Source organism: Pinus tabuliformis, chromosome 9, assembly GCF_031772625.1.
Source record: "Pinus tabuliformis cultivar Carrire ecotype Pingquan chromosome 9, CPIR1, whole genome shotgun sequence".
Taxonomy (NCBI): Eukaryota; Viridiplantae; Streptophyta; class Pinopsida; order Pinales; family Pinaceae; genus Pinus; species Pinus tabuliformis.
In genome coordinates, this window is record NC_142307.1 from 1985398084 (window position 1) to 1985686441 (window position 288358).

At 38.3% G+C, this 288358-nt stretch overlaps 1 protein-coding gene and 2 pseudogenes across 1 annotated transcript; 1 reads left to right on the forward strand and 2 right to left on the reverse strand.

Annotated features, from left to right (window-relative positions):
• Positions 1 to 20811: 20811 nt before the first annotated feature.
• LOC149156971 (clathrin heavy chain 1-like) lies at positions 20812 to 240620 on the forward strand. Its single transcript, XM_089444927.1, has 7 exons — positions 20812 to 21245; positions 83305 to 83415; positions 83574 to 83680; positions 93559 to 93682; positions 239500 to 239636; positions 239719 to 239997; positions 240089 to 240620. Exons 1-7 carry the CDS (start codon positions 20826 to 20828, stop codon positions 240618 to 240620), a joined length of 1710 nt encoding a protein of 569 aa, XP_089301053.1. The 5' UTR covers positions 20812 to 20825.
• Positions 71542 to 72689, reverse strand: LOC149156972 (P-loop NTPase domain-containing protein LPA1 homolog 2 pseudogene; annotated as a pseudogene).
• Positions 72873 to 73973, reverse strand: LOC149156973 (ubiquitin C-terminal hydrolase 12 pseudogene; annotated as a pseudogene).
• Positions 240621 to 288358: the final 47738 nt, after the last annotated feature.

The following is a 288358-nucleotide window of genomic DNA, read 5'->3' on the forward strand; positions in this document are numbered from 1 at the left end:
GCATTGGATAAATTAGTCCCTGATGAGGAGGATGCTGCCATGGTATGAAAATAATTGAGCAACTATATGCTCAGCACTGGTCTATTTGGAAGCATGCATGGAATTAGAGATCGAGAGACTTTTTCTTCTCTTGAGTGGTGGAACATGCATGGAGGTGCTACTCCACTTCTACATACTTTGGTATTGTGGGTGCTATCATAGGTGGTAAACACTTCTTCTACAGAGAGGTGTTGGAGCTCTTATTCTTTCATCCACAGTGTTAAAAATAACATGTTGAGTTTAGACCGAGCAGAGAGCTTGGTTTATGTTCATTACAACTTGTGATTGTTGTCCCATTACTGTGATGATGAAAAGACTAATAAATGCCTTAAGGTTTGGGACATGAATCCAGAGGAGCCCAATTTGGAGGATGTAGTGGTGTAATTAGAGTAATTAGAGGATGCTCTTATCCAGGACGATGATGGTCGAGTTGAGATGCCACCCCCAACTGGTCCCCTGGTTCGCAGATTTCATGGTTCAACACCAACAACAAGGGCTTCCCCTTCATCAGTTTCAGTGCCACAACTTCCACAACCACCATCTTCTTGATTGCCACCATGTGAAGGCCCACTACCACATACTCTTCGTGGTGGAAGGAGGAGAGATTAGTAGATATATTCACAATTTACTACTTTTTTCATAGATTAGACTTGTAGGCTTGTTGTGAATTTGAACTTTTTTGTCTTGATGGTGGCCAAGTGGCATATTTTGTAAACATTATTATTTGAATTTTGGACATTGCTAATCTTGACAGTTGTTCACTTGCTAGATAATATGCTTTATGTTTTATGTACTATAATATGCTTAACTGTTTTATGTTTTATAATATGCTTAAAAATTTGATGTATGTTTGTAATTGCTAGAATATAGATGGTTGATGTCCGAATAATTAATCATTGATGTACAATGGAATCATGGATGCATATCTATCTTGATTTATGTAAAAATATGCATGTTTCCATGTCTTCTACAACTAATTTGGTATTTGGGATGTTTGTTTTGAATATAAATGCAATATATATATATATATATATATATATATATATATATATATATTAGATGCTTCCGAGACGCTTTGCTTCCTAGATTTTTGGAAAATGACGTTTCTGCGTCCCCACTTATAAAAAATATCCCCTTTTCGTCCTCGCTTCGTGCAATGTTGGTATTGTTTAGTATGCCACAAACGCACGTGATATGCCAGAGATTCATTGAGTGAAGCCCCCGTGGAGTGTTTTTCCAATGCCATAGATCTACCTCTCTACACTTATTTTAAAAAGCATAAAATGCTTTCCAACGCCCCAAAGTTATTTTCTTTCTACAATTTTCCTAGTTGAGATTTCGATCGAAGTCGATTTCAAGGTATTTGTAATCCGCAACTTCTTCCAGAGTGTCGCCTTCAAAGTATAACTTATGTTGGCTATGTTTTCTTTTGTTAGAGAAAACCCCTACTTTCGTTTTGCTAACATTGACTTGCATCCCCACCCTTCTACAAAAATGCTCAAGGGAAAGTAAGTGTTCTTACAAACCAAGAGCAGATTTAGCAATCATAATAAGGTCATCCGCATACAAAAGAAGCCTTATAACAAACTCGCCCAAATGGATATCGTCACCTCCTTGCAAATTTAGCCACTCTTCAAGCTTGTCAATATATAAACCAAAAGGGTAGGAGATAATGGGAAACCTTGCTTGACCTTGATATCACTTCTAAAATTTCAGAAATGCCTGCCGAAGTTCTAATTTTGACATTCACTTTTTCATACAGACTATGCACAACTGCTCTCAACTGCCTAGGAACCTCAAGTTTCCCCATTATGTACTAAAGCTGATCCTTAGGAACCATGTCAAAGGCTTTTCTGAAATCAACAAAGCAACAAAAGGCTTCTTCATTTTTCTCCCAAGCTTTTTCAATGATGTGCCTTAAAGTCATACCATGATCAATTGTGGAATGTTTAGGTCTAAAACCTGCTTTCCCTTTAGCATGTTTATCTCTTTCTTCTGCCGACTTGTTGATTTTATTTTCTTGCATGCTTCCAAATAACTTTGCAAACAAGGGGTTTATCATTATGGTCCTATAATTGGATGGATTATTGACCTCACTTCTCTTGAAAAGAGGTATTGCGAGACTAGTTGTCCAATCTGTGGGGAACCCCTGTTGTATGATGTTGTTGAGATTTTTTGTAATGTGAGGTGCAATAATTTTTAATCCCCACTTTAGATATTCTGCTTGGAGTTCATCTAAGTCTTTTTCTTTTCTAACACCCAACTTCTTGATACCCATCTCTACCTCTTGCACTGTGAAGAGTTCAATATCAGTGTTGACCAAGGGAAGAGGGTCAACCTTGGGATCCTACTCATAAAGTTGTCTTGCATAGTCAAACCAATTAGAAGTCGTAATACTCTTTTATGTTTGCATTTTTCTCGGTTGGAGCTCCTTCCAAAATAATTTGGGGTTATTTTTCCCAAGGAAGATTAGTCCTTCCCTCCTTGAAACCATGAAATCGACCTTTTTCTTTCTTAATACATGTTTATAAGCTTTGAGTTTTATGTTATCCTTGTTTGACTCTTTCAACATTCTCCCTCCCTTTTTGTATTCCTTGTCAAACCAGACATTAACCAGAAAAATTTTTGTTTTAGTCTTCTTAATTTTTTCTCTTTTGCAATTTCCAATTGCAATTTGAATTAAATATGTTAATTTGTGACTATGAAGACCATGGATCAGAATTTTCTCCTTCTTGAAGAGCCTCTCTAGTGTTATTTTGAAGGTATTACAATTTTCTGGAGTCAAAAGAATTCTACCCTTTGGGATATTTTGTTGAACACACTGAGTTTTTTACCCTAACTGCTTCTTTCTAGTCCAAGAGAAACTTAAATAAATTGGCTTGTGATCTGATTTTAAATCCCAAAGTTGTTCTCCAATCAAAACTTCCTCCATTTTCTCACACAAACCATGTGAGAAAATTACATAATCTACTACACTTGCTCCATTGTAAGTAGTGCAAGTGAAATTACCAGACTTTGCCCATCTAGTCAAACCATTACAAATGACTAAATCAAAAGCCCCACATAGAGTAAGCAATTGTTCACCAAAGAGATTGCAACCCTTTTCCTTTGAAATTCTTTCCCACTGATGATTACTCTCTTCTGTAAGCCAGATAGGGTCGCAATCTTCTTTACAACAAAGAATGCTAACTTTCTCACTTGCAGTCCTAACATTGAAATCACTCACTATAAGAACTTCACCCAGTTGAGAATATGTTGTGATATCCACGTTTAAGGCTAAAAATTGATCTTTGTGGTCAAGCTCTCTGCTTTTTCAAGTTTATGAAACTTGCGGCGCAAGAAAGCATGCTGCAATTCTGATGTGATTTCCATTTTATGATATTTTAAACCAAACGAATTGTTTATTTTAGTCTTCTTTTTTCTAACTGAATGAAATGACCTTCCTTTTCCCTCACTAGTACCATAAGACCCACATGTTTTTTTCCATTCCCTGTTGTCTTATTCCACAGTGCCATCTTCCAGTACCCTTCAAACAAAGGTGTCTTGCACCCTTCATGCTCATGTATTTCTATGAGGCAAATTGTGTCTCTATCTTCCGCAATAGGCCCTAACCCAAGTTCTTCTCTCCATGGGTAACCTATGTAGTTTCAACAAACTAATCTTAAGGAAACCTGGGTATGACTTGATTGCTAATTGTTTTGACATACAAGACTCACAGATTGCCAACAGTTGCACATGGAAGACATGAATTTGGTTAACAACACAAGAGTAGCTCACAGGTGCGGATCACTAGGAGCTCCTACAAGCAAATGCACCCGCTTAGGCTTCACATTAAACTCCAATAATAAATAGATACATTTTGTTAAGGATAGTAAAACAAATTCCTAAATGATAGGAACTAAATATCCAAGAAAAGCACAATCATAACTACATAACAATAATCACCTAATCTCCATTAATTCTAACACTCCCCCTTAATGGAGAAAGGGGTTATTAAACACACCTAATGTATCCCTAAACAAATCAAACTTCAGTCTTCCTAGAGGCTTAGTGAATATATCAGCCATATTATCACAAGAATTACAATACTCTACACAAATCTCTTTGGATTGCACCTTCTCCCTAACAAAATGATATTGAGTGTCTATGTGCTTGGTGTTTTTATGAAACATGGGATTGTAAGCCAATTTTATGGAACTCTGATTATCGCAATTGATAATCGTAGCTTATGTCTGTTCTTCTCCTGCATCTTGGAGAATTCTACACAACCAAACTGCCTCACATGCTGCTGCACACATAGCTTGATATTCTGCTTTTGCTAAGGATAAGGCAACAGTATGTTGCTTCTTGCTGCACCAAGATATGACCCCGGAACCAATGCTAAAGGTGTAACCTGTAATTTATCTTCTATCATCTAAATTTCCCACCCAATCAGAGTCTGTATAACTTGTCAAACTAACATCAAATGAGTCAGAATACAAAATACCAAAGTCTGATGTTCCTTGCAGATACCTTAATACTCCTTTCGCTGCAACCCAATGGTTGTCATGAGGTTGAGTCATGAAATGACTCAAAACACTCACTGCATAAGCTAGATCTGGTCTCATTGTAGTCAAATAGATAAGACTACCAACCAATTGTTTGTAAAATGTTGCATCTGCATATTTCGAACCATCATCCACCTGAAGTTTGCTATTTTGCTGTAAAGGCACAAATGCAACCTTGCACTCATCCATTTTGAATTTAGTCAACAAACTCTTAGCATACTTACCCTGGGACAAGAAAGTTTGGTTTGAATCTCTCCAAACTTCTAGACCCAAACAGTAATGCATTTTTCCAAGGTCCTTCATCTTAAATTTATGGGATAACTACTGCTTGATTTCTTCAATGAGATTGTCTGCACTCCTTGTCATGATCAGATCATCTACATATAAAGAAATCAACACTATTTGTCCCTCATCATTAAACACAATATACAAATTGGGATCATTTTTGCTCCGTTTATAACCATGCATGAGGAAAAATGAGTCAATTTTTTTGTACCAAGATCTAGGAGCCTGCTTTAAACCATATAAAGCTTTCTTTAATATACATACGAAGTGCTCTTCTCCCTTCTTAACAAACCCCTCAAGCTGCACTAAATATACTTCTTCTTTTAAGTCACCATTTAAGAAAGCTGATTTAACATCTAATTGATGTATTTTCCAATGATGCTTAGTGGCTAAAGCAATAATAATTTTGATAGTATTTAATTTTGCAACAGGGGCAAATGTTTCCTCAAAATCAATACCTTCTTTCTGGGAATACCCCTTTGCCACCAACCTTGCTTTATGCTTATCAGTACACCCATCTACTTTAAATTTTAACTTAAATAACCATCTGCAACCTATGGGTTGTTTATCATTAGGAAGCTTTACTAGATCCCAAGTATTATTCTTAATGATTGATTCATATTCCTCCTTCATTGCTTCCTTCCATTTCGAACTCTTACTAGCTTCATAAAAATTAGAAGGTTTTGCAATGTTTAACATACCAATCATGAGTGCACAATCCCTATATCAAGCTGGTAACTATTTTGGCCTGCTCGATCTCCTAAGCGATGGGGGTTCAATTATTCTGCTGCTTTCTTCTCTTTGTGGACTAAACTCGATTCCTTTCACATTATCGTGCTACTACTACTGTTCCTGTTGCTGACTGATTCATGTTTCACTAACCTCTTCTGGAAGTAGGGGTACATGCCATTCTTCATCATTTTGAACAGGATTTCCACCATTAACCTGTTCATGGAATATTACATCTCTACTGACAAACACCTTGTGAGTAGAAGGGTCAAACAATTTATAAGCTTTATACTCACTGCAGTATCCAATGAAGGTACATTTAATGGCCTTAGAATCTAACTTCTTCTTGTTCTCTTTGGGAACATGTGCAAAAGCTTTAATACCAAATACTCTAAGGTGACTTACTGTAGGCCTGAAGCCAAACAATGCTTCAAAATGAGTTTTATACTCAAGACTTTTAGTAGGACTCCTATTCTTTAAATATACTGCAGTATTAACAACTTCTGCCCAAAAACCATTGGTTAGATTCTTACCTTTCAACATACTGTGAGCACACTCCACCAGTGTTCTGTTTTTCCTCTCAGCTACTCCATTCTGCTGAGGAGTGTAAGGTGTTGTAAATTTTTGTTGTATCCCATGCTCGTTGCAGTATTTGATGAAAATCCCTTTCTTGAATTCTCCGCCTTGATCTGATCAAAGAATCCTGATGAACTTTCCTGTCTGCTTCTCAATCATGTTTCTGAATTGCTTGAAATATTCAAAAGCATGACTTTTCTGTTTAAGAAAATATACCCATGTGAATCTTGTACAGTCATCAACAAAGATTAAAAAATAGTAGGCCCCACCTAATGATCTTATATGCAGCGGGCCACATAAGTCAGTGTGTACAAGTTCGAATATATCCCTTTGTTTTCTATCTTTAATGACAGGAAATTCATCTCTATGCTACTTACCGAATGCACATGCTTCACAATTAATATGCAACTTCTTTAAAACAAGAAGACCATCTACCATACCTTTGTTTTGCAACAGAATGAGGTCACTAAAATTGATATGCCCAAGTCGCTGATGCCACAAATTTTCAGCAAACTTATCCGATGACATCAAGGCTTGTTGTGGCGTATCTTCACATCCAGTTTGTAGAGTCCTCCTATGCGAATACCTGTAGCAATAAGCTTCATCTAGTACAACAATTCTTTAATAATATAATGAGATTTAAAGAATTCTACCTTGAGATCCTGATCTGTAATCTTTGACACAGAAATCAGGTTCTTCTTAATACCAGGAATATACCACACATCAGATATATTCCTGATCTTTCCATCAGGTAAAGTAACAAGGACATCTCCATGTCCCTTGATCTCGTACTCTCTATTATCTCTAAGGTATACTTTTACTCCAGTGTTGGATTCTCTAAAATTTCTAAACCATTTCTTTTTACCTGTCAAATGTGAGGAGGCTCCAGAATCTACAAACCAAATATATAATTCATCCTCCTCAGTAGCTAAAGCAATCTCAACCTCAACCATAAACAATCTGACATCCTGATTCTGATCTACATCTACATCAGCCAAATGACCTGCATGTCTTCTCTACTTGTACCTCTCCTCATCTGCCTTTTTCTTCTGGAAAAATTTAGCAATATGGCCTATCTTACCACAATAAAAGCATTTAGGATCAGAGTCATGTTTATGCAAGGTCATACCTTGTGGTGTCCTTTTCCTTTATGCGCTGCCTCTCCTATGATCAACCACTACTTTCCCTTTTGGCTTGAACTTTGTCATCAATGCAAGTTCTAAATTTTGAGGTTTAAGAGACCCTCCTTTCCTCTTCCTGTAGAAAAATCCCAGTGAGCTCTTCAAAGCCTGGAGGATTTTCTCTTGCATTCAATCTGGTTATAAACATTTGATAATCATCCGTCATGCCATTCATGGTAATTGTCACCAGATCATCATTTGCCATGATTTGACCGATATCATATAGTTTATCTTTAACTTCCTTTATCTGGGATATGAATGAAGAAACAGACTCATTCTCCTCCATCTTGATTGAGAGAATCTTCTTCCTGAGGTACAAGGTTCGACTAGTGTTCTTGATCTCATACATATCTTTGAGAACTGTCTAGATGTCATTCGTTGTCTTGCAATCTCGAATGTGAGGGATGATGCAATCTTTGACTGCTAACTTGAGTAGCACCTTTTCCTTCATCTCCCTTTTCTCCCACTTTTGTATTGTTGTATTCGATCCACCAGTTGTAGTAGTCAGCTTGACTTCATCACTAGTGGCAATGCTATAAGCATTCTGTCCCTCAAGCAGAGTCTGGAGCTTAAATTTCCAATTTGTGTAATTGGACCCATCAAGCTTATTACTCTCATTGAGATAAGCTTCGGCAATTTGATTATTCATCTTGAACGAATAAAATCTCCAACAATTTGAGCAAACCTCAAATGTCTAAAAAAAATACCTTGTTCACTGCAAATTTCCTTCACAAAAAAAAAATTGCCCTCCTCCAATTTCACTTAAAAGAATTCCAGATCCTCTTTTTCTTTTTAAAAAAAGATCACTCCAAAAATACACACCCTTTTTTTAATAAATAAGGATTCCTTAAAAAAATAATGAAATTCCTTTTTTTTTTTTTAAATTAAAGAATTAAAATCTTTAATTAAAAATCTTCCCAAATTCAGAAATCCATGTGAAGCTTTAATGTAAAAAGGGTGGGTAAAAAAAAATCCATGTGAAGCTCTAAAGTAAAGAGTGGCTTTAAGAAAAATGCATAAATACTTTAAAGTAAAAAAAAAACTTCACGTGTGGCAATATGCTGTGAAAAAAAAACAACCACCGTTAATCTCCTTCAAACACAGCCACAAATTCAATCTCCTCTCCTCAAATTTAACGCAGCAAACAAACACAGTCTTTAACCACCACAACCACTGCTTTTCCTCACTTAGAACACAATCGTCGTGACTATTCACCTCCTTTTCATGACTAGTCGCAGTTGTACACTAGAAACCTGTGACGATGTCGGAGGAAATAATTCACGTTGTCTCCAAGAAAGTTGTCGCGACTACTCTTCAGCGCCTTGTGATGACATCGCAATTACTCTTCAGCTTCCTGTGATGATTTCGCGTTCCTCAACTCAGTGTACAGGGCTCTCCTTCCTGCAGCTCTGATACCATGTCAACAGTTGCACATGGAAGACATGAATTTGGTTAACAACACAGGAGGAGCTCATAAGTGTGGATCACTAGGAGCTCCTACAAGCAAATGCACCCACTTAGGTTTCACATTAAACTCCAATAAGAAATAGATACATTTTGTTAGGGATAGTAAAAAAAATCCCTAAATGATAGGAACTGAATATCCAAGAAAAGCACAATCATAACTATGTAACAATAATCACCTAATCTCCATTAATTCTAACACAGATGAGTCTGTTTTCCTACTTGCCCATACTGACCTTGTTGCATGGTTTCCTGCTAAATAATTCATTACCATTTTGCTGCACTATTTTCGAATGAGATCCAAAACGTATTATCATAGCTTTACCTTTATAAATCCATGCTCTCTTTCCCTCATTCTTTGCTGCCCTAACTTTTGACATATCCTCCCTTCTTTCTTCTTGTTGTATTATGGTTAAATCTTCTTCTAGAAAAAACCAAGAACCCCTCAAGGACTCCTTGCTTAAAATGATATATTTGTCATGCAAGCTAGGCATGATGACTCTTATGGGCTTGGATGATCTCACTGTTAATCTTACCCACCCTCCATGCTTGGCATATTTTCCCTTGCCAATGCAACTTGTTTTGTGAGAATTCTCTTGCAAGGTCAAGAGTACATTCATTTTTCCCGTAGTCTTTCACCCCTTTAATAATTATATTTGTTGCTCTATCTTGCCTTTCCTTGCCTTCCCTATCTTGCATGTTGCCAACTTGAATGTTTGTTTCTCCTTCCTAGCAGAATTGCTAATAGCTTGAGCCCAAGTTTTTGAAACTTTTGTGGAACCTCCTTTCTTTTCTTTTCTTTCTTTTTCTTCTTGGTGGTTTATTTGAGCAACCTCTTTCCCTTTATTCTGAGATTGTTTCGAATTCACCACCTTTGTACTTTCCACTATAGCTTTCTTCATGTTATGCACATCCATCTTCATGCGTTGTCATCCCGTCTTCCCTATCAAGAGGACTTCCTATAGCAATGCCACTTGCTCCTTCAAAACTTTATTTCTTTCTGCTAAAGCTTGATTTTTAGTTTTTATTACATGAATTTTATGGTCTCTAACCTGCGCTTTAGCTTCTAAAACCTCCAACCTCTTCTTTTCACTTACAATTCTTTCACAGAAAGATCAGATGACCAAGTGAAGTGTGGATGTGGGACTATAGAAGGCAAAATCATTGATGATTTTTCCTCTCGATCTGTTGTTGCCCATGCTTGCAAATGAGACTTGTTTGAATATTGCTTATTATGAAAGGCCGAAGTACTTTCCCTTTGAAACTGTGTTTTCTTTGTCTGCTCTAATTTTAAGTGAGCTAATCTTCGCTTTAAATATCCTGATACTATTGGGCATTCACCCAAACCCACTTCCATATTTGTTTTCACAACTCTTGAAATTTCTTGTCCAGATATGATGTTTGAATGCATTTATGTTACACGGTCTTTTCACCAACTATAAAGTCCGACCAAAACAATGTTCCCTGTGACCTAGAAAAGACACTCCCAATCTTGTTTTTGTTCCCGGCCAGACAGCAGCGGTTCGCTGTAAGATGGTTTCTAGATGGTTGCTATGTGTTTTGACTGGAAAACCCATTTCCACTCAAGAACTATGGTAGAATTGAACACATGTCACCTCTTCGAAGTCAAGGAAAGAACGCGCGGCCGACCAGGAGTTGACCGCGAGTGGGTTAATCACTCGACAGACGACATTCCGCATGCTATGATGAGAAATTGAGATGCATCATAATGAGTGTTGAAGATGTGGCAGCTTATTATGGTAGGCTGCAACCCTGGAATTTGACGTCCTGTAGGACGTATTCTGCATTCGAAGACGTATTTGACGGTTGTTGTAAGTTTTTTCACGTCATATTTGACTTGTGTTATACCTCTTCATCCCGTCATTTTGACGTTTGATTTCAAATGTAAACCGTAAAAATTTATGATACCTCCATCCTACCTAAAGTTGCAAGCAATGTGAAATTATGAATGATGGGACACTCGACCATAGAGTTCGACTTCGAACTTCAAGCACGGTATTTTTTTGAATTCGTCAAAACATGTAGTTGGTTAGAGAATAGTGTGACACCATGAAGAAGTGTTAAGGCAGCCCTTGTAATTTAAAAATAATGAGCCTGAGCTATTCAAACCAATTATTCGTACGAGTGATTACCCGGTCGTCAACTTACAACCTTCCTAGGCATTTCAATTAATCGGTTGATAGTCACTGGTCATATGACGGTTGCATTAATTATCCATTCATTATGAGTCATTAACATTTGATATTTTTCTTGACTTTATTGAGAGAGCGGGATACCTACAGGCTAGACCGCTTTTTCCAAACAAATCCACCCATATGTTGAAATATAATTTCAACTGCCGTGCAGGGACAACGATGGCAGCGCAGTTAATTCCAAAAAACCACCATGGTTTTCCGCGCACCACCTTTCACGCAACGTGGTATTTCATGGGGAGGCTCCGATCACACCGACCAACCGACGCGTGTCCACAGTACGGTTTCAAAACCACCAATCCCCCGGCAGGTAAAGTTCGTGCAAATGGGGCCTCCGGGGAATTGATGACAGCCATCTGATGAGATCAATGGCTGTGTACAGGCCTGCACCATGGAGTCTTTGATGAACCTTACATGAAGTGAAAGCTTTGATATTGACCGCAAGTTTTTATCCGTAAAAGTAATAAATATAATTTAATGTGATAGGTGAATGTTGGTAAAACGTTTTAATTTTATTTATTTTTTTTACCACAGAAGTATGGGCAAAAGTCAAACAATATATGTAATGTTTTTTTTGTTCATTGTATTGGCAATGAAACGCACAGCAATGCGAAGAAGAAAGAAAAGGGAGAATTTTTCAGCAGGTTAAATGTAAATTTTTTTATTGCATATGATGTGTAATGTAATGCAAAGAAAAAAAGGGAGAACGCAGGAGTGTGTGAGGTAGCTTGAGAAGTGCAGCAGCGCGAGATAATTTTTTTTTTTTGTTGGAAGATTGAAATGTATTGCAATGAAGTGAAGTGTGCAACACTGTGAATGTTCTCTTTTGGTTGAAATGTAATGTAAGGAATTACATTTACAGCAGTAAATGTAAGAAATGTTTTATTTACAGCAGTGTGTTAATTTTTAAGAAACAGAGTATTACTCTCTGTTGCAGAGACAGAGTAATTTTTTTTTTGGAAGTTCTTGGTGAATCCCTCTGTTAAGAGAATGAAATTTGTATCAGGCAGTTAATTAATGAATATAAAGTTTTTTATGTGTGTAAAAGCTTTGAGCTTCTCCAACAATCTATTTTAAGCTTCCCTGTGTTAAAGATCCTGTGGCAAAAAACAGAGTATTACTCTCTGTTCAGTGATTTTGTTTTGGAATTTACCAGAAAATTCCCAACATTGGTATCAGAGCTTGTCCAGGCTCTTTGAAGGTGTCAAAGAAGCTGAAGGAAGGATTTTTTGCTGCAGCAGCTTCTCCAGCAGAGTGAAGACTCAGTCAAGAAAGGATCCAGGTATTTCTCAAAGTTTTTTGTGTAGCTGTTGAAGACAGTCAGTGTTTTTTAAATACACAGTCAAATATTTGAAGCATAGCTGAGAGTGCAAGGAATGGCTGGCTCCAGCACTAGCATGGGTATTTTTAATACTCAGCTCCCACAGTTTAATGGGAAAAACTATGACTATTGGGCAATAACCATGAGAGCCCTGTTTGCCTCACAAGATTTATGGGAACTTGTTGAATATGGGTTTGAAGAACCAGGAGATGAAGATGAGTTTAATAGATTAACTCAGGCAGAGAAAGATCTGTTGAAGAGCAATAAGAAGAAGGATTCAAAAGCCCTCGTATTTTTGTATCAAGCAGTGCATGAGAGTGTGTTTCCAAGGATAGCAGCAGCCAAGACATCCAAAGAAGCATGGCAAACCCTCAAGACAGCCTATCAAGGCATGGAGAAAGTGAAGACAGCAAAACTACAGTTGCTGAGGAGAGATTTTGAGAACCTGTGCATGAAGGAGTCAGATAATATTGACTCATTCTTCACACATGTGATTGGTCTGGTCACACAGATAAGGTCTCATGGAGAGATTCTTGAAGAAAGGAGGATTGTGGAGAAACTGTTGAGGGTCCTACCCTCAAAGTTCGATGTGATTGTCACCACCATAGAAGAGACAAAGGATCTCACAAACTTTTCAGTTGATGAACTACATGCATCACTGATAACACATGAGCAGAGATTGAGTAGAAATGAAAACTCATCTCTAGAGCAAGCCTTCAAGACCCAGATGTCCTTTGGAAGAGGAAGAGGTCAAGGCAGAGGAAATAAGAGAGGAAGAGGCAGAAGCCAAAACAGAGGTGGAAGAAACAGTCTAGCAAATGCTCAAGGAAGAGGCAGCAATCCAAATCAGAACCAAGGCCAAGGCAGCAGCCAACAAAGTGGACAACATCATGCTCAAGGACAAAGGTATGAAAAATCCAATGTCCAATGTTATTACTGTAAAAAATATGGGCATTATGCCAATGAATGTAGGAAGAAGCAGCATGATATGAATAATAGATCTAGTGCAAATATCACTAGAGAAAATATCAGCCAAGATAATGTGCTTTTAGCTTGTAACATGGCTAAAACAAATAGTGATGATATATGGTTTCTAGACTCCGGTTGCAGTAACCATATGACAGGAAACATAGCCCTGTTTTCTGCTTTAGATCAAAATGTGAAATCACAAGTCACACTTGGGACTGATAGTAAAATTTCTGTTATGGGAAAAGGAGAAGTAAAAATATTTACAAAGAAAGGTGAAAAGAAAACCATAGCAGATGTCTATTATGTTCCTGGAATGAAGTGTAACCTCTTAAGTATTGGACAACTTGTTCAAAAGGGTTACAATGTTTTCTTTGTGAATGATGTATGCACCATCATGGATAGAGCACCCAGCAAACGATGCATTGTTGAAGTGAAGATGACGAGGAATAGGATGTTCCCTCTCAGAATAAAGGCAGATTTGAAAAACAAAGAAGTAATTGCAGCAGTTACCCAAGAGGCTTTCCAAAGCGTACCAAAGGATGAAAATTGGTTGTGGCACTTGAGATTTGGACATCTCAACTTTGGAGGTCTTAACTTGTTGAGTAGAAAAGGAATGGTAAGAGGATTACCATTGATAGAGAAACCGGACAGCCTTTGTGAAGGTTGCATCTTGGGGAAACAACATAGAGAAAGTTTTCCATCAAGGAAAAGCATAAGGGCAAAATCACCCTTAGAGATTGTCCACTCAAATGTATGTGGACCGATGCAAACTCCATCACTTGCAGGCAGCCTCTATATACTAACATTCATTGATGATTTTACTAGAAAGACATGGGTTTATTTCCTGAAGAACAAAAGTGAAGTGTTTGAAAAATTTCGGAATTTCAAAGCACTTGTGGAAAACCAAAGCGGGCTGCATATCAAAGTTCTAAGAACTGATAGAAGAGGTGAGTATATCTCCAAGGAATTTCTATGGTTTTGTAGACAAAATGGAATTCATAAGTAGTTTACAGCTAGGTACACCCCGCAGCAAAATGGAGTTTCCGAGAGGAAGAATAAGACCATCATGGATATGGCGAGGAGCATGTTGAAGGCAAAGCATTTGCCAAATGATTATTGGGCTGAAGCTGTACACTGTGCAGTATATATTTTGAATAGGTGTCCAACAAAAGCAGTCATGAACAGAGTGCCGGAAGAAGCATGGATTGGGAGAAAGCAAGGAGTCACCCACATGAAAGTTTTTGGATGTGTGGCTTATGCACACATTCCAAATCAGCTAAGGAAGAAGTTGGACAACAAAGGGGAGAAATAGATTTTCATTGGATACAGTGAGGAATCCAAAGCTTACAGGTTGTATATCCCATCTACCAAGAAGTTTTTTGTGAGCAGAGATGTTCAGTTCATTGAGGAGGAAGCTTGGGATGGAAGCATAGAGAAAACAATGAATGTTAAAAATTGTTTGTCTCATGATGAAAATGATGAGGAGATGGCTGAAATACATCCCCAAATAGCAGCGCCAACACAAGGACAGCAAGGGACACCCTTGAGGAGAAATGAAAGTGCTTCTACAAGCACACCACAAGGAGGAAATTCAAGTGCTTCTTCAAGTACTTGCACACCAAATGAAAGAGGTAAGAAGTTCAGAACTTTAAGTGACATTTATGATGAAGGTATGAACTCTTTATTTGCTTTATATTGTCATGTTGATGACCCTATTCATTTCGAAGAAGCAATTAAGGATAGGAAATGGATAGAAGCTATGGATGAGGAAATCAATGCCATAGAGAGAAACAAGACATGGGATTTGGTTGAACTACCAAAAGGAAAAGAAGTCATTAGAGTTAAATGGGTCTACAAGACCAAGAGAAATGCTGAACGCAAAATAGAAAGACACAAGGCATGACTGGTCATCAAGGGATACAAGCAGCAGTATGGGAGAGACTATGAGGAGACTTTCGCATCGGTTGCAAGAATGGAAACCGTGAGAGCAGTGTTGTCCATAGCAGCACAAAACAAGTGGAAATTTTACCAAATGGACATGAAGTCAGCATTCCTAAATGGAGTGTTAATGGAAGAGGTTTACATTGAACAACCTCCAGGCTATGAAAAGAAAGGCCAAGAGCACAAAGTGTGCAGATTGAAGAAAGCTCTTTATGGGCTGAAGCAAGCACCAAGAGCATGGTACAGTAGGATAGATTCCTATCTACTGGAAAATGGATTTGAAAAATGTGAGGGAGAACCCACCCTCTACATCAAAGAAAAGGATGGTAAAATTCTAATTGTTGTGTTATATGTTGATGATGTTATTTTCACAGGTAATGATGATCATCTCATTGAAAACTTCAAAATAGTCATGAAAGAATAATTTGAAATGACTGACATGGGTTTGCTGAGATATTTCTTAGGAATAGAAGTAGATCAAAATGAAAATGGGATTTTTATCTCACAAGCAAAATATGCTAATGAAGTGTTGGAAAGATTCCATATGCAGGAGAGAAAGGCATCAATCACTCCCACAATGATGGGATTAAAACTCAGCAAAGAGGACAGCAGCAAGGATTTTGATCCTAGTTTGTACAAGAGCATAGTCGGCAGCCTCATGTATTTAATTGCAACTAGACCAGATATAATGTTTGCTGTTAGCTTAATTTCCAGATTCATGGAGAGGCCAAAAGAAGCACATTGGCAGGCAGCAAAAAGAATTCTGAGGTATGTTAAAGGTACTAAAAGGTTTGGCATTTTATATACTGTCTCAGAATGTTCAAATTTAATTGGATACACTGATAGTGATTGGGCTGGAAGTGTAGATGATCGGAAAAGCACATCCAGTTATCTCTTTCACATGGGTTCAGGAGCCATTTCATGGGCTTCTAAGAAACAACCTATTGTAGCATTGTCTACAGCAGAAGCAGAATATGTGGCAGCTACAGCAGCAACATGTCAAGCAGTTTGAATGAGAAGGATGTTAAGGAGCTTAGGCCAAGAGCAGGCAAAAGGAACGGTAATTTTTTGTAACAATAGCTCAGCTATTGCATTATCCAAGAATTCGGTGTTTCATAAGAGAACGAAACACATTGACACAAGGTTTCATTACATCAAGGAACTGGTAAGCAATGGAGAAATTGTTTTAAAACATTGTAGGACTCAAGAGCAGGTTGCAGACATTCTGACCAAGCCATTGGACCAGAAAAGTTTTGAGTTTTTGAGGAAATGTCTGGGTATGACTGATAACCCAGCAGTTGAAATTAAAGGGGAGTGTTGAAATATAATTTCAACTGCCGTGCAGGGACAGCGACGGCAGCGCAGTTAATTCCAGAAAACCACCATGGTTTTCCCTGCACCACCTTTCACGCAGCGTGGTATTTCGTGGGGAGGCTTCGATCACACCGACCAGCCGACGCGTGTCCACAGTACGGTTTCAAAACCACCAATCCCCCGGTAGGTAAAGTTCGTGCAAATGGGGCCTCTGGGGAATTGATGACAGCCATCCGATGAGATCAGTGGCTGCGTACAAGCCTGCACCATGGAGTCTTTTATGAACCTTACGTGAAGTGAAAGCTTTGATATTGACCACTAGTTTTTATCCGTAAAAGTAATAAATATAATTTAATGTGATAGGTGAATGTTGGTAAAATGTTTTAATTTTATTTTTATTTTTTACCATGGAAGTATGGGCAAAAGTCAAACAATATATGTAATGTTTTTTTTGTTCATTGTATTGGCAATGAAATGCACAGTAGTGTGAAGAAGAAAGAAAAGGGAGAATTTTTCAGCAGGTTAAATGTAAGTTTTTTTTATTGCATATGATGTGTAATGTAATGCAAAGAAAAAAAAGGGAGAACACAGGAGTGTGTGAGGTAGCTTGAGAAGCGCAGCAACGCGAGATAAAAAAAAAATTTGTTGGAAGATTGAAATGTATTGCAATGAAGTGAAGTGCGCAGCACTATGAATGTTCTCTTTTGGTTGAAATGTAATGTAAGGAATTACATTTACAACAGTAAATGTAAGAAATGTTTTATTTATAGCAGTGTGTTAATTTTTAAGAAACAGAGTATTACTCTTTGTTGCAGAGACAGAGTAAATTTTTTTTTGGAAGTTCTTGGTGAATCCCTTTGTTAAGAGGATGAAGTTTGTATCAGGCAGTTTATTAATGAATATAAAGTTTTTTATGTGTGTAAAAGCTCTAAGCTTCTCCAGCAATCTATTTTAAGCTTCCCTGTGTTAAAGATCTTGTGGCAAAAAACAGAGTATTACTCTCTGTTCAGTGATTTTGTTTTGGAATTTACCAGAGAATTTCCAACACCATACTATCACGAGTTGTATTCAAATTTGGCCATACTAACAAAGACTTACTATTCCCACCTGTTGAAACTAGCATAATAGTGATCATGGTGGTAGCTCCATCATCTGCATTCACTGGGAGGTCTTGTTTCTTATCCCTACTTATTTAGCTCTTTGCTGCGTGAATAGCATTCAGAATTTTGTAAATGTTTTGCAGACAATCCATTCAAACAGCAGCTCGCTGTGACTAAGTTTCCCCTGGTAAGCATTTACTCCATAATAACATCAAGGTTGAACAGAGGCCTTCCTCAGGGGAACCAAGAATAAGCTTCTTTATTGGATCAAAGGTCACTTGTTTTCATTTCTCTCTAACACCTCATGGATTATTCTCTTTTAGTTTTTTAAAAAAATCCAAAAAAATCGTTGAGCTATGTGCCCCTGAATTTTGTTTTGTTCTTCTATCCTATGCCATTCTTGGAGGCCTCGTCCATTCCTAATAAGATTTGAACCGTCGACAACCTAGTGAAGTATAAAATTTGACCACTACCCATCATAATTTGAATTGTTGTTCCATGATCTTTTGGTTTGTCTCTCAGAATTTGAAATTTTGCTTTCATTCCCTATTAGCTGGTTTTCCAATCTATGTTTATAAACTTATGAACATGCGGATTTTGTTTAAAGGAAATTGGAGAAATAGTAAAATGTAGCAGTTTCTAGTTACTTGGTGATTTTTAAGAAATGGTTTTAGTTTTATTTGTGAAATTAGTTTTTATTTTCAATTATTTAATTTTTTTTGAATTAAATTATTATTTATCCACGGAAACACAATGTCTTGTTCCAAGCTATGACAATTAACGGGTATTCATCCCATCAAAATCATCCAGAATTGCACTCATGTCCTCGTCCATTAGCAAATTCACTGCAAGTGCCCCAACTTCTTGTTGAACCACAACTGAACATACAATCTTTTAAGATATAACTACATTGAATTAAATCGATTAATGTAGAGTAGCCTAGGTGATAACTGCCCAAGGATTTGACATTTCGTTTTCCATATAAAGTAGCCACTTGAACGTGTTGGGCCTTGATAACCCGACTTCACCAATCTCTTTCATTTGGTTGGCCTTGTTAGATCCCGAGTGTCGAATCACTGTATAAATCACTCATTATGTTGTATGTTGAGGTATAATTAGTTTTTTGAGCAGCTTTTCAGGTATTCAAGTTATGGATTGTCATGTTTTATTAAGGGTTTAATTTACCATTAGAATTTTATTTTGCAACTTATGTTTGAGGAAAACAAATTGGAATTAGTTTGTAGTAATTGTCAAGAATGTCAATGGTCTCTCGACACAATTTCTACTGATTCACTTTATCTGTTATTATGGAAATTTATTTTTTAATGGCCCATGGGAACTCATTTTAGTTAGGTTTGCATATATATTGAAGATTCTCTACTTAGTCTTTGTTCTTCTTTATGCTTCCACTGTTCATAATAAACAACATTTTTTTCCAAATAATACAATGAGGAATTTTAAATGTTATGATATATTTACAGATAATGCAGGAATGCATATCCAATGCTGCTACATATCCTAACATATCCTAATGAGTATAAAGAGGGCATGGTGATAGTGATATATTTTCTGGTATCAAGTGGAAGCTATATGCTAAAGTTCTATATAGTTTTTTTTTTAAATCTCCTTGTGGAAAAAATTGCAATTTCTATTAAAAAAAAGAATAGAAATCACATGCCTAATGTGCTTTAAGCAGTACAAAGGTAGAGGAAAGTAAAAAGACTAATATTTTGCCCTGAATACATGTGGATCACAAAAATAAAAAAATCCCAACCCTAGAGTCCACTCGAGAAGCTTTCCTCCCAAAATGAGCCCCCATAATATAAATCTCATGGCAGTTTTGAGTTATAAGGAATATATATTATAATTAGAAAATAAAAAATTAGTGAAAATGACTCATCAAAACTAGACATAAAATCAAAAGATAGAATACATTGATTGTATCAAAGTTCCAAATATAGAGTCTTCCAAAATAGTTCATCCAGCAGAACCAAGATATTGTTTCACGATTACATGAGCCCTACAGTCCACTCTAGAAACTTTCCTCCCAAAATAACCCCCCATAATATAAATCTCATGGCAGTTCTGAGTTATAAGGAATATATATTATAATTAGACAATAAAAAATTAGTGAAAATGACTCATCAAAACTAGACATCAAATCAAAAGATAGAATACCTTGATTGCATCAAGGTTCGAGATATAGAGTCTTCCAAAACAATTCGTCTAGGGGAAGCAAGATATTGTTTCATGATTAAATGAGCCAATGATATTGTCTCAAACATCTGATGCCTCTTTTCACTGATTTACCAAATCTTCCAACGGAACCTAGTGAATTTGTATCTTCCCTTTCATTGATTGAATAACGAAGGAAGAATCCTATATATGTCGAAACTCACTCATTTTCCCACGACTCTCTCCAAAAGAAGATTGAATAATCAATGAAGAATCCGATATATGTCGAAACTCACTCATTTTCCCAGGGCCATCTCTGAAAGAAAACAAAGGCCATCATTTCAGTGTAATAGTTTTTCTCCCAATATTTGTACTTTATATTATAGTAGTTGAAAGATAATTTTCAAATAAGGGAATTTGACACTTACAAATTTGTGTAGAACTAAAATGAAGAGCATGAAAAATGAAAAACGTCATCAAATTTTCAATTGACTAGCAGAGAGAATTTGAAATTCCAGGCCTGGTAGGCTGTCGTGTAACGTTTCTAAAATTGGAAATTTCGTAAGATTTTCCAATGAAAAGCGCGTGTGGCCTAGCAGAGCAGACCGTACCTACGACGCTTACAAGTTATATAACAAGGTCGTTACAGCCACAAGGACTGCCCAGCACGAAGCTTCCAAGAACCATCGTCACCAACTCGCCGTTTACAATATCTACCTTCAATTCTAAGGAATCAATCAAGGTAGACAATTGCATTAAGAATTGAAGAATCAATCAAGGTAGACAATTGCATTACGTTAGTTAACATCGGCCCCCAAGGAGCAAACATGTTATAACCTTCTGTTTTCTTTTATTTAATTAAAAGGAATTTGTAGTACAGCACCATAGGTGCGATTTTCTTTCTGCAAGCGCAAAACTTTTTTACAGTTTTAAAATAGGAGGAAACCGAAAGAAATTGAAAGGATCTCATTATGGAGGTTCCACTATTGAATTCGGAGATTGTGGGCGATCTAGCAAACACCGCGCAGCTGACAGGACTAGATGCCGTCAAAATTATCGCTCTGATCATCAGGGTTGCCAGCAATCCACAAATACTTAGACGGAGGTGTCGTCAATTTGCACTGCACGTGAAAGTCATCGGGGATCTGCTGGAAGAACTGAATATTAAAGAAATGATGGAATATCAAGAAACCAGGAATCCGCTGAATCGGCTGGAAGAAGTGCTGAAAAAGTCTTATGTTCTTGTCGAGCAATGCCAGGAAAGATGCTATCTTAAGTTGCTCCTAAAGGGATGGTTTATCTCTCATGAATTGAAACAAGCACAAGCAGAAATTGATGGATATCTGAAGATTATCCCTCTCATGGTCCTCAAGGAAATCCAGCGACTTAGGGTTAAGTATTCAGACCCTCCTTTCCTTATTTTTTATATTCCTTTCTGCCCCTGCTAAGAATGAAATTTTTATTTTTATTTTTCTAAGATCAATACGATCTCCCAGTTTTGGATACTCTACAGTTTTCATTTTTGCATACTTTATAACACCATAATTACCAATTAAATTACTTTTATGAGCTTTTTAAATATAAAAATAATATTTTTATTTATTAAATTAAAAAAGAGAGAAAATTTGTTTATTTAAAAAAAATGAAATTTTTTTATTTTTTATTTTTTATTTGAGTGAGTCTAATGATTAAGCATAGGTTTCTTGGTAAGAGGTCACAGGTTCAAAACTAATAGGGGTAGAATATGTATGTTTGGGTCCCTTGACCCATAAAGAAAAAAATCTCATACACCAATTTGAAACTGACTTTAAAATTAGATAATAATAATAATACTATATATATATATATATATTCGATTATTTTATTTATAAATTTATTTAAATTTAAAGTAAAAATGTTTATTAAATATAAAATTAAATTCTAATTATCAAGTAGTACCCACTCTATACGCTTTTGAAACATCTTTTGTCTTATATTAAGCTAGCTCCAAAAGTGCCCTTATGACAAAATCATGGCTAGCAAAATTAAAGGAATAATTCTGAGCTATATATCCAATGACATATTGAAGGGAGTTGTCTATAATGCGACTTTTTGGAGATTCCGGTGACGGAATCCGGCGGAAGAAATTGAAGTTAAATCTTGATTTGTTGCAGTTAAAATTGTTTTTTAACTGCATATTTGGATTCAGCACCTTGGAAAACCCCTGGGACGCTTTCATTGTGCAGAAACTAGCTATCAAACTTGCGATTCCAATAAATTCCTGCCGGATTTCGACCGGAAAAACCCGTCGGAGAAGTGGTTGGAAATTTTTGCTATGGAAAACTTTTCTTCCTGTGTGAATCACAGCTGAATAAGAGTGCTCTTATGCTGATTGAACACTTGAATGTTCGCCAAGATTTGAGCATGCGGTTGGTTGAAAATTTTCGTACGTTTTTATCTTCACAAGGCAGCTACAAGCGCGCAAAAGAATATTTATTACACCCGGTAGAATATCGTTGGAAATTGCCACGAAAAAACTATAATACATCCACCCTTGATGGTTGGAAAAAAATCTGTTAAAATTTCTTAGTATTGCCAAAAAGTTGTATGATTAGTGTACATATATATATAGTTGAAAATGGTCATGAAAATTTTCTACAACCGCACTTGCTAAAGATGGCTTCCCAAAGGCAATAATTCTACAACTTTGATTTTAGAATCATCATTCATAAACAAGATACCATCAAAATGAAAACCAGTCATATACCATTTTTTCCTTTTAATATGTAGAAGATTATCAATATTTTTAATCTCATATTCATCGCGTTCTTCGTCAAACAAGATCAAATCCAGGGGTTTCTCCAAAAATTATTCACTTTTCAAATTATCAAAAAATGCATTATAGCACCCTGAAAAACAAGTATAGTCACCAAAGCTTTGTTTACATAGGAAGGAAATATAGAAGCTTGTATGCTCTCCTCATTTAAGTCTTCATCAGCGGAGCGGATTCGTGAGTGGTCTTGCTTTTTTTCAAATATTTGATAACTTCATTTTCATGTTTCTCTGTGTTTTCAATGGGAACTTGGAGTGTAAGACTTTCAAATTCCTCATGGAAATATTCATATATTGAATGATGAAGTTCTTCGTCTACAAGTTGATGATTTTTAATATGATTTTTTTAACATACTTATCATATTCTCGATCTATGATTGGTTCCATATGATTTTTTTATCATGCTTATCATATTCTTGATCTTTAATGGGCTCAAAAAGAACATCTTCTAGAGTTGCTATGAGATACCTAAAAGTTTCTTCATACTTTTGAAATCTTGAACCTCAACATTTGCGGAAATTTTCAACCGCAAGAATAAATAAACAATCTATTCATTTTACTTCTAGTAAGTAAATAATCTCATTAGTCATTTTCATGTTTTACATGCTCTGTGCTTTCAATGGGAACTGGGAGTGTAAGACTTTAAAATTCCTCGTGAAAAAATTTATGTATTGAATGATGAAGTTCTTTATCTACAAGTCGATGATCTTTAATGTGATCTTTTTTAACATGCTTATCATGTTCTTGATCTTTGATTGGCTCGAAAAGAACATTGTCTAGGGTTACTATGAGATACCTAAAAGTTTCTTCATATTTCTGAAATCTTGGGCCTCGACATTTGTAGAAATTTTCAATGAAAATGCAAAAGAAGATATACTTTTTGGACCGCAAGAATAGATAAACAATCCATTCATTTTACATCTAGTGAGTAAGTAAATAATCTCATTAGTGAGTCTTTCATGCATCACATTTAGTTCAAAGGTGTATTTTATGAACCTTAGAACATGAGGAATCGCTGAAAAAATATCACCATCAAATTCTTGATAATCTTTTAACCAATTTAGAGATGGTGATTTGGTTATCCATGGACACTCTTGACATTAATAGCTTTATATCTTCTGAAATTTCCATGGTGCCATATTTTTTTAGTTAACATGCAACTAAATAGGAAATGATATCTCATGCTAAACATGTGTGTGTGGAGTTAGTCAAGGTGAATTTCAAATATCTAAATAATGATGATTATGTCACCTCAATGGAGTTGATAGATGATTAAACATAGATAAGGATTCAGTTTCTACTAATAAAAAAGGGTTGGAACATAAACTTCAAATAACCATGGAGAATGTCTCAATTCTCCTCACCCACTGTGCTAAAATGTTATCACAAAATATAGCACTTTAGTGTAAACCCTTTCACAAGGCATTAAGAATAGTGAAACATGTAAATGTTACCACTATCCTCGACGCAACAACTTCCCTCTCTTTAGTGGAGGACAGATCCTACATAAGGGAGGCTTCCCTAGTAGCTTTTAGGGTTCCTAAGGAAAGAAGGGATTAAGTCTAAGGACACCTATATCGAACTGCTCAAAATGTCACCAATAAGATATAATATTCAAGGTAAGGGAAAGGTGATTAACTAATGCAATAAAAAAAAAATAGATTTTTAATATATGAGGAACTAGGTCAATTTAGAAGGCTTAGAAAGTTAATATTTTTCAAAGGAGGATCCCAAAATAGTACAAAAGAAAAAAATGCTATTGGTTGTTGTAAAACATGCATAAAATATGACATGTTACACCAATAGATCAAGTAATGACAAAAATAATAATATCATCCTTGAAACAAGTGATTAACAAATGAAACTATGGCTGAAATAATAAATTAAACTAGAGTTCAGTTAAACGGTTGACTCTAAAAATTGAAATGCATATAATAGCCCTAGGAAACATGACCTCTAACCCTAGAAGAGATGTGTAAAACAAATAAACAATATAAAGTATAAAGATAAGATCAATTATAAGTCAATCACATGCATAATTACCTTAGACATCTAGCCTAACTATGGTTGAAAATGTATGTGAACTGTTATAAATTCTAGTTTAAACCTAGAAGAACAAAATAGAAGTTAAAATTTGGATTTAATGATTGACTATTGATAGAAGAAGTGTATACTTATTTTTTGGGGTATATGGAGTCAACTAAGGACTCCCTTGAGAGGAAGCAAGTGAAAATAAGATGATATCTAAGGTTGTCTACTACTAACCCTAGAAGATCCACCTAGTATCTTACAAAATACAAGAAATTTAATGGAATAATTTCCCCTAGAAATCTTTCCAGGAATTTTAAGAAGAAATTTATCCAAGAAGAAACCAATAGAATGCACACTCTCCACTAGAAATGTACAATTACATTTAATAATCATTCATAAGCAAATCCAACAATATTTAGAGGTTCACTTTCCCTAGACATGAAAATCCATAAGCCCTAGACATGAAAATTCATAAAAGTTACAAGATTATCCATAATACTATCTCCATAAGAAGTCACCCTAGTCATCCTTCCTTAGATTTTTAGCATAAGGAGAAGAACAATAGACAAGTAGCGATATATCTCCCCAAATAGAAATGATTTACAAGTGAAGAGTGCTTTTCTGATTTATATGAGAGATCTAGCACATCCTCATCCACTAAAAGTCCTATAAGCATAAAATAGTGCCCTTATCTTCTACAAACACTAGAGACAAGGCAAGAACACATGAAATATCTATGATAAAAGAGTGGAGAGGTCTCAACACCCTCAATGATGCCTTATAAATGAAGAATCATGCTCAAAATATCAAGTCATCTCTCATAAATGTTTTCCATAAGCCCACATGTGTGGCATGAATGCTCTCAAAAGTTGATGGATCTCTTGAAATTGTGTGTAGGGTTTGATAAAGGTGAAACATTGCTTTATAGGTTTACAATATTTCATCACCAAGAGTCATTATAACATGCGCACAAAAGTGTGATGTCATCATTGAAGGTGCCTAATCATCATGGAAGATTTCCATATCCATCATCAAGGTGAACCATCCATCATCAAAAGGTGAATCATCTCATCAAAATATTGCCACATCACCTCCAATATGGGCTAGAACAACTTAACAAGTTCCCATGTCATCACAAGGTCCAATGCCCTCAAGTATGTAGGGGACATCCATAATCAAGTGTGGAAGAAAACATCATCAACATCCTCCAAAGGACCACATCTATGCAATTGATGAGCCTCATCATTGGGTAATGATATGGGCCTTAATTCACCTCCTAGCTTAGTCAAACCAACTCTTCTCACAACTTATTACATGTTTTGATTATATTTTGTTTAATGAGATGAGTTAAAGTGAGATATTATGCCTAGTGGACTAATATGCATTGAATGCAAGTTTGGAAGAGAAAATCAAGGAATTTTGGCAAGACTAAGGTTTGAAACTCGAATGGGACAAAGGAGAGAGATTGTAGGAGGTAAATCCTCCTCATTTACTCCTCCCACATTCGAATATTCCTCCATTAATCCCACCAGCTCGGAGTGCAAGCATCCAAGTCATGAAGGTTAGAAGGGAGCCGAGCAAGTGATAGATAAAGAGTTAGTTCATCTCAAGTTTGGGAGCCAAGCCTCCTTAAATTTAAGGAAGTCGTTGGGGACTTCAGTTATATAAGTAGAGAGGTCTAGAGCCTCACTAGGATTTGAATTTTTATCTCAAAAACACTAGTTATTTTCGAGCTCCAGACTTGTGGAAGACATTGATGTAATTTTCTGTTTTGGTAATAAGAATGAGCTTTTTCTTGATCCAGTACTGAGTTAAATCAGAGGGCTAAAGCTCTTGGGTTAGGGCCCAACCCTAGCAGCAAAGGCTCCTCTTCTTGTATCTGTATGTTTAACTTAGTTTCATAGATTCATGGTTAAATTGTCTTTAGAAGTATTTCATTGCAAGTAGTGTAGATTTGATTAGTTGTTTATCAGTTTGCTTTCATTTATGCTTTAGTTCAGTAGCAGGTTAGAAGGGATAAAAGAAACACCACAAAGCTGTTAGCAGGTGTCCTAGCCTCACTTCTTCCTTCTGGGATCATGATTTGAGGAAAAGACCCTTATGCAGCCCCAAAAAGACAGATTTCCAATTCTTTCATGAGATCTAGAATTTACTGTACTTGAACCAACATTTGATCAGTTTTGCAAGTGTATGATTTCATTGTCATCTCTTCTATCTTCATTCTTGCAGCAAATATCATCAATGGTTCCATTTTATTCAGCAATTTCCTCATGCATAACGTACACAATTAGTTCATTAAATTCTGATTTTCTAGCTCATGAGAATTATTCTTGTTTACATGACTTTTTGGAAATTACACATGTTTGATGCAAAGTAGGTGCTTAAGAAGTAGAAAGAAATCTCATAGCAGGAAACAACCTTCCAATTTCACCCACCCATAAGCAGTCCTTGTTTTCATCAAGACCTCCACCAATTTCATCATTTTACATAGAAATTCCCCCAAGCATGTTCAGCAAATCCAACCATCTCCTAACCTTGGTTTTGAGTTCTGAGTGATCCCATGCATTTTGTCACTCCATTCCACCCATCAACCACCTTCCCTAAGCCTTCCATCACCTCCAACACCCATCGTTTTTCTCTCGGCTGTATCCTGTATAAATACATGGAATCCTGTAGGTTTCTAGTACATCTTGTAGGTTTTCCTGTAGTGGCCTATTTGAGGCCGAATTGAGGGAAAACCTCTAGGAAGCCTCCCAAGGTCACCTAAGGGTCTCCCAAACCTTCCAACCATCTCCTAAACCTTCCAGCCATCCATTAGCACCCATAAACCACCTGCCACATCACCAAAAGAGATTAGCTTGCACACTTGATTTTTCATGAAAAGCATAAAAAGACCAAACAGATTTATTACAGTCCTTTACATGCATAATAGTGATGTTTGATATTTTTACTTCCATGCTTAGGACATTAGCATTTTGTTCATGTTAATTTAGCATTATTGCAAAGCATAGCTCTTAGCAGTGAATTAGGAAATGGTGTGCCTTAGCATTGAATTTTAGTCTTTTTCATTATTACAGTAGGTCAGCTCTCTCTTAGAGTAGATTTCCATTTCTTTCGTCAAGGAACCGAACTTCTTCTAAATCCATAGAAGTCTGGCTTGAAAACCGTAGTGTTCTCTCGCCAGCTGAATAGTGACAAAAGGTAGAACCATCACTTTTACTTATGTATACAACACTGTCACCTCCAAGTTTGTACATACCCGGGTTGATAAAGTAAAGCCGGTAGCCTAGGAGTTGCAGCATTCTTGCTGCAATACTGGTGCTCATCACTTTTTGGCATCGTTGTCGGGGAGGTGTCTGAGTAATATGTGATTACTTCTTTCTTTCTTCTATTTCTTGTTTCTAATATTCTGCCATTAGTTTCATTTCTGCAAAAGTAATTTAGTTTGCTTCCTTTTCATTCTGTATTCTTTGCTTTCCATTCCATTTTGCAAGTTAGATTTCAATCAAGTAGTTAATCTTTTCATTTAGTCAGTAGTTTTCATTTAAGTTGCAATTTCAATTCTGTAATCACTTTAAAAGTTTGAAAAATCCACAAAACCAAACCAAAAACATTTCATTTCATGCCTCGTAGGAATAGGGATAACTTAGGGAATGTTTTGCCAAATACCCCCACTGCATCAAACAACCAACCTTCCCTCTTCTTCGGTGGTTGTGAACTGTAGGAACCCTTAGTATTAATCCCTTAGGTTTATTATTCTCTTTGGTTTATAATATCAATTTCTTGCGTTTATTATTCTCTTAGGTTTATAATATCAATCATGGTCAACTATCGTCAATCATAGCGAACCATGGTTGAATGTCGCAATGTGACAAGGATTTTCTTAATATGAAAATAAACCATGGTCAACCATGTTTATTTTAGTGTTTCAATATTTATCTTAGGGTTTATATACCTTGGGTTTATAATATTAGTCCCTTGGGTTTTGATGAAAGTTAAGTTGTCTCTTTAAAAAATACGTGCATGGACCTGTGGGTTATGGGCCCACATATACATCGAAAGCAAATAATCTACGGAATCACAAAGAAACCCGACCAATCACCGTCGGTCCTTTTATGGCCGTTTCAGACCAGGACCCAAATAAATGTTAACCCTCTTTAATAACATATCAGGTACACCCGGCGTGTTAACCTGTACCCACATTCGAGCGCAATTACCATCCAATCGCTCAACCAATGAATGGTCTCGACGGTCGGAACTCAGCAAGGTTTTAAGCCCGTTGTATAAAACCTTATCACGTCCATTTTTCGAATTAAGTCCCGTGCATTTCCCGACGCAATATGCGTCTGATTGCCATTAAACGGACGATCCAATCCTTCACAACCTTAAACTATTTTAAATGATTTTCTCAGGTCCGTTAGCCGAGGTAACTTGCTTGCAAGTTTCCGTGCGATCACCGTGAATCTTTTCCCATCGGACGGCTATGATGTTTCCTTCGAATTCTTCTTCCGCCATTATTATCCGTTGATCTGACCGATCCGACGGTTTTCACTGTTCTACTCAATCAACTCCAGTTTTGATTGAACACCTCTCCTCCATTGATCAGTTCTCTAATCCAATGGGTATCGTGTAGTCGCTTATCGGTGGAATTCAAATTTAACACACAAATTATTCTACCATACTTATCTAAGGCACTCACATTTCTCCATACAATAGCTCACTCTGTGATATCATATTATCATTGGATACCCATCGATCCTTATATTGATCGATGGTCGATCAATAAACCTGTAACATTGCATACATCTAAATTATAGGTAACCAATACATAGACACACAAAATCCAAACTACACGCAGATGTATAATAACACGTATATTTCAAATATATACATAACTCGATTAGAGGCTAAGGCCTTACGGCCTTAGTTACAAATTTCCCTGCAACTACATTGTATCCTTATCTCCCCCTTTCACACAACGTAGACTCTTTTATATAGAAAATTACAAAATCGTGGATCATCTAAGATCCATGATTTTCTCCTACAAATCGCCTAAATCTCTCTATTCACATGCATGGCAGATAATTACATTTAATTAAGCCTTCTAGAGACTTATCAATTCCATAAATTTAGCTCTGTTTAAATAGAATTTGCCCTAGTTTACAAAGATTGTCCACGTTTCCCTTTTCACAACTCAAAATTTCAATTTTGATTAAGGGTGGTCAGATGCTCCTGCATCAGACTCCCGAGGTACAAAAATTTATGACCTCCTGGTCATATGCTTCTCCATCCCTTAGCAATTCTATCCACATCCTCTATGGAATTTCCTTTATGATCTTTCTGTGAGCTGCAACAAAACCTCTGCAGTAACAAGTCCTCCTTCCTACACGATACCTCACCAAGCTTCTCTTTTCTAAGCTCAGTCTTTCGACATCTCTCTAGTTCTCTTCTCTTGAACCAATTGAGCACTCCTTGCTCTAGGTTGCTACAATCTTCTCACTTTCTTCTGTCACTATCTGTATGACAATATAAGACCATAAACTCACCAATCTTCAACATAACTATACCTCCTTTTGAACCCAGATTCTTCTTCTGCTCTGATACCAAATGATGACAGATAAGTTGTCTCTTTAAAAAATACGTGCGTGGACCTGTGGGTTATCGACCCACGTATACATTGGAAGCAAATAATCAGCGGAATCACAAAGAAACCCGACCAATCACCGTCAGTCCTTTTATGGCCGTTTAAGGTTGGAACCCAAATAAATGTTAACCGTCTTTGGTAACATATCAGGTCCGCCCGGTGTGTTAACCTGTACGCACATTCGAGCGCGATTACTGTCCAATCTCTCAACTAATGAACGGTCTCGATGGTCGGAACTCAACGAGGTTTTAAGCCCATTGTGTAAAACCTTATCTCGTCTGTTTTTCAAATTAATTGTTGTGCATTTCCCAATGCAATTGGCATCTGATTGCCATTAAATGGACGGTATGATCCTTCGCAACCTTAAATGATTTTCTCGGGCTCGTTAGCCGAGGTAACTTTCTTGCAAGTTTTCGTGCAATCACGATGGATCTTTTCCCATCGGATGGCTATGATGTTTCCTCTGGATTCCTCTTCCACCATTATTATCCATTAATCTGACCAATCCGACGGTTTCCGTTGTGCTGCTCAATTGACTCCAGTTTCGATTGAACACCTCTCCTCTGTTCGTCAGTTCGCTAATCCAACAGTTATCGTGTATGTAGGTTTTAACCCAGTACAAAAATTACCTGCATACAAATTCTAAAACACAGAAAATAAACAATGCGAGAGCATAACACGTAAAACACATATACATAGAGATTTTCCCCTGGATCCCAAAACCAGGACTACTAGCTTGATTTTTCATTATATTCCTTTCAATGTTACAATACATATTTATACATGCCAAAGCATCCAATACCATGGACCAAAAACCATCGTGTCCAAAACCATGGACCAAAAACCATCGCGTCCAAGACCATGGACCGAAAACCATTGTGTCCAAAACCATGGACCGAAAACCATCGCGTCCAAGACCATGGACCGAAAACCATTGTGTCCAAAACCATGTGCGAAAATCATGCACAAAACCATAGGTAAGTTCGCCCAACTTAACATAGGTTCCAAAAAAAAAATTTTCGGGGCACTGCCCCAGACCCCATAGAGTGGGGTTACCTGCACCCCTCAAACCCCCTGTGACTCCCCCTGCTATGCAATCGGTGCAACGAAGGGGGGCCTCCGCCCCCTCTAACCCTCTCGTTAACTACGTGGGCTAGTCGTGGAAAGAATATAACACAACCCAACATTTTCCCACTTGTTTTTTTCTTTCCATAGGGGACCACAAGAGAGCTTAGTCATTTATTCATCCCTGCAACGCCCATTGTTTCTCTACACTAAGAGAACTTCTCAAAGCTCACAGATTTTGTCAATGCATCTACAGTATTCTTCAAAATGTCCACCTTTACCGGCAACACCTTTTTGTCTTCTATCATATCCCTCACAAAGTGATACTGAACATCAATGTGCTTTGTCTTTGAATGCTATGCAGGGTTCTTTGCTAAGAAAATTGCACTTTGGTTGTCACAATATATCCTTATAACTCCCTGTACTAACCCCATACTTGAACACAATCTCTGCAACCAAACTTCTTCCTTGCTTTGCATGAGTGGCTGCCATGTATTCTGCCTTTGTAGTTGATAGTGCCACTACAAATTGTTTCTTACTCATCCAATTGACTGCACCTCCAAATAGGTTAAACACATACCCACTTGTAGATCTTCTTTGATCCACATCTCCAACCCAGTCTGCATCAGCAAAGCCATGAATATCCAACACTCTGTCCAATCCTGGTCTTCCTTGGTAGCACAAACCATAATCAATAGTTCCATGCAAATACCTAAAAACCCGCTTCACTACTGTCCAATGCTCCTTCCCTGGTTTTGACATAAACCTGTCAATACTCGCACTGAATGTGAAATGTCTGGTCTAGTACAGACCATCACATACATCAAGTTACCAACTGCATTTGCATATGGAACACGAGACATGTCCTCTTCCTCTACTTATGTCTTGGGACATTGTTCAACAGATAACTTTACACCTACAGGAATATGAACCTTCACCGGTTTATTATCTTACATATTAAACCTTTGCAATATTGTCTCAACATACTTCCTCTAGTTTAACCAGAGCTTCCTCTTTATTCGATCTCTCTTAATTTCCATGCCCAAAATATAGTTTGCAGCACCAAGATCTTTCATGTCGAATTTGGAGGACAAATGGGTCTTCAAATCCTAGATAATTTCTTTGTTATTTCCAACCAGCAACATATCATCCACATACAAGACCAGAAAAATAACACAGTCACCAACTAATTTAAAATACACATAGTGATCTGCTTTGCTTCTGGTGAAGCCAAGTCCCTGTATAAATGTATCAAATTTCTGATACCACATCCTTAGTGATTGTTTTAACCCATACAGAGACTTCTTTAACTTGCATACCAGTTCTTTCTTACCCTTCACTGCAAAACCTTCAGGTTGCTTCATGTAGATCTCCTCTTCGAGATCCCCATGAAGAAATGTTGTCTTCACATCCATCTGTTCTACCTCAAAATCAAAAGTAGCAGCAACAGATAAAAGTAATCTAATAGAAGTTACCTTGGCAACAGGAGAAAAATATCACCAAAATCAATTCCTGGCACTTGGGAATAACCCTTTGCTACCAACTGAGCTTTGTATTTCTCCACCTTTCCTTCTGCATTTGTCTTCTTCTTGAACACCCATTTGTTGCCAATGGGTTTCCTTCTAGCCGATAACTCCACCAGATCCCAAGCCTCATTTTTGTGAAAAGATGTCATTTCATCAACCATGGCCTCTTTCCAGAGTTTTCCATCCTCTGAATCTACTGCTTCCTTCACAGTTCTAAGATCATCATCAGTAATAGACAAAGAAAAATTTGAACAGAAAGCAGATGGAATATACCTTTCTGGCTGCCTTCTTTCTCGAACTGATCTTCTCACATCTAGAGTTTGTGGCTTTTCATCTTCTGATTCCTCCTCTGCTGTAGAGTCTGATTCTTCCTCCTTTAGCTCAAACTCTATCTTTCCAGGCTCTTTTGGTTGGACTTCATGTTTAATAACATTTTTCACCTTTTTGAACACCACATCTCGGCTGTACACAACCTTCCTTGTTATTGGGTTCCAAAGCTTATAACCCTTTAACCCATCCTTATACCCAATAAAGATGCACTTTTCATTCCAACTTGGTTCATTTCTCCTTTGGAACATGTACATATGCATCACATCCAAATACCCTCAGATGTGAAAGAGAGGGTTTCTTACCAGTCCATACCTCTTGTGGAGTCTTATCCTCCAACACTGATGAAGGTGATCTATTGACCACATAACATGCTGTCTCCACCGCCTCTACCCAGAATTCTTGTCTTAACCCGGCGCCACTGAGCATGCTTCTTGCCCTTTCCATCAACGTCTTGTTCATTCTTTCTACAAATCCATTTTGCTGAGGTGTATATGGAGTAGTCTTCTGCCGTGCTATACCACACTTCTTACAGAATTCTTCAAATTTCCTACTGCAAAACTCTCCACCATTATTTGTCCTCAACACCTTTATCTTCTTCTCTATTTGGCTTTCCACCAGAGCCTTAAATTCTTTAAACCTGTCAAAGACTTCAGATTTCTTCTTAAGGAAATATATTCATGTATTCCTTGAGAAGTCATCTATTAATGATACATAGTACACAAACTTACCCAGTGATGGAACTTTCACAGGTCCAAACACATCACTATGCACAAGTTCTAATATCTGTTTTGTCCTCTTACCACCAAAGGGAAAACTCACTCGATTCTGCTTCCCATATGCACAATTTTCACAGAAATCAAAATCCAGAGAGCTATTACTCATACCTTCTACCATACCTTTACCATGAAGTATTTGAAGGCCCTTCTCTCCAATATGTCCAAGCCTTTAATGCCACAGCATGGTCTTCTCTTCAGAGACCACTAGATTTTCTGCTTCACTTTCAGGAACCACAAAACTGTGGCACCCATCAACAACATTGCTACCTTGCAACTTGTACAGAGTTCCAATTCAAGCTCCCCACATCAATACCAATGCCCCCTAAACCATCTTGCAGGTATCCTTCTCGAACATTGTTTTTACACCTGCATCATCCAGCTTGCTTACAGAAATCAAATTTTTGGCCAATGCAGGAATATGTAGAACATCAAGAATTGTTCTAACCCTTCCACCTTGCAACTTCAACTTTACTTTTCCACGACCAGTGATTCTAGACTTCCTATCATCCCCTAAGAAGACATCACCACCATCGTATTTCTCATACTCGCAAAACCACTCTCTATGGGGAGTGAAGTGAAAGGATGCACCTGAGTCAATCAACCATGCCTCATAATCTACATGTGTACTTGAAGAAGCCAAGTAGACATCCCCACCTTCATCTGAGGTGGTTTTCGCCTCTGCAAAAGGAGCATCATCAGATCCCTTTCCTTTATTAGGAGATTTATATTTACAGTCCCTTTTGTAATGCCCTTCCTTTCCATATTTCTATCACACCACCTTTACAGGTTTTCCTGGAGATTTAGATCTCCCACTCGATGACTTATTTTGGTTTCTATTCTGGGAACGTCCTTGTACAGACAAGGCATCACCATTCTGGCTCTCCATATTTTTCCGTCTCATCTCCTCCATCAGCAAGGATGAGACTATTTCATCAAACTACAAGGTAGTTGTATTGCTACCTATTGCAATAACTAGACTATCCCACGAATCTGGTAAAAAACACAACAAACTGATGCACTTATCTTCATCTGAAATTTTGATATCATTAGATAATAACTGACTTACCACAATATTAAATGCGTTCAGATGTTCTATCACCGAGTCTTCATATTTTATCCTCAGGTTATACAGCTTTTTCTGTAGGAAAAATTTATTCACCGGAGACTTAGATTGGTACAAAGTCCCTAACTTGTCCCACAAAGCCTTTGTCGTAGCTTCCCCTGATACATTCAGCAATACTAAATCTGAACACACAGTCGTATTGTGCTCTTAGCCTTCTGATCCAACTTCTTCCATTCTTTATCGGACACTCCCATTGGTTTAGTACTCGGATTTACAGCGATCCACTGATCTTTATCCACCAACAGATCGTCCATCTTGAGTTTCCATAACTCAAAACTCTAACCATTAAATTTCTCGATCTCTATCTTTCCACTACTCGCCATCTTCTTTCACCACCAGAATCGATCTCGCAGATCTCCCACTGAATAGGGTATACCACAGGCCCGAGCGAAACCCCTCAGTAACAAAGGCATCCCCTTGAGGCCAAAACAACTTTGATACAAAATGTAGGTTTTAACCCTGTACAGAAATTATTTGCATATGAATTCTAAAACACAGAAAATCAACAATGCGAGAGCATAACACATAAAACACATATACACAGATATTTTCCCCTGTATCCCCAAACCAGGACTACTAGCTTGATTTTTCATTATGTTCCTTTCAATGTTACAATACATATTTATACATGCTGAAGCATCCAATACCATGGTCTAAAAGCCATCGCGTCCAAAACCATGGACCGAAAACCATTGCATCCAAAACCATGTGCGAAAATCATGCACAAAACATAGGCAGGTCCGCCCAACCTAACATAGGGTCCAAAAATAAAATTTTCCAGGGCGCTGCCTCGAACCCCATAGAGTGGGGTTACCTGCACCCCTCAAACCCCCTGTGACTCTCCCTGCTACGCAATCGGTGCCTTCTAATCCTTTGGTTGACTACATGGGCTAGTCGTGGAAAGAATATAACACAACCCAACAGTGTAGTCGCTTATTGGTGGAATTCGCATTTAACACACAAATTACTCTGCCATACTTTATCTAAGGCACTCACATTTCTCCATACAACAACTCACTCTATGATATCGTATTATCATTGGATCGCCATTGATCCTTATACTGATCAATGGTCGATCAATAAACTTGTAACATTGCATACATATAAATTATAGGTAACCAATACACAGATACACAAAATCCAGAGTACACGTATATGTATAATAACACGTATATTTCAAATATATATAGAACTCGATTACAGGCTAAGGCCTCACGACCTTAGTCACAAATTGCTTTGCGACTACATTTTATCCTTATCTCCCCCTTTCACACAACACAGACTCTTTTATATAGGAAATTACAAAAGCATGGATCATCTAAGATCCACAATTTTCTCCTACAAATCGCCTAAATCTCTCTATTCACATACATGGCAAATAATTGCATTTAATTAAGCCTTCTAGAGACTTATAAATTCCATCAATTTAGCTCTATTTAAACAGAATTTGCTTGGGTTTACAAAAATTGTCCACGTTTCCTTTTTCACAGCTCAAAATTTTAATTTTGATTAAGGGTGGTCAGATGCTCATGCATCAGACTCCCAAGGTACAAAAATTTATGACCACGTGGTCATATGCTTCTCCATCCCTTAGCAATTCTACCCACATCCTTTGTGGAATTGCCTTTATGATCTTTTTAGAGAAGAGGAATGACCTGTTATAGAGTTTTGTGAACCCAACATTTCGGACTACCGAGTGAGTCCATCATCAGGGGATGCGTCAATGGATATTCTCCAGATCTTAATGATGTATCCAGGAGCTAGATTTAGGTTATATATATAAGTTATTAAAGAAAAGATGTAAGAAAATAGGTCGGCCCTTATTTTACTAGTTTTTTCATTTAATTAATTAATTAATTAATTTAATTAAAGATTTTATTTATTTATTTTTATTTTTAATAAAATAGTTAATTAATAGGTTTAAAGGATAAATAAATTTATTTATTTATTAATAAGTTAAAGGGATAACTTAATTAATTTTATTATTTATAGAATTACTTATTATGTTTATTAATTTTATTTTTATATAAAATTAATTATTTTAAATAGTTGGTTTAATTGATTTATTAATTAATTAATTAATTAATTAAAAGAATTGATTAATTAATTGATTTTATTATTTATTATTTATTAATATGTTTATTAATTTATTATATTATTAATTTGTTAATTTGATTAATTAACTAGTTTTATTGTTTTGTTGATTTAATTGTTATGTTTATTTCTTTAATGTAAAAAAATAATTTAATAATTTGATTAATTACTTTTATTAATATTCTTAACTAGTTATCTAATCTGTTTGATTAATTAAAAGAATAGATTAATTTTATTATTTATTATTTGTTAATATGTCTATTAATTTAATTTTATGTATTTATTTCATGTTTATTTATTAATTCTATTTATTTGATTAATCTATTTAATTTTTAACTAATTAATAAATCCTTTATAATATTTCTGTGAGCTGCAACAAAACCTCTGCAGTAACAAGTCCTCCTTACTACACGATACCTCACCAAGCTTCTCTCCTCTGAGCTCAATCTTTCGGCATCTCTCTGGTTCTTTCCTATGGAACCTATTGAGTACTCCTTGCTCTAGGTTGCTACAATATTCTCACTTTCTTCTGCCGCTATCTGTATGACAATATAAGACCATAAACTCACCAATCTTCAACATAATTGTACCTCCTTCTGAATGCAGAATCTTCTTCTGCTCTAATACCAAAATGATGACAGCTAAGCTGTCTCTTTAAAAAATACATGCGTGGACCTGTGGCTTATGGGCTCACATATACATCGGAAGCAAATAATCAGTGGAATCACAGAGAAACATGACCAATCACCATCAGTCCTTTTACGGCCGTTTAAGACCGGAACCCAAATAAATGTTAAACCTCTTTGATAACATATCGGGTCCGCCCGACGTGTTCAACCGTATGCACATTCGAGCGTGATTACCATCCGATCGCTCAACCAATGAACGGTCTCGATGGTCGGAACTCAACGAGGTTTTAAGACCGTTGTATAAAACCTTATCACATCTGTTTTTTGAATTAAGTCCCATGCATTTCCCGATGGGATATGCGTCCAATTGCCATTAAACAGACAGTCTGATCCTTCACAACCTTAAACTCTTTTAAATGATTTTCTCGGGTCCATTAGCAAAGGTAACTTTCTTGCAAGTTTCTGTGCGATCACCGTGGATCTTTTCCCATCGGATGGCTATGATGTTTCCTCTGGATTCCTCTTCCACCATTATTATCTGTCGATCTAACCGATCCGACAGTTTCCGCTGTGTTGCTCAATCGACTCCAGTTTCGATTGAACACCTCTCCTTTGTTGATCAGTTCTCTAATCCAATGGTTATCGTGTAGTCGCTTATTGGTGGAATTCACATTTAACACACAAATTACTCTGCCATACTTTATCTAAGGCACTCACATTTCTCCATACAACAACTCACTCTATGATATCATATTATCATTGGATCGCCATCGATCCTTATAGTGATTGATGGTCGATCAATAAACCTGTAACATTGCATACATCTAAATTATAGGTAACCAATACACAGACACACAAAATCCAGAATGCAGATGTATAATAACACGTATATTTCAAATATATACAGAACTTGATTACAGGCTAAGGCCTCATGGCCTTAGTCACAAATTTCCCTGCGACTACATTGTATCCTTATCTCCCCCTTTCACACAACATAGACTCTTTTATAGAGGAAATTACAAAAGCGTGGATCATCTAAGATCCATGATTTTCTCCTACAAATCGCCTAAATCTCTCTATTCGCATACATGGTAGATAATTACATTTAATTAAACCTTCTAGAGACTTATCAATTCCATAAATTTAGCACTGTTTAAACAGAATTTGCCTCGATTTACAAAGATTATCCACGTTTCCATTTTCACAGCTCAAAATTTCAATTTTGATTAAGGGTGGTCAGATGCTCCTGCATCAGGTTTAATATTATTCCCTTTGTTTCATAATCCCTTGGGTTTTTAGTATTAATCCCTTGGGCTTATTATTCCCTCTGGTTTATAATATAAATATTTTAGATTTAGTATTACCTTGGGTTTATAATATCAATCATGGTCAATCATTCTCAACCATGGTCAAATGTCGCATTGTGACAAAAATGGTCTCCATGTGAAAATCATGGACAATGATGGATAATTATGGTCAACCATGGTCAACCATGTTTTATAGGATCAAACATGGTCAATCATGGTCGAATGCAACATTTTGACAAAGATTGTCTCGATATGAAATACATCCATGGTCAACAATAGTCCAACGTTGCATTGTGACAAAGATTGTCTTGATATGAAAAACATACATGGTCAACCATAGGTGAACGTTGCATTGTGATAAGGATTGTCTTAATATGAAAATCAACCATGGTCAACCATATTTATTTTAGTGTTTATAATATTTATCTTAGGGTAATACCTTAGGTTTATAAGATTAGTCCCCTAGGTTTAATATTATTCCCTTGGGTTCATAATCCCTTGCGGTTTTAGTATTAATCCATTGGGTTTATTATTCCATTTGGTTTGTAATATAAATCCCTTAGGTTTAGTATTCCCTTTGGTTTATAATATCAATCATGATCAATCATGGTCAACCATAGTCAAATGTCGCATTGTTACAAAAATTGTCTCCATGTGAAAATCGTGGACAATCATGGAAAACTATTGTCAACCATGATGAGCCATAGTTGATCATGGTCAATCATGGTCGAACGTAACATTGTGACAAATATTTTCTCGATATGAAAAATATCCATGGTCAACCATGGTCCAACGTCGCATTGTGATAAGGATTGTCTCAATATGAAAATCAACCATGGTCAACCATATTTATTTTAGTGTTTATAATATTTATCTTAAAGTAATACCTTAGGTTTATAATATTAATCCCTTGGGTTTAATATTATTCCCTTTGGTTCGTAATCCCTTGGGGTTTTAGTATTAATCCCTTAGGGTTTTAGTATTAATCCCTTGGGTTTATTATTCCCTTAGGTTTACTATTCGCTTGGGTTTATAATATCAATCATGGTCAATCATACTCAACCATGGTTAACCATGGTCAAATGTCGCATTGTGATACAAATTCTCCAAGTGAAAATCATGGACAATTATGGTCAACCATGGTTGATCATGTTTTATAGAATCAAACATGGTCAATCATGGTTGAATGCATCATTTTGACAAAGATTGTCTCGATATGAAAAACATCCATGGTCAACCATGGTCCACTGTTGCATTGTCACAAAGATTGTCTCAATATGAAAAACATACATGGTCAACCATGGTCAAGCATAGCCAACCATGGTCAAATGTCGCATTCTGACAAAGATTGTCTCAATATGAAAATCAATCAAGGTTAAGCATGGTTCAATGCCGCATTGTGACAGAGTGTCTTATTTGTAGTATTTATCTTAATGTTTATATACCTTGGGTTTATAACATTAATCCATTAGGTTTAATATTACTCCATTGTGTAAAATGCCTTGGGTTTTTATTATTATTCCCTTGGGTTTATTAAATTGTGTTTAATTAATTTTTATAATATTTGCTTATGTGTGTTATTATTTATTTCTAAAATTATTTTAAATTCATCAATTTACATTAATATAATATTATATAATATTCTTAATATGTAAAAATAATAATAATAATTATATAAATTTATAATGTTTTTTATGTGTGCTATTATTTATTTCTAAAATTATTTTAATTTGTTATTCATTAATTTATCTTTATTTATTATTATATAATATTATTAATATGTTATATTAATAATATTATATAATATCTGTATAATAATATTGTATTATATTATTAGTAATATTGATATTAGTTGATATACGTCTATCAACTTTTATCTGCCACATTTATATTAATATAAATGTGGTTGTGCTAGTCTATGTATATATAAGAGGATACATGGACACGTGATAAATTAGATAATACATTATCATTTGTTAAGAAAAGACAACATAAAATATAATATTTTTGATAAACTAAATAAAATAGACAATAATTGAGAACCACAACACCAAAAATTTACTTGGAAAACTCAATAGTGTACTTGGAAAAACCACTGGAAAAGATCAACAACTCTTTTATTACTAGCAATAATAATTACAAGTGCCTTCTCTTGTGAGCTCAACTCTCAATTACTCAATGCTAACCATTGAATGAACTCAATATTATTTATGGAATAATTCTTCGTTATAATCGAGGAGAATCCTGTTTTAAGTTTCCATTACATTCTAGAAGTCTTTGTTACATTCGAGAAAAATATTTGAGAGAAAAATAAAATTAAAAATATTTACACTCTCACTCAATCATATTTGAACTTACACTTAAATATTTCTACTCACACTTAAATATTTGCATTCATTATTAACCATATTTGGACTCACACTTAACAATCTCCCACTTGAGACCAAATATTAAAACCACTAAGCTTTTCCCAAAAATCTCTCACCAACTTTGTATCACACTAGTGAATGTTCTACAAAACTCTTGCTTATCTCTTGGGAATATTTTTGTTAAGATGTCGATTGTATTTTCTTTTGTGTGTATTTTCTCCTACTGTAGTAGTCTATCATCTAGTACTTGGAGAATCCAATGATATCTAACATCAATATGCTTTGTTTTAGAATGATATGTTGGGTTTTTTACTAAGTGAATAGTGCTTTGACTATCACAATAGAACACATATTTGTCTTGCTTTATTTCCAACTGTTATAGGAAGCATTGCATCCATAACATCTCTTTACAAAAAAAATTACAACTATATATTCTACCTCTGTTGTATAGAGAACTACTACCTTTAGAAATTTTGACACCCAAGACATTGTTGCACCTGCAAAAGTATATAAATAGCCCGTGGTGGAATTTATACTGTCTAGATCTCTCGCCATATTTTTTTTTTATAACCTTTAAATTTGACATTATCATTACCAAAACATAAACAATAATTACCAATACCCTTGAGATGCCTTAAAATCCACTTTACCACTTGCCAATGTTGTTTTCATGGATTTGCAAGAACCTACTTACAACTCCCACTGAATCTGCAATATCTAGTCGGGTACATACCATGGCATATAGTAATATTCCAATTGTTGAAGCATAAGGAGTGCTTCTCATTTCCTCTTTCTCCTTATCATCACAGGGACATAATTCAACACTGATTTTGGTGTTAGGTGGAAAGGGTGTACCGATTGGCTTGGCATCCTTCATATTGAACCTGTCTAACACCTTTTCAATATATTTTTCTTGTGATAGCCAAAATTTTTTGTTCTTTTTGTCACATATGATTCTCATGCCCAATATTTATTATACTGGACCCAAATCTATCATTGCAAATCTGATACCCAAATAATTCATCAACCTATTGGTCATATTCTTATCATGTCCAACAATTAAGATGCCATCCACATATGACAACAATACAATGTATCTTTCTTCATATCTCTTGATGTAAACACAATGATCAACCTCTAATCTTTTAAAACCATGTTCCAACATAAATGAATCAAATTTCTTATACCATTGGCGTGGTGTCTATTTTAGCCCATAGAGGCTCTTTTTCAATTTGCAAACTAAATTCTCTTTACCTTTTTCTTTAAATCCTTCTGGTTGCTGCATATAAATATCCTTCAAATATCCATGAAGGAAGGTTGTCTTGACATCTATTTATTCACATTCCAAATCTAAAGCAACAACAAGACCAAGAATAACTCTTATGGATGACATCTTAACAACAAGAGAACTTTTTTTTAGTAAAATCAATACCTTCTTTTTGTGCAAACCCTTTTACTGCTAGCCTTGCCTTGTACCTTTCTTTCTTCCCTTCACCCTCATGTTTAATCCTGTATACCCATTTGTTTTGTAAGATGTTTCTTCCTTCTGGAGGCTTTATTAATTCCCAAGTTTTGTTTTTCAATAGAGAGTCCATTTCTTCCTCCATTTCTTTCTTATACTCTTTGTTAATTTCCACTTTACAAGCTTCTTGTGAAATTTTAGGTTCACATTCATTAGTTAGCAAACTATGATCTAAGGGTGGATACCTTTGTGAAGGTTTATGAGTCCTCATAGACCTGCAAACCAATTGTGGTGGTGTGTTTTCTAGTTGGACTTCTTGCAAAAGCCACCACGTATTTCTTCTTATTGTTGTGCATCATTTTCCACTTGTTGTCTATCACATTCTTGAATTTCTTGCCCATCTTCTTGCAATGGTGGGATATTTTTAAGCCTATTAATTTTTATTTTTTTAACCTCTATATCACTTGTATACCTTTTAAACATTTCTAATTCATTAAATATAACGTCCCTACCTCTAATAACTCTATTTTTAACTAGATCCCCAAGATGGTACCCAAACTCACTATTTGCATATCCCCAAAAAATGCACCTCATGGATTTATCATCTAACTTAATTCTATTATCTTTGGGAATGTGCATAAATGATTCATGGTGGGATATTTGTAAACCTATTAATTGTTTGTTCTTTTTTTTTTTACCTCTATATCACTCGTAAACCTTTTAAACATTTCTAACTCATTAAATATAACATCCTTACTTCTAATAACTTTATTTTTAACTAGATCTCCAAGATGGTACCCAAACTCACTATTTGCATATCCCAAAAATATGCACCTCATGGATTTATCATCTAACTTAATTATATTATCTTTGGGAATATGCATAAATGATCATGGTGGGATATTTGTAAGGCTATTAATTGTTTTTTTTTAACCTCTATATCACTTGTAGACCTTTTAAACATTTCTAAATCATTAAATATAACATCCCTACTTCTAATAACTTTATTTTTAACTAGATCCCCAAGATGGTACCCAAACTCACTATTTGCATATCCCCAAAAAATGCACCTCATGGATTTATCATCTAACTTAATTCTATTAACTTTGGGAATATGCATAAATGATTCACATCCAAAAATTTTCAAGTGAGAATCGTTTATCTTCCTACTAGTCCAAACTCCTTCAGGTATGTCACCATCCAAGGTTGTAGTAGGTGATCGATTTATGAGGTAACGAGTTGGCCTTACTACTTCTGCCAAAAAATGTGTTTCCAATCCTGAGTTGGATAACATACTCATCACCTTCTCCATGATAGTATAGTTTATTCTTTCTGCAATACCATTCTGTTGAGGAGTACCAGGGATAGTCTTTTCATGCTTTATGCCAAATCTATTGCAATAATCCTTGAATTCTTTTGAGAAATGTTCACCACCATTATTTGTCCTTAAACACTTCAATAGTTTGGTAGTTTCTCTTTCAACAACAACATGAAAATTTTTAAATATCTCAAACACCTCATTTTTGCTTTTCATGGGATATACCCAAACCTTCCTAGATGCATCATCTATGAATGTGAAAAAATATGAGGCTCCTACTAAATATTGGCCCACACACATCAGAATATACCAATTCTAGTATACTTGTTTTCATTTCATGGAAACATCTCATAAATAAAACTCTTTGTTGTCTGCCATATGTAATGCTCGCAATGATTAAGTTCATGTGATTTCAAACCTAGAAGAACATTTTTTTCAACAAGGATTTTAAGGCATGTTTAACACATGTGACACAACCGCTTATGTCATAGATCCACTGAGTTTCCTTCTTTTGCAACATCAACGACATTCAATAATTATTTGTTTACCCTTAACGTATACAAGGTTCCCGTCTTGATTCCTTTAGCCATGACCAATGCTCCTTTAATAACTTCCCATGTTCCTTTGCCAAACACTGTATGGTATACTTCATCATCTAACTTACTAGTGGAAATTAAATTCATTCCAAGCTCTTACACATACCTAATTTGTTTCAAAAATAAAATGGAACCATATTTTGTCTTTAACATAACATCTCATACTCCTTTAATATGACAAAGACTTTTATTTCCCAATCGAACCTTACCCAAATTACCAGATTTATAAGAAACAAAAATTTCTCTACTTGGTGTAACATGATAGGAAGCTCCAGAATCTAAAATCAAATTATTATCATGATTAGAAGCATAAAGACATGCATCTTCACAAGAAAAAATAATTAATACCCCGCCTTGTGATGCAACAATAATGGTTTCTTCATTGTTGTTGGTGGTTGACTTTTTCTCCTTTTGCCACTTTTGCTCTTTTTTCGATGTCAACAATTCTTTTTAATGTGACCATATTTTTCGCAATTATTCTTTCGTTCCTAGACTTTGATCTACCTCTAGATCTTGAATTCCCTCGTCCATCACATTCAATTTTCCTTCCACGATCAGATAAGGCTAGAGCTTCTCCTCGTTATGTTTTGAAATTGATTTGTGTTGCAACTGTTCCTTCATTAAACTGATGCTAACATTATCAAACTCCAGGGTCCTTGCAAGTGTTGAAGTGTTAATTGCTACTATCAAATGCTCTCAACTATCTGGCATGGAGCACATGAGATTATGGTTCTAATCTCATCATGTAGAGTGATTTTGACATATGCAAGCTCATTACTCTAAATTCATTTAAGTGCTCCACAACTAAAGCACCCTCTTTCATCTTGAGATTATATAATTTTTTCATTAGAAACACTTTGTTTGTTGTTGTGTTCTTATCGTACATGTCATGCAACTTTTTTCATAGACCTTCTGTTATCTTCTCCTTAGCCACATTGAGTACACATTATTTACTAGGTACAACTGAATTGTAGCAATGGCTTTCTGTCCAACTTCTTCCAATCTTCATCTACCATTGTTGAAGGTTTCTTTGCTAGTCCCTCAATTGGCAAGCATTGATCATTCAAGATCAATGTATCCTCCATTTGAGATTTCCACAGGGCAAAATTAGTCCCATTAAGCTTCTCCATATCACTCATTAGAGTCTTCATATTGTTCAACATACCTAGCAACAAAAACCAATTCTAATACCAATTTAAGAAAAACAATAAAAAATATAATATTTTTTGTAAACAAAATAAAATAAACAATGATTGAGAACTACAACACAAAAAATTTATGTGGAAAACCCAATGGTACACAACACAAATTTTTTTATGAAAAAAACCCAATAGTGTACTGGGTATGGGAACAAGAAAAAGATCAACAACTCTTTTATTTCTAGCAATACCATCTTTTATGATCTCAACTCTCAATTATTCAATGCTAAATATTAAATAAACTCAATCTTATTTATTCTTAGAAAATATTTCTTTGCCATAAAAAAAAAGTACATTCTAGAAATCCTCCTTACATTTAAAAAAAAAAAAAAAAACAAACAAACATATTTAAACTCACACTTAAATATTTACTTTTAACTATATTTAAACTCACACTTAACAATCTATCACTCACAATATTTACATTCATTCTTAATTATATTTATTTACACTCATACTTGACCTTCAAGGCGATCCTTCACCTTCTGTTGCATACTCCGATAGGTACGGTGTACTTGTAGCAAAGCTGTCATGTATGCCCATAAGATTGTAAGTATTCCATTATTCCAATCATCTTTGTCCATATGTTTGTTGCTACGATTTTGTTGAAAGTTCTCACTACAGTATTTGCTTGTGTATGATAATATATCTTCATATGAGGTTGGACATCGTGCTCTTCAAGAACGATATTTTTGAAACCGTTTATGGGCATCCGAGTTTTCTGATTACATTTTCATGTTTCTTTTTCAACTGTATGTGCAGTGCAGTTGGGGGAACGGGTTTTCTTCAACCCAATTTTGTAACATATTTTGTAATTTTCTATACAGTGAAATTGAAAGAACGCATTATTTTTTCTTACTCTCATTCATATATATATTGCTTCAGCAACAGATTGAAAAAAAAATATCCTGCCGTGCTAATATTTGATTATTTTTAGTCGATTTAAAACGTGACCGCTAAGCCTTCAAAACTATTCATAAAATAATACGCAAATAGATTTAAAATGTGACCACTAAGCCTTTAGAACTATTCATAAAATAATACGCAAATAAATTTTCCCTTTCTTGGAGCTAATGCTCAATTTTCCACTCAAAATCCTTGAGCACCATCATTCTGTTTTATTTGCTGAGATGAATTCCTATGCATTTCCCATGTTAACGATTGATTGTCTTGCTGATGGCCAATTAATCGGTCGCTAAATTCCCTCGAATATAAAGTGATAAGTGATGTTTATTGAGTCTGGAGAAATAGTACTTGTCCAGTTGTTTGTCATGATTGAATTGAAGATGTTTGGCATGCTATAAACGTTAAAACACTGCATTCCGTCACCTATCTCATTGTAAAAAATTTCAACTTTCCACATGCAAGATATATCAATCACCTTTATGTTTCGCGTACTTAGTAGTTGAGCTCTTTTGGTTAAGTGAATTTTTTATTTTTTAAAATAAAGATAGTGAATTACTTTGGCATGCACAGCATAGTTGTTAAAAAGTGAATATATTAACTAAATGGCTTTCCAAGTGAGATATATGGACCCAGGTGAGATATATGGAGAGTGTACAAACACTCATATAAGCCCTATACTACATTGAGTCAAATGAACTTCAAATATATAGGCTTTCACACTAGTGGGATGGTTTCAACCACTCCCTAGATATTAGGATCTAAGGTCCAAGATTAGAGTCTCAATCATATCATCATCATAACAATAATCTAAGTTTAGTTTTCTCTTTTACTTCCAACACTCCCCCTTAATGGAGAAAGGGTACTAAACAATAAACATACGCCTGTTGGTCTAGTATCAGTTAAGCTTACAATTAAAACATGACAAACTTGGTAACAGAGATTTTCATTTTGGTCTTTTTGCTTGAGAGTCCATGCTTGTTCATCTTGAGTCGAGGCTTCATCTTCACTTTCCTCGTCATGAGGTAGTGATGTATCTTCATCTCATTTCTTCCCCATTGATGGAAAGCTTGAATTCTTATTCTCGCCCTTCTCAAGATTATGACAGGCTGGATAGGAGAATTTATCCTCTCACTATTTCCGATGTCAACGATCTAAAAGCCAGTGATGATGTCTTCATCATTCATTGTTGTAACGTCTGCACACTCAGAAATATTAATGAGATCATCACAATTTAACTTCTCTCCAGCTTTGTCTTCTTTTGCCACGTCTTTGCAATCAGCGTCATGTGGCTCATCCAATTGATCTTCAACACTTTGTTCCTCTTTACACCCTTTCTGAATATCGGCTCATGTGTCTTCAATCTTAGGATCTTGCACAACAGACTTTGCCTCTTGATTCTCGTGATCATCAATAGAACCACATTGTTTTTATGAAATTTCTTCGGACTCGAACATACTACCCATGCTAATGCTTCCAAATGGCCACATGAGAAAATCATCATCATCAGAATAAAAAATATCTAAAAATATAGACATGCTGTTAAAGTCCAGCTTATCTTGCTTTATCTTGCTTCAAGATTTCTTTTCGACTCCACACGGCTCTCTAATGAGCTCCAACAACCCCGTTACCACACAAGCGGGAAACTTCTCCCTTTGGCAGCTCTTCAACTGTAGAACCTTGTAGAATGTGGTTTCTATGCCACGCAGGTCTTAATGCCCTCGGCTCTAGCGATGAGCAACAAAATGACCTCTCACAAGCTGGAAACGTTCTCAATATCTAATTCTGATATATGTAATTAGCAATTTCTGATAACATATATTTCTAAAGATAGGTTCAAATCAGCAAAAGACTTTCGCATTTTCATTGTGGCATATAATAACTTACAAGAAAATTTACCCAATTGGTTTTGGGATCTCCACAACCTGCAACTTGAGTTTCTCAAACAATTGAAACTCCACGAGCCTCCATGCACATCTCCTTCCTTCTCGGCACATGCATCCAACTTTCTGCAACTGTAACAAGAAAAGTACAGTGACTCACAACAAAACGACACTGAGGAACCAACAACACCACAATTGTTCTACTTGGAGTAAAGTAGACAAATGAAATGATCAAATCTCCAGTCCTTGTACATAGAACCAAACCCTCATCCAAAATACTAGTTATAACTTTGAGGTTCCTGACGATGAGCACTGTTCTTCAGGAGCAGTGTCCTTTCTGCGGCTAATTTTGCATTTGATTCTTTAGGTTCATTCCCTTCCGATCGTGGTTAGCTGCCTTTGAGGGCTGTGTCTCCCTCCAGTTTCCCAAAACCCTCCTTTTCTAGTCCGGATCCGCTCCCGGTGATGGAGATTCCGTGGCTCTCTTCAGTTTCAGGAAGGGCCTCAAAGGAGGGTTTCTTCTAGTTGGAGTTCAAGTTCAGCGAATTTGTCGATGTTCACGCCACACCCTCATGCCACAAGTCTCGGCCTCCAGCACACAACCTCCAGGGAGATGTGCGGCCTCCAGTACACAACCTCCAGGGAGATGTGCGGCCTCCAACACAGGGCCAGTCCACGCAGGCAGCGATCCACCTCGGGTCTTTGGCCTTTAGCATGCACTGGTCTCCACGCGATGTTTTCCAAGACCGCAGCAACCTCTACCACACGGCCTCCTCCACAAATTTTTCACACCTTCCACGGCCTCTGATCTACAACAATGACCGCAGATCAGATGTTTCTTTGATCAAGCAGCCAAAAGAGAAGGAAACGTGCTCCTTTGACCATGCCACAATTGCCACAGCTCGCACGCTTTCAAAAAAAATAAGTAGCTTAAAACAGTCGGTGCGAGTTAGCACCATGGATTCGCGAATGTCGTCGTGACTGTACACCAGATATCTGCGATGGTCGATGAAATTGAAGTTACAGTGGATCAACGCATTTGTGCACCTAAAAACTTGTGAAGATTTCAGCTCAGTCGCGCCCTCCACTCAATGTACAGGATCAACACCCCTGCAGCGCCGATGTCATGTTAAAAAGTGAATATATTAACTAAATGGCTCTCTAGGTGAGCTACTTGGAGAGTGTACAAACACTCATACAAGCCCTATATTACATTGAGTCAAATGAGCCTCAAATATATAGGCTTTCACACTAGTGGGATGGTTTCAACCACTCTCTAGATATTAGAATATGAGGTCTAAGATTAGAGTCTCAATCCTATCATCATCATAACAACAATCTAAGTTTATCTTTCTCCATTACTTTCAACAAAAGTAAATTTAGAATATGAGTTATTTGAGTGGAGTAAATTTATTTGAATTTAGTGTGTGTTTGTACATTAAAGTTTTTTAGTTAAAAAAATATAAATATTTTTTAAATTTACTGTAATCATCAAATTTTGTATGTGAATTTATTGTGTTGATTTGTATCATCTTTTTTGTTTTTCTATCAAATTAGTATTAGATTGTGAAAAAAATACATGATCCATAGAGCCTGGCAGAAAATGGTCAAATTAAAAAAGCGGAGATTTAAAAAAAAACAATTGCTGCACATGTTTAAAGTGCTAAAGGTGAGACTCTGGGTGGGAACCCACATGTTGCAAGTGTGAAAAGTGCGACAAATCGGCACCAATTTCTTGCAGCCTATCTCGAAGTGCAGCGTATCTTGCAGCCTATCTCGAAGTGAGAAAACACTATTCAAAAGTGCTTTGTTATCATTTAACGGGGTGTGTATCTTATTCTTTTTATTGAAGGTGACGCTAAAGTATTTTGTAAAGTTTTTCCAAAAGGGCTTTGTAAAAATTTATAAAATGAGTATTTTAGAAAGGTTTTTTTAATAAAATCTAATAAATATGTTTATAAAGGTGTTTTCAATTTTTTTTTAAAGAGAGTTATATAATACTTCAATAAGGTTTTTTTTTAAAGATGGTTCTAAAGTTTTTAATCGCAATTTCTATTATTTACGTGGAAAAATTATGATAGGTGGGTTCTTAACATGGTGAAAGCGTTAAAAGTTCATGATGTTTGGATTTCTAGAACTTAGGAATGAAGTAGAAGAAAGAGTTCTCACTTATGCAGAGAAAGAACAATGGAGGAAAGACAAAAGAAGAAAGCACACACATTGCAATGTATTCAATGAGTGGACCAAGCAGTGTACCACAAGATTATGACCACATATTCAACAAAGACAACACGAGAGACTTTGGAGACGAGTTATAAAGGTATGGCCAAAGTCAATATTGTTAATTTACAGAATACTAGGAGAGATTTTGAAAGTTTGTAGATGAAGGAAACAAAGGATATTGGTTCATTCATGAATAAGATTTTGACCGTTGTAAACCAATTAAAGATTTATGGTGATGACATTAAAGATCAAGCAGTGGTTGAGAAGGTCCTTAAATATTTGTCTATTAAGTTTAGTGTTGTAGTAGTAGCTATTGAAGAAGCCAAGGATTTAATAATGTTGACAATCGATGAATTGATGAGATTACTTCTATCCCATGAGGCAAGGGTAGACAAAAATAAGGATTCCTCCTCAGAAACCGCTTTTAAAAGTCAGTTTCTATCTCAAGAGACAAAGGTCGAGGCAGAGAACGAGGTGGAAGAACATGTAGTCAGAAAGATGATAGAGAAGACCAGGAATAAGAAAATGGAAGCAACAACAAAAGCTTCAACAATAATCAAAGAGTTGAGAAATCAAAGGTGAGATGTTATTATTGCAATAAATTTGGTCACTATGCACGTGACTGCAGGAAGAGGATGGTTGATCAAGGAAAGCAGAGAGCTAATATAACTACAAAGAATACTAGCTCCATGTTCCTAACTTTTCATACCATGCATGAACGTTTTGATAATGTTTGGCTATTAGAAAATGGTTGCAGTAACCACATGACAAGCAACAAAAATCTAGTTGCAAATCTACATCAATCTGTGAAAATAGAGGTAAAGTTGGGCATTGACAACATTGTGGATGTAGATGGAAAAGGAGTAGTTAACTTTCTTACCAAACAGGGGGAGCCAAAGACAACCTTAGAAGTGTATTATATTCCTAGTTTAAAACATAATCTGATAAGTTTTTGTCAATTGATGCAGAAAGGATACAAAGTTATTTTTAAGAGACAAGATTGTGTTATATATGACAAGCCCCCAAGCAAACATCTGATAGAAAGGGTGTAGATGATGAGAAGCAAACTCTTTCCTCTAATCATGAATTACAGATATCATGCCAGTTCATTTACGGTTGCATGTTTTGATGATTATTAGTTATGACACTTTTGGTTTGGACATTTGAAATTTTCTGATTTAAAATTGTTGTAGCAGAAACAGATTGTTAGAGGATTACCTCCCATCAAAGAACTTTCTAGTACTTGTGAGTGTTGCACCTTGGGAAAACAACATCATGAGAGTTTTCCAAAAGAAGTTGCATACAAAGAAAAGCAACTACTAGAGTTGGTTCATACAAACCTATGTGGACCATAAGGATAGAGTTGATTGGTGGAATTTGTTACTTCCTCAAATTTATTAATGATTTGAACATAAAGACGTGGGTTTATTTTTTGAAGAAAAAATATGGAACTTTTGCAAAGTTCAAATAAAAGCCTTAGCAGAGAAACAGAGTGAACATCAGATCAAGGTATTGATATTAGATCATGGTGCAGAATATGGTTCGAAGGCATTCCATGCTTACTGCAAAAAACATGGAACCATAAGACAATTTACAACCAGATACATACTACAACATAATGGTGTAGCAGAGAGAAAGAACAAAACAATTATGAACATGGCAAGAAGCATGTTGAAAGGAAGAAACTTGTTTAATGTGTATTGGGCAGAAGCAATTGCATGTGTTGTTTATGTGATAAACAAATCTTCTACAAAGAGCGTGATGAATAGAGTGCATGAAGAAGTATGGCAGGGTATGCCTTGTAGTGTATCTCATCATAGAATATTTGAATGTGTAGCGTATGCATATGTACCTAAAGAGCTAAAAGGCAAGTTAGATTATAAAAATGAAAAATGCATATTTACTGGTTATAGTGCGCACTCAAAAGCATATAAATTGTATAACCCTATTACAAAGAAGACTATGTCATAGAATCGTAATATAGACCAAACAGTTGATGTAAGAGTACCACTCATAGAAGAAGAGGATGTAGTAGAAAATGAACAACGGGAATAACAAGAGAAGGCACCAAATAGAGTCACACTAGCAAGGACTCCAAGATTTTCTGAACAACATGGATCTTCAAGTAGATCAGCAGATCAGAATACTCCCAACTATCAATCAGGTGATGAATCAAGCAATGATAAGAGAAAAATGAGAAGTTTGCAAGATATTTATGATGGTTTGGATGTTAGTTCAAATTTTGCATTGTTGTTGTTTCAACCTTCATCATTTGAAGAAGTTATCAAAGATGAGAATTAGGTGCAAGCTATGGATGAAGAAATAGAATCTATAGAAAAGAATGATACTTGGGATTTGTTTCAATTACCTAAAGATAAGAATCTGATTGGTGTCAAATGGGTGTACAAGACAAATTTAATGAGAAAGCATAAATTGACATATTTAAAGCAAAACTTGTAGCAAAAGGGTTTTCACAACAACTAGGGATAGACTTTGGAGAAACATTTGCTCCAGTAGCCAGATTGAATACTGTAAGAGCAGTCTTAGCAACAACAACTCAAAACAAGTGGAAAGTGTACCAGATGGATGTGAAATCAACTTTCTTGAATGGAATTTCGGAAGAAATCTATGTGCAACAACCTCTAAGTTATGAGGTTGAAGGACATAAAGATAAAGTTTACAGATTGAAGAAAGCAATTTATGGACTCAAACAATCACCAAGAGGCTAGTATAGCAGAATTGACAGTTACATGATCAAGAATGGATTTTGCAAAAGCAGCATTGAACCAACCTTGTACACAAAGGTAAATGAGCATGGACACATTTTGATTGTTTTCTTGTATGTGGATGACATGATTTATATTGCTGATCTTGAGTTTGACGAATTTAAAGAAACAATGAAGAAATAATTTGAAATGACAAATCTTGGACTTATGAAATATTTTCTTGGCATAAAAGTTGAGAATTAAGAGAAAGAGATTTTTATTTATCAAGATAAACATGCTAAAAAATTGTTGAAAAGATTCAGGATGGAGAATTGCAAACCTGCTCCTACATTAGTTGCAACATGTACAAAGTTAAGGAAGGATGATGAAGAATCATATGTCAATCCAACTCTATTCGAAAGATTGGTTGGGAACCTTATGTATCTCACAGCCACAAGGCCATATATTATGCAAGGAGTTAGTTTGATTTCTATAGTTATGGAGCCTCCAAAAAACTGACATTCGAGAGCACGCAAAAGATTCTAGATACATAGCAAGAGCTAAAGATTATGGCATATTTTATGAGAGCACAAAGAAGAAATATTTGGTTGGATATACTGACAATGATTTTGCAGGAAGTTTGGATGACAGGAATAACACTTCTGGTTATGTGTTTCATATTGGTTCAACTATGATATCATGGGCATCTAAGAAACAACCCATTGTGACATTTTCATCAATATAAGCAGAATATGTAGCAACAACAGCAGTAGCATGTCAAACAGTATGGTTACAAAGGGTTTTGGATAGACTTCAACAAAAACAAGGATCAACAACAACCTATTGTGACAACACCTCAACCATTGCACTATCTAAACATAATGTGTTTCATGAATAGAGCAAGAATATTGATACAAGATATCATTTTATTAGAGAACTTGTGAGAAATGGAGAAGTTTATTTAAAACCTTGTAAATGAAGTGATCAAATGACTAATATATTCATTAAGCCATTAACAAAAAATGTATTTGAATTTCATAGAGGAAACTTAGGTGTTGTAAGCCTAGCTGAGACTTAAACCAGCATACATGTTTGAATTGTCATGAGTCATGTCTTAGTTAAGCGGTCATAATTAAGGAGGAGTATTAAAAATCGCTAATTACTCTCGTATGTTGAGTATTATAAATTTATAGTGTGAGTTAACTGAGGGAAGAGTGAGTTAGTTCGAGTTTAGTCTTGTATTCGATAAAGTCAAAATTAATGTGTTTACATGTTCAAGCTATTTTGAGTGATTTGCTAGTTGAAAAAGTATAAATACCTTAAAGTTTTGTGTGACCAATAGAAAAGAAACAACTCCTGTATTTTGTGTGTGTGAAATTATTGTGTTGATTTGTGTCTTTCTTCTTTTGCCTTTCCAACATTTTTTTAAAATCTCCTAATTTATTTAACGAGATGAGAATATAGTTTCATAGTTTGTATTTTTTTTTAAGTTTCTTCCTTTGACGCATTTTTTTTCATTAACTCAAGTTTTGTTAAAATCTTGTTACTTGGCATCCCACTGTTACTAGAAACGGGACGATGGACAACGTCCCTAGCAAAAATGGCTATAGAAACGAGGCTAGACGAGAAACATCGTCGTCCCGTACGCCCATTCTGGTTTTCATTAGCCACAAACTCGTTTCGGATTCATTTCTTAAAACCAAGCATGCAAGTTGTTTCTCCTTCGTTGTCAATTTCCTTTCCTTTCTAGACTCATGTTAACTCCCGTTCTAAAAACGTCGGTTGCTTTTTCGAGTTGTTAATTTGGTTTTTCTAGTCGTGCACATGCAAACTAGTGGTTATGAGTTTCATTGCCCATAAAACAATGTTTTTCAGGGATTTTTCATCATTCAACGCTGAGCAAATGCAGCCTAGCGCAGATCAGAGTTGAGTCAGGCAACGTCACTTCCCCAACCAATTAGCTTCAGCGCCATCGTCTGTGAACAAAGATCTCATATACAACTTGTCTTCACTCTGTTTTTAGTTTTGGTTCTAAAATGTTAGTATCGAAAGGAATTTGCTGCTTTATATCAATGAATATATGAGAGCTAGATAACCTTTTTGAAGAGAGCACACTCTTCCTCTTGAAGAGATGCCATTTCGTAGTTTATTTCCTTTCATCTTTTCCAGATTTAATTTCTTTATTGCCTTTAAAGCATAGTTATTCATATGCTTCATCATGGAATGCATACTCATATACTTCGTCATGGAAATTTTACCATTGCCTTTGAATTGCACCTTTTTTCACATCGAAAACAGCCATGCTCAGTGTTTCAATAGCTCATCGATGTTTTATAGAGAATTAATAGTTGCTGCCTCAAATCATCAGTTTTATAGAAATATTTGTGTTATCTACTAAAACCTTCAGCGTAGAATAAAGAGGAGGTAGAGATCTAGTCCTTTTATCAAATTCTTGTTCCCCTCAAAAGGGGAGCGGGTGGAGAGCCATAGTAAATTTGAGAAAATAGTTATCTTTGCCATCCACAGAATCTAGTTTACCTATCCATCTTCAAATCCAAAGGCTTGTAGCATCACTGGGAGGAAATCACAATTGATGTGATCATAAGCCTGTGACATGTTGAGCTTTTTCTTCTTAACCTCAAGGAGTGATTGGATTCATGCACAATTATTATTTCATCCAAGATCTATCTATCCTCCTTGCTCCTTATATTTTAACTGATCCATGATGGAATTAAGTATATTATCTTTTAGTTATGAGATGAATTTTTATGTGTTGTTGTATGACGTTGTTGGTCTAAATTTGTCTAGGGAGTTTTGCATCCTGTTTTGGGAGCTTCTGAAATTTCCCCGGATTTTTGGAATCTTCTACTCTCCCCATACCTACCTCATTACCAGCATGATCTTAGAACTTAATAGAATTTCATTGAATTGGTGGAATCCATCCGATCCCAGACACTTTCCACTATCTAGGTCTTCCACTGTTCACATTTTTCTTTTGCCACAATTTTAAAAAACTATTTTTCCATGGTTAATGTAATATTATTTTTTATAAACAACTTCTCCAATATAAAAACAACTATTTACCATTTTTTTCACTATTTATTCTGAATAATTCTTTATTTACCTATAGATTTAAAATAATACACTCTCCTATGATCAACATACATATCTTATTGAGTGCCTCCAAGATATCGTGGCAAAGAATACAATGGATGATTGGTTAAGGTAAAAAGAAATTTAAGAAGAGAAAGATTGTGCCTACCTCTCAAAGCTCAATTGACTACCCATGATTTTAATCCATGGTTAAACTTCGACCATTGACTTTGAATTGCACTTTTTTTTGGCATAAAAAACAACCATGCTCAGTTTGTCAATAGCTCATCGATGTTTCACAGTTGCTGCCTCAAATCTTCACTTTTATATAAATTTAATATTCTCTTTTCCCTGCCTTTTCTACTAAAATAGATTTGATGATTGACTTAGTGTTCACCCTATCAAATTCTCTTTCCAGATCTTATATCTAACCTATATACAGTATCAGATTAAACTCTCTTTTGAACTAAACTATAACTTCTTTTTCTATTTATGAATAATTTTTTTACCATTTTTAAGATGGAAATATTAGATATTTATAATTAACTAATGCTTTGTTTTATTTTATTCACTTTTAATTTCTTTTTCTACCGTTAATTTACATTCCTCGTTTCTTATAAGCGAAACCTCCCAACTTTGTTTATGTACCGTTCTCGTTTCTGTTTCAATCCCGTTTCTCGTTTTTGGTAACATAGCTGGGATGTTTCAAAACTTTGTTCTTTATTATATTGTACCATCTCTGGATCTTTTATAAGAGCTTTGAGCGCTTCATTATCTTGATTTCTATCGATTGGCTGTCTATTTAAGAAAAAAGTTTTAGAGTCTGGTCCTGGGAGATTTAACATCTTTCTTTAGTCAAGAGTGTTCCATCATGTCAAGGCTTTCCCTCTTAGCTTGTGGTTTACTGTTTCTTTCCACGGAAGGATGTACGTAGTATGGTAAGACCTATAATAAGATAAGAGTTGTTCAAAACTCTATTTCTTCTGCAAGGATAGCATCCATCTCCCTAATTTTTTTAGAGGTTTAAGCCAAAACAGAAGGATAAGTTTCAATGGATGTAACTTTTTTTTATTGCTTTCCTATATGAAGCCAGATATTTGATGTCTTATATTTCTTCATTTTCTCTTTACAACACGGAAAGATATGTACTCAACCAATTAGGGTTTTTTAAACCCTAATTTGAAATCTGCACATATATGCAAACGCCATCCAAAGTGGTCCTAATTTGTAACTTCGGATTCTATTCCTCATCCTCTTCCAAACAATTTTTTGATCCGCTGATTTGTATGTTCCAATCAGAAACTATGCATTTGACTTAATATTTTCCAACCTTCCTTGAGACTGGTTTAGAGTGGGATTGCGTATATGTTAAATAGCTGGATAGTTAATTAGAGTTTAGAAAGTTATTATTTTTTATTAATTCATGTAAGATCTAGATATTTTTACAAAGTTATTATTTTTGATAAATTCATGCGAGATAGAGATAGTAATTTTATAAAATTTGTAGTTTATGTAAAATCTATTTAATGATACCAAAATGTGTTTACTCATTCTCTTTACCTCTATGTGAATATTTTCATGGTATTAAGAAGTTTTTTTGTTAGAAAAATCTATAAAATTTCCACGGAATCTTGGCCGAGGGGCAGAGGGTTATGATGCTTGCAAAGCTAATTTCGTGTAGCTAGCTTCGCACACGACCTAGATGATTTTGCCGGCCTGGATTTCGCAGAGCTATTACATAGACTTAATAAAACCACAATATTCACTTACCCTAAAAAAACAAAGGTAAAATCTTGGAGTATCACAAATAAAACTTAGGATTGATTTTTAAATCTTGCAAATACATTCACATGAGACTGCAGCTCATTCACCAAGTAAAAACAAAGGTTTATAGTGATTTACATTCACGCGGAATAACAAACAATAAAACACAATAACTGTTGTTTTCACGCCCCCATCAAAATTTTGCTCCACCATTTTCTCCTCAGAGACTTACATTGTATTTCTCTCCAACTCTCTTACTCTCTAACCTATCAAAATGAATTTTTACATTCGTATTTAACTTCAACATACCATTTTTCATTTAATTCATGACAGAGCAAAATAATTAATATTATGATGTTGTTGTTGAGTGTGATCAGAATCATGCAGGTGTTTGTGGAGTGTGGGCAATAGTCGCTGAATGAATGCTTGCCCATATCTATTTAGCAAAATACATTAAATGCTTTAAATCCTTGTTGCGTTTCCAAATGTTTCGCGCATGGCTTCAGTCCTTCCATCGTCAAATAGAGACTAACGATAGGAGGGCAAGGAACACGTGAGTCACAACGATTGCATATTCACACGGGATTGTATAGACATTCAACACCAATAACTCAGCTTTTCACCAGTGACCTTGAAAGGGGCTCTATACTTTCACATGGCCATGAGGAGTAGGTTGACCTATTTCTAAGGGCCCTTTCATATGTTGTAATTTCATCCTTCCTTCTGGGCCCATCTCTCGCTCTCTCTCTCTAGGACCATATATCATTCATTCTGGGCCCTACTGTTTCTCTTTCCTCTCTGGAAAATGGAGATTCTTTAGGGAAGGAATCAATTATAGATTTTGTGGAGAGGGATGCAACCTTGCCTTTCCCTGGTAGGGTAAATGCTCCACAAAGTTGACCCCGATCTCACTAAGGAAGGTTGGCACTTTAAGGCTTCCTTGCAACTTGCAAAAATGCTTTTGATAAGTATGGTTGCTGTCAGAGTGTTTACTGTGGTGGTTGGGATTATTATTTCCAACACTTCCCCTTAGTCACAATTGTCGCCATTGATAATTCCCAAATAGTTTCTAAGATAAACAAATCTTTCACATGCCAATGGCTTTATGAAGATATCAACAAATTGTTCCTATGACCTGCAGTGCTGCAACACAATTTCATCATTGTTAATCAACTCTCTAATAAAATGATATTTAGCATCAATATGCTTAAAATGATATTTAGCATAAATATGCTTGGTCCTCTTGTGGAAGACATAATTATTTGATAATGCAATTGCTGAGGTATTGTCGCAGAAAATAGTTGTCGCCGCCTCTTAGTCTTGAGGAAGATCCCTCAACATCCTTCTCATCCAAACTGCTTGACACGTTGCTACTGTTGCTGCAACATATTCAGCGTCTGTTGTTGACAATGACACTATTGGTTGCTTCTTGGAGACCCATGAAATGACTCCGGAACCCAAATGAAAAACATATCCTGCCCAATCACTGTCAGTGTAACCAAATAGCCTGAAATCACTTGTTGTTGTGTACAAAATGCCATACTGTTTTGTCCCATTGATATACCTTAAAATCCTTTTCACTGCTTTCCAATGTGTCTCCTTGGGTGTCTCCATGAATCTTGACACAAAACTTACTGCATACATTATATCCGGCCTAGTGGAGGTCAAATATATCAAGATGCCTATCATGCTTTTGTATGATGTCGGATTGACATTGCTGCTGCAATCTTCTTTGCTCAACTTCAACCCTTTGACAGTTGGAGTTGGTGCGGACTTGTTGTTCTGCATTTTAAACCTCTCCAAAATGTCTACCACATAATTCGCTTGGGAGATAAAAATGTCTTTTTCTGTTAGCTTCACTTCTATGCCCAAAAAATATCTTAACAATCCCAAGTAAGTCATTTCAAATTCACTCTTCATGACTTGTTTGAAATCAGTGATGAGGTGTTGGACACCTAATCCTAAAGGGTTAGCGTGGAAGTTGAATGGACAAAGCAGTCCAAGAGACCTTGGGATCTGAAACCCAAGAGTCACAACATTGTATTATAAATGTACATCTATTGTTAATAAAAAATGCAATCACTGATTTATCTTTCCATCTGTTTCGCTGTCCATGTGAGTTTCGCTGTCCATATGAGTTTAACATGGTATCGGAGCGACTTGTTTTTCTGTGGCCTGTTATGTGCATGTCAGTCCTAGCCCTCTGCCATATTCTTTTCCAGCGCTCCTAATATGCTGCCTCTGCCATATATAACGTCTCTGTCCTGCGTTTCTCTGCCTCTACCTGGGATATGCTAGTAATTGAATATCGCTGCTCTGTCCTGCGCTGCTCTGGGCTTGACACTGACATCTCTGTCACTATGTACGTTTTTGCTGGGAGGCTGTTGCTCATATTTCATTCTGGAATTAACGCTCTTGCTCAGATTTCAGTTTGGAATTTGTTTTCCAGCCACGCTCTTGCTCAGAATTCTGTCTAGAATTTAAATTCTTTGCCAATGCAGTCCGCGTTATTTATTTGTTAGGTTTCTTTATGTGAGGCAACATATTTCTTTGAAGACTAAACTCTGTTCTGCGCACAACTTCTTGAAAACCAAGCTTTGTTCTGGCAGTGAATAGTGCATTCTACGGATCGGTATTTGTTATAGCATTTCAAAACCACAGCGAAGGCTTGATAGATTCTGTATTGGGTGACAATGAATTTCTACAATTGGTTGGATTATTGTTCTAATTTGTGATCAAAGTATCACCGTCTTCGTCCCACATCGAAGCTTTGACACAGTGAAGTAATTATCCTGACTACGACTGTCTTCGTATTGGATTGGGTTTCCTGCAATCTTCCGGGCCGAATCCTTGACATCCGACTGAACAACACGACTATCATCGTTACGAAAAACGAGGAAGAGAGGATCTAAGAGTAAGATGCGACATTTTCTATTTATAGAAATTTGGGGCCTCTTCTCGTCTATGTGAGTCAAGCCGCACTCTGCGAAATCATAGTTGTCCAGAGCTTTTATCACCAACTTCGCCGCATCAGGGACTCCACTAAACGCCACCGCCAATTCCTTTTGAAGGGTTTCAAACTCGTTAATGTTGTCGATTATGTAATTTTTGAGGCTATCACCGTCAGCTTTGATCTCAAGGCGGGCTTTGACAGATGAGAGAATTTTAGTAAATAAAGAACTGAGGACACTCGAACCGGCGACCTTTGATGTTTTCTCCCCTTCATTTTTGTCCAAGGTTCCGGGTTCTTCTCGTTTTTCCTCCTTTACCTTTAGGGTTTTGTACCTCGATTGCAGGTCTCTATGGAGGTTATGGTAATACTCCGTCAGGTTCTTCTGAAGATTGAGAGCTGTTTCACTGATGTTGTCTTTGTAGAGTTGTGACAGAGACTCGTCGAAGGATTTCATCCTCGATTGAATGCGTTGTAGAATATCGAACACGGGATTCAATACAAGAGTTACAGGAGTATATTTGTCTCAGGTGAAACAATGTGAACCGAGATCGATTAGCATCAGGGTTCGGATGAAGGAACCAATTACAACAGGCGAGTAGGATTCTATAGCCTCGAGCAGGGAAATTCGCTCTAGATCAAGGTTGAAAACGGCGATTCGAGTGAAGAATTTCAAGAGGCGGGAGGGTTCAGTCTGTGGTGATTGCATGCGTGGATTATAAGAGCTTTAGGAGGCCTCAAGTCTGTTGCAAAGGTGAATGCTCTCACTGTTATTTCCAGATTTAACGTGTCATTGCCTTTTGTCGTTCTTCCAATAAAAAAATTCCATGCTATCTCGTGAGTACAAGGGAGAAGCAGCCCCTGGGTATGGTTGAAGTTTTCATTGACTAAGTTCCAACTAGAGTTGGGTGCATTTAGAGCCAAATCATTGTATTTCTTGTAGCGACCAGACAATGTAGAGACAAAGCATTAAGGCCTCTGCGAGATCCATTTATTTTTGCAGACAAGGTCCTAAGGTGTCTACAGGATCCATTTCTTTGATACCCACATGCAGATAGGATTCTCAAGTTTGTTTCGAATCTGTTTTCTGGATGCCCGTCTGCTCATTTGGCTATAAGGTTATATAAGGCTGCTTACGGGCCCTGTTCTCCGAAGCCTCCTCTACCTATTTCACAGATGTGACAGGTAAAGATACACAGAAGACAATTGGATGCCCTCTCCGCTCAGCGCTTGAACGTTTTGAAGCATATTGAACGCTGAATATATATATATATATATATATCGACCAACATATTGAATGCTGCATATATATATATCGACTAGCATATGTAACGTTTTGAAGGATTGAACGCTGCATATATATATATATCGACCGGCATTATATTTGGTAGTTCTGTGCTTGAATTGATCGATATTGGTTGAAATTTTTGAGGAAGCAGATTTGGTGTTGTCCATGGAACAATTTGAAACAACCTCTGAGTGAAGTGATTCGTGGAGAAGTGATCAGCACTGTGAAGTGAATTTGAAGCATTTTTGAAGACATTTTTTGAAGTCATTTTTTTGCAGTTTCTTGTAGAGATTTTGGAGCAGTTTCTTGTAGAGATTTTGCATGATTTCCATAGCAGCTAGATGCTCTGAAGTTTGAAGTTGAGGACAGCGCTCATCTTCACATTTATATATTTTTGCATTGGTGATGTTATGCTCCAGTTCATTCTTAAAACAAACTGTGGACTGTTGATTTACCATGTGCCCAATTGTACCAATGTTTATTGTAGCTTGACGAGAAATGTTTATTGTAGCTTAACTTGGTAACATCCAGCTTACTCACGCCTTGCTCCATCAACCTTTTTCGTGACATTGTTGCCACTTGATAAGCCCTTACAATATCTTGTAGTAAGAATACAATATTATTTTTCTGTTGCTGTTGCCTCAGTTGTGTTTTTAAGTGACATTGAAGAAAAATGGCCAGACTTGAAGATGCAGTAAAGTTATTGAATATCCTAATTCATTCCACTGTTGATGAGATGGTCAAAGTTAACAAAGAAACTCTCTTTGACATCCAAACCTCTCTGCAAACTGCACATGAGAATATTGAGTTTTTGCAGCTTGAAACAAAGCTACAGCAGGAAGAATTACACAAGTGGAGTCATCATTCTGAATCTGTTTCTGTTCAGAACATTGAGACTTCAACCCATCAACAGCAAGTCAGTAATGTTACTGTTCATTCAAATAAAGCAGCAGTTGTACATGCAGATGCAGAAACCAAGACTGCACTTCCCAAGCCCATCACCAGACCTTGGGAACAGCTTGTCCACAACAAGCACAGAACTGGTCTTGGATATGACAAGGACTTGTCCTTTCATATTCCAGACTATGCCAAGCCCATTCAGTTTCAGATTGCTGGTTTCATTAATGACAGTTCACCTGCTCCTCATGACAGTTCAGCTTCAGCTGTTCCAGATTCTGCCCCTCTTCCACAGCAACAACAACAACAAAAACAACAGATCGTGAAATGCCAACACTGTGATCGAGTTGGCCATATGAAAGATCACTGTTTTGATCTTCATCCATGTGAGCACTGTCATAAAACCAGCCATTCTTCAAACAGATGCTTCAAAAACAAACGTCCTGCAAGAACAAAGATTCATCTTGGATGGATCGCTTCTTGGCAATGGGCATCAACAGCCAAGAAGATATTCCAAACGCATGTTAGAACTTGTTCTAGAGTATTGAACAGTCTTGCAGTTGAGTTTTCTCCATCTTCTCACCTTGTACCTGACAGGGGGGAAAATGATGGTCATCTACAAGCTTCAAAGCCACATCAAGCGAGCCTGAGCCACAACCTGCCACACCAGTTTCAGAGTTGCAGCCAGAGACAAAGATGCCCGTGAACACAGATTGAGAACACTTCCTCTAGCAGAAGACTCCAGCTTCTTGCCAGCTTTGGAAGAGTTCAGGAATTGCATTAAGCATTCCAGAGTTGTTGGTTATCCTTAAACCATCACAGGTTGAGACTTCCCTTTTCAGGTTGAAGTTTTACCTTTTATGCGGGGTGAGACCTCCCTTTCATGGTTGAAGGTTTCCCTCTTTAAAACAATAGGATCACTTCCTCTAGCAGAAAACTTCAGTTTCTTGCTAGTATTGGAAGAGTTCCGGGAACTGCACTAAGCGTTCCAGTGTTGGTGGTCATCCTTAAACCACCGCCCTTTTTACCAACATTTCATAGAGCAAATTCAGCCTAGTGCTGCCATGCATTTTTTTGCACATTTTGTATTACAGCTCTCTTCTTGGACTCATACATAACCCTTCGGATTAAGGGGGGGAATGTTGGACACCTAATCCTAAAGGGTTAGCGTGGAAGTTGAATGGACAAAGCAGTCCAAGAGACCTTGGGATCTAAAACCCAAGAGTCACAACATTGTATTATAAATGTACATCTATTGTTAATAAAAAATGCAATCACTGATTTATCTTTCCATCTGTTTCGCTGTCCATGTGAGTTTCGCTGTCCATATGAGTTTAACATGAGGAGATCATCACTGCCTGTAAAAATCAAATCATCTACATATAAGACGACAATGTGAATCTTACCTTCGCTCTCTTTGATGTAGAGAGTAGGCTCACCATCACACTTGTTGAAACCATTGTCCAACAAGTAAGCATCTATCCTATTGTACCATGCGCACGATGCTTGCTTCAACCCATAAAGAGATTTCTTCAACCGATACACTTTGTCTTCTTGGCCTTCAACCTCATAACCAAGCGGTTGCGCAACATACACTTCCTCTTTCAACACTCCATTCAAGAACATTGATTTTACATCCATTTGATACACTCTCCATTTGTGCTATGCGGCAATCACCACAACTGCGCGCACTGTCTCCATCCGTGCGACTGGCGCAAATGTCTCCGTGTAGTCTCTTCCATGTTGTTGCTTGTATCCTTTGACAAATAGCCTTGCTTTGTGCCTTTTAATCTTTCCCTCAATGTTGCTTTTGGTCTTATAGACCCACTTCACTCCAATGACATGTTTTCCTTTTAGAAGGTTCACTAACGCCCATGTGTCATTCCTTTCTATTGCTTCTATTTCTTCCTCCATTGCCTTTTCTTCTTTGACTGTGTTTTCAAAATGGATTGGGTCATCTCTGACTTTGTGCTTGATTTTGGCTTGGGCCTTGACTTGGATTTTGAATGCTGCCTCTTCCATTTGAGCTTAAAGGGCTGCTTCTTCCACCTCTATGTGGGCTTCTTCCTCTTCCTCTAGCATATGATCTTCATCTGCCTCGACCTTGACCAAATGATACTTTTGTCTTGAAGGCATGCTCCAATGAGGAGCTTACTACTCTATTCAATCTATGCTCATGAGAAATCAGTGATGCATTAAGCTCATCCACTGAGAATTGTGAGAGATCCTTTGTCTCTTCTATGGCCACAACAATGGCATCAAACTTTGTTGACAAACTTCTCAAAACTTTCTCAACTATTCTCCTTTCCTCAAGTGTCTCACCATGAGACCTAATTTGAGTAACCAACCCACTTACATGTGTAAAAAATGAGTCTATATTCTCTGACTCTTTCATACAAAGTGTTTCAAAATCTCTCCTCAACATTTGCAGCTTTTCTGTCTTAACTTTTGCCATGCCTTGGTAGGTTGTCTGGAGGGTGTCCCATGCTTGCTTAGACTTCGTTGCTGCTGCAACCCTTGGGAAAATACTTTCATGAACTGCTTGGAAAATATAAAATAGGGTTTTTGAATCCTTCTTCCTGTTGTCCCTTAACAAATCTCTTTCTGGTTGAGATAAGGCAATGTATGCCGCTACATCTACTGGTTCTTGAAAACCATTCTCCACCAAATCCCAAATGTCTTGAGAAGAAAACATAGCATTCATTGTAATAGCCCAATAATCATAATTTTTTCCATTAAACTAAGGTATTTGAGGATTAGTCAAGCTTGTGCTTGATGTTGTCATTTCTGAGCGTAAAAAAAAACTTTCTACCTGCTAGTAAATGTGTTAAAAACAATCTTCCCTCAAAACAACTCTTATTGGTAGTAAAAACACTTGTTTCTACACTAACAATTTTTAACCCAATCTGATACCATGTTAGAAAAATTTACAAAATTTATACGGAGAGAATTTTCACAGAGTGGCAGAGGGTTATGATTATGGCGAGCTGATTTCGGGCAGCTAGCTTCATGCAGCGGGGAGCTAATTTCATGGACCTGGATTTCACGAAGCTATTATAGAGACATAATAAAACCACAGTATTCACTTACGGAAAACAACAAAGGTAAAAGCCTAGAGCATCACAAATAAAACTTAGGATTGATTTCTAAATCTTGCAAATACATTTACATGAGATTGCAGCTCATTCACCAAGTAAAAACAAAGATTTATACTAATTTACAGTCACGCAGAATAACAAACAGTAAAACACATTTACATGAGATTGCGGCTCATTCACCAAGTAAAAACAAAGATTTTTACTAATTTACAGTCATGCGGAATAACAAACAGTAAAACACAGTAACTGTTGTTTTCACGCGCCCATCAAAATTTTGCTCCACCATTTTTTGCTCAAAGACTTGCGTTTTTTTTTTTCTCTCCAACTCTCTTTCTCTCTAACCTATCAAAATGAATTTTTACATTCATATTTAACTTCAACATAGGATTTTTCATTTAATTCATGATAGAGCAACATAATTAATATAATGTTGTTGTTGAGTGTGATCAGAATCGTGCAGGTGTTTGTGGAGTGTGGGAAATATTCAGTGAATGAATGCTTGCCCATATCTATTTATCAAAATACATTAGATGCTTTAAATTTCTTGTTGCATTTCAGAATGGTTCGTGTGTGGCTTCAATCCTTCCATCTTCAAACAAAGAGGCAACCTGCAAAAATACTTCTAACAAATATAACTGTTGTAACAATGTGTATTGCGATGGTTGGGATTATTATTTCCAACATTTTTCATATAATGGAGTAGTTAGATCAAAGGAGTGGGGAGTGTTTTTTCTTCTTTGTTCACAAGCCGTAGCTGCCATTGATCTGTCACGCTGAACTAGCAAATCACCGACTTTGCAATCGCTGCTGAGCCTGAGTTGCTGTTGGCGTGTTAGTGAGTTGCTGCTGATCTAACCACCGAAACTGTCATGGTTGCTACTATAATTTCAGGGGGAGAGGAGTATTTTGTTAAGAAATTTACTGCATAACATAAATAATTAATGAGAGGAACAAAATAACCAGCAACAACCATAAACACATAAACACAAATGTTTATTCGGGAAAACCCCAAATCCGAGGAAAAACCCAACCTAATAAGATCTTATTAGCATTGGCCAAAACCTTGGCCAATCTGACCAAGTGAGCCTTCACCGCTCACCTCCAGGTCTTGCATTACAATGAAGTCCTTCCAGCCTTTTATAAGCTCCATTACATATAATACCACGGGCATAATACTATGGGTGCACAATACCATGTGCCCCAAAACCATCACTGTTTAACCTGGCCAACTTTGACTCTATCCTGAGTCAAGTTTACCTAACAATTCCCCCCTTAAACTTGACTTGGGGTTCCTTGACTAACTCCAGCCAAACCTGCTAAGTGAGACAATCCCACTCACCCTAGCTCTTACCCCCCACAGAGTTTTTACCCGGGGTATTGTTAACCCGACATCCCCCCTATCACCTAAGTCTAACCCAGACTTTACCGGTGATCATCGAGGGGTACACATACCTTACCAGGTCTTACAGTAGTATGCCCATTTACATGCAATAATTTTGACTTCATTAATTTCTTTTTTTTTGTTTATTGCTGCTGCGATTCTGATCCATCCTCTCTCAATTTGATTTGCTCAAAAACTTCTATCAAACCGCTTCAGCTGCGAGCCCGACGAGAATCTTCTAGATTCCAGCACCGGACAATTTTCTTCTGCTGACCTGCATGCAGCCCACGCCTACTACATCTTTCAACACGACATAGAACACACAGGAAATATCCCTTATCGATTCCCTTTTAATATTACCAAAGGTATCTCTCAACCTTCTTTAAATAGTTGCATGAATCCCGAACAATTCACCAACATGTTCCAAACCGGTAAATATCTCAAATGCACTGTGATCCTTGGCAGTTACGGCACTATCTTCCGCACATTCTCCTCGAGGTTCTTCCACGTACGATTGTTCCACCATTATTTTCCAGACCCAGATCTGTTGCATTGATCTCATCAGGGACTATAAACCCCTCGCATCAAAGAATCTCTTTGAAGCTAATAACTTGGCTCTGATACCAATTGTTAAGAAATTTACTGCATAACATAAATAATTACTGAGAGGAATAAATATAAAAAATAACCAGCAACAACCATAAACACAAAAACACAAATGTTTATCCAGGAAAACCCCGAATCCGGCGAAAAACCCAACCTAATAAGATCTTATTAGCATTGGCCAAAACCCTGGCCAATCCGACCAAGTGAGCCTTCACCGCTCACCTCCAGGTCTTGCATTACAATGAAGTCCTTCCAGCCTTTTATAAGCTCCATTACATATAATACCACGAGCATAATACTATGGGTGCACAATACCATGTGCCCCAAAAAAATCATTGTTTAACCTAGTCAACTTTGACTCTATCCTAAGTCAAGTTTACCTAACATATTTATTTTTAACAACATTATAGCAGTCAAGTGAATCTGAAAAATTGACCACATCTATTAATATTAGATGGGATATGTGGATATAATATATATTGGTAATATGAAAGCCGTGGAGGTTTTAAAATATTTTTTTATTAAAAAGTGTTCTATGCATAATGATCCATCATATGTGATATAGATTGTAAGTGGTTCTTTATTATTATAAAAGGTTCTATTTAGCAAGTGATTTTTTTTTATGGAAGGAAAGGTTTTTAGGTTTTTTGTTTTTTTAAAAGGATAGTAATATATGATTTATTATTTAAAAAAAAATTAGTGTAATGGTACGGTTTTTGGAGAGATAAGATATTTTTTCGGGGGCATAATTTGGTACATAGATTTGTTTTGGTCGGTAATAACTCGAATTTATTGCAGTTTCAAGAATGTTTAGAAGCAATTGAGAATGGTTGAGCCAGATTAAGCAACTTTGTAATGCATTTCTTGTTGGAGGTACTACACATCTAGGACCTTCATTACTAGCACATGCAGACACTTACTTAGAGCATGGGACTACATGCAAGATCCTTTCTGCATGATTTACTCTCTAATTTGCTTCTCATTTCACTCCGCAATTGGCTAGTTCTTCTGCATGATTTACTCCCTGATTGCTACTCTTTTCACTCTACAACTGGCTAGTTCTCTTTGGAACTTGCTGTAGGTGTTGAGCTCTCTCATTGATCACCACTATGGCGCATTACCTTGGGATCTTCACCCAGTAATTCTATATCATGAGCATTGTAACCTATTTTCTGAATCAATCATTATTTTTTGTTCTTTCAATTTTTTTAGTGTTTTTGTTGTGAAAAGCTGTGTGTTCAACCTTTACTAGCTAGATTCATTTGTGCAGGTTTTCTAACACATTTACATGGTATCAGAGCTTGGACCCAGGTTCGATTCCCCCAAGTTGCGTTTGAGGGGGGGTGTTGGAAGAATCACCGCACCTCTATGGAATTCGTAATTTCCACCATGGGGATCCTAGTTACTAGTTTGAAACGTTTATCAACACCTGTGGGTTTTGGTGTAATGGAAGATCTATTCATGGTATCAGAGCCCATAGGTTGCTAGATAAAAGGCACACCAATACTTTATTTTGCAGGTATTACAGCTTGGAGATTGAAGATCGATAGAAAAATGGAGTTTCCCAAAGCATCAATCCTAACACCGTACAACTATCACGAATGGAAGGACCAAATGGCTCGATACCTTCGTCGGAAAGGGTTTTACAGGATTACTATGGCTGTATAAGTGGAACCCACTTCAGCCATAGAGAATGTTAGCGCTCGAATCTGCCTCAGGCTGAAGAAGGCAAAACTCGAGGCAACATCAAACCAAGCTCAGCCTCGTAGCTAGCCCTACGAGGACAGGAGAGGGCTCTCTCCAGTCAATCTCGATAAAATGAGCAATAGGGTGCGAGATGACTTAAAATGGGAACTGATTTTAGGCTAGTAAATAGATAAGAGAGGGTATTTTGATAAATGACTGGGTTTTCTGGGCAGCGTGGGATCAAGAACAGCATGAGCAGAGAGATTAAATCCGAGACACAGATTATCTCAGGAGGCAAGACAGGCAATAAATTTAGCATTCAATTTTGAAATTATATGGAATGAAAAGACTGCTAAGAGGTTGACAAGGGCAATAGATGAATCCTTATCAAACAGAAGAAAACACAGAACATGAATACCTTCCCAAGGCAGAGCAGTAAACTAGATTCTGCCCTTCTCACTTAAAAGTATTCATTTAGAAATGATTATGAAATGAAATGTGAAACATAACAAGCTACATATGAAACAAAAGAAAAGACAAATGCTAAATTCACACCACAAGAATCTCAGGAGTCAGAGTTGTATCTTTTCATTAAATCCCTGTCAAAAACTGTACAGTGAAGTTTTCCTTCACACCTCTCCCATTGTTTTTTTCTGAACTCCTTTACAAAGTGGTTTAGAATACAATAAATAAACTCTACCATGAGGAAATGGATCGACCAAAACTAAGGGACCGTTTAATTATTAACAAACAGAAGCTGGAAAGCCAATCATCCATTTCTTAGAAGGAGCCACGTTACAAACTCTGCTCAAATCTGTTGATGACCAATGGAGAGGTGGAGACTGTAGCTGTATATCCCTTTTGAATCGTAACTGAAGTCAGAAATAGACCATCGTTTCCTATTTTTCGGCTATGGTAGATATTATTCATTTAATTTGGCTTTTGACTTTTCACCTTCTCTTTTGCCGTTTGAAACCAATTTTTATAATTAGCGACAGATCCATCAGTATTAACAAGTGCCATGAAACGCCCAAAAGGACCTTGTCTCTGAATAAGTTTAAACATACCCTTTGAGCTAATTGAATTTGCAGCACAGACATTGTGATACTCTTCATCTACTACCTTTACTGTATTTGTCACCGGATCATAGAGGTGTTCACCTATATCTCTTCTGCGTAAACAGCTAAATATTGTAGCATGTATAGAGGCAACACTTTTATCCACATTAGTATTATTGACCTTTGGAACTCTATGTTTGCCAGCTCGTTTACACAGGTAATCCTGAATCGCCCGGATATTACAAATGTACTTAACATACTTGTTCTTTGCAGGATCTAAGGTCATATACTTCGCAACGAATTGCAAAGCGCTCTAAATGCTTCGCTTCATTTGCAATGTATAATTGATGGATGTCTTTTCATGAGCCCCATCACAAAGTTCAGACTCAAATGCACACCTTCAACCACAACAGATTCCTTCCTTTCTTCCCACGCACTGATCAATCTGTCAAGACTTTCAATCACCATCTCACTTTGTGCCTTGTACCCCTCAACAGCCACAGTTTTGCGTTCAACTGTATCTGGAACAATATTAGCATAAAAGCCTTCCTTATCACGATTGTCCATTTTGAATTGATCACCTCCCAGAGTCTCATCTGGCAAACGATATTCAGTTTGACCAGTTGTCTTTAAAGATATCTCAGTTGTCTGCTGATGGACTATCTATTTGGAGGCCGCTCTGCGAATTGTTTAGTTTTCTTTTACATTTGTCATCTGAATAAAAACTAATTTTTCAATAAAAATGGTTTTCCATTAAAATTTTGCCTTTAATGAACACACCCAGCTGCAATTCTCCTTTAATACCACGTGCAACCCAATCACAACAAATTCATTACTCTGTTTAGCAGGATCAAAACGTATGATTATGCACCCTTCATCCCTCTGAACAACGCATTGGTTTAAAAGGGCAGCCTTTGCGTGCCCAGTATGGAGATAGCCATGTAGTTTCTGAGGAACACGTGTACATACGTTTAAATCCAGCTCCAGCCGAAAAGATATAGGTGTTTTCCAACCATGCATCGGTCTGGGCTGTCTTAAATGAATCACGGAATATATCTATGGCAATTTCATGGAGATCCTTTCATGATCAATACTTTCACCACGATTATGACTTCATTCCATATGTTGAGAGAAAGTATGTTGGCGCTGAGATCATGGCTTTTGTAATGACGTTGTGGCTGTCTATTTTCGGGACCATTATTGTTATTGTGACTGCGTTCCAATTGTGTCTAGCATGAAATCATATTCAACGTTTCAACTGAAGTTGTAGTACGGGAGGAAAACCAAGGAAAAGAACACCTTTTATTGCCTTCTGAAGTCCATACTGCTCTGCATGATATTTGTTATCACCATTAAGTTGTTCAACTTCAACATACTTATTAAATGAAGCATAGACATCTCGGCAGCCTCTAACATCAAATTGTAGATCATAGAATGATTCCTTCCTTGTAGATTTATAATCCACATTTATACACTCGATGTAGTTCATATGATGTCTTTCAAATAGATGCTTTATTGTATCCTCAACAGCTGTGCCCTTCTAACTTTTTGCAGAGTACTCGGTTTAGCTCCTGCTCATCATGTTGCATGAAAGAATCATATGTGCCCAATCTGAATGATTTGGTCAAGTCTTTTGTTGAAACGCTGGTGTCACTGTGCTGGACTTTATAAAACAAGTTCTGTAGAGCCAATGAAATACTTTTTGAGGGTATATCATTTTCAGTTGTGGGCATATGATAGACAGCATTTCTGAAGTAAGGAATATGATACAATGTCTGAAGCAAAGAATTCATGTAGCGTGTCGCCCCTTGATTCTTCAGCCCAACAAAACCCGTCTTCTTTTAAGAATCATACGCCCAATAATCAGGTACCCTTCGTGCGCTGGCTCCTGCTTCCGCAATCAAAGTATCGTCTATCAACTATCAGGTAAAGGCATGAATGATGGGTATCCCCACTCGCTCTCCCGGGCATTGAACGGGTGTTGTGTTTCTTTCTGGGCGGTGAACTTGTGATGAATCTGATTTAACAATAGCCAGACTGAAAAAAGGCATATCTGCTCCAACCATAAGGTAATGTAGCGGAACCTGCCACATCTAAGTAAATGGATAAGTGGTCCAGGTTGTTTCCTTTGAGGAACATCATGACACGCCATTTATAACCGCCTGCTATGAAAACATCCGAGTAACACTTCTTTACATTCGATCTGGAAACATGCTCAATCGGCCAAGTGAATTTGGATACTGGGCGCTCCTTCGTGGGCTGATTGTCTACTGTACTAACTAACGCGTTTTGTGCTGGTTCCATTGTATCAACGACCCCGAATCCATTTTGATGCAAATCCTTTCAGAAAATACACAACTGCTTCAGAAATCTGGTGAATGATTTCCTCTGGCTCCTGTCCAGCACGATGGATGTAACGAAGCACCCTTTTCACGAGATCAGAATGCACACCTCCCGTCACAGATACAGGTCGAAGTCTTTCACCATTTAAACTCCAATGTCTTCGCTTCTAAACACGTCATACATGAAATAAAATTACTGAACAGGCCCGGTCGACTTACTTGGAGAAGAATTGAGCTGAAACAAATTGAGTTTTTGATGAATTGATGATGAATTTCAGCCTTGGGGTTCTGTGCGCCACGCGCACAACCCAGTGCACCGTGCGGGCTGTGTGCGCTGCGCCAGAGGAAAAATACATGGTGAATCCGCGCCCAATGCGCCGTGCTGGCCAATTTCATCCTTGATTCTTTTGTTTTCTTCGTTTAGATGGGCCATTTTAATCTGCAGGTCCTTTGCCCTATTTTCAGCAGATTCATACAACTTCAGGCTTTGTTGATACTGAAAAATCATGGTGTCATTTTCTGCTTGTGATTTTAAAAGAGCCTGCCGCAAGTTCTGGATTTCTTCATTGGCTTTTAGCATCTATCCAAACTTTGTTTTGAGGAACGAATTCAAGTCTGTCGTCTATATTCTAACTGAAGACAATGGTCCAAGATCTGTGGCATATGTCTAAGAGATCTGTGACATTTCTGGCTTATTGGAAATCTGAAGTCCATATCTATATCAAGCCTCATCCTGTGTGACATCCAAATTTGTGAAACCTGATCTCCTTGTAGCAGTGATCAATCTATAAAAAATCTGAATTCTGTGCTAGCAGACCGAACTTGAGGTGATACAAAGGTCTGTGGTGATCCGAACCCGTAGTGACAGACTCAAACCTGTGGTAACTGGTATGATAAAGATCCAATCCTAATACACAATTATTATATAGAAGGCTGACTTGTACACTTGGTAGAGCTGTCCTTGTAAGGATAGTTTCTTGAAGCATTGCAAGGATCGTAATTTTGAAGTATTTCTGCTGGAGGAAGTTGAAGGATCAGATCTCTAAGTGTAGCAACCATACCATCTAGACTCCCTACTCATACATAAAGGAAGGATGAACTACACCATGAAGCCGACCTATCTAATACTGAAGTCTGAAAGTACTCCTCTATAAACGATGTAAAGCAAGACAAATGACATTGCTAGCAGCTCAACGAAATTTCTGTGGTTCGTGCAATGGTTGAAGGATTGAGACACCTTTCGTTGGAGAAAATTGGTACATGACAACTGAAGATAAGTTAACCTGCAACTACTGGACCCCTGTCATAACCTGTACCCTGATATTGTGATTCTCATGATGAAACTTGAAAAGTTCTTCTTGTAAATTAGCAAGGGCTTGCCCATTATTTCTGTGTTCAGGAGTAGAGCATTCATACTGAAGTTCTGTCTGGATGTTTTGTCTCTCTGATTCCAATTTTGCTTCCAAGCTCAGAATTTTTAAGACAAGTTTATCATTCTCTTGAGTTTCAGATTTTGGCTTCTGACTCAAAGCCTTTCCTTCCTCGATATGTTCATTTTTCTGCTTCTTCAGTATGCACAATTGACCCTCAAGTTCACTGATTCGTGCAACATGTGATGATGAATCCTCATTGAGCTTGTGGTTCTCTTCTTGAACATGTTGCAGTTCTTCTTGAATTTTTAATAACTGTTCCTCAACAACCCTGAATTGCTCAGAACCTCTCTCATAGTCTCCTTTCAACATTTCCTTCTCTGACCTTCTTTCGCTGAAATGATGGTTCTTCTGTTGATCATTTTGCAGGGATAGGAGCTGCTGAAACCTGGCAAGATGACCAGGGCTGCCTGAAGAACTGTAAAACTTGAGAACCCTTATCGATCATGTACTAAACAATCTTAATGATTTCTTCTTCAAAACAGAGTTTTGAAGAAGAAATATCTTTGAGCATTAATGATGATGAAACTCTTGAAATAAGAAACTCATTGAACCTCCCTCTGGCCTATGAGCGTTATTTCACACTTCTGGAGACAAAACCCTGGACTCAAGAGTTAAAATGACTCTTTTGACCAAAATGGCATTTGATGACTGCAAATGACGAGAAATGAACCTTGGTGAATTTGACTCTGATAGAGGACTGACAAGACTGAGTCTAACAGAGAAATCCAAGTACCTCAACTGCATGGATGAGGCCCACGGATCCATATGCATGTGCATCTCCCCAGAGTTGCAATTTCATCTATTTGCCTACAATACTCCCAATGAGATTTGGAAAAAGGTTGAAGAACTCTATGGGAAACAAGATGAGATGAAATGACATCTGCTCGAAGTGGAGCTGCTCTCATTGGATCCACGGAACTATGACAGAATTCAAGACTTCTTCACCAAATATAATGATCTATTGCTGCAACTCAAGGGTTGTGGAATTGACAAATCTGAGGAGGAGAGTTGCCAAGTTCTCTCTATTATGTCAAAGCTCAGACCAGAATACTCCGTCTTTGTCTCTACATTTCATTTAGTAAGGCTCGCAACAGGTGAATTCTACACTATGCCTTCTCTCAAAGAGTTCATGGAGTCCCTCACTTTTGAGCAAGATAAACCCATTGGCATGGGGAAAATCAAACCTCCAAAAGTGCATGCACTGGCTATGCATGATGGCAGCCACAATAAAAATCACAGATCTGATTCAAATCAGAAAAATTAGCAGCAAAAAGATAAGGGAAAAGCGCATTCCCATCCAGAGAAGGAAGGGTACACCAAGCCCTTGAATGACTCCTCTGGCTCTAGAAATGAGAAAGGGAAGAAAGGGGAAAAAGGCACCTACTGTCACCGAGGATTCCATTCGGAATCCTCCTGCATGAAGAAACAAATTGACCAAATGGAAAAAATCCTTCAGAAGCACAACCTTGGGGATCACATCCCTCAGGACGCCAAGAAGAAAACTGAGGATCCGCCACACAGGGAAGGTAACAATTTTCATGCTTTAGTTGCAATTAACTCTTCCCCTAATGCAGGGATTATAGATTCTGGTGCATCACATCATATGGATGTTGCAAAGGAAGTCTATTCCTCTTTGGATGCATGCAAAGGACCTCCTATCCTCATGGGAGATGACTCACCTATTGAGGTCACTGGAAAAGGTAGAGTGGAACTTTTACACAGAAGCTTTGAAGATGTGCTTCATGTTCCAAAACTTTTGGTAAACCCACTTTCAGTTCATTACATCACTCATTCCAGCACCGGAAAGAGAGTGAAATTCACTCCAGATGTAGTGAACATATATGACCTACATAGCAGCTCCAAAATTGCAACCAGTGAGGTAAACAATGGAGCTAGACTATATACATTTTCTGAATTTATTAAATCTGAATCCTCCTTATTGCTTGTACATGCTGATGATAGTAGTAGGCTTTGGCATGAGAGGTTTGGTCACTTAAATTACAGATATATGCAGCAGCTAAGTAAGCATGAGATGGTAGAAGGCTTGCCAAATATCAGTTTCTCCAAAGGAGTTTGTGAAGGGTGTGTCCTTGGCAAACATCTTAGAGAAAAGTTTGACACCAGCAAGACTCACAGAGCATCCTCTACTCTAGATCTGATCCATAGTGATCTCATGGGGCCTTTTCTTCATCCTTCCATCAACAAAGCAAGGTATGTGCTTACATTTATTGATGATTTCTCACGGTATACTTGGGTGTATCTTCTCAGGGCCAAATTTGAAGTTTTTGCGCACTTTGAAGATTTCAAAGCACTAGTTGAGACACAGTCAAAGAGAAAGATCAAAGCCCTCCGTACAGACAATGGGGGGGAATATGTTAACACAACACTTTAGAACCTTTACCTTGAGTTTGGCATACAGTTGCAGTACACAGTTCTATACACTCCACAACAGAATGGAGTTGCTGAGAGAAAGAACCGATCTCTCAAAGAAATGGCTTCCTGCATGCTGCATGCTAAGTCACTGCCTCATAAGCTATGGGTTGAAGCACTTAATTGTGCTAACTACATACAGAATAGATCTCCTCATAGGTCTATCAAAGATTAGATCCCCTTTGAGGCTTGGAGCGACACTAAACCAGAGGTCACCCACTTCCATGTTTTCGGCTCCCGAGCATGGGCCAAGATCCCCTCTGAAAAGAGGAAAGCTCTTGATCCACAGAGCATTGAGTGCATCTTTGTTGGATACCCTGATGGTGTGAAGAGATACTGACTCCTGATTTCCTCTACAGACAAGCTCATCATTGAGTGAAGTGTTAAATTTGAGGAAAGTCTCTCGCATGCACCTCAATTGCTGCATGCAGACACCTTTTGTCTACCTCATGTTTGAGATGATGATTGAGTATACTCAGATGCAGATACAGAGCATTCAGATGCCGAGGTAGAGCATGCAGATGCAGAGACAGAGTCTTCAGATACAAATCCATTGCATGCATATGAAGATCCACATCCAAGCCCAGATCGGGCTTCTAGTAGTGAATCAACTTCCCCTGTCATAAATCAGAGAACAAGGAGCTTAAGTGAGATATATGCACAAGACCACCCAACTGCTAGAAATGGTCTTGTGGGGGATAATTCTGATCCACGGAGGATAATCTCAGAGTTTATTGAGCCTCCTCTTTCCCTCACTGCCACTGAACCAACACCATCCTGCCATTGTCATTTAGTTCAATCTTCTAATCCGCAATCTTATGCTGAGGCTACTGGGCATCCCTCTTGGGAGTCCATCATGGAGGAGGAGTATAACCCCCTCCTCGAGAACCAGACCTGGGATCTGGTCCCCCTTCCTTCAGGAAGGAAACTTGTCCAATGCAAATGGGTCTATAGGACCAAGAGTGCTGCAGATGGGCAAATCACCAGACATAAAGCCAGGCTAGTAGCCAAAGGCTTCCAGCAAGTGAATGGCATTGATTATGACGAGACCTTTGCTCTAGTAGCAAAGATGGATTCCATACGCCTTGCACTTGCCATTGCGGCTGCCCAAGGGTGGGAAGTACATCAGATGGATGTGAAGAATGACTTTCTTCACAGAGACCTATCTGAGGAGATCTACATGGAGTAGCCACATGGTTTCATTCAGGATTCATCTTTGGTCTGCAGACTGAAGAAGTCTCTCTACGACCTTAAGAAGGCCCCAAGAGCTTGGTATGCAAAGATGGATTCTTTCCTCTTATCACAAAACTTCAAAAGATGTAAGTCTGATCCGAATGTTTACATGCTCAGGACACATGATTCTCTTCTTATCTTAGTTTTGTATGTGGATGATCTCCTGATCACTGGCAGCTTGGCTTCAGCGATTGCTGCAATCAAGAGGGCCTTGCATGATAGGTTCTTGATGACGGACATGGGTCCATTACACTTCTTTCTTGGTCTTGAGATCAGCTAGGATGCCACAGGCATCAAACTCTCTCAGGTTAAGTATGCACGGGATCTCCTCGAGAGATTTCACATGACCAACTGCAAGCCAGCACCAACTCCTTTTCTATCTGGGGTCTGCCTTGAGGATGGAGGTGACACTTCATTAGTTGATAGTACTCTCTATCGACAACTAGTCGGGAGCTTACTGTACCTCACCCACTCCAAATCAGATCTCTCATATGTAGTAGCGACAATTTCTAGATACATGCAGGAGCTCCATGAGCTACACTGGAATGCTGCCAAGTGCATCCTCTGATATGTGCAGGGCACCATCACCTTTGGGATTCACTATGCAGCAGGCATTGCATTGAATCTCCTTGACTTCACAAATTCTGATTGGGCGAGTGACAGCATTGATCGCAAGTCCACCTCTGGATATTCACTCAATCTAGGGTCTAGCCCTATCTGTTGGTCAAGCAAGAAGCAGGTTGCTATTGCTCTCTCTTCAGCTGAGGCCGAGTACAGAGGAGTAGTCAACATCATCATTCAAGCCCTGTGGCTACAACACTTCCTCACTGAGTTGGGCATCCAGTTCCACCAGCCCACTATCATCTAGTGTGACAACTAGAGCACTCTCAAATTTTGCAGGGATCCAGTACAGAAGCAGTGGACGAAGCACATAGAGATCCATATGCACTACATCAGAGACTTAGTACATGATCGAGTCACTGATTTGTAGTTTTGTCCTTTAGCAGAACAGACTGCAGACATCTTCACCAAGACATTCACTAAGCAGAAGTTTCACTCTCTGTGCGATCGTCTTGGAGTGAAGGACACAGTTTCTTAGCAACTGTCTTTTCTTCCTCTTTTCTTTTGATTACATTGTATTTTGTGGGGGGGTTTTTCCCACGAGGTTTTCCCTCTTTCCTCAATTTTAGTACAAGTTGCACTCTAATTTGGGTGACCTTTGGCCTTAGTTTCCAGGGCCCATTTTCTATTTTTCCCCATAGTGGTGTTCAGGGGGGGTGTTGGAGGTACTACACACCTAGGACCTTCATTACTGGCACATGCAAACACTTAGTTAGAGCATGGGACTACATGCAAGATCCTTTCTGCATGATTTACTCCTTGATTTGCTCCTCCTTTCACTCCGCAACTGGCTAGTTATTTTGCATGATTGACTCCCTGATTTGCCCCTCCTTTCACTCTGCAACTAGCTAGTTCTCTCCGGAACTTACTGTAGGTGATGAGTCCTCTCATTGATCACCACTATGGTGCATTACCTTGGGATTTTCACTCAGTAATGCTATATCATGAACATTGTAACCTATTTTCTGAATCAATCATTCTTTTTTGTTTTTTCAATTCTTTTAGTGTTTTTGCTCTGCAAAGCTGTGTGTTCAACCTTTACTAGTTAGATTCATCTGTGCAAGTTTTCTAACACAATTACATTTCTAATAACTAGTAAAATAAAATTGAATAAATGAAGAAAAAGAAAATAGGGCAAGTTTTCAATACTAAGTTCAGTAGACGATTCAATTTTTCCCAAGATAGTCTGAGCATCCAATCTGAAGCTTGAAACCTATAGGAGAGATTTTAAAACATTGAAGATGAAAGAGCATGAATATATTGTTCTTGATCTCATAGAAGTTGACAAAAAGTTCAATTAGAAGTAGATGTTCGAGGACATATTGAAGAAGAAGAGCAAAATAAAGTTAAGCTACAAAACAAGAAAAGATATGCAAAATATAGAGATTGGAGCAAAAGTAAGAAAAAGGTTGTTCATATAGAGCCAAGAACAACTTACGTCAGTGAAAAAAGTTTTTGAAGTGATCTTAAGCATTGTAAGTCTAGTTGAGACTTTTAGACCAACAGGCAGTAGTGGTTGTAATTAAGGAGAAGTTGTTAGTACTAGTGAATGTAACAATTGAGATTAAGAGGGAGTGTTAAAGAATAATATCTTTTGTTAAGTTGATTTTTAGTTAGAGTCATTTTTAGAAACATATTTTTAGCAACTATTAGTTAGGATAATTTTGGTAAATTCTTGCAAGTTCTAAATATCTTTAGAAGTTGTTAATTATAAGTGATTCTAGAAAATTCCTAGCCTATGTAAAATCTATTTAATGATGAGAGAGGCTTACAATCCCCCAAAATATGTTTACTCATTCCCTCCGCCTCTCTTAGTGTTCACAATAGCTAAGTTGTACTATTACAATTTTCTATAACATTTAAACCTATGACACCCTCAAATTTTTATAAAATTTGAACGAATGACATGCTGAAATAATGAGTCGAGTTGCACTTAATATAGATTTCATCATTTTCTCCTAATGAGAGCTTTTGTGCAATCTATATTTTAACCTTTCTCCAAAGGTTGAACTTGGATGAAATATTTCCCCAAAAATTGAACTTGGATGAAATGTATAACCTAAGATTTTGCAAAAAGCTTAAAATTTAGCCTATTGCATCATAAAATGTTTTCTTTCCAGTGAATCATGTCACACTGAACTTAATTCAAATTATAAATTTTTAAGCACAAATTATGACAACTTATTACTTTTTACCATTCTTCAGTACTAAATTAGAGGCCCAATTTGCTTGGGAATTTTTAGAATTCTGTATGAAATCATGTGAAATTTTAGATAATGAAAATCTAGATATTTTCTTTTAAATAAATTCAATAATCATTGAATATGGATATGTAAAAAAAGTTATAGCCATAGGATAGATGTGAAAGTACTTATCAGAATTCATCCCAAAATTACACAATAAATATGATAAATATAGAGGAGTACCATACTAATATATAAAAATGATGACCATATGTTGCACAACAATTATTAGGAAAAATAAGACTATCTCCTCTCATATATAAGAATAATGATGATAAATTGCACAACTATGAGGAAAATTAGGACTATCTCCTCTGATATATAAGAATCATGATGATAAGTTGCACTATCTCCTCATACCTTCGAAAGATAGTAAATAAAATAATCACGGGCAACAACTATTAGGGAAAATGAGGTTATCTCCCATAATTTTAAATTTTCGAAAGGTAGCCAAGCAAATATTCGTATATATGTATATGGATAAGTATACATAATTATAATAATTAAATATGGAGGATTAGTTCAAATAATCTGATTTGTCATGTCAGAGCTATATTAACCGTTTGAAATCACTGAAGTCCCTTGTAATTATACATACATGTTGACCTTACAACATTGGAAAAAGCTCTCGTGTTATCGGGCTAACTTGCGTGCATATATTTCGACATTAAATACTCAATATATGGCTGGTTAGCTCTTTCCTACAACATTCACGGAGTGTGAAATTGCCCATGAAAAATGAGTATAATAATGTTATATACACACTAAATGGGAAATTCTAAGTCAATCCTCCTGTAGTTGCCCAATCATTATTTCTGCAAGTGGTCCCATTTTGCTATGGGGATAGCACCACACAAAAAATATTAGTTTACTTAGATCTTTGATCTGAAGTTGATGTGGTTACCTATTCTGATAAAAGCTCGTCCGATGAAAAGTGCACGTTCGGCTGAAAAGATCACAGCTGAAAACTACTCAACCAGCTCAAAAAATTAGTAGAATTAGACTGTGTTGTGAAGTTCATGTCGCTACCTTTACCTATAAAAGCTTGTCCATAGAAAAGTGCAGGTTCATCTTAGAAGATGATTGCATTTCTGAAAATTACTAATCCTATTGAAAAGAACTAGCTAAAGCATTTTTTTGTATGATTGTGCCCTACCATAGCTATGGTGGAAAGATTCCGATTTTGTCTCTGGACAGTGGTTGCCTTTTTGTCTGTATAGGAACAAGCGGTACATCTGGGGAGCAAAACAAGACTTATGTCATTTTTATAATTTCCTTCACATTGTCTTACACCCTGCTATAGATTTTGAAAGTACAAGTGTTTTGTTCGTAGGAACACTGTGTAAATGCTCGAGAAGATGATGAAAGCAAGAGAAAGCTTGCTGCTCATACGGCTGCTATCAACATCTTTATGTTTAAACAACTCTTGGATGAAGCATCCGAGGTGAGTACCCTGAATTTTGTAATTTAGAATTGCTGAAGATTGTAGGCTGCCTAATTATGTAGTTATATATGCAATTGAATCCTATTTGTGAGTATATCTTATAGCTTTAGGAGATTGTTCACCTAGATATTGATGTACCATCTGGTATTCTATTTCAGGATATAACCGATAAAACGACCTACGAATACTTTGCCAAAAAATGGGGCGATGATGAAAGATTTGAAGCTTTGGATCGTAGCAAGCGGGAGTCACTGTTGAATGAAAGGTACATGACTGGTATTTTTCGGAGTAGGAGCCATTTTGGGATTATGATAGAGCATTTAGATTTCAGAATGCACGAATATCCAATTGAAGCCAGGTCCCTGTTCTCTTTACCTTTTGGTCATAGGCTATCTTTACTCCTTGCTCAGCACTCTGTCCTAAGGGGCTTCACCTATGGGAGTGTCAAGAAGATTGAACGTTGTTTCAGTTTTATTCGGCCTATATTTTGAAGTTTTTAGAAAATAAGAAGAAGAAAGAAATTATTTTAACTTCTACAAGGCTAAAGATAGTCTATGGGACAGATTGCTTTTTCATTTGCATGATGTATTCGGTCATTTTTTGTGAAGCTTCAAAATAAATGCTCTCAGCTTCTCGACAAACCCCTTGCTAAATAGATTATCCCAAGAGCTAGCTGCCAACATATCTGCATAATTTTCCCTGTTGTCCTTGAAAGCGTCACATTCTAAAATGAAATGTTTTTCTGTTTCCACTTTTCCGGAAGAACAAAAAATGCATATTCTTTCTTCCCACACTTCCTTTGGCCTTTTCCAGCGCCATGTTTCACAACGGAGTTGATGAGAATTAGGCGTTAACTTAGCAATAAGAATTTTGGCTCTCCAAGAGATATTGGCCTCTATGTATGCTTTTGGTTGATGACTATGAGTGAGATTAAACACTTCAATATAGTAATTTCTCTTTCTTCCTAACTCCTTATCCCAAGTACGCTTGTGGAACTTTTCCATAACAAAAGCTTTTATCTCTTTAATGTTTATGGGACACTCGTTCAAGCAAATACCCCATTTACTAAACTAATTGTTATTTTGTTGCATCCAAGTTTTTTTGCTCTTGCACAATCTATCATTAAAGACAACCTTAGGCCATCTACCCTCTTCCATTGCTTTAGAGCCAACTTTGTTTGTGTGAAAATTCTCATATTTTTAGATTTCTATAAAACCCATATAATAAATTTTGGAGCAGCTAGCCATATGATTTTGAGAGAAGGATATTTCTATGGGCCAAATCCCCATTCTGAAAAAAAAGAACTGCATTGTCGTCTTGAGGTGTTGGTGACCCTTAGCATATCCCATAGACTTCAAACGTGATTTGCAATCACAATACAACATTAAGTGTGAACCATCCACATGTGTTTAATTGCACCCTCAACATCTAGTGGGCCCTTGCTGGCCCTTGAATCTCAAAGCTTCCCCTAGAAGAATCTTTCTCCTCAATGCTAGACAAAAGTTTGCTTCATATTTGATCCACTGCTTAGGATGCCAAATTGTTTTCTATGCTTGACATTCTTGGATCTGTTAGTGGATTCCAACTCAAGTAATCTTCTTTCTGTAAGTATTTCTCATTTCTTTTGCTTACATACTTAATGCGATTTGGTTTTTCTCTAATAATAATCCTTCTCTTGCCCCATTCTTAAGAGATAACAATACCTAAATGTTAGGATATTCCGACACATAGGATATAGTTAAGTTCAACTTGGTCTAGTGTAGAGCTAGGTATAGAGTTAGGTAAAGTGTGTTTCTTTACCGTTGTACATTTTGTAACTTACAATCCAACGGTCACGATATGTAGTGATCCGACGGTTCATTCTCTCCTCGGTATTACCGACACTTAATCCGTGCATGAGAGAAGCTTATGTAAATTTTCATTCTTTGATTAATAAATTGCCTGTAGTACCCATGTTGGGACAGGCCGTGGACTGTTTCCCTCTTTGAGGGTTTTAACCACGTCAAAAATACTGGTGTATTGATCTGTGATCTGGTTGTGAGCGGTGTCCTTTTGGTATTCTTTCTGAGGAACTTACCCTGTAAATTCCTACATGGTATCGGAGCTATTTGAGGGCCGCGTCCGTTGGTGATCCAAATCTGAAGCCAGTAGAACTGCATGCGGCTGTCGTTTCCTAGATCTGTTGTTTCTGACTGCTTTCGGGCCGAGAGGACTGCTCTATTGCGTTCGGAGCATCTGTTCCAGTGAGGAACCCCTTTCGTTTCACACGAAAAGGTTTCCGGTAGCCCTAGCTGCATCATTTTTCAGATCGGGAGGTATACAGTGTTTTTTGCAGTTTACTGTTATTTTCTCTCTGCTTATTTCGGTTTCGGTTTATTTAGTCTTTTTTTTTAACCGGATCTATACCTTTCATTTCTGCGTATGCTCTTTTCCCTGCGACTCTATGCGATCTGGGAAAATCAGAAACAGAAAGGAAGGATTTTTCTCATGCGTATGCTCTTTTCCCTGCACCTTAGTGTGATCTCGGAAAATCAGAAACATTGAGAAAAATATTTAGTTTTTCGGCTAAAGCTAACTTTGAGATTTTTTTTTAAATTTCTAGTTTTTTGGCTAAAGCTAACTTCGAGCCGCAAGGTTCGTTTTTCTTTGCATATTCGTGTTGGGTTTTGTGTTTTGTGTTTTGTAGGGAAAAAATAGCTTTCTCAAGGCAAGCATGCAAAACAAGGCCCCCCCCCCCCCTCTCTCTCTCTCTCTCTCTCTCTCTCAAATTTTTTGTATAGATCAATTGGTTCAAAGCTATTTTAAGAGAGTAGAGGTCTTGGGTTCAAGTCTCCATTTTGTGGGGGCGGATTTTTTCATTCCCGCACATTCGCGCACTTTGCCGGCAACGTCAACAATTGTTTTTTCAAAAAGCCATAACTTCTTCATCTGGAAGCCTTTTTCAGAGCCGTTTTTTTTAAACCCGCCTATTTTTTCGAGATCTATCCATTGGAACACTTACTTTCAGCATCTTCAGCTTCAGGTTTTTTTAAAATGGAAAGTCCATGCCAAGTCATTCTTGACAGCACTAACTACTTCCAATGGGTAGCCTACATGGAAGATTTACTTAGAAGTAAAGGTCTCTTCAGAATAGCCATAGACCAAGAGAAGAAACCAAAAGATGAAGACAAGGCTGCAAAATGGGAAAATAGACAAGATTAAGCACGTGGTTTGATATGGATGTCTATTTCTCCTGATCTTAGATTCCACATTGCAGAACTTGAGACTCCTCATGAAGCATTAGAAAAACTCGCTAAAGTTTTTGGGATTAAAAATGAAATTAGAGCCCATCAACTTGAAAATGAGTTGCTTACTTTGGATCCTAATAATTTTTCTTGCATTGAAGATTTCTTGTCCAAATTCAAGACCCTTAGATATCTCTTGGAAGGTGTTAAAGTTAAGAAAGAAGATGGTAACCTTATTTATTCCATCCTTACTAAGTTGGGACCAGCCTACTCTGTATTTGTCTCCACTTTCCATTCTACAAGGGAAGCTTTCATTTGTCAAGGAAAAGACTGCAAGGCCCCTTCCTTTGACTCCTTTTGTGATTCCTTAATAAGAGAACAAGAAAAACTCTTACACCTTGGTCTTCTTAATCTTGGAAACTCTTCCACGAAAGCGTTAGCCGCCCAGCAGCAACCAAATTCAAAGAATCCTAAGAAGTCATATCCTCAAAAGAATGGTCCTAAACCAACTCAGCCTCAACATGAAAGATCATTTCAGCAAAATGATAAGACCAATAAAAACAAATGGAAGAAGACTGATAGACATTGTAACTTTTGTAATCGAGATGGCCACTTAGAATCTAAATGCTTTAAGAAGATGGAAGCCTTGGAAGCCGCAATGAAGAAACATAACATCCATGTGGAGCCTACTTCAACTTCAACTTCCGGAATGGCACTTTCTGCATGTCGTTGTTAATCATCTCAGTCTGGTTATGCATTAAATGTATCTTCTTCTTCTTCTCATTCTCATGAGTGGCTCATTGATTCTGGAGCCTCTTATCACATGGCCAAAAACCAAGCCATGTTTTCTTCTTTAAATGATTGTAACACCAAAAATATATATGTTGGTGATGATAGATCTCTTAATGTTGTAGGGACTGGAACTGTTCATCTAGACAATGGTCAGTTTAATGATGCATTATGTGTTCCAACCTTATCCTGCAACCTTCTATCTGTCTATCAGATAACTCATTCAGGTGAAGGTAAAATTGTTGAATTTTCACCTCATGATGTTGTAATCAAGGATCTAAAAGATCCTAAACAGATTCTAGCTACTGGTCTTGCTGATGATTCCACAAGGTTGTATAAGTTTCACAACTTTGGGTCATCAAATCTTCCCTCGGTATTTGTTGCTCATAATGATGAAGTGAGCAAACTTTGGCATGAGCGATTTGGTCACTTAAACTATCGCTCCCTTCAGCATCTATGTAAAGAAAATATGGTGACAGGTCTTCCTATGGTATCTTGCAGAGATCGTGTTTGTTCCGGATGTGTACTCGGAAAACATCATCAGGACAGTTTTGACAAACGTGCCTCTTGGCACGCCTCAGCCCCTTTACAGCTTGTGCACAGTGATTTATGTGGTCCTCTTCCTGTTGCTTCATTCTCTGGCTGCAAGTACTTCTTAACTTTCATTGATGATTTCTCCAGACGCACTTGGGTATACTTCTTAAAACTCAAGAGCGAAGTATTTAACACATTTTTGGCCTTCAAAGCCTTTGTTGAAAAACAATATGGACATCAAATTCTTAAGCTAAGAACTGATAATGGTGGAGAATATGTTAAAAACACATTCATCAACTTTTGCACCGAAAATGGAATTCAATTGCAACATACTGTTCCATACACTCCACAACAAAATGGTGTAGCTGAAAGGAAAAATTGCACCTTAAAGGAAATGGCTAATTGTATGCTGCAATCTAAAGGACTCAGTCTTAGTTTTTGGGCCGAAGCAATTAATTGTGCAAATTATATAATCAATCACACTCCTACTAAGGTTCTAGAGAATATCACTCCAGAAGAAGCTTGGAGTTCCATTAAACCAGATGTAATTCACTTTCGTGTGTTTGGAAGTGAAGCATGGGCCCATATTCCAGATGAAAAGCACAAAGCTTTAGAACCTAAGAGTGAGAAATGTACTTTTGTTGGATATTCTGAAGATGTAAAAGGTTATAGACTTATTCCATTTAAGTCCAAAAATGTTATCATACTTAACTATTTCCTATGTGTCAGAATACCCTGTAAATTCGTGACCATGTTCTTGAAGTGCAATATTGTCCAACAGATGATCAGGTTGCAGACATCTTCACAAAGGATCTCACAGAGGCGAAGTTCACTAAACTTCGATATATTCTTGGAGTTCAGGAAGTTGTCACTAAGGGGGGATAGGCTCTAGTGCCTCCTTCCTTCTCCTATTGTGTCATATTTGTAAATCCTTCAAATCCTATCCCAAGTTGTTCTTAAGGGGGGATGTTAGGATATTCCGACACATAGGATATAGTTAAGTTCAACTTGGTCTAGTGTAGAGTTAGGTAAAGTGTGTTTCTTTACCGTTGTACATTTTGTAACTTACAATCCGACGGTCACGATATGTAGTGATCCGACGGTTCATTCTCTCCTCGGTATTACCGACACTTAATCCGTGCATGAGAGAAGCTTATGTAAATTTTCATTCTTTGATTAATAAATTGCCTGTAGTACCCACGTTGGGACAAGCCGTGGACTGTTTCCCTCTTTGAGGGTTTTAACCACGTCAAAAATACTGGTGTATTGATCTGTTATCTGGTTGTGAGCAGTGTCCTTTTGGTATTCTTTCTGAGGAACTTACCCTGTAAATTCCTACACTAAATTAGGGAACAAATTGATTGGTTAAGATCGTGGGACATTCCATGTTTTGAAGGTTAAATCTTTGCCTTGCTCCCAATAATCAACAATCAAGATTCGTCTCATATCCAACATTATTTCCTTGACATTTTAGAGCTCTTTCTAATCAGATAGAGAGGGAAAACCACTCCATGGAGTCTCCAAAAAGCTAACTACTCCTTAGGTAAGTACACTTTGTTACGTTCTCAACTTTCATTTAATGATAAAATCCCTAATCCACAATGTACAACTCAAAGGGGAACTACCAAGATGGGTTGCTTAATTCCGACTAAGCAACTTATCCTCTCACTTTAGGTTGGCTCTTCTCCAACTCAGGGGGGGTATCCCTAGGTATTAGGATTACTAAAGATATAATCAATGAATCTCAAAGGTGATGTGAGGGAATAGCTCCAACAAAACAATGATTTTGTTTTTTTTTTTGTAGTGTAATGAGTATAAAAGGGTGATGGAGGATAAGGGACTACTTGCTATCCAATTTTGGGCCAATGGAGGCAAGAGCTGTGTTAGCTCTTAGACACTGCCTAGAAGAAAAACCCAAACTTCTAAAGATGTGAATGCCTAAGGAAAATACTAAATGGGCCACAACCTATCACCTAAATGGCTCACTTCTCGCTGCAGGCTTGGTATAACCAAGCCAAGGGGGGAATTTATTGGGCTAGTCCGACCATCGAAGTAAGGATCTAAGAAACTAGGACTAGGAAAACTCTTCTCATTCTAGGCTTGGTATAACCAAGCCAAGGGGGGAATCTAATGGGCTATTCCTACCATTGAAGTAAGGATATAAGAAAATAGGACTAGGAAAACTAACTCACTAGTGAATTTCTTATGGATATTAAATCTATTTGTTGCTTGCAATGCTTGTCCAGGTAAGTTAAAGTTGGACAAATGGGGTAGTGTTTGAAGTAAGGACAAGGAAAATTCACTTGAAGGGGGGTGAAAATTTTATTTATTGGTTAGATGTACTCAATTTGGTGAAGTGTTCAATTATTTGAGAAGAAAAATAAATGTTGAACCTTGTGATTAAACTTATATAGTAACTTCATGTATGGTACTTAGACATGGGTATCCAAAGTGGGTTGACTTAGACATGGTTGGGAGGTTGTGGCACTGGCAGAGGAATGTGCAAAATATCTTTCAATATTCATCCTCTTTTTACCTTTAGCTTCATAGCCTTGATTGTGAGTACCAAGAGCAGAAGGAACATAACAAAAAGGGTCATGGAGATTGGTGGAAGGGATAGAGGAGGAATCTTGAAGGTGAAAATCATAACTTTTACAAATTCCTTCTACCTTGCAATTTTTTCTTGTATAGTCTTTTCCCTGGCCTTCTTCTCCTCAAACTTCTCAAACTTTTCAACATATTCTACCCTAATAGGCCCTATCACTCCATCTAGTGCTTCACATGGAGATACTTGGCCTCTTACACCAGCCAAGTGTTGTTTTAACCAGTAAATACCACCCCTAATCCCCCCCCACCCCCCAGTGTCATTAGTTTCTTGTAATATTTGTACAACATTTTTCCAATAACATCACAGTGAGTCCATGCAACATCTTTGGTTCTTGGCGCATGGTGAATGATGAAATTTCAAATTTGAAGAGAAAGAAATCTACAAATAGAAAAATAAAATGCAAGTAAAATGAAAAATCTATAATGATTTGGAAAAAGCGGCCAAATTTAGCATACAAAAAGGGTTTTTTTACTTGTAACTTGAAACTAGTAGCAATTTTTTTGCCATCTAGAGCCCCTTTGTTGATGTATTTTTTGTTCATATATGTATTGCACTAAGTGAAATTTTGATTATATGGTCTCTTACTTTCTATATAAATGAGAATTTTTTCATATTTGTGTCTAATGGTTTCGATTCATATGGATACACATAAATATATATGTTTTTCTTTAAAATTTGAATATTATATGTATTTTTTGGTTGACGTGATTTATTTTCCCCAATTCTAGAGGGGGTCAACCAGAATGATGATTGGTTTGGTTTTGATTAGAGTTTTGGTGTTTGGAATTGATTTGCAAGTAGTCCCACCCGTGATACCATTGTTATTGATGAAGAATGACTTACCGATTGCCGCAATATCTTACCTCAAGGTGTTGAGTTGTGAACTACATTGCACTTTGGACAGTGAAGTGGGCTTGCTCTTGAAAAGTGAATGTTTCTCCCACCTATGTCTAAAAATCTCCAAAACTTTCATATCCAACTAGGAGTGCCCATTAGCACAGCGTCTCCAACCTTTGAACCAATTATGTAGTGAATGCTACTCTTCTCCCGATTGAAGCTACCTCCTCAAAATATTGGTCCAACCTCTATCCAAGCAATCAACCTACAACAAAAGGATGAAGTAAACTAGCGTCTAGTGCACCATTTCCACATGACAAGGTATCCCCTCAAGAGATTGTGCCTCGAAATGCTATGTGATATTACTTATTATGGATTTTTTTTATATTAAGCCTTGTTACAACATAGATCAAGAAAAAGAAATATAGGAAAAGCCAACCCACACAATGTTTTTTAAATAAATGTTTACAAAATGAGTTTTTTTATGGCGTAAATAATTTCACAAATCAACAACTTGAAATATGGGAGTAACTATCTTTTTATAATTTCTTTTCTAATAGCTAGGTCAAGATCTCTCTCAAAAACAATTTTTTTTTACTTGTCATCCACATGTGAGAGAATTAGTAAATTACAAAAACAATTATTAATTAGAATGATTTTCCCATTAAGGGGTTTGACTTGGCTAATTTGTGTCTTAGAAATCCAACATTCTGCCTCCATTGTCTACGGAAGAGAAAAATATGAGGAATAATAGTCAAAATATGTTCAATGTTCCACCTTGAAGAATCTGACAGCTAGTTGAAGTGACTCACTCCACTAACCATGCAGTAAGACATAGGTTCACCTTGACATGGGTTGCACTAGTGTCTATATCGGTGATCACCCCTACATTAGCAAGGCTCCTTTAGAACCATGACTCTCCCGAAGATCCATCCAGAATATCCCAATCCTATATAGGAAAAAGAGATCAAGGACTTGGTCCAAAAGGACACACCATGGTCAACCATCACAAGGCATAGGACATCAAAATACAAAGACTCAAATAGTTTTTACGAGGATTTTGACATCTGACCTTGGGCTTACAATGGCGATAAATACAAGTGTAAAAATATGTACTCCCACTGACATGAAGGGTGATAGGTTCCAATCTGAAGGGATAAGTGCCTTCTTCCACTTGCCCAATGCTCCTCCTCTTAGGTAGATGCCTCTCCTAATTGAGCAATTGACTCTCCCATTGTTTGCAATTGGCATGATAACTAACAATTATCATGCCAATTGCAAACAATGGGAGAGTCAGTTGCTCAATTAGGAGAGGCATCTACCTAAGAGGAGGAGCAATGGGCACTTCCTAGATAAGGGCACTACAATAACACTTCAATCAAATTCAAACATCTACCCAAACTAAGTCATCCATATGTCCATAAATCATTGTCAAAGGGGCTAGAAAACTAGCTCCCAATGGGTTAGTGATCATGCGAATTAAGGGCACTGCAATAACACTTCAACCAAAGTCAAACATCTACCAAACTAAACCATCCATATGTCCATAAATCATTGCCAACCAGGCTAGAAGACCTAATGCTCTCTTGATGAAGTGAAAACACTTTTGGAGTAACTCCAAAGCTAACAAAAATCATTCTTTGTAAGCATGTTATTTGGTTTTTGCATGTTTTATGATTTTTGTAATTATCATATATAAAGACCTACACACTTCAACAAATTTTGGAGGTGTTTTTGACATAGATACAAGTGTTCATTCAACTCCTGATGTCCTTAAACAATTCATTGAATTTGCAGTAGTCTACAGTGTTTATTAAAGTGGAAATGACTTCTTACCAGAGATGGCTTCACTTTATGAAGATAAAATCCATCCACTGTCAAAATTTTCAGAACAAGTTGTATGCAACAACGTTATTCTTGTATTAAAAGTGTGGTAGTTGTGACCTAGGTATCTTTAGAATGCATTATCACATTCTTATGTTCTACTAATTGTTAATCTTGACAGAAGAAAGTTCAAATCATAAATAATAAATATCAAATATTAATTTTAGAAAATTTATCTGGGCAGAAGAAAGTTCATAAATAATAAATATCAAAGTTCAAGTCATAAATAATAGATATCAAATATTAATTTTAGAAAACCTTCTGCAGAGTGCTTTCATTGAGAAAAGATTTGCAGGAGAAAGGGAAGACCAGACGGGCAACTCCTATTGCCAATTTTAAAGCTATGCTACCGGATAGCGGTGATATTAACTCGAGTAGTGAATGGTCAAAGGTAAGTTGTAACTCTCTGAATATGATCAACAATTTTTTTCCTGTTTTTCTTATTTACCCGTTTTTCTTATTTATTCTATTTATGTGGTGTTATCAAAATTTCTGGTTGTAAATTTAGGTGAAGGAAAGCTTATGCTATAATTCATCATACAGAGCAGTAAAAAGAAAAGATAGAGAAGCTTTGTTCAATGAACATAAGGCAGAATTGATAGCAGAAGAGCGTCAATTGGATGTGAAAACAAAGATAAAAAGAGAGGCAAATATAAAATCCATTTATATCAAATTAATCCTTTATTACATCGTTGTTTTGTTTTGTTGGGTAAAAAACGATAGATTGTTCTTGTGAGACTTCGCTGGGAAATAAGAAAATCCATACAGTATGAGATTGATGTTTGCAAGCCTAATTACCTTGAACATTATGATGATGCTTGATGTTTACTATGTAAGGAACTGAGTTGTTCATTACAGAATATATGTTTGTTTATAATCAGAGATGCACGATCCCAATCTTTAGCATAACCTTCAAACAGTAAAGGTGACCACAAAGATTGAATAATAAGTTGACTGATATATGATTGATGCTTTTCACGGAAGATTGAGGTATACATTGTTATTTCATTTCATCGTGTAACAGTTACCTTTTTTGAATATAACACACAATACCGCAGAAAAGAAATCTTCATTTAACAGCAAAGCAGATCTCCTAAACCAAACTTCTCCGACTATAGATCGCGAAGCTAAGACATTAATGTCCCAAGAACCAGAAGAGATGAAGGAGATGCAGGACAAAGGAAGTTGGAAGACCGTAGAGAAAAGAAAGAAAGCTACAACACCAATCTCGCCAAGAAAGACGAGGAGCCAGACAAGTAAAAATTAAGAAAATTGTAGGTCCGATAGACCAATTTGGTCTCAGTGGACGTTAACCATCATCATCATCATCACAATAACAATGCATACCTCAATCATCAATCACATATATGTATGTATGTGTATGTTATTAAAATATATATATATATATATATATATATATATATATATATATATATATATATTTCACGATGAAATGAAATAACAATGTATATCTCAGTCTTTCTTGAAAAACATCGATCATATATATATGATCTTTTTTATATTTTAATAGCTATATTGTTATATATTTATTTGTAATCATCCTCTCTTAAAGTTATATAAGTATGTTACATGCAATCACATCTTTAGATGATTCGACCTTGAAGCATGGTGTGAGAGTGAATACACCTAAAGTTATGATTTTGGAATTGACAATTAATCGAGAAATAAGAGGCATTCATATGCCTTAGGAATTGTTACCCACCAAAATGGGTAACCCTAAAGGAGAAAAATTCACCCCTACATTTGGTAGCTAGCTAGCAACCCTTGACATTCACTTTCTGATGATGGTATGCCATATGCCTCCACCATCTGCATCAGCTGTGCACCTCTCACTATCGGGCATTCCTCGTAAATGAAGGTGGGCTGCTACTCCATAGGTATTTTGATCGTTTTGCAATCAGGTGCTTATACTTGATGTTTTGGGCATTTACTACGAATAAAGGGGTGATCTAGATAATTAACTGATCTTGATTGTGATCTTGTTCTTTCACCTTACTAGGAGGGTTAATATTTAGCCCTAGTCTAGTGGGACCTCCCTTGAGGCCTTAGGGTTATAGGAGGTGCTATACATGGGGAACTTAGATTGAACTAGCATGTTCATTCTCCCTTTCACCATACTTCACACTTTCCATGTCACGTTGTAAGCCCTTGATACCAACTCCATTCTTTGGGTCTAACTTGTCATTGGTTCATTGGGATTCGACACCCTCTTATCCACATACCTGAGCTAGGCTGGAAAACAATGCCCTGGAGGTTGATGCAGTTAAAAGAATGGAAAAGTATAATATGGCTATAATGAAAGAAAAATAAAATCAAAATGCAAAAGATGGTCGGGAGATAAGGTAGAATGTGAGCAAAAGCCTAGCATGACCTCTACCCTACTCATTGTGGAGCACCTGGAAGGTATGCTTTTGACTAGCAATTTAGTGGTTTTTCAATAATAGTTGTAACATTTTCTGCATTATGAGTTCAAAGAAGATAAAGGGTTTTGATAAAATGTGCAACAATCGATAAAAGAAGCTTAAGTGCTCATGATTGACATTTTCCATGCAGGAAGACGCGAAAACAAAGGATCGGCGATTGAAAGCAAGAAGCAAAGGGAAAATAACTACTGTCCCGCCAGCAGGGAACTGGATGCAGACAAGATCAAGTAAAATTATAGCCGAATAGCCCAAAGAAAGAAGGCGGGATACTGAGACGGAGAACGCAAGAAGGGAAAGAGAAGAATTGAACGATTAGCGAATCCCTCTGGATCTTTGATCCTAAGGGATCGCTGCTTTAAGTTATCTTTTGATTATTTAGATACCTCCGTCATTTCTGTTATATAAAGGCACCACGCCATTGAACGGAGGAGGATTGTCTTTGTAATTTTCAATTCCAAAACCAACCGTAATTATTGAGTCTCTCTGAGACCTGACTTTGTTATACTTTTGTTGATGCAATTAATATAAAAGACTTGGTGTTCATTTCATCTCTGCATCTGGAGTAACCTCAGGCGGTGTTCCATTGGTAGCCAAGGGCCCAGCTCCGACGGACACTTGCTTTTGTACTATTATACTGTGTGGTTTGTTTATTTCCATTATTTCAGTAATCTGATACATCTTCTATATGATATGCTATGTTTCGTTATAACTGACATCTGAATGAGTTCTTTTATCTCATGTCTCTGCATTGTATAAGTGGATCTATTCGAATTACATCTTTCAGCTATTTCTGTAGCGGAATGTTGGTATGAATGTATCGCTATCAGATCCAGGTGAAATAGTATTTGTAAGACTTGAAAGCAATATTACTTCGTTCAGGAACATAGTCGTATCATCCATTATTCTCAGATTGTTGTAGTAGTAGAGAACGTGTACATACGGTTGCGGATTGTTGTTCCATTTATCATTGTTGTTCCATTTATTACTGTTGTTCCATTTATTCTTGCTGTTCCATTTTCTTTACTGCTGTTCCATTTCCAGATTGCTGTTCCATTTTACTTTTCGCTGCTTGATTTACCTGCCTTTGTTTTTTTAGTGTGAGAGCAGGCCCAAGGCTGTCGTGAGCCTCAGCAAGACGCTGCTTAGCCCCAGACTTATAAGTCCATGCTCTGATTTCCTTTCTTTATCAGTTTCTAAAGGGATAGGTTATTGTTTCCATACCCTTGACTGATTAACTGCCTTGCGTGATTTTATCTTTTGGGTTAGTTTCGTTAGAGCTTAGCATTTGTTTCCTTTCAGACCATTAGGACACTATACTACCGAGCATTACTCGGACAAACAGCCTCGGATTGAGTTACTCCTTGCAATAACAAAACGTTCCCGGATTGACTTATTAATGTAGGATAATTAGCGGTGTGAGAGACCCTAGTTACAGCTCTACATTTTGGCGTCGTTGCCGAGGAGGAGTAATAGCCATTTTCCCTTTACAGAGTAGTGCGCAAATCTGCTAGGGGGGAGTTGGATTTTAAAAACGGAAGGTAAGAACCTGCGTACGGAGCACGTAAAAGCCCTGCTCCACCGTCCGCTCTCTTAGTAGAATTGCTGGTTGATAGGATTTAGTAGTTTTCATAGTGCATGACTAAGCAGAAAAAGTTAGAAAAGAATACCAAAACCCCAGCCAAACTTGAGAAAGCCAAAGGACCGGTGACCCTTGGCCGAATGACCTTCATAGACGAAATCTACAAGAAAATTGAATCTCAGCCGTCAGTAGGCCTCAAAAAGACTCATTCTAAGCAGCCTACCAATTCCCTTCAGGCTACAACATCACCATCTGGAGCCTACGCCGAGATGCAGAGTCAGACTGTTGAACATGACTTCCAAGAAATTGAAAATCGTGTGTCTGAACGGCTGCAAGAAGGGAACTTAAGCAACCTTTGTGAAGGAGAAGGGGAAACTGGGGAAGTAGAGGAACCGAAATCTCCTTCCAGGATAATCCAGCTATTAAATAGCCCAGATAAGGGAAGCGCAGCCAGAATTAATACTGAAAACACCCCATTCCTTCAGATAGAAATCCCGGATAAGGGAAGTGTCATTAAGACAGCCCCTGCCAAGGCCGCCCCTTCTCAACCTAGGAACACCCTCCTAGAAATCCCGGAAGGTTACTGGCACATATTCGATCCCATGGCGCAGAATCAGCCAAATACCCAAACTTCCACATTGTAATATCCAATAGTAGATTCTGCTGCGAATGCCCCCATGAAGGCAATTCCTCTTCAACACATCCCAACGTTTCACGGACTGACATCAGAGGACCCTGATGCGTTCTTATTTGAATTCGATGTGTTATGTAGAGGGTATGATTACACCACTGATCCTCAGAAATTAAAGTTGTTTCCCTCTACCTTGAAGGGAGCAGCTCTGAGATGGTTTATGGGTCTAGGCGGTGGAGTCATAAACAATTGGGAGCAAATGAAAGAGTCCTTTCTCAAGAAATATCAAGATTACTGTAGGTCAAGGGAACTGAAAGATGAAATTTTCCAAATGACAGCCAGACCAAATGAAACTCTAGAGGAATATGTCGAACGCTTCCAGTATAACTTACAGAGATCCCCTTATGCATCATTACCTCTGCCTGACAATGTGTTGAAAACTGCATTAATTAGAGGTATGAAAGAACAATGGATTGAAACGTTGAATATCATGGGAAAAGGAGATATTTACCAAGAGAATTTTACTGATATCATTAATTTATGTATTAGGAGTTCAAGGGGTAGCACAAGGATAAAACCAACAGAATATGATAGGTTTGTTAGAGATAACAAAATATCAACAGAAGGGGTAACACGGGTAGAACTTGGGAATTTACTAGAAAATTTTAAAACTGATATCCTAGGGACATTAACTACTCAGCTTGATATTGTGCAGGCTATACAAAAGCAAATGGAGGCAAAGCAACATCTGGCAATTTTTTGCCCCCGATACAGAAAAAAACACAGCCACAAAGAATGTCCGCTAGATATAGTTCAAGCCTGTGCTATCTGTACGAAAGACCACCTTACTGAAAGTTGCCCCTCACTTCCTGGATTGAAGGCTGTATACAAAGAAGCAGAAGAAGAATCAGAACCAACATACTTTGTTAACCAACGTCGCCAATGGAAACCGAGGCAATCCAGTATGTTTTCAGATCTAGCCTCTTCTTTTCAACCTCCATAATACAATGCTCAGTAATATGGTATGTGGAAAAATCAACCTACACCCCCAGTCCCGAATTGGTCATCACAGCCATTTCCTTCTCCAAATCCATGGATGAATCAGACAAACCAATTCGGATGGCCAAATTTTCCCTACACCCCACCATATTGGCAGAACAATTCATACCCTCCGCAATGGATTCCCCCCACATCACAAGGTTCACCCTGGCAGACCAATTGGCCAAGATCGACATATCAGTCAACAGGAACTATTCCACTCCCTCAACCAACTCTGCCAGCCTTACAACAAAACCCCCAGTCTAATTTAAGGCCACAACTCCTAGCCCAGCGCAACCCTAATCCTAATAATAGACCAGTCCAATCCATCCAAATCATAGACACATCAGAAACTGGACTTGACTTAAGGGAGTGTAATGACCTTCAGTTACGATATGGACGTATCATAGAAACAGAGGGAGACAAAATAGGTCACATTGAAGATCAGTTACCAATAGAACAACCGCTACAACAAAAGGATGTAAATAAGGAACAGATCCCTCAACAAATAAATACATCCTCTCCTCCTTTCCCGAAACGATTAGTCATACCACGACCAATGCAACATCCAGACTTTGACATTCTGGGAGAGTTACAAAATCTGTATATAAAAATTCCATTCCTCCAAGCCATTCAAGATATTCCCATATACGCAAAGACTATAAAAGAATTGTGCATAAAAAAATCAAGGAGGAATATAACTACTAACCCTAGAGTCCAAGTAGTTGGAACTTTATCCGACCTGTTATCAGGAAAACAGACACATATCAAATATGAAGATCCCGGGAACCCAATTGTAACTGTCCAAATCTATGGTCAAACCCTGCCTAATGCTTTAGTCGACTTGGGAGCTGCAATCAATATTTTGACAACTTCCACCTGCCAAAAGCTTGGCATCACATCGGTAGAACCTACTTCTACCTTGTTAGAATTGGCAGATCGATCTGTAGTTCGACCCGAAGGTACTCTATATGATGTCATGGTTTCCGTAGATTCCTGGGAATATCCAACCGATTTCCTGGTAATTAATCCAAAAACCCAACTAGATGGACATCCGCTAATATTAGGAAGACCTTGGCTTGCTACTGCCGATGCCTATATTGGTTGCCGACAGGGAAACATGACTATAACTAAAGGACCAGATGTTAAAAATCTCGTTCTATATCCTCTAGCACAGCCAAGCCTGCCAATGATCAAAACCAATCAGTATCCTGTGTCATACCTTACTAACAATATCAGAGCCCCATTAACTGTACAGAAGGCTTTAGATTTTAAAGATCAGATAGAAGATGATGCTATCAATAACTTCATCAGTCAAACCGAATCTAGCTCTCACATACAGTGTTTTATGATAGAGGCAGCATTTGATAGTGAGCTAGAAGAAGACCCCTTAAAAGATCCACATGACCAAACAATACCAGTAACTGTTGTTGCCAATAGTAAAGTAGTGGAAATCGAACCTGGTAAGACTCTAAATATTAACGTCAACCTGACACCAGATCAAGAAATGAAGCTTGTTAGTCTGTTACAAAAATATAAGGGAGCATTTGCGTGGGATTACCCTGACATGAAGGGGATTGATCCTCAATTATGCACCCACCACATCTATATAGAGAAGGATGCAAGACCTGTTCGCCAGCCACAAAGAAGACTCAACCCCCATCTAAAAGAAATAGTAAAAGCAGAACTTCAGAAACTTTTAGATGTTAATTTTATTTACCCCATCTCCGATAGTAAGTGGGTCTCTCCCTTAGTGGTGGTACCCAAGAAAAACGGGAAATGGAGGATTTGCGTGGATTACAGGGAGTTAAATAAGGCCACACAGAAAGATCACTTTCCCCTCCCATTTATAGATCAAGTACTGGACACTTTAGCAGGGAAGAAATTTTTCTCTTTCCTGGATGGCTTCAGCGGATATAACCAAATCCAAATCGCCCCTGAAGATCAGGATAAAACTACCTTTACTTGCCCTTGGGGAACGTTTGCCTATCGAGTACTACCCTTCGGCCTATGCGATGCCCCTGCGACATTTCAAAGAGATGTTCTCAGCATCTTTGCAGACCTAATAAACGACGGACTTGAGGTGTATATGGATGACTTTACACCATATGGAGATGATTTTGACCCAGCTCTGGATACCCTGGAAAAAGTCCTACAACGTTGTATCGCTACCAAACTTTGCCTGAGCCACGAAAAGTGCTACATGATGATGACAGAAGGGCTCATTCTAGGGCACTACATCTCAGCAGCTGGCATCCAGGTAGACCCGGCTAAAATTCAGATTCTTTTGCTCATCCCTACTCCCACTACTCAAACAGAGGTACGCAGTTTCCTTGGATTTTCTGGGTATTACAGACGATTTATAGAACATTACTCACGAATTGCTGCACCTCTATATGCTTTAACTAGCAATGTTGATTTCTTGTGGACAGAAAAATGCGACCAGGCTTTTAGGGAATTGAAGAACCTGTTATCAACAACTCCAGTCCTTCGAGGACCCAACTGGAATTTGCCATTTCAAATATCAACTGATGCCTCGGACACAGCAATCGGTGCAGTCCTGGGACAAGAAGAGGATAAGAAGCCATATGCTATTTACTATATCAGCAAAAATTTATCCTCTGCCGAACTTAATTATACTGTTACTGAAAAGGAATTCCTGGCTGTAATACATGCTGTTAACAAATTTAGACATTATATTACAGGCTATCATGTTGTGTTATATACAGATCATTCTGCTATCAAATATTTGGCAAATAAACTTGTTACGAATGCTAGAATAACCAGGTGGTTGATCTTATTGCAGGAGTTCGACATCACAATTAAGGATCGACCTAGCAAGGAGAACTCTGTAGCTGATTTCCTCTCAAGGGTGCCGAAAGAAGTCAAAACAACAGCAGTAGACAATCAATTCCCTGACGAGCACCTTTTTGCTGTTGTTGTTCGAACACCCTGGTATGCCGATGTCGCCAATTACCTCGCAGTCGGTAAGTTACCAAAACACTTAACCCCTCAGGAATGCAAGCAGATTGTTCAGAAAAGCACTCGCTTTTCATGGATTGGAGGCCATTTGTTCCATACAGGGGCAGACATGCAAATCAGAAGGTGTATTCGAGAAGACGAAATCTTCGACATTCTGAAAGCTTGCCATGACGGGCCATGCGGGGGACATTCCGCTGAAAAAAGAACAACACATAAAGTATTGTAGACCAGATACTATTGGCCTACAATCTTCAAGGATGCGAAAAAGTTTGCACAAGCCTATGACAGCTGCCAGCGAGCAGGAAAACCTGGCCAAGCCGATGAAATGCCTCTGAGACCACAATTGGTCATTGATCCATTCGAACGATGGGCTCTGGACTTCGTTGGGCCCATCAATCCATCATCAAATCAGAGGACATACATTCTGGTGGCGACAGACTATGTTACTAAATGGGTTGAGGCCGAATCGTTACCTAGGGCTACAGAAGACTCTGTGATACAATTCTTGTTCCATTTGTTTGTACGCTATGGACTTCCGAGAGAATTAATCACCGATGGTGGACCACAATTTGTTGGAAATAAATTAGCTGCAACACTTAACAATTACCATGTCCAACATAAGATTACTACCCCATACCATCCGCAGGCAAATGGGCAAGTAGAAAGTAGTAATAAGGTAATAGAATCAATTTTAACAAAAACCATTGCATCGCATTGACGAGATTGGGCCGCTCGACTACCTGAGGCGTTGTGGGCCTACAGAACCACATGGAGAAGCACTACAGGCTATTCACCCTATCAATTAGTGTTTGGAAAGCAGCCAATTTTCCCCATAGAATTCGAAATCCGAACGCTACGAACTGCACAGGAAGTCGGCCTAGATCTGAGTGAGGCACAAATCAATCGATTACAGCAGATTAATGAATTAGACGAGATCAGGCTCTCTGCATTACAGAATACAGCATTGATTCAACAGCAGCGGGCTAAATGGCACGATGCACTGATCAAGAATAAAGTCTTTCATGAAGGAGACTGGGCTCTGTTATACGACTCTCGGTTTCAGGATTTCCCGGGGAAACTCCAGACTCGATGGCTAGGACCATACGAAATCCAAAAGGTGCACGATAATGGGACCCTTACCCTGGTCACAATTGACGGTTCTGGATATGCATTCAAGGTAAATGGCCACCGAGTTCGCCTTTATCGAAAGCCACTCACTTGGGAATCCTTCTGTCAACAGCTGCGACAAGATACTGATATAAAAATTTTAGGAGAGGAAGAGCAATCTTCCTCACCTATAGCTTAAGAAATTCATTTTATAACTTGTACATAGCATCTTGTATATATGTTTCCTTAATTTTTTTGTTTCCAAGTGTTCTTGTTGTTCTTTTGCGAAAAGGAACAGCACCGGTGTGTTTTTGTTGTTCCTTTGTGATAAGGAACAGCACTTGCGTGTTTTGCTGTTCCTTTACGAAAAGGAACAACATTGGTGTGTTTTGCTGTTCCTTTGCGAAAAGGAACAGCACTTGTGTGTTTTTGTTGTTCCTTTGCGAAAAGGAACAACACTTGCATGTTTTGTTGTTCCTTTGCGAAAAGGAACAACATTGGTGTGTTTTGTTGTTCCTTTGTGAAAAGGAACAACACTTGTGTGTCTTGCTGTTCCTTTGCGAAAAGGAACAGCACTTGCGTGTTTTGTTGTTCCTTTGCGAAAAGGAACAGCACTTGTGTGTTTTTCTGTTCCTTTGCGAAAAGGAACAGCACTTGTGTGTCTTGCTATTCCTTTACGAAAAGGAACAGCACTTGCGTGTTTTGCTGTTCCTTTGCGAAAAGGAACAACACTTGTGTGTTTTGATGTTCCTTTGCGAAAAGGAACAGCACTTGCGTGTTTTGTTGTTCCTTTGCGAAAAGGAACAGCACTTGCGTGTCTTGTTGTTCCTTTGCGAAAAGGAATAGCACTTGTGTGTCTTGCTGTTCCTTTGCGAAAAGGAACAACACTTGTGTGTCCTGTTGTTCCTTTGCGAAAAGGAACAACACCTGTGTGTTTTGTTGTTCCTTTGCGAAAAGGAACAGCACTTGGATGTTTTGCTGTTCCTTTGCGAAAAGGAACAACACTTCAGCGTGACTGTTGTTCCTTGTCAAAAGGAACAGCATTTGAGTGACTTTGCTGTTCCTTTCTCAAAAGGAACAGCATTTCCGATTTTCAGTGGCTCCTCTCAAAGAAATGGTATCCTATGAATGCCATTGTCATGTTTTCGTCCTTATGGAGGATGCTTTGTGACCATGGTTTCCTCAATCTTTTAGATACAACAATGAACTTATGCCGTGAACATAAACCATGAGATACCGAAATCAGCACATCATAAATCGCTATCACTATGAGGCCAGTATGTATAAAAGAACAGGAGGAGGGACGTGAACTTTTAATCTTCACTGTCATTGTCATTTACCGGTACCATTGTTATTGGTGATCTTTATTTCCCTAAAAAAATTTTGATCACTACTTGGGAGTAAGAACGAATGATTTATATCTATCTGTTGGGATCGTAAGACTTCTTCCACCATTCCCCGCTCTTAAGGAGTGCGGAACCACCCTGATGTGAAAATAAACAAGAGAGATGCTCTGCAAAAGAAAACAAAAACAAAATATGAAAGTTGTCAAATGCAGGATAGGAGGTCTCATTCAGAGCCGACCTACCATGATCATAAGGGTGGAAGCGAAGTGGCATTCCCATAATGGCCACCACACCAGGGATATGGTCCAAAAATAAATTAACAAGCAAATCTTGGAACAGGAGGTCTCATCGTGAGCCGACCTGACCACGTTTCGCGCCTACCTTGTGAATGGCATTATGACTATCTGGTCACCAAGCCAGCATAATGGCCTGCATTTTGACAAAGCACTCTTCAAAATATACACAAAGGATCATGGTTCCGGAGGGTGAGATAAACAACTCTGCCAAGGTTATCAACACCTGTTGGCAGCAGAGCTCTGTTAATGGCATCGAAGTCGTAATATTTACACCAACAGGTATGATATTAAAATCTTTCTGTCTCTTATATCCTTCGCATGTATCATATGTCACACCCCGATATATTTATCGCATGAACATTACCACCAATCATGGCAACGGAACTGACAATGACTACTGGAGACTTCGTACAGTTGACAGACGTCCAATCCCCCAGTTCCTCATTATATCACGCAAGCTTACATAAAACGTGATCCACCTTTTTGCCTCGGTTTCGGCATTTCATTGTTCTTTTACAACATGGCATACTTTCATATGATGTACTTGATGATTGCACTCCCGACTGGCTGCTGCTCCTCTCTTTGACGGCTGTGGGCAGCCTATCAGATAGGGGGGGGGGGGGGGGGGGGGGCGAAATAGCCTCATTACTCCAAGGGTTACGTGGATGCATACCATTCGGGAAAAATAATGTACAAGGAAATGGCATGATTTAACGGTATGATGCTTCCGTCTCACGGAGACTGCCGTCCACGATCTCTTCTTTTTGTTGCATGCCCTGTGTAGTCCTTTCCTAAATTGGCATCGATCATCCTTTTTGCGTCGTAAATACCGCAAACAGTTGTTGTTCCATTTCTGAGTTGAATCATGGGCGGAAGGACGGTCCAGAGCGAACCTCACAAGCTGACAGTCTCTGATGCTGCTCGCAAAATCCTAGAAAATGTAGGACGGTTGAATTACTTCAACCGCCTGCAAGAATCAAACGAAGCAGTAGCATTGGAATTCCTGCAGAATTTGCAGGAAAACTACTCCGTAGTAGGAGGAAAGCGGATAGAGGTTACAGAGGATATCATCGTGGAAGTCTCAAGATTACCAGCTGTTGGACCCAAATGGGGGCCGAAGAAGGAGAGATTACAAAAAGCTATGGAAACTTTCCAGGACGAAGGCCAAAGCTTGACAGTCAAAGGGAAAGGAGTTCTGCCGGCAACACTAGGGGAACCCTGGACCGAGCTAGCAAAGACAATACAAAGCTATATCACCTGCGAAGGGAGAAAAGACGTGGTAAGACCTCGTCACCTAAAACTCTTAGCTGTTTTAAAAGGAAAATGTTCTGTAAATTTTCCTGCGCTTTTAAATTCGTTACTGCACAGAGCGGCCCAAAGCCTGAAAAAGGCCCAGCACATAGACACAGTCGTTAGCCACCATGGGCTGATTCGGTTGATAGTGAGCCATGGTCTCACTCAACAGCAAAGCACTTGGGAGGAATTGGTCGCAATAGTCGAAGGGGGATCGGCTGTACCACCCCCAAAACCTGAACAATCCTCTGGCACGCCGGAACGATTAGAGAAACGCAAGAAGTCAGCAGCAGAGAGACATGCCGCTTCAAAACGGAAGCAACCTCCCGATACGCCAGAGCAACCAGAGAAACCCGCAGAACCTACTGATACTCCCGACCAACTTGAGAGGCCAAGGAAGTCAGCTCGGCTGGCCCGGATACGAGGAAGGTTGGAAAGAATTCAGGGAACAACGGCCCAGCCAATTGAAATTGCGGATGAACCTCCAGAATCAGAGGGAAGACCCTCCGAAGGAAATGTTGAGCAATCGGAGGCTGAGACTGACCAGCCGGAAGGAGAAATTGAAAAAAGACATGAACCCTCGGAGGAAGAAGAGGCCACTAAACAGGGCAATCGGGAAGAAGAAATTGCACAGCCAGGGGGTAGCCCGTTGCAAGACCCTCCAAGTGAGGAGAAATTTGCAGCAGTTCTCGCCAATATGGGGGAATATGGCCAGGACTCCAGTAGAGGAGGTGTCCCCGACGGTCCCACAGAAAGAGAATTACCCGAGGAAATGCATGCAGAAGAGGCAGGGGGAGAAAACCTGCCTGGCCATGATAATGAAATGGAAGATAACAGTTTGGGACAATCTGTCCCCAGGATGCCGGAAGATATCACAGAAGACGCAAGCTTGAGAACCAAACCCTCTGCCGAAACAAGGGAAATTGCGAAATTAAGAAAGAAGCAGCAGAGGTTGTTGGGCACTATAGCAAGACTCCGGCAGCAGATTCGAATGCTAAAAGCCAGTCTGAGGATACAAAAGACTGCAGGGAAAAGGAAGAGAACCACGGTAGCAAGAACCCCAAGGACGAGAACTCGCTTTGATGGACGAAACCCCATCAGGAGACCTACTGCCGAGGAACAGTCTGCTATTCCAAATAATAATGAGGAACAGGGTGTTGTTCCAATTGACATGGAGGGACAAACTGCTGTTCCAAATAGCGCGGAGGGACAGACTGTTGTTCCATCTGGCCTTGAAAAACGAATGGATATCCCAATGGAACAGCAAGCGGCTCCGATGGCAGGAAGTCCATAGCAACCCTTTGTTCGCATTAAGAAGGAAACAGAAAACAAAGAAGTCCAAACAGAAGCACCACCCTCGGGCGTAATTCGGGTCTGAAATTCAAAGCAACGTAATAGGAAGTTCCAGGTTAAACTCCCAGCCTCTACGGCTGTGTGGAAGAAGGACCCAAAAACCAGAACCTTGCATAAAATGGTGAAGGAAGCCCAACAGGAAGCCGAGCAATTGCGAGAACAGACAGTCCCCAAGGAAAGATACGAAGAGCTCCAACAGCAACTTCGAGACATCAGTCAGTCTGAGAGCCAGGCCTTTGAAGGATGGCAGAAGGAGCAGGAAAAGGTTGCTAAGGTAACTCGTCGATTAGATAGTGTTGTTAAGCAGATGGACACCGTGTGTTCCTTATATAATGATGTTTTGACTTGTAGGGCCCCTACTAAAAATTATGCTTTATTTTTGCTTAAACGATATCTGAGATTAAAAATAAAAGCCGTTAGGGAAGGAGCACCTATCCACATCAACACTGTTAATGATTTTATAGACTGTTGCAAGCACTATGGAGTTAGAGTTCAGAGGTTATTATGCGAGTTTTACCTGCACAATCTTGTGCTAGACCAGGAAACTGATTTAAATCCTGGCCCTTTTGTTGGCGATGTACAATTCCAAGCCTTCATCTCATTTGGGGTTAATCAGGTGAAATGGCTCAGAGCTTATAGCACCTTTCAGAGACAAGAAAATAGCCTAGACTTGTGGATACGAGCTGAACCTAGAGACCCAGTGACGCTATGGAGAAAGCATAGGAGTCTCATAAGGACCCCAGGAGTCATTGAGATAATAAGGCCCATGCACGAAGACTTGATCCGAAACGGTCTGGAATATTTCCTGACTATTAAAGATCTTGCCCTCGATGCTGCAAAATTTCGATACCAGACTTCTAGTCCAAGCATCCAGCTCAGGGAACCATTCAAATATGAGAATTTTCAGCTGGCTGCCAGCCGGTTGAACCTTTATGGGGAATGGATTCTGCAAGCAGGGCCATCCTGGTTAGGGTATGGATTTCGCAGTCCAATTATTTGGCACCCTGCACCCGGATATCAGGCCTTATATGAGATGCCTGCAGATCAAATAGACCAGTTCTTTGACCATCTAGTTGCTCATCACGGTTGTCGGCCTCCTCACAAGATCCCTTCTCCGGCCTATTCTCTCACCGCCTTGCACCTCAACTACAATGTTTTCATGAGGCCATGAAACAGGGTAAGCAGGGGGGTGTGTGGAGCACTTGGAAGGTATGCTTTTGACTAGCAATTTAGTGGTTTTTCAATAATAGTTGTAACCTTTTCTGCATTATGAGTTCAAATAAGATAAAGGGTTTTGATAAAATGTGCAACAATCGATAAAAGAAGCTTAAGTGCTAATGATTGACATTTTCCATGCAGGAAGACGTGAAAACAAAGGATCGGCGATTGAAAGCAAGAAGCAAAGGGAAAATAACTACTGTCCCACCAGCAGGGAACCAAATGCGGACAAGATCAAGTAAAATTAGAGCTGAATAGCCCAAAGAAAGAAGGCGGGATACTGAGACGGAGAACGCAAGAAGGGAAAGAGAAGAATCGAACGATTAGCGAATCCCTCAGGATCTTTGATCCTGAGGGATCGCTGCTTTAAGTTATCTTTTGATTATCTAGATACCTCCGTCATTTCTGTTATATAAAGGCACCACGCCATTGAACGGAGGAGGACTGTCTTTGTAATTTTCAATTCCAGAACCAACTGTAATTATTGAGTCTCTCTGAGACCTGACTTTGTTATACTTTTGTTGATGCAATTAATATAAAAGACTTGGTGTTCATTTCGTCTCTGCATCTAGAGTAACCTCAGGCGGTGTTCCATTGGTAGCCAAGGGCCCAGCTCCGACGTACACTTTCTTTTGTACTATTATACTGTGTGGTTTGTTTATTTCCATTATTTCAGTAATCTAATACATCTTCTATATGATATGCTATGTTTCGTTATAACTGACATGTGAATGAGTTCTTTTATCTCATGTCTCTGCATTCTATAAGTGGATCTATTCGAATTGCATCTTTCAGCTATTTCTGTAGCGGAATGTTGGTATGAATGTATTGCTATCAGATCCAGGTGAAATAGTATTTGTAAGACTTGAAAGCAATATTACTTTGTTCAGGAACATAGTTGTATCATCCATTATTCTCAGATTGCTGTAGTAGTAGAGAACGTGTACCTACGGTTGCGGATTGCTGTTCCATTTATCATTGATGTTCCATTTATTACTGCTGTTCCATTTATTCTTGTTGTTCCATTTTCTTTACTGTTGTTCCATTTCCAGATTGCTGTTCCATTTTACTTTTCGCTGCTTGATTTACCTGCCTTTGTTGTTTTAGTGTGAGAGCAGGCCCAAGGCTGTCGTGAGTCTCAGCGAGACGCTGCTTAGCCCCAGACCTATAAGTCCATGCTCTGATTTCCTTTCTTTATCAGTTTCTGAAGGGATAGGTTATTGTTTCCATACCTTTGACTGATTAACTTCCTTGCGTGATTTTATCTTTTGGGTTAGTTTCGTTACAGCTTAGCATCTGTTTCCTTTCAGACCATTAGGACACTATACTACCGAGCATTACTCAGACAAACAACCTCGGATTGAGTTACTCCTTGCAATAACAAAACGTTCCCAGATTGACTTATTAATGTAGGATAATTAGCGGTGTGAGAGACCCTAGTTACAGCTCTACACTCATTAGCCATCACCTGATTCTTGAGCACTTGATGCACTATCTCATCAAAAGGAACCCTTGAATGTCCTAACTTTGATGAACAATAAACCGCCTTATCTTAAGGGGTAAGTTAAATGCTATATGATAAAGAGTAAGCTTTGATCCTTGAGTAATGCACTGTAATACAAATCATTATTAAAAAGTAGTAAAAGGTGCACTAGAGGGGTGGAAAAGTAGGCAGAGCAGGGTAACTTATGCATCCATGATTGATCCCTCCATTACATCTATACACTTTGGATGTGGACTCTCATTAGCTAGTAACCTGACCATGGCACTTGGCCTTGAAGTTTTGCCCCTCAATGGCCATTCACTTACACCAACACCCATTGATTGAAAGGTTAACCTTGGAAATGCCACCTCCCCTTGGGAGCTGGAAGCACTTAATAGGGTTGACTACTAGCCACCCTACCAAAGTAGGAAACACCTTTACGGGACTTGATCTAGTTAGATATTGGAAGGTGATCCTAGTTTGAATTATTAGTATGCCCTTAACATACGAGTTTGGTCCACTTAGATTCTTTCATGATGTTAGTCTCTAATGAATGGTTTCTTTCACTTGAGTTTAAGTTGGTCTTTCTAGGTCGCCAATAGCACGACAAGCCTTGATAGCACCCACTCCACGTGTTTCCAGGCCCTATAGAGAGATTGATGACTTAGCAGAAGCACCGTTGCCCACTTGCAGTAGAGCGTTGGGAAGTATGATGACCTGAACAGTGGATATACATCCTAGAGTATTCCTAGGAATCAAGATGTAAATTTTCTTTTGCCTAACATAGAGGACCCTTGATGATTCCACCACTAGACCCAGAATACCCCCAAGCTAGCCTTGACACTACTTAATTGGTCAGCCATGATTCAGAGGCTAAATGAGGATGGTATTTTATAATATGATTGAGGAGGGCTTGTTGTTCTTAATGGAGTCCCAACACTAGAAAGAGAAGGAACTACATTGACCACTGGAGACCCATGGAGATGACATGGGGGGAACCTAGATTGATTTTGGACCTACTCTGAGATTTGATTTGACGATTGCTCCTCAAATGAAGGACGATCATGATGCTTGGATTCACTTCATCCTTCTTTTCAACATGACTTATCATTTGGAGCTTATAAAGGGCCGTCAGGTCATCATATTAGAGGCTTACGACTCACATGTGTGGGTCTATTTTGGCATTATTTCATGTTTGAGCTAGTGGGTTGGCTTGTAACCCAAGGTTTACTTTATGTTTACTGATTATCAAACTTGTTTTGGGGCTTTTGGAGGTTAAATGGAGTGATATACCTCATATTTATAGAGAAACACTCCATTTCCTTTTAGCATCATCACTTGAGGATTAATTCAACCTCTTCTAGAGGTTAGACCTAGCTCTTGTACCTCGCTACTCTTGTGGAGATGTGACATTTGTGTATTTTTGTTACTAGAAACTAGTCCTTGTTGTAGAGACGTCATTTTGGGATAATAAGGATTGTTCATTGATATGTTGTGAGTACTTTCTTATTGAATATATTTTATAGTTATTGTATGCAATATATCTTGCTAGGGTTTCTATACTCCATGTCTAAATGCTTATCATTGTATGAAATTATTGGTGAAAATGTTGTATGCTTTAATTAAGAAGTTTGAACTTCTATAGAGAAACTCCTAGAGAGATTTTTTCTAGTTTTTATCCTCGTATTGAATGATAGCTAGTTTTTTAAAGTGAAAACTTAGGGTTTCTCCCCTTACTCCCTTTTAGGGTTTGATACTTCCGTGGTAAAATCTCCCTTAAACTCCACCACCCAAGTAGTTAGAAGGCACTGACATCCACAAATGTGGTCAAAACTACAAAACTTTATAATTTTTCTATTTCCCCACATAATTTGAGCCTTTAAGGCAAGTTGCTAAGGCTAGGGCTTGAGGTTGAATTCAACTGGGGTGGGAGCATTAGGCTATTTTGAGGTTGTTATTGCATGTTGGACCTTATTTCACCCAAATCTTGCATTTTTCGTGGTTGAAATAGCCTACTTAGGGCTAATGTCACAAAGTCTAGGCAATTCTAGGTTAAATAATGCTAATCTTGCATTAAGGCTTCATCTTAGGGCCAATTGAAGGCTTGTTGCTCCCCTTTGTTGATAATATATTTCTAGAAAACCTTTTCTCTGTCCTACATGCCTAATTGTGCTATTGTTGCATCATATCATTCAAACCCTAGGCTATAAACTGTTATGTCCCTATAATACTAATCATTCCCCCATTACTATTGTCATTGTATCCCTTATTGTTATTATTGTTCCCCTATTGTCCCCATATTGTTATTAGTGTGCCCTATAGAAACCCACTATTGTTATTATTGTGCCCTTATGTTATTACTGTTATGTTGGCTTGATTATATTATGACCCCTTAGACTCCTACATATAGAAGGGAGGTTTAGACATTTGTATCATCCAAGAATTGTTGATTTGTGTAATGTAAAGGAGGTTGCCCCCTCTAAGAGGCTGAATTCTAAGGCGTTGATCTATCTTTTATATCTTTTTGTGAGTTGGTTTCCTAACATTTGGTATCAGAGCTTTGGATTCTAGTGTTTCGTTGCTCCAAACAAGTCATCATGGAATTTTCTCTATAATTTCTTTCTGTGACGTCTCAAAGCTAAAAAAAAAACCATTTTATCCGAAGTCGTTCTGAACTTCGGGTCTGAATTTCAGATCTTGTTGCGCTATATTTGCAAAGATATGATCTGAGGAAGTTAGGGTTTTTTCAGACTCCCAAATTACATTCCAAACAGGTGACCTGGGGAAAATCGTCATAACTTTTGTTCTGAGCATCAGATTGAACTTTCATAAGAAGTTTCAGAAAGACGACGGCCTGCAGTTTTTTGTATATCAGTTTCAGGTATTGAGGTTGAAACAGTGACACGTCGCACTTCGCACAAGTTCACTCTAATGAACTAGGCTATAATCAGGTCAACGTGGGTGATTTGGCATAAGTATTCCTTGGAGAATCCAATCTTGATCAGACTTGTGGGGTTAGAAAGAGGACGCAAAGGGCTACTGCAGGAAGCGATTTTAGATATTTGAGATCCACAGTTCCAGAGATACAACAGATTCAATATCGAACTCTTACAAAGTGAAAAAACGGTGTGTATTTTTTTTTTAAATTTTGCATAAGATTGGTTTGAAAAATTAGTTTGAAAGAATTCAAAGGGAATAGTGAAGAATTATTAGCATTAATTGATGCCCCGAAAAAAGAAAATGGAAACACCTAGTAAGAAACCTAAAAGATCTAGCATGACTCGTGAAGAAGAGGAAGAAATGCAACATGATATATCAAAATCACAAGACCAATTAAAACAAATTTCACTCTCACAAAAGGTAACTGAAGCTAAGATGGATGGCATGGAAGCTAAGATGAATGGCATGGATGATAAGATGGAAGAATTGAATATTAATTTGAATAAGTTGCTACAAGAAATGGTTACTAATGGTGAAAGGGTAGTAAAGGAAACTCATGATGAGAACAAAACAAATGTTAATCATGATTTCATAGACTCTAATGTTGGATTGAAGACCCACCATGTTCCAAAAATCGATATGAGTAATTTTGATGGCAAGGATCCCGAAACATGGATACTATAGATGGAGCAATTTTTTGATCTCCATAATGTGCAAAACACACAAAAGGTACGTATTTCAACTTTATATTTGGAACCAAATCAGTTTGTATGGTATCGATGGCTTTGCCCTCGTAAACAAATTGTCACTTGGTCAATTTTTACGGAAGAAATGATAGCACATTATGGGGATACAAAAAGCAACACCTTTTTTAGCCAATTGATAAATCTCAAACAAAAGGGTTCAATGATGGAGCACATTGAGGACTTCCAAAAATTGAACATAAGGGTAAAATATATCCTAGAGGAGCATAGGATTGAAGTGTTCATAGAGACTTTAAAGGATAATATCCAACATGAGGTTCACCTTTGGGAACCCGATTCATTGGAAAAGGCATTCAGGGTAGCAATAAAAATGGAAAGAAAAATTATATCAATTAGGAAGCCTAACACTCACAACTATAAAGATCGAAGTGTTGTTGCCCCTAGCCTTCAACAACCTACAAGGTTGACACCACAACAATTGGAAGAAAAAAGAGCAAAAGGGCTTTTTTATAGTTGTGATAACAAATACACTAAAGGTCATAAGTGTGCTGAGAAGAAATTATTCTACATAGATTGTGAACAGGAGGAAGAAAAGGAACAAGAAATGTCAAAAGAAGAGGATATACTCCAAGAACAAACCCTAGATAAAGAAGAAATGAATCCGACCATATCTTGTAATGCATTGGCTGGAGTTACCACTCCTCAAACTATCAAGATAGAAGGACATATCAAGAAGAAAAAGGTAATAGTGTTGATTGATTCAGGAAGTACCCATAATTTTATTCATTGTAAGATAGCTAAGGAATTGAATTTCTTCCTATATCCAGCACCATAGTGTCAAGTGATGGTTGCAAGTGGAGGAACCATAAATTGCTCTAAAAAGTGCCATAATATCAAGCTATTAATGGGAGAATATGTATTGAATAGCCCAATGCTTTCCATTCCAATGGGTGGAGCTGATGTTGTACTAGGAGTCCAATGGCTACAATCTTTAGGTACAATAGCTTTTAATTTTCAAGAACTTTTCATGAAATTTTGTGCGGAAGGAAGCGAATTTGAATTAAGGGGTACTGCAGGGAAACCGAGAAAGATAATTAGCTCTAACGGTATGACAAAGATTCTAAAGAAGGAACAACAAGGCGTAATTGCACAATTATGTTCGCTAGAGGTTCACACCGAAATCATCTATTTCTCGAGATCTCCAAAAAGCCTTGGACAATCATTCCAAGGTATTTGAGACTCCCAAAGGCCTCCCACCTATTTGTGATCATGATCATGCTATTAATTTGAGTCCAGGAAGTGTTCCTCCAAACATCAGGCCGTACAGATATCCCTATGCCCAAAATAGTGAAATTGAATGTATGGTTGCAGAAATGCTAGAGGATGGTATAATTCAACCTAGTCAAAGTTCTTTCTCTGCTCCAGTAGTATTGGTGCACAAGAAGGATGGATCATGGTGCATGTGTCCGGATTATAGGGAGCTCAACAAGCTCATTATTAAAGATAAATTTCCCATTCCTGTCATTGAATTGCATGGATCAATTTACGTCACTAAGTTGGATCTTTGTTTAGGATATCATCAAATCAGAATGAAGGTTGAAGACATTCTGAAAATAGCAATTAGAACTCATGAGGGTCATTAAGAATTTTTGGTCATGTCTTTTGGCCTTACCAATGTACCTTCTACATTTCAAGGTTTGATGAATTCCATTTTCAAACCCTTCCATAGAAAATTTGTGTTCGTATTTTTTGATGATATACTAATCTACAACAAGTCTTGGAAGGATCATGTTGAACATGTTGACAGGGTGCTCAAACTATTGGAGGAGAAACAATTATATGAAAAAAGCTCCAAATGTTTCTTTGGACTACAAGAGGTGGAATATCTGGGTCATATTGTATCTCATGAAGGTGTTAAGGTAGACCTTAGCAAAATTATAGCCATTAAGGAATGGAGAATCCCCACATCCATAAAGCATCTGTGAGGATTTCTCGGGCTGACAGGGTATTATCGCAAGTTTGTTAAGAATTATGGGAGAATAGCAGCACCTTTAACAACATTATTGAAGAAAGATGCATTTTCATGGACTCCAGAAGCAACAAAGGCCTTCGAACATCTTAAAGAGGCAATGTGCCAAGCACCGGTCTTAGCTACGCCAAACTTCACAAAAACCTTTATTATGGAATGCGATGCTTCAGGAAATGGAATTGGTGTTGTTTTAATGCAAGATGAAAGACCCATTGCTTTCAAAAGTCGTCCAATCAAAGGAAAGTATTTACACAAAGCTATTTATGAGAAGGAAATATTGGCAATACTACATGAACTTAAGAAATGGTGACCCTACCTAATGGGAACACACTGCAAGGTAAACACAGATCATGATAGTCTTAAATACTTTTTTAGAACAAAGATTATCCTCTAAAGAGCAACAAAAATGGGTCACAAAGATGTTGGGTTATGACTTTGAAATCATCTACAAAAAAGGGAAGCAAAATGTTGTGGCAGATGCACTCTCAAGAAAGGATGAGGATGTGGAAGCATTGTTGTGCGCCATTTCTATTATCCAACCAGATTGGATAAATGAAACAAGGGATGAATGGAAGAATGACGAAGAAGTGTGGGCACTCATTCAAAAGTTACAACAAGATCACAGTACATCTAATACATTTAGATGGAAAAATGATTCATTATGGTACAAGATCACTTATACCTATGTAAGAATTCCCAACTCAAACAAAAGATTCTTATGGAATTGCACACTTCTCCTTCGAGAGGCATTCAGGATTTTTAAAAACTTACCACAAGGTTAAGAAGGAATTTTTTTGGGATGGCCTTAAATCGGATATTCAAAAGTTTATGGCAGAATGTTTGGTTTGCCAACAAAATAAAGTTGAAACAATTAAGACCCCAGGTCTATTACAACCTTTATCCATTCCAAGCCAACGTTGGGAGGAGGTTTCAATGGATTTTATCACAGGTTTACCCAGGTCCGAAGGAAAGAGTGTCATCATGGTGGTGGTTGATAGACTTACCAAGTATGCACACTTTTGTGCATTATCGCATCCATTTAAAGCCAGTACAATTTCTACTGCATTTATGGAAACAATTCAAAAGCTACATGGAAACCCAAAGATTATTGTAAGCAACAGAGATCCCATTTTTACTAGAAATTTTTGGACATAATTATTTTCTTATCTCGGTACTCAGTTAGCTCATATATCATCTTATCATCCTCAATCTAATGGGAAAACTGAGATATAAAACAAATGTTTGGAAGGATATCTTCGTGCTTTGTATCTGATAAATAGACACAATGGGTCAAATGATTGCCTCTGGCTGAATGGTGATATAATACTTCCTTCCATACTGCAGCAAAAATGACCCCATTTATGACACTTTATGGATATCATCCACCATCTATCACATCATATTTAAGAGAAAATTCTAAGGCTCAAGCAGTGGAACATCACTTTGAGCATCAACAACAAGTTCTCCAACTCTTAAAGGATAACCTAATGTTGGCACAGAATAGAATGAAATAAGAGGCAGATCAACATCGCAGTGAAAGAAGTTTTGATGTAGGTGACTGGGTATTCCTACAGATACAACCATATAAACAAATGTCCCTCAAGCAAGCTAAGAAGGATAATAAATTATCACCAAAGTATTATGGTTCGTACAAGGTGTTGCAAAAGATTGGTACTATGGCATACAAATTGGAGCTTCCTGCAGCTTCCCAAGTGCACCTAGTTTTCCATGTTTCATGTTTAAAGAAGGTTATAGGTGACAAGCTCCCAGTTCAAACCATATTTCCAAAACTTGACGAGGAAGGAAAAATCATGCTGGAATCGGAAGCAGTCACAGAAACAAGAACTCGACAGCTATGCAATCGATCAATTTTAGAGTATCTTATCAAGTGGAAGAACTTATCCGCTGAAGATTCCACATGAGAGGATGAGAATTTTATACAAAAGCATCAAGAACTACTCAACGCATTTAGGACATTCAAGCCCTCAGTTGTAAGAAAATTCCTTATGCTTCTCATTCACTACTTGAAAAGAATGATGTATGGTTTTCTAAATTCAGTAGTACAAATGTCATTACTACAAAAAAATAAACGCATGAGTTTGATTGGGTTGTGGGAGCTAGGTTGATCATGGAGGAAGATATAGTTATGATGATATCTGCCCAAACTTTGGAAGGAAATGCAATGGATTGGTACCTTGGTCTACCCTAGGGCAGTCTTACTGACTGGGATACCTTTCACCAAGCCTTCGACAAGATATGGACCACAATTAAGGAGGGCATCATGCTTCTTGATAAATTCCAACAAGCTACGAAAACCAAAAATGAAATTTTTAGAGTTCACCCAATGTTTTGAAAACCTTCTCAAGGAAGTCCCTAAGCTATTATAGACAAATATATGAGACAATCCTTGATAGTTACTAAAGATTTTTTCCTGGATATTTATCATATGCTCTAAAGCACAATAAGCCCCAATATCTAGATGAAGCTAAAGCCTTGGCCATCAAAATAGAGAAAAATTTGAACTCATCCAAAATTGACTTGTTCATTTATCCAAGGGCTATAGTGGAAAGTAAGGTTAAGCCTAGTGCCCAAGTAGATCTCTCTTTGCAAGCATTTGCCCAAAAATTTGATAAGGTCACTATTGAGCTGATCCAAGGATAGATGGCAGTGTTGATCAAATTGTCACTTTTGGAAAGGGAAAGGGGATCCCATAAAATTTCCCTCCAAAGCCACAATATAAAAAAGAAAGGCCTCTTAATAAAAAAAAATCAAGGGACAAGACTTCCCAACAAATGTTCCAAACACCCTTGCATCGACCAACATGGTGGGCCAAGAGGGGGATCCTTGGTGTCAACCGTGTAATTAGTTTCACACTCTTGAAGAGTGTCCATACAATCAAGTGGGAGAGGAGGCAATCCCGGATCACCTCAATATTGTTAATAATGGTGCCCCATTCAATATCTTGCTTGGTGATTCCAACTGAGAACAACAACTTGAGAAAGATTACGATAAAGATACAAGTGATCAAGTTGTATTTCTCATGGTTGTTGATGACAATGGAATATTAATACAATACTTGAGGATAAATGTCAACCAAATCCAAGTGAGCAAGAGTTCTAATGTTACCCTCTAAATGAAGGATAGGCCACCTATACAACTTGAGAATATCTCTAAGCAAAATCAACAAAACACTAATGTATCTTTGGATGTTGACTTAGGAAATATTTTGGCTAAAATAAGTGTATAGGTGCCTCTTTCAGAGCTATCTAAACTTGAACACCAAAGGGTACAATTTAGGAGGGCTCTCAACCTTGAAAAGGATCCCAACCTGCCAGTTATCCTACAAAACATGTATAATGATAAAAGAAATGGAGGGCATGATCCATTCTTGTTGCCTCTAGTGATAAACAACGTCATTTTCCACAATTGTATGCTCGACTCTAGTGCTTCTGCTAATGGAATACCTCTAAGAGTCATTAATCAATTTGAAATGGAGATTACTAGACCGTATAAGAATGTATGTGGTTTTGATTCTAAATCTATACATGTTTATGTCCTCATGAAGGATGTGAAGGTGTCTTTGGTTGCTTATAAATATTTTTTTGTTTATGGATATTGTAGTCGTAGATGTGCCAGATGCCTGGGGAATGTGATTGTTTAGGAAGTGGTGTGCCTCAATCGGAGGGAAATTACAAATGGATCTCTTATCTTCCACTATCCCTATTATTAATAGATCCCCATTTATCCATTACAGGGAACCACACATTACTGAACATGTGGAGGATATGGAGCCTTTCCTATTCCCTAAGCCTTCTAGAAACCAAAGGTTGCCAAATCTCCTAAGGGTTTACATAAAAAACATTTCAAATCAAAGGACCATGAAAATTTCAAAGAGGTTGATTCTTCACAAAATGTCTGTCATGTCAAAAGTGCTTATAAGAAACAAACATTTCAAAATAAGAAGAAATAGTGGGTTCGGAGACCTGGTAAAGAATACCAAGTAGATGATTTTGTTCTTGTCAATAGGAACCCTATCCCAGTTAGGATCCATGGCAATGTGGGGGTTTGTACTTTCATATTGCTAAAATTGATGGTGAACTCTTGCCTTCGCCGGTAGGAGGAAACCACCTCACTTGGATTTGTTACCAAAAAATCTAGCAAGCCTTGGAGAGGGAAACTCTATAAGACAGAGCTAGAGTATGTGCTAACAATGGGATAATTGCCCAATATCACCACAACGAAGGTCCCCTGCCCTTTACAAACTTTCATCGATGGGAGGAGTCTCGATAGGAGGGAGATCATTTAAAATAGATGTGTTAGGTGTATTGTACAAAGTGATCAATCTATAGCTCATTCAAGAGAGAGACTCAATAATGGTCTAAGGCTTCAAAGAAGAAAAATTATCTCAAAGAAAAGCCTTAGGAGAGGAGGCTCAAAACTTAGGGTTTTGATCTTTTTTTTTTATGGTGATGGGTATTCACAAGGTCAAGGCCTGAGGGAAAGGGTTTCTTACAATGATATTCAACTAAGCCACGATTCATGAAACCCTCAAGATAGTCCTCAAGTTGAGGGAAGAAGAGACTAGGGTTTCCCTCTTGAAGCAACACCTAGGGAAAGATTTATGGATGAAATTTGATGGATGCCCACCAAACTTGGAGGATAGGTTGCCTAGACCCTAAGCTTGATGTTAATCTCTCAAATCACCAAAAAGAATCCTCCCTAAAATTTACTGCAAGCCCTAAATTTTCACTCTAACCTTAAAAGGACTGATTTTAGGGTAGATAATTATAGAAAAAATTTAGGATTGACCACCAGTGACTTGGACTAGTTCCTTGTCCTTTAGGCATATGGAGTCAATGATGAAATAGATAAGCTAGATCCTTTCTAAGGAGACTAAAAATTGATGCCCTAGATATCAAGTTTTAGCATTTACCCACTTCAAATGAAAATGGAGTTTGATGGAGGGATTAAAGATTTCCTCACCCTAGGAACATTCATTACATGTTGTACAATGAATACCATATGCAATACTCAACTAATTAGCCTTTCAACAATTATTTTTCAACAATTATAATTTATGGCACAAAATAACATAATCTAGCAGCAACAATTCCATACATTAGACAATTTTAAGATAGAAAATATTCAACAATCAACACTCACAAGACAACATGTTGTATATCCATCCATTATCCAAAGAAGCAGATCCAAAGACAATAAAAAGTAGCTTCAAAATATCGAAATGTATCCAATAGATCTCTAATAGCCAAGAAGGAACAAGTGCAAAAATCCTCTAAGAGGTCGAATTCCAAGTGTGATAATGATGAGAGACTCAAATGAAGTCTCTTATATCTATACATGTCCAATCAAGTCTAATATTAGCCTAAAACCCTTTTTAGTTTCCAAATGATGGGCAAAAACTAAGGGTGATTACAAGCCAACCACATAGCCAATGTAAAATCATAAAGATAAACCCACAAGAGGGCCAAAATGTTGATGTCATCAGTGCGTGGGTCTCTTGGATGCATGTGTTGAACTCTATTTGTGCCAAAGTGAGTCAAGAGGGCTCCAAAAATCATCTACTAGGGGTTGGCCCCTAGATTTCCATGCAAACCACTGTGTGGACCCCAATTTTGTGTTTGGGGCACAAAATGGGTCTCATGGGTCTTCTGGTGATAGAATAGCAATATCTGCTTCAATGTTGAGTCTTAGAGGATGCTGCTAACCATCAATAGCGAGACAAACCTCATATAGGCCTCAAATCAGCTACCAAAACTTGTATATACTACTAAGCTGACGGGGGGCACATTGGTCCAAGTGCATCATCTCGTGAATAATGTGGGGAAAATTGCAGACTTTTGGGGGTGCTGAAGGTGCCCATGGAGTGGAATGATGCTTTGCAAGTGATAAGAGTCCCATGGCTCTCAATGCTTCAACTGTAGGGTGTCATATGCTCCTGTGGTGAACTTACGATTGTTACCGCTCAAACTAGCAGGGGTCCTAGGAGGGGATCTTATAGGGAAACTATGGATGCTTGACCTCTAAGTGATCTTTGTGGAATTGGAGTCTACAAGTTGCGGGACCATAAAGGGGCAAGTGGACTCAAAATTAGGTCAAGGATATGGAGTTGATCAACTAAGGATGTACTTGACCTAATTCAGGAAGGGAAGGCGATCAAAGAAAGAATCTTCCTTTGATGATTTAATGCTATGATCCCAATGAGGTCACTAGCCAATGGGAAACCAAGGAAAAGAATCGATCTTCAAGCTAGGGCTTGAAATATCTCAAGATCCTACCGTCAGAGTTTTGTGAAATTTTGAGGGCTTCTACAGGACACACCATCACAGTTGTGAGCAAGAGATCTAATTCTTTTGATGTCTAAATCATGAGAAAAGTGATGCCCTAGGTGAATTATGGAGGCTAGGCCTAGAAAAAGAGGGGAATGTGAGAAAAATAAGCTTTGAAAGTGATCACCTAAGGAGGATTAGTGCCTTTTCCTTTGGGAGAGATGGAGTCAAGGAGAATTTATGGTTTGGAAAGAGTTTACACTATCAAGGAGGCCTTCAAACAATTTTGCATTAGGGCATGAGAGCAATTGCTTCAAGGTCTTTATACCTCGATTTGAAATAATTGATGACTTGTAAAGATGTATATAACATATAATATCTCTAGGAACATTCACCCATTCATACATGTCCCATGACATGATGCAACGCTATAAAATATCACAATTTCCACTAATTCGTATAGAAAAGCAGTAAATTTCATACTTGTATAGCGAAAATCCCAACATTCACGTGAAAAAAGTAAATAACATAAAATAGAACTTTCTTGTACAAAACAGTACATCTAACCATCATATTATGCCAAAAATGAAGCTCCAAGATAAGAGAGAGAGATCCAAACATCAAAATTCATCAATATCATCCAAACTCGTCCTTGAGAAGGGATATCGAAAATCTTACAAGAGATAATAAACCAATCCCAGTGATGATGAGAGAATGAATCACTTCTCATCTATTTATACAATCTCTAATGAGTTCAATTTAGCTAATTTGGCCTAATTAAGCCCCTAAAATAAAATAATGTGCATATTAACAATACTTTTGGTGACAAACCCACCAAATAGCTCAATAACATAATAAGAGGCCTCTCAAGAGGGTCGAATGATCAATAAAGTGAGTCGTTGGGCCTTTGAGGAGGCCTAATGAAGTCTTAAATGTGTCATGATGTGAGAATGGACTTCAAACATAGTGGACAAGGGGGTGGCCCCTTGTTTTCCAAGAAAGAACTAGTGGTGTTCCCAAGTGGGTGTGGGGGCACAAGGATATCCGCATGGGTCTCCAAGTGGATTGAAATGTTTGTAGACCATTTTAAGGGCTAGGATGATGACATAATCCCTCCCTCTATAGCGGGAGACATCCTCTAGACCCCAGAACATTTTCCAAGTGTATGGTACATGTGTGGAGTTGGTTGGGCATGGTGAACCAAGCACATCATCCTCATCCAAAAGGTGGAACACGAGCAATCAATGAATGCTGTTGGGGATCCATGAAGTACACTCGGCTGTGGTGGAGGCCCATGGCTATAAACTCTCACCCTACAAGTGCCAATGTGGCCATCTGGAGGGCTAGGACCCTGTATAGGGAGACCAAACCCCAAATGGAAACCCACTTGCAATCCTGCATAAAATCCTATGCGTCCCATTGCCTTCCAGTACAACCAATCATCAGAATAATCAAGTAGAAGAGCTTACGAGTCATCGAACCAATGGGACACTTGATGATGATATGCCCTTCCGTAGTGGGCTTTGGCATATACTAATGTCTCCAAGCTCAATAGGGGGTTAATCAAGGATCCTATTAGGAGGTTTCAATCTTTAAAGGGCGTGACATGTTCATGGTACATCCCTAAAGTGGTAGATGGGAAATGACATAATAATGGAATGGAGTGGGGATTACGAGAATCATCCAGACCACATGTCATGGTACAAGGGTAGCTATAATAGGGGAAGCACACACTTGGATATGTGAGTGTAGGAGGGAGAAAATTTTGGTATACGATTTATCCCAACCTTTGTTTTTCCACCCTTCTTTATATGTCTTTTGCCTTTGATTGATTTTTCTTCATAACCGCTGGGGGCTCCACGAGATGAGAGCATGATGTGTAATATATAGCAATGGGTACCCCCTTAAGGTGGAGCAGTTCATCGCCCACCAGGGGTTGGGACAATCATGGGTTCCGTAATGATGGAGGGGGATCATCTAGGGCCCATAAGAACTAGGGCGATGGCCATAGATAAGAGGTAAAGTTCATGTTTGGCTTTTTCCCATGTGCTAAATTTGTATTTCCCGACCATATTTTGCATTTTGTGGTACATTTCCTATTGAGAGTGGCAAAATTATACTTTTTCTTTTCTTTTTAGCTGCATCAACCTCCCAGGAATCGTTCCAGACTCGACCCAAGGTGTGGACAAGGGGAGAGGTAAGCTGACCCTATGTGGAGCCAGTGGACATATGTGGACCCAGATGGGAAAATAGATTAATGTGGCTAGAATGAGTGGTAGTGGGTGTTGTATATAGTGTTAGGAAGCTAGACCATGCAATCAAATCGGGATTTCCAATGTAGTGCCAACACTAAAGCTAATGGCCAGTAAAGGAGATCTCATGGGACTAGGACACAAAGGTAACCACAAAATTGGATAGTGGAGGCAAGAATATAGACCTAGCCCACTCTTTCTGTCGAATCCCCCCACTAATCCATGCCCAAAATTGCCCATGACAAGTAAGGAAAATTACTCAATTACACCAATGAAAAGCCATACCTTCGGGGTCAGGAGGCCCACCTTAAAACATATAATCATAACAAGTGGGCGAGGAACCACATGGCTAGCTCAGGTGGCAGAGACAATGGCACATCAAGTTATCTGATGGCTACAAGGGGTTGGTGGATACCGGCTGAGGACCATCTAGGAGAAAAAATTTCTCCTATATACACTACCCACTAGTGGTGGGTAACAAGGACCTAATTAAGTTTCCCAGCCCATGATGATACCACCTGCCAATCACACATAATGTACAGTGTTGCATCTTCACCATCAGGTACAATAAATCATTAGTGCATCTAGGTAAACCAAGCTTGTTAGTTAAGGACACATTGAGACTTCATATGGGGCTTCTCTTCCAAATTTTGGGCTTTGATATCGAAGTAGTGCTACCTTCCTAGGTAAGAGTGGTTAATAAATGATGCTATTAGGTGTTCCCAACCCCTAAGGGAAAAGAGAGGTCGCTGGTACATCCTTCAATTAATAGGGGGCATGTAAATGACAATGAAATGGATGGGAAACAAGGGTCTTAAGGTCAGATACCATGGGTACAAGGATAGCAATGATGAGAGATGTCCATATATTGGGTATATAGGTCTAATGAGGGATCAATTGTGGATACATGATTTACCCTAGCCTTTTTGTTTCCACCCTTCTTTAGTTGTCTTTTGTCTTTTCTTGATTTTTCTTTATATTATTGCTCAAGGCTCTAGGAAATGAGAGCATGTTGTGAATGATGTACAACAATTATTAACCCCTTAAGGTTAGGCAGTTCATCGCCCTCAAGTGGTTGGCTTGTGTATGGGTTCCTTCAATGATGTGATAGGAAATCATGGGCCCTAGGAACCAAGGTGATGGCCATAATGATAAGGGGTGGAGCTCATGTTTGGCTTTTGCTGATGTGCTATATTAAATGTCTTAACCATCTTTTGCATTTTATGATTTTCTTTTTCTTTTTGTTTCTTTCTTGTGGCCATGAAATGTTTTAACTTTCTTTTAGCGCATCAACCTCTTGGGAAACATTTCTAGGCCCAACCCATATATGTGGAAAACGGGAGGGGCTTGTGCCAGTGCCTTGTGGACCCATTGCTCATGTGGACCCAGAGAAGGAAAATGATGAAATAGGGTTTGTAATGTGTGGAAGGGAGTGAAAAATGTGGAACGGTAAAACAAGACCAAACTACCAAAATCGAGGTTTCCTAAGAAGTGCCCCACCCCTTCCTAAATCCATATGCCAATAGGGGATATCCCACAGGACTAGGATTGAAGATTAACCCCCCATTTAAGGTGAGAGAAAAAAATCACAGTCAAAGCCCTTCCTTCTTCCAAGTCACCCAATAATCCATGCCCAAAATGCCCAAATGAAAAATAAGCATAAGCATCTGATTGCACAATGAAAAACATACTATTTAGATTAGATTGCCCACCTTCTAACATATTCTCTTGACAGATGGGCAAGGAAACATACAAATGATGTAGGGATTGGAGATAAAGTGGCACATCACATTGGCTACAAGGTGGCTCTCAGGGGCTGATGGCTATCGACTGAAGAAGATGAAGAAGAGAAAATCTCTCCTAGGGATACCCACTTCTGGTGGGTAACACACTTAATGGAACCTAATTATGTTATATATATTTAGTTGCATTCCATATTGTTTGAGCATCCTAACTGTTGCATTTTTCATATTGTTTTGTTGCATCTTAGATTTAATTGCATTTAGTTAGATTTTATTTTATGTACAGATTTTATTATGTCATATAAAACCAGGATGACGATTGGCACCCAATGCACATGCTTCCAAACAAGTCGATTTGAGTATGTAGGTAACAGGCCTACGACCCTATGAATTTTTGGAATTCTCACAAACTCCTCGTTTGAGCATGTTGATCATGCGCTCTACAGTAAGCTCATGTCCCCGAGTTGGATCCAGATGTTTCCCACCAAAATGTTTAACCCCATAGAAGAAAACTTTTCCTCTTACATTTGCCAACTAGGTGGCAGACCCTAACATTCGATTCTTGATGATGATATGCCACATGCCTCTTCCATCTGCATTAGCTGTGCACCTCTCACCATCTGGCATTCCTTGTAAATGAGGGTGGGTTACTACTTAACAGGTACTTTGATCATTTTGCAATCGGGTGCTTATACTTGATGTTTTGGGCTTAGTACGAATAAAGGCATGATCTAGACAATTGACCGATCTTGACTATAATCTTTTTCTCTCGCCTTACTAGGGAGGTTAATCTTTAGCCCTAGTATAGTGTGACCTCGGCTGAGGCCTTATGGTATAAGAGGGGCACTACCTAGGAAACCTAGATTGAGGTAGCATGTTCATCATTTTCACCATACTTCATACTTTCCATGTGAAGCTATAGGCCTTTAATACCATCTCCATTCTTTGGGTCTAACTTGTCATTGTTTCATTCAGATTTGGCACCCTCTTATCCACATCCCTGAGTAGGACTGAAAAACACTGTCCTAGAGGTTGATGCAGCTAAAAGAATGGGAAAACATAATATGGCCACAATGAAAGAAAAATAAAATCAAAATGCAAAAGATGGTTAGGACATAAGTTAGCACGTGGGAAAAAGCTTAGCATGATCTTTATCCTCCTCATTAGACATTGCTCGATTCTTGACCACTTGACGCACTATCTCATCAAAAGGAACCCTTGCATGTCCCAACCTTGATGAGCACTAAACTATCTCATTTTAAGGGGTAAGTTAAGTTTTATATCATAAAGAGAAAGCTTTGATCCTTGAGATATAAACCGTAATACAAAGCATTACTAAAAAGAAGTAAAAAGTGCACTAGAAGGGTGGGAAAAGCAACCAAAGCAGGGTAACTCATGCATCCATGAGTGCTCCCTCCATTACATCTATACACTTAGGATGTGGACTCCTATTAGCTGGTCCCCTGACCATGTTAGCCTCATACTCACATAAACAATCAATAAGTCCAATTATTCACAAACTAATGAAATTATGAAATTATTAATCATGAAAGTAGACTTACTATAGAAGTCTATGTATGACCAAAGAACGAGGAGAATGAGAGAAGTTAGAGATGGAAATCACACAAAATCAGCTAAGATATTTGTGGAGAAAGTTATAGAGAAGGTTCAACCAATTAGCCAAATTGGTAATTTGTTATGAGAACCTCATTTCTATAATACGAGGCCTCATCTGTGTGAATAATGTATCATTATTATTTGTGAATATACAATAAAGCTTAAAATCATTTTCCGCCAAAACTTCTGTCTCTTGAATTATTTTTTTATTTTCATTAACTATTTTCAATTGGTATCAGAGCATTATAGTTCTTAGACCTGTGTTGAGATTTGAGCCTACGTGGACAACCCTACAGTATGGATTGGATTTGTGATGCAGTATGGATTAACGTTTGTGTGGAGTGTTCATAAATCCAAGATGGAAAGTCCTTTTTAATTGAGCTTGGACGCTAGGATCTGCGTCGGAGACTTGCTGTAGGAGTCTTGGTATCAAATGGCAAGGACCATAGAACCATGCTTTATGTGTTGAGCATCACCGGATCTCCATTCGATTCAGCGCGGATGATGATGTGTAGATCTATTTCCTGAGATAAGCTTCGAGAAGAATGACAACAGAAACAACTTGGAGCATACATTGACTACAAAACTGAACGTATTTGCAAGTGAATGCAAAAAAGAGGTATTTGCAATTGAAGTAATGGGATTCCTATTATGAAAGAGCCAAATTTTTAATCCAAGCAATGGATAATGTTCATTCATGGAACCATATGAGTAAGGGTCAATTCTAAAAGAGTTTTTGAAAACATCAATTCTGAAAAGGTCAACAGGAGTTGTCAAATGTGATTCACGGGGTGCATCGTGAAGCCAAAAAGTCTTGAATGCATTGAATGCATATCATCACACTGCTGCTGGCATGAGGATAAATGACCCTTCATAGGTGTTATACTTGGTGTGGCTTGAAACGTCCAGACCAAAAGTTGTGTTGAGTATACTACGTGCATGGAGTCGCATTGAGCGTGCGGTTTGTGGTAGATGTGTGTTCTGTAGATGTGGAACACAGAGAGATCGAAAGAGGCAACGCAACATGATATATCGGTGTGCATATATATTGCTGCAGACTTATAGATCTATGTGCACCTGAGTCGATTTGTGATGATGTGAATTCATACAAATGTGCAAAACTATTTTTTTTGCATGTGTCTATGCAATTTATCAGTTTCCTTGAATACCCAAAGTCAGAGCTTGTGTAATGTTGGAAATATTAATCCCAACCACCACCTTAAACACACTGACAAACACCATGCTCACCCAGTCAACCACTGTACGGTTGCGATTTTGTTTGCAGGCAGAAGGACTGAAGTCAGAATAGAAGTACATCGTGGACTATTCCTCAACACATCACAGAAGCTAAGGCATTTAATGAAGTTTAGTAAATAAGTATGGGCAAGCATTCACTCCGCCACTGTTGCCCACACTCCACAACACCTGCAAGTTCAAAAAACCAATTACTATGTAAAATTCCCCATGCTACGTATTAATTATTTTCTTCGTCATATATTAATGTCAATTTTGTATGTTGAGATAAATATGGATGTAAAAGTCATTTTGTATGTTGGGCAAGTTAGAGAGCGAGATTCTGTGAGGTAGTGAGGATAAAATCGTGGAAGAAATATTGGTGGGCGCGTGAAAACCAGTTTTACGGAGTTTTACACAAGTTTACTCTGCAACCCGAGTGATGCCTAAATCGTAGTAAGTTTGTTGTGTTTTTCACTTGGAGCTGCAACCTATAATATAAAATGTGACTTGTTGCGTTATGGTATTAATCTTACACAAGTAAATTTATGGCAACCCTCTTTTGTTTTACTCTGTTTTGACATGAGTTATTTCATGTGTTTTATTAAGCCCCTATGTAGTTGGGACATCCTCACCGCAACTTTAGTTGACCTTGCCGCAACCGAATTCTGAGTGAGACTCCTCTCCTCTGCCCGTAAAAATTTTCTAACATGTTATCAAAGCGGGTTAAATATTGTTAGTGTAAAAAAAAGTGTTTTTACTAGCAATTAAAATTTGTTTTGAGGGCAAAATTTTTGAAGTATATTTACTAGCAGGTAGAAAGTTCTTTTTTTTTTTCACTCAATAATGGCAACATCAAACAAAAAATTTACTAATCCTCAGATACCTCAGTTTAATGGCAAAAATTATGATTATTTGGCTATTACAATGAAGCATCTGTTTTCGTCTCAAGACATTTGGGATTTGGTGGAGAATGGTTTCCAAGAACCAGCGGATGCAGTAGTATACAATGCCTTATCTCAAGCAGAAAGAGATTTGTTAAGAGACAATAGGAAGAAGGATTCAAAAGCCCTGTTCTATATTTTTCAAGCAGTTCATGAAAGTATTTTCCCAAGGGTTGCAGCAGCAACAAGTCCAAGCAAGCATGGGACACCCTCTAGATAGCCTACCAAGGCATGACAAAATTCAAGACAACAAAATTGCAAATGTTGAAAAGAGATTTTGAAACACTTTGTATGAAATAATATGAGAATTTAGACTCGTTTTTTACACATGTAATTGGGTTGGTTACTCAAATCGGTCTCATGGTGAGACACTTAAGGAAAGGAGAATAGTTTGAGAAAGTTTTGAGAAGTTTGCCAGCAAGGTTTGATGTTATTGTTGTGGCCATAGAAGAGACAAAGGAATTCTCACAGTTCTCAGTGGATGAGCTTCATGCATCACTAATTTATCATGAACATAGACTGAATAGAGCAACAAGCTCCTCACTGGAGCATGCCTTCAAGACACAAGTTTCCTTTGGTCAAGGTCGAGGCAGAACAAGATCAGAAGCTAGAGGAAGAGGAAGAACCCCACACAGAGGTGGAAGAAGCATCCCTTCAAGCTCAAATGGAAGGGGTAGCAATCAAATTCCAAGTCAAGGTCCCAACCAAAATCAAGCACAAGGTCAGAGGTATGATAAATCTCAATTCCAATGTCATTACTATAAGAAGTATGGTCATTATGCAAATGAATGTAGAAATAAGAAATATGACATTAGTAACAAACCAAGTGTAAATTTCACAAAAGAAAATCAAAACCATGATAGCATGTTTTTAACTTGTAATGTAGCACAAGAAAAACAAAGTGATATATGGTATCTAGATTCAGGGTGTAGTAACAACATGTCAAGGAACATAGAAATGTTTTCCAATCTAGATGAAAGTGTGAAATTTGAAGTGACATTAGGGACTAATAGCAAAGTCTCTGTCATGGGAAAAGGAAGAGTTAATATCCTAACAAAGAAGGGGGAGAAGAAGTACATCTCAGATGTTTACTTTGTCCCTGGTCTGAAGCATAACCTCATAAGCATTGGACAGCTCATGCAAAAGGGATACAATATCTTTTTCAAAAATGATGTGTGCACAATTTTGGATAGGCCTCCAAGTAGACAGCTGATTGCAAAGGTTTAGATGACAAACAATAGAATGTTTCCCCTAAAGATAAGATCAGATTTGAAGGAAGAAGGTGCACAAGCACAACTATCAATGAACTCACAAGAGGATGGAAGAAAAGATGCAGCTGTCACACAAGTAAACTTTCAAGCAGAAGTCAAAGATGAAAATTGGTTATGGAATTTGAGATTTGGTCATCTCAACTTTGGAGGTTTGAATTTGTTGCATAGAAAAGGCACGGTGAAGGAATTACCACTCATAGAAAAACTGGACAGCCTATGTGAAGGATGTATCTTGGGCAAGCAACATAGAGAGACATTTCCAGTAGGAAAGTCAGTAAGGGCAAAGGCACCTTTGGAGATTGTCCACTCAGATTTATGTGGACCAATGCAAACACCATCAATTGGTGGTAGCCACTATTTATTGACCTTCATAGATGACTACACAAGGAAGACATGGGTCTATCTCCTAAAACAGAAAAGTGAAGTGTTTGAGTGCTTTCGCCAATATAAATCTCTTGTTGAAAAGCAAAGTGGACACTACATCAAAGTCCTCGGGACTAACAGAGGTGGCAAATACATATCAAATGACTTCCTTCGATTTTGCAAGGAGTAAGGAATTGACAAGCAATTTACAACAAGGTATACACCTCAGCAAAATGGTGTAGCAGAAAGGAAGAATAGGACCATTATGGAAATGGCAAGGAGTATGTTGAAGGCAAAGCATTTTCCAAATGATTATTGGGCTGAAGTTGTCACATGTGCAGCATATATATTGAATAGATGTCCAACCAAAAGCATACAGAACGTAGTTCCTAACAAGGCATGGAGTGGAAGAAAGCATAGTGTCACCCACATGAGAGTTTTTGGGTTTGTGGCATATGCATATGTCTCGGACGAGTTGAGGAGGAAATTGGACATCAAGGGGGAGAAATCTATATTTGTTGGATACAGTGATGAATTCAAAGCATACAAACTCTACAATCCATTAACCAAGAAGGTCATAATCAGCAAAGATGTGCAGTTCATAGAAGAGGAAGCATGGGATGGAAGTTTAGAGAAGACAATCAATGTCAAAGCATGTATACCACATCAGGACAAAGAGGAATTGGCAGCAGCAAGCAATTCCTCAACAGTGACTCCCTCTACTCCTATTCAAGCGCAACAAAGCAAGCAGCAAGTAACACCATCAACAAATAATAGGACAACATGCGTAGTCAAGCAAGTGATTCTCCGAGCACGCCGAAAAGCGTAATACCAAGTGACATGTCAAGCCCATCTTCAACAAACACAAGAAGACCAAAATTCAGAAATTTAAATGAAATTTATGAGCAAGATGAAATTGATAGCAACATTGGTATGAATTCTTTATTTGCATTATTTTGTCATGTAGATGACCCAATCCATTTTGAATATGCATTCAAAGAAGAAAAATGGGTTGCGGCAATGGAGGAAGAAATAGGAGCAATAGAAAAGACTGACTCATGGGAGTTATCAAACCTTTCACAAGGAAAAGAAGTCATTGGAGTGAAGTGGGTCTATAAGACCAAGAGCAATGTCGATGGGAAGATTGAAAGGCATAAAGCAAGGCTAGTTGTCAAAGGATACAAGTAGCATCATGGAAGAGATTATGTGGAGATGTTCGTGCCAGTCGCAAGGATGGAGACGGTGTGTACAGTTGTGGCGATTGTCGCGCAACATAAATGGAAAGTGTATCAAATGGACGTAAAGTCAATGTTATTGAATGGAGTGCTAAAAGAGAAGTGTATGTTATGCAACCGCTTGGTTATGAGGTAGAAGGCCAAGAAGACAAAGTGTATCGGTTGAGGAAAGCTCTTTATGGGTTGAAGCAAGCACCACGTGCATGGTACAGCAAGATAGATGCCTACTTGTTGGACAATGGTTTCGACAAATGTGACGGTGAGCCTACTCTTTACATCAAAGAGAATGATGGTAAGATTCTCATTGTTGTCTTATATGTAGATGATTTAATTTTTACGGGCATTAATGATTTCCTCATCGCTGATTTGAAACAAGTCATGAAGAATGAATTTGAAATGACTGACTTGGGGTTGTTAAGATATTTTTTGGGCATAGAAGTAAAGCAAACAGAAAATGGAATTTTTATCTCTTAAGCAAAGTATATAATAGACATTTTGGAGAGATTTAAAATGCAAAACAGTAAGCCTGCACCAACTCCAACTGTCATGGGGTTGAAGTTAAGCAAAGAAGATTGCAGCAGCAATGTCAATCCGACATTATACAAAAGTATGATAGACAGCTTGATGTATTTGACCGCCACTAGGCCGGATATAATATATGCAGTGAGTTTGGTGTCGAGGTTCATGGAGACACCCAAGGAAACACATTGGCAAGCATCGAAAAGGATTCTAAGGTATGTTAATGGGAAAAAATAGTATGGCATTTTGTACACTGCAACAAGTGATTTCAGGCTAGTTGGTTACACTGATAGTGATTGGGCAGGAAGTGTCGATGACAGAAAGAGCACGTCAAGATATGTTTTTCATTTGAGTTCTGGAGCCATTTCATGGGCTTCCAAGAAGTAGCCAATAGTGTCACTGTCAACAATAGAAGCTGAATATGTCGTCGCAACAATAATAGCGTGTCAGGCAGTTTGGATAAGAAGGATGTTGAGGGATATTCGCCATGACCAAGAGGAAACGACAACTATTTTCTGTGACAACACTTTAGCAATTGCATTATCAAAGAATTCTGTTTTTCACAAGAGGACCAAGCACATTCATGCTAAATATCATTTTATCAGAGAGTTGATTAACAATGATGAAATTGTGTTGCAACACTGCAAGTCACAGGAACAGTTTGCTGATATTTTCACAAAGCCATTGGCACGTGAAAGTTTTATCTCAAAGACTTTTGGGGAATTATCAATGGCGGAAGTTGTTATTAAGGGAGAGTGTTGGAAATATTAATCCCAACCACCGCCTTAAACACACTGACAAACACCATGCTTGCCTAGTCAACCACTGTACGGTTGCGATTTTGTTTGCAGGCAGAAGGACTGAAGTGAGAATAGAAGTACAGCGCAGACCATTCCGCAACACATCACAGAAGTTAAGGCATTTAATGAAGTTTAGTAAATAAATATGGGCAAGCATTCACTCCGCGACTGTTGCCCACACTCCACAACACCTGCAAGTTCAGAAAACCAATTACTATGTAAAATCGCCCATGCTGCATATTAATTATTTTATGTGTCATGTATTAATGTCAATTTTGTATGTTGAGATAAATATGGATGTAAAAGTCATTTTGTATGTTGGGAAGTTAGAGAGAAAGAGTCTGTGAGGTAGTGAGGAGAAAATCATGGAGGAAATATTGGTGGGCACGTGAAAACCAATTTTACGGAGTTTTACGAAGTTTACTCCGCAACCCGAGTGATGCGTAAATCACAGTAAGTTTGTTGTGTTTTTCACTTGGAGCTGCAACCTCCATTTATCACATGAATGTATTTCCTTATGTTTTGACATATAATATAAAGTGTGACTTGTTGCATTATGGTATTAATCTTACACAAGTAAATTTACCACAACCCTCTTTTGTTTTACTCTATTTTTCCGTGGGATACTTCCTGTGTTTTATTAAGCTCCTATTTAGTTGCGACATCCTCACCACAACTGAAGTTGACCTTGCCGCAACCGAATTCTGAGTGAGATTCCTCTCCTTTGCCCCCTTAAAATTTTTCTAACATGTAAAATAATGTAGTTTTATACTGTTATTAATCATCACCATTGCAGAATCGATAGTATGACCATTGCAGTATACAAAATACAACTGCCCGGGGAAAAAAAAGAAGCAGTGCAAAGAATCCAATATGTTTGCCTATGAACATAGTTGTGCATGGTGGAGCCGAGTTTCAAGAAATGACCAGCGTGGAAGTGTAGTCAACAGTGAATCACCGTGAGGAGATTAGCCAACGTGGAGATCAACATTGTCCTATATTACTGAGAACCTGACTAGAATATCTAACATGAGGTGTGCGTAAACATTGGCTCTCCGGTGGATTAGTTGATCTCACTGCGTTGTTTTATGAAGGATCATTGCTAGTTGTGGGTGTTGTTCAAAGTATAGCATGGAGCACTTTATTCTTTCAAAAGGCCTAATCATGTGCATTAGTTTATACATGTGAGGACAAAAAAATAAGCAGTGCAAAGAATCCAATATGTTTGCCTATGAACATAGTAGTGCATTGTGGAGCCGAGTTTCAAGAAATGACCAGCGTGGAAGTGTAGTCAGCAGTGAATCACCGTGAGGATATTAGCCAATGTGTAGATCAACATTGTCCTATATTATTGAGAACCTGACTAGAAGATCTGGCATGAGGTGTGAGTAAAACACTATCTCTGCGGTGGATTAGTTGATGTCTCTGTGTTGTTTTATGAAGGATCATTGCTAGTTGTGGGTGTTGTTCAAAGTATATGTTAGAAAAATTTAGGAATTTAATTTTCATTTTTGTAGAGGGGAGAGGTAGAGAGTTATGACTTTCATGAAACTAGGTTCGTGCACCACAAAGCAGATTTCGCGGAGCTACCTTCGCGCACCGCGAGGCTATTTCCCAGACTTGGATTTCGCGCACTGCGGAACTATTCCAGAGACTTAATGAATACTCACAGCAAAATTAACAAGATAGGTTTGGAGAAACACACTAAAACTTAGTATTGAATTCTAAAACATGAAATACATTTACATGAGATTGCCACTCATTCACCAAGTAAAATAAAAATTACAGTGATTTAAACTTATGCAGAACAACACACAGTAAAACAGAGTAACTATTGTTTTCACGTGCCCACCAAAAATTGCTCCACCATTTTCTCCACAGAGACTTGCGCTCTTTTCTTTACCTCTTACTCTCTCTAACCTCTCTACACAGTCAAAATGAATTTTACATTCATATTTAACTCAACATACAATTTTTACATTTAATTCATGACAGAGCGAAATTAATATGATGTTGTTGTTGAGTGTGTTCAGAATCGCGCAGGTGTTTTTGGAGTGTGGGCAAAGGTTGCTGAATGAATGCTTGCCCATATCTGTTTACCAAAGTACATAACTTCTTTAAATGCCTTTGCTGAGTTTCTGAATGGTTCGCGTCTGGCTTCAGTCCTTCTATCTTCAAGAAGAGACGCAACCTACAAAAATACGTCTAACAGGTATGGCTGTTGTCAGGCTGTTTATTTCGGTGGTTGAGATTATTATTTCCAACACTCCCCCTTAATCACGACTACCGCCATTGACAATTCCCAAACAGTTTTTTAGATAAAAAAACTTTCACTTGCCAATGGCTTTGTGAAAATATCAGCAAATTGTTCCTGTGACCTGCAGTGCTGCAACACAATTTCATCATTGTTAATCAACTCTATAATAAAATGATATTTAGCATCAATATGCTTGGTCCTTTTGTGGAAGACAAAATTCTTTGACAATGCAATTGCTGAGGTGTTGTCACAGAAAATATTTGTCGCGCCCTCTTGGTCATCACGCAAATCCCTCAATATCCTTCTCATCCAAACTGCCTGACACGCTGCTGCTGTTGCTGCGACATATTCAGCTTCTGCTGTTGACAGTAACACTATTAGTTGCTTCTTGGAGGCCCATGAAATGGCTCTGGAACCCAAATGAAAAACATATCCTAACGTGCTCTTTCTGTCATCAACACTGCCTGCCCAATCACTGTCAGTGTAACCAACCAGCCTGAAATCACTGGTTGTTGTGTACAAAATGCCATACTGTTTTGTCCCATTGACATACCTTAGAATCCTTTTCGCTTGCCAATGTGTCTCCTTGGGTGTTAACATGAACCTTGACACCAAACTTACTGCATACATTCTATCTAGCCTAGTGGCAGTCAAATACATCAGGTGGCCTATCATGCTTTTGTATAATGTCGGATTGACATTGCTGCTACAATATTCTTTGCTCAACTTCAACCCTATGACAATTGGAGTTGGTGCGGACTTGTTGTTTTGCATTTTAAACCTCTCCAAAATTTCTGCCACATACTTTGCTTGAGAGATAAAAATGCCATTTTTTGTTTGCTTCACTTCTATGCCCAGAAAATATCTTAGCAATCCCAAGTTAGTCATTTCAAACTCACTCTTCATGACTTGTTTAAAATCAACGATGAGGAAATCATCACTGCTTGTAAAGATCAAATCATCTACATATAAGACGACAATGAGAATCTTACCTTCGCTCTCTTTGATGTAGAGAGTAGGCTCACCATCACATTTGTCGAAACCATTGTCCAACAAGTAAGCATCTATCCTGTTGTACCATGCACGCGGTGCTTGCTTCAACCCATAAAGAGCTTTCTTTAACCGATATACTTTGTCTTCTTGGCCTTCAATCTCATAACCAGGCAGTTGCGCGACATACACTTCCTCTTTCAGCACTCCATTCAAGAACGTTGACTTTACGTCCATCTGATACACTGTCCATTATGCTGCGCCGAAATCGCCACAACTCTGCGCACTGTCTCCCTCCGCGTGACTAGCACGAACGTCTCCATGTAATCTCTTCCATGTTGCTGCTTGTAACCCTTGACAACTAGCCTTGCTTTGTTCCTTTCAATCTTTCCCTTAATGTTTTTTTTGGTCTTGTAGACCCACTTTACCCCAATAACATGTTTTCCTTTCGAAAGGCTCACTAACTCCCATGTGTCATTCCTTTCTATTGCTTCTATTTCTTCCTCCATTGCCGCAACCCATTTTTCTTCTTTGACTGCATTTTCAAAGTGGATTGGGTCATCTACATGACAAAATAAAGCAAATAAGGAATTCAGACCTGCGCCACTATCAACTTCATCTTGCTCATAAATTTCGTTTAAATTTCTGAACTTTGGTCTTCTTGTGCTTGCTGAAGATGGGCTTGATATGTCACTTGGTTTCGCGCTTTGTGGTGTGCTTTGAGAAGCACTTGCTTGGCTGTGTGAAACTGTCCTATTATTTGTTGATGGCATTGCTTGATATCTGCTTTGTTGCGCTTGAATAGGAGTAGAGGGAGTCAGAGTTGAGGAATTACTTGCTGCTGTTAATTCCTCTCTGTCCTCATGTGGGATGCATGCTTTGACATTGACTGTCTTTCTAAAATTCCATCCCATGCTTCCTCTTCTATGAATTGCACATCTATGTTGATTATGACTTTCTTGGTTAATGGATTGTAGATTTTGTGTGCCTTGGATTCATCATTGTATCCAACAAATATGCATTTCTTCCCCTTGCTATCCAACTTCTTTCTCAACTCATCCGGGACATGTGCATAAGCCACACATCCAAAAACTTTCATGTGAGTGACATTTTGTTTTCTTCCACTCCATGCCTCTTCAGGAACGATGTTCTGGACGCTTTTGGTTGGACATCTATTCAAGATATATGTTGCACAAGCGACAACTTCAGCCCAATAGTCATTTGGCAAATGCTTTGCCTTCAACATACTCCTTGCCATCTCCATAATGGTCCTATTCTTCCTTTCTGCCACACCATTTTGCTGCGGTGTATATCTTGTTGTAAATTGCTTGTGAATTCCATGCTCCCTACAAAAACGAAGGAAATCATTTGAGATGTATTCACCACCTCTGTCAGTCCTAAGGACTTTGATATAGTGTCCACTTTGCTTTTCAACAAGAGCCTTGTATTGGCGAAAGCGCTCAAACACTTCACTTTTCTGTTTTAGGAGAAAGACCCATGTCTTCCTTGTGTAGTCATCTATGAAGGTCAATACATAGTGGCTGCCACCAATTGATGGTGTCTGCATTGGTCCACATAGGTCTGAGTGGACAATCTCCAAAGGTGCCTTTTCCCTCACTGAATTTCCTGCTGGAAATGTCTCTCTATGTTGCTTGCCTAAGATACATCCTTCACATATGCTGTTTGGTTTTTCTATGAGTGGTAAACCCTTCACCATGCCTTTCCTATGCAGCAAATTCAAACCTCCAAAGTTGAGATGTCCAAATCTCAAGTGCCATAACCAATTTTCATCTTTTACCTTTGCTTGAAGGTTTACTTGTGTGACAGCTGCCTCTTTTCTTCCATCTTCTTGTGAGTTCATAGATAGTTGTGCTTGTGCACCTTCTTTCTACAAATCTGATATTATTTTTAGGGGAAACATTCTATTGTCTGTCATCTGAACCTTTGCAATCAATTGTCTGCTTGGAGGCCTATCCAAAATTGTGCACACATCATTTTTGAAGAAGACATTGTAGCCTTTCTGCATGAGTTGTCCAACGCTCATGAGATTATGTTTCAGACGGGGATAAAGTAAACATCAAAGATGTATTTCTTCTCCCCCTTCTTTGTTAGGATATTAACTCTTCCTTTTCTCATGACAGAGACTTTGCTATCAGTCCCTAATGTCACTTCAGATTTCACACTTTCATCTAGATCAGAAAACATTTCTATGTTTCCTGACATGTGGTTGCTACACCCTAAATCTAGATACCATATATCACTTTGTTTTTCTTGTGCTACATTACAAGATAAAAACATGCTATCATGGTTTTGATTTTCTCTTGTGAAATTTACACTTGGTTTGTTACTAATGTCATATTGCTTCATTCTACACTCATTTGCATAATGACCATACTTTTTACAGTAATGACATTGAACTTGAGATTTATCATACCTCTGACCTTGTGCTTGACTTTGGCTTGGGCCTTGACTTGGATTTTGATTGCTGCCTCTTCCATTTGAGCTTGAAGGGCTGCTTCTTCCACCTCTATGTGGGCTTCTTCCTCTAGCATATGATCTTCCTCTGCCTCGACCTTGACCAAATGATGTTTGTGTCTTGAAGGCATGCTCCAATGAGGAGCTTGCTGCTCTATTCAGTCTATGTTCATGACAAACCAGTGATGCATTAAGCTCATCCACTGAGAACTGTGAGAGATCCTTTATCTCTTCTATGGCCACAACAATAGCCTCAAACCTTACTGGAAAAATTCTCAAAACTTTCTCAACTATTCTTCTTTCCTTAAGTGTCTTACCATAAGACCTGATTTGAGTAACCAGCCCACTTACACGTGTAAAAAATGAGTCTATATTATCAGACTCTTTCATACAAAGTGTTTCAAAATCTCTCCTCAACATTTGCAGCTTTGCTGTTTTGACTTTTGCCATGCCTTGGTAGGCTGTTTGGAGGGTGTCCCATGCTTGCTTGGACTTTGTTGCTGCTGCAACCCTTGGGAAAATACTTTTATGAACTGCTTGAAAGATATAAAACATGGCTTTTGAATCCTTCTTCCCGTTGTCCCTTAACACATCTCTTTCTTGTTGAGATAAGGCATTGTATGTTGTTGCATCTGTTGGTTCTTGAAAACCATTCTCCACCAAATCCCAAATGTCTTGAGAAGAAAACAAGGCCTTCATTTTAATAGCCCAATAATCATAATTTTTGCCATTAAACTGAGGTATTTGAGGATTAGTCAAACTTGTGCTTGATGTTGCCATTTCTGAGCATAAAAAAAAACTTTCTACCTGCTGGTAAATATGCTAAAAAACAATGCGCGCTCAAAAACAATTTTCACTATTAGTAAAAACACTTGTTTTTACACTAACAGAGTTTAACCCGCTCCAATACCATGTTAGAAAAATTTAGGAATTTAATTTTCGTTTTCGCCAAGGGGAGAGGCAGAGAGTTATGACTTTCGTGAAACTAGGTTCACACACCACGAAGCAGATTTCGCGGAGCTACCTTCGCGCACAGCGAGGCTATTTCCCAGACTTGGATTTCGCGCATCGCGGAACTATTCCAGAGACTTAATGAATACTCACAACAAAATTAACAAAATAGGTTTGGAGCAACACACTAAAACTTAGTATTGAATTCTAAAACATGAAATACATTTACATGAGACTGCCACTCATTCACCAAGTAAAATAAAAATTATAGTGATTTAAACTTACACGGAATAACACACAATAAAACAAAGTAACTGTTGTTTTCACACGCCCACCAAAAATTGCTCCACCATTTTCTCCACAGAGACTTGCACTCTTTTCTTTACCTCTTACTCTCTCTACCTCTCTACATAGTCAAAATGAATTTTACATTCATATTTAAATAAACATAAAATTATTACATATGATGTTGTTGTTGAGTGTGTTTAGAATCGAGCAGGTGTTTCTGGAGTGTGGGCAAAGGTTGTTGAACGAATGCTTTCCCATATCAGTTTACCAAAGTACATAACTTTTTTAAATGCCTTTGCTGAGTTTCTGAATGGTTCGCATCTGGCTTCAGTCCTTCTATCTTCAAGCAGAGATGCAACTTGCAAAAATACGTCTGATAGGTATGGTTGCAGTCAGGCTGTTTATTTCAGTGGTTGGGATTATTATCTCCAACAGTATAGCGTGGAGCAATTTATTCTTTCAAAAGGCCTAATCATGTGCATTAGTTTATACGTGTGAGGACAAAATTTGGTTTACGTAAGCATGGTGCCCACCACTTTTGGTTATAAGATATATATAGGAATGACTTCTTAATGGTAAAAAGTTTTAACAAAAAAAATATTAATGGTATTTACTTTTTGAGAGGCATTAAAATATTGGTAAAAAAGTGGGTATCATCACATATGTATGATATGTGAGAGTTATAATTTACTTTGAAGTGCTCATAAAATTAGTTAAAGTGTTTTTTTGGAGAGATAAGGTGTGTTACTTGTAATGGAATAAACCGTGGGTAAATTTGTGGAGTGATAATATTGTAATTTTAGGGGTTTGAAAAGTCATTTGGTTAGTTGAGTCAAGTTCAAGTTATGAATAGTTTAATTTTGTCAAATTGAGTGAGGTTTACAATTTTTAAAAAATAAATGTAAAAATCTAAATCTGAGTCCTAGTCAAGTTGAGAATCATTAGTGAAGATGAGTTGAGAATTCAAGAAATGTTTGTAATAAAAAGGGTGCATTCTTGGTTGAACCCAACACCCAAGCCTTGAATCATTAAGTCATAATTGATAGGAGGTTGAGTTCTTTCAAAAGAAGTCATTTGAACTTATCATGTACTCATTGTAAAATCATTTAACTTGGGTGCATTTTCGGTGGTCGTTGACACCTTTGGTTTGTTAAAACAAAATCAAGTGAGTGTAAAATTGAAAAAAAAAAGAAAAAATTTAAGATCAAGCGAGTGTGAAATTCAAGAAAGAAGGTTTAAGCAAACAAGTTCAAGTGAGCAAGTTCAAATGGAGCAAAGTATTCAATTGTTAGAGTTTCTGAACAATCTGATACTATCCACTGTTGAGGACAGTGAAAATCAGTAAAAACACTCTTGCTAATATTAAAGTCCATCTACATCAGGGACATGAGACTATTGATTTCTTCAACTTCAATCACAGCTGCAACGTGATGAGCTGCAGCAGAAGAGTCATGCTTCTGAGCCATTCAACAATACAACTTCAAATGATGAAGATGATTCCAAGCCACTAAGTGATACAACTTCAAGTGTAGAAGTTTTACATGAACAAATTCAACCTTCTTTTTCCAAACCAATCATTAAGCCATGGGAAGAAATCCAATGCAACAAAAATCGACGTGGTTTAGGATATGAAAAAGATGACAACAACTTGCATATCCCAAATTATTCAAAACCAATCAAGTTCATAAGTGGAGGATTTTTTATTAGAAAACATCAGAAATCAATGAGAAAATTGAAGAAAAGCCAAAATGCCAGCACTGTCAACGAAATAGTCATATGGAAGATCATTGTTTTGATCTCCATCCTTGTCACTATTGTGGCAAGAAAAATCACTCGTCAGAGAAATGTTGCGAACAAAACAAACTAGCTATATTGAAGATTAATTATGCATGGATTGATTCTTGGGAGTGGATGTCAACAGTGAAATGATTATATATGTTTTATCGAAGAATTCAATCTCACATGAAGACAAATATTGCAGCCAACAATCAAATGAAGATGGTACTCTCATGTGTTTGAAAGGGGGAGTACAATGGTAAAACTCTCCTACATCTTAAGGGTGGGAGTTCAAAACAAATGCAAATGGTTATAGTCTCTCCTTTCAACTGACAAAGGGGGGAATTGATGAAGAAATTGAAATTGAATTGATGATGATGGTTGTCAGACTGAAAGTTTCAACAACACAATTTGTTAGTGGGCATAAAATTTTCCAGTGGGCAAGCAATTGAGATGTTGATTGAGAGCAAATGTGGGAATTTTTGTTCTCTTGGATGGTCATTGGACCTAGCAAAGGATAGATAGATCCTTTTGCATTGTAGTTTGGCATTTGATTGAGTTGTCAAGCATTTTCAGGGATGTATCAGACTTGCAGCTAATTCACTTCTCTTGGTTCACTCTCTTCATATTGGAATTTTCAACATCCAGTTTTGGCAGTGTTTCAACCAATTTTTCATTGAGGCTCAGCTCAACAGTTTTAGCATGAGGAGTTGGAGATAGGACCAGGTTCTTTATCTGGACTTGTGATTGAAGGAGTGGGGGGGGATAATGTTAGCCTCATACTCACATAAACAATCAATAAGTCCAAATATTCACAAAATAATGAAATTATGAAATTCTTAATCATGAAAGTAGACTTACTCTAGAAGTCTACATATAACAAAAGAATGAGGAGAATGAGAGAAGTTAGGGATGGAAATCACACACAATCAACTAAGATATTTGTGGAGATATTGTGGGGAAAGTTATGGAGAAGGTTCAACCAATTAGCCAAATTGGTAATTTGATATGAGAACCTCATTTCTATACTCACATAAACAATCAATAAGTCCAAATATTCACAAAATAATGAAATTATGAAATTCTTAATCATGAAAGTAGACTTACTCTAGAAGTCTACATATAACCAAAGAATGAGGAGAATGAGAGATGATAGGGATGGAAATCACACAAAATCAACTAAGATATTTGTGGAGATATTCATGGAGATATTGTGGGGAAAGTTATGGAGAAGGTTCAACCAATTAGCCAAATTGGTAATTTGTTATGAGAACCTCATTTCTATACTACGACGCCTCATTTGCGTGAATAATGTATCATTGTTATTTGTGAATATGCAATCAGGCTTAAAATCATTTTCCACCAAAACTTTTGTCTCTTGAATTATTTTTTTGTTTTCATTACTTATTTTTAGACCATGGCACTTGGTCATGAAGTCTTTCCCTTCCATTGCCACTTACTTACAACAACACCTATTGATTAAAGGGTTAACCTTGGAAATCTCACCTCCCCTTGGGCGTTGGAAGCACCTAATAGGGTAAGCTATAATCCACCCCTACCAAGGTGGGTAACACCTTTACAGGACTTGGTCTAGTTAGATATTAGAAGGTGATCCTAGTATGAGGTATTCATATGCCCTTACCATACAAGTTTGGTCCACTTTGTCTATAAAAAATTGTTTCTTCCACTTGAGTTTAAGTTGGTCTTGCAAGGTGGCTTACAAAAACACTGGCCTTGAGGGCACCCACTTCATGTGTGCCTAGGCCCTGTTACCACTCAAACTACTAGGGGACCTAAAACAGATTTCCGAAGGGACAACTGCTAGGTCAAGGGCAACAATGGAGACTTAGCCCACTGTCACCTCAGCTAAGACTCCCTCCTATTTACAAACTTTCACCGATGGGAAGAGACCCGGTATATGGAAGTCACTTTTGAAGGATGAATCAACAAATGGATGTGAAGTGACCTTAATGATCCTTTTCCTAGAAGGCAGTAAAGAATAGAACTTACTTGCTCTTCAAGTAAGGTACAAAGATTTCTAGATTAAGGAGGTGAGGATTTAAGGGCTAGGTTAGAGGAATATGCCTTGGAAAGGAGTTTCCTAATCCCTAAAATTCTTATTAAACTTGACTTCCCGAATGGTTCTTGAAGAATTGACTTGTCAAAGATATGGGACCACATGGGACCAAGTGGACCTAACCTAGGTTAAGGAGAGAGAATATAGCAACCAATGATGATCTTAACCCAGACAAGGAAGGGGAAAGGATCAAAGCCAGAATTTCTGTGTCAAAATGATCCTATGAGGTGCTAACATAGGGAATACCAGGGCAAAGTTTGATCTCAGAGTTAGGGCTTGGGATATCTCACAACTCCACCGTCAGAATGGCTTCAAATTTGGAGGAGGCCTTGAGGACACACCAACCCAATAGAGTTCAGGAGATCGAACTTTTTCTATGGTTATTTTTTCAGGAAAGTGATGCCCTACATGACCCAACTTGGCTAGACCTAGAAGAGAAAGGGAAAGGTGGAGAAAATTGTTCTTTGAGTGATCACCTATTGGTAGACCATTTCTTAATCCCTTGGGGAGAATGGAGTCTAGGAGAATGATGAGAAAGGACTTCATATTTCGGTCAAGGAGGCCTTAAGGACTACTTCACTTGGCCTTTAAGGCAAGAAGAAGTGACCTCGAAGATTTTATACTTCGCTTTGCAAAATGAGATGGCTTATCAAGATAAATTCACTCGTAGAATTATCCCTAGGATATTTCATTCGAATACATGGCCCATACATTGAGAGATGCTATATAGAAACTATAATTCCACAATTTCGCAATTAGGCAATACAACAAATAGCCTTAGTATAGCAAAAATCCCATTCAATGCATATGACAAAGTAAAATAAGAATAGCATTAAATGTATGTACTTACATGTAATAGAACATATTCAACCATCAACAATTTGACAATAAAGAAGCTCCAAGATAAAATACTCCAATCCAAACATCAAAATCCATCCATGCTCCAATTCATCCTCCAAGAAAAATTGTGAAATTCTCAAGAGAGAATAATGATCCAATCCAAAGTGATGATACAAAGAATTCATGTCTCTCCTATTTATATACTCACTAAGAGTTTGAATTACCTAATTTGAGCCAACATTAGCCCATCAACTAACATAATGTGTAAATAACTACCTATTGGTGACAAACCCACCAAACTAGCTCATAAATAAAATAATAAGCCTCCCAATAGGTCGAATAATCAATAATGCATGTTGTTGGGCTCTCTGAGAGGTCTGATGAAGTCCATAAATACAAAAATGATGAGTTGGACTTCCAAAGTAATGGACAATGGGTTGACCCCTTGGTCTCCACATAATAAACATGTGGTGCTCTGAATGGCTGTGAGGGCACACAAGTGACCTCATGGGTCTCCAAGTAAGTCGAAGATGCCTATAGACCATCTGCAAGGGCTCATATTATGGTGTAAGTGATGCCACATCATCCTACAAGTCTTGGGTCATCTACCAGTGCATGGTACTTCTATGGGGCTAGTTGGCCAAAGGTGAACCAGGTGCATCTTCCTCGTCCAATAGGTGAATCTCGAGCAATATTTGAGTATCTCTAGGGATCTATGGAGTGTTGTCTACTGTTGTGGAGGCCTATGGTGTGACAATTCGGTGATCCGAATCCCTACTGCAACCACTGATTAAATCTATCCTACTTGTTAATTTTTGAATCAAGTTATTTACAGTGATACATAGTAAACATCGACATAAATTCTACTCCAACCTTCACAACATAAAATATTACGGAAACAAAATACTGCACAGGAGAGAAATAAACACACATAATTACACTATCGTTTTTGGACCAATGTCCTTAGAAAAACCCAACTTGGGAAAACTGGTTCAGCAATTGAGGGTTTTCTTATTATGCAGTAGTAATCTGAGTACAAATCATTGGATGCCCACACTGGCTATCCGATACAAAGAATAAACTGGAAAATAGTTAGTGAGAAATATTCTCACACTGTCACTGGCGATCCGAATATGATCCAGGCTTTGGATGGCTAGCCCCACGCTACCTCTACGTCAGCCTGTTGGGAACTGTGTCACCCTTCTTGTTGATCGTTTTGCTGACCAGAACTCGACTCTCTGGCTCTTCGGTCTCAAGCCCCGACTTTCGGCACTAGATCTCCACTGCTCCCAACAAAATGACGGACTCCCTCTGAAGCACTACGCTGCCTCTACGTGGCATTGCATTGCCTCTCTGAACCTCTCGATTCCTTCTATGTCTCGCACTCACCAGAATTGGAAAATGCTCCTCCGATCTACTATCCCTGCCCCTCGCTGCAAGAAGATCACTTGATCTCTCTCTGGCAACTCAGCGTTGCTACTCTTGAGAAATTTGATCTCTAGATCTCACTATCTCAGTGTGTTCTCCAAGTGCCCATCAAGTTCCTTCTTATAATCTCTTGTTGGAGCACCAACGACCAAGATTAAAACATAATCAAAGGCTAAGATTAACTGGGAGTTGATCCTCATCTTCTTTTAGAAGATTCGCACCAGATTTAATTAATACCCTTTAATTAATCACATTTCCTAAGTTTAGACTTAGGAATGCATTAAAAATGATTAATTATTTTAATTAAACCATCTCTAGGTGGAATTTTCCCAAACAAATTATGGGTTTTGGAGAATGCATGTGTCTTAACCACTCTACAAATTCTTGAGGCTAGAGCACATCCAATGCTACAGAAGTCAACACTCCCTCTTAGTGAGGAATGTGCTCTAGTGTTGTAACCCACTGAAGCATCACTCTATCTCTGCACCATCTCCTGTTGCGTTGGTGATGTTTCGCTCTGCTACCCATCAACTGCTGCACAACTCTGATTGTTGCATCCATGTTGCCGCTGGCTTTGCTGAACTGCTGCCAACACTACATCTGCACTGCAACCCTTTCCAAATGTTGCTGCTGCAACTGTGACAACTGCAACGAAAAAGCATCCAAAATACTAAACCAACTGTGGTCAGTTTGATGCATCTGCCACTCAAGTCCTGACTATTGCTAGACTTTCCGCTATCATTGAATCCCCTGCACTGTTGTTGACTCTCCATTGTGCCACTTGCATTGCTGCCAACTCTGCTCTGCACTGCTCAGTCTCTGACTGCCACTAGCTACTACGTTTGCCACTATGGCACTTGACTACACCAACTGCCACTAATCCATCCTGCTACTACATGTTTTGGGCTCTCAGAGCAAGATATTGATTCATGAGGTGGACCTCCTCAAGAATCCTTCCCATCCTGTAGCTCTTTGGGGCTACAACTCCAAATCACCCCACCTCACCCTTGGAGATAACTCGGCAATCATGGCAAAATCTTCCTCCAATATGGAGGACAACCTGTCGATCTCACCTAATGCGGCCTGCTGATCCTGCTTCTCCTCTTTGTCCTTCTTTCTGAGAGGACATTGAGTGCTGTAGTGGCCAAGCTCACCACACCTGAAGCACTTGATCTTTGAAATTTCCATCTTCCTCCTGCATTGCTCCTGTTGCCCCTTAAATACAAGGGCCACATCTTCCTCCTCCTTTACTTGCTTCATCCCAATGTTGCTGCTCGCACAACTGATGGTGCTCTTCTCTAGATCTCGCCTCATCTCCTCCTGTTGCAGATCAACCCACACACATTCCCAATCTGCTAGTTTTTCTCTTCCCAGGATACTCTGGACAAAAAATTTCCATTCTTCGGAAACACTATTTAGATATAATCGTACAAACTATGTAGGTTGGGGCGTTGTTCCCACTGAAGCCCGCTGATCCCGGACATCCTGAAGCCTAGTAAGGAAGGGGTCTATATGCTCCCCTTTCTTCATCCTTGTGCATCTCAGCTTCTCCTCAAGGTGCATCTTCCGCTGCTTAGAAGATCCTCTGTATAGCATAGCTAGTGCCTCCCACATTTGTCGGGCAATATCTTTGCTAGCCATGTGAGATACCACATGATCTCGAACCCCATCGAGAATCAACCTCTTAGCTTTTTCCATCTCCTTGTACTTCTTAAGCGGATCTGCATCTATGGGTACAACTACCACACTATCGATATAAGTTTTGAGAGCATGCTCATCTAGAAGGAAGAAAGTTCTAGCCTTCCAGATCACGTAGTTGAAGGTTTTGTCCTACTGATCTTGATCTTTCAACCTAGTTGATGCCATCTCTCTAAAAATGTCAAACTCTTCTTCTCCTTTGTGTAGCTGCTGCCCAACTATTCACACTCCCTTCTGGAGTGAGAAATCTTGCACACAGCTACTGCTTCTCTGCTAGGAAAATTCGAACTTCTTGGCTAGAAGTCCCCTGAGGAAAGAATTCCCTCAGTGTGTGCTCTTCTTCCCTTCTATCGCTACTTTTCCAGTGACTACCAAAAAATGATTGTCCGAGCTGAAGATATTCTCTGCGTGGAAACTGCTGCGATGCTCCCTCTACCTCTGCGAATCTCTGATCCGAAAAAATCACTCTCTATCGACTCACTCAGATTAGTAATTTTCCATGAAAATTAGTCTTACTGGCCAATGGATTGCGCAACCACTCTGGGGTTTCAAATTGTTGCCTATGCAGTGTTTTCAAACTCCCTCTTCCTCCTGCAATTGAGCTCTTCTTTGCTTCACTTGTGATTTGATACCATGTGAAAATTCGGTGACCCGAATTCCTACTGCAACAACTGATTAAACCTCTCTTACTTGTTAATTTCTGAATCAAGTTATTTACAGTGATACACAATAAACATGGAAATAAAATCTACTGCAGTTGATGGGCCTCGGTATTGCAACAAGAATGTTGTAATTCTCAAGGCTACTGACTTTAATTATCAACCTGGGGTTCGTACAAACTTAAGAGGTATCGGCACTATATGTGCAGCATACAATGTGTCCTTTTTTTATTGTCATAATGTAATGGAGTGTATGTACTGAATTCAAATCCTAAACTAATTGATGAAAATGAAATGTTTGAAATGGAACCTTAACCTATTGCAAGAAAGAAAGTACAAGGAAAGAGAATGAAATCAAATGCTAAAACACACAATTTTCTAACTAACTCCTAAAAATCTTTGCTTCAAAAGAATACTAAGTTAACATGTATGCAATCCTACTATCCTAAGCATGCAGATTCAAACCATCAAACCTTCTATTATTGTGCATGTAAATGAATAAAATAAATTTGTTTTTCTTTTTGTCTTTTTCATGTGAGAGTGTGAAAGCTAATCTATTTTGGTGATGTGGCAAGTGGCTTGGAGATGATGGTGAATGGTCAGAAGGCTTGGGAGACAAGTAGGGACCCTTTGCTAGCTTCCTAGAGGATTTTTCCTCAATTTGGCCTCAAAACAAGCTTTGCTACAGGATGCTACAGTGATTTCCTACAGGATCCCCTGATTTCCTACAAGTTGTACAGATTTACAATAATTAATCAAATGACCAAGCAAATCAAATCCAAATTTGATGGGACAAATTTTAGTATTAACTAGGATGTCTTAGGTCCCCATTCCAAGTGGAACCACTCAAAAAGACCTCTATTAACCCATGCAAAAAAAATAAAAATATATTACTAGTCAAAAATCTAGAAATTCGAGAACTAGTGAGCGAGTAAACCTAAAAAATGCCTAACCAAATCAAGTGTAAATGCAATGGGGTGATTTTTGTTATGAACTAGAATGTTTTTGTGATTTAACACAAGTGGAATCAATTCGATTGAAGCTCGTTAGCATGCTCTAAAAAATAGAAGAAATTTATTGTTCTTTGCTAAAAAGAAGGTCCAACAATCTAGATTTGGGAATGAGAAGACTAATCCAAGAAACTAAATGATTATTATGAACTTCCAAATCTTTTCCAAGGATGAAATAATGCTTGTGATCCTGCAAAAGAACTTACATAAACCATTTAACTCAATCTTACAACAAGAAATCATTAATTATAAATGCAGAAATAGAAAGAAATAAAAGCAAGAGATGCATGTGAATAAGCAATGAAAAGAGGGAAAGAAAATGATACAAAAGGGCTTTGAGATTCTTGGGATGGCCAAGACCAAGGAAACTCAAAGACCTATGGAGGAGAACAAGATTTAGAAGTTGAACATGACACTAATCTTCATTATTTTCATCAATAGAATTACATCCCTGCAAGAAAATACAATGGAGTTGCAAGAATACAAGCTCTCTCCACCATAACGCTAATCAAAATCTATATCCAGAGGAAAATTCGACTTGATACTTATACAAAATGATTAGGAATCATTCCCCATGAATGGAGGAAGCTTTCCCCACCAAAATCCCTTGATTAGTGGATCTAGTCCCCAATACTAGGAATTTGCATTAAATGGCAGGGAACACATTCCTAGATTTTCTCAATCATTCCCTAGAGGCAAATTTGACTTGGTACTTATACAAAATGATTAAGAATCATTCCCCATGGATGGAGGAAGCTTTCCCCACTGAAATCCCTTGATTAGTGGATCTTCTCCCTTGATTGGTGGATTTGCTCCCTTGATTAGTGGAACACATTCCTAGATTTTCTCAATCATTGGAGTTCCACAATTTGTGCCATAATTCCATAATATCTTGTTCTTGTTGCTTGCATATGTTGGAGAGTACATGCATTTATCAAAGATATGCATGGAGCAAGGATTTCTTTTATTTTATTTTTCTCTTTTTTCTTCTAGGCCTACTAGCCGCCTCAATGAGGTTTTTAACTAGTAGGTCTGCCTAGGCGCCTCAAAGGAGGTTTTCACCTAGGATCTTTTTTTTTTTTTTTTTATTTTTTCCCAACCCATTGACCACCTCATGAAGGTTTTCAATCAATGATCCAATTTAAGGTGCCTCAAAGGTGGTTTTCACCTGAGATTTTTATTTTTTCTCTTATTTTTCAATTTTTTTATTTATTTTTCTACCTTACCCTACTTGAAAAGCAAAATCACTTTTAAGTATAAGAATACTTCCAATGGAGTCATGTGCACATCAAGAGGACAAAGAAATTGATGTGTAGACTTGAGATGTATGCTTTGACATTTATCTAAATTTGAGAGATCAAATGATTTGACTTTGATAATATCAAGCACAATTGAAGAAGAGGGTAGTGTTGCAACTTAATGGTTGTCTGGAACCATATTTCAATATAGTTGTGATGCCCCTGGTCCACTTGCTGATTTAGATCACTCTTCATGTCTTTTTCTACCATGACCTTCAAATCTTCCTCTTTTTGCTGATTGTTCTCTTAAATACATAGAGGATTTGATGGTAGCCATGAGAGAATTCTCTCGATCTCTGATTTTGATGTCTTCTCTTCATCAATTACAACCCATGGTTCTGTGGTCTTCTTATTTGAATCGTCCTCTTTTCGATGTGGTCCTTCAATGATATCAACATGATCTCTTTTTTTCAATACTCTCCCTAAGCTATAATGAATACCATTGATCTCAAGAGGAGATGTTTGGAAGTGTCGTACCTCAGTATTGTAAGTGGGCTGAGCTATTTCAATGTGTGGGTTTGGGAATGGTGGTACAGGTAGTTGAGTGGGAGTGTATATTTGAGATGGATGTGGATGGGGTTGTGGTAAAGGTGAAGGTGAATGGTAAGGATAACATGGAGTGGTATGGAGAATATTTATGAAAACACTGAGGATATTGTGGATGGCTTCCATAAGTTCCTTTCCAACCTTGTTGCCAAGATTGATTTTGGGGTGGATATGGCCAATGTTTCTAAGGAAAAGGTGTGTTCCAATTACCTTGAGGTGGATATGCATAACCTTGAAATTGTGAATTAGTCTCTTGCATCATATCAGGCTGAATAAGCTCCCATAGTCCTCTTGGAGCTACATAACATTGCTGCATTGGCAATTGAATTGCTCCATTGTCCTCTTGATGAACTTCCTTCAACCTTGGTAATGAGCAACATTTAACATCATGATTCTGCATGGACAACACAAACATCTTATTTTTGGTCATTTTGTATTCTTAGCATTTCTATTTGTTTGGTTAGATTGCTAAGAATTTATGTTTTAAAGTCATCAAACAAATTTCCAAGTTTAGCTTGACTTACCAATCTTGATGTTGATTTACCTACTCTTGCTTTTTCTCTTGATATGTGTTTGCATGTTTCACAAATTTCCTCAAATGTGAATTGATATACATCACCTCTACTCATGAAATTAAGGAGATCAATCCATTCATCCCAAATTGTTCTAAGTAAGATGGTTTTCAGTGTGTCGAATCTTAAATGATGTAGTTTTCCCCTCTTAACATTATACATGAACCTCTCTATTAGATCCTCTAGACTCTCATCTTCTCTTTGATTCATTCTAAAGATTTCTCCTTTAAGATCATCATCTTTATATTTTTCTAGAAATATCGTTTTCATATCATTCCATGATCTTATTGAATTAGTCCCTAAACACACGAAACATTTAAGAGCTCTATCCTTCAATGTTGCCGGAAACAATCTCAATTTTTGAGTTTTCTATAAGTAACCATAAGATCTACAAACAATTTCAAATTCAAAGAGAAAGGTTTTCGAATCCTCTGACCTTAGACCATGAAATTTTGGAAGAAAAGCTGGAGGGATGTTCTTCATGTGCACACTTCCATCAGTATTTTGAATGGGAAATCCGATAAGATCTTCCTCATTGTCATAATCTCCATCCATTTCTTCTACATTCTTTGCCATCTCTTCTTCTTCTTCTACCTGCAAAAGTGGATGGTGATATGGCTCTTATTGCACCATGTGATCAAATGGGGGGGGTTGGTGTTGGAGAATTTTGTTTTTGTTTTTATGATTGAATGAAAACTATAATGCAATGAAATTTTCTACTTTTGAAATTAAATATGCCTAATGTAATTATTTTTTTGTTTTTGCAAAAATTAAAAAGAAATGAATCAACTAGGGAAGAAAACAATGCATACTTTGACACCTCCCCGGCAACAGTGTCAAAAAGTGATGAGCCTCGGTATTGCAACAAGAATGGTGCAACTCCCAAGGGTACCGACTTTAATTATCAACCCAGGGTTCGTACAAACTTAAGAGGTGTCGACTATATGTGCAGCATACAACGTGTCATTCCTTTGCTCTTTGACTGTCCTTCTTGCTGACCTGCAAATGGAAATTTCATGAAAATGGAGAGGATGCTCTCTTTGTTTTTTTTTCAAGAATGAAATGGGATGGATGAACGATGAATAGATAGTGAATATGAAGTGGATGGAGGGTTTGGAGCATTGTGGTGACCTTGGCTTTCGTAAAAATTTCTTCTTTTCACTGTTCTCTTCATTCCTCAAAATCATCACCCTTCATAATTTGACTTTTCAACAATACATGAGTGGAGGAATGATTTGCAATTGAAGGTTACTGAGACTGCTGACTAATCCTTATCTTATAAAACCTCATCTCTCATACATTGACAACAAATTTCTAACTATAATATGCTCAAGAGAAGAGGTCAAGAATATTGCATACCTGTACCTACCTGATGGTTGTTGGAGAGACATGCATGTTGTTTCTGAGTTGATGTTGATGTGCAAGTGTTGGATGGTGATGTTCATGATCTTGATGCTGCTGCTAAGCACTAGAGGAGCTTCTTTGACCTCTAGATCTCCTTTAAAACTGCTCACTTCCAATCCTATAGGTGTTGTTCTGTATCTTGTAGGTTTACAGGACAACGACTTGTTTTGTCCATATCTCCTAAACAGTATATTGTATTGAGCTGAAACATTTTGAGCATGTTGCCATCATCATTATGCACCTCTCCATAGAAAAATTTTGGTCAATGGATGCACAGATCTCGAGAAAAACTAAAAATGGTTGAAGGTGATGGAGGTCGATTTCTTGGAAACTGTGCACTGGAATTTTCTAAAATTGCTTGGGCATGTTACCATCATCCATATGCATCTCCCCATGAAACAACTTTTTAAATGGATGCACAGATATTGAGAAAATGCAAAAATGGCTGAAGGTGATGGAGGCCAATTTCTTGGAAACTGTGCACTGGAATTTGCTGAAATTGCTTGAGCATGTTACCATCATCCATATGCATATCCCTCTAAAAGAGATTGGCAAATGGATGTGTGATTTTCAAGTTATGGCAAAAACAAATTTTTACTCTATGTATTTTTTTATCGTGTAGTAAAATAGAGCATCCTGTAGTTTTTTAGGACAACAAGGAAAATGAGGGGTAGAAGCTTGAGAATGATGGTGGATGGTGAAAATAGATGAGGGTGGTGAATTTGCATGGCGTTGGCCTTGTTGGAGCATTTGAGCGAAGTAGGAGAACGTCAAAATTTGACTTCTTTTGACTAGGCTTGACCAATTTTCCTTTTGGTACCAACTTATTCTTGTTTCTTGTGGATGTTGGAGAGTACATGCATGCATGGAGCAAGGATTCTTTTATTTTTTTCTCTTTTTTTTTGTTTTTTTAGGCCTACTAGCCGTCTCAATGAGGTTTTCAACTAGTAGGTCTGCCTAGGCACATCAAAGGAGGTTTTTACCTAGGATCTTCTTCTTTTTTTTCCAACCCATTGACCACCTCTTGGAGGTTTTCAATCAATGAGCCAATCTAAGGTGCCTCCAAAGAGGTTTTCACCTTAGATTTTTTGTTTTTCCCTCTTATTTTTCATTTTGTCTTTTTTTCTTTTCTACCCTACCCTAATTGAAAAACAAAATCACTTTCAAGTATAAGAATACTTTCAATGGAGCCATGTGCACATCAAGATGACAGACAAAATGATGTGGAGGCTTGAAATGTATGCGTTGACATGTACCTGGATTTCAGAGGCCAAATGATTTGACTTTGAAAGGATCAAGCATAGTTGAGGAAGAGAGTGATGCTGCAACTTAGTGACTATCGGGAACTATATTTCAATATAGTCGTGATGCCTCTAGTCCACTTGTTGATTTAGATCATCTTGTATGTATTCTTCTATCATGACCTTCAAGTCTTCCTCTTTTTGTTGATTGATCTCTTGAATACATGGAGTATTTGATGGTAACCATGAGGGAGCTTTCTCACTCTCCGATTTTGTTGTCTGCTCTTCATCAAATGCAGCCCATGGTCCTTTGATATTCTCTTTTAAATCTTCTTCTTCTGGATGTGGTCTTTCAATGATATCAATATAATCTCTTTTTTGCAATACTCTTCGTAAGCTATGGTGAATACCATTGAGCTCAAGAGGAGTTGTTTGGAAGTGTTGCACCTCAGCATTGTAAGTGGGATGAGCTACTTCAATGTGTGGGTTTGGAAATGGTGGTACAGGTATTTGAGTGGGAGTGTATATTTGAGATGGATGTGGATGGGGTTGTGGTTGTGGTGGAGGTGAATGGTAAGGATAACATGGAGTTTGGTATGGAGGATATTGAGGAAAATACTGAGGATATTGTGGATGGCTACAATAAGTTTCTTGCCAACCTTGTTGCCAAGATAGGTTTTGGGGTTGATATGGCCAATGTTGCCAAGGAAAGGGTGTGTTCCAATTACTTTGAGGTGGATATGCATAACCTTGAAATTGTGAATTAGGCTCTTGCATCATATCAGGCTGAATAGGCTGCCATGGTCCTCTTGGAGCTACATAATGTTGTACCTCTGAGATAGTAGTAGGTCAGGCTACCAATGCAAGAGCATCTAAAATAATTGTTTTGCGGTTTTTGGATTTAGTTTTGGAAGGCCAATGAATGAAGACAGATGTAGAATTGATGATACTTAATCCTTTGGATAATATTAATATTTCAGCAAAGGGCTGCTATAAGACTTTACACAGTGATATAGATCAAAATAGTGGTGAGAAGAAGACATAAAATAATATGATTATCACATTTTCCAGACTGTAAAACAGAACAATCATAAGTAGGAAAACCTTCTAAACTACGTTCCAAAGGTTCAAGGCAGTATAATTAAGCTTACACAAGATGCTGATGATTTATTGATTAGAGGGGATTAGCTAAACAGACAGTTCATTAATCCATTCTTTTAATAGATGATCACTTCAGGAGCTTATAGGAATCAATTGAGACATAAATTGTTCCTACCTAGATATATCTATAAGTCATAAGCATATGAAGAAAAACATAATGATTGAAAACTGGAAAAACTTATAGGATAACACAAACTGTGTGAAATCAAATTCAGAGTCCTCTGCTTTGTATTAAGGTTCCAGAAAAATTGAGTACATCAAGTGTCCACAAAAGCTTCCTTCAAAGGTGGCTTCCAACTTCAAAGTAGCATGAACAGTCAAGACTTTACAAGCCATGAATAATGAACCTTCAACTTCGAACCCATAACATCTCGAGAAGAGAATTATTTATACAATAATAAAGCTAAAAAAATATCCTAAAACTGATTAATATTTATTCTAGGAAAGGAAAAGATCTTCATGCAAGAAGATAGGGGCAGCAATTGAACTACTTCTTGTTGTCCCTTTTATTCAGGTTGTGTTGGCTTTGCTATTTGATATTTTTCCCTTTAAGCTGCTAAATTGTTTGAATCCTTTGCGCTGGTTGATTCCTTCAATTGATCTTTTATCTGATACTCTTTAAACTCTATTTAATATGCTTTCACCCATCTGAGTAACCTTTACTGTGATCCTTTTATCCTTACTGTGGATTTCAGATTTTTACTGTATTTTTCAGCGGTAAATCGCTTTGGATTTTATGTTACAGGGTGAAACGATTTGATATGGTCTTCATATTTGTCTTCCAACTGTACATAGGCTTTTTCTTTGTAATCCTGAAACACTGAGTCTTTACCTGCAAAACATAGAGACTGTTAAGAAAAACAAGGGTGACAGAAGGTCTTCAATGGCTTTATTTGAGCTTGAAAGGCTATTGGAAGGATTCCATAGCGTATCAGAAGGTAAAATGATGGTTTATATGGGTCGCAGAGGTTTATGGAGGCTTTGCTGTGTAAAATAGGCAAAACAGAGCAAAATGGCTTTTAAACGGGAAAAACAGTTTTCTTTTGAAATATGGCGCGATAGTGAACAGTAACCATTTTGTCATTTTGCGGAAGGCGGTTTTCATCGCACCGCTTATAAGGCGTGGGCAGTTTTGGGAAGGGGTCACCCGAAATGATCTGAGCTTGACACGTAGCAAGGGAGGACGGTGGAATACCACTTTTCGGGTGGGTAATGCCCGTACATAGAGTCAACCCGAAATTTGCCGAGGGCCATTGGATTTGGATGGATTAGATCGAATAGCGGTGGAGTGAGAGTAGTATGGAGGGTACAAATGATTAAATATGGTGGTAATGGTTGTATTATGGTTAAAACTGTGATTAGCAGGGTTAAATGGAGGTTTAGTTATTTCTTTGTTTAAATCATAAAAAATGATTTAACAAAGAAAAACTTTGCAAAACGCATATGGCGGACTTGAAAATTTATTAACTCGGGTGGATAATGATATCGAGTTTGGGCTAATATCGCATATCGCAATCAGAGTTTAGCAAAGGACGGCCCATCGCAAGGAATACGATAGGCGCCGGACACGACATGGAAATAAACCATATATGATATGTGATCGGGTCTGTGTCCCAATCGCAATCGGAGATCGCAATGGTAGGAGATATGTGCTTTAGCCGGGACTTGTGATAAAGGTGGATGCGATATGGTATGAAATATAATGTATATAGCGTCGGGTCCGTTGCGCATCGCATATCGCAATGCGGAGGATATATGTTATAGCTGGGACTTTGCGATGGGGGCAGATGCGATATGGCATGAAATATAATATATATTGCGTCGGGTCTGGGCCCATCGTTGATCGCATATCGCAATCGGAGGAGAGTGCATTCATATGAAAGGCTTGCGATTCGCCAATATTGCGATGCAATATGTAAATACATAGTTTTATTATAAAACTAAGGTTTTGGGATATTTAATAAAGAAGTTAATAATATACGGGAAAGTGGAATTTTAGGGATTTAATACTATAGTTAGTGTTAATATGGAAAATGAGCGGAAAAGGGTAAATATATGTGAAAAGGGGAATTATATGCAAAAAGGGGAAAATACTAAGTATTATGCTTTTTATGAGTTTATTTGCTTTTCGCATATGCATCAATACTTAGGCTAAAACACCTTTTGTGGGTTTTTCGGGTAAAAAGGGATTTTACAAGGGGTTTTCACTTTTCTTAGCTTAAAAGGGTTTTGACCTTAGGAAAAGGGGTTCTTAATGGAAAATGAATGAATATGAATGTATAAATATAGGAAGGGGAAATTAGTGAATATAGGGATGAATGGGGATGAATGAGAAGTTAATTAATTGATCTAGTAGACCTTCATTTGCCTTGTGTAATTGCATCATGGACATAGAAACATAGGGTGAAACATGATAAATGTACATTTTTTCCAATGAATAATCAAACTTCTGCAACCTTTCTCTACTTACCCTTTGCTTATCCTATCATTTTTCTTCACTTAATGGGTGCATTTAAGCTAGCAAACCCTTTTCCTTTATTCTTATTTAACAAAAACAAACTATCTAATTCTACCCTTATAACATTCAAGGGCTCAAATTAAACTGATGAGCACCTTCTTATTCTCTACCTAACTACTAATCTGCCAAGATTAAACAGTTTGGCCAAATCTTTATTCTCTAACTATAACATCAAATTTAAAGCATGAAGCAGTCAAGATTAAACTATTTGACTGTCATGGGTTGTGGCATTTAAAACAAGCTGCACACAACCATTATTTTGCATAAACAGAGTAGTGGCATTTAGACTTGCTCACTTTCAGAGTTTATTTGTTTTCTTTCTAACCTAACATTTTCTTTTTCCCTTGATTTTTTAGAGCAGCTAACCTAACATTTTCTTTGATATGGACATTATCATCAAGATTTTTTTTACTAACATTTTATTCAATATTGTTATGTCCATATCCTAACTTAACATTTTTTCAAATATTTTATATTTTTCGACTATTTTATTCTACCTTATCAAAACCAAAAATGCTACAACACATAACATCGCTGCATTGGCAATTGACTTGCTCCATTGTTCTCTTGGTGAACTTCCTTCAACCTTGGTAATGATGGACAATGTTTAACATCCTGTGATTCTGCAACACAAATATCAGCATTTTCGTTTCCTTCATCTTGCATTCTTAACATTTCTACTTGTTTTGTTAGATTGCTAAGAATTTCTGTTTTAAAATCATCAAACAAATTTCCAAGTTTAGCTTGACTTACCAATCTTGATGTTGATTTACCTACTCTTGCTTTTCCTCTTGATATGTGTTTGCATGTTTCACAAATTTCATCAAATGATAATTGGTATACATCACCTCTACTCATGATATTAAGGATATCAGTGCATTCATCCCTAATTGTTCTAAGTAAGAGGGTTTTTAGTGTGTCGGATCCTAAATGGTGTTGCTTTGCTCTCTTAACATTATAAATGAACCTCTCTATTAGATCCTCAAGGCTCTCATCTTCTCTTTGATTCATTCTAAAGATTTCTTCCTTGAGATCATGATCTTTATATTTTTCTAGAAATATCTTTTGCATCTCACTCCATCATCTTATTGAATTAGTTTCTAAGCTCATGAACCATTTAAGAGCTCTATCCTTCAAAGTTGTTGGAAACAATCTCAGTTTTTGAGTTTTTAATAAGTAACCATAAGATCTACAAACAAGGAAAATGTATGACTGCTAGGACAGCAAGGAAAATGAGTGGTAGAAGCTTGAGAATGATGGGTGGATGTTTAAAATAGATGAGAGTGATGGATTGGCATGGCGTTGGCCTTGTTGGAGCATTTGAGCGAAGTAGGAGAAAGTCAAAATTTGACTTCTTTTGACTAGGCTTGATCAATTTTCCTTTTAGTACCAACTTATTCTTGTTGCTTGCGGATGTTGGAGAATACATGCATGCATGGAGAAAGGATTCTTTTATTTTTTTTCTCATTTTTTTTTGTAGGCCTACTAGCCGCCTCAATGAGGTTTTCAACTACTAGATCTGCCTAGGTGCCTCAAAGGAGGTTTCAACCTAGGATCTTTTTTTTTTTTTTCCAACCCATTGACCACCTCATGGAGGTTTTCAATCAATGACCCAATTTGAGGTGCCTCCACTAATAAAAAGTGATGAGCTTCGTTATTGCAAACTTTCTGACCATTCACCCATCATCTCTAAGCCACCTGTTACATCACCAAAAGAGATTAGCTTTCACATTCTCGCATGAAAAAAAAGACAAAACGAAAAACAAATTTATTTTATTCATTTACATGCACAACAGTAGAAGGTTTGATGGTTTGAATCTGCATGTTTAGGATAGTAGGATTGCATACATGTTAACTTAGAATTCTTTTGAAGCAAAACCTCTTAGTAGTTAGTTAGAAAATGGTGTGTTTTAGCAGTTGATTTCATTCTCTTTGCTTGTACCTTCTTTCTTGCAATAGGTTAAGGTTCTAATAAAAAGTGATGAGCCTCGGTATTGCAACAAGAATGTTACCACTCTTGAGGCTACCGACACAATCCAAATAGAAAAAAAACAGATTTATTTCAGTCACTTTACTTGCACATTAGTGAGGTTTGATGCTTCGTACTTCCATTCTTAGATAGTAGCATTTGGTTCATGATAATTTAGCATTATTGCAAAGCATAGTTTCTTGGCAGTTAATTAGAACATGGTGTGATTTAGCATTGAATTTCCGTATCTTTCCTTGTACTAGTTCTCAAATTTCTAGATTTTCGACTAGTAATGTTTTTTATTTTTTTTGCATGGGTTAACATAGGTCTTTTTGAGTGATTCCACTTGGAATAGGGACCTAATACATCTTAGTTAATAACAAAATTTTTCCCATCCAATTTGGATTTGATTTGCTTGGTCTTTAAACCCTCACCAATTTCACCATTTTACAAGGAAAATTCTCCAAGCTTTTTGAGTGAATCCATCCATCTCTCGACTTTGGTTTTGAGTTCTCAGTGATCTTAGGAATTTTCCCACTCCATTCCATCCATCACACACCTTTCTTAGGCCTCCCATCACCTCCAACACCTCACATTTTTGGGGCATTTGAACAAAATAGGAGAAAGTCAAAATTTGACTTCTTTTGACTAGGCTTGACCAATTTTCCTTTTGGTACCAACTTGTTCTTGTTTCTTGCATGCATGTACTCTCCAACATCCAATCTCAGTTTTTTAGTTTTTAATAAGTAACCATAAGATCTACAAACAATTTCAAATTCAAAGAGAAAGGTTTCCAGATCCTCTAACCTTAGACCATGAAATTTTGGAAGAAAAGACGGAGGGATGTTCTTCATGTGCACACTACCATCAGTGTCTTGAATGGGAAATCCGAGAGGATCTTCGTCATTTTCATCATCTCCATCCATTTCTTTTACATTATTTTCCATGTTTTTCTTCTCCCTGCAAAAGTGAATGGTGATATGGATCTTACTGCACCATGTGATCAAATGGGGGGGTGGGTTGGTGTTGGAGAAATTTTGTTTTTGTTTTTATGATTAAATGAAAACTACAATACAATGCAATTTTCTACTTTTGAAATTAAATATGCCTAATGCAAATATTTTTTATTTTTGCAAAAAGTAAAAAGAAATGAATAAACTAGGAAATAAAACAATGCATACTTTGACACCTCCCCGACAACGGCGCCAAAAAGTGATGGGCCTTGGTATTGCAACAAGAATGTTACAACTCTCAAGGCTACCGACTTTAATTATCAACCCGCGGTTCGTACAAACTTAAGAGGTATCAGCACTATATGTGCAACATACAATGTGTTATTTATTTGTTTTCATAATGTAATGGAGTGTATGTACTGAATTCAAATCCTAAATTAATTGAAGAAAATGAAATGTTTGAAATGGAACCTTAGCCTATTGCAAGAAAGAAAGTACAAGGAAAGAAAATGAAATCAAATGCTAAAACACACAATTTTCTAACTAACCCCTAAGAGGCTTTGCTTCAAAAGAATGCTAAGTTAACATGTATGCAATCCTACTATCCTAAACATGCAGATTCAAACCATCAAACCTTCTATTGTTGTGCATGTAAATGAATAAAATAAATTTGTTTTTCTTTTTGTCGTTTTCATGTGAGAGTGTGAAATCTAATTTCTTTCAGTGATGTGGCAAGTGGCTTGGAGATTATGGTGAATTGTCAGAAGGCTTGGGAGACAAGTAGGGACCCTTTACTAACTTTCTAGAGGATTTTTCCTCAATTCGGCCTCAAAACAAACTTTGCTACAGGATGCTAAAGTGATTTCCTACAGGATCCCCTGACTTCCTACAAGATGTACAAATTTACAATAATTCATCAAATGACCAAGAAAATCAAATCCAAATTGGATGAGACAAATTTTAGTATTAACTAAGATGTCTTAGGTTCCCATTCCAAGTAGAATAACTCAAAAATACCTCTGTTAACCCATGCAAAAAAAATAAAAAAACACTACTAGTCGAAAATCTAGAAATTCGAGAACTAGTGGGCTAGTAAATCTGAAAAATGCCTTTCCAAATCAAGTGTAACTGAAATGGAGTAAATTTTGTTATGAACTAAAAAAATTTTGTGATATAATGCAAGTGGAATCAATTCAATTGAAACTCGTTAGCATGCTCTAAAAAATAGCAGAAATTTACTATTCTTTGCTAAAAAGGAGGTCCAACAATCTAAATTTGGGAATGAAAAGACTAATCCAAGCAACTCAATGATTATTATGAACTTCCAAAGCTTTTCCAAGGATGAAATAATGCTTGCAATCCTGTAAAAGAACTTATATCAACCATTTAGCTCAATCCTACAACAAGAAATCATTAATTCTAAATGCAGAAATAGAAAGAAATCAAAACAAGAGATGCATGTGAATAAGCAATGAAAAGAGGGAAAGAAAATGATACAAAATGGCTCTGAGGTTCCTGGGATGGCCAAGCCCAAGTAAACTCAAAGACCTATGGAGGAGAACAAGATTTAGAAGCTGAACATGACACCAATTTTCATTATTTTCATCAATAGAATTACATCCGTGCAAGAAAATGCAATGGAGCTGCAAGAATACAAGCTCTCTCCACCATAACACTAATCAAAATCTATATCTAGAAGCAAATTCGACTTGGTACTTATTCAAAATGATTAGGAAACATTCTCCATGAATGGAGGAAGCTTTCCCCACCAAAATCCCTTGATTAGTGGATCTAGTCCCCAATATTAGGAATTTGCATTAAATGGCATGGAACACATTCCTAAATTTTTTCAATCATTCCCTAGAGGAAAATTCAACTTGGTACTTATACAAAATGATTAAGAATCATTCTCCATGGATGAAGGAAGCTTTCCCCACCGAAATCCCTTGATTAGTGGATCTTCTCCCTTGATTGGTGGAACACATTCCTAGATTTTCTCAATCATTGGAGTTCTATAATTTGTGCTATAATTCCATAATATCTTGTTGACTTATTTATTTATTACTGATCCTCTAGTAGTAGGGAAAAAATCCCTAAATTATCTCCTCCCCCAACTCTTCATAATATGCCCAATATTCTTATAATATTCTACAAAAAATAAATAATATTAGGCACAAATATTCAATTATTCATAAACCTTCCTAATGAATATATTAAAGTTAAAAATAAATTATCTAATGCAAAAAGAGGTTTAATGTGTTGAAGGATGGTCATAGGCCTTAAGTTATTGTTTAATTTAGAGGCAAGGGCCTTAATTTATGTCTAATTTAGAGACCCATCAGCAGCCTTCACAACATAAAATATTACAGAAACAAAATATTGCACAGGAGAGAAATAAACACACACAATTACACTGTTGTTTTTGGAAAAATGTCCCCGAAAAGCCCAACTTGGGAAAACTGGTGCAGCAGCTGAGGTTTTTATTATTTTGTAGTAGTAATCTGAGTACAAATCATTGGATGTCCACACTGGATATCTAATACTGAGAATAAATTGGCAAAGAGGTAGTGAGAAATATTGTCACACTATCACTAGCGATCTGAATTTTATCCAGGCTCTGGATGGCTAGCCCCACGCTGCCTCTGGGTCAACCTGCTGGGAACTGCATCACCCTTCTTATTGATCGTTTTGCTAACTGGATCTTGACTCTTTGGCTCTCTGGTCTCACACCCCAGCTTTTGGCACTAGATCTTGTCTACTCCCAGCAAAATTACAGACTCCCAAAGATTATTCAAAATCTACATGGAAACCCAAAGATTATTATAAGTGATAGAGATCGCATTTTCATTGGAAATTTTTGGACAAAATTATTTTCTTGTCTTGGTACTCAATTGGCTCATAGTTCATCTCATCATCCTCAATGTGGTAGGCAAAATGAGATAGTTAACAAATGTTTGGAAGGATATCTCCGATGCTTTGTATCTAATCAAAAAGCACAATGTGTCAAGTGGCTACCTCTGAAAGAATGGTGATATAACACTTCCTTCCATACTGCAGCAAAAATGACCCCATTTATGGCACTTTATTGTTATCATCCACCATCCATCACATCGTCTCCAAGAGATAATTCTAAGGTTCAAGTAGTGGAAGATCACGTCGAGCATTAACAACAAGTTCTCCAACTTTTAAAGGACAACCTGTCTTTGGCACATAACCAAATGAAACAACAAGCAAATCAGCATTGCGATGAAAGAAGTTTTGACGTGGGCAATTGGGTATTCTTACGACTACAACCATACAAACAAATGCCCCTCAAGCAAGCTAAGAAGGATAATAAATTATCAACCAAGTACTATGGCCCTTACAAGGTGTTGTAAAAGATTGGTATTATGGCATACAAATTGGAGTTCCCTGCATCTTCGCGAGTACACCCAGTTTTTCATGTTTCGTGCTTAAAGAAGTCTATAAGAAACAAGCTCCCAGTACAAACTATATTTCCAGAACATGATGAGGAAGGACAAAATCATATTGGAGCAGGAAGCAATCACGGAAACAAGAATCTGACAGCTGCAAAATCGATCAATTTCAGAGTATCTTATTAAGTGGAAGAATTTACCTGCTGAAGATTCCACATGGTAGGATGAATATTTTATACAGAAATATCTAGAACTACTCAAGTGTTGAGGAAAACACTTTTTTGTTATTCTTGTGCCTTTATATTATTGTTGGTATGTAGGACCTAATTATATTTTGACCCTTTAGACTCCTATATATACCAAGGAGTTCTTGCCATTTGAATCATCCAAGAATTGTTCATTTATGTCATGTAAAAAGAGGTTTTCCCCTTGAAGTTTTTTATTATCAAGTCATTGATCTATATTTTCTTATGTTTATGCAATATTTTGATCTGTATACATAACACCTGATGAGCCTTGATTTCACCAAGAGTGATGTTGATGCCAATCTTTAATAGAAGGTTGTTAAAGGCGAGCTTGTGATCTTGTTGTTATATGTTGATGACTTGTTCTTTGACAGGAGCATAAAATCTCATTGATCAATGTCAAAGGGAGTTGCCCTTTGAGTTTGAGATGAAGGATCTAGGTTTGATGTATTACTTCTTGGGATCAGAAGTGTGGCAAAAACCTGATGAAACCTTCCTTGGTTAAGGGCACTATATTATTATTAATAACCTTCAGTGATCCTGATGATGAACCACTGAGGTTGGTTCAAAACGTCGATACAATAAAATCATGAATGTGATGACTCCGGAAAATAACACTACACAAAACCTTCAGTGATTTTGGATTATGGACTACAAGTCCATGGCCACTCTCGTGGTAACCAATCTGAAGAAGTTGAGAGGTTTTGATTCATATTTGGTGGATCCCTCTATGTATCGCCAATTTATCGGATCCTTGATGTATTTGGTTAATACCGGACCTGATATTTGCTTTACAGTGAACACTCTTAGCCAATTCATGATGGAACCAAAGCATGTACATTGGATTGCGGTAAAGCATGTGTGAGATATTCGTGTGGTATGGTCAGTTATGGATTGAGATACGTCTCAAATGGTGAAGTACTGCTATAGAGATACACAAACTCCAAATGGGCAAGAAGTGTCGAAGACAGGAAGAACACATCAAGATGTTTCTTTAGTTTGGGTTCTTTTATGATATCCTAGATGAGAGGGAAGTAGACATCTATTGCACTCAACATTGCAGAGGCTGAGTATATTGTAGCTGGATTGGCGAGTTTTGAAGCAATGTAGCTTCGAAATATGCTCGCATGATTTTTTAATAAGGTTTTGGAGACGATTATGATACATTGTGGAAATCAAAGTCGTGTGAAGCTTTCAGAAAATCCATTTTTCCATGACAGGTCGCAGCACATTGATATCAAGTACCACTACATTCGAGACATGGTACAAAAGGAAGAAGTGAGGCTCAAATACATTTCTGCGTACAAGAAGGTTGTTGACATTCTCATAAAGCCTTTGTCCCGGACAAAGTTTTTATACTTTGAGCACAAGATTGGAGTGGTTGAGAATGCCTCCCTCATTGAGAGTGTTGGAAAATCAAAGGCAATTTAGTTATATGTTGATTTTCCTTAACTTGATAATTATTTTTGAACTTTTTTGGCTTCTTATTAATTTTATTTATTTATTTTCTTCATCAAACAATTACCAATATAAACATGAAGATTGTTAGGACCTCATATTGTCCCTTTTTGACCATATATTTTGCTATGATACCATCCCTTTCAAAGTTATATTTAAAAGCCTTTGTCAAGTATTTTGACCCAATTATCGCTAAGGTATGTAATGATTCTTCTCATCACTATACGTTTAATTATTTAGCATATAATCACGACATCTTCATAGTTAATCTTTGAATTATTAAGTGCTAAACAGTTAAAGGATGACGTGCAGTCTGTGATGCTGAAACAGCTGGAAGACTATTTTTATAGTTGCTGAAACAACAGGAACGACATGCGGATCACGATGCTGAAACAGTTGAGATCTGCATTCTAAATATGACAGCAGCAAAGGAATCGGGACTGATCACCAAAGAAGCTGTTACACGGGATGTAACGCTTATATCTAAAGACAACATTACTATAACAGCATTTCATTGACAGGGAATTGACTTCCTTTTTTTTGTATAATGGGTTAGAACAATGTAAATCTTTGGTAATAGATGTCTCCTCTATATAAGGAGGAGTCGTCTACATTAGAGGGGGATTGGAAAAAAGCTTAGCTGAAGGAACAGAACTGGAACTCTTTTCTGTAATATGACATATTGATGAATGAATACAATGTCGTTTTGAGCATCTCTTTCTAGTTCTTGTTTCCTGGGGAATCTTATGAGAAGGACAGGGCCCACCTTCATCACAAGATTCACCCATTACATTTCTGCAGTGTGTTAAGTGTGCCTTTTATTCATGCCTTATTAACAGTACTATTTGCCAAACATTGTTTATAATATCTTTTGCTAAACTCTGTTTCTATTAATTGTTTTATGAGTGTTTCACCAGTGATTAAGTTACAGAGTGAATTGGCAAGCTGAATTAATCAGAGGCAGGTGTTGGAGATTCCCGCTCTGGGGGATAGGGTCCTGACTCTCTATTACAGCGCAACCATTTTTTCCTTTTGCAGATTGATTATTTCCATTTCTCTATTAGAATTAAGCATTTTTCTGATAGCCATCTGCAATAGAGTGTAATTGCTGTAATGCAGAGTGGAGCTTCAGTTTGTTAATTTAAGGCGTGATTTGTTTATACTATAAATTCTGTCACTTTTAAAATTGAGTACATACAGTACCCAGTTGTCTTTGAAATAACAAGACTTCCCTGGGTTGACAATTAATGTCGCACTTTGTTGTTTAATTCAATAAGAAATTAAAGTGACCAATATTTTGGCGCCGTTGCCGGGGAAGGCAATTATAGATTTTAAAAGTACTGATGATTTTTCTGTAGATATGCAGAATGCATGAGAGGACGCAAGAAAACTAATGTTACAGGTGGCAAGGGCAAAGGAAGAGGAAGAAGGAAAACTTTCATCGATGATATTATTTCAAAAGCTGAGACATCCCAGAGGTTAAGCTCTCAAAGGCCACAGACCCAGCACTCTTTCCAAACAGACTATCAAACAAAGGAAGTAGTGGGACCTGAAAGGGTTATAGAAACATCAGAATACACCGAGGAACCAGTGGAAGAAGTCGAAGGACCAGTAGAAAGTATTGAAGAGCCAATAGAAGATACTGAAGTTGAGGAACCAGTTCAGGACATTGAGAGTCCAACAAAAATCATTGGAGACCAGGCAAGCGCATCAAGAGAACGACCAATGGAGGATAACAATGAAGGAATCTTCGGTGTGGGTCGTAGAGGAGAAGGAAGGGGAGAAAATTCTCTCTCCACCCTGGAATTCCCTATTGGGGAACTCCCCAGAGGAAAAACTCCTATGAAGAATATCCCACTGTCAGCATTACCCAATTTTCATGGTTTATCTTTTGAAGACCCTGATGAGTTTCTTTTTGAATTTGATATATTGTGTAGAAGCTATGAATATGTTAATGCTGCTAAGAAATTGAAGTTGTTTCCAGCCACATTAAAAGGGAATGCACTAAGATGGTTTATGAGCTTGGGAGCTCATGTAATCACGACATGGGATCAGATGAAGGAGAAATTTCTGGCCAAATACCAAGACTATTGCCAAACAAGAGAAAAAAGGGAGGAATTATTCAATATGGTTCAGAAGGAGGATGAAAATCTGGAGGACGTTGTGGAAAGACTCCAGTATAACCTGCAGAGATTTGAGCAACCTGATGTAAGTAAAGATATTCTTAAAACAATATTGTTGAAAGGGGTAAGAGATTATTGTTTAGATATGTTAAATATGCTTGGTAAAGGAGATATATCCAAAGAATCGTATGACGAAATTGTTAACCTCTGCAAGAGATGTTCAAGAGGAGATGCAAATAAATCAAAGAGCAAGGATAACACTTATTCAAGGGTCAAGAAATCAGCCAGTGGTGGAGCAACAAGGGCTGAAATAGGTAATTTACTTGAGGAATTTAAAACTGAAATGTTAAGTTCTTTTGCTTCACAGATTGATACCTTGCAGGTTAAAAAGAAGCAGGCAGAGGCAGAAGCTGCTTTGGCCATCTTCTGCTCTAAATGCAGGGAAAAACATCCATTGAGAGAATGCCCACTGGAAAAGGTGCCGATCTGTACCATTTGTGAAAAGGACCATGAAACTCAACAATGCCCCTCTTTACCAGGGATAAAGGCAGCATTACAACCAACGGAGGAAGAAGCTGAAGCAGTTTATCTGTTGACACAAAGGAGGCAATGGCAACTAGGAGGACAAGGTACGAATTCTAGTATGCCATTTAATCGTTGGAATAATTATCCTTCGTTTAATCAAGCAAATTACCCCCCCTTTAACCAAATGCAATACCCACCCTTTAATTTCCCACCCATGCAGCAAACAAACCCTCCCTTTGTAGACCCTACAATGTGGAATCCATGGCTTCTACAGCAATTCTATTTTAACCAATGGAACCCAAACTGGAGAGCTCAACAGACTCCATTCTCAAGTCAATTGTCTTAGTTCCAACAACAACTTTCTCTGCCGGCAAGTACCCCGTCAAATAATCAGACCATGAAGCCTCAGTTGCCTGTGCAACCGAACCCTAACCCAAATAACAATAAAGCTGTGCAAGTTATCGACATTCAGAACCTGCCTATGCAATACAATTATATTCATTTACGATATGGGAGAGTAGTCGAGCCAATTATAGATGACATTGCCTCTTCAGACTCTGAGAAAGAGGAAGCAGAACAGAATAAATTATCTAATAACACTGTTGAAACAGTCAAGCCATCCTCTAATAAAACTGCTGAAACAATCAGGCCATCCTCTAATGGAACTACTAAAACAGCAGAACCACCATTCCCTGAGCGCTTGGCTCTCACTAAGACGCCTGAGCCGCCTGCTTTTAACCTGTTAGGGGAATTGCAGAATCTGTATGTTAAAATTCCACTCTTACAAGCACTCAGAGATGTAACAACCTACACCAGAACTGTTAGAGATATTTGCATTAAGAAACCTGGTAGGAAGGCTAAAGATCCCCTTACAGTTCATGTGATGGGAGATCTAGCTGCTTTAATGACAGGAAAAGCCCCTCCTATAAAATATGGTGACCCTGGTCACCCAACGGTCACAGTGCAGGTTGGAAAAACTATTGTTTCACGAGTTCTGGTAGACCTAAGTGCTGCTATAAATATCATGACCCTTGAAACTACACAGCTGTTACAATTGAAAAATGTAATTAGAGAAACACCAACTATCCTGGAATTAGCTGATCGTTCCACAATCAAACTAGAGGGGGTTATTGAAGACCTGATTATTTCAGTTGAATCCTGGAATTACCTAGCCGACTTTGTGGTGTTACAGACTAAAGCAAAGTTGGGGGGGCATCCTCTGATTTTGGGGAGACCCTTGCTGGCTATAGCAGATGCTTTTATCAGTTGTCGATCAGGCTCAATGACAATTTCTAATGGCTGTGAAACTAAGCAGCTTATGTTGTACCGTCATGCTACACCTATGATTAATAATGATGATTCTGTATGGGTAAACTATGAGGATAATGATACTCAACCCATCTTGACCATTGGTCAGGGCTTAACTCTTAAAGATACCACATAAGATGAAGTAATTAGTAATTTTATTTCTGAACCTTCCTCAGTTACTTCTGAAGCACATAATCAGTTAACTGCAATTTTTGATCCTGAAACACAGCAAAAGCTTAAATATGAAGATTTACCTCAAATATCAACTGCTATCTCCTCTAAAAGCATAACAGTAGAGATTGAACTTGGCAAAACATTAAACATAAACCCCAACTTATCAGATGTTGAAACACAACAGCTAATGAGGTTGCTCTGTGAAAACAAAGAGGCATTCGCCTGGGATTACACGAACATGAAGGGGATCTCTCCTGAATTATGTACTCATCGTATTCATATTAAGGAGGGAGCCCGACCAGTCTGTCAACCCCAGCGACGAATGAACCCCAACCTAAGGGAAATTGTGAAGGAAGAACTTCAAAAGATGCTTGATGCAGGGTTTATATATCCCATATCTGACAGGGAATGGGTTTCACCATTGGTGATAGTCCCTAAGAAAAACGGGAAATGGAGAGTGTGTGTGGATTATAGAGCCTTAAACAAAGCCACCCAAAAAGACCATTTCCCCTTGCCCTTTATTGATCAGGTATTGGACAGTTTGACAGGGAAGAAAATATTTTCCTTTTTAGATGGTTTTAGTGGATATAACCAAATCAGAATTGCACCTCAAGATCAAGATAAGACCACCTTTACTAGTCCTTGGGGAACTTTTGCCTATAGAGTTCTCCCATTTGGACTATGTAATGCTCCAGCAACATTTCAAAGAGCAGTAGTAGGAATTTTTTCTGATATGCTTGATGATTCTTTGGAAATATTCATGGATGATTTCACTCCCTATGGTGTGACTTTTGAAGTTGCACTGCAAAACCTTGAGAAAGTACTTAAATGATGTATACAAGCTAATCTTTCCTTGAGTACTGAAAAATGTCATATGATGATGAACGAAGGAATTGTACTAGGGCACTTCATTTCATTTCTTGGTATTCAGGTGGATCCATCCAAAGTACAGGTAATTCAGACCCTTCCTATTCCTAAAACACAAACTGATGTAAGAAGCTTTTTAAGACATGTTGGATATTACAGAAGATTTATCAAAAATTTCTCTAAAATAGCTTCCCATTTGTTTGTGTTACTTATGAAAAATGTTGAATTTAAGTGGATTGATGACTGTCAGAAAGCATTTGATGAACTTAAGCATCAGTTGTCTACAACCCCTATTCTGAGGGGACCTGATTGGGCACTTCCCTTTCACATATCCTCTGATGCTTCAGACACTACAATTGGAGCGGTCTTGGGTCAAGAAGAAAACAATCTTCCATATGCTATCTACTTCATTAGTAAAAATATGACCCCTTCTAAACTTAATTACACAGTCACCTAGGAAGAATTTTTAGCAGTTATTTATGCTATTAATAAATTTCGACATTATATTACTGGTTATCCTACTTTTGTTCACACTGACCACTCAGCTATCAAGTATTTAATGAATAAATCTATTACAAATGTTTGAGTTACAAGATGGTTATTGTTATTACAAGTATTTGATATTACAATTGTGGATCGACCAGGTAAAGAAAATGTGGTTGCTGATTTCCTTTCTCGAATAAACACTGATGATAATACTCCAGTAGATGATTCCTTTCCTGATGAATATTTGTTTGCAGTATCTGCTCACTCACCATGGTATGCAGACATTGCCAATTATTTGGTTGCAGGGAAGTTACCATCACACCTATCACATAGGGAGAAAAGAAGAATCATTCAACAAAGTGCCAGGTATAGCTGGATAAATGGGTGTCTTTTTCATATAGGACTTGATCAGGAGATCTGAAGATGCATTAGAGAAGATGAGGTTTATGACATATTGAAGGCTTGTCATGATGCCCCTTGTGGTGGGCATTTCAATGATAAGAGAACGACACATAAAATTCTCATGATGGGTTATTATTGGCCCTCACTTTTCAAGGATGCAAAGAAATATGTCAGGGCCTGTGACAACTGTCAGAGAATGGGCCAACCCAACCATAGAGATGAAATGCCACTGAATCCTCAGGTAATACTTGAACCCTTTAAAACATGGGCTCTAGAGTTTGTAGGGCCCATAAAACCTCCATCCAACCAAAGAGTTTATATATTGGTTTGTACAGATTACATGACTAAATGGGTGGAAGCTCAGGCACTAATCAAAGCGAATGAAGAACCAGTTTTAACCTTTTTATTTGAAGAAATCTTCATTAGATTTGGGGTGCCTAGAGAATTAGTCACAGATGGAGGACCTCCTTTCAATTCACATGGTTTCAAAGATATGCTTCAAAAATATCATATCAATCATAAAATGACTACACCTTACCACCCCCAAGCTAATGGTCAGGTGGAAAGTACAAATAAAGTCATAGAAGCTATTCTAACAAAAACTGTGAAAGAGAATAGGAAAGATTGGTCTCAAAGACTGCCTGAGGCATTATGGGCTTATAGAACTACTTGGAGAAACACTACAGGTTTTTCACCCTATGAGTTGGTTTACAGTAAAAGTGTTGTTTTCCCTGTGGAATTTGAAATTAAAACTTTAAGAACTGCTTTAGCTGTTAACCTTGATTTAACTGATGCACAGACAGCTAGGTTGCAGCAGCTGCAGGAATTGGATGAAAAAAGGTTGGATGCCATCCATCAAACAACTATGATTCAGCAGCAAAGAACCAGGTGGCATGACAAAGCTATTAAACATAAGTAGTTCCAAAAAGGTAATTGGGCGTTACTATATGACTCTAGGTTTGAAAATAATGGAACAGTAAGGCTCCTAACAATTGATGGGTCTAGAACTTCATTTCTAGTAAATGGGTATCGGCTTCGTCCGTACCAGCAACCAATTCTAAGGAGGATTTTAAAGCCACTTGCATAGTAGATTCACACTACATTTTCTTGGGGGAGTCTCTTGCCCCTCATTGCATTTAATTTCTGCATTATTTTTGTATTAGTATTAGATTATTTCACTAATAATCCCTGTCAAGGGTTGCCATATTACAATTTATTTTGCAGGTCTTAACCCGGAGGCTAGTTGAAGGAGTAATGGCATTACAAGCAGGATCAGGTTTCAGTTTGGGAAACATGGCCATTCCATCTCAATTCATCAATTCATTATCCATCAGCAACATTTCCCTATCCTCTTTAACGACAACACCTCTTCTCCCGTTGCTGAAACACCAATCTTCCCCCATTTTCCCCCATTGCTGAAACACCAATCTTCCCCGTCGCTAAAACACCAATTTTTCCTCATTCTTCTCCATTGTGTAAACACCGACTTTTTCTCATTTCTCCAAAAAGCGTCAATTTTTTTTTTCCCATAATTGAGGCACCAATTGCTCTAAAAAATAATTAATATTATCCATTTTCAGAATCAACTATTTATCCTGATAATTGAAGTTCCTTCGCCATCACCTCCTATGTATAAAGAAAACCCTTTATACAAATACCCTCATATCTTATAACTTGTTCTAATAACCATTGGTGATCCACTAAACGACAAAAATGGACTTTCAGCACAACAATCGAAGGTAAAACATGAGGTATGCATGTTTATGTGTAAATATTAAACTATAGTTAATGAGAAGATCATGATATGATTACCGAAATTGTCATACATTAAAAAACTCATCATTTTAGCCGCAGTTGGGGGGGATTACCAAAAATTTTCAATAATTACCCGATATGCTAATCATCGTCGTTTTTTTTAAACACGATTAAGTCTCGTCACCCCATCCCGGTTTTATTCTGTCATGACCCCATTTGCAATATCTTACTCTGTCTCGGCTGCGGTAACTCGGCTCTGTATTGTGCATTTTACCGAACCAGTAACTATGGGAGGTAACGTTGTCCGAAACGAACCTGGTTCAATGGCTTTATTGGAGCTTTACTCGGAAGCATATCAAAATTTTTCTACAAGCATGTGGGTGGATTACTTCCGGAGACTCCAGGAATTTGACTCTTAGCAAGTCCTGGAATTCACACTTAACTTAAAGGAAGACCATTCTACTGTTCGGGGAGTGTGAATTCCGGTAACAGAGGAGGATATAGCACAGGTTTCAGGATTACCGGCCAATAGCATCCGCTGGTTTAATCGAAAACACTTAATTCTGAATGCTCAGCAAGATTTTCTTCTACCTGGGGAGCAGGTCGAACCTAAAGGCAGAGGTGTTGCACTGCGTTCATTGCCACCTCCATGGGCAAAGGTTGCAGAATTTTTCAAGCACTATCTTACCTGTGAAGGACGTTACCAGGTAGTGTACCAGCATGACTTTGTATTATTGAATCATTTAAGACATGGTCGTTTATTGAATATGTCGTACTATCTGCTTGGGTGTCTAAAGAATATGTCGCATTATTCCAAGGATGCAAGGTACCCACTCCTCTCCATTACTCACCATCGCCTAGTTCAGCTCCTAATCCTCAGGGGCTTTGCCCAGCAGAACCGTCTTCCCCTTAATAACCCACCCCAAGGAATTGCTGCAATTCCTCAAGAAATTTTTGAAACCACTCAGGCAGCAGCTGAAACTTCTCAAGTACAGGATGAAATTCCTCAGCCATCCACAACAGCCAGACCAATTGACCCCACTAGTGTATCAACCCCGTCCCATAATTCACCTAAATCATCCATTCCCACTGTCCATATTCCCAGTGGTGATTCAGACGATGACATTCCCCTTGCTAGACTGAGAAGAAAAAGAAAAACGCAGGAAACGGTTGTCCCTTCAACAAAAAGACGAACAAGGGCCTCAATGAAACAAGCCACTATTCCAAGTGTTCCTCCTACCTTAGAGAAGGCCATCCATAAAAGAAAAACCTCTGTTTTTCCTGCCTCCTTACCTCGGAGATGAAGGAGGACATCTCCCGCAGTAGCAATAGAGACCCCTATCCTAGATACTCCACCCATTATTCTAAAACCCCATACCACACCAAGCCCCGAATCCCTACCTTCCTCACCCTCGGGTACCGAAATGCAAAACTTCCAGGATTTTGTGACATCATTCATCTCAGAAGACGCAGATGCTCCACAAGAACCAGCTGCTAACTTATCAAAAGTAGATACCCAGGACGATGTACTGCATGCATCGGTTACACAAGAACCAGCTACTAGTCCAGCAGGTGTTACATAAGAACCACTTGTTGATGACCATGATCTAGAAACACATAAGGATATAGCAGCTGTTGATAAACAGGAAATGGGTAATCAACATACAGCTGAAACAGTCACTGTCTCAGCAAGTGTCACACAAGAACCACTTGTTGATGACCAGGAACAGGAAACTGAACAAGACTTAGCTGTTATTGACTCAATAGCTGATACACAAGAACCAGCTATTATTCCAGCAGGTGTTACACAAGAACCACCTGCCAATGAGAAAAGAATTGATACCCAGGATACTGCTGCTATGGAAGAACTGGTCACGCAGTTGCTCAGTATGCAGAATTTGCATGTCCAAGAGGATATAGCCATTACAAAACTAGCCGATGGCCCAACAGTTGTCACACAAGAACCACCTACTGGAGAAATGAATGATGAAGCTGCCACCAAATAACCATCCTCCCATCCACCTGAACTAACCACGGAGACTGCAATTGTTACAGAAGGACTAGTCACTATAACTTCCCTTCAACAGGAGAATGAGTTTCTGAAAGCCAAGATTGAGGCCTATAAGCAGGAATTAATAATAGCAAGGGAAGCTTATGAAAAGAACTTAATCTGTATACTTTGGCCTGGGTAGCATCTGCAACCAAGAAAAGTGCAGATAAGGATCAGTATGAGGAATACATGTGCAGACAATGTGGTGATCTTTATTCTCGAGCTGGTTATAAGATAGTTGAAGTTCCATTGTCTAGACCTACTCCTGCAGTTACCCCTGTTACAGTTAAAAAGGAACGCCCCGCTGTTATACAAGAACCAGCAGGGCCTTCAAAGATTTCTGAAGAAGAAGAGAAACTGCAAGTACCCCGGCCTACCCCAGTTGTCAAAGTTGAGAAGTCTGTACGAAAGTCTGTGAAGATGGTATTTACCCAGACTGAGCCTCTTGATGCACAAACTATCTTTACTCAAACTTTAAGCATTCAGGAACTTAGTTATGTGTGGAAGAAAGAGTATGCCTTGTCACAAGGACGGGCATTTCAGGCACAAAAATCAGTTTGGCAGAACCATGCATATAGGAATTGGGAGGTCTTGGAACAATTCCACACACAGCAGAAGGAAAATAAAAAGTTAAAGACTAGGCTATATCTTATCTTTGAATTAGTTCAAAGACTTCTGGCTACAAGGAAACCATCTTTTAATTACTTTTTGTTCCTAGCAGAACGCCTAACATTCCTTCAGATAAAAGCTGTTAGAGATGGACAACCTCATGAAGTGACTACACACCAGTAGTTCATTGAAACTTTTTCAGCAGCGTCAGTCAGCGAACAGAACCTCTTATGTGAACTTTATCTCCATAATGAGGCTATGCTGGAAGATAGGAAGTTTAATTTGATTCTTGTTGCTGGTGACATTCAGATCAGAGCCCTGGTTTCTTTTATGGCTAATCAGCTCACATGGCAAAATGCTTTTCTTTCAGCAAAACATAACGAAGAAAACCGCCTTCTGTGGATACGCGCTGAACCACAGAACGCTGCTATTTTTATTGTTGAACATCATAGGATTATAAAAGAACCAGGAATGACTGAGCATATCAGGGAATTACAGGTAGCAGTATTAGAAGAATGTCAGTAGTATATCAAGAAGAAAGGATCTCTTGCCATACAGGCAAACAATTTGTTCTGGGAACATTGCCCTAAGGAAAGAAGGGAATACCATCCTTTTAACCCTCTCAATCTTCATGTAGCTATCTCACATGTGCCTAATTATGTTAAATGTATTCAGCAATGTGGAAACAAATGGTTGGGTTATCATTTTCACTTTCCCCTTCTCTGGTTACCTATACAGCAATATAAGGCCTACTTCAAGGTGCCCAAGAAGGAGGAGCTTGCAGCGTGGCAGAGATTACAGAGTGTCCAAGGTTTCAGAAATCCGACTGATAGCACCTTTTATACTTACTGTATAATTAATTTTCACTGTACATCCCAGTATTCTGATTCAGATTCAGAGTAGATGTTGCATGGGGACATGCAACTACTTCAGTTGGGGGGGGGATGTTAGGACCTCATATTGTCCCTTTTTGACCATATATTTTGCTATGATACCATCCCTTTCAAACTTATATTTAAAAGCCTTTGTCAAGTATTTTGACCCAATTATCTCTAAGGTATTTAATGATTCTTCTCATCACTATACGTTTAATTATTTAGCATATAATCACGACATCTTCATAGTTAATATTTGAATTATTAAGTGCTAAATAGTTAAAGGATGACGTGCAGTCTGTGATGCTGAAACAGCTAGAAGACTATTTTTGTAGTTTGTTGAAACAGCAAGAACGGCATGCGGATCACGATGTTGAAACAGTTGAGATCCGCATTCTAAATATGACAGCAGCAAAGGAATCGGGACTGATCACCAAAGAAGCTGTTACACGGGATGTAACGCTTATATCTAAAGACAACATTACTATAACAGCATTTCATTGACAGGGAATTGACTTCCTTTTTTTTGTATAATGGGTTAGAACAATGTAAATCTTTGGTAATAGATGTCTCCTCTATATAAGGAGGAGACATCTACATTAAAGGGGGATTGGAAAAAAGCTTAGCTGAAGGAACAGAACTGGAACTCTTTTCTGTAATATGACATATTGATGGATGAATAAAGCTTCGTTTTGAGCATCTCTTTCTAGTTCTTATTTCCCGGGGAATCTTGTGAGAATGACAGGGCCCACCTTCATCACAATATTCACCAATTACATTTCCGCAGTGTGTTAAGTGTGCCTTTTATTCATGCCTTGTTAACAATACTGTTTGCCGAACATTGTTTATAATATATTTTGCTGAACTCTATTTCTGTTAATTGTCTAATGAGTGTTTCACGGTGATTAAGTTACAGAGTGAATTGGCAAGCTGAATTAATCAGAGGCAGGTGCTGGAGATTCCCGCTTTGGGGGATAGGGTCCTGACTCTTTGTTACAGCACAACCATTGTTTCCTTTTGCAGATTGATTCTTTCCATTTCTCTATTAGAATTAAGCATTTTTCTGATAGCCATCTGCAACAGACTGTAATTGCTGTAATGCAGAGTGGAGCTTCAGTTTGTTAATTTAAGGTGTGATTTGTTTATACTATAACTTCTGTCACTTTTAAAATTGAGTACATACAGTACGCAGTTGCCTTTGAAATAACAAGACTTCCCTGGGTTGACAATTAATGTCGCACTTTTTCGTTTAATTCAATAAGCAATTAAAGTGACCAACAAAGATCACAAGAGACAATAGGCACAAGATAAACGATCCACGCAAGCGCAAAATGCCACAACTTGGGAAAGCCCGAAATAATCTCCTTCTCATAGAATCAAATCAAAATGAGACCTTCGAGACCCAAACACCAAAGTAAAAATTTTCTCCAAACATCAAGTCAACCCTCCAATAAAATTCTTGATCCTGTAATTTCAAATTTGCAAAATCTCGGTTTGCACCTTCGTATTTGCACTTCAGTTTGTATCCTCATTTTTGCAACAGAATAGAGTTCCCAATCTACTTCGCACATGTGAGTAGATAGATCTATATTTTAGCCCTCTGATGAGCCTCATCATTGGGTAATTATATGGGCCTTAATTCACCTCTTAGCTTAGTCAAACCAAGTTTTCTCACAACTTATTACATGTTTTTGATTATATTTTGTTTATGAGATGAGTTAGAGTTGGATATTATGCCTAGTGGACTAATATGCATTGAATGCAGCATTGAATGAGAAAATCAAGGAATTTTTGCAAATACTAAGGTTAAAACTCGAATGGGACAAGGGAGAGGGATTGTAGGAGGTAAATACTCCTCATTTACTTATTCCCCATTCGAATATTCCTCCATCCATCACACCAACTTGGAGTGCAAGCAGCCAAGCCATGAGGATTAGAAGGCAACCAAGCAAGTGAGGGACAAAGAGCTAGTTTATCTCGAGTTTGGGAGCCGAGCCTCCCTGATTTTAAGGAACTCATTGGGGACTTTTTTGGTATAAGTAGAGAAGCCTAGAGCCTCATTAGGATTCGGATTTTAATTGTAAAACTCTAAGCTATTTTCGAGCTCGATACTTGTGAAAGTTCTATTGATGTAATTTGTTGTTTTGGTAATAAGAATGAGTTTTTTTTTGAGCCAACATTGAGTCAACTCAGAGGGCTGAAACTCTTAGGTTAGGGCCCAACCCTAGCAAGGATCCTCTTTCTTGTATATGTATGTTTAGTGTAGTTTCATAGCTTCATTGTTAATTTTCTTTTTAGATGCATTTCCATTACAAATAGTGTAGATTAAATTGGTTGTTTATTAGTTTGCTTCTATTTGTGCCTTACTTTAGTAGTAGGTTAGCAGGGATGAAGGATCACCATAAGGTTGTCAGCAGGTGTCTCAGCCTCACTTCCTCCCTGGGGGATCATGACTTGAGGAAGGGACCCTTAAGCAGCCCCAAAAACACAGATTTCTAGTTCTTTTACAAGCTTTGGAGTTTGTTGTCTTTAAATTAGTATTTGGTTAGTTTTGCAAGGTAGGAATTCCATTGTCATCTTTTTCATTTTCATTTCTATAGTAGATCTCATCCATGCTTTCATTCTTTTCAACATCTTTCCTCATGCATAATGTAGGCAGTTAATTCATCAATTCTACTTTTCTAGTTTATGAAAGTGTTTCTTGTTTGCATAGCTTTTTGGAAGATATACATGTTTTATGCAGAGCAGGTGCTTCAGGAGGAGACTAAGACTTCATAGCCAGCAGCCACCTTCCACTCCATCCACCTTGGCCATCCCTTATTTTCACCATCACCTTCACTAATTTTCATCATTTTTCATAGATAATCTTCCAAGCACATTGAGCGAATCCATCCATCTAATATCTTTGATGTTGACTTCTGAGTGATCCTAGACCTTCTCCCACTCCATTCCACCCATCACACACCTTTCCTAGGCCTTCCATCACCTCGAACACCTCACATTGTTCTCTAGGTTGTATCCTGTAAGTTGATAGGGAATCTTGTAGGTTTCTAGTACATCCTGTAGCTTTTCCCAAAATGACCTATTTTGAGGCTGAATTGATGGAAAACCTCTCGGAAGTCACCAAAAGCCTCCCAAGGGTCTTCCACACCATCAAATCATCTCATAACCCTTCCAACCATCCTCAAACATCCTTAATTCACCTGCCACATCAACAGAAGCAATTAGTTTGCATACTTGATTTTGCATAAAAAGACAAAAAGGCAAAAACATATTTAGTTCAGTCTCTTTACTTGCACATTAGTGATGTTTGATGCTTCTTACTTCTATAACTTAGATAGTAGCATTTGGTTCATGTTTATTTAACATTTCTGCAAAGCATAGTTTCTTAGTGGTTAATTAGGAAATGGTGTGATTTAACATTACATGTCGACCTTCTCCATTATTGCAGTAGAGTAGCTCTCTCTTAGAGTAGATATACCTTTATTCCATCAAATAATCAAGCTTCTTCTGACTCCATATAAGTCTGGCTTGAAACCCCAATGGTCTCTCGCCAGCTGAACAGTGTCAACAGGCAGAACCATCACTTTTACTTGTGTATATAGCACTGTCACCTCCAAGTTTGTACAAACCCTGGGTTGATAAAGTAAAGCTAGTAGCCCAGTAGTTGCAGCATCCTTGCTGCAATACTGGCGCTCATCACCCTCATTCTTCACTTCCTTTCCTTGCGCTTATTTCGCTTTACAAAAATTCCTATCTTACTTCAGAATCAACTCCAACAAGTGCCCCACATAAGTCGAATTCATCTGCTATATATATACTTTTGGACAGGCCTCTTCTAGGTGACTTTACCATGATAAGGTCGACTTGTTCCTAACCTAGGCTGACTTGATTCTTGGAGAATTTCATGACTTTTTAGACTCTAAGTTACAATATACCCAAATGGTTCTTATACAATACATAATGACTCTCTTGACTTATTACAATCCTTAGAAGCATAAAGAACATGCTTAGCCTAGTTGGCCAATCAAAATAAGCATGAAACCCATGCTTGAAAATAATAATTTTTCTTTTCTTTTTATTTACATAAAAGATACAAATCAATATGAAGCCCCAACCTAGTTACTTTTCCAACACTCCCTCTTAACTAGGGAGGTTTTCATAATGACTCAACAAGTCCATCTCAAGTTGAAATATTCTCATAAGGGATCCAGATCGATAAGCATCAAAATATTATCATACTCAGTGTCGTCACATTACCAAGGCCTTGACAGGTACACTCTATCTTTCACAATATCATAGCATAATGCTGGGAGGCATTTCATGGGACACCACATCACCTCACCAAGGTACATACTCCACCTAGGATACCTGGAGTATATCTACCATCAGACCATTTCCCTCAAGGAAATGTATATCCATCAGACCATTCTTATCCAAGTCCATGTGACTTAGGATCTCCATCCTAATCCATCACACTACATGACTCAAGAATTTCTGTCCAAGATGCTTATCAAATCCATCATTCTCCTTATCCATGTCCATGTACTTGACTTAGAATGTCAGTCCTAATTCGTCACAGTACCTGACACAGGGAGAACCAAGCTAAATCAAATCATCATTCTCCCTATCTATTATGCATGCACTAGATTTTCTACTGTTAGTCCTGACCTATTACATGACACAGGGAGAACCAGTGCCCAACCTAACTCTCTCTCAACCTCAGAGGAGAAATCTATGCCCACTCCCTCTAAAATAGGGAGACTTTATCAACAAGGCTTAGTTTGTGTTGTAAGTATTCATAGTTCTCTTACATCAACTACTTGTAATTGTAGTTTTCCTCTTACCATCCCTCTTACCACTTAGGACTGCTCATCTTGTAACTTCAAGGGCTCCAACTATGCCTCCTAATAGATCATTATCTTGTACTTGAGGTCTCCCCTTACATCATCTTCAAATGTGATCATTACTACTTCCTGCATTGCTTTCGGCCTTGAAGATAGTCCATCACACAATTTCTTCAAATAGAATGATTATCACAGAGTTGGCCAATCCACAAATTTGTTGACCTTTTCAATCAATCTCTATTAGTTATTACAACTCTAAAGTCTCAAACAATCTTGCCTCTAGTTGTTATCCGACACCTTCAAGATTTCCAATTCATAGGGTCTTCAACTAGTTTCCCCAAATCACTAATAAGTCACTCCACATCACAGAACTAGGGTTTGTAGTTCTCCCCTCACACAGTTCGACTGATCTAAAGGATCCACCTTTTTACAATCAATACTTTGACTGATCTAGGCTCCTTATAACACTACTGCTCATTACCTATGAGCAGACTTTTAATCTTCTCCATCAGTCTGCCTTTTTACCTTCATTGTACAAGCCCATCTACTCTTTCTTTGAAGATCTTTCTCTCCTAGAAGACTTCATTTCAGCCCTCTGGGATACTTTAGATCTGAGCCTACAATTTCAGCCCTATCACAAAGATTCTTGGCCTTATTGACAAAGAGAATACCTTTGTCTCATGGCCAAAATTTGTCTCCTTACACGCCTATGTAGTTACAATAGAGATCGAACCTAACCAGGTTTGTTTCTCATCCTAGCTAGGGCTCCCAAGGTTGTGACCATTGCTCACTCCTTGGAAATGTGTTGCCCTAATCTTCTTCTTGCAACTACTACTACTATGCTACAAGATGTCCACTAAAACATTGTCCAAAGCTAGAACAAGCATCTAAAAATCTCAATATGAGAGTACTACATACCTTGTTTAAGCCAATACTTCAATTCCCAATCAACTCAGCTCTATGCACTTTCACTGTAATTTCAGCTCTCCTGATTAGGAATTTTTCCATAGGGATTTTTGACCCTCAAAATAGAGCAAGACACCATCTAAACCATGCACACAAACAAATTCGTACCAAACCAATCACAAGAAGATGCAAAATTCGTACCAAACCAATCACAAGAAGATGCAAAATTTGTGCTTCTTCTCCTTGGCTAGGTCTTACTTCAGGTCTATGGCCAATCTAGAGATTATCTTTGATGTTGTTACACTTTGATAGATGTTGTAAACTAGGATGTGTATTCTTCCCTTTTATGTATTATTTCTAGGCCTTATTTTATAGTGCTTGGTCGAATCTTAGACCGACTCTAGACTAGGGCTCAGTCCCTCCTCTAACAATACAAAAAGCTTCGGCCTAGTTTCATAAAGTTTGCACAAAAACATGCCTATAATGCACCTACTTTCTTCAGTTCAGTTCTTATCTTCTTGATCTCCTTTTAGAAAGGACTTCAATCACTGCTAGACCTTGGGGGAGATGTCACAAACCATTGGCATAGCTTGTATTATAGTCGTGCATTTTCTTTGTGAGAGACAACACATATCACTGTAGAGTTATAGCGAGGTTTGTAAGGTAAATCATAAAACCATTTTCTTGATCATGCCTTGTAGTATCTTAATTCAAATCATACTTGAAGGAGTAGGCTTCAAATTAATTCACATCACAAGAGAACTTGTCTAGTTGTTCTCCAAAATTTGTCTATGATATGAAACTTTGATTACTTGTTGTGTGTAGTGCCTTGTTATAGTTTGGAGATTGTTGCTTTAGGTTGAATTGAATAATAGCTTCTGGACTTTGTATCTTTGTAAATCTTGGAGGAGATGTCATACATCCGTGATGTAACTCCTACTATGATCTTGCTTTGAGAAATCAAATTGCATCTCTTCTATTACTAGAGTAGCATTGTATCAAATGAGTTTCCTTTAGAAGGGAGAACATGTATTATTGTTTTAGATTTGCATATTGATCTCAACGAACCTTATAGGATAAGCCATCCATTGTAGTCTTAATCTTTGAATAAAGAGTAAATCAATTATATCATCAAACTTAAATTCAAATTGCTTGTTATGCCCATAACTTTAGGAACATAGACTTTATATCAATCCACAGTCAGACTTTCCTCAAACCGTTTTCTTCTCTTCTCATAATGCCAATAATTTTTTGATATTCTTGACACTTTTTTTCAACCTTTGCTTTGAAACCATGTTGGAAAAGCAAAGACAATGTAGTTACATTTTGATTTTCCTTAACTTGATATTTATTTGTGATTTTTGTTATCTTCTTATCAATTTTTGTGTTTATTTTCTTCACCAAACAATTACCTATATAAACGGGAAGATAAAAAAAGATAGTAGACACAAGATGTAGGCTCCACGCCATGGGAAAACCCCACAACTTGTGGAAAACCTGAAACAATCTCCTCCTCATAGAATCAAATCAAAATGAGACCTTCAAGACCCAAACACCAAAGTTAAAATTTCCTCCAAATATCAAGTTAGCCTTCCAGTCAAAATCTTAATCTTGTATTTTCATATTTGCAACATCTCGATCTGTACCTTCATATTTCTACTTTGGTTTGTAACCTCAATTCTACAACAGAATAGAGTTCCCAATCTACTTTGCACATGTGAGAAAACATATCCATATTTTATCCCTAATTCTTTGCTTCCTTTCCTTGCTCTTATTTCGATTTACAAAACTTGTTGTCTTACTTCAGAATTAACTCCAACAAGTGCCCCACATAAGTCTAATTCATCTACTATATATATACTTTTTGACAAGCCTCTTCTAGGCCAAGATTACCATGATAAGGCCGACTTGTTTCTTGGATAATTTCATGACTTTTTAGACTCAAATAAATTTCTTTTATAAGTTACAATATGCCCAAATGGGTCTTATACTATACATATTGACTCTCTTGACTTATGACAATCCCTAGAAGCATGAAGAACATGCTTAGCCTAGTTGACCAATCAAAATAAGCATGAAACCCATGCTTGAAAATAATATTTTTTCTTTCCTTTTTATTTACATAAAAAATGCAAAGCAATATGAAGACCCAATGTGATTACTTTTCCAACAGAGAGGGAGTGTTGATGTTGTAACATCAAATCAGACATTCTCCCTAGGTCAAGGGTATTGACCGGTTGCCATGTGATGTAGCTAGGGAGAATGGCCTAGATAACATCAAGGCTTGGAGTGCTCCCTCAGTTAGAAGGTTCTAACCATATTGCCAAGGGTTACTTGACTAGTGGGTAGAGCGAGTGCCTCAAAACATTAGGAAAGCATTTTTACCATTCAAATGTTATGTGACAACATGGAGGAATGGTAAATGGACCCAGGGTTTCACCATTTTTCATGGAAAATTGACCTGGTTCCAAGTGATGACTTGGTTAGTTAGTGACCCAAGACTAGTTTTGTTTTTACCCTATTCAGGGCGTACTTGTGCATATCACCAAAGGATATTTGGCTAGTGGGTGACTAGATCATTTTCATGATGTTGATGTAGGATGCTTTCCACATAGTTCTAGAATTGAACATGAAGTGAATGGATACATTAACATAGCAGGTTCATTCAATATTTTCTCAAGATGGAGAAATTTTCAGTGAAGTGAACATCCTGAGGAAGTCAAGGTAAATACCTCCCTAGATAAGGGGGAGTGTTTATTTTTGGGTAGTTGTGGGAGGTATTCCCCAGCTACACAAGTTAAAAGAAAGAAAATTTAATTTAATTTGCAAAGAATATCAATATAAAAAGACACTTGAACTTCTCATTTACTCACACACTCATCACTCACATTTTTCTCTGTCTCATACGTGGGAAGTAATCTGAGGAAGAGGATGAAGTTTCTAAGGAGTCGAATTTTTGAGACAATCAATGTTTGACCAGTTGAATTTTATGAGTGTAATTGCTTAATGAATTCTAAAATGTGTTAAAGTAACATCATTATTAGTTTTTGTAGCATCAAATGGTGTTCAAGGCTCAAAATTTGTTGAGAGGCTAAAACACATGAGTTATCCAAAACCCAGAAATCGTTTCTGGAAATTCCTCTTAGAGATAGCTCAATTAAATTAATTGTCAATCATTTAAATTTTTCCTAAGTATAACTTAGGAAAACTTGTTAGTTAACAATAATTAATTGAGAAGATGAGTATTCTCTAGAAATTCGCACGGATCAATTAATTTTTAATCTTGGTCATTGAAGTCTCAATTGGAGATTATAAGAAGAGGTCAATGGGTTGTTGGAGAACACACGCTAGTGCAGATACTTAGTGATCAAGGAAGTTCAATTTCCCAGTGGCAGGTGATTCAGCAGTGAGATCGAGCTAGTGATCGAGTAGTAGGTGGCAAAGAGCTAGTACAACATATTTCTGAAGGAGCTTCCAGTTCTGGAGAGGCAGTGAGGATGTTGTATTATTTCTATAGGAGGTTGGGCAAGGGCTGCGCAGATCCTCAAGAAAGGCAGTTCAATTCAGTCAGGAGAGAGGTTGATCCAGCTTCCAGTGGCCGGGAAAATTTCTAGGAGGTTGGGAGAATCACTTCCAGAGGCAGCAACAAGCTAGATGTCATCTTCAGAGGTAGTTTCCAGCTATTGTGAGTAGGCCTATGCAGAGGCAGCACAGAAGGGTTTGGAGAGCCAGTTTCTGAGGCTCAGGTTGTTGTGGGATTGCTTGGAGAGGAGGTTAAATTCCCTCAAATATATTTTCCAGTATTTCTCTAAAAAAAACACTAGTTTGGCATCATTTTATTGTACTCTAAATTTTTGTTGTTGCATAATAATAAAACCATCAATTGTTGCACTAGTTTTCCCGCATTGGGTTTTTCCAGGGACAATTGTCCAAAAATAATTGTCATTTTTTATGTGTTTGTGCTAGAATTTCTCAGTTCCTATTTTTAATTCCGCAATATTTTTTTATGGTGAAGAAATTGTAGTGAATTATTCGTTGTTTTCCATAGCAAATAAACTGCATAATAATTAACCAATTAAAAGAATAATTTCCAGTTACTTCACTTTAAGAAATTTTCACATGGTATCAAAGCGTATTTGACAAACAAGAGGCTCAGAGTCGAAGTTGAAAAAATTCATTGTTCAGAGGGAGCAGCGGTATGAATTTTTCATACATTGTGTAGTGCCTAGCCAAGCAGTGCAAATTGTTGGACAGGGTTCAATTTTCCAATGGTAGAAAGAAGTAAAATTTGATTTGTATGGGGAAACAATTGCAATAGGCAGAGGGAGCAACAACTCATTATTTTTTTAGAGCATACTCTTGGTTTGGGCACACAGGTTTTGCATATGGTTTCTAGAACAGATTTAGTGTCGGGTGGAAGAGAAGAGCACATGAAAGTATACTCAGGATATATTCAATAAAGTTTCCAGAATTCTCCAATATGAGCATGGACAGGTTCGATATTCAAGGGGCTACAAAATTGTCTTCCTAATTGGAGGACAAATTTGCTTGCTTAACTAGCTCAGCTTCATAGGGAGTTTGGTATATATATAGTGGAGTGTCAACTCATATGATAGGGGTTAGAGAATAATTCTCTAGCTACAATGAAGAGTAGATGGACTTACTAATTATGATGGGAAACAGGACCAAGTGCACTCTAGTAGGGAGAGGTACCATCGATTTTCAGAGGGAGTCAGGAGAAAGTACCAGTGCTACAGATGTACTTCATTGCCAAGATTGGGTATGAACATGATTTCAGTATCCCAACTACAGGATAAGGGAAATTATGTCCACTTCGTAGGGAAGAAGGTGTTCATCAAACACCCGAGATGGAAGAGGGTGAAATAAATTGGAGTTTGAAGCAATAGGTTGTACAGGTTGCAGCTCGATTCTCCAATGGCACTGGTAGGCAAGGACAGTAACAGCGGGAAAGACCTAAATGAGCTATGGCATAGGAGAATGGGACATTTACACCATGGAGCATTTAGAATGGTCAGGGAGATAATAACATGTGTTCCAGAACTTAACATGGAACACGATGATGTGTGCAAGGGGTGTGTGCTTAGGAAATATGCTAAGGAAACATTCCCAAGAAGTGAGAACAGAGTAATGACTCTTATGGCCCTATGCCCACTAAATCTCTTAGTGGGTCCTAGTACTTCATCACCTTCATTGATGACCATTCTAGGAAAACCTAGATCTACTTCTTGAAGACCAAGGATGAGGTATTCGATCGCTTCAAGCAGTTTAAGGCTCTGGTAGAGAATGCGAAAAGGAAGAAGATCAACGTGCTTCCCTCTAGAAATAATGGTGGAGAGTACACAGACAAAAACTTCACATATTTTTGTGACAATGAAGGCATCATAAAAGAGTGGACAACTCCATACAATCCACAATAGAATGGGGTAGCGAAGCGAAAGAGAAAATCTATAGTTGGGGTTGTAAAGGCGATGTTGTATGACCATAATTTTCTTAGGTTTCTATGGGCAGAAGCATGTAACACAACAGTATATATTCAGAACATAATCCCTCATAGGGCATTGGGGAAGATAATGTCAGAAGCCCAAAGAGGTCTTCTCAAGAAAGAAGCCCAAAGTTAATCACTTCAAGATCTTCTGTAGCATAGCTTATTGCCATGTGCCAGATGAGAAGTGCACCAAATCAGACTGTAGAAAAGGGGTTCCTCGTTGGGTATAGCATAACCTCAAAGGCATACAGGATATACATTCCTAACACTAGGAATATTGTAGTGATACGGGAAGTAAAGTTCATGGAGGACAAAGCCTTCAAGGGATTTCGTGAGATGCATATAGGAGATCATAATCAGCTAGAAGAAGCTCCATTGGTTCAACAATAGGGGCAGCCACTAATACCATCACAAGGACAATCACAGGGATCTAGTAGCATTACCAGTACCAACACATCCTCGAGTGTAGGAGGTCCAGTGAGTTCATAGGAGACGAAGCAGTAGAGGCAGGATGAGGTGTTGGGTGAGCCTCCCACCACTATTGGTCAGAGTAGCTAGGAAGTTCGTCAGACATTGAGAGATGTAGAGGAATTTTTTGGAGCTCTTAGGACGAACAAGAAAGAATTCATACAACCAAACAAGCACCAAGTATTGGTGGCACAGGTTGAAGAACCTTCCAACTTTCAGGAGGTCACATAACATAAGGTGTAAATATATGCCATGGTGGAAGAGTGTAGCTCCATCATGACAAATGATGTTTGGGAGGTAATGTTGAAGCCTGAGGATAGGTCAGTTGTGGGCTCTCGATGGATCTATAAGATCAAGTACGTTGTAGATGACATCATGGAGAAGTACAAGGCTTGGTTTGTGGCAAAGAAGTATGCGGAGAAGGAAGGGATAGACTATGAGGAGACCTTTGCCCTAATTTCTAGATATACTTCTATCCGCTTTGTTATATCTATAGCAGTGCAGATGGGATGGGAGATTCCCCAGATGGACGTCAAGACAACTTTCTTGAACAGGGTGATAGAGGAGGAAGTATACATCGAAAAGCCAGAGGGCTTTCGAGACTCATTAGAGGCACACATGTGTGCAGGCTAAAGAAAGCTCTGTATGGGCTCAAGTGGGCTCCCAAGGCATGGTATGGTCATATTGGCTGCTACTTATAGTAGATGGGATTCATCAAGAGAGATTTTGATCCCAACATTTACTACTTGATGGTAGAGGATGAGCCACTCATCCTAGTGTTGTATGTAGATGACCTCTTCTTGGCAGGGTCATCAAGGCTCATAGAGGACAGCAAGAGGAACCTGGCAGCGGAGTTTGACTTGAAGGACTTGGGGTTGATGCACTATTTCCTAGGATTGGAAGTGTTGCAGAAGGATGGGGAGATCTTTCTTGGTCAAGGGAGATATTCTACAGAGATACTAAAGAGATTCAGGATGCAGGATTTCAGACCCATGTCTACACCCATGATCACCAACTGGAAGAAGATAGATGAATCAGAGGATAAGGATGTTGATCCCACCTTGTATAGATAGCTTATCGATTCTCTCATGTATTTGGTCAACACTAGGCTAGACATCTGCTTCACGGTCAACACTATTAGTCAGTTTATGGTGGAACCAAAGAGAGTGAACTAGATAGCAGCGAGGCACATGTTGAGGTATTTACGTGACATAATAGAGTATGGGTTGAAATACACTCGAGGGATGATGTTAGACTATGTGGATTCACAGATGAAAATTGGGCAGGCAGTTTGGTCGACAGGAAAAGTACCTCTGGGTACTGATTCAACATTCCATCTAGGATGGTTTCTTGCTGCAATAGGAATCAGAAGTTAGTGGCATTGAGCTTTGTAGAAGTTGAGTATATGGCAGCTAACACAACCATGTGCGAAGTTATATAGCTTCGGAAGTTTCTAGTGATCTTGTTCACTCAGAGGAGACCAATGTCTACTACAATAATCAGAGTTGCATCAATGTCTCTAAAAATCCAGTGTTTCATGATAGGTTGAAACACATAGATATTCGATGTCATTTCATCAGAGATTGTGTGTAGTGTGGAGCAGTCCAACTATATTATGTTCCCACAAAAGAGAAGGTTGCAGATATACTCACAAAAGATTTGGGAAGATCTAAGTTCCTATATTTAAGAGAACAAATGGATATAGTGGAGAATTTGTTTCAGTAGCAAGGACATAGTATTTTGGATGCTTCTCAGTTGCAGTAGTTGTAGTAGCAACAACAACAACAGTGAGAGGGAGTGTTAGTTGGGTTGCAGTGCAGATGCAAAGTTGGCAGTAGTACAGGTTATACAAGTGCAGTGTCAGCAGGAGCATAAATGCAGCATGGTTTAGATTTAATCAAGAGCAGATGAATCAGAGTTAGCGCAATAGTTGGTGTAGACAATGGTAGACAAATACAATTGTCAGACATCAGTAGTGTGTATGGAGGATGATGTAGAGACAAGGTGTTGTAGCAGTGCAGGACTAGAGAACACCTTCCTCACTAAGAGGGAGTGTTATTTTTTGCAACATCGGATGGTGTTCTAGTCTCAAACTTTTTGGAGAGGCTAAAACACATGATTTCTTCAAAACCCAAAAATTGTTTCTGGAAATTCCGCCTAGAGATAGGACAATTAAATTAGTTGACCATAATTTATTTTTTCCCAAGTCTAACTTAGGAAAATTGATTAATTAATAGTAATTAATTGACAAAGGTGAGAATTCTCTAGAAACTCAAACAGATCGACTAGGAAAAGATCTCAACCATCAATTAAGTTTTAATCTTGGTCGTTGAAGTGTCAACTGCAAATTATAAGAAGGGGTCAATGGGTTGATGGAGAACAAACACTAGTGCAGATACTCAGTGATCAAGGCAATTTGATTTCCTAGTGGCAGGTGATTCAACAGTGAGATCGAGCTAGTGATAAAGTAGTAGGTGGCAAAGGGGTAGTACAACAGATTTCAAGAGGAGGTTCCAGTTCCGGAGCGGTAGTGAGAGGAGGCCGTATTATTTCTCCAAGAGGTTGCACAGAGCCTCAAGAAAGGCAATTGAATTCAGTCAGGAGAGAGGTTGATTCAACTTCCAGTAGCTGGGAAAATTTCAAGGAGGCTGGGAGAATCACTTCCAGAGGCAACAATAGGTTAGACATAATCTTCAGAGGCAGTTTCCATCTAGTGCAAGTAGACTTGCATAATAATAAAAACCTCAACTACTACACCAGTTTTCCCACATTGGGTTTTTCCGGGGACAATTGTCCAAAAATAATTATGTCATTTTTTATGTGTGTGTGTGTTAGCATTTCTCAGTTTCTATTTTTACTTTTGTAGTATTTTTTTATAGTGAAGAAATTGGAGTGTGAATTCTTTGTTATTTGTCGTAGTAAATAAACTACATAATAATTAACTAGTTAGGAGAATAATTTCCAGTTGTTGCATTTCAAGCAATTTTCACAATCATATATCATAGGAAGTAGTTATCAGTTGCATAAAATTTTTCTTGCCTATTTAGCACAAGAAAATCAAAAAGATCCACGTGTTTTTTTATACAATGTTACCCACCAAAATGGGTAACGTCATACGAGAAAAAATTTCTCTTACATTTGGATAGCTAGCCAACAGTCCCTAACATTCACTTTTTGATGATGATATGCCATGTGCCTCCGCCATCCGCATCAACCACATCCCTTTTTCCATCTGGAATTTCCTCTTTGATGAATGTGGGGTGATATTCAAAAGGTACTTTGATCATTTTGCAATTGAGTGCTTATACTTGTTTTTTCGAGGCATTTAGTATGAATAAATGGGTGATCTGGAAGATTGATCGATATTTATATCACCTTACCAGGGATGTTATGGCAATTTATACACAACCACTAAGAGTTATTGCTTTGTAGTTTTGGCCCTCACAAGTCTACCAGATCGAGGAGTATATGGAATGTGACAAGAAAAAAACAAACCATGCAATTAAATCAATCATCCATGCACAGTGTACCCTATCTAGGGTTTGAGTTTGATACCCAAGATCCACACAAGTTGATGGTGAGTGTTGGATCCGATGCAGAGAATTCCTGCTCCAATCAAGAGATCCCATCCTCCACAATAGATCTGAATCTTGCACACAAGCACCACCACACAATGCACACAAATGGCCTTCTACGGAGGATCGTAAGCCCAAACAAATAAACATGAACAATTGAGCATAAACATAGATTTTATGGAAGGCACCTTCACTATTATTAATCATGAAATACACTGAATACAAGAGTATCATACTCTCATATGGATCTTCTCCTCTAGATTCTGGCAAAGTCTCTCTCTTCTCCAATCATTATGACCTTGAGAACATAATGGCTCACAATCTCTCACAAAACCATAATAGCAACATGACTCTATAATTCTCCAAAACTCTAGCTTGACCCTCAAGGATGGACCAGTATATAAAGACTTAGAGGGCTTCCAAGGAGGATGAATGTAGACGTTTAGGGTGAAGAGGAGTTAAGAAGCTTCTCTAATAATGCACCCAAGGCAACTTGAAGGGATAAGATAAAATGTGGGTTTGAATTGATCTCCTAGTGAATGTAAGCCTCCAGAACATGAGCCAAAGTCACAGGGACTGAATTGAGGAATCTTGATTCCAACCGATATGAATAAGGGTGCTCCATGCAACTGGAGGGCTAGAACCACTCTGTCAAATACTAGGTCCTAGCGATTATGGACAAAATTAGGCCAAAAGAGAGGTCAAAGCTCAAAAAAATGGTCAACAATAAAAGAATTCATGAGTACTGACTCTAGGGAGCAAAGTAGGCTGAGAACATATGCCCCCTAATGCTTGAGGTTAGAAGAGTAACTGATGTTCAAAATGCATTACAATAATGCTAAGAGGTCAAACTGGGAGGAAGGAGACAAAGCCAAAAAACTAGATCAGAAGAACCCAAATGTTGAAGTATCATTTGTGCTAATAATATCCCCAAGCATGCTCGGTCATAAAGAGATACAGAACATGGCTGCCAAACATACACTGTGGATCCATGACATGAAATGCTAGGACATGGCCACGAAAAATATACAATGGATCCATGTGACTCATCAAAGAGATCATAGCCACCAGCAAATATAGTGTGGATCTATGTCACAGTGTACATCAACAGGACTATGGACACATAACAAACAGGAGGTGTCCAAGAATAGTCCTTAAAGTACATAATGGATACATGACTCCAACGCAACTTGGTAAGGGTGCTATAGAAGAGTGAGATGTCTTGAACCCAGGGTCTTCAACATAACTCCGATGGTACGAATCTACAACATGCAAATAAATGTGGTAATGTCGAGCATGCTAGAAATTGTATGATTATTAGTTAATGAGGTTACTATTAACAGACGCGAGGGGACCCATCAATGATGAAAATGGACCCCAAGGTACCTAGTATAGTCCACCAAATGTGAATAGAAGAGCTAACTTCGAACACTCTAGGAATTGACTAACCTGGAGCCAATGATGTAAACCCACTGTTGATTGCAAGGAAACTTTCCAATGATGTATGCAAGTTCCAAGGTACTATTGATTCCTATATCAAGCTCTTGGATATTGAGATGAAGTTAACAAGAGAAGATTCATCGAAGGAGGGCCTTTATGTATCCCCCATCAATCGACATGGAACAAAACGAGATGATGTAGTGAAGGGATGAAGTCATGAAGCGATAGAGTAGAGTTGACATAGGGATGGCCATCTCAAAAGGGTCAACAGGCAATTGCAGATGGCAGACATAGGTTGATATTTCCCTTCAATACATAACAACACGACACAAAAGTCACTTGGCAGCATGACTAATGAGCACCACATGATATTGTGAAACAACACAGGAGGCATTGAAGAACGCTTCATAGTGACTGGAAGAGTAACCAGTCAGAGGAGTAGGTTGACTCATGTGTATGGTACAACTCCTGGGAAAGCGGAACCCAACTGTAATATAATGACGCAGACACGTGCCATGTTTGCGACGCGATTTATGTTGTCATTTTGATGACTAACAAAAATAAAGGTTCCCTTCCCATTTCATTTTTTTAGTCTCCTTCATGGTTTAATGAGCATGAAAGAGAAGACAAGTATGCTCAATAGGTTCCTTTTTTGTAGAGTTTAATGAGGCCGAAAAATAGATAAAGTACACTTGTACCCTTCTCATGGTTGAATGAGCTTTGAGAATGGAAAAGAGATTTCTTGTCAACTTTCAATTTACTTAACAAGAAGGAAAGGACGAAAAGAAATTGGCATTTTGTTTAGTATTTACGAGCATGAAAATATAACAGAAGAAGCTTAAGGTTTTCATAAGTTTATCAAGTCATGAAAACAAGACCAAAATGAACTCGATGTTTTCATTGATTAATGAGGATGAAACCAAAGCAAAAAGGAGTTCGGTGTCATTCATGTTTTAATGAGCATAAGAAGGACACTAAAGAAGCTCGTCGTGGAGGAACGAGTGGCATAACAGGTAGCAATTAGTTTCAGTATGATGGAACCACTTGAAACATATAGAGGCAAAGAGGCTAGATTATAAGACCATTTATCGCAGTGGTTCCTCCAAGAAAGGGTAAAAAACCAAGTGAAAGCGGATGATAGGCCAAGTAGAGGATGACGATGGAATGAAGAAACCAAGGCTCATTGTGCAGAATTAGGCTAATAGAATGTGGCAATCAGGAGGGATAAAATGTGGAATCCTCCTGGGGTAAGGCCAAAAATGTGAACAAGAAGAGGACACGAGGTTCAAATTCTAGGTCATGGTGAGTCAGAAGGAGGGATTCTAAAAGAGAATTAAAACAAGCGCATGGATACCAAGACGGCGAAAAGGTGTTAGACTAGGGCATCCATGATCAAGTAGTCTCTATCGCCAAGCTATGATGTGCATAGAGAAGAGTGGCTAATGTCGCAACTTGATGAGGTCGAACCTAAGGTACAATGATGCCACTAACAGTCAATCAATGATGGTGATATATGACCTACCCCTATATACCAGTAAGAGAGATGTATCTCAGACCCATTGATGAAAATGGGACCCCGAAAGAGACACTTAGAAAGAAAAAGAAAACTCCCCATACTCCTACAAAAAGGTCATTAGTAAAATAACATGGGAAAAACCCACAAGCCCAAAAGAATTAAAAAGGGAATATTCTCTAGATGCTCAAAATTTTTTATAAAAGAGACACATGCCTCCTCATTTTACTCATTGTGAGGTGAAGAAGAGAGGAGAAGGGGAGGGTTCCCAAGCATTGTGCAAAGAAGGAAAAGAGTAGCAAGAGTAGAAACGCATCTTCCCAAGACAAGGTAAGTCGATTTTGATCCCTCACTGATCGATTTGTGCACTGGGTTTATCATGGCTGCAATTTTTTTAAGGGAAAAAATTCATTTTTCCTTTGTATCAGCTTAGTCTTTGGGAAAAATCGGGGAAATTTCGACTGTAAAGCCCTAGTCGTTCTGATGCATTCTCGCACTGAGAAATTGGGCTCAAAATTTCTTTATTCAATCCCAACAATCAAGAATGATTTTTTAATTTTTGGTAAATTTTCGTGAAAGATTCTCAAAAATCTCTTTTTATCTTAGGGTTTAATAGTGAAATTCATGTTTTTTGGTGGCCATGCTCACTATTGATATGTGACTTGTTTGTTGCAGGAGAAACCATGATTGAGTGGAGGTAGAGAGAACATATTCAGAATGACATCCAAGCCATAGATCATCTGCCAACGTTACAAGCACTGAGGGATTGTGGTCTGCTGAAATATTTCAAGCTTCCAAGTATGACCAACCGGCCACGACTATTGCAACAAATAATCAATTGGTGGGATGTAGATAACCAACAATTTGTAGTGGGGTCGGAGGTACTCATGCTAGAGTTGGAAGACATTTATTTCCTCATAGGGTTTTCACGGCGAGGGGCTCCAATTTCACTGGTGCATGTGAGAAGTAGAACTGAAGAAACAATGAGGAGCTACATAGGGCAATACTATAGGCAAGGCACAAGACCAGATGGTGAGAAAATTCTAACTAAGACTATAGAATACCTAACTGTATGAACCCTAGCATACACCATCACACGAATGACAAGGACAAAAGCATCGCATGCAATACCTAAAGTACATATGGACCTAGTAGTGCAATGTTTGGACCCCACCTTATTTAACTAGAGTGAGGGTGTCTTGGCAAATGTCAAAGACCAACTTACTCGGGTGAGGAGAGGAAGAATCAAGAACTTTGGATATGGAAGTCTAATAGAGTCATTCTTTTTGGAGAGAGTTTCAACGATGAGGTCGATGGGAGACTATGACTTGGATCCACCACCTATGCAGCCTTGCATGATTGGATGGCATCCTTGGGGAAACACCATATATGGGTCTCCCTAGTAGTCTACCCCATCGTAAGCATAATCATCTACTGCTAGGGGCACTCTCTTCATCCACTTGAAGTACTCTGGGGGAAACCAGTGTCCACCATGGACACCCTCCTACCTCATAAACAAGAGATTTTGGGTTTGATCCCCAGTGGAGTCACTAGTTCCATTATGGAAATTTATACACAGCCACTAGGAGATATTGCTTCATAGTCTTGGCCTTGACAAGACTACTAGATCAAGGAGTATATGGAATGTGACAAGAAGTAAAGAAACAAATGGATCCCCAAACCATGGAATCAAATCAATCATCCATGCATAGAGTTCCCTACCTAGGGTTTGAGTTTGAAACCTGAGATCCATGCAAGTTTATGGTGAGCATTAGATTTGAAGTAGAGAATTCATGCTCCAATCAAGAGATCTCGTCCTCCACAATAGATCTGAATCCTGCACACAAGCACCACAAAAAAATGCACACAAATGGCCTTCCGTGGAGGACCGTCAACTCAAAGTTCAAACAAATAAACATGAATGATTGATCATAAACATAGATTTGATGGAAGGAACCTTCACTTCTTTTAATCATGAAATAAAGTGAATACAAGAGTATTATACCCAAATATGTATCTTCTCCTCCAAATTCCGGTAGAGTCTCCCCATTATCCAAGCAATATGACCTTGAGAACAAAATGGCTCACAATATCTCATAAAATCATAATAGCAACATGACTTTTTAATTCTCCAAAACTCTTTAGCTTGACCCTCAAGGATGGACCAATATATAAAGACTCAAAGGGCTTCCAAGGAGGATGAATATAGATGCTTATGGTGAAGAGAAGTTAGGAAGCTTCTATAATAATGCACCCAAGCCAACTCGAAGGGATAAGATAAGATGTGGCTTCGAATTGATCTCCTAGGGAAAGCAAGCCTCTAGAACATGAGTTAGGGTCGCAGGGACTAAACTAAGGAATCTCAACAACAACTGCTATGAATAAGGGTTCTCCATGCGACTAGAGGGATAAAACTGCTCTTTCAGACACTAGGTTCCAGCGACTATGGAAAAAACTAGGCCAAAAGAAGGTCAAAGCTCAGAAAAATGGTCAATAGTAAAAGAACTCATGAGTACTAACTTTAGGGAGCAAAGTAGGTTGATAACAAGGGGGGTCAATCTTTAGTTCTAGTCCAATGGGACCTCCCTTGAGGCTTTAGGGTTATAGGAGGGGCACTACTTGGAAAGCCTAGATTGAAATAGCATGTTCATTTTCCCTTACACCATACTCAACACTTTCCATGTCACATTACAATCCCCTTATATACCATTTCCATTCTTCTGGTCTAACTTGTCATTGGTTTATTAGGACTTGGCACCCTCTTATCCACATCCTTCAATAGGGTTGGGAAACATTACCTTGGAAGTTGATGCAACTAAAAGAATGGAAATGCATATCATGGCCACCATGAAAGAAAAATAAGAAAATCAAAATGCAAAATATGGTCAAGACATAAGTTAGCATGTGGGAAAAATCCCAGCATGAGCTCTACCCTCTTCATTAGACATCACCCAGTTTCTAAGCACTTGATGCTCCATTTCATCAAATAGAACTCTTGCATTTCTCGACCCTGATGAAAAAAAAAACTACCTCATCTTAAAGGGTAAAATCAAATTCTAAATCATAAAGAGCAAGTTCTAACCCTTGAGCTATGCACCCAAAATAGAAAGCATTATTATGAAAAAGTAAAAGGCGCACTATATAGTAGAAAAAGAAGGTTGAGTAGGGTAATTCATGCCACCATGATTTCTCCCTCCATTACATCTATACGGTCAAAATGTGGACTCCCATTAGTTGTTCCCCTTGACCATGGCAGTTGGCCATGAAACCTTTTCCCTTCCATTTCCACTCATTTGCACTAACACCTATTGATTGAGGGGTTGACCTTGGAAATGCCACTTCTCCTTGGGGGTTGGAAGCACCTAATGTGTTTGATCATTATCCACCTCTATCAACGTAGGGAACACCTTTACGGGACTTGGTCTAGTTGGATATTGGAAGATGATCCAAGTTTGAAGTATTAATATGCCCTTAACATACAAGTTTAGTCCACTTAGATGCTTATATGATCTTAGTCTCTAATGAATGGTTGCTTTCACAAGATTTTAAGGTGGTTTTTATTAGGCAGTACACAACGATGTATGCCTTGAGGGCAACCACTTCATAGGTGCACAGACCTTCCAGAGTGGTTGATGACTTAGTAGATGCAACATTTCCCACTTACTTTAGAGTGTTGGGTATTATGATGACTTGAGAAAATGAGGCATGTCCCAAAGCACTCCCATGACCTAGGACACTGATTTTATTTGACGCAGCATAAAGGATTCTTTATTATTGCACCACTAGACCCAGCATGCTCCAGGCTGACCTTGACACTACTTGATGAGCATGCCATGATTCTCCTCTTAAAATTTCGGCCTTGAAATTTTTGGTCCTAAATTTTTGGCCCCCGAAAATTTTGGCTCTGAAATTTCCTACCTTAAAATTTGATTCCCTAAAATTTTGGGCCCTCTAGAATTTCGGCCCCCGAAAATTCTAGCACCTAAATTTTCAGCCCTTCAAGGCAAGTCACTAGGGTTAGGGTTTCAGGAAAAATTCAACTAGGGCGTGGACAATGAGCTGATTTGAAGTCGTTTCACCTTTTTGAGATTTATAACATCAAAATCTAGCAATTTGCATGGTTGAAATTTTTTACACTATAAAAAAAACCCTAATTCTACACTAAGGCTTGCACTTAGGGTCACTTGAAGGCTTGTGTCTCTTATTTTTATTATATCATTATAACAAGCCTTTTCTCTCTCCTGGTATTCCTAGTTGTGCTACCTCTGAGTCATGCATCAAAAACCTAGGTTACAAGTTCTTTGTAAGCTACTTCTACGGTACGCTATTCCTTGTCTAGTGAAATTGAGCCTTGTCTTTAGCTTGAGTATCTTGGCTAAGCCTATTCAATCTCCTTTATATGTTCTTTTGAGGGTACAATTCTCCTTATACATAGAATTGAGCCTTGTTCTTAGTCGAGTACCCTATCTAAGCCTATTCAATTGTTACCTTTGAACCTTAGACTAAGAATATCCTTTAGGTGACCTAAACTGGGAAGCTTCCCGTGTGGTGAAATTCCACTAAGGAGAAGGAGGTGGATTTTAAGGTGACAGTGGCATCCACCTCATTGTTTTTTCTTGATCTAGATTTTTCCTCGTTAGGCATTTCACAAGACCTATTAGATTTTGAGGCAACATACAACTTTCTTGATTTTTTATTCAATTTGTCTCTCAAGTTCTCATGTGCTTTTGCATATCAATCCCTACTCTATATCTTCATCTCTATCTTATCTACAATCCTTATATTGTGCTCCTCTAATCTGCACTTATATACTCTAATCTCTTGGATGCAATACTCTATTCCACTTATTTACAACTTAGAATTCAAAACAACATTTCTATGTAGCAAACTTACAGATTTCATAGCATTCAATTGCACTAGGATTGAACAGCTTCGCATGTATTCCTTTAATTTATCCTTTGACCTCTTCCACGATCACACATCTTCCATGTACTTCATTTCTCGGGCTTATTGTGCTATGCAGCTGGTGAGCTCCAGTATTGTAGCAATAATGCTACAACTCCTGGGGCTTCCTGTCTCTCATTTTATCAACCCGGTAGTTCGTACAAACTTGGAAGCGACGGTGCTATATGCACAAGTACTAGCTCTTGTCGCAGCTGTCACTTGGTCAGCTGGCACAAGTCCGCTAGGGCTCAAGCCAACTTCTATAGGCTCTCAGAAGAAGCTCGCTAACTGATGGACGAAAGCTAATCTCAAAGGAAATCTACTTTACTTGACAAAAATGAACTGAAAGCAAATCAAAGCATGTAAACCTAGGAAATCCTAATTTGACTAGTCTAACCTCTACAATGCAAAGAATGTAAATGCAACTTCTACCAATGCTGTCATTACCCCTAATAAAAGAAAATGCATGGATCTAAACTACTTGCATCATGAAAGTTATGTTTTTGTATTTTTCCTTTAAGTGTGTGGAATGATTGTGATTTTGTGCTAACTAGGGTTTGGTTGTGCAGATGGGATGGAGAAGGAAGGAAAGCGTGGGACAAGTTGGGGAGGCTAGGAGAGGTCCCTAGGGATCCTTAGCATCCATCCACAGAGGTTCCTCGCATTCAGATGCTCAGCAACCGAGAGAGTGGCCTCCTACAGGATGCCTGCAGAGGATCCTACAGGATACTCTGTTTTCTACAGGATGTCTACAAATGGCTACAGGATGACCTACCGTGAGTGTTTGGAGTGATGGAGGAGTAATGGAATGGTAGGGGGAGATGTGTGAGGTAGGAATAAGGCTCGTGATGGCTTTAGAAGTGAAAGAATAGGATGGGAAGTGAGTGTAGGGAGTAGGTTGGAAGGTAAAGGGCTATGTCGACGAAAGGGCTAGAGAATGGAAGTACGTGAGAAGTGAAAGACTTTGGGAGATAACAGAGCGGAGCAGGGGTCAAAGATATGTCTGCATGCATGATCAAGATGGAGGACGAAGTGATGGAACGAGAGAGAGCAGTGTAAGTGAAACAAATGCTTATGACTGTCACTCAACCAAAAATGCATTAACCTAAACTACCTGTGCTTGTAAATTCAATGAGCAGCAATCTAAACGCGAAGGAGAATGTGCATGAAGCTGTGGTAAGGGAGTGTGGTGCAGGTGTGAATCATGTGGAAGCATCTAACATAACGTGACTGTGTTTGCAGCAACCATGGAATAAAGGAATGCGTATTTTTGGTGGTTAGTCATGGACTTCACTCCAATCCCAGATGAGACGGCAGTGAGCCTTAACAACCTTTTTGTTGGAGATCCAATCGATTATATCTATCCTCTGCTACACTAAGCAAGTGGAAACAAATTCACCATAAGAAACTCCTATCTAACTCATGAAAAAGACCAATCTTAACAACCTGTAATTCAAATTGCATGTGCAAATGAAAAGCTCAAAGTGCTGAAATGAAATGGAAACAACACTACAGCAGAGGGGATCTATGGCTCTCAGGTTGGGCCCTAACCTGAGAGCTATAGTCTCCTTAAGAAAAACTCCGAACTAGATTAGAATCTGCCTTCTTTATTCATAATCTGATATCATGCCAAATTGGCTTACAAAAAGGAACGAAAACTGAGCTGTGCTCCAAAATTACAATAGCAATACGAGAGTTTCAACAACCTATCTAAGGCTAAGGCCTCTATACTTATACAAAAACGATGATCCAACAAGTGTCCTTGATTTTAGGAGCTCGGCTGTCCAACTAGAGTTTAACTGCTGATCCTGTAGGACGGTCATAACTGTTGTTCCTGTAGAGCAGTTTATAACTGCTGTTCCTGTAGAACAGCTGGCTGCTTTTAAGCTCGGAGGGGAGATGGATTAGAGCTCGGAGTTCTTGGTGGGAATCACGAGGGATGTCCCTAAGACTGTGGACATCCTCTCCTAAAAACCCGCAGTGCCACCTCATTGTCTCCTTATCTCCTTTTTCGTTGTCTTTTGCTCCCTTTTAATGCCAAAACCTGGAATCATAATGCATTAGTCACGTAGAGAGAGTGCCTACCCTTCTTCCTACAAACAACATGAATAAACTAAGAAATGCATGCATAAGCAATAAAAAATGAATGGTTTGAGCAAGTAGAATAGGCCAAAATGAGCCCAAATTGTACCAAAATTGGGGCTCATCATCACCCCCCAGCTGAACCATTTGCTCATCCTTGAGCAACCTTGCTCCTGCTCCTTGTCCTTGGCCGAGGACTCGGGACCGGAACAGGCTCTTTCTTTTCTACTTTTGATGGCCCTGCCTTCTCCACCCCTGGTGGTGACGAGGGTGATGCTTCCTTCCCCTTTTCTATTTCCTTGAGTCGGGCTTCGGAAGGCAACTGGCCTATCTTTCGTGTCTAGGAAGTTATTTTTGGGCTCCCCTTTTCGGGGGTGGTTGATGTTTTAGAGGGGGTCCTTGCACTGGGTGAAGTAGGGACATCCCCTGAAGTGGTTTGGCTGCTGGGTGGAGGCTGTGGCTTGCCCGTGGTCATCCTCTTGCTTCTCCTGGCTTCAGGTGGTAGAGGGGTCTCCCTCTCCCTTTTCTCTTTCGGTTTTGGAGGTGTGCTGAGGGCAGCCAGTGCCACTGCTGCCTCCTTTTCGAGAATGTCAGCCTTCTCTTTCCTGCGTTTTTCTCTCTCGGAGCTCCTTGTAGAGGGCCCTTCCTTTTTAGATTTCGGGCTTCCTGTGGAAGACCCTGCTTTGCCCGCTTCCGGGCCTCCTGTAGAAGATTCTTTCTTTGTCTTCGGACTCTCTATAGGAGGCTGTTTCTCAATGACCTTCGGGCCTCTTGTAGAAGCCCCTCTTTCCAATCTCGGGCTTCTTGTAGAAGCCCCTGTCTCTGTCTTCGGGCTTCCTGTAGAAGCCTGTGGTTGCACTTTCGGGCTTCCTGTAGAAGCCTCTTTCTCCGTTTTTGGGCCTCCTGTAGAAGCCTGTTCTCCAATGGTTTTCGGGCTTCCTGTAGAAGCCTTGGTCGTTGCTCTTGGGCTTCCTGTAGAAGCCTGCTCCTTACTGATCTTCGGGCTTCCTGTAGAAGCCTTTGTCTTTGTTTTCGGGCTTCCTGTAGAAGCCCGTTTTTGTGTTTTCGGGCTTCCTGTAGAAGCTTGTGTTTGTGTTTCCGGGCTTCCTGTAGAAGCCAGTTTTTGCGTTCCTGCAGACTCAAATCTTGCCACCTTTTCTTGCTTGGCTGCATGGATTTTGCTTTTGGCTTTGACTGCGGGAGCTGACGAGGTGCTTGGGCTGGCAGGGACCACCTCAGTTTTGACTGCCCTGCTTTTCAACCTCTTTTCCCTTGCTGACAGGATGGGGGTGTCCTCTTTTTCTCTGTCATCCTTTCCCTCCTCCTTCTCCTTTCGTTCTTTCTTCTGTGTTGGAGTCGGGACCTTTTGGCTTTTCCCTTTCTTACTCTTGGTTACGGTCTCTTCTTCTTCACCGCTAGAGGACCTCGTTTCTTCAAGCAACATTTTTATGTCCCCTTCTCTTGTTAAGTTCCTAAATGATTCCCATGTGAGGGGGACTTTATATGAGTGGAGAGCATCCTCCACAAGCAATTTTATCAACCCATGATGGGCTATCTGATCAGGGATTCCGTCCTTGAGCTTTGTAGAGCACTCCATCAAGGACTGCAGTAAAAAGTAAGGAATGCTCAGCCTCTGTGCTGCAGGGAGGTCAATCTGGTGTCTTAGTTCATTGAGCAGCCTGAAGTGATACGCATATACGATGCTGTAACGACCCTCACAGGTGATATATTTCATAATTTGCAAACTGACTTCGTTCCATGGTGGCAACAGGCTTGTCCTTTTCACCCCATTTTTGTCCTCTGTGAATGCTTCTTCAGGTGGGAAGAACTCCGTCTTTGCTTGCTGGCTCTGCTTCCGCTCTTCTTTATCCCACGGCAGACCCATGGGTAGTTCTGTGATTCGACTTATATGCTCTGGGGTGAGTTGGAGGCTGAGACCTCTGAAGCTTACCGTGGCCAGTGTCTGGGATTTAGGCTTCAATGCCTGCAAGAATTCCTCGGCTACTTCATCATCGTAGCCCTGTAGCTTATCACAAAAAGGCATCCATCGTGCCCTGGTAAAGAGATCTACCACCGCTGGATTTCTCCTTAATCTGGTGGAATCTGTGGGTTCTCGCCTGATAAATCCACCCGGCATGATGCACAATTTTCTTAACCGGAGGTGGTGATGGTGGAAGAGAGTTTAGTTTCGGTGACAGAGTGCAGAACAATGCGTATAACCCACAAAAATTTTACAACACAGTATAACCACGCAACAATCCTGTAGAATTGCAGTATGGGCACACAGACAGCAATTGGTCTACTTTCTCCTTTACCCTGACAGTAACAGACAATCCTACCACCTTAAATGAGCAATTTCATGAGAGGTCCAGTGTTACCTCGTTACTCGGCCACCTTTTTTTTGTGAACACCCGCATTCTTGTAGAAGACTGCGTTCCTGTAGAAACTGTTCCTGTAGGAACTGTTCCTGTAGGAGCAGTGTGCAAACTTCGGGGAGGACTGCAATTGGACTGCGGTTGAGGTGCGCTTCACTGGTGTTCAGTCGGCCGAAAGCTTGGCGTATCAACATGCAGAGGTATTCAGAAGAGTTACTCAAGTTCTGAAGTGGAGGTGGATGGATATACGCGCACGATCTAGCCGATTAGATTTTGAATCGGCGCAGCTCGTGGCGCGGAGGGTGAGCTGTCCCCGCCGGACCGTTGGGTGACGTCGCCCATCATCCGCCTGCACATTCACTTGCTGCCGCATTCATTCCCACAGATCTGCCACCGCCCTTTTCGGTTAAACTCGTTTCTTGGTTGACGAGACTGATCTTCACGTGCGTGCTGCGTGTTTCCTTTGTCGTGGCTGCCACCCCATCATCTGACTATCCCTTCACTAGCCGACGTGGCCAATCAACTGGCCTTACGGCCGCTCAACCATTCATTTCTACGCCATGCAAACAAATCAAAGTAATACTCATGCGATTTGATCGAAGGAAGGATTAGAACACTTACCTGCGCGCGCCTGCACATGATTTTCAGATTTTTGGACGACGGATCTACCTGCTGCATGTGGCTTACACAGTCCCGGAGGCTCGTGGTTACAGGATGCTGGCGCTATAGTGGACGCTCTGGTTGCATGTGCCCGCGTGTTGCTTGCAGATGGCTGGGCGATGAATGGCATCCACTCCTGCAGGTTTGACTGCTACAGGATTCCCGCGGGGGCCTTGCAACAGTCTCACCTCCTTGGGTGCATGCTACTTGATAATGGAGATGACCTGCTAATCGCGCTCCCGAAGCTTCTAATGCTCGTCATGGACATGGTATGAGCTCTCGGTGTTCATCTTTCTCTGACAACTGATTTTTCCACGAGAACTCATTGATCTGGTTTGATGGTGTAGGGATCTTAGTTGCATGGTGACGAGGATGGTGGAGCAAGGTATCAGCGTCGTGCATGGGCCCAAAAGAGGCTTGCATGCGTCCACACCAACCCGTAGTCATCATATCTGCTCATGAAACGCATTCTGGCTCGTTTTGAGCTTCTACAGGAAGTTTCCTGTAGAAGTACAGAGCTTCCTGTAGACAGGCAGCTCTTCCTGTAGGAACTTGCACCTTCCTGTAGAAAATCGCACCTTCCTATAGAACATCTGTGTCTTCCTGTAGAAGGCTCAGTTTATAATAAAAGTGCACATACCTTGAAGAACATAGGCATTCTTGGAGGAGGTGCTGGTGAGGTGTCCTGGCTACATGATAAGGACTTCTGGCTTTGAGTTGAGAGGCTTCCTCTCCGCCTTAGAACACCTGCAATCTGCATGCAAATTTCACATAATGACTTATTGATTTTGTTTTTTTGTTTTTGTTTTTTTCTTCTTTTTTTTTGAAAGATAGCAGGGGCGCCTCAATGAGGTTTTCACCCCTACCACCTGCCTTAAGCGCCTCAGAGAGGTTTTCACTCAAGGATCTTCATCTCTTTTTCCTCTTTTTTTCTCTTTTTTTTTTTTGAAAGATAGCAGGGGCGCCTCAATGAGGTTTTCACCCCTACCACCTGCCTTGGGCGCCTCAGAGAGGTTTTCACCCAAGGATCTTTATTATTTCTTTTTTTTCTCTTTTTTTTTTTTTTTTTTTTTTTTTTTTTAGATGCTTCAGGGTGTGCCCAAAGCAGGGGCAGGACCCTTCTCTATGACCAATACTGCCTTCTCCATTGTTTTGATGAACTCTTGTCTTGAGGGAGGCTTCCTGTAGATCTTCAATCGATGCCCATTGACAAGCATGGGAATGGCTTCCTCATCAATGGTTTGAATGAGGACAGATCCATTTTCATGACACTTTTCCACTGAATATGGTCCTAGCCATCTGGTTCTCAAGTTCCCCTTGAAATCTTTGTATCTGGAATCATACAACAAAGCCCAATTTCCCGGCTGAAATTGCTTGTCATGTAGATGTTGGTCATGCCACACCTTCCTCTAAAGTTGAACCACTTCTGAGTGAAGGAGGGCCTGCATGCGGTGCTCATCCAGTCCATTCAGCTGCAATAACCTTTCTTGCTATGCATGGCTGAGATCTAGGTCCAGCTGAGCTGCCATCCTCAAAGTGTTATACTCAAACTCAATGGACAACAAAGCTTTCTTCCCATAGACCAGCTCATAAGGTGTGAAGCCGGTGGTGGTCTTCCAAGTGGTGTTGTAAGCCCATGTGGCTTCAACCAGGCGATCTTCCCAGTCCTTTCTGCTGCTGCTCACCACTTTGGTCAAGATCCCTTCTAATGCTCTATTGGTGACCTCCACCTGCCCATTTGCTTGAGGATGATAGGGAGTGGAGGTTCTATGCTTGATCTTGTGGTGAGCTAGGAGTTCTTCAACCAGGTGGGAGGTGAACTGGCTCCCTTGATCGGTGACCAGCTCTCTTGGATAGCCAAACTTATAGAAGATGTTCTCTCTTAAGAACTCGGCCACTTTTTCTTCTGTTGCTGCTTTGATTGCTTTGGTCTCTGCCCACTTCGTCAGGTAGTCAGTGCACACAATGATGTAGGATCTTTGCCTTGAAGAGGGATTGATTGGACCCACAAAGTCCATGCCCCACTTCTCAAATGGCTCAAGAGTCACTTGAGGTTGGAGAGGCATCTCATCCCTTTGGGTCGGTTTCCCCATTCTTTGGCATTGGTCACACTGGCTGACATATCTTCTGACATCTTGATGAAGTGTGGGCCAATAGTAGCCTGCCTGCAGGATCTTGAAGGCAGTTCTCTTTGCTGCAAAATGTCCTCCACAAGGCCCATCATGACAGGTGAGGAGGATGTCAAAGACTTCCTCTTCCCTTACACAACGCCTTAAGATCTGATCGGGGCCAAGCTTGAACAGATTGCCCCCAATCCATGTAAATGAGGCACTCTTTCTGATGATTTTGATCTTCTCTTTTGAAGAGAGGTGCGGAGGAAACTGAGCTGAAACAAGGTAGTTTGCTATATCAGCAAACCATGGAGAGAGTACTGAGATAGCAAACAGATGCTCATCAGGCATCTGGTCATCCACCGTCCCATCTTCATCTGCAGACAAATCCAATCTAGACAAGAAGTCAGCAACAACATTTTCTCTCCCTGGTTTATCAACAATGGTTAGATCAAACTGCTGCAATAAAAGTAACCATCTAATAATACGAGCATTCACATCTGGTTTATTCATCAAATATCTAATATCAGCATGGTCAGTATGTACAAAAGTCTGGTAACCAGTAATATAATGTCGGAACTTGTTCAGTGCATGGACCACAGCTAAGAATTCCTTCTCGGTTACAGTGTAATTCAGCTCTGCTTTGGACAAGTTTTTGCTAACGAAGTAAATGGCATATGGAAGTTTTTGCTCAACTTGTCCTAAGGTTGCACCTATGGCTTTGTTCGAGGCATCAGTGTGGATGTGGAAAGGTAGGGCCCAGTTTGGACCTCTCAAGATTGGTGCTGACACCAACTTGTCCTTTAACTCATTCAAACTCCTCTGACAATCTCAGTCCACTTAAACTCCACATCTTTTGCCAACAGACCAAACAATGGTGAGGCTAACTTGCTGAAGTCCTTAATGAATCTCCGGTAGTATCCTGCTAATCCCAAGAAAGTCCGGGCATCCCTTACTTTTTGAGGAGGTGGGACCCTCTTGATGAGAGCAATTTTGTTAGGATCCACCTGCAATCCTTGGGAAGAAATAGTATGACCTAGCACGGTCCCCTCAGTCATTAGGAATTCACATTTTTCAGGACTAAGGGACAAGTTCATCTCGATGCACTTGGTTAGGACCTTTCCCAAGTTGGACAATGCTTCCTGGAAGTTGGCCCCATAAGGAGTAAAGTCATCCATGTATATTTCCACTGCATCATGGACCAGCTCCGAGAAGATGCTCAAGACAGCTCTCTGAAAAGTAGCAGGAGCATTGCATAGCCCAAAGGGAAGGACTCTGTAGGCAAAGGTACCCCAAGGACAAGTGAAGGTGGTCTTATCTTGGTCTTCCAGGCTGATTTGGATTTGATTGTACCCGCTAAACCCATCCAGGAAAGAGAAGAACTTCTTTCCTGCCAGTCCATCCAACACTTGATCTATGAAAGGTAGGGGGAAATGGTCTTTCTTGGTAGCTTTTTTCAGCTCACGGTAATCTACACAAATCCTCCACTTCCCATTCTTCTTGGGAACCAACACTAGAGGGGACACCCATTCACTATCTGAGATGGGGTAGATGAATCCGGCATCCAACAGTTTTTGCAACTCTTCCTTGACAATGTCCTTAAGGGCTGGATTCATTCTCCTCTGGGGTTGCCTAACTGGTTTACAATCCTCTTTGATGTATATATGATGGGTACATACCGAGGGATGGACTCCTTTCATCTCCTTATAGCTCCAAGCAAAGGCATCTAAGTGGCTGGCCAATAGGCTACACAACTCCTTCTCCTGGGAAGGAGATAGGGAGGAGCTGATCTTTAATACTCTCTCAGGGCCGAACTCCACACTTTTGACTCTGGGAGTGACAGGGTCGGTTGTACAAAGGTCCACTAAGGTGCTAGCTTGGGCATCCTCCACCAACTTCTCTAAAGATAGTGCACTGGAAGGTGGATTCTGGATCAGGGTCTCAATCAAATCATCCTCGGTAGGAGGGTCTCTTCTAGTGGTATCTAGGGTGCACAGAGGTGCAGAGTACACCTCGTCTTCCTCTCCTTCCTCCAACCAGAGTGGTAAATCATGCTCTAAAGAAGGTTGGGCAGGAGGGTATAGGACTAGCTGCTTGGACATGGGACCATTTTTTATGGTCATGTTTCCTGCCCGACAACTTATGTAAGCATCTACAGTAGCTAACCAAGGCCTTCCCAAGATGAGAGGATATCCAGTAAGCTTGGCCTTTGGTTGCAGAACCAGGAAGTTTGCAGGGTATTCCTAAGAATCAATAGAGACCAAGACATCCTCCACAATCCCTTCGGGTGTCACGGTGGAGCGATCTGCTAATTGCAGTACTGTCGAGGTCTTCCTCAAGGAACCCTGAAGATTGAGTTTAAGCATGGTATCCTTGGTCATCACATTGATGGCTGCCCCCAGATCAATCAAGGTGTGGGGGATAATGGTGCCATTGATGTGAACATCTACTACAGGACTTCCAGGATCTAGGTACTTTGGGCAGATGACTTGTCCTAGCATAAGGTCAGACAGCTGTCCTATGACATTGATAGTTGAGGCATCTTTCTTCCGTCTGCCTGGGTGTTTGAAACACTTCTCCTTAACCAGCTTGTTATATATAGGCACATCCTTGATGGCTTGGACAAGTGGGATTTTTACACACAACTGCTTGAGCTCACCCAAAAGCTCATCTTCTTCTGGGTTAGGTTGTGTGGTGGCTGTTAGTCTCTCAGGAAAGGGTGGAATAGGCTTTGGTTCACTCTCCTGATGGTTTTCCTCATCCTCTGGGGGAGGAGGTTGGCGATCTGGAAGAGTCTTTCCAGATCTAAGATTGATCTCCTAGATCTCCACAGCATAGGTAGGGCATGAGGTCTCCCCAGTATATACCTGCTGAGCCTGTCTATTGTTGGGGTTCGGGTTCGGTTGAGCAGGCATCTGAGGTTGCCTTGGAGGAGCAGGAGGTAAAGGCTGAGGTTGAACTGGTGGTGGAGGCAAAATGGCAGGAGGAGTGTTGTATTGGGGCCTCCACCCCGACTGAGGAGCACTCCATTGAGGCTGCGACTGGGTATGTGAGTGATATGGATGAGAAGGAGGTTGAGTAGGGTACTGAGGTGGATAAGACCATGGAGGAGGCATGGACCATGAAGGATGAGCAGGGGGACCCCAGGAAGGCATAGGAGTTGACTGGTTGGGGTTGTAATAAGCTTGAGATGCCCCTTGCATCCCCTGCTGATAAGGTCTAGATCCTTGAGGCCTCCTTTGGTTGATGAAGTAGAGAGGTTCAGTGGGGGCTTCGGTTCCTTGGTACATGGCTTTAAACCCAGGTAAGGTTGGACACTGATTTGTTGGGTGGTCCTCCTCACAAACGAAACACACTTCAACCGAATGCAATGGACATTCGTTCTTAGGGTGTCTTCTGGTGCACCTAGGACAGAAGACAGCCAAGGCTCTCTCAGCTTCTTCTTTCTTCTGCTGGATCCTGAATGTGTCCAGCTGCATGGCAATGGTCTGTCTCACCTCACTCTTAAGATCCTCTAATTGGTTTGTAAACTCATGTTTGGAGAAAGGGACACCAGTGGAGGGGAGATTTCCTCTACCTCGTTTTCTAGCTGCCCTGGAATGATTTCGAAACACAGTCTTTATGTCCTCATAAGGCAGTTGGTAAATGTCCCCGCCAGCTAACATGTGAAGGGTGTCTAAGATATCTTCAGGGACTCCTCGGAGTAGAACCAAGTTGAGGGATTCAGGGTTAAGTTTGCACCTGGCCCGTTTATAGCCAAGTTGGAACCTCCTCTCATAATCCTCTAAAGACTCATCATTCCCCATGGTCATTCGAAAGATCTCTCCCTTGGTTTCCTTGGACCTACAATAATCCCTGTACTTGGTATTGAAGGCTTGCTGCATCTGAGCCCAAGTAGCTATGCTATTCCCAGGTAATCCCATGAACCAGCGTAGGGCTGCATCCTTAAGAGTGGAAGGGAAAAGCTTCAGCTTTTGCTCATCTTCAGTATAGTCATAGGTTCTACAAAGGACAGCAAACTCAAACAAGAAGGTATCAGGATCCTCAGTGGTCAATCCATGGAAGTGAGGCAAGGCGGAGGGGCTAATGTTTTTCATTTTCATATCTCCATTGGTCTCTCGGATGGGGAAAGCTCCTTCTATTCTCTCATCTTCTCTCCTATTATCAACCATGGCTTCAGATGGAGTGGTCTCTAACTCTTCTTCTTCTATAGGGTCTTGGTATATCTCCGGATGTTCACCTATAGGTTCCTCTGGGTCACTATCACCAAAGAAGAGAGAAGGGTGACTCAGTGATGTGGTGGGGGTGTTTGGTAGGAATTTGCCTGATCTATCTCGGTTCCTACGAGGCATGAAATGGAAAGGACTTTTTTTTCTTTCTTTTTTTCTTGAGAGCTTTTGCTTTTTCTTTGGTACCTACAAAACTGAAACAAAGTGATCTACAACTAACTATATTGCTCAAATGAAATTGCAGAATTGGAAAGCTAATCTAGGAAAGCAAGAAAAATTACTCTAGGAAAGCAAGAGATATTAATCTAGGAAAGCAGGAAATGCTAATCTAGGAAAGCAGGAAATGCTAAGCTACTTTTGCAAAATGGAAATGAAATAAACTACTAAGCAGAAGTAAGAGTACGAAAGTAGAAGAAAAGCAACAATTACTAATACTCTAACGCTTCCCCAGCAACGGCGCCAAAAAGATGGTGAGCTCCAGTATTGTAGCAATAATGCTACAACTCCTGGGGCTTCCTGTCTCTCATTTTATCAACCCGGTAGTTCGTACAAACTTGGAAGCGACGGTGCTATATGCACAAGTACTAGCTCTTGTCGCAGCTATCACTTGGTCAGCTGGCACAAGTCCGCTAGGGCTCAAGCCAACTTCTATAGGCTCTCAGAAGAAGCTCGCTAATTGATGGACGAAAGCTAATCTCAAAGGAAAGCTACTTTACTTGACAAAAATGAACTGAAAGCAAATCAAAGCATGTAAACCTAGGAAACCCTAATTTGACTAGTCTAACCTCTACAATGCAAAGAATGTAAATGCAACTTCTACCAATCATGTCATTACCCCTAATAAATGAAAATGCATAGATATAAACTACTTGCATCATGAAAGTTATGTTTTTGTATTTTTCCTTTAAGTGTGTGGAATGATTGTGATTTTGTGCTAACTAGGGTTTGGTTGTGCAGATGGGATGGAGAAGGAAGGAAAGCGTGGGACAGGTTGGGGAGGCTAGGAGAGGTCCCTATGGATCCTTAGCATCCATCCATAGAGGTTCCTCGCATTCAGATGCTCAGCAACCGAGAGAGTGGCCTCCTACAGGATGCCTGCAGAGGATCCTACAGGATACTCTGTTTTCTACAGGATGTCTACAAATGGCTACAGGATGACCTACCGTGAGTGTTTGGAGTGATGGAGGAGTAATGGAATGGTAGGGGGAGATGTGTGAGGTAGGAATAAGGCTGGTGATGGCTTTAGAAGTGAAAGAATAGGATGGGAAGTGAGTGTAGGGAGTAGGTTGGAAGGTAAAGGGCTATGTCAACGAAAGGGCTAGAGAATGGAAGTACGTGAGAAGTGAAAGACTTTGGGAGATAACAGAGTGGAGCAGGGGTCAAAGATATGTCTGCATGCGTGATCAAGATGGAGGACGAAGTGATGGAACGAGAGAGAGCAGTGTAACTGAAACAAATGCTTATGACTGTCACTCAACCAAAAATGCATTAACCTAAACTACCTGTGCTTGTAAATTCAATGAGCAGCAATCTAAACGCGAAGGAGAATGTGCATGAAGCTGTGGTAAGGGAGTGTGGTGCAGGTGTGAATCATGTGGAAGCATCTAACATAACGTGACTGTGTTTGCAGCAACCATGGAATAAAGGAATGCGTATTTTTGGTGGTTAGTCATGGACTTCACTCCAATCCCAGATGAGACGGCAGTGAGCCTTAACAACCTTTTTGTTGGAGCTCCAATCGATTATATCTATCCTCTGCTACACTAAGCAAGTGGAAACAAATTCACCATAAGCAACTCCTATCTAACTCATGAAAAAGACCAATCTTAACAACCTGTAATTCGAATTGCATGTGCAAATGAAAAGCTCAAAGTGCTGAAATGAAATGGAAACAACACTACAACAGAGGGGATCTATGGCTCTCAGGTTGGGCCCTAACCTGAGAGCTATAGTCTCCTTAAGAAAAACTCAGAACTAGATCAGAATCTGCCTTCTTTATTCATAATCTGATATCATGCCAAATTGGCTTACAAAAAGGAACGAAAACTGAGCTGTGCTCCAAAATTACAATAGCAATACGAGAGTTTCAACAACCTATCTAAGGCTAAGGCCTCTATACTTATACAAAAATGATGATCCAACAAGTGTCCTTGATTTTAGGAGCTCGGCTGTCCAACTAGAGTTTAACTGCTGATCCTGTAGGACGGTCATAACTGTTGTTCTTGTAGAGCAGTTTATAACTGTTGTTCCTGTAGAACAGCTGGCTGCTTTTAAGCTCGGAGGGGAGATGGATTAGAGCTCGGAGTTCTTGGTGGGAATCACGAGGGATGTCCCTAAGACCGTGGACACCCTCTCCTAAAAACCCGCAGTGCCACCTCATTGTCTCCTTATCTCCTTTTTCGTTGTCTTTTGCTCCCTTTTAATGCCAAAACCTGGAATCATAATGCATTAGTCACGTAGAGAGAGTGCCTACCCTTCTTCCTACAAACAACATGAATAAACTAAGAAATGCATGCATAAGCAATAAAAAATGAATGGTTTGAGCAAGTAGAATAGGCCAAAATGAGCCCAAATTGTACCAAAATTGGGGCTCATCAGCAGCACATAGACCTTCTTTTCACTTCTTTGTCTTTCTCGCTATTCACGCAACCAAGCCAAACATATGATCACTTGCTATGTTACAGAAGCTAAACTGTATTAATCGCACATTCAATCACACCCCCAATTCCAAATTGTTCTAGTTTATTTATACTTTACAAATCAACCAACCATGGCTGGGCCAACACTCCATTGAAAATCAATTAAGGAACCTATATTATTTTTCTATTTTACTTGCTAGAAATTCAGTCTGGATGACCCGAATTACTTTTCATATTTCCTTTGTTAGCTCTAATTATTTTGAAACCTAACACATTGTGACCCAAGGCTGGGACCACAGGCTAATACTGAGTGCTTAATCCCCATGTTAAATAACCAACAACTTCTAAAACGCACCCATTCATCTGATTAATACTGACAGTGAAGAAGTCACTACAGGGCCCCCCCGACTATCCAAACTTTAGCAAGGGAAGGGAATCTGCTTTTTTGTCCTATGTGAAATTAAATATATCTCAACATTTCTAAGTGCGCCACATAATCTCATAATATGATCAAATCCGACAGTGGAGAAGTCACTCCCCCCGCCCCCCATTTCAAAGTGCACCACATGATCTCATAATCTAATCCAATTCGACATTGGAGAAGTCACTCCCCCCTCCCCCCCGACATTTTGAGCTTTAACAAGGGAGAGGGGTCTAATTTTTTGTCTTATGTGGTTTACAATTATGCAACATGGCACCAAATGGGATTACTCTGGTGTCCGTTGGCGTTCAGAGTTACTATGCCATGTCCACGTCATTACCACTTGTCTTGCCATGTCATTTCCATGTGTCACTTCCTCTGGTTTCCACATCATCGCTCTACCACCCAGCGCCACTTATACTATGAGTTTATGCTACCACCTATCTATCTAGTTCGGATGCCCTGTTAGCATTTTGAGTTTCTTCAGCCCCAGGTGTGTCTGCCAACACTGCTTGTCTATCTATGGGACCATTGTTACATCACATAGCTAGGCTGACTACGAAACCACTTTAATCCTACCTTGGTATTGTGTCCTCCCCTTTAAAATTTTTGGGTTTCAAGGCAGGGGGGCCCACAATAGATCTAGGTTGTTGATCTTTAATGAGAAAGATTATATTACCTTCGATTACGCCCCCTCCCGCTAAACATCGATCTTTTGGGGGGGGGTGTTGATCTACACTTGTTTCTTTGTCGTTAGATTACACGCTTCATATATCAATAATAGCGTTGATTCTTAAGTTACATTGCAATGGCTCAATTTAATCCTTTTCTTTGTGTAAAGGGGTATCAATAGTTATATCATGTTTTTCCAACAAGCTTCAATAGATGGTTGTTCCAAGATTTCTCCTTCTTCCTCCCATGCATTTCTATTGGCCTTTGACAGCAATGACAACATATACACAACAATAGATACAAGAGTTCAAACTAAAGGATTGGTAAGTACACCAAGACAAGCAAGCTTTTATTTGCTATCCAAATAGAGCCCAAGAACTTTACACAAGCTAGTGAAGATAAGCATTGGGTTAATGCAATGGAAGAAGAATTGAATCATATTGAAAATAATGAGACATGGGAACTTATGCCCAAACCAAAAGAGATTAATGTGATTGGCACCAAACAAGTCTTTAGAAACAAGTTAAATGAAGATGGACAAGTTGTAAGAAATAAAGCAAGATTTGTTTATAAAGGGTATGTTGAAGTTGAGGGTACTGACTTTGAAGAAACCTTTGCTCAAGTGGAAATATTAGAAGCAATCAAAGTGTTTTTGGCATTTATGTGTTTCAAGAACTCTGAAGTCTATCAAATGGATGTCAAGTCTGCCTATATATTGAACAGCCAGAAATATTTCAATTGTTAGAAAATGAAGATCATGTATGAAGACTAAAGAAAGCACTATGTATACTAAAGTAAGCTCTCAAAGCTTGGTACTCAAGACTTGACAAATAGATACAAAAACAAGGTTTCAAAAGAAGAGTTGCAAACAATAAGTTTTACATCAAAATAGAAAATGTGTTTTCGTTAATCATTGTGGTTTATGCGAATGATATCATTTTTGGAAGTAATGTTGACAAAATGAGCCAAAAATTTGCAAAAGAAATGCAAAAATAATTTGAGATGTCCATGCTTGGAGAATTTCCACTCTTTCTAGGTTTACTAATTTCTCAATTCAACGAAGGAATAGTAATTTTTCAGACCAAATACATCAAGGAGATGTTGAAGAAATTCAAAATGGAAGGTTGTGCACCTGTCAATACACCCATGATCACAGGGTATAAATTGAGAAAAGATGATAAATCCCCAAAAGAAAATCAAATATTATACATGTCAGTTCTTGGAAACCTACTATATGTGACAGCATCAAGGCCAAACATCATGCAAGCAGTAGGATTGGTTGCAATATTTCAATCTGCACCAAAGGACACACATGTGCAAGCAACAAAAAAAATATTCAGACATCTAAAGGGCACATTGGACTTTGGCTTGTGGTATTCAAGAAGTAAGAACTTTAACGACCTATACATATGTAGATTGTGAAGAATATATTGATGACAAGAAAAGTACAAGTGGAGGACCATTCTTTCTAGGAAATTGTCTACTGTCATGGTTGAACAAGAACTAATCTTCAATATCTCTATCCACAATAGAAAATGAATATATTGCAACAACAACATGTTGCACACAAGTTCTCTGGATGAAGAAGATATTGAAGGATATCAAGATATAATATGATCAATCAATCTCAATCATCTGCAAAAACAAAAGTGTAATCAACATTTGAAAGAATCTTGTCATGCACTCAAAGACAAAGAGTATTCCCATCAAGTACCATTGCTTAACAAAACAAGTAGTCGAACAAAGTGTCAAGCTGGAATAGATTGCCACCAAGGAACAAGTTGCAATTTTTTTACCAAATTCCTTCACAGAGAAACATTTGAATATCTTAGATAGAAGCGATAGACACTGGGAGTGAAATCCCTCTCATCTTGTCAATAAAGGGAAGAACAAGCCTAGGTGGAGAAACTCTTTGATATTGATGTCAAATGGGGAAGAAGTTGTAGATAGAGGAAGAATTAACTAAGGGTTTCAAGCAATGACAAAGTGGGAGATTGTTGAAAATATTGTTGTGATTTATGTCAAAGATAGCGGGAGACTATAGATGTATAAGATAAAGATTACAAGATGGATATTTTTGGAAATATTTTTTTGGACTTTTGATGTCCAGTTTATATACCCTATTTTTGAAGGTATTTTTACTCTAAATACCTAGCTCAAATGTGAGCATAGGATATATGGTTGGAAATCTTATTCTAAGACCTTTCCAATGGTATATGACACTCCCTCTAACTCCATATGAATGGAGAGATATGAAATATTCTATCAGGCTGAACTAGCTATAAAGTACAGGTCGACTCAGCCAATTTTACAATTCATCCCCATAAGTGAACATAGAAACATTATGAATAAAGGATCAGTGAGTGCATTTTAAGTGTATCCAAGAAAGAAGATCAAGGACAAGTGCACAAAACAGATCTAAGGTGCAAAAGACGAGCTCGAGAGTATTCTTGGGGTTTAAAGGTGAGCAAGAGGAGGCAAAGGAGTTTTATTGGAGTGTTATGGGTATGCTATGAAGAAATAAGGTCTATGATGCTATGAATTCCATTGTTTTGGGGTTTTTATGCTGTGAAGTGCACTAGTATTGGATTATATTCCGTGGAATGATACTATGAGGTTCGCCAGGACATGCCGGCTAGATCTGACTAGGGCTTGAAGTTATGTTTATGGTATGAAGCAAGGAGGGGAATTTGAGCATGAAAGTTGAGGGTATGATGATGTTGTAAAATGAATTAAGTATGAAGCATACAAGTGAAGTAAAAAATACTCTATCGATAAAGACATTAGGTTGGTTCCTATACAAGTATTTCTAAGTTGGTGCTTATCGAAGGAGATTAGTGTCCCTAGTAAGTTGGTTCCTACACAATATCTTGTTGATTTGGTGCTCAGCTAAGGAGATTGGTATCTCTTGCACATTGGTTCCTACAAACTTTGTAACAATAGGTTGGTGCCTCCATATTTTTATAAATATAAGTTTTTGTGGTTTTCTCTTGCAATGGTTTCCACATTAAACTTTGTGTACTTGATTTGATTTCACATGCATTTAATCTTTTAAAGTTAATGAATGATTAATGAATGCTCATTTTAAATTTCTAAAAAAAAAGGATCTCAGAATGCCCACTTACATTAAACTAAAATTTCAAAATATTTGTTACATATAGTGACAAGGCATGGGTTTTAAGTCATGTATACACTAGCTCTAGTATTTTACTTTGTGATGTTTTAACTTAGATTTGGACTTAGTTTATTAAATGGTTATTTCCAAGCAATTATTCATCATGTAGTTTATTGGGTTTAACTTGTTGATTTCAGCATCAAGTTTTGGAGCATGCAAAGCTCAAATCTTGTAGATTGGTTTTATGGTGGGCATTGAATTTTTTCAGTTGTTGCAGATTTGCATTGAATTGTGGTCACAAAGTTCATTGAATTATTTATTGATCATTTGGCTAGGATTTTGCTATGTTATTTCACTATGTTGGAGGTCATCTCATCACTCTATTGTTTGGCTATGTTGGAGATAATCTCATCACTCTATTGTTTGGCTATGTTGGCGGTCATCTTATTGTTCAGGTGGTTATTTAGTGGATTAGTTGGAATTTAACTCTAGTGTCTAGTTGTGTTGAAGGTTAGTCGGTCTCCAGGTGGCATTATGAGGCTATTGTCGTGTTATATCAAAGGATCATGATGATTTATCAATGTTTGTGTTTGGTTGTGTGCTTGGGATTGTTGAAAATACACAGTGATATTGAGAGGGAGGTGAACAAATATCACTCATTTTCAAACTTTTTCACTTTGTTAATATTAAAAGTGAAATCTCATCACATAGCCAATCATCAACACTATGCTAAAAAACATGAATTAAAGTGGGAATCCAAGAAAAAGAAGGAAAATATCCATCCAAACTCTTCTTCGTCCACATCGACAGTGTCTTATAAATCCTCATTTGTTTATTTTTCTTTTTTCTCTTGCCAAGTTTTGTCTATTCTTATGTCAATACATTCCATAACTTTGTGTAGTCCTTTGTTGTAGCATTTGTAGTCTTTGCTTCTTGTTGAGTATCCAAGGAAAATTCCCTCGTCTACTCTAGAATCAAATTTTCTCAGATTATCATCATTTATCTTTATATAACACTTGCTTCCAAAAATTCTAAAATAATTAATTGAAGTTGGCTCACCTTTCCATACCTCATATGGTGCCTTGTGGCTATTAACTTGGAGTTGTGCTCTATTCAAAATGTACATGGTTGCACCAACTACTTCTTTCCAAAATATATTTGGTAATTTGGCCTATAGCAACATTTTTCTCACTATTTCTTGCACTTATATGTTCTTTATTCCTATGACTTCATTCTATTTTAGAGTTCTTGCAACTAAAATTTGTCTCTTCATTCCATATTTCTCATAGAATTCATTAAAGTCATTTGAGGTTAATTATCCTCCTCTATTTGATCTTAAACATTTTATTCTTAGATCACTTCCATTTTCAACTAAGGCCTTGAATGATTTGGAAGTATCCAGTGCTTCTATTTTTTCTTTAATAAATGAAACCCATATCATTCTAGTATAATTATCAATAAACAACATAAAATACCTTTAACCTTGCAGGGTTGGTGTTCTTGTTGGTCCGTATAAATTTCTGTGAACAAAATTCAGTGGTCTTAATTTCAAGCACTCCTTTGACTTAAGTTCACTTTTGTTTGTTTCCCATGTTGACAAGATCTATAGATGATGCTTGTTGATTTTGAGAATTTGGGTGTATCTCTCATTGCTTGTGCTCTACTGATTTTTACAAAATTGTCAAAGCTCAAGTGTCCTGTCCTTTTATGTTATAACCAACTCTCATATGTCTATCCAATGTAACATTTTTCTTCTTGAATTTCATCAAGAATATATACATTTCCTAGAGTCCATATTGCTCTTCTCACTAATCTTCCTAAATTAGTCTTCCTTATTTCATAATATTTAGCACAAAAGAAATCATAACCTTGATCGCACATTTGGTTGACACTTAAAAGATTATGTTTGAATCTTTCGACATACAAAACATTTTTTTCTTTAGCCCTAACGTTTTGAAGGCTTACGATACTTCTTCCAATGACTTTTACAAATCCATTGTCTCTAAAATCACATTTCCTCCTTTTTCTTCTTTTATAGAAATAAATTTCTCAATGATATCCAATCATGTGTCTAGAGCACCACTATCAACGTACCACTGACTTTGATTGTTTCAACCATACATAACAAGTTCTCATTTTCTATTGGTGGTTCTTCTTGTTTTTCTTCCAAAACCCTTCTCTTGATTTTGTAGGACAGTCTTGTGCTATATGTCCAAAATTTTTATGTCTGTGACACTTTATACTATATTTCGATAATGGATCAAATGAATTATGATTATGTTATTGAGGCCATCAGTATTTTGGATTCTATTATCTACACGCTAATTCCTAGAGTTTTGATGAGAACCTCTTTCATAAATATTATAAGCTTTACACTCTCTTGCTTGATGTCCAAATTTTTTGCATAAAAAATAATGACCAAGAAAAATAGTTTCATACTTGGTTGTGTGTGATTTCCTTAATGAAACAATTCTTCTAGAATTGATAGGCTTTGGAGAAGATTGTTGGTCCTTTCCCAATTTATAGAAGAAGAAGCACAATTTATGATTGTTGGTCCTTTGGAATTAGACATAGAAGAAGCACAATTTGTGAGAAAGCTAAAAAGACAATATGGAAAATACAAACGTAAGCTACCCTTCAAATGTTTTAATTGTGGTAGTGTGGGACATTTTTCTCCTAAATGTCCATATGCAAAATGGGAAGACAGTGATGTAAGAAGAACATAACAATAAAAGAAAATCTTATAGACACATATTGAGAAGAAGAGTTTGTCCTCTAGAGAGGATAATGGCTCATGTGAAGAAAGTGGAGTGATGGCTATGTTTCTAATATTAACAAATAAGAATTCCTCTTAATAACCATGGATACAAAGTCTACTGATAAAGAAAACAAAGATGATAAGAAAGAAAAATCATATTAAGAAGAAGAAGACATATATGGGGGAGTGAATCTTGAAGAAGAACTCATTAGTTCCTTAGAAGAAATGGATAGGATAAGGGGAGTGAATAAAAAGAGGGAGTAATTGTAGAAATATGAAAGGAAGGGTCATGGTCTTTGATGAAACAAAAAAAACAACTATTATCCTAAAGACTTGGCTAGAAGAGGCAAAAGGGATAGAAGTAGAGAGAATCCAACTGAAAGAAAAGGAAGAAAATTGCGAGAATCTAGAAGCTAAAATTATTTCCTTAAGAAAGGAACCAAAGAAAACAATTTATCAATTGAATAAAAGCTTGAAGTTTGTAAAGAATGTTGAAATCTTAGATAATATACTCATTTTCCGAAGGTCACCACTCATCAATACAGGTCTTGGTTGTGATGAAAACCAAAAGACCCCTAAGGGAAATGAAAGCACTAGGGTCACAAAACCATCAGGAAAGGAAAATGAAGAAAAGCCCAAAATGTATACTAATATTCTCAAAGCACTGACAACGGGAGTGTCAGCGATAAATTTGTAATAAACAAGGAAAAACGCTTATAATGGGATTATCCGCATTATTTTAGTTTTGAAAGTTTAAAAATGGGCTGACAATGGGAGTTTCAGTGTTATCATGTGGGTGAAAATAAAAAAATGAAAATGCACTGACAATGGGAGTAGCAATGCATTTTTTGTAAAAATTCTCAATTAAAACTTTGTTTTTTCCTATACAACATAGTAATTTTGGACATGCTTTCAAAACAAATTAGAAATAATTTTTTAAAACTGAAAGAGGTTTTTTTCCGTAACAGACCCATTTAAAAAAACCTCTCTTGGTTTATAACAACTATCATGGTTTTGTAATTTCGAAGGGATCATTGGACCCTATTTTTCAGGAACTCATGAGGAAAAAGCTCAAGGACAATTATTCACTTGGTTGCCACCTCATCAAGTTTGACTTGGTGATCCTTATCTCCAGTGATGACTCTAGAAACAACATGATCTTCAGATGCATATAGGATTGGAAAGTTTTATATGCATGTATTTGAGATGTACGTTGTGATTTTTAGACTTTGTAATTAAAGCTTTGCTAGAAACCTATTTTTAGTTAGTTTGTCTTTTCTTATAAAGGAAGGGGTTGTGTAATGAAGAAGGATTGGAAATTTTTGACAGAACTTTGATATATTTTGTATACAATTTGACATTAATATAAGCTACTGCGACCAGTGTTATTTGTTCAGAAATTTAGAGATGCATGTGTGATGGTTTTCTAGTCTATCTTCTAGTAATTATTATCTCTTTTGTTTCATAATCTTTTCCCATATGTCTTCTACATTTTTGAAATTAAGATTTTAAATTTGAACTCTATTTTTAGCTCAGTTTTACTAATGCCAAATTGCTATATGTTTTCCACTTAGAAATCTTATACAAAATTCATTAATTGCTCTGTTTTTTGGTATTTATCTCTACTTGGTTCTATCACAGCTAAATGATAAATTGTCTAATAAAGTTGTTGCTACCTTGCCTTTGTATTTTGTTCATATAGCCTATAAACGGTAACTTCTTTTCAAACAAAGTCCATGCCCAATCGTTATATTTTCCTACAATCCAACCAACCCAAATTTTTCTTAGATAAATCTGGTCATAGGACTTATTTCAAACCCTCTACCACTGTGACCTTGGGTAGCTAAGTTTAGGGAGAGATCCCTCTTCAGTTTGAAAGGGCCTGTAGAAATTCTCACTGTAGATTAAATTGATTATGAAATGTACTAAAGCAAAATACTTAATCTACTTCTACAATCAAACTTGTGGAAGCTTAATCGATTTTGAGCAAGATCAAACAGAACACATATAACAAAGAAGAAGATTCAATCACACATGAAACACAAAAGAATACTTTGGGGAAAGCCTCAGCTAAAAACCTCGCTATTTGTATTATCATACAAGTGGAAATATCTTAGGATTACACAAAGCTTTAGCTCTCAAGCTATCTAGCTCTTAGCACAATCCCTCACTTCTACTCATAGACAAAATAGACAACACATATGCCTTCCTTTAGTCCTTCAAGCCTCTTATTTCCTTGCGCACTTTCTCCTGGGTCCTCCAGCTGCCACCTGTGTGATTCTCACTTCACACACTACTCTGAACTTTGTAGTAACTGCGCAATCATCAAGCAATGAATTCCTTCTACATGCAAGAGATATTCTGATAGGAATATTCTAGCAATTGATAGTACATTGTCCCTGCCTTTAATCTCAACTGGGTCTTTGTCTGAACTGACATGCATGAGTTATTTATGAGAGAATATTCATTTATCTAGAGAACACTAGTTGCATGTATGCATGCATTAACTAACTGAACTCACAATTAGTTCCTCCAACTGTTTGGAACTAATTTAACTAGACTTAACTCAATTAACTAAGCTAACTAATTACAACTCAAATACAACTCATCCTTATATCCTTAATTAAGGGATAACTTCCTCAATCAAAGGGATAACTGTTGCATGTCTTCACAAAGACTTCATGTTTGATTTTCACCAACTAATTAACTCAAGACGAATTAATTAATTATTTTTCAAACAGCTGGTGAGACTAAATTCGAATTTTAGTTCTAAATTTTAATTCAAGGACAAATTAAAACTGGAATATATCCCGAAATGTTATCTATAGCGATTCTATTTTTCGCATTTATTGTTGCTATTTTCAACACTCCCTCTCAACAAGAAATGGATTATCTGTCACCCCGATCCTGTCTCTATGGAACTTGAATTTACACTTTGACAATGCCTCAGTCAAAATGTAACTATCTTGCTCCTCGGTCGAAATATACTGCAACAACATGATCCTCCTCACCACACAGTCTTTGAGATGATGGTACCGAATGTCTTTGTGCTTGGACCTGTCATGAACTGTTGGATTCTCAAAGAGTTTTATACAACTCTGATTATCACAATAGATCACAGTTGGATCCATCCTCTAATCAAACAAACCAACTAGAATTTTCCGCATCCAATGGGCCTCACATGCTGCCTGCCTTGCAACCATGTATTCAGCCTCTGCTGAGCTAAGTGCAACTGACCTTTGTTTCCTGTTGTACCAAGAAACTGCAGCTGAACCAAGGTTGAAAATTCCTCCTAATGTGCTTTTCCGATCTGATGGACTCCCTGCCCAATCTGCATCTGTGAAGCCCTATAGCTTCACTCCCTATGACCGTCTGTACCATAATCCAAAATGATATGTGCCTCTGAGGTATCTCAAAACATGCTTCGATGCCTTCCAAACCAGTTTGGTAGGTTGAACCATATCTTGACTCAGCTGGTTCACCGCAAAGCACAAATATAGTTGTGTGTTCACTAAGTACATCAATGAACCCACAAGCTGCCAATGCACAGTAGCCTCTACTACCTCACCTGAAGTAGCATCCTTCTTCCTCCAGTTACTGCTAGAGGAGTCTACATGGGTTTGCACTTCTCCATGTGGAATCTCTTGAGTATCTCATTGGCATACTTGCCTTGAGACACAAACACTTCCCCATCCTTCTGCCACACTTCCATGCCTAGAAAGTAGTGCATGAGACCCATGTATTTCATCTCAAACTCTCTTGCAAGGTCTTCCTTGTAAGACATGATCAACTGATCATCACTTGTCAATATTAGATCATCAACATAAAGAACAACGATCAACTGCTTACCTTCCACCATGATGTGGTACAAGTTCGCATCTGCTTCACTCTTTGTGAAGCCCAACCCGATGAAGTAGTTGTCGATCCTGGTGTACCAAGCACGAGGTGCTTTCTTCAGCCAGTACAAAGCTCTCTTGAGTCAGGAAACATGCGACTCACGATCAAAGGTCTCAAATCCTTCCGGCTACTCTATGTACACCTCTTCCTCAATCTTGTCATTGAGGAATGCAGTCTTCACATCCATCTGATGGATATTCCAACCCATCTGTGCTGATAGTGCCAACATCGATCTGATAGATGAGTACCTTGCTAAAGGAGAAAAAGTCTCATCATAGTCAATCCCCTCGACCTGTGAGAAACCACGAGCAACAAACCTTGCCTTATGTTTCTCCATACTACCATCAACTTCATACTTTACCTTGTAAAGCCAACGGGAACTCACGAATGACTTGTTCTCCGGTGTTGGAACAACATCCCAAACACTGTTCCAAACTATGGAGTCATAATCCTCCACCATAGCATCAACCCAAACTGGTTGTTGCACTACTTCCTCAAAGGAAGATGGTTCGGTCTCTACACATTCCCCAACAAGGGCCATGTAACTAGTGTACCGCTCAAGTGACCTCCTCTGTCTGTGCTGAGAATATGGTTCTCCCACATTCTCTCTTGCATCTGACAACAATATGTCAGCTTCTCTCATGCGCTTCCGCCTATCTCTGGAAGAATTTGCATGAGTGGATGTCTCCACCCCTGAAACCTCTGCATGCAGCTGCTCCGCATCAATCTGATGCTCCTCCTCCTTAGGAACCAAGAGTTACTCCTCTGGATGTATCTTGAGCTCCCTCTCAAGGGAAACTCACATGGCCTTCAACTCATCAAACTTAAAATCTCTTCGAACCACTGTCCTCTGACTGGTAAGCAAATACACCCGATAGTTGTGGGGAGTATCAGTGTACCCCACAAGTATCCCCAACTCTATTTTTGGCTCTAGCTTCTTCCGAGCATCCTTGGTCACATGGCAATAAACTGATGAGCCAAAGATCCTGAAGTGACTCACATCTGGTCTCTTCTCGGAGAAAGCTTCCTCTGGTGTCTTCATCCCAAGTATGTGATGCAGGCTTCTATTCTGCAAGTAAACCACTGTGTTGCATGTCTCAGCGCAAAAATGAAGTGGTAGGCCTTGGTCATGCAACATCACCCGAGCTACTCTCACAATCATTATGTTCTTCCTTTCGGCCACCCCATTCTGCTGTGGGTTATGGGGTACTGTCAACTCCCGTTTAATTCCTTCTGCTACACAGAAGTCCTTAAACTCTTGAGAGACATACTCTCCACCATTGTCGCTTCGCAAGGCCCTGATCTTCTTTCTTGATTCTTTCTCAACCAAGGATTTGAACTCACAAAACCTTGAGAAGGTTTTATCCTTCTTCTGCATGAAATAGATCCAACATCTACAAGAAAAATCATCAATGAAAATAACATAGTACCTTTGTTTAGCGGTGGAGGCTGTCGAGAATGGTCCACACACATCTGTATGAACTCGCTCCAAGATTGCTTCAGCTCGACTGTCTCAATCCTGAAAGGAAGATTTTGCATACTTACCCAAGGTACAACCTTTGCATGTGTCCACTTGCTCAAGTTTACCTTTGGGAAGTTCGGTAGAAATCTGCTGCATTATCTTCAAGGCCCCATGATGCAAGTGGCCCAACCTTCTATGCTATAACTCGCCAATATCTTGACTTTGCACCAATTCTGCTTTGGAACTTAATGCAGCACAACCATCTACCTTCAGCTTGTAGAGATTCTTCACTCAAATCCCAATCCTCTTGGTCTGACCCGTGGCTATGTGTCTCAGGAACGCCTATCCTTTACTGAAGACTACATCATAACCTTTGTCTTCCAACATCACGACCGATACCAAGTTTTCTTCACTCCAGGCACATACTTTACATCATTCAGGGTGAGAGGAGCTCCATGATCCCTCTGAAACACAACCGTACCTTCACCTAAAACACGGTACTTTCCATCATCGCCCATCTCATGCGCATCTGGAGGTCTTTCTCCTCCGAGGTACTGAATAAACTCTTATCATCGGTCATGTGGAATGAGGCTCCATTGTCTAGGTACCAAACACAACCCACCATCGATGAAACCATGCATACGATGAGGGTAAAATCCAATTCGAACTGTGAGGCCAGTGCCTCACCATCAGATCCTTTTGAGGATCCCTTCTTGGATTTCTTCAGTGGACAATGTTTTGCATAATGGCCCACCTCATGACAATTAAAGCATCACACTTTAGATTTGTCAATCTTTTTCCCACCATGGGAAGAAATCGATTCGGAATCGGAAGCCTTCCCTTTCCCTTTCCTCGCCTTACTCGCTAAGGCTAGATTTTCTTCATCATCATGCTTTGATGAAGAACCATCTCTGGTGCTTCTCTTGATCTCCTCCTGCATCAGATCCGACCACAGTCGTTCCCAATCTGGAAGTTTCTCTCTTCCATTCACTGAGTCCTAGTAGTTATGCCAACTCTTAGGAAGACCGAGGAGAGCAAGACTCACCATATCATCATCAGCTATCGTGATTCCTACACTTCCAAGCTCATCTCTACAGGTGGTGAGCTTGTTCAGATATGTAGAGATCGTGTCACCATTTTCACACTTGATTTTCCAAAGCTTGTCTTTCAGCGCCAGCTTCCTCTGGTCGTTGTTGTTCTAATATAGATCCTTCAATGTCTTTCACATTGAAAACAAAGTCTCCTTCCCATGGAGACTTGAGACAATATGATCTCGAACTCCCTCCAGAAGAATCCTCCTTGCTCTCGCCACACATTTCTTCCATTCCGTCAATTCTTGGGCATTAGCTGCTGCTGGCTTGGGGACTTCTTGATCAATGAAGTCGTTCAAACCATTGTCCTCTAATACCACTTCCATGCGATCCTTCCATGCTATGTAATCTGAGCTGCCATCCATGGCATACTCGAGTCTCAAGCCATTGAACGCCATTGGTGAACTTTGAGATGTGATAAGAAATCGATTTTTTGTCTACAATCAAGAACTTCAAACTTCGAACTTCTCCCTTCTTTGTATACTGTTCTTCGCTTTGATCACCTTTTCTCCGATACCATATAGAAATTCTCACTGTAGATTAACTGATTATGCAATGTACTAAAGCAAAATACTTAATCTACTTCTACAATCAAACTTGCGGAAGTTTAATCGATTTTGAGCAAGATCAAACATAACACATATAACAGAGAAAAAGATTCAATCACACATGAAACACAGAAGAATACTCTGGGGAAAGCCTCAGCTAAAAACTCCACTATCTGTATTATCATACAAATGGAAATATCTCAAGATTACACAAAGTTTTAGCTCTCAAGCTATCTAGCGCTCAATACAATTCCTCACTGCTACTCATAGACAGAATAGGAAACACATATGCCTTCCTTCAATCCTCCAAGCCTCCTATTTCCTTGCGCAGTTTCTCCTGGGTCCTCCAGCTGCCACCTATGTGATTCTCACCTCACACACTACTCTGACCTCTGTAGTAACTGCGCAATCCTCAAGGAATGAATTCCTTCCGCATGCAAGAGATATTCTCATAGGAATATTCTAACAACTGATAATACACTGTCCCTGCCTTTAATCTCAATTGGGTCTTTGTCTGAACTGACATGCATGAGTTATTTATGAGAGAATATTTAGTTATCTGGAGAACACTAGTTGCATGCATGCATGCATTAACTAATTGAACTCACAAATAGTTCCTCCAACTGTTTGGAACTAATTTAACTGGACTTAACTTAGTTAACTGAGCTAACTAATTACAACTCAAATACAAGTCATCCTTATCTCCTTAATTAAGGGATAACTTCCTCAATCAAAGGGATAACTGTTGCATATCTTCAAAAAGACTTCATGTTTGATTTTCACCAACTAATTAACTCAAAATGAATGAATTAATTACTTTTCAAACAGCTGGTGAGACTAAATTCGAATTTTGATTCTCAATTTTAATTCAAGGACAAGTTAAAATTGGAATATATCTTGAAATGCTATCTATAGCAATGCTATTTTTAGCATTTCTATTTTTAGCATTTCTTATTACTATTTTCAACGGGGCCAACTTTTCATCCTCAAAGTGGTTTGAGGTTACTTTAAATATTTTCCCGCAGCCAAAGTTTCCTCCAAGTGATAACATTTTGGCGTCGTTGTCGGGGACGCGAAAGATTCAAGCAAATATCCTGGAAAAATAACAATGGTCAGATTTGACTTTTGATGGTGAATAGAGGTCGAACACAAAGAAATTGTGCATCATTCACCTGGCAACTCCATTCTCAACTAAATCTAGAGCTCAAAACTTTAATGACGACTCCTGAAGACTCTGTTGTCTGAAGAACTGTTTGGCAACTCCACTGTCTTGAGATGGATCCACAATCTCCAAGGTATGCTCCTATGAATCGTGCTCATATTCCTATCTTTCCAAATCGTATTCCTCGTATAGATTGGAAATTATATTTTCCAAGATTCAAAGATGAGGACAGGGATGATGTTGCTATTCATTTGGTGAAATTTCATATGCATATACATAGGCTTGGGGTTAAATTTCATGAATACTTCCCGATGAAAATGTTTATGGCGTCCTTAGAAGGAAAGGTAATATCTTGGTATTAAAGGTTGCCACCTGCTAGTCTTTATTCTCTTAAAGATTTTCATATTGTTTTCTATAAGAATTATAAGGAATGCTCCCAATATTCATCACTTTTTGGGAATTATTATCAATCTTTCAAAATATTTATTCAATATGTGGGAATTGACATTCATAATGAATATTTAATGGATGAAGAAATCAAAGAAGCCCTCTCTGAATTATCTTCTCATCACGAGGAAAGAGTAGACGATGGCTGCCATCATACTCAAGGGAATATTCAGCATGAAGTAGTTTCTGTTTTGGTTATAGATGAAGGAAATCATGACCTTAATTTTGAGACCCGTTTTCCTTCCATTGTTTAAGAAAGGCAACAATATTTTTAGATTTTAAATTACCAAGATAGGAATGAAAATTTCAAATCGAACTATTCTTCATATCATTCATTTTCTGAATGTATGTTGCAAGAAGAAACTTTTGAAAAACAAAGTTCTGAAATTGCATGCCTCGAAACTCTAGACAATGAGCTAGTTCATGACAATTATGAACTAGAGTTTAAGGGAAACACTGAAGAAGAAAAGGTTTTCCTAGATTACTTTGAAAACAAAGATGTCATTCCGAAATTTGTTCCTTTTGAAGTAAAAAATTCAGAATTTTTTGATAGTCAAGAGGATATTCCTATTATAAATGATGTAGTTGTTGTGTTTGAAGATTTACAAGAATTTCTCTCGAGATGGATGATAAAGAAGATAAGAACATGGCTATTATTTCTTTTGAGAATGATCTTGAGTTTAATGAAATGGAGCAACGAATAACAACTATATATCACGACCGTCATCTTCTTTTTGTGGATCAACAAGAAGTATTTGTTCATGTTTCCGATGACCCTCTTGCAAATTTGTTGAAATCATTGGTTAAGGTGAATTTTGCAGATTTCATGAGTTATGGGGATAAATTCACTGAGCATGTTGAGTTGTCATTTTTAAAAAATTTCTCTCTAATTGAAGGAGATGAAAACAAGTTTCAATCAAAGAATCAACAACTTGGTTGGTTTCATTGGAAACATGATTTCACTTGAGATGAGTTGTTTTGAGATGATTGGAATAGGGTAGCTAATGTACATAAATAAGCTTAGTTTGTTTGAACATTTATTTAGTTTGCAGAGTGTGTATTTGATTACAATAGTAGTGAATTTTCAGCATTCATGTGAATTTTCAATTTGGTTTTCAGTTGTAGAATAAGTGCAGGTTGCAAATTGCAGTTGCTGAGTTGGGATCATTCCAATGGATCAGGCCTCTCGTCTATAGGAGTTCTTGCTGCCATCTAAGATCGACAACATCCCCGTGAAGTCATATTTTATCACAACTTTAGTCTTTAAATTTTAAAGCTCTCACAATGAGAGTGTCAGTAATAAATTTGTAATAAATAAGGAAAAGCGTTGATAATGGGATTATCAACGTTATTGTAGTTTTAAAAGTTAAAAAATGCACTGACAATGGGAGTTTTAGATTTATCATGTGTTTGAAAAAAAAATAAAAAAGAAAATGCGCTGATAATGGGAGCTGCAACGCATTTTTGTAAAAATTGTCAGTTAAAACTTTGTTTTTCCCTTTACAGCACAATAATTTTGGGCATGCTTTCCAAACAAATGAGAATAAAGTTTTCAAAGCCAAAAGAGGTTTTTGTTTGTAACAAACCCATTTAAGAAAACCTCTCTCGGTTTCCTAACAAATATCATGGTTTTGGAATTTCGAAGGGATCACTGGACCTTATTTTTCAAGAATTCACGAGGAAAAAGATCATGGATAGTTGTTCACTTGGATGCCACCTCATTAAATTCGACTTGGTGATCTTTATCTTCATTCGTGACTCTAGCAACAACATGATATTTAGATGCAGATAGGATTGAAAAGTTTTATATGCATGTATTTGAGATGTACACTCTGATTTTTAGACTTTGTAATTAAAGCTTTGCTAGAAACTTGTTTTTAGTTAGTTTGTCTTTTCATATAAAGGCAGGGGTTGTGTAGAGAATAAGGGTTGGAATTTTTTGACAGAATTTTGATATATTTTGTATATATTTTGACATTAATATAAGCTACTGTGATCGATGTTATTTGTTCAGAAATTCAGATATTCCTGTGTGATGGTTTTCCGGTCTATCTTCTAGTAATTTTTATCTCTTTTGTTTCATAATCTTTTCCCATATGTATTCTACATTTTGGAAATTAATATTGTAAAGCTAAACTCTATTTTTCAGCTCAGTTTTACTAATGCCAAACTACTATATGTTTTCCACTTAGATATCTTAAACATAATTCATCAATTGCTCTGTTTTTTGGTATTTATCTCTAGTTGCTTCTATCACAGCTAAACGATAAACTATATAATAAAATTGTTGCTACATTGCCTTTGTATTTCTTTCATATAACCTGTAAGTAGAAACTTGTTGTCAAATAGAGTCCATGTGCAATGGTTAGAATTTCCTACAGTCCAACCAACCTCAATTTTTCTTAAATAAATTTGGCCATATGACTTATTGCAAACCCTCTACCATTGTTACCTTGGGTAGCTGAGTTTAGGGAGAGATCCCTCTCTAGGTTGAAAGGGTCAGCTTTTCAACCTCAAAGCAGTTTGAGGTTACCTTAGAGATTTTCCCACAGTCAGGGTTTCCTCCAAGTGATAACACATCGAATGTACTACACTAGTATACACACTAGCTAATATTGAAAAATGTCAGTTTAGGTTAATGAATTGATTATTGAAGTAAATACCTAACTCACCAGAATATAATGAATATATCGAGCGGGGTACTTAATGTGTGTACCACCATCATAATATATAATTCTATTATATAAAATAAAAAGTAAATGCAATGTATTGTACAAAATACAAAAAAATTATATATATATATATATAATTCTAACAAAAAGAAACTATCATATATGTATTATACAAAATGAATGGGAATATAACATATATTATACAAAAGGGAATTATGTATATATATTAAATTGTGATTCAAACTAAAACCATAATATGATAAAGGTAATGTAATACAAACAAAAGGGAAAACATAATACAATACAAAGTGATGTAATAAAAACAATTAAATATAACTCATAAGGTATTTCATTAAGTCTCGATGTTAAGAGAAGGTGGTGACCGCCTGCAAATTCCCAAAGATATTTAATTGAAGGTGGTGGGGAGATTGGGCGGTGAAGGAACCTCAACAATTTAAGGAGAGGAAAAATTTAGAAGGGGGACAGAACCTTATATGAAGGAGCACGAAAGGAGGGTTTTATTTCTAACAGTGGGAGAAGCAAAAATTGGGAAAAATACAGAGAGAGACACATAGGCTTGAGCAATTGTTCTTGAAGTTTTGGGCACACATACCAGAAGACCTCTATTTCTAAGTCTTCTGGGTCTAGGAACCGGATAGGTTGATCTTAGATAGGTTGGAGGAAAATGGCCGGTTTGGTAGTAGGAGCAGGAGCAACAACAAACCAAAAATGCCTTCAAACGATATTTCCAGGTAAGTACTTGCAAAAGAATTGTTAAATTTAGAATATCTGGTTAAATTGCAAAATTAGGGCATTATAATTGATTTTAATTGTTAAATTTAGGTTCTGTGGTTAAATTTCAAATCTTAGGGTATTAGATATCCAAGCAAGAAGATAAAGAATAAGTGCACAAAAGAAATCTAAGGTGCAAAAGGGGATCTTGAGAGTATTCTTGAGGTTTAAAGGTGAGCAAGAGGAGTCTAAAGAGTTCACTTTGAGTGTTAAGGGTGCGCTATGAAGGACTAAGTTCTATGATTCTATAAAGACCATTGTTTTGGGGTTGTGATGTTGTGAAGTGCACTAGTCTGGGATTATATTCTAGGGAATGATACTATGAGGTTTGCTAGGGCATGAAGGCTAAATCTAACTAGGGTTTGAAGCTATGTCTTGGGGTATGAAGTAAGGAGAGGTGTTGGAGCATGAAAGTTAAGGGTATGATGATGTTGTAAAATGCATTAATTATGAAGCATATAGGTGAAGTTAGAAGTACTTTATGTGTGAAGACCTTAGGTTGGTGCCTATACAAGTCTTGCTAAGTTGGTGCTTATCCAAGGAGATTAGTGTCTCCAGTAAGTTGGTGCCTACACAATATCTTGCTGAGTTGGTTCTCAGCTAAGGAGATTGGTGTCTCTAGAAGGTTGGTTCCTACAAAATTTTAACAATAAGTTGGCGCCTCTAGACATTTATAAAGATATTTTTTTGTGATTTTATCTTACAAGGTTTCCACGATAAACTTTGTGTATTGTCATTTGATTTCACATGCATTTAATGGTTTGAAGTTAATGAATGGTTGATAAGTGCTCATTACTTTCTTTCCCATCTACATTTTGAGGCCTTGTTCTCTTAGGCTTCCATTTACCTCTACCTTTGACTTTTCTCTTCCATCAATGCTAAAAATTCACTCTTACGTTGGGACTAAACCTAAGGGAAACTCATGTAGAGAACATGGTTTAATAGGTCAAGTTAGTGATCATCTAGAGTGTGAGTATTGCGTTTGAAAATCTTCGTTTGGAACCCCTCTTCATCTTGTTAGTATTCATTACTATAACTACCTCCCAAATGTCTCCATGCAAGAATAAGTAGCAAATGGGAGGTTGGGAAAGGTGAATTGGAGAATATTCTCTACGGTAGTAGCTCCAAGTTTACCTCATCTCAGCATTTGTCTCTCTCTCGTTGGGTTGGTTTGTGAAAACTACATGGGGTATCCCTTGATGCTTCTTTTGATCTACCAATTAAACTCAAAAACAAGTTAGATCAATAATTAGGGAAAGCTCAGAAACATAAATCAATAAAGGTTTTGGGATGGATCTAGAAACAATGGTGTTTATGGATTTAAGTAAAATTGAACAAGTGCTTGATTGATAATGAAGAAATATGATGAGGCATTTGCACCAAATGAAACTCACTAAATCAAAGTACCATAATCACTATGCCAGTATTGGGCTAAGAGAATGCCTACAATAAGAAATAAAATCTACTCACTTCCCTCTCCTAGTTACTCAAAACTAAACCAAGGGATAGGATTTATAACATTATGAATCTTTGGGATTTGAAGAAGCAACTTTGGTTGACAAAAATATGTCTTATATTTACAATAACAAAACTAAAAAGTAGAAGAGTATATACAAGGAACTTCATATCCTCTTAGGAAGAGCTACTAATGCAGAAATAAAAGCAGAGTATTTAATGTAATCTAATGATTGAGCATTTTTTATCAACAAAACTCCTTTTGCCAACTGTTTATGACAAACTTTATCAAACACAAATCTAACCTCAGGTTCAAAAACAAATAAATATCTCAGTTTCCACAAAACAAATAGCACTACTGTCCTCGAGAAATGTCTAATGATTGAGCATCTTTGATCAACAAAACTCCTTTTGCCAACCGTTTATGACAAACTTTATCAAACAAAAATCTAACCTCAGTTCCAAAAACAAATATATATCTCAGTTTCCACAAAACAAATAGCACTACTGTCCTCGAGAAATGTCAAAGACCATTAGAAACAATGATGCGATCATCCCCAAATAATGTTGCTTACTAGTGAACCTTGCCCTAAAGAAGCATTGATTGATAATCCAACTCTAACATCGCCTAACAAACTCACAGTACCAAAAAGATATGTCTAACTAACTCCCTAAAAAGATATGTCTAAGCAGTGTTACTTGGGAGTGGGAGCGAAAGCAGGGAGCGGGAGCAACATTTTCAGAAGCTCTCGGTTTGGGAGCAAATCTCAGAGTGTTTTATATATATATATATATATATATATATATATATATATATATATATATATATATATATATATATATATATATATATATATTATATTTTGATACATATATGTCAACAAAAACATGTAGAATAATGAATTAGATATAAAAAACATAGATTGAACCATATAACAACAATCATCTAGAAGTTATAATCTTCATCAACCACGTCCACAAGTTAGTAACATGGTAACATACAACATACTGAGTCTCATGATTCATCAATTTTAAAGTTTCAAGCTTTCAAAATTCAATATATAACATTTATCATCATTGATCACCAAAGTTGTACTTGTAAGCTAAGTGTAACCATTACAACAAATAATATCTAACATAAAATGAAATGAAACAACTTTCAACTTTCATGAAGCATCATATTCATAATTCATTACTAATGAGTTATAATTGCCAACTTCAAACTTAAATTGTCATATATTGTTTAAAAAAATATCATAATAAATATGAAAGAGTCAATAGTTATAAAAGCTACTAGAAACTAGAAAAGAGAAGTAAATCTATTATCTATTTCTTATGCTTGGGCCTCTTTCCACCATGAGAAATGTCTAATTTTTTAGTCTTGTTGGAAAATCACGATCTTTGTCATTAATATCACCCTCTAAGCATTAACATAAAATAGAAAAAGCATAACATGTCAAATCAAGATTTTGTTTGAGTGATGCGTACATTTTTAGGAGGGTCATGATAGAGGAGTTCGACAACCAATATTACTAACATCAAGGTACATAGAGGGATTGGTGCTCTTGATTAAGTACGAGTTCCATACCCTAATACATGACAAAATTCAATCGAAACATTGCAATCACCCAATCCTGAAATCCTGAAAAACTGATAAGTCTACTGTGTTTTGAATGAAATCTAAAATTCTACTTTCTCCATATGAAATCCAATGAGGCCGGAACCACTCTCAAACATCCTAAGTCATTTCATGGTAATGTTAAAAATTTAAGTAAAAGGATGAAAATGAAGATTAAGGAGAATGTCACTTTACTTTTACTTCAAGAATTTAACATTACCATGAATACCATATCAATATTAGGGTCTAGACTTGATCATTAAGCTCCCTCACTCAAAAATTATTTGTTTCTTTCAAAACAAATTGCATTTCAAACATTATTACCAAAAAAAAAAATTGCAAAAAAGGCAAAACGCTCCCTAAAATACTCCCGAAAAGACACGGAGCGAAATTTTTTTTAGGGAGCGCGCTCCCGACCCGCTCCCTAGTCGCTCTCGCCCGGAGCGTGGATTGGAAGCGGGATCGAGGGGAGAGCACTCCCCCACAACACTGTGTCTAAGTAACTCCCTAAAGAAGCATTGATTGATAATCAACTCCAATATCACCTAACAAACTGACCGTACCAAAAATATATGTCTAACTAACTCTGCATCTCGACAAAAAGAAGAAAAGGTGATCTGCATCTCGACAATAAGGAGAAAAGGTGATCTGAGAGACCAATGTTAGCAAATCTATCCTTCGATAGAATTCCTTCGTAAATTACAAGCCGAGAAAACACTCTTAGCTAATAAGAAATCCGCAAAGTCCAAACACTATGCAATCATGTCACGCAGCAATCCTTCAAATCCTTAGATACCCTACGAACATTAAGACTTGGGAAAATACGACATTGTTGATGATGAAATATAAACAAACAACATGAATCATATTGTAGCAGCAATTTCCCCAAAGATCCAACCCTGATCTCTCCAAAAGGACCCCAACAGACCTAGGTTCATCTTAAATAACTTAAACTCTAGAATGAGGGGATGGAACTCCATGATTGAAAGACAATCAGCTGTCAGAAGCTCATTCTCCTGATCAAGAGTCCCCGACTCCTAAGTGCAAGGACTGAGATTCCAAAGGTCACAACAGAAGAAGATTCCTTTCTGGCTTAGTCTATGTTGGATCTCCGCAATACAAACCCCATGCTCCCTCCAACTCCAAACCGGTTGACAAGCTCGATTACCCACCTAATCATTCCTGCTAAACTCTCCAAGCAAATCCTATACTCCTGAAAGTGATGGAACCTGAAACTTTGAAGTAGGTGGGGATTGAACCTGTAACTAGAGAGTCAACTTCTATGATGCAGACAAGACAACGAATTTCTGACGGAAGCGAGACTTCCAGATGCCCATCCCCTGATAAATGTTTGCAAACGATTTGGTTTTGTACCAGATGTTGCTCACTATTTATATTTAAACAACTTACTGCAGTCCATCGAACACTATGTCCAGAAAATATGTCCCTTTTATGCCAAGTTCAATGAAAATGAATAACATTACTATATCCTTCTTAGTCATGGAGGGATGCCAGAAAAGCCATTCTTGTTTATGAAAATAGGGCTGATATCAAAGCTGTCTGTCACTTTGAGAGGACTACTGTAAGAGATTTCATTATTCTATTGTTCAATAAAATAAAAGCTTTAATTAGAAGGGTTTGCAGACATGTTTTGAGATACTTGCTTATTGTCATTGTATTCTTTGTTGATAAGGGCAATCCGAGCAATGTTCCTTTACTTGTTGGCGAACTACTTGATGATGATGTTCCAGAGGATTTCATTGAAAATCTGATTATGTCAGTTGGTGATTCCCTCCCTGTTGAACAGCTTATTGAAGAATGCGAGAAAAGGTACCTCTTTAAACCTCAGTAAATGTATTTATAGATTGTAATTTTAAAATTGTAACTCTTGCTTTATCTACGTGTTTTGTAGGAATCGGCTTCGACTGCTGAAAAAAATCTTAGAACATCTTGTAAGCGAAGGAAGTCAAGATGTACATGTTCACAGTGCCCTGGGTAAAATCAGTATTGATACACATGACAATCCAGAACACTTCCTTACAACAAACCCCTATTATGATTCGTATGTGGTGGGTAAACACTGTGAGAAAAGGAATCCAACTCTGGCAGTTGTTTTATATAGGCGGGGCCAATGTGATGATGAACTTATTGATGTTAGCAATAAAAATTCTCTGTTCGAACTCCAAGCCAGGTACCCTTTAGCTTTCTGTTATATGTTTGGGAGCTTTGCCTTTTTTTTAAAGGATTCTCCTGAATGTCTAAATTGACACATTTTGGTTCAGCTATGTTGTTGAACGGGCGGATCCTCAGCTCTGGAAAAAAGTTCTTGCTCTTGAAAATCCACTCCGAAGGAAACTCATTGATCAGGTTGTATCCACTACTTTGCCAGAAAGTAAGAACTCAGATCAGGTTTCTGCAACAGTGAAAGCATTCATCAATGCTGATCGCCCGCATGAGTTGATTGAGCTTCTAGAGAAGATTGTGCTACAAAATTCTACATTTAGTGGCAACGCAAATCTGCAATTCCTTCTCATTCATACAGCCATAGAGGCTGACAGGTCACGCCTAATGGATTATATCAACAGACTGGACAACTTTGATGGCCTTGCAATTGGAGAGATTGCTGTTGGAAAAAAGTTGTATGAGGAAGCCTTCCACGTTTTCAAGAAATTCAACCTAAATGTGCAGGCAGTAAATGTTCTTTTAGATCACATCCGAAGCTTTGAAAGGGCATATCAGTTTGCATCACGTGTTAAGGAGGATGTAGTTTGGAGTCAAGTTGCAAAGGCCCAACTCAGAGAGTGGTTAATTTAACCAGTTTATATATATATATATATATATATATATATATATATATATCTCTAAAATAACAGAATATTTGGTGAATATACATAGTTAAAAATCTGGTTATATTTTAAATTTTTATGTGCTTCATTAATATGGTTAGAAAATTATTATTTTAATTTATATGGTAAAATAGATATTAATTTATAACTATTATTTATATATCTCAAAGTAATTATATTTTTTTTAGATTTAATCAAAAAAATGTTATAAAATAAAATATTTATAAAATATTTTGATTGTGAAATGAGAGATGGTTTATGGGCATATTGTATTGATGAGCCATGTTATTGTAACAAAACTTGTTTACAAGTTAATAATATTTATGACAAACATATTGTTATATTGTTAGTTTATTGTAAGTATTAAAGTTTTTTTTATCGTTAAAAGACTATCTAGACTATTATATTATATTTACAAGTAAACTTTACAAACAGTGAGACAGGCTTTCCAGGGCCAGCAGTTGCACCTTGGATAGCTTAACTTTGAAACAAAAAGCTCCCTCGAAGGGGCAGCACATACAGAACTTCCAAAAACACCTTCCAGACTAACAGAGTCCCTCCAAAATCTAATTGCTGCTGGAGGCCCAAAAGACGTGAGAATCAGCGTGCTAAGGGGCCTCATTGTGCTAACAGACCCGTGACTGCCCACGCAGGGGCTTTCGACATAAACTGACTGAACCCAACAGTATAGAAAATTGACAATAGACCCGACATACATAAACCAGACAGACAGACGCATACATTGCCAGCCAACAAACATAGTGAAATCCGGAACCGACATACCCGCAGAAGCTTTAATCCTGGTTTCGGGCTGAGAGAGGAGGTCATGTGCTGAGCCGAGGTTCAGTGTCCTGGTCCTCGCAAAGGCTTTTGTCTTCCACCATGTAGCACCACCCCCGTCCTTCAGGGACTCCTTCCCACATCGCCTTCCACTTGTCCTCATCAATGCCCTGAGGTGCCGGCCCCATTGGGTGTGAGGTGCCTTGCACAGTCTCCTTCCCCGAGTTGCCTGCCTCGTTCGGTGGCAACACCTCAGGGCTGTCCTTTCCAGAATTTCCTGGAGGCTTCGCGTTCGCACCAGAGCCTTCCGGAGGTTTCTCCGACGTACCCAGAGGATTTCCGGCTTCAAATTCTTCAGGGATTTTGGTAAAAAGAACTGAAATGTGGGCATTGACTCCTGCATTGTCCATTGAGCTACCCAGAGTGAACACCACGGAGCCGAATGCCGGAAGCAATGGCCCTCCCTCGCTAGAGCTACCAACCTCCAAGAATTGCCCGACTGGGAGTTGTGTGGCTCTTGCCCGCCTATGACAGTAGCAGCAACAACAATGGTGGTGTTCATCTGCTGCAGGGGTTCTAGAAGAGGATCCTCTCCCTGGTCCTCGTCTGCTAGGCTGTCGCTCCCGTAATTTGACCATGTCTTCTTCGCTGCCACCCGCGTATGCCTGAGAGAATAGGTGGGAATAGGCACTGTGCAGATTTCGCCCCAATCCCCACACTGGTGAGACGATTTCTGAGCACCCTCCTCCTGCACTAGATTTAACCCTTCTCGCCTCCAATTGAACCAGAAATCCCTCGAATTGCCCCCTCTCCCTACAGCCACGGCTTGAATTGCAGCAGCAAGAGGCCTCAACATCCACCGACTCGCAGTTTCTCTGCTCTCGCACCCTTCGAACCTCAACATGCCAATGCACCCACATCCTTCGTTGATATCGTATTCCATTCCTTCTCTGCAGTCGAGCATTAACTGCATTCTGCGCCACCATCGAGAACCTCTGCCTTGCATTGAATACCCATCGCTTCGCTGCTGGGCCATTATACCTTGACGGCGGATTAACCAGGCGTATTAAGGTTACCACGGGGCGGCACATGCTGGGCATGTGGCACGCCCCCCCTTGACAAGTCATCACCCGCATCCGGGGTGTAAGTATTAAAGTTTTGATGTGCTTATTAATTAAATTTAAATATGGTTTTGGTATCATTATTCTATTTTATAAGGTAAAATTGATTTTAACTTATTGTTGCTAGTTATATATATATATATATATATATATACTAGGCTCTATATTACTTTTAAAGGACATGCAAATGTTTACCAATCATTTATGTATTATAAATTAGACATGTTAATATAAATTAACATATTAAGCCCAACATGTGAAAATATTTACAAATTTTCTTACATTACACCTACACATCACTCTTATCGCAGGCCATAGAGAACCTCTAAGCACAATCAAACTAGACCTATTAACTTTGGATCTATCAAGCTCATAGAAAGATCAAATCTATTAATGTGCAAACATTTTTCTTAAGTTTTGCACTCAAAAAAATTTGTACCTTGAAAAATTTGATATATATACCTTTGATAGATCCATAGTTAAAATAAATTTAAACTAGTTATTATAAACATAAAATAAATAATAAATTATGATATGAGTGAAAAACTTATAAAAATAAATTTAAAATAAATAAAAAATTATGATATAAACGGAAAAAATAAATATATTTTTTTTAATAGCTAAAGCAAAACAAGACCAGAGTTCATAGATACTCCAAACAAAAAAAAGTGATTTACAAGAAAATGAGAGAAAACTGCAAAATGAGCAATGAATCCAATAATTAGTTTGTTGATCTGTTGCAAAAATAATAACTTTATGTCCGCTGCATAAAATTCCAACCTCTGAAAATGGACATAAAACCCAAACATTTTCCTTTTATCTTTGCTTGAATGTTAATTCCCAACCCGTCTTTTGAGAAACTATTTTCTAATTAGGAAATATTGTGTTAAAATTAACTTACAATAATGTTTTTTTGTTATTTCCATCCTCCTAAAGCCACCACTTTGACGGTTATCACATTTCCTAAGAGTTAACCTTCGGTATTATTTACTTTGATATATGCCTCCTTTATTTTATCGAGTCGCCATATGATAATGAAGTCGCAAATATACAACAAAGATCCACACCCTTGGAAGTTTCAAGTTTTGTTTCGCATTTCAAATGGATAATAAATAAACTTTTGGACGTGATTTATCTATCAAATCATCACCTATAGAAGCAAGTTGAATTAAAACATGTCGTTGAACATTACCCATGGAATTCTTAACGTCCACAATGATATCATCAAATCCCAGTTGCACATTCTTCTTCACTCTTAGCAAACAACAACGCGTCTAGCGTCATTTCATTTGTTGTGTTGTTTTGAAGTGATGTCATGCTTGCTTTCTTCTTGTATGTATTGTACACTAGCTTGCGTACAAACAAGACCATGCCGAGAGCATGTAGCACATAGAGAAGGACGGGTCTAACATTAAATTTTCTCATTACTTTCCATTTAGCCAAAATTGTGGACCCAAAAGTCCAAGGATCCAGAGTGTAGGACTCCATATTTTAAAGGGATGAACTAAAGACTGAGAGCTACAACTAGATGGCATATCTGGCATGATCTGGACTTTACACATTTAAACTTTAATTTTCTAATGGTTTTCTTCGGCTTCGTAGTAGAGGAAGAAGTTCCTTTCTTAATAGTTTTTCCTCTTGTTGCAACAATATTTGCTATAGTCCAAAGGCATTAAGCAAATTTTTTGAAGGAATTTAGTAGCTTCCATATAACCATTGTCGAACTAACCATTGGTCGTGCATTGGGCATTTTCATGATTGACATAGTTTTAGGCCAAGCACCACTCTAGTAAGGACATGGCATTAGAATTGGAAGAGTATTTGAACAAATTTAAATGGCCTTTTCTAGAATTCTCACTCCAAACTTTAACATGATGGATAGAGGAGGAAATCAAACTCATATAACATTTGAGCACACTAAATAAATCACAATAGCACACAATAATGTTTCTCACGAAATTGAATTGCTTGAGACTAGAAGAATAAATAGGCATGTAATCTCATGGAGAGATCCTCTCTAAGGATCTTAGAATGCTAATAATGATTATGCTAGTTTTAGTTCGCAGATGCATGATTAACTCTTTCTAAATTTAGACTCTATACATTTACATGCAAACTACCAGAAACTACAAGCACACTGGAGTAATTATCTCTAACACTCCCCAATAATTACTACCTAGTACCACTTTTGTATTTGGTCTATGTCTCCCCTAGGTTTACAACACCTAAATTTTCTCTATGAAACTCAAGTACATCTTTTTTCAATGGCTTTGTGAATATGTAATTGATTATTCTTTCAATTTACAAGATTCCAAGTGGATTTCTCCATTATTTACTAGCTCTCTAATGAAATGACAAAAACAATCCTCTCAATTGATATGCAAAACATTGATGACTAAATCATTGAAATGCAACCACTCATATTAATGGAAAAATCTTGGCTGGAAGTTACTCATTCCATTTTCTTAGCTAAACGTTTTCTCTAAAATACCATTTCTCTCATGTTTCCTATATATCAAGTTTTCATACAACAATGTACTCTTTATCAGAGATAATGTACTCTTAATTGTACTTCAATTAGACCAGTGAGTAGAGTCATGCATGGAAAATTCGTTATTATCACCAAGAGGACACTCCATAAGTGCATGCATGAGTTCTACTAATCTCCACTTGCATGAGATAGTTAACTAATAATTGCATGGCCAGTTAACTAGGACTTGGTGTCAGTTTTCTTTAGTGCATGTTCACATCTCTCTAGATTCACTACTAGACTCACTACTATATTAGTTCAACCATGTAGAATATATTGTATTGAATTATATTCACTTGTAACTTCCTTTTTAGTGGATGAATAGAATTCATTAATTTTTTCTCTATCAATTTCCTTTCTTCTTTCCTTGCAAGTTTTATTCATTGTTTTCTAGCTAAATCCAATCTATGTAAATTCAATCACAATTTCACACCCTTCAAAGTCAATAAGACATACATCATAATTCATTGCAACATATATGTACTCCAAGGCATTGATTGTCTTCCATTGAATTTCATTGACATCCAAGGAAACTACATCCATGCTCTCCCCACCATATTTGTGATCATTCAACTGATAACAATTTTATTTGAATATATCGCCTCACGTATGGGTCAAATTGATTCAAACTCATTATTGTGAAATTGAGTCCATTCATTTTTATCAGAATCATAAATATCTATCATTGTATCTCTATCTCTTGTGGAATTTGTTCTTATGATAAGATTACAACATTAGATATAGGTGTAACACTCTGTCCCACCCCCTCAGACTATCCATGATGGATGGGAGGTGTCACTTTCAATTAACCCAGTCTACATAGCATTATCGTGGAAATGGAGTTACAAACTTCCTTCTTTCCCAAAGTTAGTGGAATTAACTTTGGACAATGCCATCACATTCATCTCGTCGAGAGCTCTCCGATAATATAAATTTTCTCGTGATTTGATGCCTAGATCAAAAGATATTCCCTTTAAATTTAGACCTTTAATCCATGCCATATAGACAAGGACATGCTATGTGGCATCTATGTGGCACCCATGTGGTGACCCCACCTCATCCAAGTGATTCCAAGTCACCATTGAAATCCAACGTGGTTGTGGCTAGGTCCACATGGCACTCGCCACATCATCTAGCTTCATGAACCCACAAGACCAACCCTTAACATGTAAAGTCATGATTCGACGTTATATCCAGCCTATCAGAAATATAGCACTTCCATAAATTTTCACTTTAAAAACTCTCTGAACTCCCATACCTCTAGAGTAGCCTTCATTCATGTGCATGTCTAGGCCTGACTCACATCTGGTCTCCCAAACTTGCAATCTTATGCACACCATGGAATGTCGTGGACCTCTGGACACATCCGCTACCAACACCCATATCCGTCTTTGCGCCACTTGCTACAAGACGGTGCCACTCTGGATACATGTGGCTCTCAATGAAATCTAGCCCCGAATAACATTACATATCCTAATAGCATGCCCTGCACTAGATAACCCATATCTGGGCTTATCATGCCAGTTGTATCTAGTCCAATCCTTGTTCGGACCTACTGTGACATACTACTTGCCATTTATTTAAAACCTTCAGGCTTATGGATATTTCTAAACCACTCGAATATGACCTAGATACAAGACAAAAAATTTCCTTACAACTTAAAACAATGTTATTGGTTTTCTTCAAGCGTTCCATGGTTTTAACCCAAGGTTCGCTTGAGAGCCTAGTTCTGCATGAAACATTTACAACCATGGGAATACATTTTTACATTAATACGATGAATTCAAGTGCTAATAAATCCATTCACAGAGATGTGAATCAACCTTCCACTCAAGCATTAACACAAGCCAATCCATGGGCACCAACACTTTGTAATCTCAACCACAACAATACTAGATTCTTTTGATACATATGCATATATGGCATTGTTTTATTTACTCATCCATGAGTAAAGAAAACAACAATAAACCATTCATAATAGGGACCTATAATAATCCATAATAAGCCACATATAATCCTTTTTTTAGCAAAACTCTTTTATACAGAGACTCTGTGAAGTTCATGGCATAAACCCATGAGATTTCACACACCATTGTAGTTTAAATGGATTCCCAAGCAGCCATCAAAAATCATGCAAGTTTCTAAGAGTATATCAATAGTTACATAGATCTTCAAGTCCCTCATACCATAAGAGTATTTATACATACATCTCATCATAACACATGAATACACATTTATCATTAACAGTGTTGATACACCCATTACTATGTAAGAAAAGCATTCATCATTCATATTGCACAAGAATACATAGAGATACAAGTAAGAAACTTATCTTATCAGCTAAATGATTGGAAACTGAGAGAGTGACCTCAACTCTCCTCCCAACCATAGGCCAACTACATTGTTATTCTTTCTTGCAGATAACCACCCCCAAGCTAGATTCAGAGCCTCAGGAGTGAAGTGTTGAAGGGAAATTCACACCACTGAAGTTTACAACACATGGGAATCCAAAGCACATAGTGCCTCCACCTACAATCTAGCAGGAATCCAAAGAGAAAAGTGTCTCCACCCAAATAATCACTTCAGAGCATGCAATTCTCCACCCAATAATCACTACAAGGATCCAAATCCCATTATGTCTCTATTCAGTTCACACTACAAGAATCCAGAACCCATAGTACCTCCACCTACAATCTGACAAGAATCCAGAGTACACCATGCCTCCACCTGATAGCTTTCATGGGAATCGAGAATACACACTTAGGGTCTCCACGTGTTAAACACCAAGAGAAGTCCTAAAGTACCCAGTGTCTCCACTTGTTGTGCAGGAGTCCAAATTCCATTGCTGCTCCACCTTCTCAACACCACAACTTCCCCATTCTCCCTTGATGAGTTCCAAAAACATAACTTACATTGAGTTCCCTCAAATGCTCCACCTGCATTTCTAGTACATAGTCTTGTTGCTGCTACGCTGTAGAAAAATAGTGATCAACATGTTATATTTTCAATGTTAATGTAAAGGTTATTGTTTTTTTCACTTATTTTGAAACCTTGTTGCTTAAGATACTTATCTAGTTTCAAATACTAGGCCCTATGTGCATGTTTCATGCCATATAAGGCCTTTTTTGGTCTAGACAAATTGTCCTCGTCCTCTATTAGTTCAAATGCTTGTGGATTCTCGACATAGACTTCTTCTCAGAGTTCCCTATTCAAAAAGGTTGACTTTACATACATTTGATAAATTGTGAATCCCTTAAAACATGTAAAATCCAAGAACATCCTAATTGCTTCAAACCTGGCCACTACAACAAAGGTCTCATCGAAATCCGCCCCTTCAACTTGTGCATATCATTTACATACAAGTCTTTCCTTGTTTACGATCACCTGTCCATCCTCATTAACTTTGTTTCTAAAGACCCACTTGGTTCCAATTACAATTATGTCTTTTGTTATTAACACATAATCCTATGTCTCATTTTTCTCAATTTGATCTAGTTCCTCATTCATTTCTTTAACCCAATTTTCATCTTGACAGGCCTAACCAAAATTTTTAGGCTCCATAAAGGATAGTAGAGCTAAATATTCATATTTTGATGTGTTAGAAAGTTGTATTCTTTTCTAAACACCTAAGTCCCATTCTCCAAAAAATTGGTTGTCCAGATGATTCTTTTGAAATGTTTTTGAATTCAGTCATTCATCTTCTTCATTGATATTTTCTTCAACATATTCTTCATTTTGATCCTCATCTGGTTGTGATTATTGATAGGTGATTGCTTATGACTAGACTTGGGCAAGTGTTTCATCTATTGTTACATCAATGCATTCAATCATTTCATTAGTATTTTTGTGGTAATATCTATAACCTTTTCTTCTATAGGCATATCCAAAAAAGACTCCTTCATCACCTTTGTATTCAAATTTCCATAACTTTTCTTTATTTATATTAATGTATCATTTTCTTCCAAACACTTTGAAATGTTTGACTATGGCTTTTCTATCCTTCCATAGTTCGTATGGCGTTTTAGTATCATTTTTCTGATTTTAACTATGTTCAAGATGTAGACTGTAGTGTATATCGCTTCTCCCCAAAAACAATTTTGTCACTAAGCTTCAAAAACCATGGATCTAGCCATTCCTTATATAACTCAATTTTCCTTTCAGCCACACCATTTTGTTGTTATGTTCTTCCTATCGTGAATGGTTTTATGATTCCATAATGTTCACAAAATCATTGAATTCATTTGAAATGAATTCTCCTCCTCTATCTGTTCTCAGGAATTTGATCTTTAAATCCATTTCATTTTCCACCAGTGCTTTAAAGGATTTGACTTTTTCAAAACATTCTGATTTTTCTTTAAGAAAAGTAACCCAAGTCATTCTTGTATAATCATCAACAAACAACATAAAGTACCTTTCTCCTTTCAGAGCCTTGGTTTTGGTTGGTCCGCAGAGATCAATATGAATGGTTTCCAAAGGACGGGATGATGAATATTCTTTTATTCTGAAGACTACTCTAGTTTTTTTTCCAAGCTGGCACACTTTACAGATAGCATTTTGAGGCTTTGTTATTTTAGGAATGTCCTTAATGCCCTCAACTCTTGTAACTCGTACCAAATTGTCAACATTGATATGACCCAATCTTATATGCCATATCCATCTTTCTTCTAGTTTTCCCATATAAAAAATTTCAATTACTGGTCCATAAATAATGTATACATTTCCCACGGTTATGTTAGCCTTAGCCACCATTTTTCCTGTATCAACATTTTTTATTTCACATCTCTTGGAATTGAATGTGAGGTCATACATTTGACTGAAACTCAAGAGATTGCATTTCAATCCTTCCACATATAAAACATTTTGAGCCTTTATCATCCCTTTTCTAGCAATTATTTTCAATGCATTATTTCCAAGAATTACTTTTCCTCCATCATTTTCCTTGATTTTGATGAATTTACTCTGGTCGCTTGTCATATGTATTAAACATCCATTGTCAACATACCATTTTTTTTCTTGTTTTTGAGAATATAACATCAGCCCACATTGTTTCTACTTTTCTTATTTCTTCCATTCTATTATATTACTAGAAGGACAATATTCCTTGCCTTGGTTTCAATACTTGTTTAGAATGCTCCTATAATTCATGCCTTATGCCCACAATTGTTGCATATATAATATTAAATATAATTCTACAGAGGAGAAAAATAATTTCCTCTTCTAAAATTGTTTTCATACATACCTCTAGTCTTGTCCAAATAGTTATTCTTCTGAAAATCACTTCCAAATTTCCTCCTTGCATAGGCTCTGCAGTCAACTGCTTTATGACCAATATTATTACATGAAAAACAACATCCATAAAAGAAAGGTCGATACCTTGATGAATATTGTTTGTTGAAAGAAACAACCTTGTTGGTTTTGTTTTGCCTACTTTATTTGTCATAATGTTATAATTTATATCAACATGTGTACCTTTCTTTAAGTTTACCTATATCCCTACTTCTCCTTTTGTTGATTGTGTTGGGAAAAACAATTGTTCCATTAAATTGGAGCAATGAGTTCACTCTTACATTAATTATCAATCTGGGTAGGCTTGAATTAAGGCTATCACGCAAATTCTATGCAAGGGAAATATCCCAATTCCTAGAAAAGAGTCTTACAATTGCACAACAAGCCACGTTGTTACTCGAACACTCTCACTCAGAAATGACACTCCGGCAACACATCAATCACTAAATCAGATGTTGAACACACACATTCAAAGAAAGTGCAATCCAATATGTAACATAAAATTAAATAACTTGTTGCTACACTAGTATGAGGGACCGGTCCAGGACTTATGTTGTCACACCATTCAAAATCTCTCTATAATAAATAACTCATAAATAAAATTGACAGTAACAACAATCACATAATTGAGAATAATTAATGAAAATAATTACTATACTCTAATTAACCAGTGATCCCTGCTAAGAAGGAGGGCCCTTCCTCCTCAGCAGGGGTTGGTGCACTAAACAACACACAGACTACTCAAAGAAAGATATAATGCCACAAGGTTGAGATTTGCATTAGCAGGAAATCAAGATTACAATGCTTTGGTGCTTCCCCCTTCTTTCCAATCCTATCTTTCTAAAATCTTCATTGCCCCCGTGGGAAAACATTTCTCTTCTTTATAATTTTCAAGTACAATAAGAAGATCATCATGATAATCTTTTGATTCTCATGTGATCTTAAAATAAAAATATATTTTAATAATTCATACAATGGTTTCCATGGTAGGGGTGAATCTCTAATAGTTTCCCTTAATTACAAATGATTTTACAAGGAATCTCAACTAAATTATTTGTATGCTCCATGAATATCTCTCAGTGGTTAAATTGGCTTTGACTTGATGCACTCCTAGATCTAGTCCATATGACTAATTAGAAAAAGATAGCACGCACAGGGCAAATGTTAGGATATTCCGGCACATAGGAAATAGTTAAGTATAACTTGGTCTAATGCAGAGTTAGGTAAAGTGTGTTTCTTTACTATGTACTTTTGTAACTTACAATTCGACGGTCATGATATGTTCTAGACATGAAGTGATCCGACGGTTCATTCTCTCCTCAGTATTACCGACACTTGATCCATGGCTTAACACCCGATTGGTCCATGATCTCTATTTAAAGAGCATGGAGGGTCATTTGTAGGGTAACCGTTCATGAGATAAGCTTATGTAAATTTTCATTCTTTTAACAATAAATTGCCTGAAGTGGCCGCGTTGGCTCAGGCTGTGGACTGTTTCCCTCTTTGATGGTTTTAACGATGTCAAGCATACTGGTGTATTGATCTGTGATCTGTTTGTGAGCGGTGTCTTTTGGTGTTTTGTCTAAGGAACTTACCCTATAAATTACTACATGGTATTAGAACTATTTGAGGGCCGCATCCATTGGTGATCCAAATCTGAAGCCAGTACAACTGCATTCGACTGTCGTTTCCTAGATCTACTGTTTCTGACTGCTTTCGGGCCAAGAGGACTGCTATATTGTGTTAGGAGCATCTGTTCCAGTGAGGAACCCCTTTTGTTCCACGAAATAAGGTTTCTGGTAACCCTAGCTACGTCATTTTTAAGATATGGAGGTATAGAGTTTTTATTTGCAGTTCTAGCTATTCATCTCTCTGTTTATTTCGATTTATTTAGCTCTTTGTTTTTTATTACCAGATCTATACCTTTCATTTCTGTGTATGTTCTTTGCCCTGTGACTTTGTGTGATCTAGGAAAATCAGAAACAGAAATGAAGGATTTTTCTCATGCATATGATCTTTTCCGCCAGGCCTTAGTGTGATCTCGGAAAATCAGAAAAATTGAGGAAAATATTTAGTTTCCGGGTAAAGCTAACTTCAAGCTGTAAGGTTTGTTTTTTTTTTGTATGTCCATGTTGGGTTTTTTGGTTTTTGTTTTGTAGGAAAAAAAAAGTTTTTTCAAGTAAGCACGCACCCCAAAGCTTCAGTAACTAAAAAAAAATAAACAAAAAAAAAACCCTTCTTCTTTTCCAAAAATTACAAACCTTTTAAACTAGCTCACTTGGTCCAAATTTACTTTATGAGAATAAAGGTCTTGAGTTCAAGTCTTTCATATTGTTGAGTTACTTTTTCAAAAAGCACATGTAACTTATGTTTTGAAGTTACTTTATGTAAAAGTGTTTTCACCCATTATAAAAAAGTGAGTCACTTATAATTCTAAACTTTCTTTATCTTTTATTTAAGTTACAATTTAGTGGGTAGCACATAAAGTACCATAGTAAAAGTGACTTTCACTTATTTATAAAAGTGAGTCACATAAAATCTTTTTTTAAAGTGAGCTAATTAGATTAAGTTTGGAAGGGGGGGTGCGAGGGATTTTTTTAAATATAACATTATCATTCATTTCTGCACATTCACGCACTTCGTCGGCATCTTCAACAACTTTTCTTCAAAAAGCCATAAAGTTTTCATCCGAAAGCCATTTTCAGAGCCGTTTTTTTTTTAATCAGCCTAATTTTTCGAGATCTTTCCATTGGAACACTTAGTTTCAGCATCTAAAGCTTCAGTTTCTGTTAAAATGGAAAGTACATGCCAGGTTATTCTTGACAACACCAACTACTTCCAATGGTGGTCCTACATTGTGGATTTACTTAGAAGTAAAGGTCTTTACAGAATAGCCTCAGGCTAAGAAACCAAACCTCAAGATGAAGATAAGGCAGCCAAATGGGAAAATAGACAAGATCAATCATGTGGGTTGATAGGGATGTCTATCTACCTTAGATTCCATATCACAGAACTTGATACTCCTAATGAAGCAATAAAACAATTCACTAAAGTTTTTGGAATTAAAAATGAAATTAGAGCCCATCAACTCAAAAATGAGTTGCTTACATTGGACCCCAATAATTTTTCTTCCATTGAAAATTTTTTGTCCAAGTTCAAGACCCTTAGACTTCTCTTGGAAGGTGTTAATATTAAGAAAGAAGATGGTAGCCTTATCTATTCCATTCTTATTAAGTTGGGACCAGCCTACTCTGTGTTTGTTTCCACTTTCCTTTCTATTAGAGAGGCCTTTATTTCTCAAGGACAAGACTACAAGTCCCCTTATTTTGATGCCTTTTTTGATTCTTTAATAAGAGAACAAGAAAAGATCTTATATCTTGGTCTTCTTAATCTTGGAAACTCTTCTAAGAAAGCCTTAGCCGCCCAACAGCAACCAAATTCAAAGAATCCTAAGAAGCAGTATCCTAAAAAGAATGGTCCTAAACCAAACAACGGTCCTAAGCAATTTCAGTCTCAAAATGAAAAATAATTTCAACAAAATGATAAGGAAAATAAAAACAAAGGGAAGAAGACTAATAGATATTGTCAATTTTATAATCGAGATGGCCACTCAAAATCCAAATGCTTTAAGAAGATGGAAGCCTTGGAAGCAGCAATGAAGAAGCATAACATCCATTTGGAGCACTCTTCAACTTCAACTTCGCCTTCATGAATAACACTTTTTACATGTGGTTTTCAAGCATCTCGGTTTGGTTATGCACTAGACATATCTTCTTCTTCTCATTCTCATGAGTGGCTCATTGATTTTGTAGCTTCTTATCACATGGCCAAAAACAAAGCCATGTTTTCTTCTCTAAATGATTGTAACACCAAAAATATATATGTTGGTGATGATAAATCTCTTAGTGTTGTAGAGACTGGAACTGTTCATCTAGAAAATGGTCAATTTAATGATGTAGTAAGTGGTCCAACCGTATCCTGCAACCTTCTATCTGTATATCAGATAACTCATTCAGGTGAAGGTAAAATCGTTGAATTTTCACCTCACAATGTTGTAATTAAGGACCTAAGAGATCCTAGACAAATTTTAGCTACTGGCATTGTTGATGGTTCTACAAGGTTGTATGAGTTTAACAACTTTGGGTCATCAAATCTTCCATCGGTATTTGTTGCTCATAATGATGAAGTGAGAAAACCTTGGCATGAGCGATTTGGTCACTTAAACTATCGTTGCCTTCAGAATCTATGTAAAGAAAATATGGTGATAGGTCTTCCAATGGTATCTTGTAGAGATGGTGTTTGTTCCGGATGTGTACTCAGAAAACATCATCGGGATAGTTTTGAAAAATGTGCCTCTTGGCATGCCTTAGCCCCTTTATAGCTTGTGCATAGTGATTTATGTGGTGCACTTCCAGTTGTTTCATTCTTTGGCTACAAGTATTTCTTAACTTCATTGATGATTTCTCCAAACACACTTTGGTATACTTCTTGAAACTCAAGAGTGAAGTATTTAACATGTTCTTGGCCTTTAAGGCCTTTGTTGAAAAACAATCTAGACATCAAATTCTTAAGCTAAGATCTGATAATGGCGGAGAATATGTTAACAACAAATTCATCAAATTTTGCACTATGAATGGAATTCAAATGCAACATACTGTTCCATATACTCCACTACAAAATGGTTAGTTGAAAGGAAGAATCACACCTTAAAGGAAATGGCTAATTGTATGCTTCAATCTAAAGGACTTAGTCTTAATTTTTGGGTAAAAGCAATTAACTGTGCAAATTACATAGTAAATCACACTCCTACTAAGGTTTTAAAGAATATCACTCCAGAAGAAGCATGGAGCTCAATTAAACTAGATCTAAGTCACTTTCGTGTATCTGGAAGTGAAGCATGGGCCCATATTCCAGATGAGAAACATAAATCTTTAGAACCTAAGAGTGAAAAATGTATTTTTGTTGGATATTATGAAGATGTCAAAGGATACAGACTTATTCCACTTAAGTCCAAAAATGTTATCATTAGAAGAGATGTAAAGTTTGTTGAAAATATATCGGCCTACGAGCCTGGTTCGGCAGATGTGCCACCTCTCTCTATCCCTTCTACTTCTGAAAATACTTCTTCTTCAGATGATGACAACGAGGATGACAATCCTCCCCCACCTTCTTAGGATCCCCTTCAGCTCCTCAACTTCCAAAATGGGTCTGTGCTACTCGGGATGCAGTAGGTGCTCTTGCCAGTGATCCTATAGATCAACAACATACACGTTCTCAGTTTGATAGAGTCTCTTCTTTACTGGCTCAAGCTTCAGCGAATTATGATCCTGACATCTTTGCATAAGCTTCAAGCCATCCAGATTTGGACACAGCTATAAATGAAGAATATCGTTCATTATTGGCAAATGATACATGGGATCTTGTTCCTCTTCTAAAGGGACGAAAACCTGTTAGATGAAAATGGGTTTACAGAACCAAGTATGGACCAGATGGAAAAGTTAATAAACATAAAGCTCATCTTGTTGCTAAGGCTTTTTCACAATATGAAGGAATTGACTATACTGAAACCTTCTCTCCTGTTGCCAAAATGAACTCTATCTACCTTATTGTTTCCCTTGCTGCCTCTTTCAAATGGGAAGTCCATCAGATGGATGTTAAATCTGCCTTCTTGCATGGGGACTTGCATGAAGAAATCTTTATGGAACAACCTACTGGCTTTATACAAACAGACTCCAGCCTTGTATGTTAGCTTAAGAAATCCCTTTATGGTCTCAAGCAAGCCCCTTGGGCTTGGTATGCCAAAATGGATAACTTTCTTTTAGAAACTGGATTTTCTAGGTGTCATTCTGACAATACAATCTACACCAAGAAAGTGGGAAAGTCTCTTATCATTCTTGTTCTTTATGTTGATGATCTTATCCTTACTGGTAGTGATCCCAACCTTATAAACCATGTGAAGTCGAGCCTTAAAAAGAAGTTTGAAATGACAGACTTAAGACACTTGCATTAGTTTCTTGGTCGTCAAGTCTTGCAATCCAAGGAAGGTATTTCCCTTTCCCTGTCCAAGTATGCCTGTGATCTTTTACGCCATTTTCACATGGAAGACTATAAGCAATCCCCTTCTGCCTTTCATTCTGGAGCCAAAATTTCAGTAACTTGTACTTCTCTTGAAGTTGATGCTACCTTATACCGTCAACTTGTAGGAAAACTTTTGTATCTGACCCATACTTGTCCTGACCTTTCCTTTGTTGTTGGCCTTATTGCTGGGTTTATGAAAAACCCACATGAAAGTCATTGGAAAGTAGCTAAAAGAATACTTCATTTTGTTCGAGGTACAATTCAATTTGGGATTCATTACAGTGCAGAAGCATCTCCTCTATTGGTTTGTTTCACTGATTATGATTGGGTTGGTGACCCTAATGATCAGAAGTCTACTACAGGTTATGTGTTAACTCTTGGTTCAGGACCTCTTACATGGGCTTGCAAGAAACAAAGTGCCATTTCTCTTTCTTTAGCAAAAGCAGAGTATCGTGGTGTCGTAGAAGCTAGTAAGGAAGCCCTGTGGCTTCGTCAGATCCTGTTAGAGTTTGGCTTTCAGCAGCAGCATCTGACTACACTTTGGTGTGATAATCAAAGTGTCATTCAACTAAGCAAAGATCCAGTCCAACATCAGCGCATCAAACACATTGAACTGCACATGCACTTCATCATAAAGCTCATTCATGACCATGTTCTTCAAGTGCAATATTGTTCAACAGATGATCAAGTTGCAGACATCTTTACAAAGGCTCTCACAGTGGTGAAGTTTACTAAAATTCGATTTATGGTTGGAGTTCAGGAAGTTGTCACTAAGGGGGGATAGGCTCTAATGCCTCTTTCCTTCTCCTATTGTGTCATATTTTTACATTCTTCAATCCTATCCCAAGTTGTTCTTAAGGGGGGATGTTAGGATATTTTGACACATAGGAGATAGTTAAGTATAACGTGGTCTAGTGTAGAGTTAGGTAAAGTGTGTTTCTTTACTATGTACTTTTGTAACTTACAATTCGACAGTCACGATATGTAGTGATCCGACGGTTCATTCTCTCCTCGGTATTACGACACTTGATCCATGGATTAACACCCGATTGGTCCATGATCTTTATTTAAAGAGCATGGAGGGTCATTTGTAGGGTAACCGTTCATGAGAGAAGCTTATGTAAATTTTCATTCTTTTATTAATAAATTGCCTGAAGTGGCCGCATTGGCTCAGGTCGTGGACTATTTCCCACTTTGAGGGTTTTAACCATGTCAAGAATATTGGTGTATTGATCTGTGATCTATTTGTGAGTGGTGTCCTTTGGTGTTCTGTCTGAGGAACTTACCCTGTAAATTCCTATAGAAAATTATAAAGGAAACTAAAAATGTAATTATGTAACAACAACTTCAACAAACCACTTAAACTTGAAATAACCCATATATTAGTTTTATTATAAAAATCACCTAAGATAGTAGTTCTTATGACAAATTATAAACAGAATTAGACTAAGAAAATGACATATGTGAAAGGACATACTTCGATGAATAAAGGTTGTTACAGTGGTAAAATGTGGTCTTGTTGAAGCCCCGAAAATCAGGTCGACAACAAGGGGGATACCCACCCGGTCCGGACCTTGGTTGGCAGCTCCTTATCCGTTTGGTATAGCGGGTCCGACTGGGGATAATGGGACCAGTTTCCCAATCTAGGGGTGTATGTGTGTGTGCAGAGTTTGGATGATGTTGATCTAAGAGTACTTAAAGCTAATCTAATTCAAACTTTTAAACTAACTTTATGCTATTGTAATCTAATTAAAAACAGCACATCTAATCTATACTAACCCAGGGTGTATTTCTTCTATTATGCGATCTAAAGAGATTTCAAACAATAACTGGTAATAAAGATCATTCAGCTATCATGAGAATGGAAATCAATTTAAGATGAACCACTTTGCATAAAAAGTTAGGCAAAACAGTTGTGAACAGTATATCGCATAATAAGTTATTCATATATCAAGCATAAATAAATGACTCCACCGTACAGAAGTGCGAAATGGTAACTCACACATTCATGCAATAACATATAAACAACTGATACGGTATATCGCTTTAAGAATATAAGTAGAAATGGCCAAGAGATAAAAGTACCATTTATGACTGTTTCTACTCATAAGCTTCAAGCAACAATGATTCATCTCTACTTGTTCTAATATCTACCAAGAGTACAAAAGTGCAACATCAGTAGTAGACAGTAAATGCAAATATCAATAAATCTCGATCCATCCATTCATCAAAACCTCCTCTGAGGGTGCAGAAGTGCATGTTCCGAGGACAAGTTTTTGACAAATTTCTGGACCCTTCTCCAAATGCAATGAGAAGGGTTAAAATACTACTTCCTAATTCTAATAATAGTTAATTTACAAAATTTAGGATGCGGTTTTCAAATGACCGTCCTTTTTCTAATCTAATTTTAAAGAAAAAACAACATTCTAAATAAGGTTACTTCTGAATCTGGTCTTTAAAGCTGCAAGTGTTCATCATGGGCTTGAGGAGAGTCGGCTGGCTGACTTCTGCGCTGAGCTGGGTTGCGAAAACAGAATCTATGAGAGCTGGCACTACTTTTTCGGCCGCGTTTATGATGAATTTCACAGTCATCCATTGACTATGTGGCTTGACCAAGTATGCCCAGTAACACTCACAATCTAACCTGTTTAATGCTTGGATCGATTTTCCCTTTTCCTGCGCCTTCTGCTTCCAGTCGTAGCTTATTTGGTAGGTACCCCGGGGTGGTCTCTTCGATTAAATTGGCCCTGTGTAAATTCTCATTTACACAGTCGATAAGAATACTTGCTTGCGTGGCCGCTGTTTCCGTTGCTTGTTCCGCGTGCCTGATCTGATCGTCCCATTTATTAAAGAGCAATTCTTTATGATTCTCGTTTATTCTGGGTGCACTTGCTCTTTTCCCTTGATCTTCATCCTGCCAAGCTAAGTATTCTGTCACTCGTCTGTCACTCTGATCATAGTCACTCCGCAAGTCTACCACTTGATTGGTGATTTTATCGCTCAGCTCGCAATAGTGACTCCACTGTGATATCTTACGTCCCAACTCTTCCTGTTTCTGCAGTAGTTGCTCATTTAAGCCAATAGATTCTGAAATAAATTCCGCAAGCTTAGGCTCATCTTTATGGATTTCTTGTAAAATTTGTATTTGTTTTCCTTTCTCGTCTAGACTTCTTTGATAGCCTATCTGCATCTGCTGAAAGTCTTCCTGCAACTTCTCGAGCTGTTTGGAAGCTTCAATATTAGCATTGGCTTGTTGCAATTGTCGTTGTAGTAGTTGTATTTGATCTTCTTGTTCTTTCAACAGTTGCTGAACTTCCGATGCCTTGTCAATAGTTGCATAAGCATATGCTCCTGCGATCTGAGACAACTTAGTGAGATTTTCAGTTGGGTTATTGTTGGGGTCTTTCCATAAGACGTCCAAATGTTCAGCATCTTGTGAGAGTGTATTTTATAGTTTTCTTTTCTTCCTTTGTCTCCTTACAACTACTTTATGTTGGGGACTATAGAATACGTCCAGTGGGGGAATTTCTTCTACATTAAGTAGAAGCTCAAAAGGTGGAGCGATAGGAATGTGCTCCGTTTCTGTGACACTGCTGACTATGGTCGAAACCACTTCTTGCGCTACCTGTGTATTGTTCACAGGCATTCTTGGGGATTGCCCTTCGAGATTGATCAGCTCATTAAAGGTTTCCCATTCTTTGTCCAGTTCTGTTGTGATGGGTGGCACTTCAATGACGAGAGGGGGGACATTTCTTGGCGGGGAGGCGATAACCTGCTATTGCAACATTGCACTTGACTGAGCCGCGTCCTTAGCTGTTTCTTCGTTCTTTCCTTGGTCGCTTCCAGACCCTTTAGAATGTTCAGGTACTCCTTGCGCAGTGTTAGATTTAGATCTGGAAGTGTTTGAGTTTCCACTGAGGCTAACGCTTGGAGTTGGTTCTCTGGCAGGCAATCGCAGCTTCTCTAGACGAACACTGGCCAGCCTTCTTTCCCTGTATAACATGAATCTTTGGAGGTCATCTGGAGACAAATTCGACTGAGCTTCCCGCAAAATTTCCTGGAGTGAGCTTTTACTCTGAAATAAATCATCAAACAAATCTTTCTTTCCAACGAATACTTTTATTTTGAAATTCGTTGTGAAATCTTGGGCAACTTCATTTGAGTCAAATGGCCTTGCTGGGAATTTAAATAATTGTAGCCACGTCACATTCTCCACTTCGGTGAATGTGTGACCTACATCAAACAATGAAAAGGCCCCACAAGCTACAGGAAACTGAGGCCATATGGCTTTCTTTTTGTCTTTTAGGTCTTTGGTCAGGCCGCCATCTGAACAGGTTTGATAGGCAATTTCTCAAGCCAATAGTTTGTCAGGAATATACAAGGGTAGGACATGAGGAGGGACGGTGCTTCCAAATACTCTAATATAGGTAAACCATTCTTCCCCGAACCATCTTGCGACGAGGATGATATCTATCTGTGCCTCGGGTGAGCACCTCGGGGGGTCTTCGTCATGCATCATTCTACACAAGGGCAAGATAAGCCCGTGACAAATCTGGTAGAAATGTGGGACGAACTGAGAATCCCATAACATCTTATGATAAACATGGATAGGTAATGGGTTTGGGTAGTCCATTTCTAACCCATAATGGGAAATTTAGACACATAACAAATAGAATCCATAACATATGTGGATAGATAAAAAGGAGGATAGATCCTTTGAGACAAGGATCTTTTAGACCGGTAATTGATAATAGCCGTGTATAGATTATCAGAAAAGATCTTGGCCCAATCCATAATATCGGCATTTGTGGCAGCATCTATTAATGGTAACCATTCAGACTAAAACTTATTGATATCCGACATCCCAAATAATCTACAAAGCATGGCCGCAGCAAAACAATACGGAGAGGTGAGGGAACCAATGCTGTACATACCGTTTTTGTCTTTCTTGAGTGGCTCCTCTTTTCTGTACCAATCCTTAGTTGTCTCTGATAGGTTTGGGTTCTCCGCTGCAAATTTCTTAACGAATTGTGCATTGTAAGTCGCCTGTGGTTCAGGAAGATGATACATAAGCTTTAAATCTTGTGCGGTGAATGATCCGATGAGCCCATATCCTTGAACCTTGAACTGTCTGTTGTTCATCTCTGCATTGTCAAGTATCCACTTGATCATATCCGTATATGGTAGAATTTTGGGCCTTGCAGCTATCCGGTGAAGAAATGAACATGCTAGCTCTTCTAAGGATGCCTCGGAAGAGCGTTGTGAGCCCGTGATAGAAGCAACCTTCATTATTCTGGGATTCTCTTCTTCAAGCAGTTTGTACATGCTTTCCCATGTCGATATCCCTGCGTCTCTGTTACAGGCTGTGTCTGTATACAAAGGCGCCATCTCCTTCGTCTTTTCCTTCACCTCAGAGCCTTGAGCTTTATTTTTCTTTCCCATTTCTTCCTGCGTTTAGCTTTGAATCGTCTTAGTTCTTCGTTCCTGCAGCTCACGAGTGAAATGGAAATGACTGATCAAGAAAGGTGATGGGAGAGTTTTAAATGCAACAGATATATCAAATATGCCACCTTACGTGAAGTAATTCTTTACAAAAGCACGCGTCTACATTTCATTTAATAGCTGACAACTAGTTCCTTTACTATCATTAAAATCGCATGATCTTGAGTCAGATTATGGTAAGTGGCTTTTCTTTGAATAGCGTGCCTGAAGGATTCGTGATGAAGTGATTTATGATTTGCTTACGTAACATCGCAGATCGCGCCATCGCGAATCGCACCATCGCAGATCGCATTAATCGCAGATCGCGCAAACATACGAATATAATATCGCAGCGATCGCAACATCGCAGGTCGCAGAAGTTTAATGTTTGCCGAATCTTGTCAGTTCATTTTTGCGATATGCGATCTTGCGATCGGTGTTATCGCAGATCGGTAAATCTTGAAGGTTTTTCCTTATGAGTATTACTTTATTGCGATGCGATATTATGCTTAACACGAGAGTCTTGCACATACTGATATTATAGATAAATGGAGGCATTTCCTATATTTTTTGCAATGCAGCTTTAAAGATTTTTTCCTTATCATAGACTTAGGTTTAAAAATATTCAAAAGACCTTCCTAAGCTTACGATGGTATCCTTATTTTGAAGAAAGGAAACTCTTGTTTTTCCTAAAAATTAACTAAGGGTCCCCATTCATTTAGTATTTTGGACAACACTTAAATGAAAAAGGGGGGGGGGGGTGTTGTTGCTGGCCACAACAGGTCTTTATGGTCAAAAAGGAGGAAAATGAAATAGGAAAATAGATACAAAAAGATGGCAATTCCATGGGCCAACACCTCCCCTCAACTTAAGCATTTGCATGTCCTTGTGCAGACCCTTGTGACTGGTTCCTAACATGCTGAGAGTGTAGTCCTGTGAAATCATAAGATCCTGCAATATCTTCTCCTCTTCCCCTATAGCCTCAAGAAAGGACCAACACTACTTCCCAAATTTTATCAAAAAGATGGTATGGATGATTATACTAATAATTTGGAAGCCATATAAGAGGAAACTTATCCAGGGCCTTTTGAAAATTTTTGAGAGCCTTCGAGTATTGTAACAACATGTCAATAGAGTTAGGTTCATGATTTACCATTTCTCCTCCCATGGATGCCCAACAGAGTTACGTTCATTCACACAGACACTTGCTAAGGAGAGAATGTCAAGATATTGGAATGAACAACAATTACTTCCTTTTATTACCAAATTTGGTTTTTTAGTACAAAAGAGGCTTTGAAAAATTGCACCAATTTCTAAATATGACAATAAAGGTAATAATGGTAAGGGTAATGATGGAAACAATAATGTCTTTTACCTCAATCCAATTACACGTGAGGGTAAAATTAATGCATCTGCAACGTCCAATCATACATTATTACAATAGGGTGAGGCAATTTTCCATCGAACGAATGATTAATGATTCAGGTGAAATCATAGTGTATCTTTAATGACACAATACACTCCCCCTCCCCCCTACCCACACCCTCCCCCCAACCCCACTTATTATAAAAATCATCCTCGGCATATGTATATTATAGTAATGATATCACTTCTTAAGTACAAATCCCATAAATAAATTATAAAAGTACAAACATGTCCTTGGCTTACCATTATGATGGCATGGGACTGTATTGGTCAAATGATGTTGTGAAGATCTGCATGTGGCACATATTCAAAAGTGAAATTCTATTGAGACAAAGGATCCATGCTATGACAACAGATATTATATCGGCTCAAGACCAAATTATCAATCTGAAGCAGCGACAATGAGTCTCCAAAAGGGTCTTCAATTGTAACAAGGATGCCAGTAACAGCCATACGGAATTGTAAAAAAAATGCTATCACAGGGTCATATATTCATCTGTAACAGCAAAATTTTAATCAAAGTTGAACTATATGAACTAAATGAGTCCCAAGTTGAATCTGTAACAACAAAAATTGAAACAATAAAGCAATTATTAGGAAGAATTATTACAGTTTTGTTAGAGAGAAATAAAAGGTGTTGACTGCCAGCAAGTTGGTTTTTGATCATCACAATCATCAAATAGAGCCCGAAAGGGGTTTTTACCATTGAACATTTATTTATTCTCTCTCTCTCTCTCTCTCTCTATATATATATATATATATATATATCTATATATATATATATATATATATATATATATATATATATATATATATATATATATATAATATATATATATATATATATATATATATATATAGATATATATATAAGTAGTAGTATTTATTGAAAAAAAAAACTAAGTAATTGGCAGCATAGGAGGAACCTCCTCTGCCCCAACAACTTCAAGGTCTAGACTTACAATTGAGACAATGTTCATAAATGAATCCTTAGAGGTAGCTTTATGATACAACCTAAGACGATTTCCATTTACTAGAAAGGATAACTATGAATTCTCAATGATTGTCAATTTTACAGTCATGTTGTCAAACACTGCTTTGCAGCTTTCCCTTAAAATCCTTGAACTTAGAATCATAGAGTAAGGTCCAGTTACCCTTTTGAAATAGATTCTTTTTAATGAACTTATAATGTCATTTAGCATGTTGTTGTTGAATAATATATGGTCGTTACACAACAACCAGGCTCATTTCATCCAGCCTATTCAATTTTTTCGGCCTATGCTCCTAAGTTGTAATCAAATTTTTATCTACTTCCAAGGAATTCCTCAATGTTTTAGTCTCAAACTCAATGGGGAAGATGGGATTCTTACCAAAAACCAATTCATAAGGGTAAAAACGTATGGTATTTCTCCAAGTTCTCCTATAAACCCACAATACCTCTGAAAGTCTCTCCACCCAATCTTTTTACTGTCCTGCCACAATTTTTGTAAGAATGGCTTCAATTACTTTATTAGTAATTTGCACCTTCCCGTTTTCCTAAGGATGATAGGGTGAGGTAATCCTATGATGAAATTCATATTTCCTCACAAGATACTATATCAACCGAGAGGTAAACTGTGCTTCTCCATATATTACTATTTCCCTTAGCACTCCACATCAAAGAAAAACTTATTCAAACAAGAAGTCTAAAATAGCACGACCAGTTTCCCTAGTAAGTGCTCTGGTCTCTACCCACTTGGTAACATAATATGTGAAAACAAGAATGTAAATATTCTACTGAGATGGGGGATTGATCAGTCCCACAAATTGTAATTCCCATCTCTCAAAAGGTTCCACTGCAATTTGGGGTTGTAAAAATATCCCATCTGATTCTGTAGGTTGACCCATTCTTTGCAGGTGTCACAACCTTAAACATACCTCTTTTCTTCTCAGAATATAGTAGTCCAAAAGTAGCCCATTTGCAACACCTTATGACCTATCTTCCTATTTGTGAAATTCCCTCCACAAGGTCCATCATGACAAGCCTTGAGGATCTCATGGATTTCATCCTCCCTCACACACATCCTACTCTATTTATCAAAACTAGTGTGAAAGAGGTTTCCATCTACCCAAAAATATCAGGAACTTTGTTGTGCAATCTTCTACCTTTCTCTCGGAGAAAGGTGATGAGGCAGATCTCCTGTAGTGGTATTGATCCAAGTGGCTCTAGACACATGCAGAAGTCCTAGAGGACTTAAAAAGGGTCAAAATTAAAAGTTGTCATATTGCTCCCAAACTAGCACCAGATTGAAGTGCTCATTGCCCTAATTCTAACAATGTGAACGACACTCAAATCTGAGCTTGTATGAGGGAGAACGAGCCAGTCAATGTTTTGGTCAAAGTTGGGCAGTGGGCCAGGTTTAAGTGTCCTACAATTTGACCTACCCTGCGGCATGAAACCTATCTCCCTAAAGCGGGCAAATTTGTTGGGTCTTTAATTTGTCTAATATCCCCTATCATAGACAAAATCGAAAAAAATCTATTATGTTATAAAAATAGAAATAAAATATTAATTTGGGTGGCAGGCCATGACCCCAGCCACCCCTGTTGGGCAGCGGAGCCCCCATAGTGAGTTTTGGGGCTTAAAGCCCGAGTTTTGGTCCATGTAATGTAAAGATCCCACAGAATGCGAGCGCGAAGCGGATGAGTCTAGGGTAGTCTGCCCTAAAATAATGCAAATGTAATATAGAAGTGTGTCGGCCTACCCATGGTCCGCGAACCATGGGATTGTATAAATAGAGCGAGGCTCTAAGGGTAGAGAGTAGTCTTAATTCTTATGATGTTTTTGTGATGATGAAACAGCTCTAAGTCTGTAAATCTAAGTCATGGGCTATAGTAGGAGATAGAGGCTCTACAACTGAGTGTGTAGAGGCCTGGTAGAGTCCACAGTTGAGTGTGCAGACCCTTGCAGCTGAGTGCGTAGGGAAGAGTCGAGTATGTATTGGATCAAGCTATGAAGATATTGATAATAAAGATCTGTTGATGGTTATATTGTGCATCTGATTTATAAATCTATAAATGAATGTTATGTGTTGATGTTATTTGTTTCTTTATCTACGCGCACATATATGTATGTCTATGAGTAAAGATCGCCTGTGTAATTAACGAACAAAATTTAACTAAGGAAGAACTGGGTAATTAACCAGGATCGTACTATGGTCGAGGCTACGCAGATCCACAAAACACCAGAAACTGTCAAGTACGCATAATCCAGTGAGCGTGAAGGTTGGATCGGGCCCCAATCTCTGACATCAAAACATCCCTAGGGTGTGGAAACCTGGTTCCAGCACCCTCCCATACTACCTCGAGTGAGACCTCAGTTTATGCTCTGCAGACTGTTGTCCAAAGGGTCGATAGTATCGAGATTTGCTACAAGCTAATGATGGATCAGACTCCGGCATATAGGATGCAAACATAAACATGAGGCCTTGATCCAGTTGCAGGGATGGCGCGTGCAGGATTTCAGGGTCAAGGTCGAGGACGGGGAGGAATGGGACCAAGAAGGGGCCGCGGACAGTTGATTTGTTACAATTGCGGAGGACCAGGGCACCACGCTCGTGATTGTACCAATCCAACGAGGATATCTTGTTCATATTGTGCTCAGTTTGATCATGAACTGGTGGATTGTCCCACATTAATTTCACAGATGTAGGAAAAAGGAGTACTCCAGCCTCCTCAAACACAGAACATCCAAATGATGAAATCTAAACCCCGTGATGAAGATCCCAACGTAAACATGATGCTCAAAAGTGGTGCGACCATAGGGGAAGATAAGGGGAAGCAACATGAGGAAGATACATGGGTTCGCAAGGCTCCTGCAAAGGAACCTGAGTTTGACTTGGAACGCGCAAAGGAGACGTTTATGGAAGCTAAGAAGAGCTTCACGGAAGCCTCCACTTCAGGTAGTAAGGACCAACCAGAGTCGGGGATGGATCCTTCCATGCTTACTACCTTTCTGGAGACCTGCATGAAGCTATTGCGAGACAATAAGGTGGTTAAAGGACTACAAGAATTGATCACCAGGTGTGCGGGGTCGGGCGAACCACGTGTAGTCCAGAAGATGGGAAAGCATACATTGCGCACTGGGAGGGAAATGAGATTATCGGCGCAAATTGGAGAATATGAAATGGATCAGGTAATCTTGGACCTGGGGTCAGACGCGAATGTATTACCTAAGCAAACCTGGGAATGCATGGGCAGGCCCGCATTGCAGTGGTCCCCTATTCAATTACGAATGGCAAACCAACAAAAGATCATTCCCATGGGAAGGTTGCAAGGAGTGACAGTTGATATTGAAGGCGCGAGCACGCAGACAGACTTTGAAGTGATAGAAATTTTTGATGACAACAATCCTTATCCCACGTTGCTAGGAATCGACTGGGCGACAGATATGAATGGAGTCATCAATCTGAAGAAGAGGAAGATGATATTTGAGAAAAAGTCACTACGTGTGGTAGTCCCGTTAGACCCATCTGAAGGAGTGTGCTACACTGAACTAGTGCACGACAATGAGCTAGATTGTATTTACCAGATAACTGCGTGAGATCAGGATCGGGTGAATCCGACCACGGATGGAAGAATCTCATGGGAATGGGACAGCTCCTGCACTTCGGATTCAGACGAGGAAGTAGAACGCTGGCAGAACCGATTACACAAGGTGACGACGTTAAATTGCAACTTGATGATTAGATCACTTCATCGCATGACAATAGAAGCAAGGAAACTGCCAACACATGATGACAAGACAATAGTAGAGGAATTCCTGGACCAATTTGTAGGCATAGTACCGAAACGATAGCGATACGTGACGCCAAAGAGTGCACTGGACACAACAGCTACACGAGGAGGGAGTACACATCTGAAGACCATGGTAAGCAGGCGCGCGGGGAAAAGGCAGACGCAGTTACGCGTGGGAACTCTCCAATGTCGTACGAAAGTCAGGCGGCTAGGAAAGAGAAGGTTGTGCATTCCCCTGTATCGGCGAACATGGGTTGTGCCATCTAAAACCAGGCTAAGGATCAGCACTGGGATCCAGCCGCAGCAGCAGAAACAACGACGCACACCACAAAAATGTCACATAGAAGCATTCAAAAGGGTATGCGACATCCTGAATAAGGTTCACCAAGCCAGCCAAACTACTTGGGACTGGCACGTACCAGCGGTTCGATGGACCTCGAGGACTATGTACAAGCATCTAAGCTCGGAAACGATCTGCAAAGTCGAGGCCATAGGTTTGAAAGGAAGGCCTCATCACACAATTGGAATGACTCATAAGGACCTAGGTATAGGAAGTAGGTAGTTAATGGAAGCCATTCGACAAGGGAGCTTGGAACTTCGTGAACGTGATGAAGATGGGGCATGGCTGAAGAAGAAAAGCATGAAATTGGATGAAGAAATCAGCGAACTGGAAACTGAAGTCGGGCAAGCGGGCCGCGAGAAACTACGCGTGATGGTACCAAGTCTAGCCAGTGCTACTACTGCATTAGAAGGAGTTGCAACCCTACTATCATGGCTACAACAACTCCTTACGAAATAGGGGAGTGTATCATACAAAGAAGAATGCGATGCACTAACAGACGCAACAATATCTGAAGGGTGCCTATGACCCGGGCTAGCAGAAAAATTGAAGCCTCGCACGGGGGGTGCGACCACCTGACTATCTGTAGGAAGCATAGTCTCAACACCCCTAGCAGTTGAAAGAGGGCGCAGGACTGGAAACGAGTCTGCAGGAGAGCTATGCAGGAAGAAGGTTCCACGCAGGGCCAGTATGTCATAGGGGTCGCGGACGCATGTAAGAAGTCGCGTTGTTGTGTGGGTAGGCTGGGAGGTGATCGTTGATGCCACTTTTCATGACAAGAGGTCCAATTTAAGGTAGAAAGGAGCGGGCGGCGAGCCATTAAGACAGGAAATAAGAGATAGATTCGGGACAATCTACCGCCAAGAAAGTATTAGAAGTGGGGGGCATGGTCGAATTCGAACTCAAACGTTACTATAAAGTCCCTTGGGGTAGCCTCAGGCCAAAACTTGGTTGTTTCAGAGTTGAGCCAATACAGAGCATTGAGCACCAAGCTACCTTGTCACCTGTGAGTACGTGACCGAACGGTTCTAGTATCAAAACAATGACGCCTGCAAGAACCCGGGTGTTGAAAAATGTGCAACAAGAAATGCTAAATTTAGAATGTGCTAAAAATAGACTTGCTAAAAATAGCATGTCTAAAAATATCAATTTGGCTAGTGAGGTCATTGGCCACATTGGGTGAGAGGTGAAACTGCTAAAAATAGAAAGTTCTAAAAATAGAATTTATGGGTCCCTTCCTATTTATAACAGTCCCTAGTCTATCTATAGGAAGTAAAATTAATTTCGGTCTTAACAGCAATTGGAAATATTAATTAATTAATTCAGTTGAGTTAATTAGTTAAGGAAATTCGAATTTGAAGTCTTTATGAGCATGGCAGCACATGAGTTGTCCCACTGATTGAGGAATTTATCCTTAATTTCCTCCACTGATTGAGAGAATAAGTATGAGTTCTATAATGAGAGAATCAATTGACTTAGTTCTAACTAGTCAAGTCCAGTTAGATTATTTTTACAAGTTGTTAAAATAATAAAATGTAGTTTGTTAATGCTTGCATGCATGTGACAACTATTATTTTAGATAACTGGGAATTCACTCATGGATAACTGTTGCATGTCAGTTCTGTCAAAGACCCAGTTGAGATCAGATGTGGGACAGTGTACTATCAGATGCTTGGATATTTCTAGTAAGTATTCCTTGCATGGAGAAGGATCTATTATAGGATATTGGAGGACTTGTGGCTTATATATTCAGGCCTAGGTAGTCTATGAATTTCATCTTCTGATTGAAGATCATCAAAGTACAGAGAGAGCAGGATAGCTATTGAGTTGATTATTTTTGTATGTTGAAGAGGATTTCCACTTGATTGACAATACAGTGTTGGGGTTTTATGCTGGTGCTTTCCCTAGTAATATATTCTGTGTTATGTGTGATTGATTTCTCTTGATCAGTTATGCATGTTTCTACTTGATGTTGCTCATGAATTTGATTATGCTTCCGCTTAATGTTTTCTAGAAGTAGAACAAGTATTATGCTTTAGGACATTGCATATATTGGTTTTTTCTACAGGTGAAATTTCTACACCGGGTGCGATTCGCGGAAGTTACCCCAGAGCCCCGTGTGACCCAAGAGGAGCCTAGAGAGGCGGTAGCTGCACCAGAAATTCCAAAGTCCCCACACACACCGCGACCACAGAAAGACAAGCAGACAATGGGGCCCATCCGGGTATCACCACGGAACCAATGATTTAGTAAATTATCACTGGCAGAGAAAGGCAAAGCCGTCACTTTTGAAACAGAGGATTTACAGACCTTGATCAACCAAATTGAAGCACAAGATGATGAGACGGAGAATGTCTCCCAGCACCATCAGTAGTAAAGTTACCCCCCTACATCCCCCCCTATAAGGGGAAAACCAAGATCCCTAAGGATTTGGAGGCCACGAAGAGTGCACTCCAGACCTCACTTCTTCCAGATGAGATAAGGTTTGAAGGACTGCCGCTGGGATGGGTACCTAATATGAATTTTGAAGACTGGGACCTCGTGGACAATGAGAAGTTCCCACAGTTGGCCACGGAGAAATTACCGCAGCAGAAATGGCTACACGGTGTGGAGAAGGTTGGGTTGCTTCATCTACGGTGGATACCCCACTACCACCGCGCACCCATCACAATTTTTGTTATCTGGAAACTGTTGTGTCTAGTACACAATGGGTACCTCTAGCTGGAGTAGTCGATTCCCATCACGACCAATTTAATTCACCGGATTTCTCCGCTGCCCATCAAAGGAAATAACCCCGCAGCCATAGCAGGAAAGAGCAGCGACTTGGCCCTCGCAAAAGCTATGAAGGTCAAATATAAGCCGGAGAAGAGGAAGCAAGGGTATGTAATAAAGAGCATCAAGGACCAAGGGGTGCGCGTAGCCACCCAGCTGCTAACTGGCAAGCTCATGCAGAAATGCCGCGCAGACGAGGTGCCAACATCTGTAATTGTGTTGGCAGAGCAGTGTGTAGAGGGGGGTCTAGTTCAACTAGGCGCAGTTTCTCTGTGATGAGTTTTTGACGAATTGTAGGGAGGCCCAGAAGCAGGGTAAGACCTTCCACTACACGTGGTTTCTCTTATCCATCATGTTGGTTGCAGGGGAGCTGCCAAAGGACAGCCACTTTCCCACCATTGAGAGAAACCTACTCGAAGCCGCGAGGTACACCTCGCTCTGGGCAACGAAAGATGCCACAAGGTTCGCGAGATCAAGGTGTTTTGGGTGTTCATGGAGGCGAGCATCCACACATGGATCAACCACAGGCTGCGCTTGTCCCCAATAGTATATGACAATCTACAAAGCACGCCAAAATTCAAGGTCGATATGCATAATCTGTATATCTAGGCATGAAAGGATCCAGACTGAACATGGGTGAAGCTTCCGTTTATTGCAACAGACGATGCAATTTTTTATGTAATGGCGGCATGGTCTCCGGAGTGGCGCACTCCAGACTTGGCAGAACTGGAAAGGATTGCAGCATAGTAGCAGAAGAAGGAAACCAAGTTGTGCATCGCAAAGCTGGCAAAGAGGAAGCACCAGGAACAGGAAGCGGTCGCGCAGCAGAAGGCCGCTGAGGCAGCAGCGACGACACAAACGGCACAAACCACAACCGCACCCACCGAAGAGATTGAGGAAGACAGGGAAATGTCCACAGAGCGGGACATACAGGGGGAGACTGAGACAGAGGAATGCACAAACCCTACACCAAAATCGACCCAACTCAAGAGGTCGCGCATCCAAGAGAAGCCAACCGCACAGAAAAAGCCAAAGGCAACAAAGACCTCTGAGGAAACTCTTCTTGACAGGGACGAACCAGTTCGCGATGTCACTAAGGATGCTCTTGAAGCACTAGTGACGGAGCAGAAAACTATGTTGGGGGTGCTAAGAGCACAGTTGCAGGCATTACAGGTGGGAATGATGACATTGCACCTTGCAGAAGGTGCATCCGAAGCTGAGCAGATGTTGCCCGTCCATGCAACGAACACTTTGGTATTACCCGACGGTGCAGTATTAGTAGAAGCTGAAGGTAACGTAAAGGGCTGGGGGTTGAATTTGGCACCCTTCCCAGTGACACCCTATACCTGCTTCAGGATGGGGTAACTGCTGAGCTTCACGCCAGGGAGGGTCGCGCCCTCCAAGTTTTGAGCGAGAAGAAGTCAAATTTAGAACAGCTCAGCCAACAACGCAACAACCTAGTCACACAAAACCAAGGATTAGAACAGGCCATGGAGGAGGCCTATAGCAGCATACCGGAGTTGGTCGTGCCAGCGGTACTCCCCACCACGGAAAAGATTCACCATTTAGTAACTAGAGTCAGCAATACCCAGGAGGAGGCCGCAAAGGTTCAATTAGAGCTGAACTTACAGATCGCGGAGCTGCAACTTAAGGCACAACCCTCCACACCCCCGGAAGTCAAAGAGCAGCGCCACCACGCCATTCAATCGGGGTTGGAAAGGATAGAGCACGCTGTACAGGACTCCACAGGATTGTTGGACCAATCCCTCTTCATGCTCACTTCACCACAGGAAGACCCAACGCTACAATAGTTAGAGACAGAAGCATGGGAGCTCCAGCAGGCCTATGACAATGTCTAGGGGACCACGGAGATGGTCACCCTTACCCAGCGATTGGCCAAGATGAAGGAGGCCCAGTCTTTGAAGGAATGGATGGACGTCGCCCACCAGAAAGAAGCAAAGCTCAAAGCACACGTCCAGCCTTGGATCGACGAAGCATTCACAGTCACCGCCATGATCAAAGGGAAGCTAGCCCAGATGCAGGATACATATGCGCTAAGGCAAGAAGGTGCCTCTAACAACGATGCATCAGAAAGTCACCCGCAATTGATACAGCGGACAGTGGAGGCATGTGTGGCCAACATCAGGGAAGCGCAGAATTTGCTAGACGGACTCTGTACGAAGATCGACACACCAGCTGAGTGACTAGAGACGAATAACATTGATTGTGTTGGGGGCCTGTTGGGCAGCAGAGCCCCCATAGTGAGTTTTGGGACTTAAAGCCCAAGTTTTGGTCCATGTAATGTAAAGATCCCGCAGAATGCGGGTGCAGAGCGGAAGAGTCTAGGGTAGTCCGCCCTAAAATAACGTAAATGTAATATAGAAGTGTGTCGGCCTACCTATGGTCCGCAGGCCATGGGATTGTATAAATACAGCGAGGTTCTAAGGATAGAGAGTAGTCTTAAGTCTTATGATGTTTTTGTGATGATGAAACAGCTCTGAGTCTGTAAGTCCGAGTCGTGGGTTGTAGTAGGAGATAAAGGCTCTGTAGCTGAGTGCACAGAGGCCTAGTAGATTCCGCAGCTAAGTGCGCAGAGGCCTAGTAAATTCTGCAGCTGAGTGCACAGACCCCTGTAGCTGAGTGCACAGGGAAGAGTCGAGTCTGTATTGGATCAAGCTCTGAAGATATTGATAATAAAGATCTATTGATGGTTATATTGTGCATCTGATTTATAAATCTACAAATGAATGTTATGTGTTGATGTTATCTGTTTCTTTATCTGCGCGCACGTATATGTATGTCTGTGAGTAAAGATCATCTGTGTAATTAACAAACAAACTTTAACTAAGGAAGAACTGGGTAATTAACCGGGATCGCACTATAGTTGAGGCTGCGCAAATCCATAAAACACCAGAAACTATCAAATACGTGTAATCCAGTGAGCGTGAAGGCTTGATCGGGCCTCGATCTCCCACATCAAGACATCCCTATGGTGCGGAAACCTAGTTCCAACACCCTCCCATACTACCTCAGGTAAGACCTCAGTCCGCGCTCCGCAAACTGTTGCTGAAAGGGCCGGTAGTACCAGGATTTTCTTAGCTAAACTCACTGCTGAACCTGGGTCAGGCCCCAAGTAGCCAACAACCCTCGTCGGACCCAAAGATATATTATAGAAAAAAATTATAACTAAAAATGGCCGACGGGCCATGACCCCTGCCGGCCCCAACTACCACCACACTCGCATTATATAAACATTAATGTATTTGGGCTGTGGGCGGGCCACCTCCAGTGGACTTGGCCCATGTCCCCACCCACTAAACAAACATATATATCTGGGTCAGTGGGAATCGAACCTGCCTGGCCATATGGCCGGCTCGCACCACGGGCGGCCCAACCAAACACAACAAACCAAACCCCATTCAATGCAGCCAACGTATATGTAATATGGAGTGTTGGGCGGGCCACCTCCGGTGGACCCGGACCACACCCAACTACCGTGCGCCTATTTAATACACCAACCCAAATAGAAAAACAATATGTAACGGTTGCCTCAAACAACATGCCCATTTTGTAATAAACAAAAATTTGTTAAGTATATATGGCGCGGGTGGGATATCCCCCGACCTGTCTGCCTTAACCAACAGGGAAACGACCTTTTCATTAATATTTCTGCCCGGGAAGAGTATATAAACCCTCATTTTCTTAGTGCGCGAAGGCCAAGGAGAGTGCGGAAATCAAGATATATATATATATATATATATATATATATATATATATATATATATATATATATATATATATATATATATATATATATATATATATTAATTGGTTTGCAGGTGGAACCATGATTGAGCCAAGTTTTCAGGAGGGCAAATTTTTGCCAATGTCCAAATTGGACAAATTGTATGTCAATCCTACACCTCTCAGTGTCACAAACCTGATTGCATAGACAGAATTTTTATCTGAGCAGCAGATCTTTAGATGACTCGAAGGAGGGAATCTTTGAGGAATCTAAGGGGAATCTAAAAGATTCTTGTAGCCCCAGATTTCCACTTTGTCAGAATTCATAGATTTGACAGTCGATTTTACATCATTCAACGCCAAAAATCTGATGGTGTAATCAGATTTTCCATTTGATCATTTTATTTTTTGGTCACTTTTCAAAGTGGAGTGCAGGTGTCAGCATTCAATGTGTGAGCAGTCATTTCCATGAGATTTGATGCCGCGAGATCGATGGTATAGCCAGATCCAAAGGTTTATCATCCTCTTCTTGAGATAACTTCTTGATGCGAGGTATATGTAGTGTGATCATGTACTTCTTTATCTCTTTGCTTGAGACACATTGTGTTGTATAGATCCCTGTTTGATGTTTTGATGTGGGATCTTGTTTTGTTCCTGATGTAAGATGTACTTATTGTCATGTTGTTATTGAGATCCCTTTGTGTCCATGTTGATGAGATACTCATGTGTCACCATGTATGTTTGAGCTGAGATCCCTTTGATGCCATGATTGGCGGGATTGTCATTATTAGCATACGTGAAATTATGTCATGCTGATAGAAGTCCTTTTTTGAATGGGAGTTCTTGTAGCGGAACATCTCTTGGAGCCACTCCTATGTGAGGGCATATTCCTTGTAGGATATAGAAAACACATGCATGTACATCATCACTCTTTTAAGCACTTAATGCAGCAGTCTACACCATCTTAACACTGGGGCCCAGAGACGTAGTCCCTCCTGGACGAACTCCATTATCAACGTCTTGTGTTTTATGTTGCTAATTCTTGTCATGTCCCTTCTTCTTTACAACATGCATATATGTTTTTTTATGCTATTTTAAATGAAATTCTAATCACATCATGAAAGCAAAAGATCTTGGTTAAATCTGGGAGTTGAGTCAACTCGGATCAGGTATAATTAGAAATATATGCATACTAGGGTGAATAAGTGGACACTGTAAATAGATATTCATTTGGAAAAGAATCCTCAACAAGAAAAGCATTAGTAGCATTAGTTAGCCTAGAAAGAAAGTCTGCTACAACATTATCTTTTCCATATTTATCTATGATAGTAATATCAAACTCTTGGAGTAACAACAACCACTTAGTAACTCTAGCATTTGTAATAGGTTTATTCATTAAAATTATGATAATTGAATGATTTGTATGCACAAAATTTTGGTAAGCAGTGATATAGTGCCTAAATTTATTAATAGCATGTACAACAACAAGAAATTCCTTCTTTGTAGTAGTGTAATTTACCTCTGTAGGAGCCAAATTCTTGTTGATATAATAGATGGTGTATGGTTTATTTCCTTCTTGTTGATCAAGCACAACTCTAATGGTTGTGTCAAAAGCATTTGTAGAGTTGTGGAATGACATATTTCAATTTGGTCCTCTCAAAACAGGAGTTGTTGTTACACATCTTTTCATCTCTGAGAAAGTGTTGTTACACTTATTAGTCCATTCAAACTCCTTGTCTTTTGTTAATAGAGAAAATAAAGGTAATGCAATTTTAGAAAAATTCTCTATAATACCTTGCTTCCCCTATAAATTTGTGTACCTCCTTTTTTGTTTTAAGAGTAGGAACCTTTAAAATTACTTCTACCTTTGTCAGATCCACTTGAATATCTGCAGCAAAAAGATAATGTCCTACAACAATACCCTTGATCATCATCATATCAAATTTTTCAATGTTGAGACAAAGGTGGGTTTGAATGCAATGCTCAAGTACATTTCAAGGTTGTTCAAGGCTTCATCAAATCCACTCCCATAGGGTGTAAAATCATCCATAAAAATTTCTAGGTAGTCATTAACCATATCAACAAAAATTCCCAATAATGCCCATTGAAAGATTGCAGGTGTATTGAACAATCCAAAAGGTAAAACCCTATAAGAATAAGTACCCCAGGGGCAAGTAAAGGTAGTTTTATCCCCATATTTAGGAGCAATCTGAATTTTATTTTAGCCAGTAAATCCATCCAAAAAAGAAAATAATTTCTTACCAGATAGAGCATCTAGGATTTGATCAATGAAAGGTAACGGAAAATGGTCCTTTTGAGTGGCCTTATTTAGCTCCCTATAATCCACACAGATTCTCCACTTCCCATTTTTCTTAAGAACAACGACTAGTGGAGATACCCATTGACTGTCAGAAATAGGATAGATGAAATTTGCATCCAAAAATTTCTAGATTTCTTCCGTCACAATTCCTTTTAAAGATGGATTCATTCTACATTCAAGTTGTCTGATAGGTTGGGATCCTTCCTTTAAATAAATATGATGAGTACACAAAGTAGGATGGATACCCTTCATGTATTTATAATCCCATGCAAAATCTTGCTTATCCTTTCTAAGTAACAATAGTAGTCTTTCTCTTTGTTCAACAAATAAATTAGGATTAATGTTGAGGATTTTTCTAGGCTCAATTTTTATAGGTATACTTTTAAGACCAGAGGTGGTAGGTATATTCTTCCTCGCCATATTTTTATATCGCAGTATTAATCAATCGGGATGTACAAGGTTTTACAATAGAAGGTCACTAATAAAGTTACTAATAACATCATTTTCAGTTTCATTTTTAAGTTGTAAGGCTTTTCTTATAGTAAGTACTGGACGAGCATCAATTTATTCCAACTCATATTCTGATTCTAGAGGGTTTTCAGATTCACAACTCGGTTTGGCAGGAGGATAAAAGACAAGGTCCTTAGTAGTATGTCCATCTAAGATAGTCATACACCCAAATCTGCATCCTATAAAAGCATCAATAATAGATAACCATGGGCTTCCTAAAATCAAAGGATGTCCACCTGAGAATGTTTTAGGCTAAAGCACCATGAAGTCTACTAGATACTGCCAGGAATCAACTGAGATGATAATGTCTTCTAATATCCCCTCAAGTTAGAATTTAGACCGATCTGCTAACTCTAGAACAATAGGGTTTGGTCTTAGATTGATAAGTCCAAGTAGTTACACTGCTTCCTTAGTTATTATGTTGATGGAAGCCCCTAGATCAATCAGAGTATTAGGAAGGGCTACACCACCAATATGAAAAATCACAATGGGATTCCTGGGGTCCACATATTTCGCAGGCACATCATTTCCTAGTATTAACTCAGATAATTTAGTAATGACATGTACAGTGGGAGGGTCTCGAGGTTTTCTACCTATAATTTTAACACACAATTCCCTAACTATTTTAGCATAAATAGGAACATCCTGAATTTACTAAAGAAAAGGAATTCAAACACGTGAGTCCTTTAATTCTATTAGGAAGTCAAATTCATCTTGAAGAAATTTTTTGGCTTCAATCAATCTCTCGGGATAAGGAGGGCATAAATAAGTCTCACCTTTAGTAGTTGTTATAGGTTTCACAGTTGGGGAAACATTTGTTGCTACAGTGACATTAGTTGTTACAGGAACATTAACTGTAATGCCAATTATTATAGCCTTATCAACTATTTTAGCATTAAAAATACCACCCATTGTTTCAGCATGTTGCTTTCCTACAAACCCTTGAATCACATCTCCTCCTCCTAATAAATTTTCCATCTCATTTTCTATTATAACTAGGGGAGGAGTGGGGGTTACTTTCCTACCTGAGTGAAGTTGAATTTCATTACATTCTACTGATGAGATGCAATAAGTAGGGAAAATATAGGATTCTACCTATTGGACTACCTTATTATTAGGGTTAGGATTGGGTTGTGCAGGCAATTGAGGTCGCAGTAATGGAGCACTCACATGCATATTGGAAGGGATTTGTAACTATTGTTGCATTAGTAATTTCACATACATCTGGTTTGGGAGAGCAGGTCCTCGCCAAGGTTGAGGCCATGAAGAAACATGCCATTGGCACCAAGGTGTAAAATATTGAACCAAAGAAGGGTTAGGGGGTTGCCATGAAACTATTGGATATTGAAATTGATAGGGTGGTTGTTGAACATTATATACATTATACCAAGAGTGAAAGGAGGAAAACAATATTGCATCATACCTGGTGGTCTAGATTGCCATGAATTTTTAGATCCAACAAAGTAAGTTTCTTCAACATCTTCCCATGCTTCCTTGTAACTTTCCTTGAGTCCAGGTAGTGAAGGACATCACTCCGTGTAATGATCTCATTCACATATGGTGCAACTATTAAGTGTGAACTCTCTTAAGGAGTTCTTCTTTCAACACTGAGAGCAGAAAAGGTTCAATTCTTGCTCATCTTCTCTCTGTATTTTTATTTGTTTGTAATACATCAAACTGAGAATACATTGAACTCATGATGTTAGTTTTAAAGTTCTCCAACAAATTCCCAATTTTTGCATGAGTTTCTCCAGTATTTGTTGACTTCAAAACCCTGGCAGAGGCATCATGTGTCATGGTTCAATTTCTAGTAGATCCCCTGGAGTTCCTTTGACAAAGTTGAACTATGTCATCATAGGACTTCTTAGATATGTCTCATTTCCCCAAAAGATTCAACATATTTAGGCAGTCATCCCTCATCCTCTTAATCATGATTGTTTTGACTATCTTATCCAAGTTACTGTGTTGAGACCTTTGTAAATTGTACTAAAGGTGTTCAACATATTCCTCCAAAATTTCAATTGGTGTTTGATTAATTCCAAATATCTCATCCTTAAAGACCCTAGAATGACAGTAGTCCTGGTATATTTCTATAAAGTATTTCTGCATTGCATCCCAAGTACCAATGGACCCCCCACTGAGTCCCATAAACCATTTTAATGTTGCACCTTTTAATGTAGTTGGAAACATCTTTAGTTTTTGTTCCTCAGTGGTGTAGTCATAACTTCTACAAAGGTTAGTGAATTCAAAAAGGAATGTGTCAGAGTCTTCTAATACCATACCTTGAAAAGTAGGGAGTGCATATAAGGGTGCATTCTTCATTAGAGCCTGCCCTTAAAGATTCCCAATGGGAAAATCAAAAGTGGTGATTGAACTTCCTTCCATGGGGTTTTGTTGAAAATTCAGAGCAGCTATTACAGATGGTCTTCACGTTGAAGGAGACTATCCTTACTTTGGTGATGAAAAATGTTCAGGCTACTCAATTTGTTCAATATGCTCAGACTATTCAGATGGATCTAATGATCCAAACAAATCCTCGTTATTCTCTATATCAATCATGTCTTTCACCACACTACTGGAGTCCAGAGTATGATGACCAAACAATTGTTCCTTGAGAGTCAATCCTTGATCATTTAAGTTTGTATCCCCATAGCCTTCCTTCATAATTTGATCCTCTGTAGGAATTTATAGGGTAAGTTCCTCAGACAGAACACCAAAGGACACCGCTCACAAACAGATCACAGATTAATACAACAATATTGTTGGCGTAGTTAAAACCCTCAAAGAGGGAAACAGTCCACGACCTGAGCCAATGCGGCCACTTCAGGCAATTTATTAATAAAAGAATGAAAATTTACATAAGCTTATCTCATGAACGGTTACCCTACAAATGACCCTCCATGCTCTTTAAATAGATATCATGGACCAATCGGGTGTTAAGCCACAAATCAAGTGTCGGTAATACCGAGGAGAGAATGAACAGTCGGATCACTACATATCGTGACCGTCAGATTGTAATTTACGAAAGTACATAGTAAAGAAATACACTTTACCAAACTCTATACAAGACCAAGTTATACTTAACTATTTCCTATGTGTCGGAATATCCTAACATCCCCCCTTAAGAACAACTTGGGATAAGATTGAAGGATGTAGAAATATGACACAATAGGAGAAGGAAGGAGGCATTAGAGCCTATCCCCCCTTAGTGACAGCTTCGTGAACTCCAACCATAAATCGAAGTGTAGTAAACTTCGCCTCTGTGAGAGCCTTTGTAAAGATGTCTGCAACTTGATCATCTGTTGAACAATATTGCACTTCAAGAACATAGTCGTGAATGAGCTTTCTGATGAACTGTGCAGTTAAATGTGTATGTTGCGCTGGTGTTGGATTGGATCTTTGCATAGTTGAATGGAACTTTGATTATCACACCAAAGTGTAGTCGGATGCTGCTGCTGAAAGCCAAACTCTGACAGGATCTGACGAAGCCACAGGGCTTCCTTACTAGCTTCTACGACACCATGATACTCTGCTTCTACTGAAGAAAGAGAAATGGAACTTTTTTTCTTGCAAGCCCATGTAATAGGTCCTAAACCAAGAGTGAACACATAACCTGCAGTAGACTTTCGATCATCAAGGTCACCAGCCCAATCAGAATCAATTAAACCAACCAATAGAGGAGATGCTTTTGCACTGTAATGAATCCCAAACTAAGTTGTACCTCGAACATAACGAAGCATTATTTTAGCTACTTTCCAATTACTTTCATGTGGGTTTTGCATAAACCTAGCAATAAGGCCAACAACAAAGGAAAGGTTAGGACGAGTATGGGTCAAATACAAAAGTTTTCCTACAAGTTGACGGTATAAGGTAGCATCAACTTTAAGGGAAGTACAAGTGACTGAAAGTTTGGCTCCAGACTGAAAGGGAGAAGGGGCTGGCTTACAGTCTTCCATGTGAAAATGGCGTAGAAGATCACAAGCATACTTGGACTGGGAAAGGGAAATACCTTCTTTGGATTGCAAGACTTGAGGACCAAGAAAATAATGCAAGTGTCCTAAGTCTGTCATTTCAAACTTGTTTTTAAAGCTGGACTTCACATGGTTTATAAGGTTGGGATCACTACCAGTAAGGATAAGATCTTTTTTGGATTGCAGGTTTCTGTGGAGTGGTTTTTGAGAGATTGAATTCGGATAATCCATAAAGAACAAGAACAAGAATGACAAGAGACTTGCCCACTTTCTTGGTGTAGACAGTATTGTCAGAATGACACCTAGAAAAGACAGTTTCTAAAAGAAAGTTATCCATTTTGGCATACTAATCCCAAGGAGCTTGCTTGAGACCATAAAGGGATTTCTCAAGCCAACATACAAGGTTGGAGTTTGTTTATATAAAGCCAATAGGTTGTTCCATATAGATTTCTTCATGCAAGTCCCCATGAAAGAAGGCAGATTTAACATCCATCTGATGGAATTCCCATTTGAAAGAGGAAGTAAGGGAAAGAACAAGGCGGATAGAGTTCATTTTGGCAACAGCGGAGAAGGTTTCAGTATAGTCAATGCCTTCAACTTGCGGAAAACCCTTAGCAACAAGACGAGCTTTATGTTTATCAACTTTTCCATTTGGTCCATACTTGGTTCTGTAAACCCATTTGCATCTAACAAGTTTTCATCCATTTGGTAGAGGAACAAGATCCCATGTATCATTTTCCAATAATGAACGATATTCTTCATTCATAGTTGTGTCCCAATCAGGATGGCCTGAAGCTTTTACAAAGGTGTCAAGATCATAATTCGCTGAAGCTTGAGCTCGTAAAGAAGAGGCTCTATTGAACTGATAACGTGTATGTCACTGATCTGTAGGATCACCAGCAAGAGAGCTTGTTGCATCCCGACTAGCACGGACCCATTTTGGAAGCTGAGGAGCTGAAGGAGGATCCTGAGAAGGTGGGGGAGGATTTTCATCCTCGCTATCATCATCTGAAGAAGAAATATTTTCAAAAGTAGAAGAGATAGAGAGAGGTGGCACATCTGCCAAACTAGGATCGTAGGCCGATATATTTTCATCAAACTTTACATATCTTCTAATTATAACATTTTTTGACTTAAGTGGAATAAGTCTATATCCTTTGACATCTTCAGAATATCCAACAAAAATACATTTTTCACTCTTAGGTTCTAAAGCTTTATGTTTCTCATCTGGAATATGGGCCCATGCTTCACTTCCAAAAACATGAAAGTGACTTACATCTGGTTTAATTGAGCTCCATGCTTCTTGTGGAGTGATATTGTTTAAAACCTTAGTAGGAGTGCGATTTATTATGTAATTTGCATAGTTGATTGCTTTTGTCCAAAAATCAAGACTAAGTCCTTTAGATTGAAGCATACAATTAGCCATTTCCTTTAAGGTGCGATTCTTCCTTTCAGCTACACCATTTTGTTGTGGAGTATATGGAACAATATGTTGCATTTGAATTCCATTCTCAGTGCAAAAGTTGATGAATTTGTTGTTAACATATTCTTCACCATTATCATATCTTAGCTTAAGAATTTGATGTCCAGATTGTTTTTCAACAAAGGCCTTAAAGGCCAAGAACATGTTAAATACTTCACTCTTGAGTTTTAAGAAGCATACCCAAGTGTGTCTGGAGAAATCATCAATGAAAGTTAAGAAATACTTGTGAGAGATTTTTCAGCGAAAATCACATGGAGTACCATTTGTCTTACATGTGATTTTTCAGCGAAAATCACATGTAAGACAAATGGTACTCCATGTGATTTTCGTGACAAATGGTACTCCATGTGATTTTCGCTGAAAAATCTCTCACAATCTTGATATGGATCACAGAAGCCTGAACTCTTTAAGAAATACTTGTAGCCAGAGAATGAAACCACTGGAAGTGGACCACAAAAATCACTATGCACAAGCTATAAAGGGGTTGAGGCATGCCAAGAGGCACGTTTTTCAAAACTATCCCAATACTATTTTCTAAGTACACATCTGGAACAAACATCATCTCTACAAGATACCATTGGAAGACCTATCACCATATTTTCTTTACATAGATTCTGAAGGCAGTGATAATTTAAGTGACCAAATCGCTCATGCCAAAGTTTGCTCACTTCATCATTATGAGCAACAAATACTGAGGGAAGATTTGATGACCCAAAGTTGTTAAACTTATACAACCTTGTAGAATCATTAGCAATGTCAGTAGTTAAAATTTGTCTAGGATCTCTTAGGTCCTTAATTACAACATCATGAGGTGAAAATTCAACGATTTTACCTTCACCTGAATGAGTTATCTGATATACAGATAGAAGGTTGCAGGATAAGGATGGAACACATAATACATCATTAAATTGACCATTGTCTATATGAATAGTTCCAGTCCCTACAATACTAAGAGATCTATCACCACCAACATATATATTTTTGGTGTTACAATCATTTAAAGAAGAAAATGCTGTGTCTGGAGCCTGATTATCTTATGTATTCAAAGGTCTCAGCCGGATGTATACCCCAGGAACACTGTACACCCCTCCATGCAGGGGGGTGTGGGGGGGGACTTGTCCCCCCTGCGAGGATTTGGGGGGGGTGATCCCCCCCATATGGGGGGGCTGGGGGCCAACGGTCCCCCGGTAGGGGTTCGGGGGCAGCGCCCCCAAAGCCAAAAAATAGATGTAAAATTGCCTTGTAAAAGTCTATTAATTTCTAGTCAATCTGGGCCATTCATTAGGCAGATGATCTAACGGTAGAAGTTATGTTTAATTTAGGGTTTTTTTCCCTAGAAGACAACCCCTCACTATATATGAGGGAATTGTATTGCATCTATGCATATCTGTATTCTGAGTGAGGAAGAGAGAGAAGATTGAGAATGAAGAGGGTGTTACAACAGATCTGTTGTAGGTTGTATCTCTTCAGTTTGCTGGATAATATAATAAAAGAAGGACTGGCTGTTTCTTCGTGGATGTAGCCCAAACTGGGTGAACCACGTATATCTGTCTCTCTTGTTTTATGCGTTTTCTGTGTTTATATTTCTGCAATATTTTATGTGTTCCATTGCTCTGTAATATATAATTTTCTAACAACTGGTATCAGAGCCGAAGGTCTATTTGGCTGATAAAATCGCAGGAGAGAAGGGTTCCTGGTTCGAGTGGGAGCAATGGCGGAAGATGGTAGGTTTAGGGTCGAAAAATTCAACAACCAAAACTACCAGCTGTGGAAGATGCAGATGGAAGATTATCTGTATCAGAGAGATCTGTACCTACCATTGAGCGGAAAGACAAAGAAGCCAATGAGTATGACAGACACAGAATGGGATATTCTTGACAAAAAGGCACTTGGAACAATACGGTTGTGCCTAGCGGTGTCGGTAGCGTTTAATATTTCAAAGGAAACGACAACAGAGGGTTTAATGTCGGCATTGGCCAAACTATATGAAAAAACTTTGGCCTCAAATAAGGTATTTCTTATGAAGCATTTATTTAATATGAAGATGTCATAAGGTGGATCTGTTGCAGATCATTTAAATGATTTTAATACAATTACAAGTCAGTTAAGTTCTGTAGGGGTAACTTTTGATGACGAGGTTAGGGCTATGTTATTTATGTGCTCATTGCCAGAAAGTTGGAATGGTTTAGTTATGGCCATTAGTAACTCTGTCTCTGGATCTAGTAATTTAAAGTTTGATGATGTTGTTGGTACAATCCTTAGCGAGGAAATGCGATGGAAAAGCTCCGGTGAGACATCAAGTAATGCTTTGACTGCAGAGACTAGGGGAAGAAAAATAGAAAGAGGAAAGAGCCCAGGATATCACAGTAAGTCAAGAAAAGGCAGATCCAAGTCCAGATAAGGGATAGCGTGCTGGAAATGTAGGAAGAAAGGACACCTGAAGAAAGACTGCAAGTCTCGGAAGGGAAAAGAAGGAGACGCGCAACAAGAAAACAATCATGAAGCAAATGTAACAGGTGATGTGTTGCAAGATGCTTTGATTCTTTCATTACAAAATATTATTGATGCCTGGGTGGTAGACTCAGGGGCCTCATTCCATGCCACACCTGATAAGAAACATTTTCATGATTATGTTCAAGGAGATTTTGGAGAGGTTCGATTGGGTGATGATAAACCCTGTAAAATCGTTGGAATGGGTACAGTTTTCATAAAACAGCAAAATGAAAATCAATGGCTATTGAAGGAGGTAAGGCATGTTCTAGAGCTAAATAAAAATCTAATTTCAACAGGGCAGTTGGGAGGTGAAGGTTGCATAACTACTTTCATAGATAAAACCTGGAAGGTCACTAAAGGATCCTTGGTAATAGCGAAAGGAGGAAAGGTTGATACATTGTATTTATGAAATGGTATTTCTAATTCTGTTAATGATTTAACCTCTATAGGAGAAGATACGGCATTGTGGCATCATAGGCTCGGGCACATGAGTGAGAAGGGGATGCAGATTCTTCAGTCAAAAATTTTGTTGCCAGGTTTGAAGCATGTTGATTTAAAATTCTGTGAAAATTGTGTTTATGGAAAACAAAAGAGAGTCAAATTCCTTAGAGTTGGGAGAGAAAAGAAGAGTGAAAAAATACAGCTTGTGCATACAGATGTATGGGAACCTACTCAGGTATCATCTCTTGGTGGCTCTCATTATTATGTTACTTTTATTGATGATGCAACTAGAAAAACCTGGACTTATTGTATTCGAAATAAATCTGATGTATTTGATACTTTCAAGAAATGGAAAGCTTTGGTTGAAAATGAGACAGGGAAAAGTTTGAAGTGTCTCAGATCAGATAATGGAGGTGAATATTGCAGCAAAGAGTTTGATAGGTATTGTTCAGAGAATGGAATTCGCAAAGAGAAGACAGTTCCAGGAACGCCACAAGAAAATGGTGTGTCAGGAAGGATGAATAGGACAATCATGGAGCGTGCAAGGTGCATGAGATTGCATGCAGGATTGCCTTTACGATTTTGGGCAGATGTTGTAGATACTGTTGTTTATATAATAAACAGAGGGCCTTCAAGTTCCTTGGATGGTGTTATTCCAAAGGAGGCATGGACAGGTAAAAAGGTAAACTACTCTTTTTTGAAGACTTTTGGTTGTGAAGCCTTTGTCCACATTAATAAAGAAAATAGAACAAAGCTTGAGGAAAAATCAAAGAAATGTATCTTTATTGGATATGGTGTTAATGATTTTGGTTATCACTTATATGATTATGAAAATCACAAAATCATTAGGAACATAGACGTAATATTCAATGAAAAGGTCTTGTATAAGAATCAGTTGCAAGAAAAGAAACAGGAAAAAGAAAACAGATAATACACAGTGCTTGACGAGATCATAGAAAAATTGATGGTGCCTAAAAATCATAATGATCAACAGCCAAAACAACAACCACAACAGCAACAAGCACTTCAAATACCTGAAAGTGGTGTTAGACGATCTACCAAGATAAGTAGAGCCCCTAAATGATACTCTCCTTCATTATATTATGTATTAATGACTGATTTTGGTGAACCGGAATGCTATGAAGAAGCAGTGTAGGTATAAACCAGGAAGAAGTGGGAGCAAGCCATGAACGAACAAATGGACTCCTTAGCACACAACCAAACTTAGGACTTAGTCAGGTTGCCTGTAGGTAAAAGAACATTGCAGAATAAATGGGTTTACAGGTTGAAGGAAGAAGATGGAGGTAGAAAAAGGTATAAAGCTAGACTTGTGGTGAAGGGGTTTGCACAAAAAAAGGGTATAGATTTTGATGAGATATTTTCTCCTGTTGTTAAAATGACTTCAATCATAACTATTTTAAGTCTAGTAGCAGCCAAAGATTTGCATCTTGAGCAGTTAGATGTAAAGACAACCTTTCTCCATGGGGATTTGGAGGAAGAAATATATATGAAACAACCACAAGGATATGAGGTAAAAGGGAAGGAGAAACTAGTGTGCAGGTTGAAGAAGAGCTTGTATGGCTTAAAACAGGCTCCAAGGCAGTGGTATCTAAAATTTGACAGGTTTATGTCTGAACAAGGTTATACTAGATGTCACTCTGATCATTGTGTTTATCTCAAAAGGAAAAATGATGGCAGCTATATTATATTGTTATTGTATGTAGATGACATGCTTGTTGCAGGTTCTAACATGCAGGAAATAAATGTGCTCAAAAAGAAATTAGCAAACTCATTTTCAATGAAGGATTTGGGTGCTGCAAAACAAATCCTTGGTATGAGAATAACTAGAGACAGGAAGAATCGCAAATTAACATTGTCTCAAAGTGAGTACATAGAAAAGGTGTTGAAAAGGTTTAATATGCAAAATGAAAAACCAGTTAGTATACCTTTGGCTAGCCATTTCAAATTAAGTAAGGAGGCATGTCCCAAGACTCAGGAAGAAATGGCTCATATGTCTAAAGTTCCATATGCATCAGCAGTTGGAAGTTTAATGTATGCAATGGTCTGCACAAGGCCTGATATTGCACATGCAGTGGGAGTTGTAAGCAGGTACATGAACAATCCAGGAAAAGAACATTGGATGGCGATGAAGTGG

What these genes read in the sequence shown, in the direction of transcription:
- LOC149156971 (XM_089444927.1), top strand. Translation starts at nt 20,826, where the DNA reads ATGGAGGTTCCACTATTGAATTCGGAGATTGTGGGCGATCTAGCAAAC. An exon ending in GAGTCACTGTTGAATGAAAG is followed by an intron (nt 83,681 to 93,558) that starts GTACATGACTGG and finishes AACCTTCTGCAG; the next exon opens with AGTGCTTTCATTGAGAAAAG. An exon ending in CGAGTAGTGAATGGTCAAAG is followed by an intron (nt 93,683 to 239,499) that starts GTAAGTTGTAAC and finishes TTTGTTGATAAG; the next exon opens with GGCAATCCGAGCAATGTTCC.